The sequence below is a fragment of the Colletes gigas genome, unplaced genomic scaffold (genome assembly GCF_013123115.1).
Source record: "Colletes gigas isolate AHSC1104 unplaced genomic scaffold, ASM1312311v1 Colletes_gigas_Sc00015, whole genome shotgun sequence".
Classification (NCBI taxonomy): Eukaryota; Metazoa; Arthropoda; class Insecta; order Hymenoptera; family Colletidae; genus Colletes; species Colletes gigas.
In genome coordinates this window covers 2,509,257-2,797,614 of record NW_025106644.1, presented here as the reverse complement: position 1 = coordinate 2,797,614, position 288,358 = coordinate 2,509,257, and the positions used below count along the sequence as shown (strand labels likewise).

General features: G+C 37.3%; 6 protein-coding genes across 27 annotated transcripts in view; 5 read left to right on the top strand and 1 right to left on the bottom strand.

The window, feature by feature from the left end:
• Positions 1-29,567, top strand: part of LOC122399821 (sodium bicarbonate cotransporter 3) — a 56,881-nt gene extending 27,314 nt beyond the window's left edge. For 5 of the 9 annotated variants that reach the window (XM_043400809.1, XM_043400802.1, XM_043400808.1 and 2 more), the window contains 18 exons: positions 12,513-12,651; positions 13,301-13,520; positions 13,724-13,847; positions 14,235-14,411; positions 19,561-19,664; positions 19,976-20,161; positions 21,111-21,317; positions 21,412-21,824; positions 21,889-22,054; positions 22,580-22,738; positions 22,824-22,973; positions 23,199-23,474; positions 23,546-23,935; positions 23,997-24,104; positions 24,180-24,314; positions 27,024-27,199; positions 27,548-27,662; positions 28,484-29,567. In XM_043400809.1, the coding sequence (XP_043256744.1) occupies positions 12,599-12,651; positions 13,301-13,520; positions 13,724-13,847; positions 14,235-14,411; positions 19,561-19,664; positions 19,976-20,161; positions 21,111-21,317; positions 21,412-21,824; positions 21,889-22,054; positions 22,580-22,738; positions 22,824-22,973; positions 23,199-23,474; positions 23,546-23,935; positions 23,997-24,104; positions 24,180-24,314; positions 27,024-27,199; positions 27,548-27,662; positions 28,484-28,561 (3,237 nt within the window). In that variant the 5' untranslated portion in view covers positions 12,513-12,598 and the 3' untranslated portion in view covers positions 28,562-29,567. Of the gene's footprint in view, positions 1-12,512; positions 12,652-13,300; positions 13,521-13,723; positions 13,848-14,234; positions 14,412-14,838; positions 14,902-17,235; positions 17,341-19,560; positions 19,665-19,975; positions 20,162-21,110; positions 21,318-21,411; positions 21,825-21,888; positions 22,055-22,579; positions 22,739-22,823; positions 22,974-23,198; positions 23,475-23,545; positions 23,936-23,996; positions 24,105-24,179; positions 24,315-27,023; positions 27,200-27,547; positions 27,785-28,483 lie in introns of all 9 variants that reach the window. The other 4 variants (XR_006259294.1, XM_043400805.1, XM_043400807.1 and 1 more) reach the window with 4 other exon arrangements.
• Positions 29,568-29,701: 134 nt separating this feature from the next.
• Positions 29,702-37,477, bottom strand: LOC122399822 (hepatoma-derived growth factor-related protein 2). Of its 8 annotated transcripts, none has more exons than XM_043400815.1 (12): positions 37,117-37,477; positions 36,618-36,688; positions 36,383-36,543; positions 36,150-36,313; positions 35,435-35,639; positions 35,263-35,358; positions 34,844-35,192; positions 34,611-34,785; positions 34,497-34,550; positions 34,352-34,417; positions 34,102-34,234; positions 29,702-30,476 (listed from the first exon to the last, which is right to left on the bottom strand). In XM_043400815.1, the coding sequence occupies exons 1-12, from the start codon at positions 37,195-37,197 to the stop codon at positions 30,397-30,399; spliced, it is 1,635 nt and encodes a 544-aa protein (XP_043256750.1). In that variant the 5' UTR covers positions 37,198-37,477; the 3' UTR covers positions 29,702-30,396. The 8 variants fall into 8 exon arrangements, with proteins under 8 accessions (XP_043256750.1, XP_043256752.1, XP_043256745.1 ...); XM_043400810.1 differs by lacking the exon at positions 29,702-30,476 and adding an exon at positions 32,704-33,912; XM_043400811.1 differs by lacking the exon at positions 29,702-30,476 and adding an exon at positions 32,704-33,897.
• Positions 37,478-37,792: 315 nt separating this feature from the next.
• Positions 37,793-43,967, top strand: LOC122399820 (bone morphogenetic protein receptor type-2). 3 transcript variants are annotated; one of them, XM_043400800.1, is made up of 11 exons: positions 37,793-37,940; positions 38,545-38,787; positions 38,872-38,974; positions 39,041-39,238; positions 39,310-39,546; positions 39,623-39,778; positions 39,849-40,031; positions 40,101-40,270; positions 40,335-40,731; positions 40,801-41,022; positions 42,759-43,967. In XM_043400800.1, the coding sequence occupies exons 2-11, from the start codon at positions 38,611-38,613 to the stop codon at positions 43,787-43,789; spliced, it is 2,874 nt and encodes a 957-aa protein (XP_043256735.1). In that variant the 5' UTR covers positions 37,793-37,940; positions 38,545-38,610; the 3' UTR covers positions 43,790-43,967. The 3 variants fall into 3 exon arrangements, with proteins under 3 accessions (XP_043256735.1, XP_043256733.1, XP_043256734.1); XM_043400798.1 differs by having other exon boundaries at positions 38,497-38,787; XM_043400799.1 differs by having other exon boundaries at positions 37,793-37,944; positions 38,497-38,787.
• A 1,981-nt stretch (positions 43,968-45,948) lies between these two features.
• LOC122399819 (elongation factor G, mitochondrial) lies at positions 45,949-49,387 on the top strand. The gene is made up of 9 exons (XM_043400796.1): positions 45,949-46,118; positions 46,224-46,379; positions 46,452-46,950; positions 47,016-47,277; positions 47,350-47,521; positions 47,595-47,885; positions 47,945-48,148; positions 48,532-48,843; positions 48,915-49,387. Exons 1-9 carry the CDS (start codon positions 46,044-46,046, stop codon positions 49,191-49,193), a joined length of 2,250 nt encoding a protein of 749 aa, XP_043256731.1. The 5' UTR covers positions 45,949-46,043; the 3' UTR covers positions 49,194-49,387.
• A 302-nt stretch (positions 49,388-49,689) lies between these two features.
• LOC122399818 (leucine-rich repeat and calponin homology domain-containing protein) lies at positions 49,690-110,348 on the top strand. Of its 2 annotated transcripts, none has more exons than XM_043400795.1 (13): positions 49,690-50,018; positions 86,767-86,911; positions 87,659-87,891; positions 90,916-91,052; positions 91,153-91,368; positions 92,192-92,350; positions 93,817-93,938; positions 94,066-94,212; positions 95,025-95,419; positions 95,485-95,636; positions 96,365-96,502; positions 96,723-96,800; positions 109,701-110,348. In XM_043400795.1, exons 1-13 carry the CDS (start codon positions 49,832-49,834, stop codon positions 109,848-109,850), a joined length of 2,259 nt encoding a protein of 752 aa, XP_043256730.1. In that variant the 5' UTR covers positions 49,690-49,831; the 3' UTR covers positions 109,851-110,348. The 2 variants fall into 2 exon arrangements, with proteins under 2 accessions (XP_043256730.1, XP_043256729.1); XM_043400794.1 differs by lacking the exon at positions 109,701-110,348 and adding an exon at positions 97,763-98,002.
• Positions 110,349-116,067: 5,719 nt separating this feature from the next.
• LOC122399989 (homeobox protein aristaless-like) lies at positions 116,068-288,032 on the top strand. 4 transcript variants are annotated; one of them, XR_006259314.1, is made up of 6 exons: positions 116,068-117,075; positions 259,964-260,324; positions 279,340-279,385; positions 285,485-285,838; positions 285,909-286,108; positions 286,552-288,032. XR_006259314.1 is itself a non-coding variant. In XM_043401137.1 (5 exons), exons 1-4 carry the CDS (start codon positions 116,925-116,927, stop codon positions 286,076-286,078), a joined length of 1,152 nt encoding a protein of 383 aa, XP_043257072.1. In that variant the 5' UTR covers positions 116,068-116,924; the 3' UTR covers positions 286,079-286,108; positions 286,552-288,032. The 4 variants fall into 4 exon arrangements, 2 of the variants coding, with proteins under 2 accessions (XP_043257072.1, XP_043257071.1); XR_006259313.1 differs by having other exon boundaries at positions 286,461-288,032; XM_043401137.1 differs by having other exon boundaries at positions 285,485-286,108.
• The last annotated feature ends 326 nt before the right edge of the window (positions 288,033-288,358 follow it).

The window sequence follows — 288,358 nt, the reverse complement described above, 5'->3', positions numbered from 1 at the left end:
ATTTTTTATAAAAGAGAAAGAAAATATAAAAGTAAGTCTAGGACATATTGAACTTGGGAATTATGAGTTAAACTTTTAAAAGATCTCTGACTAAATGTGCATTCATAGTGATACACTCCATTTATCCTATAAAAATAAAACTAATTTAATAGTAGCTAGGTTCAATAGAGTGGATCTTCAGTTTATGGCTAGTAACCCAGTTGATGGGACTTGAAGCATCCTATGAAGGACAGAAAGTTGTGATCTTTGACTAAATACTTATAGTAATACACTCGTTTTATAAAACTAAAATTCTTGTGGTACTAATTTGATGGAGGTTGAATACAGTTTAAAGTGGTCCTTCAGTTTATGGCTAGTAACCCAGTTGATGAGACTTGAAGCTTCCTAAGAAGGGAGAGAAAGTTGTGATCATTGACTAAATGTGTCTTTATAGTAATACTGCACTTAACCTATAAAATATCCCTTAAATTTTTATAAAAGAGAAAGAAAATATAAAAGTAAGTCTAGGACATATTGAACTTGGGAATTATGAGTTAAACTTTTAAAAGATCTCTGACTAAATGTGCATTCATAGTGATACACTCCATTTATCCTATAAAAATAAAACTAATTTAATAGTAGCTAGGTTCAATACAGTGGATCTTCAGTTTATGGCTAGTAACCCAGTTGATGGGACTTGAAGCATCCTATAAAGCAAAGAAAGTTGTGATCTCTGACTAAATACTCATAGTAATACACTTGTTTTATAAAACTAAGATTCTTGTGGTACTAATTTGATGGAGGTTGAATACAGTTTAAAGTAACTCTTCAGTTTATGGCAAGTAACCCAGTTAATGAGACTTGAAGCTTCCTAAAAAGGGAGAGAAAGTTGTGATCTTTGACTAAATGTGTCTTTATAGTAATACTGCACTTAACCTATAAAATATCCCTTAATTTTTTATAAAAGAGAAAGAAAATATAAAAGTAAGTCTAGGACATATTGAACTTGGGAATTATGAGTTAAACTTTTAAAAGATCTCTGACTAAATGTGCATTCATAGTGATACACTCCATTTATCCTATAAAAATAAAACTAATTTAATAGTAGCTAGGTTCAATAGAGTGGATCTTCAGTTTATGGCTAGTAACCCAGTTGATGGGACTTGAAGCATCCTATGAAGGACAGAAAGTTGTGATCTTTGACTAAATACTTATAGTAATACACTCGTTTTATAAAACTAAAATTCTTGTGGTACTAATTTGATGGAGGTTGAATACAGTTTAAAGTGGTCCTTCAGTTTATGGCTAGTAACCCAGTTGATGAGACTTGAAACTTCCTAAGAAGGGAGAGAAAGTTGTGATCATTGACTAAATGTGTCTTTATAGTAATACTGCACTTAACCTATAAAATATCACTTAATTTTTTATAAAAGAGAAAGAAAATATAAAAGTAAGTCTAGGACATATTGAACTTGGGAATTATGAGTTAAACTTTTAAAAGATCTCTGACTAAATGTGCATTCATAGTGATACACTCCACTTATCCTATAAAAATAAAACTAATTTGATAGTAGCTAGGTTCAATACAGTGGATCTTCAGTTTATGGCTAGTAACCCAGTTGATGGGACTTGAAGCATCCTATGAAGGACAGAAGGTTGTGATCTTTGACTAAATACTTATAGTAATACACTCGTTTTATAAAACTAAAATTCTTGTGGTACTAATTTGATGGAGGTTGAATACAGTTTAAAGTGGTCCTTCAGTTTATGGCTAGTAACCCAGTTGATGAGACTTGAAGCTTCCTAAGAAGGGAGAGAAAGTTGTGATCATTGACTAAATGTGTCTTTATAGTAATACTGCACTTAACCTATAAAATATCACTTAATTTTTTATAAAAGAGAAAGAAAATATAAAAGTAAGTCTAGGACATATTGAACTTGGGAATTATGAGTTAAACTTTTAAAAGATCTCTGACTAAATGTGCATTCATAGTGATACACTCCACTTATCCTATAAAAATAAAACTAATTTGATAGTAGCTACGTTCAATACAGTGGATCTTCAGTTTATGGCTAGTAACCCAGTTGATGGGACTTGAAGCATCCTATAAAATAAAAAAAGTTGTAATCTTTGACTAAATACCTATAGTAATACACTTGTTTTATAAAACTAAAATTCTTGTGGTACTAATTTGATGGAGGTTGAATACAGTTTAAAGTGTCCCTTCAGTTTATGGTGAATAACCCAGTTGATGAGATACGAAACTCCCTATAAAAGAAAGTTGTATGCTTCGTCCACGATCTTTGCTCTTTTAGATAAATAGTAAATCACTGTCGTGGAGGATCCACGCCCATTCTGGACACCGATCGATCCAGTTTAACGCGTCGGGTGGCCGAAAACCGATGCAATCTCGTTTCGTTGACACCGGGAACACAAAGTGTCGGTGTCCGGGGGCTCCTTTATCAGATGTTTCCCTTTTAATAGCGCCGTTCGGAGTGACGTTCCTCTCGAATCGATTGCGTCCGCGAATAGAAACCAGAGGCAAACGTGTCTTCTGGGTCACGAGTTTTCGGGGATCGAGTGCATTGGCGCCTCGACATCGATATCCCAAAAAAAAAGTGCACAAAATATTAGCAAAGAGGGGAAAATCTCAATGTAAATTATAATTTGTCGATTTTTAAATATACCAAATACCTCTTCAGCAATTATTGAATTGATCTTACATTTAATTTATTTATATTAATTCTTTCTCTCAACTCGGGGATTTTATAAATTTTTAATTGGTTATTGAACGTTCAAGTTAAATTATACCGGCCTCGTTTGGTGACCCTTGACCTTTCATCTTGTTATGATGCAGTTCTAGCGGGTAATGCCTTTTTGTTTTTATTTAGTACAGTAAATAAATCTTTTAAATATGAACAATGGTTTTTAATATCTCCACGGAAATATGTATTTAATCATCGTGTGTTTCATTACTTTATTCCTCGAATAGAAACAAAATGGCGAGATTCGCGTAAATGAAATCTGTGTTTCATAAAAATGGCGTCGATAACCTCGTTTTACAAAAATGGCGCCGCGATTTAACGAGCCTTAAGCACCGTTAGGAGGTTTAATAATTCTCATGAGGCGCCTAAAACCTTCAACCTTGTCCGACAGAAGCCTTCCAGAGCCTCGAGGGAGAGAATATGAAATAAGGACGTATCGATTTTCATCTCGAACAGGCCTACGACGCCTCGAGGGCTGTTAAATCGCGATCTCCGAAAGATTTATTCCCATCTCGAGGGAACATTGTCGCAGATAAGAAACCATCCAAACTGCTCAGAACATGACACTTCCTCCGCGATACATTATATTTTGGTTCAACCATTTTACCTTAAACATTACCACTTGCACGGAAAATTAACCTCCAAACAAAGTTAACCTCCAAAAAATACTGAGATAAAAAGATCACTAAAAAATAATTGTGAAATTATTAATTGGAGCGGGGAAGGGCAACCTCCTTAAAATGTATTTAATTATACTGTAAAATCACTCTATTTAAAAGAAAAGTACTTTTTTAATACATTTAATGGAAGGTGTTTCCCCTTCAATTTCCCTTTCAAAATATTAAAACTAGAAGTGGGTATCTTTGATCGAAAAATCGATTTTCCCTGCCAGGGGAATCCCCTTCAATTTTTATAAATAAATCTATTCACTTATTTCATTCCAATTCTGCAAATGTTTATGGTAAAATGGTATTGGGGTTTCTCCAAAGTAATTTTTCAATTTTTACTACGACTTTTTATAAATAAATTTATTTACTTGTTTTCATCTATAATATATATTTTACTCTTGTAAAGTGATTGAAAATCTGGGATGGTAGCAATTTACAAATTGGCCCTCGACGAGAATGTGTTCCACGGTGGCTGTTCTAAAGAAACTGTGTCCCTTTTCTAATGGAAACGACAGTCCACGTTCCCATTAGCAGCATCGGAGTCGTCGAACCGAGTACCACAGGACGCGAGTACAAACGTTCCACAGTGTGTTGCACTTTGTGGCGCTATCGAGCGGTGTGTGGCACCGAGCCAACCACTTGTCAGGACTTATCCGGCTGTTCACCCTACTTCTGGCACACCGGGTACCGGAGGGTGACCGATATCGAATCCCACCAAGGGTTTTCAAGCTCTCCCATTCCGGGGGTGGGAGTCAACCACCTTTGTGTCCCTTAAATTTCATCTGTTCCAATTTAAACGTATGGAAAAATCACCTAAATACATCCTACCTCTGATAGATTTGCTAATTTATGGCACTTGGGTCTACAAATATCCACAGATATCATTTATTTACATGGTTGCATCTTTCAGTGATGTACTATGCAAAGATCAGAAGTTTCCAACTAGTGTGCTTGGCAACTTTTGATCTTTGAACAGTAGATATCTTTAAAATGAAGATTAAATATCCTACCTCTGATAGATTTGCTAATTTATGGCACTTGGGTCTAGAAATATCCACAGATATCATTTATTTACATGGTTGCATCTTTCAGTGCTGTACTATGCAAAGATCAGAAGTTGCCAACGAGTGTACTTGGCAACTTTTGATCTTTGAACAGTAGAGTTCTTTAAAATAAACATTAAATATCCTACCCCTGATAGATTTGCTAATTTATAGCACTTGGGTCTACAAATATCCACAGATATCATTTATTTACATGGTTGCATCTTTCAGTGATGTACTGTGCAAAGATCAGAAGTTGCCAACTAGTGTATTAGGCAACTTTTGATCTTTGAACAGTAGATATCTTTAAAATGAACATTAAATGTCCTACCTCTGATAGATTTGCTAATTTATGGCACTTGGGTCTACAAATATCCACAGATATCATTTATTTACATGGTTGCATCTTTCAGTGATGTACTGTGCAAAGATCAGAAGTTGCCAACTAGTGTATTAGGCAACTTTTGATCTTTGAACAGTAGATATCTTTAAAATGAACATTAAATGTCCTACCTCTGATAGATTTGCTAATTTATGGCACTTGGGTCTAGAAATATCCACAGATATCATTTATTTACATGGTTGCATCTTTCAGTGATGTACTGTGCAAAGATCAGAAGTTGTCAATTAGTGTATTTGGCAACTCTTGATCTTTGAACAATAGATTTCTTTAAAATAATATCAAAAACATGTTTTAAGAATACTAAATATTAAATAATAAATAAATTCTCCTGTCAAAAGTTGATTAGAAAAAAATTCATGAATACTAAATAAAAATTCTAGATTCATTGGTTAATAAACTAGCTTTCGTCCCAAGTGTTTGCTCTGAATAGTGGATTCTAATTTAGGAGTGAATATAAAAAAAGGAAACTGAAGCTAGTTAACGAATGAATTTGAAATTTGCATTCTTTACACTTGAATAAAGTTTGCTGGACTCTGTTTATCTCAAAACCGGGTTTTTCTGGCAGGAACTGGCACCAATAAATTACATATTTGATTCTGATACGTATTTTCGCTTATATAATAGTTACAGTTTGTATAGTCTGTTCTGTAGTGACTTAGTATTAGGCCAAATCTAATCTAATCTATCAAAAGTAGTCAAAGTTAATATAATCATTGGTCATAATTGCGTCATTAATCATTAATCACGAAACCATTACATGTTTGATTAGGAACCAATGCGACGTTAATAATGATTTTCAATCTATTCCTTTGTTTATGTATGTATTCATTAAATAATTGACTGGACTAATTAATTATGGAATGATTCATTTGCTTTCAGTGCAATTCTCATTTCAAACTTTCATCTGACAAAACTAAACCCAATATAATTAATATCAATATTATATCTGTGAAATCTTCAGCTTTGAGCGACGCCATTTTGGTCTAGTTTTAAAGAGAATTAACTTTAAAATTGTCTTCTATATTATTTTAATTTAGATAATTTAGATATATTTAGATAATAGATTAATTTAGATAATTTAATATTTTTTAGTCATTACAAATAATTTTTTTAGACATCATTCTAGTGAATTTTCTATGTTAGACATCTTTAAATGTTTTCAATTTGCATAAATTTCTACATAACTCCAGTATTTGTTTTCTTGTTTTTTTTTGGATCTTAATTCCCAAATTTTACTCTCTAATTTGCAATTTCACATATTGAAAAATTCCATAATCGTTCTCAAAGCACACCTTTGTTTTTCTGACAATATTTCATTCAAATGCGCAATATTATTATATTCGAACTTATTGATAAGATTTTATCTATAAATTTACATTTACATATATATGTTCAGTGTGTTGATTTCTCTTAATTTCTCTGATAAAACTTTTACTCATCGTCTGGCTACCATAAAAAATTTTCCTATCTTTGAGGTTAGGTTATAACCTGATCCAGTTCCTAAAATCGCCCTGTATAGCATTACGCACTAGATAAGTGAGATATAATACGCGATATACAGATAGTAGAAACGATAATCGTGATCCTATTTTAAGCGAGATTCCCAAGATAGAATTCTTCGACCATTTTCTTTAGTAACGAAAATTTATCTGAACGCTTCGACGTCGACGGAAGCTTCGATTCCGCCATTGCACGTGTTTATTCCGTCCATTTAATTTCCATTTCCAATAAATATTCTTTACAACGTCCATCATTATCGAAAAATAAAAATAAATTTAAAAATCTGTGTAAACATCAATTCTAATCTAATTCTATCTAATTAAAGTATTAGATAAGACAGTTCTCAAGTTAATTCCCTTAAAAACTAGACCAAAATGGCGTCGCCATTTTATAACCTCTATCATTACCCAAAAAAATAAATTTAAAAATCTATGTTAATTTAATAAAATTATTTTGGAAAGTGTGTCTTGATTTAAATATCAATTCTAATCAATCACTATACTGGAACCTATTTAATTAAAATATCTAAATTTAATTCTCTTAAAAATGAAACCAAAATGGCGTCGCACGAAGCGGAGAATTTCACAGATTTTTCGTCGCTATTTTTCTCTATGATGGACGGTCGTTGACAAAATTTTTTATTCTCCATTTTCTTTTCGCCATATTTTCCGCTGGAACGATTAAGTGACTCGCGTTCTCCTTCTCCCTGCAATCGATATTTTTCATTTTGTCCGCCGTTGGGCTATTTACTCGGGGCTTTCCGCTCTGTAAATAACCAGGGGGCGGATAACTTCTTATTAATTTGCAATCCCGTGGACGAGGTACACTTTTAATCGCAGGGAGGAACGGTCGTCGAGCTCTCCAAACTCCAGATTACTGATAAACTATCGACGATGTTTGTTGTCTCGACGTTTCAGGACAATTGCTGATGACTCGAAGGAGTCGACTATCTAGCATCTGCGATCCCGACGGCGAGATGATACGTAAGCCCCTTCCACGTACCAGAATTCTCTGTATTTACACTTCTCACCGGAAACAGAGACCATTCGTACGTTCACCCAACGAAACACTAAATATTACAGTCATAAAATCTATCAATTCTCGCCAGGAACACGTTCACTGCTTCCATACATGGGCATGCATAGCAAATGTGGCCTTTAAATTATTATAATACACCTACGTTCAATTAAGTACTTTGTACTGAACACAATTCAGTAAATTATTATGTAATTATAGACTAAACTAAACCCAGGCTGAATATATGGAGATACGTAGGAAATGTGACCTTTAAAATATTATAATACTATTACATTTAATTAAGTACTTTGTACTGAACACAATTTGGTAAATTATTATGTAATGATAGGCTAAATTAGATGGAGCTCTGATTTGAGGTACATAGAATTGATGTTGAAAGTTAATGGGGAAAGATTTCATTTATAAACGAGCTTTCAGAACAAAGAATACTCTTGTATCATTTGCTATTACCTAACATCTTACTATTAAAGCTTGTGTGAGTATAGATTTTCACCTAAAATAAAAGATTCATGAATTATCACTAGTTGTAAGTTGATTGAGAATGATTTAACTTATAAAAGAGCTTGGAGACATAATAGAGAATATTCTAATATCATTAGCTACTATCTAACACCTTACTAAAGCTTTGATGAGTATAGATTTCCATCTAAAATAAAAGCTTCTGGAATTGTCACTAGTTTAAAGTTAAAGTCACTAGTTACTGGAGAAAGATATTATTTAGAAAAGAACTTGGAGATGCAATAGAGAATATTCTTGTATCATTTGCTATTACCTAACATCTTACTATTAAAGCTTGTGTGAGTATAGATTTCCATCTAAAATAAAAGATTCATGAATTATCACTAGTTGTAAGTTGATTGAGAATGATTTAACTTATAAAAGAGCTTGGAGACATAATAGAGAATATTCTAATATCATTTGCTACTACCTAACACCTTACTAAAGCTTTGATGAGTGTAGATTTCCATCTAAAATAAAAGCTTCTCCAATTGTCACTAGTTTAAAGTTAAAATCACTAGTTAATGGAGAAAGATATTATTTAGAAAAGAACTTGGAGATGCAATAGAGAATATTCTTGTATCATTTGCTATTACCTAACATCTTACTATTAAAGCTTGTGTGAGTGTAGATTTCCATCTAAAATAAAAGATTCATGAATTATCACTAGTTGTAAGTTGATTGAGAATGATTTAACTTATAAAAGAGCTTGGAGACATAATAGAGAATATTCTAATATCATTAGCTACTACCTAACACCTTACTAAAGCTTTGATGAGTGTAGATTTCCATCTAAAATAAAAGCTTCTGGAATTGTCACTAGTTTAAAGTTAAAGTCACTAGTTAATGGAGAAAGATATTATTTAGAAAAGAACTTGGAGATGCAATAGAGAATATTCTTGTATCATTTGCTATTACCTAACATCTTACTATTAAAGCTTGTGTGAGTGTAGATTTCCATCTAAAATAAAAGATTCATGAATTATCACTAGTTGTAAGTTGATTGAGAATGATTTAACTTATAAAAGAGCTTGGAGACATAATAGAGAATATTCTAATATCATTTGCTACTACCTAACACCTTACTAAAGCTTTGATGAGTGTAGATTTCCATCTAAAATAAAAGCTTCTCCAATTGTCACTAGTTTAAAGTTAAAATCACTAGTTAATGGAGAAAGATATTATTTAGAAAAGAACTTGGAGATGCAATAGAGAATATTCTTGTATCATTTGCTATTACCTGACATCTCACTATTAAAGCTTGTGTGAGTATAGATTTTCACCTAAAATAAAAGCTTCTCAAATTGTCATTAGTTGGAAGTTAATGGAGAAAGATATTACTTAAAAAAGAGCTTGGAGATACAATAGAGAATATTAATTAAAGCTTGTATGAGTATACAGGGTGTTCTACCACCCCTGGGAAAAATTATAATAGGAGATTACTGGAAGCCAAAATGAAACGAAATTCAAGAATATTAAAAAATTTTAAATCATGATGAAAAAATTATTTTTGGTTGCGGGGGTTAATTACAATCATTTTTGGCCATTAGACATACCCTCGAAATCCTGCCCACTTTCGAGAAAAAAATTCGGGTAGGTGCTGAAATTTTTGGCGAAAAAAAAATTTGTGAAGTAGTTCTGGAAAAATTATTTTTAGCTGCGAGGGTCAATTACAATCATATTTGATGAATAGATATACCCCCGAAATCCTACCCAGTTTCGAGAAAAAAATTCCTGACCGAAAATCTAATGTGAAGCCAGAAATGCACCCCTGAAATTTCTTGCGACTCTTCAAAATGTCATAACTTCTGAACGGATTGGGGGATTTTAATGTTTCAAACGGCAAACAACGCGTATTTTGGTGAAGAATATGTAAAATCTCAAAAATATTCAAAAAGTTGATCCTTAACCCCGTAAACTGAGGGAGACCCCGTAAAAATCCTCCAATTTTCAAACGGCCATAACTCCTACAATAGTGAATGGATTTGATTGAAATTTTTTTCTGAAGTAGAGTTCATGGGTACCTACAAAAAAGTATTAGACAACTTTTCTGTACAACATCAAACAAATTTATTAAAAATCAATAACGAATTTTTAAGAAGAATCGACGGGGGAGTGTCCCTTAATTTTTTGACGAGAAAAAAAAAAAATTAGAAATCGTTCTAAAAAAATTATTTTCGGTTACAGGGGTCAATTATAATCATATTTAGTGAATACACATACCCTCGAAATCCTACGCATTTTTGAGAAAAAAATTCGAGAATGTATGAAATTTTTCGACAAAATTAAAAAAATTATTTTCAGTTGCGAGGGTCAATTACAACCAGTTTTGGTCATTAGACATACCCCCGAAATCCTGCGCATTTTCGAAAAAAAAATTCAATACGACCAGAACTTTAAACGTTAATAACTTTTTAACGAAGCCTCCATCAACAAACTGGTATTCTTGACTTTCGTCCTATTTTGGCCTCTAGAATCTTCCATTACAATTTTTCCCAAGGTTGGCCGAACACCCTGTATATTTCCATCTAAAATAACAGCTTTTCCAATTGTCACTAGTTTAAAATTAAAGTCACTAGATAATAGAGAAAGATATTATTTAGAAAAGAACTTGAAGATACAATAGAGAACATTCTAATATCATTTGCTACTACCTAACACCTTACTATTAAAGCTTTTATGAGTACAGATTTCCATCTAAAATAAAAGCTTCCTTTTCCAGAAGCTAAACAGTGAACGTGTTAAATCTCTGAAACGGTTCGTCGATCGAATCGATGCAGGCACATTACCGATGATGTCACGCCGATCGGTTAATTAGATTCGCGGCACGGCTGGATATTTAATTGATGATACACCGGTATGATCTCGTGACGCGCGTTCCGTCGACGATCAATATTTATCGAGCGGGATCGCTTTGCGTACGACTGGTCGCAAACGTCGCATTAACTCGTTTATCAACGTTATTACACGAGGAGAGTCGGCGTTTGTTAGCGCGACTGAAAGTTACGTAACAATCAAATTGCATAATCGTGCACTATGTTTTTCCCGCCGACAGAAACCCCTCTGCCCCCCTCGCGAAATTATTCAAATACTCCTGCAAGTGAAAATCAGAGGAAAATCGAATGTTACAAAATTATTAGTATTAGCAAATATCTAATGGAAAATAAAATATTGGAGGATCGATAGTGCTTACCTTATCTATGGATTGGTGCTATAAATTATACTCAAACGCAAATCAAGTAATCCTTTCAAATCGTGCGACTCTTATTTGCACTAGATTTTATTTAATTAATTCAGAAAAAGAGGAAATAAATCAACCCGTTATCAAGTGCCCCACATGAACGTTCAGATTATTTTACAAACATTACAATCTAATTGAACCACGTGTGATCTTTTCAATATAAAGCTTGGGCCCTAATAGAGCATGCTATAATTTTTGGGTAGTCATTTTTCAATGATATATCACAACAAAAAAATATTATATTGAATAGTTGTTCCTCCCAGTATTACAAGCATTAAAATTTAATTGAGCATCGTGTAATTTTTAGAACATAAAGTCTAGACCCTAACAGAGGATACTATAATTCTTGAGTACCCATTTTTCAATGATATACTACCATAAAAAATGACCCAGTCTGGAAAAGACTTAGATTTTAGTTGCTGGGATGGCTCATTGGCTCTCAGACATTAACTTTCTGGGTTTATATCGCAACAAAGCGTTTAGAACCGACCTTCGTTCGAAGCGTTTCTCTTATTTCCGACTTGCAGAGTACATCCCCGGCGGTTTGACGTGGAAACCCCCCTCCCGCATCAATGAGTGAGGGAGTTCAAACGCGAAACGCCAGCCTATACGAATGGTCTCGACAAGTATTTTCCGATACACGCGATTCCATGAATCATGCCGCATCACCGGACAGCTTCTTCCGATCAGCCAAGAACAGCAAACAAAAACCGTTTACCGCTTCGCGCGCGTTCTCGTTTTCAGCACACTTTTCGGGACGTCTGCATGCGTCGTCGAAAACCAGTATGGTAAAATTTTAGGTAGTTCCAGCGCCTAAAACATACAATATCGTTCTATAAGCTCCGGGAAATTAAAAATACATGCAACAACAAAGCTACAATTAGTACAGAAATATCGGTAGGTATTTGAAACAGGAGAACGATGACCTCTGGCCCTCCCCTATTTTTATACGGGTATTCCCCATCATGATTCCTGCGAATAATCTGGTTCGAACTCCTTGGGGGCCTATAAAACGATGTACAAGAATTTTAGGTCCCAGAGAACCGCCCAAAATTTAATCATTCTCTCCATCTTGGAACCTACCCTCTGCACTTCAAACTCACCCAAAATACTTTTACAGATGGGATGTTCAAACGTCCCCACGCAACAGGCTTCCAAGCAATTAGAAACATTTCTACGATCACGCTAATTACATTTATAGAACACACGTGCACGCAACCGACGCCTCGTCGACGGCGAACGTCCTGATAGTTGGTGTTCCACGACACGTAATTCACCTCTGTGTTCTCTTCTGCATCGATACTCTTCTAATTTTCTTAATGTGTTCCATGGCGTGGGTGTCCACCGTCTCACAAAACCGACGTCTGATATTACAGTCACACCGCCGGCCCAGAGGGTGCAGTTCATCCTGGGCGAGGAAGTCGGGGACGATGCTCACGAGTCCCATCCACTCTTCTCCGAGATGGAGGAGCTCGTCAGGGATGGCGACGAGATGGAGTGGAAGGAAACAGCCAGGTAATCTCGCCTGCTCGTTACCTTCTATTCGCGAGCGGAGATAACGCTGAGTGCTGCGGATTAATTTCACAGAGACCGTGTCAAAAATTACCTAATAAACTGGACATTGAATTATTCATCGTTTTCTCAGAGACGCATTCAGAAGATTCGTTGACACTTGGTTTAGAATTAAAAAGGTTCTCGTCCTAGGTGCATCTTTTATGAAACATGACATGTTAAATGCTATGTTGATCCTTGGGGGTAGACCTAACCTAAAAAAGAAATATTTTACAATTTATATGATACTAAAAAATATACCTTAATTACCACATTAGTAACGTCAGTATTAACGATATTATTGTTTAATTCTACGAGATGCCATTGGTAATCACTGATAACTTATTGCACAAGACTTTGTTAGACCACGTTGCTCATTGGGCCTTCCCCTTCGACCCCCAGTGCTGCCAACGCAAGCTACCGGAAGTCCCATCACATTTATAAACAGTTGAAATACTATAGGGTTAATTGTAACAGCAGTATTTGTCCCTAGATTTTAGACTAAAATTCCCTAGATGGTTTTTTCCGCTAAAACAGGTTATTTTTCGTTTTTACGAGGGAACATGCTCTCCTGGGCTGTGAGATGAACTTTCCCTTGCGCAATAATTTCCAGATGGATCAAATTCGAGGAGGACGTCGAGGAGGGTGGAAACAGATGGAGCAAACCTCACGTAGCGACCCTCTCCTTGCACTCCCTGTTCGAGCTGAGAAGCCTGCTGCTAAATGGCACCGTGATGCTGGACATGGAGGCGGCGAGCCTGGAACAAATCACCGATCTGGTCCTCGATAACATGATTAATAAGGGCTCGTTGCCAATAGAGTCGCGGGAAAAGGTACATAATGGATTGCCAACCGAAAGTTTCTCGACCGATAAATTTCCTGGCCCCCCTTGCCGACGTGAATCGTTCCGCCCTACTTCCATCAAATTACTATAGTCCAGGGAACGTTTTACTGTTTTGATAAAGTAGAATCTCCCCCAGTCGATTTTTGAATAAAAATTTGATTATTGTACGAACGAAAAAATTTTTTTTTTCAGGTCAGGGAAGCCCTGTTGGTGAGGCATCGACACCAGCACGAGAGACGCAAGGAAAACAACATGTCCAGACTGCCGATCATAAGATCGTTGGCCGAAATCGGACGAAACCACTCATCGTCGAAGAGTAAGTTCGCCAACGCCCACACACACACACCCCGAAATTTCGACGAAGTATATTTAAACACACGATGGAAGGGAATGAAAATATTTACGCGGGCAGTCGAATCGAGGCAAAAAATGGCGACCTCTCGAGCGGAACACACATCCCTAGGGGCGTACAAGTTCAATTAACGATTTATTTCCTTTTGTTTCCGTTTTATCGGCCCCTCCTGTTCCGACGAAGTATTTCATTTATCGTCCCGTTTCGATCCCCGGCTCCCCTTCACTCGTCTGTTTTCAATTTATTTATTTATCGATTTAATTGTTTATTTTCACGTCCAAATGGGGGAATCACCCGGACGCGAACCATGGGAATCACACTAAACGCGTACGAAACGCTCGACATTTTCAGGTTACAACTGTACATGTGGTTTGCATGAGTTGTTGACGTCAGATTTACAGGAGCGTCGCGACGCTGGGGACGCGTATGCGCCCTCGGTAGGTCGCAGCAGCAGCTGCCCGAATTCGAACACGGCTCTGCTCTCGAAAGAAGCGAAAGATCTGAAAGGACCGTACCTTCTGGTTCCAGGTATAATATAGGCCAGGACAGCTGAAAGACAGCCATAATTGCCTCGGGTTACGGTGCTTTCGCAACTTTCTAACCCTACCATAAGTCCAGGATTTCTCAAACTGTCCTCTCGAGGTTCATGGAAGCCCCAAGTAGCCGCCATATTGGTTTTCGAAAGTAGTAAATCGGAAACGAGTGAAGACAATGATTATGCCAGTAACTATTATTAGATGTACTAAGTAGCAACTTGGGTCAATTGATTAAAGTTTGAGAAACCCTGTAACCAAGCTTTGCTCGATTCTAACCCCAAAATTGCAGCTGGGTGAAGCGAAATTAACCTAAATTGGGTACACGCGTGCCAACGTGCACTGTGGATTCGGGTATTCCCGGTGCTTCCTGTTAAAATTCGAATTGACGAATTGACGAGTGTTTCTTGTGTTTCTGTCAGACGAATTCGCCGTTCCCCATGTGGTCGGATTCACGACGTGGTTCGCGATGTGTCAGCTAAAAGGTTAGACAAGGTGGTTGTTGTTATGAATTTTAATCGGTTCTGCACAAAAACTCGGTGTATGTCCTCTGGTTACTTAATTTCGTCAGTCTTTTTGTCTCTGTGTCTTTTTGTGTACATTGTTGCCGGGATAGCGGTCAACCTTTGCTACGAAATCTCAATCTTTTCGATTGCATCGTCTTTTCTCGATGTTTACAGTAGTTGAGCACTGCACACGATCGATCAATCGCAGAATCTGTTTCCCAGTTCAAACTTACTAGATACCAGATTCCAGATTAATTTCTTCCATTTTTGTACAATCTTTCCACCAATCAGAGATCATAGAAATCCAACATGGCGGACTAGTAATTACATTCTTTTGACCCTACTGGTTTTACTTGAGAATCTTTCGAACAAAAGCATACATTTATTAATTTCTTAACCTCCACGACTTATTTAGAATGCAGAAACGATTCTTCATATCATTCGTGGTACAATCCTAACCTTAATTTGCATCATTTTTTACTTGTGTCAAAATATAGCGATTCGCGACCTCTTCTTTAAAAATTTCAACGATTCTCGACCTACAGCAATCTTTTACCGACTATCGATTACCGATTCCGTCGGTACGCTGAGAATTAATGGAAGTTTAATTACACGTAATTCGGGTCATTCGCGCGTCCGACGAATACCGATCGTCACTACTGCGACCTCGATCCGCCAATGATTTTTTTCTGCGTTGTTATTACTTTTTTAACGTTCCCTAAACGCTCTCGATTTTTGGCGACGAAATAGGATTCTTTATCGACTATTGAACGGTCCTTGATGTATCTTTTTTACCATGACACGGTAACGATTTTTCGAACGCACGATCACAAGAACTCATTCCACGCCAAATTGATCGCTGTTTCTGCTCGATGACGCTTTTGATCAAATTAAAGAGTGACATAGTCCATGGAAAATTAGTAGGTCCTTTTGCTGGTTTCGTATTTATTTAAAAAATAGAGGGTGTTAAATTGTTCGAGTTTATAAAATTAGTGTACATAAATTTTTAAATTTATAATTTAATAGATAATACAAATTTTTAAATTTATAATTTAATAGATAATGCAAATTTTTAAATTTTTTAAATTCTCTTTTAGGTTAGAATCGAAATTCTGATTTTAAAAAATGATGAGTAAAGCTTCCTCTAAAGAATTGGATTATTTCCAGGGGGGAAGTTTTATCATTCAAGTCATAACGAGCCCTTAATTGCCGCTAATTTGAATGAAATATAAGGTATCGTGATATCGACGGGTTTCATGGCACTCCCAATGGTGCTATTTAAGTCTTTCAAAGCGTTTTCCTGGCCAAATTTAATTAATATCAGCAATGGATATTCGAGCATTTTATGAGATATTTTAAAATAAATATATTAAATTTAAAAAATGGGAGCAATTACGATCTGGAAAATTAAGATTCAAATAAAAATTAATGTACGTCGGTATTTACAGAATTGTGTAATACGACAAGATGAGAGGCACTCGAGAATGTGCAATGACAAGATCTAAATTCAATATTAATTTTACTAGAATCATTATGCACGAAAAAATCCACAGAAAGAACCTCTACTACTTTACTGTTCCGCGTCTGAAACATAACTGCCCCCTATCGATCGTCGATCGCCGCGGCAGAGCGCTCATCCCCACTCCAGCGCCATGCCCAAAGGCTCTGACGTCAGCCATTTGCATTTCGTTCAGTCTGGACACTCTTAATTATAATTCAGACCGCGTGTTAATTAATTCACATCCAATTTTCGGACAAATATGATGCTCATTATTAATGAGATTTAATTTAACCTTTATTAAGGAAGATAGAACAAAATTTTAATTCAGTTTTATTGTGTAAAATTTATTTTAGAATTTTGACGATTAACGAATATACATAATAGGAAAATTATTATTAAAATTTCGAAACCAGCAAAACGATGACATAAACTCCCACTAATATCGCCCCAGCTACCTCACATTAAAATTTCATCACGATCGATTGGGCGAGCAATGAATAATCGTCGATTCTTTCCAGTACCAATCCACGAGGCATGATCTTAATCTCTGATTGTCTAACACATGCACGTGTCTCGATGTGTACTTGGTAGCATATCATTCGTACTAACTGTCACGTTCTGTAATCAACTAACGTTTGTACTTTCAGCGTAATTTACTAATTATCCTTTTCTCCACGCAGTACTAACGACACTAACGACCCCTGCGTCTCGGTTTAAAGAACCGTGTAGCGTACGAGGGATCCCCCCTGTCCGTTTCGGCTCCTTCCTCTGTAAATAAAGGATCCTGGTGTATGTTTCATGCTCATTTTTAGTGGAGGAATCGAACCCCGCCCCGGCGTTCGGTGGCGCCACGAGCCACGGCAGCGGAGCAACGCTGAACCCTGGTAGCCGCTTCCTTGCCATACCCGGTAATCCCGGTAAACTGCTTTTCTGTGCTTGCCTTATCTTACTTACACTGTCACGACGTCGTAGAATCCCCGTAGCAACGACACGCATTGGTTACAGTCCACCCACGCGGAGGGTGGACGCAACAACGTCCGCGGAGGAATCAAACATCCGGAACACACGCTTCCGGGTGTCTAAGAAATTGGAAAACACTGACAGTCTGAGAAATTACATTTCAACAATACTTGACTTGTTACCATTCCGTCTGTGACGCAACTAGGATATTATTGAGGCAGGAAAAGTAACCTATCGTTTGAGGTTAAAAATGGCGTCGTACTTGGTAGTCAAAACAATTTTTAAAGCTGTAAATTTGGAAAATACTCTGTGACAATCTGAGAAATTGCATTTCAACAATGCTTGACTTGTTACTATAATAGGAATAGATATAATTGAGGCAGGAAAAGTAACCCATCATTTGAGGTTAAAAATGGCGTCATATTTGATGAATAAAAAGTTAATTAATAACTCCTAGACTTGTTTAACTTTCCCCTAAACTTGATGCAATACATTTTACATTCGTGTTTGCAGCTTTACTATACCAAACTTGGCACTTCCATAAAGAATGGAGATTTGTTTTCATGAGTCTTTTAAAAATTCTAACCTCAATCTAGCTATTGAGATGAATTAATCTTGCTTAATTAGGGAAATGGCGTGTGTTCCGGACAGATGACGATAAAAAAAGCGTTTCTCCGCGAACGTTGGATCCGAAGGGTCGCGAGTTGCTCGAATCTTGATCCGACCGAACGCCTCTCGCGACGAGAAACCCGACTCGGTCGCTGAAAATAACACGTGTATCGACAAACGATTATCGAGAGACACGGAAAACAAAATCCGTGCTGCGAGCTCTCCAGCACCCCGTGGCCAATCTATCGGAAAGGCTCACCGCATTTGCTACCCTTGCGAAGGGTTGAGCGACGCGCTCTTGACATTTAATAGCGAGTCTAACTGCGTTTTAGCGCGGATTACAGCTTTTTCTCTTAGTTTGCCTCAACTGGTTAGCATACACGGTGCTTCAGAAACAGATAACCTCAATATTCTACATATTTTAAGGTTAGAAAAGGTCGCAACATAGCAACTAGCTTTTATCACAAAATTGAGACTGAAATCCACCTCTAAGGGGAGACTAAACTAGTAGAAGCATTGATTAGTGACTAATGTTGCGATGAGAATGCTTCTGAAACACAGTTTAGTAGTCTAACTGCATTTTAGTGCAGATTACAGGTCTTTCCCCTATTTTGCCTCAACTGGTTAGCATATATTCTATATATTTTAAGGTTACAAAGGTCCTAGCATAGCAACTAGCTTTTATCACAAAATTGAGACTGAAATCCACCTCTAAGGGGAGACTAAACTAGTAGAAGCATTGATTAGTGACTAATGTTGCGATGAGAATGCTTCTGAAACACAGTTTAGTAGTCTAACTGCATTTTAGTGCAGATTACAGGTCTTTCCCCTATTTTGCCTCAACTGGTTAGCATATATTCTATATATTTTAAGGTTACAAAGGTCCTAGCATAGCAACTAGCTTTTATCACAAAATTGAGACTGAAATCCACCTCTAAGGGGAGACTAAACTAGTAGAAGCATTGATTAGTGACTAATGTTGAGATGAGAATGCTTCTGAAACACAGTTTAATAGTCTAACTGCGTTTTAGCCCAGATTACAGGTTTTTCTCCTAGTTTGCCTCAACTGGTTAGCATATACCTTAAAGTTAAAGAAGGTCCTAACATAGCAACTAGCTTCTATCTCAAAATTGAGAACAAAATCCACCCCCAAGAGATGAAACTAATAAAAGAATTGATTAGTGACCATTGTTGAGATGAGAAAGCTTCTGAAACACAGTTTACATTAGGAAACCCATTGGTTCGTTCAACGAGGGAGGCAGAAAATTAACTTTTCCACTAAAAAGAAGCACCGGAGTTATGTTTAACCGTGGCCCGCGTCGCATTTAAGAGGATCGGGGTTAGTAAGTCTTCCCAGTAGTCCCGCGAAATCCCCTGTATCGGATTCCTGCAACTCGGGAGACTTTCGTCACGCGAATCTGGGTCACGACTATCCGACCAATGGTCCTGAACTGGCGGCGATGATCGAGGGCGAGCTTCGTTCCCTCGGTCATGGTGGCCCCGCGCGACTTCTCGTTGCGACCTAGCCTCGAAAAGACGCAGTAGGCGGTAAGCTAGACCTCTTTCAGGCCAGGAGCCAGCCACCAACGGGATGGATCGCAGCCCCAGCAGCGTGTCAATTAGCAGGAATCACAGCTCGTCCGCTTTGGAGAACGGAGACGTGAATCACAGGGTAACTAAACCCTGCAATTACATAAATCCCCCTAGCTGACCGTACGTTTCTCTATAAAACCCCATACTACATGAGATTTGCTCATGAGGACACATCTAGCTCTGAAGATTCAACTGTAGAATTTTGAGTAATATAAATTTCTAATTTGACTCCTTTAACTGCTAACTGTTTCCATGAATGATGAAATAAAATTCATGTAGCGAAGGGTTAAACTTTCAAACGGGTCTAAACGCGACGCTTCTTTGCCCCTTCTTCTTGCTCTGGATGTTTAGACGCGTTGTCGAATATGTTCTTTATGGTTCTCTCGTCAGGGTAACACACACTTCATGCGAAAGATACCAGCGGGTGCCGAGGCGAGCAACATTCTCGTGGGGGAGGTAGATTTTTTAGATAAAACCCTGTCGGCGTTCATTCGGCTCAGCCAGGCGGGGATCATGGGCGACCTGACGGAGGTTCCTGTGCCGACGAGGTTCATATTTGTCCTGCTGGGACCTACGGTAAGATCACTATATCTAGAGCAAGTTACCTATAAAAAAGAAACAAAAATGAACGAAAATTAGAAATTTTCGCAATTATTTATGGGCGTTAGGTCAACCCTGGGGAAAATTTTAATGGGAGATTCTGGAGGCCAAAATAAGACGAAAATCAAGAATACCAATTTGTCGATGGAGGCTTCGTTAAAAAGTTATTAACGTTTAAAGTCCCACTTGCGAGAACAGCTTTAAACGTTAATAACTTTTTAACGAAGCCTCCATCGACAAATTGGTATTCTTGATTTTCGTCTTATTTTGGTCTCTAGAATCCCCTATTAAAATTTTTCAAAAGTAAAACCTGGACCTTTTTCTCTAGTGACAGTCTACCTTTAAAACTCTTTGGTACACTGTGAATGTAGAATGACCGTGTTGACACTCCTGTTATGGGAGATCCTGCAAGCTCCAGGAGCAAATTAATCGCCTCAAGTCGAGGACTCTTTGAACAGGGGGGCGTCACAAAGGGACAAAGTGACTCGAGTAGATCCCCCGTTGATTTCGAACAGCGTGTAATCCGCAAGACGCGGCTGGATCTTCGTTCGCGCGTATCCATCGGTCCGATGCAGATTCGAGGCGGCTCGATCGAAAGCCCGTTTCCTCCTTCGGGGTAATTAAAGTTTTAACGAAGCAATTGTCCGCGCTGATTGCCCCCGACTATTCTCGATCTCGAGTGCCCGATATGCGAGGCAATTTCTATCCGGGTATGAATGGAGGCTTCGTTATCGTTTGAGGTCTGTCGCCGTTTTGCCCCTGGCAATCTTTCCGTTCCTCGTTTATCGTTCATCGGGCGAGTAATAATGTGAAATCGAAACGATCGACCCTCTGAAAAGGGGAAAAATGGACGTATCAAGTTCTATTTCATAACTCCCTGAGTATACTTGTGGTTACCCTTGTGTCTTTATCGTGGGATTCCCAGGGTGGGATCTCCGGTTTCCACGAGATCGGTCGCGCCATGGCCACCCTGATGTCCGACGAGGTGTTCCACGACGTGGCTTACAAGGCGAAGAACAGGAACCATCTGCTGGCGGGGATCGACGAGTTCCTGGACGCTGTCACAGTGCTGCCACCTGGGGAGTGGGATCCAGCGATCAGAATAGAGCCACCCGCCGCGATTCCGTCGCAGGTACAACAAAACAAACACTTCCCTAACATCCAAACCTGTTTTACACTGTTTGGAACATATTACTCTATTCTAAAGCCTTCTTGATCTCGTTTAGGAGGTGAGGAAGCGACCAAAAGAGGAGAAGCCAAAGGAGGACCTGGACGAGGAGGCGGACGAGCAGAAGCTGAGAGAGGAATCCGGGCTCTCCAGATCCGGGAGACTGTTTGGAGGTCTGGTCAACGACGTGAAGAGGAAAGTACCGTTTTATCTGTCGGATTTCAAAGATGCCCTGGCTATCCAGTGCGTGGCGTCGTTCATTTTCCTCTATTTCGCCTGTCTGTCGCCCATAATCACGTTTGGTGGCCTGCTGGGCGAAGCCACGGGGAAGAACATGGCCGCCATGGAGTCGCTGGTCTCCGGTTTCGTGTGTGGCGTCGGCTACGGTCTCTTCTCCGGGCAACCCTTGACCATTCTAGGTTCCACCGGGCCGGTATTAGTGTTCGAGACCATCGTCTACGAGTTCTGCAAGTGAGTAGACCGTTGCAAAAGGAGTTTGCAGAGTGTTTAATCGTGATCGAATGGTGTCTTATAGGAAATCCGAGTGGAACTACATGTCCTTCCGTTTTTGGATCGGCTCGTGGATAGCCTTGATTCTCTTGATCCTGGTGGCGATCGACGCCAGCGCCCTCGTGTGCTACATCACGCGATTCACGGAGGAGAACTTCGCCACCCTCATCGCCTTTATCTTCATTTACAAGGTACAAAAGAGGAGGGCTCGATAGGCACTTCCATTCGCCTTTGTACGCTTGAACCCTAAAAAAGCCAATAGATGGGGTTAATATCTAGGCCTCAAGAGACTTTTAAAAACATCTTCGAGTCTTTGCAGCCATGAGCTCTGCAAAAACTGAATCACAAGTCATCGCATGAAGGATTGAGAGATTTGGAGGTTAATATTCCAGGCCATCCCAACATGAACAGTGTTTTGAAACTTGGACAGGACATTGGCTGGTCTTTCAGAAGCCTATTTTCTCGCTAATTACGCAACCCTGTCCTTTTGGAGTGATTCTGGTTAATTGGATGCGGGGGGTGTACCGGAGTGCTTCCCGGATCGCTCCATCAGCGAAATCGCTTGGCATCTGGGTCACGAATCCCCCCGCGTTCCACGTACTGATCGAAGCTCCTTTCAGGCTTCGGGAACGATTGGCCCCGATCTTGACTCTCTTAAGCCTTGATTTAATTCCTTCTGACCAGGGAGTACATCGATGACTGTTCGATCGTTCCAGGCTATCGAGAACGTGCTGTCGATCGGGAAGAAGTACCCCATCAACACTCACGCGAACGACCAGTTCGATTACGAGTGCTGGTGCAAGCCACCGAACGGCAGTCTGCCCTCCAGCTACGACCACGTAAATTGGACGGCGCTGGATCAAAAAGCGTGCCAGGTCGGTGGACTCCAAGCGCCCTAAATGGTCGTTGGGCGAAATTACAAGCTCCCGCTCCTCTGACGACTCGTTAACTCTCTTTCAGATTTACAATGGCACGCTGGTGGGCGACGGCTGCAACCAGCCCCACTACATACCCGATGTGTTCCTCATGTCAATTATACTATTCATGGGCACCTTCTTATTATCCGTCGAGCTCAAAGACTTCAAGAATGCGCTCTTCTTCCCGTCGAAGGTACGCCCCTTTCAATCCCTGCACAGCAGAGACCTCTGAAAAGAGGATCTTGGATTAAATTAGAGATCAAAGACGTGCACACTGAGTTTAGGCATTCGATAGAGTTACTAGGACTTATTGCATTCCATTTGCACCTAGAGCTTTGGCTAATAGGTCCAATGTTTGGTGTCTAGTTGTTAAATAGTTAAAGTCAGTTGTTAATAAAAGATTCGTGTCTGATGGTAGGTCAGACAGGTGGTCAGCGATTTCGCGGTGATCATCGCGATCTTCTCAATGAGCGCATTGGATCACATCGTCAACATCCCCACCCCAAAATTGGAGGTTCCTGTGGAGTTCAAGCCGACGTTGCACGACCGAGGATGGATCATCTGGCCTTTCCAACATAATCCATGGTGGAGCGCCATCGTGGCGAGTCTGCCAGCTCTGCTGGGCACTATACTGATCTTCATGGACCAGCAGATCACCGCAGTGATAGTCAACAGAAAGGAGAACAAGCTGAAGGCAAGTGTCTCCTCGCCTTTCGAGGATTCTTGCTGTTCTTTATATTTATATTGTTTTATATTGTTTTCCAGAAAGGGTGTGGTTACCACCTGGACCTGTTCATCCTAGCGATCCTCATAGAAGTTTGCTCCGTGATGGGTCTGCCCTGGTTCGTCGCAGCTACAGTACTCTCTATCAATCATGTGAACTCGTTGAAGCTGGAATCTGAATGTGCTGCACCTGGCGAGAAGCCTCAGTTTCTGGGCGTTCGTGAGCAACGTGTCACCCACATACTGATCTTCCTGATGATCGGTTGCTCTGTCCTCTTGACACCGATGCTGAAGCATATTCCCATGCCAGTGCTGTTTGGAGTTTTCCTCTACATGGGCGTAGCCTCCCTGAAGGGGCTGCAGTTCTTCGACAGGATTCTAATCATGCTGATGCCAGTCAAATACCAGCCTGACTACATGTTCCTCCGACAGGTATTAATAGACAACGATGGCGTTGGTAACGATGGCTCAATTGAACTGATTGTTTCTCCAGGTTCCCTTGAAACGAGTGCACCTGTTCACGGCTATGCAACTGGCTTGTCTGTCGTGTCTGTGGCTGATAAAGTCCTTCAGCAGTACCTCCATCCTCTTCCCACTGATGGTGAGACTATTGTTAAGCTTCTATCCCCATCTTAGTGGTAAATATCGTTAACATTGAGTGATTTATTGCGGTCAGCTGGTGGTGATGATCGGGATACGCAAGTCCCTGGACCTGGTGTTCACTCAACGCGAGCTGAAGATCCTGGACGACGTGATGCCCGAACCGAGCAAGAAGCACGCCGACGATCTCCGCCAGCTGGAGAGTGGCGAGGTTAGCACCGTGAGACGAATACTAAATGCCATCGTTTGTCGTAAATAGCACGCGAGAAGTGACCGCGTGGCGAACATTTGCCCCGTGGTCACTGTAACCGGCTGCGATTACGACCGGAAACGCGAGGAACGCGACATCCTGATGACCGATCGCGTCAACGCAGCCTAGATCCTGCTACGTTGGTCCTGGTCGTCGTTCTTAACCCTTGCACTACGGAGACTGGGTCTTTTCTGACCCATCACAGTACCAGACCTCACAATTAACACCCATTTCGAAAAGAAAAGAACTTATAGGTTAAACGAACAACTGGTGAAGAGGGATACGTATTTAAAATTGAAACTTAACCTTACTTTCTAAGGGTAATATTTTTTTAAATAGTGTTAAATTAAAATAATATTATTTTAATCGAATAAATCTGATGTCTGGGTACTTGAAAGGAATAGTGAAAAAATTTAATCGCAATAATTTAGTAGAAATTTTCGTCCGGGCCAGAAATGACCCAGCCTCAACCGTCCAAGGGTTAATTTTTCTCGGACCAAAGCAATAACAGTCTGCCACTGGGTGTATTCTAACGCAGAGTTGCGCAATTTTTAAGTATTTTAAACATTTGGAATACACTTACACAGTTCGAAAATCTTTAATGTTTGATAACCGTTTATGAAATTTGTATTTATGGAATCTTGCATCTTTTTCAAACGTTTGTTGCGGCCTAATAAAACGAAATTTGAATACAATTTATAAAATTTTGTAACTATATCATTAGTATAGAAAGGTAGAAATTAAAATTGACATTGAAGTTTTTTTTTAATTATTTATCTTAGTGGAATACTATGAACGTACACTTAATACTGCTAAGTATTTTGGAACTTTCTCACTTCTGTAGCCGCCATTTTACATCTCTACTGCCTATTGTAACTTGTATTTGAATGGACTAAATTCGCAGAAAATAAAAACGATGTTTCGATTCAGCATATATCATCATAATTATCTTGCCTTCTTGCAGTACAATTTTATTTTCTACTTTTCTCATTTTTTTTTTAAATATTAAGTTCCTCGAATGAAACTGGTAAGTGTACTTACAAAGATTTCAAACAGTTTGAAAAGGAATTAATTTTCTATAATAGAGAAGATGGAGGTAGCAATAAATTAGAGCAAACTTTTGTTATAAATTTTAGAAAGTTACAAATTTATTAAAAATTCATTAAGTTTCTTCATTGATTCATAAGTGTATGACAAATGTATGAAATGGTGAATACCCTCTGTAAGGTATCAATTGAATTCAATGATTACAATTGCAATTATTGGTCGTTGATTTTGCACAACTCTGTTCTAAGGTCCCCAGAAGAAAGAACTCGCTGGCTCGACTCATAAAATGGCGGCTGTGAACGCCTTAGTGAATTGTGTAGTAAAAAATAAGCGTTTGTGAGATAAGATGCCAGTACGTTTCTTCTGGGAACTTAATAGTACCTAGATGGCGACACATACCACTTCCAGCGAGAACAAATGTTTTTTTTATGTAAAATTCCGGCCAAACGAAGATCCTCCCGTGCCAAATAAACTTCGTGTAAGATTGACCTGATCCTAAACGGTACTCGGTCCCGACCAGTATTAATTATTATGTAACAATTATGTCGTCGTTGGAATGCTTGAACGATAGCGTTTGTTTTGGATACGATTGTCTTGGATGTACTCATAGGCGAGCTTAAACATTGTTATAGTGGATTTAGTAATCGATAGTAGATCGAGAACGTTGATTTATCGGAGAAAGTTTATATTATACGGAGGAGTCCACTTAAAGATGTTCATCTATAGTCGCTACCTTTTACCTGGCCTAAACTGCGATAGGTGTTGAAACGTGACCAAATAAACATCGTGTGTCACCTAATCGCGACAACACACACGGAACTACGAAACGACGCCCGATGTTTCGCCTACAATTCGACACGTATATGTATCGGGTTCGATGTATCGTCGAACGCGGATCGCCTTGACGTATTGGAAATACATTATTGTTTTAAAAACACACACAAAATCTCTCTGTACTCCCGACTACTCCTTACTCACCATCGACCGACACGACACGAACACGATTCGGCCTTCGACGTGTCGTAACGATAGAACATTTTTGCGACCTTGAAAAAAAAAATATTCAAAGATCCATAGGTGATTGTCGAGGGGGGGGGAGGGGAAACAGGGAGAGAAAAGGGTACCAGTCGTCGTCGAAACCTGCGGACGTTATTGGTACGTGGCTCCCAAGTGCACGACCGTAGATCCCAAAGCATCGAGAGGAATGCTCGAATTATGTCAACCCCGCTGAAGATCACACTATTATTGCGCTGAATTTCGAATGTCGACTGTAACTGGGTCGGTCGAGCCATCAAGGTCATTTAGATCGAAGCTAACCTCCCATTTGTTAAAACGATTTCCAAGATGGCGGATCTGAACCCACGGTCTTCATAGGGGTTATGTTTGCCAGTTTTTCAAAAAGAATTGAAATTGCAGGCATTACGCTTCTCCATGAAGTAATGTCTGCAAATTCTGAGATTTTTGTAGCTCGACCGACGTATACCGCTTGCGTACCCATGGTTGTCCGACCTGTCTCGAGACAAGGTAGTGATGAGAGTTTTGCTGAGCTCGATGCATGGCTTGATTTCGTTTCCCTGTATTTGGCTGCTACACCTGAAACTTAAATCATGATTTGCCCATCAGGAGCAGAACGAGTTGGGGTACGGGCCGTCTGACAACATACAGATCTCGTTGGCCAACGGCAACATCATGAAAATCCCTATGGCGAGCATCAACATCAGCGAGGAGGTGAACAAAACTGGGATTTGGCAGCAGGTGAACGAGTGCAACGAGAAACCGAAGCAACCCAAGTTGATCAAGTGCGTAGTATCTACTATTCCATAAGTAATTAATAAGGCCCCACTAATTTACGACTCTCGTTCATCGAAACTGTTTTTGAGATATCTTCCCAAGTCCCTTAACAGCACATAGAGACCGTCGTAAATTAGGGGGATTCCCCCTAGAGGATACACTACTCTACTCTGAGTGTTTCGTCCCGGGGCCTGTTAGGGGACTCATCAAGCAAGGCTTCCTAACAGGCCCTAGGACGACAGGCTATTGGTCAGTCGATCGCTTGCGAGAGAGACAAGTAGCCCTCTCGTGGCGAGTACGAGAGGCGCCCTTACATGAGGGTTTATATAAAAAATATGGTGAATTTCTATGTACAGCGCCGGTAAACAAAAGAAGCACTCGAAAAAGGATAGCTCGTTGATGGCAGACGAGACTACGAGGCTGACTACGATGACCGAAGAGGACGAAGACGACAGTGGGATCTCTATCAAGGTGACACACGTAAATGACTCTAAATTCTAACCACCACCATCACCAATCCGATAAATCACATGGCAAGACACACAGCAAGAGCACCAATACACGGGCATGCAACATACCCCCTGTACGCTACTGTGAGTAAGACTATAAAAGGGGGCTGCACGGAACCCTCCAGTTGGGTCGTCATAGATAGAAATATCCCTAGGATGAACGACGACCCCGGTAGAGATAATAGTCCCTGTTCTCGTCGCGTTCCCTTGTCGCAGCACGTTTGACGCATGAACTGATTCGACTAATCTGATAGAAAGGGGGATGAAAGGAATCGAGATGAACCCCGGCTTGCTCGCATTGCCCGACACTTGGTTACCGTTGCCTCGCATCTGTCGGTTTTCCTTCACCTGCACAAGCTTCTCGCCGCCATTTTGGTTTCCTATTTGCGCTAACCTTTATTAAATAAAACATGTGACCTCTTCCTGTAAAATTGTAAGATTCCTATCATAGGAATAAAGAAAGCTCTGTAAGCAATGACGTATTGGGTCAGACATTTTAATTAACTTCAAAAAAAAAAATACTTATAATAAAATATAGTCTATCAACTTCTAGGGTTATTAACCGTAGTTAGATAATCAAGGTAACTTAAACAAGACCTAACACAAGTTGTTTTACCTACAATATATTTTAAAGTAAACGCTATGGCTGCCTCTATTTTGTGTACTCGACGCTACGCTACGCAATTGCAAAGTGTTCTTTCATAGTCGTCGCTCGTTTTTAAGTGCTTGGTGCGCCCCCCGATTCGCGAGATACAAATGGAACGTTTTGTTTGACCGTTTCAGGTAGACCTGATACGATCGAAGGAGAGCATCTGCCCGTTGTCGGTGAATGGCACTACTTCGGCCGAGACTTCCGTCTAACAGTCCACCAGGAGGTTAGCTACAGACCACCCCTGGACGATCGAAGAAACTTTCGGTTTTGTCGTAGCCTTAATTTCGTCGATTACATTCCAAGCTTCCAAGAGAGAAACGCTGGTCGAGTGCAATTATACAGAGTGCCACCTAGCGGATTAAATTCGCGATAAACGGGAAACGCACACCGTCGAAATAAACTAGACTTAAGATTCGACTCGCGAGCGCGACAACAACCGCTGGATCTCGAACCCACGCTAGCCCCAGCGTGCAATAACGTTATTTATAATTTTAACAAAATGAATAGCCAAATGTAGTTCGTACCCCGTAGCAAATATGCCAAAGAAACCCCTGCAAACGATACGTCGACGTTTCCTTCGAGGGATGTCTCGCAAAAAAACGAAGCTTGTCGCCAGAGATTGTTCGTTCCCTCTCGAAGCTCACGAGACAAGTCGAGAACACCGGCCAGCTGCGACAATATTTAAACTATTACAAATGTACAGCGATTTTTTTACGCCCTCAACGGTCGAGAGAACTTCCCCCGCGCTAAAGGATAACCGGGAAGGTGTTCGTAACGGGAGCATCGACGTGCGCCACGGAGACAATTTTTTTCACGTTTTTTATCGAAAATCCTAGCTGAATTATAATACGAACGATGACAATTTTTATCGTACTGATGGTCTTTCACCCAGCGCCCGCAACGAACGTTGCACGGGACAAACTGTTGCTTCCTTGTTTCCGCCGATCTCCGCTCGACGTGGACGAAACTGGCGCGCGAATCGCAAGGGGAGAAAATTTGATACAATATTTTTCAGACGATTACACAAGCGTTTACACGAACCTTCGAGAGAGACTTTACCGAGAATATCGTTGGGACGAGCCAACGTGTTTGAAAGAAAGTGTTGACGTAGTTGACGTAGAATTAAGAAACAGTTTCAGGAGTAACCGCGTAACGTTTTATGGAACACTCCTGTGTCGATGTACGTATGCGTATAGCGAAGTATGGAGCGGCTAGTTCGCTCGTATGTTAATGTTACGTGTGTTTGTATATATATTTAGAACAGAGAATAGCATTCGAAGTGCTGTGCAAGCTTGGAGAACGAAGCAAATTTTATTTCGGTTTAGAGTTTTGCCCAAATCTGATTAGAGTGATCGTCGTACGGAAATAAAGTTTGCTTGGCTCTGGACTGTTTGATAAAGACCCGTGGCTTGCATCAGCTTAGTTAAGGAGCGATAAGCTTTATCGTGCATTCCACCTACGACACCATGTACGAATCTCGTACGTTAACGGGCTACAATCGCCGCTATAGTATTAATTGGTTGTGATTAGCTAGAGAGAACGATCGTTTTCTAGAAGGGATGAGCTCATCGAGTCTTGAACCACCTTCGACGGAGAGAATTCTTCCAGAAAGTGCCCCAAGTCCAAAAGCTCCATCGATAATCTTCCTCCAAGTCCTATTTGTCCAAAAGGTGCCCCATCGAGCTCATCGAGTCTTGAACCACCTTCGATGGAGAGAATTCTTCTAATAGGTGCCCCGAGTCCAAAATAGACAGGTCCTCAGAGTCCAAAAGCTCCCTTGATAATCATTCCCCAAGTCCTATTTGTTCAAAAGGTGCCCCGAGTCCAGAAGCTCCCTCGTTAATCATTCTCCAAGTCCTATTTGTCCAAAAGGTGCTCCGAGTCCAAAATAGACCAGTCCTCAGAGTCCATAAGCTCCCTCGATAATCTTTCTCCGAATCCTATTTGTCCAAAAGCTTCCTCGTTAATCTTTCTCCGAGTCCTATTTGTCCAACAGGTCCCCCGAGTCCAACAGCTCCCTCGATAATCAGTTTCCAAGTCCTATTTATGAATATTCTTTTGCAAAATTCCTCGCCGTCTCAAAGATTCTCAGCCTCTTCTTTACGTTTCCTCTTCGACTTGTTTCTGCAATATGAAATACATTAAATGTTTGCTTCCAATTGTTGCTAACGCTGTTCCTACCAAGGTTTTGTACTTTTCGACAACTTAGGTAAACTGTTAAATTTCTGGGGACTGAGATTTCCAATATGCATACAAAAACAGCTAAAAAATGTGTACTACTTAAATGGAATATCGTCGAAGATTGCTCGAAGGTGGAACTGTTGAAACGTAGGCAATCGATTTAGGTACTGTTAAGTATTGGCATAGTATTGAATTGTTTCATACACGAATTAAATTCCTCGTTTGATTTTTATTACGAGTGTAACAACTTCCTCGATAACTGACCGTGTGATAATTTGTACTATAGAGTGCTCTGTTATCAGACAGTCGTTTTCGACTTATTAATTACGCATACACATACACGACAAATAATAATACTCGAGGTATTTAACCAGCAGTCGTATAATTCGCTGCCATGCATGCAATCGATGTATTATTCCTATTTATCGGGATTACTGATCAATACTGATCGAACAAAACGCAAGAGTAAATTAATAAACGGTCCGTGGATTTCACCCCACGCCCCGGCTCCATTTTTCATTATCCATGTAGGACAGTATGCTTCAACTGTTTTAATAAACGTATGTCTGAAAATGAAACGATATTTAATTCACTAGTTCGTAAGCTTTGTACAATTAGTACGATTAGTATCGTCGAAGGAACTAAATATAAACGTATAAAAACGTTAGGGACAAACCTTTGAACGTAAACAAGATGGCGGAACGCTCTAAAGCGTCGCGCGAATAAAGTGATCGGAAGAAGCTCGGTAGTAAATTTTTTATTCAAAATATTTATGCTTTTTGACAGTTTCAAATAAACATTTTGCTTTTTAATAATCAGGATATTATTTACTTAACATGAGACACGCGCCCGTCCGTTCAATTTTCGAACGGGCACGCAATCGTAATCGTAATTATTGAAAAAGATATTAAACGATTAAAATTATAAGAAAGAAACTCTGAACGGAAAATATATAATTTTTTTTTTTTTCGTGTTTTTTCGTTTGTTTTCAATGCACTTCAAAGGCATCAGCTGGAAGCATAAGCAAATAAAATGTTAAAACATAATCGAACGAAAATAAGTGGCCGCCACACACCGCCCCGACAAAAAACAAATACACCAATTCGTTTTTTATTAACAAATATCACTTTTACAGTGTTTCTTTTTCTCTTTCATCGACAAGTCTTTTATAAAAGTACATTTATATCATTAATATTACCGATCGTGCTTAGTTTAATAGTAGTAAAGAGAAACAATCAACAGGTCTAAATAATTGTTGTGCCTTGAACGGATCTCCGTAGAAAAGTGTAATTCGTAATTAGCCACTGAACAATTTTACAACGAATCACGAACCAGCTTGAAGAATCTTCAATTTCACTAACACGAACAACGATACTTACCCACTTTAAATTACTTACAAATATTGCTACGAAAACTCATTTGCGGTATTCTTCAGCTGGACTTCAATAAAATCTATTTTTTTTTTTTTTTTTCTTTCTACTTTGTACAATTCAGTAATGCAGTATTTTCCACTTGTATGCAACCAATTTCCTGTCCGCAGAGACAACAGACCCCGCCATTGTATTGTTCAACTAATAAAAAAAAAAAAAAAACACACACACGATCTTTATTGCACGCGTAATAGAATTTCTACCACTGGTAATTGAAGTAATCATAGAGAACATAATTGGTAAATCGGCGAGATTTACAGCCTCGTTCGAATCATCAATTTTATGTAATCGATACATAATTCGATAATAGTTCGAACGAAGTCGTGGGAATCTAGTAAACTCCATATTCTCGTGAAGACGGAATGATAAAATACAAAAATTTACATTTTTATTGTTGGATAAATTTCCGACATTCGCTCGCTTGTTCGTATTCGAGTGTCAAATGCTTGTGGAAATAAAAATGAAAACACTTATATCAATTCGAGCACGATATTTATTAGAAATTTTCGCAATTATTTATGGGCGTTAGGCCAACCCTGGGAAAAATTTTTATGGGAGATTCTGGAGACCAAAATAAGACGAAAATCAAGAATATAAATTTGTCGATCGAGGCTTCGTTAAAAAGTTATTAACGTTTAAAGTTCCACTTGTGAGAACAGTTGCGCGCACGGAACTTTAAACGTTAATAACTTTTCAACGAAGCCTCAATCGACAAATTTATATTCTTGATTTTCGTTTTATTTTGGCCTCCGGAATCCCCCATTAAAATTTTTCGTATGGTCGAACACCCTGTATAGTTCCCTGCAATTTGTACACTTATTGCACTATGTTAGATTCTTCGAATTTGTCATTTTTGTTTTGCAACACAATTTTTATGTTTAACAGTGGTCACTGAGGATTTAAAATTTTTGCGAAAATTCTGAACAAACATCGTGCTTGAATCGGCTGATATAAATGCTCAATTCGCGATTCGGTTGTATACAAGCAGGTTACACTGTGCCTCAGTGAACACGTTCTAAGCCTTAAGAGATTCTTAACCGATATCTAACAATATTTTTATACAAACAAACGATAAATCGCACAATTCCTTCAATGCCTTTGTTTCTTTTTGATTGACCACTCCAATCATGCCTTTAAAGTGCGATGAAAACGCTTACAATCACGGAAAACGGAAAAGTCGAAGTTACAGATTGAGAAAAACAGTGATGACGTCGATCGTGCCCATGTCGTACCTCTTGATCATTGCATATAGAGGGGTTATTGTAATTTTCGTTCTTTTTCTGGTATATACATTGGTATCTGTTTCTATTTTAAGTAGACACGCTTTGCAAGACGGGTGCTGAACGGAAATACCTATACGGTAGACGTAAATATATATTTTTTTTTCCTTTTTGTCTTTTTGGTATTGCCCCCAAGATGCGGAAAGAATCGTAAAAGAAATATGCTATGTAATAGAGGAAATAATTACAATCTACTCTATATACTAAGTGCATCAGGATCAACCGATTTTTCGTAATGTCCTTCAAAGATTAAAAGAAGCTTGCACGGTAGAAGTATTCGGTTCGTTCTTTTTAGCAGTTCTCAGATATTGCAAGGAGGATGTTTATGATAACGAGGAAAATTTACTAGAACATTAAATAAAATATAGTGTCAGAATTTATCCAAATGTGATATCCAAGTGTGGAAAAGCAAACTCTTTTTTTTTTTTTCCAGCGTTAAGACACTCGTGTCATATGGTACTACACATTAGTACAAAAAGAAAATAAGCATGATTTTTCACATCGTCGGATACAAAAGATCACTATGTTACTTGGCCTCCGACTCTGTTGGAGTTTCACTCCTGGTAGGCACTTCTAATTTCACGTGAACAGGTGCGTCTGTATCTGGCTGACTACCGCTCTCGTCCGCAGGTGAGTCCTCTGATATGGCTGCATCTGCAAGTTTTATTTCTGCACGCACAGAAACAGGACGTTTCCTTCGCGGGATTCGTTCGAATGTCTTTTAACACGCTGATTTCCAAACAACAGCAAAAGCCATATTTTTTCTCAATTGAAAATCGTTATCACCAATGGTCGGATATCTCTGACGCCGAACGTTGGCAACCAACGTGTTAATCGTTGCGAACTAACGAAATTTACCTGAACAAACAGGGTCGGACATTAGGGAAAATACTTTTTCTTCCGGCATGTCCTTCGTTAACTTTTTGAAATGGACCACTTGATCCGAGAATGATTGCCAAAACGATTGACCTTCGGGTATGGTAAACATAGCCTACACGTTGTTCATCGAAAAGAAAAATATAATACACCTGTCTCTCTCTTCTGAGGCGCGTAGCACACGGACTTTCTCAAAAATTATTATATATACGCAACGATCAAATATAATTACCTTAAATTTGTTGTATATATGCTCAGCCTTTTGTCTGATTTGTTCCGCCTTCTGTTTGAAATTAGTCTAAAAATAGAATTCAAAAGTGACAAAATGAAGAATGCGACGAGCTAAAAATACGCTTCTGAGATAACAGATACACTACCTCTTCCTCTTCGTTCAATTTCCAATCGGCTAAATTGCCAATGTATCGACGCAACTAAAAGAATTTAGCAAAATTTCAGTACAGATATTACAATCCATTGATAGCAACACTTACCCTTTTAACAGTCTCCACGATATGCGGGTGCTTCTTCAACATCAAAGGATCGATTGTAAGTGAGAGCATGTCGTCCATTGCCTGTAAACATACGTCCGGATTTGCTCGATCCAATCCAAGATTGGACTTGATGTTGGCATCCAGTTGTAAAAGTTGCGCTTCTATGCGCAGCCATCTGAAATCCATTGAAGAATTGAAGATACACTCTAACGCATTTATTTCATTCCTATTACCTCAATTTATTTGTTTTACGATGTAGCGCCCCATCTTTTGCTAACAGCCGCTTCTCCTCGTCCGGGACGTGCACGTTGAAGTCTAAACAATCTTTCACTTGTTCCGGCAAGATTTCGCCGCTCTCCAACTGTGCTTTCAATCTCATGGCGTTTCTAGCTGTAGACCATTCCCACTGCGCTCGAGCCTTTTCGCTTTCGAAGGACTTTGGCTTATCCATGTCTAACTTAATGCCTACGTATTCACCAGCGAACGTTAACGCCAACAGAAACCGCCCAGGCGTGTCTGAGGACGTAGTGCAAGACACTACCGTACCTTCCAATACCGACGTTTCACCTACGTTATTTTTTTCTGTGAAGTACCACCACATTAAATCCTGGTAAGATTATCTTAACTACATAAGTTATCTGTAGGTGCTTACTTTCCAAAGTAGCCCTTTTCTTATGCATTACACCGAGTGATGCTTGCTGGTCGCTGGAATCTTCAATTTTGACTTTACCACGGCCCCTTCCATGTTCTGACAAAAACAGAAAACAATTATTAGAAAAAAATCCTACCAAATTAATTCCTTACACAAATACTTCTGCAGGCACCATTTTTGTCTGTTGCGTCCGTCTCCTCTGAACTTGAAAAATCAGCAAACCGTTTCGGTTTTATTTTCCTTCCGCTACGACTCACGACTTCTTTAGGCGACTCCTCCCCTTGGGAATCCAAGGCGGCGTCTTGCTTCGTCGTGTCGCTCGTAGATGCAGACAGAGATTTTGCTTTACCGCGTCTCTTCTTTATCTCAGGTGTTTCCTAATCATTTAAAATTCTTTAACATTGTATACTAAAATGTAATACAGGTAGCCCACCTACAACACTGTACGTCTACAGCACTGGATAACATGATTTTTGCTGAACATATTTAAAAAAAAATTACAATTTATTAAATTAAGGTTGCTTGAAATTAAAATATTTTTTGTTTCGTGTTAAAAAAAAATATTTGTCTTTAATAAGTTTTCGGAACATAACTCCTCTTTTTACACTGGCTCTGGGTCTCATATAACACAGTTTCACACAACACGACATTTTCCAGGAACTTATCTACCGTGTTATAGGGAGGTTACCTGTACATTATTTCTATCATTAATGCAACTGTCAGGAATAATCGCACAAACTGTTCAGGCTCTACAACCGTCTGTCGGCAATTCCTATACTGCTATCGGAGCACTCGATTCAATAATTGTGTTCTTGGAACAATATTGCAGAGACGAGCGGAAACTCCCAACAAAATTTTATATCCGTATATAGATTCAAGTATATTACAGGATTACTAGCAGCGCCCAGCAGAGTTCTTCTTTTCATGGATTTCTTTTTCTCTTCCTCGTCGATGACCAAGGATCCTGTTTCCATGTCGCTGTCCATGGCGCTAACTGTTGGTAAATCCATCGCATTACTTGTTTTTGCTCCTTCCTCGCCGATACCGGATTCTTTGTTTACACAAAAGGATGCGGATGAGTACGTCATACTCTTATACGTATTGCGCATGTTGGATTTACCTTTGAGGTTAGCGATACTTGCTCCCGATTTATTTCTGTCATTTTTAAGCTCTTGTTCCAATTGTATTAAACCCTCGTGGAAAAACTTTCTTCTGAGGGGCTTGCCGAACTTTGCTTTATTCTCCACGTACGTGAATAGCTCGTCTACCTTGCACACGGCGCTAAAATATTTGATACTCTCGATACCAAATTTACCGATTAACTGTAAAACTATGACATTGAAATCGATACTCACGTTTCCCCTGTGCCATAAAAGAAAACGCTATACTTTGAATTTTTTGAATTGGGATCGATAACCCTTTCAACCTGAAAAGAAATCGATACGTGACGGAGAACAGTTTCCTATTACAAGGAAGTTACATAATGTTTTGTACGTATACGTACACATTGTAAGTATAAATAAGATTGCATCTAACCAATTAATCCGATCGTTCTTCAAAGTAACACGACTGTATCGATGATAAAATGGCATTGAAACGCATCGAAGCGCAACGATATGTGGCGATTTATTGAATTTCAAATACACGTATTTGCGTATGCAGTCTTTATGTAAACACACATTCAGAATAAATTAATACCGATATCGTGTTGCTTTGAAGCAGTGCTGCGGGCACGGGACAATGAATATTTAAATGAAATTGGTCCAAAAGTTATCGTCGATAACGCAAACGTTCGTCGTTAGATGTCTAGCACAAATTGCTAAAAGTGTCCGTGAAATCTGTGATCGAACTTACTTTGGCTGGCCACGGTGGATAACCTCGAACTTTCGCAAACACCTTATCACCAGCGAAAAATTTCTTATGAAGCTTCACCATGTCGACGGCAAGCTTTCACAAGTGTTGTGTCAAGCGACAAACGCTATTCCCTCGTCTATTATGCACCACAGATAGTACGAACGGTTAATTTTTAAGAAACATCGAACAAAACATCGCGAAAGCCGCCATTTGCACGATATAATATTGAAAACACGCAAAGTAAGACGCTGCGCGCCAATTCATGGGTCTCTAGTTACGAACACTCACGAACTTGGACTGCGTGCTAGAAACCACCGATTCCGAAACGCAAACCGAAACATCCGATTGGTCGAAATCGATATTATCGATACTATCGAGCGCGCGCGTTTAAATTATCTTTTCATCGAAAAATTACAGTTCCGTTTTGTTTTACCAAATGTGTATAAATACTATACGGGAAAAGAAAATTTATGACATCATATTTATTAAGATTATTTGTCAAGATAAAATAAAATTAATATAAGATTAATTAAATTAGTAAATAATCAGTAAATTAAATTGCATAAATTGTTGAGAGAATAGTTGGCAGCGCGGAGCAGCGCTTTCGTAAAGGCACGGAACGTTTTGTGCTGGTTTTCGGAACACGTGAACAAATTAGAATTCAATGGATACGGTTTGTCTGTCAAATGTACCAATGTTGATACGATATTTGTTTTAAAAATATTCCATGCTCGTTTACGGACGTGTGCGATGTTACAGCTAGTATCAAATCTTTCCTCCCAAGATTCTCGGTTAAAAAACTCGAGAAACCTGCCCACTAAGACGTAAGTATGTTTCGTTTAATTCGCTTGTAACTGAATCGTGCGATACTGTTTTTCTTTTTCATTTTTTCTATTCTTCATTTTTTGCAGCATGTATCACGCTTCTTTTTACACGCGCTTACGGTGTATAATGCAGCCTAAAATATTTAATATCGTTCCAGTATTTATGAGGAACTGTTCTTCGAGCAACTGACCCTATTTCCTGTCGTAATTGCCGCCGCTTTTATTTTTTAACGCAAATACCTGACCCGTGAACGTTTGTAATTAATTGGACTTGTCAATAATCGTGCTACTAATAAAGTACCGACTATTTGTAAAATATAAATTTTTAATGTATTCGTATTCTCTGTCTACTGTATCTAATTATTTCTTTGTATTTATTACCGTTTAAAAAATTAATCTTTGTATAAACAATTTTATAACCCATTTTTTTTGTACGTTAATACGAACCTTAGCTTTGTTTATTTTTTAAAAAAAGTTCGCTGTTTAAGAATTAATTATATGTAATTCTGTCTTTTATTTGCAATAATTATATCTGTACGATGCGTATAATAAACAGATGAACAAAGCCTACATATGGTAATAATATATGTCGATGTAATCAAAGATGCCAGTTCTTAAGGACCAACGCTTCCGTTGAAGTGTTTGTGTTCAAGAGGCCTGCTAAGGCACAATGAAAGCCATTGTATCAATTACATTGATCGTGCTACTTGGGATAAACTCGACGCCCATTAACGCCATTAGAATATGTGCCAGCAGAAAGAAAAGTATTGAGAATCTTTCCTTAAAACAAAACGCACCCAGTGTACCTGAAAATATACCCAACGACAGTAATGTAGCTCGTATCGTAGTAAGTTATAAAGCATGTTCCATTACGCGAGAAACTACGAATCCAGTTATTATTATGTAAGTTGAATAAATAAATTTTTCGCAGACAGATGACAATATTAAATTTGAAAAATGTACTAACTTTTGCCACGCATTGTGGCAAGAAGATAAGACTGCGAACGGAACGAAAATTATTATTTTATCCCAAGGTACACCTAATATTATTTTAATACAATAAATACTGTACAATTACTATAATGTCTCTGATGCTTTAGGTTGTTGGAAACAGTCCGGCGAACAAAAATGCGAAACTTCAGAATGTATCGCTCTTCAGCGTTCTACCAAGGCATTGAACAACACGAAATTCTGTTGTTGTCACGGGGATTATTGTAACGTTAATATTAATAGTACTAATCTTCTGTATTCAGAGAGCAAAGTACATAATTCTATCACTACAGAAAATCATCAACCCAGTAAGGCCAACGAGCATAAGTACTTTATAAAATTCTATAAGTCGATGATATTCTCATGAAAATTCTTTCAGCAACCGAATATTTGGAACAATCAGACTCCGGAAGATGGATGCTCATCATAACGAGTGTGCTGGTTTGCATGTTACTAGTGATATGTATCGTAGCACTGATGGTATATCGTATGTACAACACAAATATGTTAACGAGATTAGGAAAGCCACATTCCTACACGGATCAGTTTATGGATAGTGCAGCGCTAAGAACTGGTACTTACACAGTAGATCATTTAAAACTTACAACGATCGTAGGTACGTTCATTGCTAACTAAATAGTAGAGACAAAAATATGTGTACGAACGTTATAGGATTCATTGTGTAATTTCAGGGCAAGGACGTTATGGTTCGGTATGGCAAGGCAGCATGGGCGACCAAGATGTCGCTGTAAAAATATTTCCTTCCCATTATCGTAACTATTTCCAAAACGAACGCGATACTTATTGTCTTCCCTTCATGGAACATCCATCTTTACTAAGTTATTATGGTTATTATCTTTCGTTTGATAATATTCCCTCGTTCGCTAAAACATATCTCAAAGATGATCCTTTGTTCAGGCGTGGATGAGAGAGTAAACTTGGAAGGCAGCGTTGAATATCTTTTGGTACTTAGTTTCGCACCAGGTGGCACTCTGACTGATTTCTTAAGGACTCATATAGTTGATTGGACCACATTTTGTAAAATGGGCCTTTCTATGGTAAAAGGACTCGCTTACTTACATACTGATATACACAAAGGTGGTAAGTAAAACACGCGAAGAAGATTTCTCGCTTCGAACGACGTCTTTAATGCATTCGTCGATTTTACAGATAAATTCAAGCCTTGCATCGCGCACAGAGATATTAACTCACGAAACATATTAATTAAAGCTGATGGTACTTGTTGTATATGCGATTTGGGACTAGCGGTTCAAATCGCTGGTTCTAAATATTATTCGAACGGGGAGGAACAACACGCTGAGATAAAGTCTATCAACGATGTAAGGCAACCTAGTTATTCAATCCGTGAGATAATTTATAATATAATCGAAATTATTAAATTAGGTTGGCACTCTGAGATATATGGCGCCGGAAGTGTTGGAAGGCGCCGTTAATTTGCGGGACTGTGAAAGTTCTTTAAAACAGATAGATGTATATGCGATGGGTTTAGTATTATGGGAGCTAGTTTCAAGGTGTTCTGACATTTATATGCCAGGGTCGGAAGTACCTCAATATAGACAACCGTACGAGAAAGAAATTGGCCTTCATCCGACGTTCGAGCAGATGCAAGTTTTAGTTTCCCGTAATAAAGCTAGACCGTTGCTAGAGGGTAATTTAATAGACAGACCGGGAGTACGTTTAATTAGAGAAACTATGGAGGATTGCTGGGACGCAGATGCAGAGGCTCGATTAACCGCTTTATGTATAGAAGAACGTCTTTCAGAGCTACAATCTCATCGTGGTAAGTTTTAATGCACGACACAAATTATTATAAATCGTAAAGATGAATGTATAAATTTTTTTTTTTCAGTGACCATGCACTTCACCGATGGAAGTCCAATGGTAAATTCCCATTGCACTTTAGTGCCTTCGACTACAAACAGTCTTTACAGCGAAATTTCGCACCACGACAACGCTCACGTCGCTCATCTCTCGTTGCACATGGTACAAGATAATTCGAGTAACGAAGGTGGGATCGTTGAGAATTTGATAACGTTATCGCCTTCCGAAAGCATTGTCCACGAGCATAGTTGTAAGTAGCCTAAACGCCGCTATACAGAGTGTTCGGCCACCCGTGGGAAAAATTTTAATGGTAGATTCTAGAGGCCAAAATAAGACGAAAATCAAGAATACTAATTTGTTGACGGAGGCTTCGTTAAAAAATTATTAACGTTTAAAGTTCCGCACGTAATGAATTTTTTTCTAGAAAATGGGCAGAATTTCGGGGGTAGGTCTATTCAACAAAAATTATTATAATTGACCCCCACAACCGAAAATAATTTTTTTAAAACGATTTGAAATTTTTTAATTTTGTCGAAAAATTTCATCCCTTCTCGAATTTTTTTCTAGAAAATGGGCAGGATTTCGGGGGTACGTCTATTCACCAAAAGTGATTGTAATTGACCCCCGCAACAGAAAATAATTTTTTTAGAACGATTTGAATTTTTTTTTTTTTCGTCGAAAAATTTGGGGACTTACCCCCAGTCGATTTTTCTTAAAAATTCGTTTTTGATTTTTAGTAATTTTGTTTGGCGCCCTATAGAAAAGTTGTCTAGTACTTTTTTGTAGGTGCCCATGAGCTCTACTTCAGAAAAAAATTTTAATCAATTCCATTCACTATTGTAGGAGTTATGGCCGTTTGAAAATTGGAGGATTTTTATGGGGTCTCCCTCAATTTACGGGGTCAAGGAACAATTTTTCGAATATTTTTGGAATTTTCACATATTCTCCATCAAAATACGCACAGTTTGCCTGTTGAAACATCAAAATCGTCCAATCCGTTCGAGAGTTATGATTTTTTAAAGATATGCATGCAATTTTAGGGTAATATTTCTGGCCTCAAATTATATTTTCGAAAATGAATTTTTTTCTTGGAAATGCGTAGGATTTCGGGGGTATGTGTAATGACCAAACATGATTGTAATCGATCTCTGCAACCGAAAATAATTTTTCCCGAACGATTTGAAACTTTTCGAATTCGCCCAAAAATATCAGCACCTACTCGAATTTTTTTTTCAAAAGTGCGTAGGATTTCGAGGGTATGTGTATTCACCAAATATGATTGAAATTGACCCCCGCAACAGAAAATAATTTTTTTAGAACGATTTGAATTTTTTTTTTTTCGTCGAAAAATTTAGGGACTTACCCCCAGTCGATTTTTCTTAAAAATTCGTTTTTGATTTTTAGTAATTTTGTTTGGCGCCCTATAGAAAAGTTGTCTAGTACTTTTTTGTAGGTGCCCATGGGCTCTACTTCAGAAAAAAATTTTAATCAATTCCATTCACTATTGTAGGAGTTATGGCCGTTTGAAAATTGGAGGATTTTTATGGGGTCTCCCTCAATTTACGGGGTCAAGGAACAATTTTTCGAATATTTTTGAAATTTTCACATATTCTCAATCAAAATACGCGTAGTTTACCTTTTGAAAAATTAAAATCGTCCAATCCGTTCGAGAGTTATGACATTTTAAAGGAGTCACATGATTTTTGGTCAGGAATTTTTTTCTTGAAAATGCGTAGGATTTCGGGGGTATGTGTAATGACCCAAAATGCTTGTAATTGACCCCTGTAACTAAATATAATTTTTTTAGCATGATTTGAAATTTTTTAATATTTTTTTAATGAAGCCTCCACCAACAAATTGATATTCTTAATTTTCGTCTTATTTTGGCCACTAGAATGCCCCATTAAAATTTTCCCCATAGGTGGCCGAACACCCTTGTGTAAGTATCAAACGAAACTCGTATTTAATTTTCTAATTGTATTTTAGTTAAAAATTCAAACGAAGTAGCAATATATAATCATACTCAAGCACTTCAACCTTATCAAGGGCGAAATCCTTGCATGGAAAGGAATTTAATGTTACAGTCGGATTCGTTCGAAGAACTGGGGTGCAATGGTAATGTACTCGTCGACAAATCCATGAAGCACACGTGCAACGATCAATACAGAATTGTCTCCGAAGCGCAAGGCCTCGTGTCTCACGATTATCTGAGCCAACACACGACGCAATTAACGCAGTTGAGACCAGCAACCCCCATACCGTACGTTCAGAACGTTATTTCCGACGATGGTACGTCATATGGTAAACGCAAACAAACGAACGTGCACGAGGTATGCACGCAAGAGAGTCCCAGGAAAAAGTTATTCGGCTGGCCTAACTTCAAGAAGCTACTCGCCAACAAGAAGATGTACCCGTACAATAAATACCAAATAGACAGGGAGGATTCCAAATCGAATTTACTGTCGAAGCAGAACGTGCAAATCAAAACGGTCGAAACGAACGTGACGATATCTCCGGGTGGGAAGTACGTGAACGGTATAATTACCAAGACACCTGCCTCTGCCACCCCGTTGGACAAGAATGACAAAAATGCTGTACAGATTGGCAAACAGAAATTGGAGAATGATAACAACACGAACATTCGACCATCCACTTTGCCCCTTGTTACGTTAAGAAATAAAAAAGGCGAGAATAATCTGAGCAGACAGGAGAGCATCGACAAGTTCAACGAAGTCTTCAATGTCGGGTCTAACGTTAAAGTGTTGAAGGACCCCCATATGAGAATAAAAACACCAGGGGATTTACCGCCCTCTGTGAGGAAGGTTCGCGGCCGTGGACAGTCCACCGCGAGATTCTCTCTCTACGACGACCGAATGATGTGCAATATTTTGAGCGAGGAGGACGACAGAAGCGACAGAGCGATTTGGAATTCGGTACCGTTTGGTATGGATTTCGGCGACAGTGATGAGAAACATTCGCCGGCTAAACTTAGTACCAAAAACGTTACTTGCTTTTAATCGGATATAACATTAATTGTATTTGTAAAAGTCTATAGACGTAAGGATAACGATAGCTGTAGTATAACTTCAGCATAAATATATATGTATGTACAGAAAATATGTATAAGGATAAAACAGATTTTATACTCTCAATGGAAATTCACCGAGCAGGCATTGAAACAAATTTAAAAGAAAATGAAACTATACTCAGAAACGTCGTTTAAGATATGAAACCGGGGTATTCGATAATTTGCGCTGATTGTTTGGTCCTAGCGAGTATATTTTGTGCTTGATGGGTCTGTCGATTCGAGGTCTGGCGATATTTTAAAAACTGTGTTTATCTGACATAATTAGATAGCTACTTATGAATGTTATATCAATGTCGATCTTAGTGTTTTGTATGTTCGAACTAGCAGCACACATTAGAAACGTATTTTGATATATGTAATAAGTGTAAATCATGATTCCCATTTGTCTCGCACGTATTTAAATTTAATGTTCATAGTTTAACGGATTATGCACGCTTGATCGGAGACAATCAGTGTCGATATTCATCGAGTCATAAATTGCTGAAACTATTCGCGACGCATAGCTATTTTTATTTTACATGATCCTTGGAATTTGTTATCGTTGCTATGAAATTCGTTAAATACCTCTAAATATACATTTTCGAGCCTAACAAACGAGTTATTGAGATTGTTAAAATAATATTTCACCCCTAATTCCAATTATTTCGATACTTGATAAATTTAGAGAGAAAAACAATTTAAGCGTATTGCTATTAATATACAGGGTGTTCGGCCATCCCTGGGAAAAATTTTAATGGGAGATTATAGAGGCAAAAATAAGACGAAAAATCAAGAATAACAATTTCTTGACTTCATTAAAAAGTTATTAAAAAATTAAATTGAAAAATTTCAAATCATTCTGAAAAAATTATTTTTGGTTGAGGGGGTTAATTACGATAATTTTTTATTACTAGACATACCCTCGAAAACCTACCCACTTTCGAGAAAAAAATTCGAAAAGGTATGCAATTTTTCGACAAAATTAAGAAATTTCAAATCGTTATGGAAAAATTATTTTCGGTTGCGGGGGTCAATTACAATCATTTTTGGTCATTACACATACCTCCGAAATCCTACGCATTTTTGAGAAAAAAATTCCTGACCCCCGAAATTTCATGCGAATCTTCAAAGTGTTATAACTTCTGAACGGATTGGGGGATTTTAATGTTTCAAACGGCAAACAACGCGTATTTTGGTGGAGAATGTGTAGAAATTCCAAAAATTATCGAAAAGTTGATCCTTGACATCGCAAAATGAGGGAGAGCCCATAAAAATGGTTCAATTTTCAAACAGCCATAACTCCTACAATAGTGAATGGATTTCAATGAAATTTTGGGAGGAAGTAGAGTTCATGGGTACCTACAAAAAAGTATTGAAGAACATTTCCGAAGTACGTCAAACAAATTTATGAAAAATGAAAAACGAATTTTAAAGAAGAATCGACAGGGAGTTCCCTTAATATTTCGACGAGAAAAAAAAAATTTCCAATCGTTCTAAAAAAATTATTTTCGGTTACAAGGGCCAATGACAAGCATTTTTGGTGAATAAACCTACCCCCGAAATTCTACCTACTTTCTAGAAAAAAATTCAGTACGGGCAGAATTTTAATCGTTAATAACTTTTCACGAAGCTTTTAATCAACAAATTAGTATTCTTGATTTTCGCCTTATTTTGGCCTCTAGAATCTTCCTATATAAAGTTGAACATCGGATATTAAGATTAAAAAATATATAAAAATGTACTTTACATTTGAGCTCAAAGTATAATTCTTTAAGTTCTGTAATATTTGTACTTTCCGGTCCCGTAAGCTCAATGTAAATATTTGTAGCATAAAAGACAATTTTATGTGTGAGTCGAATAAGTTTGTTATGTTTTGTTCAGTGAAAATTATAAAATTCTTACGTTCACGATGTGCACTATTTTGTATTAAGACGAACCTTAAAGTAAGAATAATACGAAGAAAACAATAAAATATATAATTATGTGATACACAATAAAAAAAATTTTTTTTTGTCTAAGAACTACCTCGTTGTTTATTTTATAACGCATGTGTGATTATCGTTCGGTTATCTGTTCAACTTTCGTAACCCGGTTAGTGACTATGTTCATTCGAACACGATTCACATAACCATCAAAGGTTAATATTATGTATTTTTTTAAGTATTAAAGCTGTAAAAAGTTAATATATTGAAAAATCAACCAATATGTCTATCATAACAGTTTTAAAACATAATATCAATTTATGTACGTTGCCGTCGGTTCGTTTCCACATTTTTAAAGTAAGGATTCTAACCTCTTATCGAATTTAGGTTAAAAACAAATTATTAAATTGAATTACTTTATATGTTAAATGTTCCTCATCGTTCCTTTTATATTCATCATAGAATTCACGATTACTGTCGTCGTACGCGAAATATGCTGAACACAAACCGTTGGAAAAGATTCGAAATATTGGTATATCCGCCCACATCGATTCTGGGAAAACTACGTTGACGGAACGTATACTATATTATACTGGAAGAATATCTCAAATGCACGAGGTAATTACAGAATAATTTATTTTATTATTTCTGTTACGTTTGTTCTCTCTTACATTAAATAAAACACAACAGGTAAGAGGTAAAGACAACGTTGGAGCAACTATGGACAGTATGGAATTAGAAAGGCAAAGGGGAATCACAATTCAATCCGCAGCGACGTACACGATATGGAAAGATTACAACATTAATATCATCGATACTCCCGGTCATGTTGACTTTACGGTGGAAGTAGAAAGAGCTTTACGCGTTTTAGACGGCGCAGTGCTTGTGTTATGCGCAGTAGGTGGTGTCCAATCGCAAACAATGACCGTAAATCGACAGATGCAAAGGTACAATGTGCCTTGTTTGGCATTTATCAATAAATTAGACAGGATGGGTGCGAGTCATAGGAGAGTACTGTCGCAATTGCGAGGCAAACTACACCATAATGCTGCGTTATTACAATTGCCAATCGGTTTAGAGGGTAATCACGCGGGCATAGTAGATCTAATTACTCAGAAAGCTTTGTATTTTGAAGGAGACTACGGCAATGTTATCAGAGAAGATGAAATTCCATCGAATATGAGGACAGGTATGCGTCGAAGTAAAAATATACCTTTTATTGATGAATGAAAACGTTCAATTTATTGTATATAGAGGCTCACGAACGAAAACAAGAATTAATCGAGCATCTAAGTAACGTCGACGATAAAATCGGAGATATGTACTTAAACGAGGTGCCAATCCTTGAGAAGGACCTGAAAGACGCTATTAGACGATCGTGTATGAAAAGGATGTTTACGCCAGTATTAGTTGGAAGTGCTTTAAAAAATAAGGGGGTCCAGCCATTATTGGACGCTGTTTTGGATTATTTACCAAATCCAGGAGAAGTTCAAAACTATGCGCTTTGCGAGACCGAGTAATACTTTTCACATATCGTTGACTTCTCTTTTAAAATCAATTATAGGACAACCTCTTTCTTTGTTTACAGCAATGGAAGTACCAAAGTGTACTTAAATTCCGAGAGAAGCAACAACCATGCTTTCGTTGGACTAGCATTTAAATTGGAAGCTGGTAAATTTGGCCAATTGACACACTTTCGTTGTTATCAAGGGATGTTGCGTAAAAGCGATATTTTATACAACACTAGATCAAATAAAAAAGTGTGTTTGTTTGTTGAAAACCTGACGTACTCTAATCTAGCCGATATTCTTTTACAAATTTATTGTCCCATAGGTTCGAGTACAACGATTGGTACGACTTCACTCGAATCAAATGGAGGACGTGACCGAAGTGTACTCCGGAGACATTTTCGCTTTGTTCGGCATAGATTGCGCATCGGGTGACACGTTTGTCCATAATTCTGATCTGAAACTATCGATGGAATCCATTTTCGTGCCCGACCCTGTGGTATCCATGTCTATCCAGCCAAAGAATTCAAAGGACAGGGAAAACTTTACGAAGGGAATCTCGCGATTCAGCAAAGAGGATCCGACTTTTAATTACCAGTACGATACGGACAACAAGGTGATCTAAAACCACCGAGTACATTATTTCAGAAGACTGTAATGTGCGATACGTTTTAGGAAACGATCGTTTCCGGGATGGGAGAGTTGCATTTGGAGATTTACGCGCAAAGGCTCGAACGGGAATACAATTGTCCGATCGTGCTTGGAAAACCAAAAGTTTCTTTCCGCGAAACGTTGCGTGAACCTGTAGAGTTCAACTATTTGCACAAGAAACAGTCGGGAGGCGCTGGTCAGTTTGCCAGGGTAATTGGAATAATAGAGGTATGCATTTTTCAAATTTTCCACGAGAAGAGGGCGCAGCGTGTTTACATCCCCACTCCTGTTGCAGTCCACTGACTCAACAGGCATTGGTCGAGAACGGTGACGAAGATCAGTAACAGCCAATCAGAGTTGCTGGAGCTTCCTGATTGGCTGTCACGGATCTTCACCGTTTTCGACCAATACCTGTGAAGTATGTAAACACGCTGAACCGTCTCGTGTAAGGGGGTACGTTGTACTTGAGTTTGAAGTGAAAAAACTACACTAATGATACAAAAAAGTAATGAATAAAAATGGCCAAAGGCTCAAGACTTCGTACTCCCTGATTCCTCTCAGAAACCCTGCCTATATATCGAGATTTATATCGTTAAAATATGTTACTTTAGCCACTACCAATTGAGAAGAATACTCAGGTTGAGTTTAAAGACGAAACGATAGGAACAAACGTTCCGAAACAGTTCATTCCTGGCGTGAAGAGAGGGTTTCTATTTATGTGCGAAAAAGGATGCTACTCCGGCCATAAAGTAGCGGGTATTAAATTTAGATTGATGGACGGTGACAACCATTGTGTCGATTCGTCGGAATTCGCGTTCTTTCAAGCCGCCCAAGGCGCAATGAGGGAGGCGTTTGAAAATGGTTTGTGGCAGCTTTTGGAGCCAGTTATGTTGATACAAGTGACCGCTCCGTTAGAATTTCAGGTAATTATACATATTTATTACACGATACTGTCGTTAGTGATTAATTAATACGACTTTTTTTATCCATACAGGGAGTAATCGTAGGCCAAATAGCCAAACGAAACGGAATCGTAATTAATACAGAGAACGCCGAAGGATGGTTCATTTTGGACGTGGAGGTTCCTCTGAATAACATGTTTGGTTATGTCGGTGAATTGAGGTCCACCACCCAAGGAAAGGGAGAATTCACTATGGAATACGCGAGATACAGCGCGTGTCTACCTGAAGTCGAGGGACAAATGGTGAAGGAGTATCAAATATCGCAAAATATATACGTTGATCCACAAAAAGTGGAAGCTAAGAGACGATAGACAATTCGCGTTAATCTAGAACTAAATTTGACTTTATAGAATATGTGTTCGAAATGCCCGAGTGTATTTGTAAATACAAGTATGACTGTGACGTGCTCCACGAAACGTCGTGTAAATGTAATTCGTACGTAATAAAAATGATATCGAAAATATAGAATGTTCGTTATTATTTCGTTCCTACCTTCGAACGTAACGGTCGATGCCGAACGAAACGGTATTTTGGTATTTTCCTTCCCCTGGACTTTCAGATATTCGATTCTCAACTCTTCTCGATTACAATATTCCTCGATACTGCACTTCACACCGAATATTATCACTAATAGAATCACCACGCGAAGGTAAAATGATTAAACGTTTGTTTCAAAGTTCGTACGTCGAATTGGCGCTTCGACTTTGGTCGACTTCAAGATGGCGTCGCCGACGGTGGCGCCGCCAGTTGGATGCACCGATGCAAGCTCCAACGAAGTGCGGATCAGTAGCGCAGGAGCGAGTACCGGGAGTGGTCAGACAACGGGCGTAAAGTTAGTTCTCGTGACATCTTTGCCTCGTCGTTTAAAAGACGAGCGGGTCCGATACGTCAGGAAATAATAATCGGCGACGTGCTTCCGCGTGTACCGTGCCCCCGACAAAAATGTAATATGGCGATGGTCGCGTCGAATATGAGCGGCCACATACAGAAGCAGCTCACCAGAAGCCTCGAGCGAATCCTGGAGGAAGCACACTTGAGCGGCGAGCTCAAGCTCAGCGGCCGGAAGCTAAAGGACTTCCCGAAAGTCGGGAAAACTGGCTGCAGCAAATACAACCTCCAGGATACGGTCTTCGCCGGTGAGTCCCACGAGATCGCGATTTAAATTCTAACCGAACAAATAAATAGAATACAGAATACAGAATACAGAATACATTCGCCAGCTTCAAAGAAAATAACTCCGTTCGATCGAAACTCGTTTTTTTTTTCCTCTCCTAATCCTCTGTCGCGGTCGAAATGATCGAACACCTGCAGACGTTCTGCTCCCGCTGCTACGCCCGACGCGATTACCAGCCCCCCGGAATGCTTTCGGCTTTAACCTCGAATATTTGTGTTTATGTCAGGTCCACGCGGCGTTCGCGGCGCCGAATGTTACGCCGCGTACGCGATACCCGTTCATTGTTGCTCCGATTACAGCTGTACATGCGCTTCATTCACGCGTACTTTACGATCGCAACTCGATTTTTTCGCCAACCGAGGTTGCTAAGGGAAAACAATCGAGAATCTTGGTCGCGTGAACAGCGAACGAAACAGACGAGGCGAGAATAAAGAAAGACATCGTGGCAACGACCAGGCGGGGAAACATTTACGGCGTTACATAACACCGTAGGCGCATCTGTATTTACGGTGCAATGCTCCGTGGTCACGATTTATCTACCTGCCATTAGTTCTCCGATCGGTAAAAGTGAAACCGACGGAGCGTAAGTCCACGGAATGCGAGGAAAGAAACCGTACGCGTACACGCGTGCATGTAAATACACGCTGAACCTATTTCACGTCCGCGTGGAAATGCGTGTGGGGTCGAACGAAACGTACAACGGTACGCGTGGCGGCCAGTCGTATCGCACACGCTGCATCGACCCCGTTGACGATCGATTTTGCTCCCGATAGGAAAGAAATTGGGTACCACGCGCTATTAATACACGGGCACGGAATATCGTATTTTTTTTTCTTTTTCCCACCGGCACGGTCCCCCCTCGGTCACTCTTTTATAGGAGCAGTCGGCTAGAAGTGTGCAACATGCAAAGTAATTTGCATGGTCGGAGACACTCATCGCGGGGCGACGTTATCTCGACACACCCGGTGTTTCCTGTTACCGAGATAGCCGTGCATTCGACAGTCGTTCGTGATTACAAGAACACGAGAATTCACACACGCGCGCAGAAGCGCAAGAACGCTTCAAGTTTTGAGGTTGTCAATACCAGGGGTTGAAGAGGGAAATTTGATATTGGAAGATCGCATGTCAGACTGAATTCTGAATCTTTAATATGTTATTTTACGGGATGGGGATTTTTAGCTATCTAAATATGAACCAACCCTTTGCTTACGATCATCATATACAGGGTGTTCGGACAACCCTGGGAAAAATTTTAATAGGGGATTCTTGGGACCAAAATAAGACGAAAGTCGAGAATACTAATTTGTCGATTGAGGCTTCGTTAAAAAGTTATTAACAATTAAATTCAAAAATTTCAAATCGTTCTGGAAAAATTATTTTTGGCTGCGGGGGTCGATTACAATCATTTTTGGTCATTACACGTACCCCCGAAATCCTACGCATTTTCGAGGAAAAAATTCCTGACCCCCGAAATTTCTTGCGAATCTTCAAATTGTCATAACTTCTGAACGGATTGGGGGATTTTAATGTTTCAAGCGGCAAACACCGCGTATTTTGATGAAGAATGTGTGGAAATTCCAAAAATGATCGAAAAGTTGATCCTTGACATCGCAAAATGAGGGAGAGCCCATAAAAATGGTTCAATTTTCAAACAGCCATAACTCCTACAATAGTGAATATATTTCAATGAAACTTTTTTCTGAAGTAGACCTCATTGGCACCTACAAAAAAGTATTAAAGAACATTTCCGTAGGACGTCAAACAAATTTATTAAAAATGAAAAACGAATTTTAGAGAAGATTCGACAGGGGGATGTCCCTAAATTTTTCGACGAGAAAAAAAAAATTTCAAATCACTCTAAAAAAATTATTTTCGGTTACAAGGGTCAATTACAAGCATTTTTGGTGAATAGACATAACCTCGAATTCCTACGCATTTTTGAGAAAAAAATTCGAGAATGTATAAAATTTTTCGACAAAATTAAAAAATTTCAAATCATACTAAAAAAATTATATTTAGTTACAGGGGTCAATTACAATCATCTTTGGTCATTACAATTACCCCCGAATTCCTATCCACTTTTGAGAAAAAAATTCCTGACCGAAAGTTATTAACAAAGCCTCAATCGACAAATTGATATTCTTGATTTTTGTCTTATTTTGGTCTCTAGAATCCCCCATTCAAATTTTTCCCAGGGTTGTCATCAACCTCCTTAGAGGTTAGGTCACGTATGCGTCGCCTGCAAATCTTACACGAAAATTAACCTACAAACGTAACTTGAAAAGTCTTTTAGGTGTTATACGATGTACAAAATCCCAAAAACTCCTAAGGAATGATAGTAATCGAGAAGATTCGCATAACAAGGAAATATACGAGTCGTATTTGTGTTCTATGATTCTACGGGTCAAAAGTAACCCCAGGTGTTAGTAATCGTACGAAAGAGGCCACGAGGTTAGTACTTTTGCCAAATACGAGTATAAATTCATTAAAAAGTAAAATTGTACCTCAATAGTAATATTAATTTATCTTTATTATAGTTGAGAAATCGATGACACTTGAAAAGAGCTGCATGAACGTCACTTTGCTAAACTATCAAGTAAACAAATAAAATTGGTATATTTACACTCGCGAGGGAGTAGTAAAGGTTCCGTCGGAACAAGATTTCTTATCTTCTTCGATTCGATTCCCATGGCATAGAGCGATATCCGTATCGAGGAGGATTACACTTTTCGAGACGAACTTATCTCGTCGACTGCACTGCGTCGTTTATCGAGCACGAGCCGGTACGATTGCAAATATTTTCCGTTCCGCGCGCGACCGTGACTCAACGGTGACTGAAGTTGACGAAACTCGCGTCGAGAGAATCGAGCGAATCTTCGACCCGACGCGACGGTTGGGATCGATTACGATCTCGCGACCATCACCCCCCTTGCGGTGTTTATCTGAATTGTTTCGCCTCGGAGCCAGGTAGGCACGGATTTCGAACAAAAGAATGACGCATTTTTATTAAACTCTAGAAAAAAAATAAAAATAAAAATCTATGAACCTTGATAGATGTAAATTTTCCAATTGAGGTACTGAATATTTCTATTAGAATATAATAATTTGAAAAAATAGGTAAGTGTAGTATAATAGTTTTCTATTTTACAGTTCATTGTCATTGTCACTGTTTCAACTCCCTCCAACACTCATTTTTATTAAACTCTGGTCAAACATACGTGTTTTTAAAAATCTATGAACCTTGATAGGTGTAAATTTTCTTATTGAGGTACTGGATATTTCTATTAGTATATAATAATTTGAAAAATAGGTAAATGTATTATATTAACATGAGATTGTTATCGAGTATTAAATGATAGTTTTCCATTTTACAGTAGTTTTATGGATTTGCAAATAAATTGAGTGACAATAGAGGCAATGCAGTGCCTCATTATAGTATTTTAGGGTTAAACTACTAATGTGGCTAGACTAACATACAAAATGAAGGGGGAAAATAGGGGATTTAGGTGCAAAGTCTAAAGACACTTTTTTTGGCTTGAGAATGAAGGCATACACGGTGAAGGTTTACTGGAGACATGCCCTCAGGTTTGGTCGACCGTCTTTCTCTTGAAAAAGGCAGTCGACTCTGCAAGTAAACCTCTAGTAAACCTTTGTACCTACAGAACTAACTCAGATGCATGCTTGAATCTTGAGTTAACCCACATTCAACCTATAATATCTGGAATTAGGAGACGAAAATGACCAAAACCAATGGATATGGATAGCCCCCATCCCCTAAACTTGAATTACTGCAAAGTATGAGGGAGATCAGGGTGGAGTTTCGCGGATGTTTCCAGTTAGAACAGGGGAGGAAAGACACATTAGAGATTTCCCTGACTCTGAGGAGCACTGTTGAAGCCCATTTAGCTGAAAGAGTAGAAGAAACCTTGGAGGAGCTGCAAAGAAGAATGATGATAGAGCAAGATGATGACAATCTTGAGGGTGAACCAAAAGGGGGGGATCATGAGATTATGCTTTGACTTTTCTGGATGAAAAAGCAAAGTACATAGGCTATGGAAGACACTGTCATGTCAATAGGAGTTTATATTACTACATTTAACAAAATATTAATGACCACCAATTGAGGGTACCCTTTGAAAGGCATATTAATTTAGAACAGGGGAAGAAAGACGCATTAGAGAAGATTCACCTGACTCTGAGGAGACTGTTGAAGCCCATTTAGCTGAATGACTAGGAGAAACCTTGGAGGAGCTGCAAAGAAGAATGATGATAGAGCAAGATGATGACAATCTTGAGGGTGAACCAAAAGGGGGGGATCATGAGATTATGCTTTGACTTTTCTGGATGAAAAAGCAAAGTACATAGGCTATGGAAGACACTGTCATGTCAATAGGAGTTTATATTACTACATTTAACAAAATATTAATGACCACCAATTGAGGGTACCCTTTGAAAGGCATATTAATTTAGAACAGAGGAAGAAAGACACATTAGAGAAGATTCACCTGACTCTGAGGAGACTGTTGAAGCCCATTTAGCTGAATGAGTAGGAGAAACCTTGGAGGAGCTGCAAAGAAGAATGATGATAGAGCATGATGATGACAATCTTGAGGGTGAACCAAAAGAGGGGGATCACGGGAGTATGCTTTGACTTTTCTGGATGAAAAAGCAAAGTACATAGGCTATGGAAGACACTGTCATGTCAATAGGAGTTTATATTACTACATTTAGACACTGTCACGTGGAGGGGGATCATGAGACTACGTGTTGACTTTCCTGGAAGAACAAGCTACTCAACACTGTCATGTCAATAGGAATTTATATTACTATATCTAAAAAAATGTTAATGGCAGTGACCCCCAATTAATGTTAGCCTATGAAAACCATCGAAAGCTCGTACAAGAGATATCCGTGATCGTCCACGCGAATGCTTAATCACGCCGTGGGTCTGATTACTCCCCCGGCGCAAAGGAACAAATAATTATAGCGATGTTTCATCGTTGGTGCGCCTTTCTACCGGCGGCTCATCGGTTTTCGATGGCGATTCTTCCACGGAAGAAAGGGAACGAGGCAATTTCGACGTCCCTCGATACTCTGGGGAGTGGAGGGGGACGAAAGGGAAGTTTTATGCGCCCGTTACGATTTCGTCGAGGCATTATTGAGCCATCTTACCGGGGTTTGACGATGACAGAAGGGGACGTAACTTCGTTAAGGAACCCCAGGTCAGTTCGCCTGGTCGCATAGGGGGTTCCTGACAGCAGTGCCTATGCAATTCGAACGACCACCAGAAGATAAAATACCAAAGTCTATGTTTCTCAGAGATTTGTTACTAGGAAAAAGGAAACCAAAGACACCTGGATTTTAAAAATGAAAATATACTGGGATTCCAATATTGGAAATCGATTACTTTGGAAGTTATGGCTACTCTTCCGGATTCCTAGAGCCACGCTGCGACGTTGGGAACGTCGAGAACGAAAATTACGCGACCGCTGGGCCCTCGGTGCTCTGTGCCAACACGTCCTCAGCTTCGAATTCCCCGCGAGTTTCGCGAGCTCACCTGGCCGCCACTAGGCCTAGACGCTTTGGAAGAGCGTGATTTTATTTTTGAAACACGATCGCGTGAAGTTTGATCGAGGAAATCGAAGAGGATCCGAGCGATTTTGCTTTTGGAAGCCTCTAACTAGGTTTGTAGACGCTATCGGTCGACTGTTGAGCAGATCCCAGTTGCTGGATAGTTTATTAGCTGATAATTAATTAAACAGATTAATAGCGTCTGAGGCAGGATGTGCTAGATAAGCCTTACTGATGAGATCAACTATTTAGTGGATCTGGGGCGAGACGCAGTAATATTAATTGCACTATTACTCTGTCATTAATTATGAATTTATGAGAGCTTGAGAATCTTTTAACGTTACTTTTAACTATTTTATATAAGATTGAGGCCCAAATTGTGGGCCCAAAATAAGCCTCACTGATGAGCTTAACTGTTTAATAGATCTGTTATTAATTATGGACACATGGAAGATAGGAATGTTAAAAAAAAATCAAGTGATATAACATTGAGTCCCAAAATTGTGGGCCCAAAATAAACCCCACTAATTATATGAGAGTTTGAGAATTTTGTGACATTAGATTTAAGAACACTGATTGCACATAGTTGTATCATTCGATATAAAATTGTGTTCCAAAATTTTGGGTCCAAAATGAGCCTCACTGATGAGCTCAACAATTTATTTATGGGCTCGTAACATTTTCCAAATTAGATTCAGGAACACTGATTGCACATAGTTGTATCATTTAATAATACATTGAGTCCCAAAATTGTGGGCCCAAAACAAGCCTCACAGATGAGAACAACTATTTAATTATGACCTCATAACCTTTTCAAAATTAGATTCAAGACAAAGAATTCCCCACAGTTGTATCATTTAACATTACACTGAGTCCCAAAATTGTGGGCCCAAAACAAGCCTCACAGATGAGGTCAACTATTCAGATTTGTTATTAATTATAGACTCGTGAAAGTTTATAAATCTTTTATTGCGTAAAGTTGCATCATTTAACATAAAATTGAGTCCCAAAATAGTGGGCCCCAAAATAACTCAATTTCTGCACTCATCATCAAATTTCCCTTTTCTAAAACGAAACTCAGAATGGGAATAACACCTAGTTCTCGAACGAACCTAAAGTTTCCATTGATTATCGTAAATAAAATAGCTCTGGGGCCCCGTAGAGCGCCGTTCGCGGATGCGAATGGCGGTCCATTGTGCGAGACACACTGTGTACGGCTCTCGAATGGAAAACAGTACGTAACGAGGAAATTGACTGGATGTACGCGAGTACGGTCGGGCATACAGAAGCCCGCGAAGACGATTACGAACCGCGGACAAATTGTTTCGTCGAAGTCGACTCATCACCGGCCGTTAATGACTCCGTTGCACGTAATTGTGGATAACGGTGCGCCCGTCCAAGCACGAATCCAATCCGGTCGTGGAAAACGAACGTCGAATTAAGGACGAGAGGCAAATGGCGCGCCGCGATACGCTCTCGCGGCGGGAAAAAGCTTCTTATCGATTATGTCACGGTGTACTGCTCGCTTTCTTCGAGAAAGACGGGAGGAAAAAAAAGGGCGTGGAGTTCCTTTTTCTTTCCTGCGCGGCATTCCAGTCCAGCGGCCACGGGCCTCCGCTAAAACTGCGCCGTGTACTTTGCGTGTACTTTCGAAATTAGTGCTTCAAGCACGAGCAGAGATCCGAGATACTGGAACCGGGCCCGTTTCACGCGAGTTTCTCCGCAAACTTTAATCTCCCGATTAGGCAGAAGCGTAAGAAATCCCGTTTTACTGAAAGATCTCATTTCGAACACAGTACGTACACGGTTAACTCTAACGATAACGCAGGTTTCTATTTGCAATTTTCGCGGTCGGAATCGTTCTAATTTTGTTTAAATATTGACTAGGAATATCTACGAATGTACTACTATACTACAAAAACTAGTATTGAGAGATTCGTTAAATAATATTGAACGTAAAAGATATTCAAGATGGCGCTCATTCTGAGTTACTAAACCTATATTATTTCACATATTCTTTCTACTAGCAAAGTGCAATCTAGAACATAATTAATTGTTCCAACGTATACTTTATTTTATACCCAAAATTTTTCGTCTGAAACATTTCTTCATCCAACAAACGGTTTTCAAATAATTGAGGTGGATCAGATTCATCGAATCATATATGACGTAAAAGACACTCAAGATGGCGCTTTCATCGAATAATGTATGACGTAAAAGACACTCAAGATGGCGCCCATTCTGACGAATACCAATTACTAAACCCTCATTATCTCGCATATTCTTTCCAATAATAAACTATAATCTAATAAAAACCAATTGTTCCAGTGTATACTTTACTTTATACCCCACAATTTTCGTCTGAAGCATTTCTTCGCCCAACAAACAATATTCAAACAATCGAGGTGGACAAAGATGTCACAAGATGGATGCTCCTCGCTGTTGGCATCTTTATGTACCAACATATGCGAACCACGATCAGCCCTCGGTCGTTTCAATGCACTCCAGACGCGGCACTCGAGTTTCTTTCAGAGAAACGACGACGTTTCACGAACGGTGGACCGAAAGTTTCGAAGGCGCCCTCGAGACGCGCCGGGAAAACCCTTTCGTCGAACCGTTTCCGTCCCTGGCAATCGGTTTTTGGCGAGCATTCGCGGATTCGTAGCGACTTTTTCTCCGCCCCCCCCCCTCCCCCCTCCTCCTGTTGAGTGCTCGAGAGACTTCATCTTCGAGGAGTGCTCCTTTGGCAGAGAGACAAGAGAGCGCGAGATAAGCGCTGCTATGGCGAACCGTGTAACGGCGTTATGGAGTATCGACCTGTTGGCACCCCTGCATCTGCAGCTGCTGGTGTCTCTATCTTTAGCCTCCAGGCCGTCCCATCGCTCGGGACTCCTCCTAACCCATGGTGGCTGTTCTCTCCCCCTTGTCGTGTCTTTGCACTCGCGGACGCATAGCGAGCGCATCGTGCTCTCCCCTTCCCCCCAGACCCCCGTAAAAATACACTGCAACCCCTTTCCTCGTCGTGGGATCCGAAAAGTTTCGAGGCTCCCCGATGGCAGATAAGGCTTATTGGTCTTTCGACATGAAACCACAGCGGCTTTAAGATCACAAACTCGAGCGTATACAGGGTGTCCTAGCAGTTACAGAGGCCTTCACGTTGCAACGGAAATTATGTAATCGAAACGTCGATAAGATATGGGGAAGTGGGATAGATGACTGTTGCTAGAGACCTTATCTCCGTTTGTGTCAGTTGGACTGTTTCCGATATGTATGGTTCTATGAAGTACTTTGATATATATATATGGTAATTGAGATGAGGGTTGGTTTTCATTAATTTAATATTCCCCAGCCTTTATAATTCGTATAAACAGGCACATGTGGGTGTCATAAATTTTCACTGAGGAGTTAGGGAAATTAATTCTAAAAATTATAACCTAAACCTAATCCTAACCTAACACTAAATTAATCCTCAATATTAAATGTCGAAAAAAATAAATCTAGATAGGACTCATAAGAATTTTAACTGTGAACACAGAGTCTTTCGTGAACAGTTTGAGAGGTTAGGTAGAGCTGCCATTCCAACATTTACAAAATGGCGAATTTGTAAGGTTATGTAATTGAAGATCTCCACTTCTTGCGCCGCGATGATCAGCAAAAGGGTACAGTAATTTTTCTCGAGTTCAGAACGCGGTTTTTCGTTTCGACGAATTAATTGCGATACAAGTGGTGGCTCGAATGTCACGACTACGCCCCAGACGGGATCAGCCCGGGGCGTATTCGGGATGAAAACGCTTTCGATTCGTCCGACCGGTTCCCGTACGAGGGACACCTGTCGCGAGCTCGACCGCGATCGAGAAAAGATGAGGAACGGGCTGGAACACGAAACAAGGAGAGAGAGGAAAAGTATGCGAACCGGTGGCGGGACGAAGCACCCGATGCAGTTATCCGGATTCCATCTTTCTTTTCGCTTAATCACGGGCCAGCACCTGCCCCGTTAACGCGGGAAACAAAATGCACATTAAAAATCGCTGAAGGATTTTATTTCTCTTCAACGAACCAAAGAAAATATTTCAACACGCTATTATAGTATTGGTAATATTCTATTTAATTTGGAAAAATTTTTTTTGTGATCCTACGTTCATATATTTTTGCATTTACATGTCTGTTATTATAATTTTGTATTATTTTAGTATTTTGTATTCTGGTTTAGCTGTATACGTTTGCAAAAAAGGGCATTGTATATTAAAATATATTATTCAATAATAATAATAATAATAATATTTGGAGTTTCGTCATTTAAATCTAAACATCCTGTATATTTATCTTATATAAAATTAAAAAAAAATAGAATAGGTTTTGATATACAGTATTGATTCTTAAAATGAACACGTTCAATTTAAGAATCTAAAAATCTCTTGTCCCCTGTATAATAGAATCAGCAAAGTTTGAAGAAGGTATCTTATACAAAATTAAAAAAAAATGAAATAGGATTTGATATACAGTAATGATTCTTAAAATGAACACGTTCAATTTAAGAATCTTAAAATCCCCTGTCCCCTGTGTTTTAGAATCAGCAAAGTTTAAACAAGGTATCTTATACAAAATTAAAAAAAAAATGGAATAGGATATGATTCTTAAAATGAACACGTTCATTTTTCGTACAGTAGAAGTGAAATTCGACGCCAAAATTCAGGAGATATTCCTACACAATATTCCTACCATCGATAATCTCATTCTAAATGTTCAATTTACGAGTCACGTCTGGAGTTCATTTAAAGAATCACATTACCGCATCAGTTTAAAGGCGAAGTATTATCGCTGGGCAATTCCACTTTGCGTTTGATGGATGCTGAGAGCCTCGTGCCAAACATACGAGGACTAAATGGCACTCGATGTATCACTAAAGAAGAAGCGTGCCGTGAGTATCGCGAGCGAACGAGCGCCAGGGAGATCATATCGCACACACTTCGAGAGCACGCCGATGAATGTTTCCGATATCGTGTCTCGTAGACTCGCGTGCCCCCGAGCTACGCCCTGTTTGTCTTTCGCCTGGCCAACTAGGGCCCACGACTGCTCGAATAATTTAATACATCAACGTTTTATAGACTCGTTTCGAACCGGTACGTTTTCATCGAGAGCCGCGGAGAGAAAATCGCAACTACTCCGACAAAACAAAATGGTGGAACGCGGTACGAACTGGTTCTACCGTTCGTTGTTACGCCTGGGAACAAACAAACGCTGGTCGAGGAGATTTGTCGACGTCCATTAATCGGTTAATCGATTCCGTGGCGCACCAGACGAGTCGAGCGCGATTCGTTCGAAAGAGACATTAATTAACTCGGTTTAGAGGCCCCCCGAGGCGCTAATTAGCGCGGCGAGAGCGACGACGAGCGTTTCGCGTAGAGAAGAAAGCAGAATCGCGTTGGAAAATGGGAAAACTAACAAATTACAAATCATTCTCAAAAAATTATTTTCTGTTGCGGGGGTCAATTACAATCATTTCTGGTGAATACGCATACCTTCAAAATCCTATCCACTTTCGAGAAAAAAATTCGAGAACGGCGACAAATTTTTCGACGAAATTAAAAAATTTCAAATCGTTCTAAAAAAATTATTTTTAGTTGCAGAGGTTAATTAGAATCAATTTTGGTGAATAGACATATCCCCGAAATCCTACGCATTTTTGAGAAAAAAATTCGTGTAGGTATAGACATTTTTCGTCAAAATTAAAAAATTTCAAATCACTCTAAAAAAATTATTTTTGGTCGCAGGCATCAATTAGAATCATTTTTGGTGAATAGATGTACCCCCGAAATCCTGCGCATTTTCGAGAAAAAATTCATTTCCTAAAATATAATTTAAGGCCAGAAATGTTACCCTAAAACTTCATGCATATCTTTAAAAAATCATAACTCTCGAACGGATTGGACGATTTTAATGTTTCAAACGGCGAACTACGCGTATTTTGATGGAGAATATGTGAAAATTCCAAAAATATTCGAAATGTTGTTCCTTGGCCCCGTAAAGTGAGGGAGAGCCCATAAAAATCCTCCAATTTTCAAACGGCCATAACTCATACAATAGTGAATGGAATTGATTAAAATTTTTTTCTGAAGTAGAGCCCATGGGCACCTACAAAAAAGTACTAGACAACTTTCCTGTAGGACGTCAAACAAATTTATTAAAAATGAAAAACAAATTTTTAAGAACAATCGTCAGGGAAGTCCCTACATTTTGCGACGAAAAAAAAAAAAAATTTCAAATCGTTCTAAAAAAATTATTTTCAGGTGCAGGGGTCGATTACAATCATATTTGGTGAATAGATAAACCCCCGAAATCCTACCCACTTTCAAGAAAAAAATTCGAATAGGTGGACAAATTTTTCGACAAAATTAAAAAATCTCAAATCGTTCTAAAAAAATTATTTTTAGTTGTGGGGGTCAATTACAATCATTTTTGGTGAATTGATATACCCCCGAAATCCTACGCATTTTGGAGAAAAAAATTCCTTATCGAAAATCTAATGCAGAGCCACGAAATGGTTCCTCGAAATTGCATGCATATCTTTAAAACGACATAACTCCTCAACGGATTGGACGATTTTTAAGTTTCAAAATGCAAACAACGCGTATTTTAGTGAAGAATGTGTAGAAATTCTAAAAATCTTGAAAATGTTGTTCCTTAACACCGTAAAATTAGAAAAACCCCATAAAAGTGGTCCAAATTTCAAACGACCATAACTCCTACAATAGTGAATATATTTCAATGAAATATTTTTCTGAACTAGTGCTCATGGATACCTTCAAAAAAGTATTAAACAAAAGTTTCGTAGCACGTTAAACAAATTTATTAAAAATGAAAAACGAATTTCTAACGAAAATCGACAGGGGGAGGTCCCTAAAATTTTTCAACCAAAAAGAAAAATTTCAAATCATTCTAAAAAAATTATTCTTAGTTATGGAGGTCAATTTCAATCATTTTTGGTCAGTAGATATACCCCCGAAATCCTACTCACTTTTGAGAAAAAAATTCGAATAGGTGGACAAATTTTTCGACAAAATTAAAAAATCTCAAATCGTTCTGAAAAAATTATTTTTAGTCGCGGGAGCCACTTGCAATCATTTTTGGTGAATACACATGCCTCTGAAATCTTACCCAGTTTCGAGAAAAAAATTGTTTTACCGAAAGTTTCGAAATTATTATTTTTTCCAAAATGGCGTCTCTCATCAAATTTGTATACCTCTGCAATACCGAGTACAGCGCTCATGGCGCGTGCAAGGCACCGCGGTGTTTTCGTTACCGAGTTATAATTAGCAGTATCATACAGTGCCGTCCTCCCTAGGACCCCAGGTCGCACCCACCTCACTATTTTCCCTTTTCCACGAATTTTCCCTCGCTATTCGCCATGACACCTCCTCGATGGCCGTTGTAATTCGAGGATTTCACGGTCGCGACCTTTGCAAGCGCCGGTATTCCCCGCCGCGGCGTAGTTCGCGAACTGGGTCAGACTCGGGATCAGGAAAGTTTGCTGATACGCGCGAAAAATCGAGAACCTCGGTATAATTCGCGACGAGGGAACGCCAACGATCGCTCTGCAAACGCTCGCGGCTCGAGTGCGCGCGATATTAGAAAATGGTACAGCACTGAAAACGATTGGGGCTCCAACTGCGGGGAACACTTTACCCTCCCACGACACGAGTGGAAGCCGAATACCGTGTTTCGACCCTCTTGCTCGTGGTTTTTCAACATCTCGACTCGACTGTAAACTGGAACAGTCTGTTGGTTCCCTTTGCAAAACAGCTATCGTTTTATTCTATTCCTTTACAATGTCTATTGTGTTGTAATGGATCTAGAAATATCAGTAAAATAATGTTGAAATTGTTTTGTGTAGTAAGTGTGTTTTGGTGAATGGAAATGGGTCAGCAAGAGGCGTTTCAAACAAGTTTAAACTGTCTCAAACTGTATCAAACATATGTTCATTTTCATTTCAAGCAATTTTAGACTATTTCAAACTGTATCAAACCTATCTTCATTTTCATTTCAAACAATTTTAGACAATTCCAAACTGTATCAAACCTATTTTCTTTCATTTCAAAAAACTTCAAAAAATTACAAACAATTTCAAACAATCTAAAACCAATCTTTTTTCATTTCAAACACCTTCAAACAATTTCAAACAGTATCAAACCCACCTTTTTCATTTCAAACAATTTCAGACAATTTCAAACTGTATTAAACCTATTTCTTTTCATTTCAAACAACTTTGAACAATTGCAAACAGTTTCAAACTCTATCAAATCTATCTTTTTTTATTTCAAACAATCTCAAACCTATCTTTTTTCCTTTCAAACAACTTTGAACAATTTCAAACAGTTTCAAACCTATCTTTTATCATTTCAAACAATTTCAGACAATTTCAAACTGTATCAAACCTATTTTTTTCATTTCAAACAACTTCAAACAATCTCAAACCTATCTTTTTTCATTTCAAACAACTTTGAACAATTTCAAACTGTATCAAACCCATCTCTTTCATATCAAACAACTTCAAACAATCTCAAACCTATCTTTTTTCATTTCAAACAACATCAAACTCATTTGAGGTTATCTTATATTGCATAAAACGTTAAGAGACTATAATGCAATTAAACCTATTCCGTTTGCCACAATTTTGGGTACGTTTTTCAATTTAAAATCTGATAAAATCGATGCTGAGTTGTTTTTGCTCGGGATGTTCTCCGGTTTTCCTCGACGTCCGCGCACCGCCGCCTCGGAATAATTTCTTAGCTCGACGCGACAACCGCAAACGCGGTGGAACGTTTAAACTCCGTTCCGATGGAAAAGGGACGATAAGCGTGTCGATCGACCGGACGGGGGCTCAACTTGGCTCGACTGTCCCGGAGTCGCGTCTTGTCTGTCGATAAATTCTAGCCGCATTGCAGATACGGAACGTATCTTTCCACGAACCGTTCGCCATTTCGCGAACAAAGCCACACCGCAAGCGCCATCGAACACCATCGAACACTACCAGAATCGTTTCGTAAAAATTCGCAAAAATATACCCAGGATCGTGTTTCAGTTATTTCGGTAACACGCTTATCGTCTCGAAGAAAACCAGACGTTTATCGCGACAGAAGAAAAGGATTAACTTATCCGTCTGCGTAATCTCGTTTGCAGTCGACGGAGCGTGTCTCGCGTCTCACGTGTCGCGGTTCGGAATCAAGCGGTTTGAAATACTGTTATGGTGCGTGCTGTTGTCTCGAGCGTTATACATAGATGGCAAATGAATGTAATTAAGTTATTCTTGGGTCGTCGCACGATAACCCCCGTTGCGTTCGGGATGATCTACGTTGCCTTTCGAGTCGCAGTTGGCTCGATATGGCCGCCATTGATCGCCACGGATATCGACGCCATTGCTCCAAACGCTATTTATTACTCTCACGCCGTTTCAAACCGTTCCAAACATATTCTATAACAAAAATAAAAAAAATACCAGTTACTCTAATATAAAAATGATTTTTAGTTTTATCATTATATTTAATAAATTTTGTTTACTAACCTATGTTACTTCTATTTACATAGATTTGTTTCCTATTAATTTATTTTTACTAAATATTGTCTATTACATTGTGTTAATATCTATGAAGTACTTTTTTATTTTTTTATTATTATGCAAATGATAATTGTCCCATTTTGTGTCAAGACGTTACAGTTCCCCGACGAAGAGGAGGCTCCAAACGCGACAACAGTTAAACGGTGACGAGATCCCCCCACCTCCAGCCGCGCCATTTAATGAAAATGACACGCTTCGCCCGCGCCGAGTTCTTTTTTTTTCGTCGTTCCGCAAGGTCTATCTCGCTCACGTCCTACATTCCTTTGTTTCGCGCACGATCGCGAGCCCACGCGAAAAAACATTTTCGTACCCGACTTGGTGGGGGGTGGAAAAATATTTTTATCTTCGAAGCCGGAAGTACCTCGGGGCAACGTTCTTCCGCGACACTTACGCGTCTGCGACCTAGACAAGTGGAATTTTTTATTCACATCGCTTTGCTCGCGGAACGGTTTTTTCTCCTTCGTCGAACAGACAGTCTGAATCTCCCGCTTTGTTTGCGTATCACGGCTTTTGGCGCGTTTCTAGGGCCGCGACGACCGTACGCCACTCCGCTGCGAACCTTTCAACCGATCAAACGGCTCTTCCGCCTCGTCGCCATGTTTTTGTTCGCCGTTTAAGTCTGGATGCGAGAAAATTCCACAAACTTGATTTGAAAATTTTTATTCGACGCCCTCTATAAAGGGTGTTCGGCCATCATCGGAAAAATTTTAATGGGGTATTCTAGAGACCAAAATACGTCGAAAATCAAGAATACCAATTTGTTGATTGAGGCTTCGTTAAAAAGTTATTAACGTTTAAAGTTACACTTGCGAGACGGCGCCTGCGAACAGCTGCACGCGCGGAACTTTAAACGCTAATAACTTTCTAACGAAGCCTCGATCGACAAATTGATATTCTTGATTTTCGTCTTATTTTGGCCTCCAGAATCCCCCATTAAAATTTTTCCAAGGGTTGACTGAACACCCTGCATAAATATAAATGGTAAATTAATCACTGAGGCTCTAAATTTAAGTGAATCTCAAAAAATTCCTCTGGCAGGCCAGAAATATAATTTTGATAATATTTTATTTTATTTATTCCATTCCATTTGTATTGAAATTTAAAGAATGAAATTTTTAATTTTTTTTTTTGCTATTATTTAACCAAATTAATGAATTAAAAAATATTATAAATAAATACCTGATGAAATAGATCCAGAATTGACTGAAAAAAATAAAATATTGCGAAATTAGTTTCCCGGAGCAAAATTAATATATAATATTCAACGTGGGATATAATTGTATTACGCTAATCCATTCCTGCACGTATCTCGAATTCCTGGAGGCAGACAACTGCGAAGTTCCCCGCCCGTTTACCGAGCCCTTTAATCTCTTTGATTTCGCTAATGCATAGGGCTTTATACTTGGCAGCGAGATAGAGGAAGGTGGCCGTCGATTCGAGTAAAACGACCACCTACCCTAAGCGCGTAACCCGAAAAGCAACGCACAAAGACAGATCAAAGCCACTTTTTTCTCCACCGCCCCGACCGCGAAAGCTTTTCCACCGATGATGCGTGCGTTTAAAAAAAATTTAATAGACGGACGACCGGAGCAACGTGTTGCTTTATTTATTTTTAATGCTTCGCAGTCGATAGTTATTTTCATATTTAGTTTCATAGAAAATCAAACTTACGTTGACCCACAGCGACATCTGTGTTGTGACAATATGGCCGCCTCGTGGCGTTCAGAAACTTTTAATTCTGCTTATTTAAGGTTGAAATAACTCGAAAACTAAATTATAAAACTAGATTATATATATTAACTAAATAATTGGCAATCGAAAATAGAATTCTCCTTATGCCTAGTATTTATAATTTTATTATTAGTTATTATTAGTATTTTGACAATATGGCTGCTTTGTGGTGATCAGAAACTTAACCCTACTTATTTAGAATTTTGATAGTTGCAATGTTTATAATGACTCGAAAACTAAATTAAAAATATTAAGTAAATAATACACAATCGAAAATAGAATTTAACTTTCGATATTTTATTTTAAACATTGCAATGTACAAGTTACCATAATCAAAATTCTAAATAAGTAGGGTCAAGTTCCTGAACGCCACAAGACGGCCATATTGCCTAAATATTAATAACCAACAATAAAATTACAAATACACAGTAAGAATTCTATTTTCAATCGCCTATTATTTAGTTATTTTAAATATTGCAACATAGAAATGCCTATAAAAATTCTAAATAAGTAGGGTCAAGTTCCTGAACACCTCAAGGCGACCATATTGCCTAAATATTAATAACCAACAATAAAATTACAAATACACAGGAAGAATTCTATTTTCAATTGCCTCTTATTTAGTTATTTTAAATATTGCAACATAGAAATGCCTATAAAAATTCTAAATAAGTAGGGTTAAGGTTCTGAGCGCCATAAGGCGGCCATATTGTCCCAAGATAGATGTCGCTGTGGGTCAATGCAAGTTTGATTTTCTATCTATTCGAAACGAGGTGATTCTCCCCAAAGAGATTAATGTTTCACGGCGGAGGGTCGATGACAGGGCCGGCAACATGACCCAAATACTACCGAGGATGATCATGACAACATCAGCTGATGAATTTCGTGACTAGTCATTGATATTTCCTCTTAGGGTTCGCGCCAATTGATATTAATCTCGATGTTCATGGCGTCCTGGTTCTCGATAATATATTTGTTACGTTTAGTTTTGTTTATACCTTATTTCTCATTGCACGAGGATAATTACTAGGCCGTGGCGCGATTAAGGCTAACCGAATCTGTATCCCAGCGGCTTCAATTAGATACTGGGGCGAGACCCGAGCGAATAATTCGCGTGGAAACAAATCTACGACCGCGACGTTTCTTCTCGTCATCGTTAGCCAAGGCTAAATTAACTGACTCGTTAACGAGGGCTCTCAGGAACATCGGGACTCTTGCATTCGCGGTACACGAAATCTCGGGTCTAAAGATGGCGCCCGAAAATTCCCTAGATTCTTCAACTCTTCCATTTCCCTAACCCTCAAGGCTCGTTTGTACCATTTGAGGTTATGTTTACGAGTGGAAACGATATAAATTCTTTTGAGCAATGCAAAATATGTACTGTGAAGAGGCTAAGTGTTCGTTTTGAGGTTATGTTTACTGGAAAATTATACAAGCTCCAAAGGTCTCAAGATGGCGCCCGAAAATTCCCTAGATTCTTCAACTCTTCCATTTCCCTAACCCTCAAGGCTCGTTTGTACCATTTGAGGTTATGTTTACGAGTGGAAACGATATAAATTCTTTTGAGCAATGCAAAATATGTACTGTGAAGAGGCTAAGTGGTCGTTTTGAGGTTATGTTTACTGGAGAATTATACAAGCTCCAAAGGTCTAAAGATGGCGCCCGAAAATTCCCTAGATTCTTCAACTCTTCCATTTCCCTAACTCTCAAGGCTCGTTTGTACCATTTGAGGTTATGTTTACGAATGGAAACGATGTAAATTCTTTTGAGCAATGCAAAATATGTACTGTGAAGAGGCTAAGTGGTCGTTTTGAGGTTATGTTTACTGGAGAATTATACAAGCTCCATTTTTGGGGGCAATTAAAGCTGCTTTTTTAATTCTGGACGCTGACTTTTTTTATTTATATCCTTTAAACATAAATCTTAAAGAAGAGAAGGAACTGAGTGGTCATTTCGAGGTTAGTTTTACCAGAGAATTGTAAATTTTTGTTTTCTGGGGAATAATTTGACAATTTCCAATTCACAGAAGACGGGGAAAATATTTTTAAAAAATTTGACAGTTTCTTTTGAATAATTAAGGATACTGAAAATTGCTTACTTGCATAACCTATAAAATTTATAAATAAATTTCTAATAAATGAAAGTTTAATTTGGAAATAAAATAAAGTAGTATGGGTTGAATTTTTTGTGTTGTACGATAAAAATAATTTAGACTGAAGGCGAAAAAAGAATTGTCGACCTGACCCGACCCAATATTCTTGATTCCAGCAACCCTATCGAGGACGCGTTCCGCGGAGCGCGACTGATAGGTGGATGGGCGAAAAGTGTCATCGATTCGTCGACGATGACGTCGAACAAAAGGTTATATGTCGAGCAGGAGGAGTACGTGTCCTTCGGTCTAGTCTCTCGGGGAATAACGTCCGTATTCAGGGCTTTGTTTCGTGGTTACGCAGTGTGGTTACGAACAAAGGGACTCTGCGGCGCGATGGAGCCTGGGCCCTTTGCAGCCACCGCGAAACCCAGTGTGGATTTCTTTTTTTTTTTTCGAGTACCTTCGTCTTACCTGGTGCCATTCGTGTCTCCGACCATTTTCACCGGTACTCGACGAAAACGTCTCGATCATACCTCCTCTCAGCCCTCGAGGGCGCGAAACAACGATTTCATCCCCCTCCAGAAACATTCATTAAAAATTTTTTTCTATACGGAGCAGGCAAGAATAATTCCTCCATATTGCTGAGAAATTGCAATAAAAGTTTGCAAGCTAAATTTAATATTGATACAATAAAAGTTTGCAATCAAATTTTGTAACTAAATTTGGGGAATTTTATTAGTGATGAAAGAGTGTAGGAGCCATCTTGTTTTTGGGATCTATTATTAAACTCTACTGGAGTGTAGGAGCCATCTTGTTTTTGGAATTTGTTATTAAACTCTACTAGAGTGCAGGAGCCATCACAATTTGCTCCCAAGGGTTGATGCTTCCATCTCTTTTCTCCCCAATAAACATTTGCAAAATTTGATTTAAGGAGGATCTACTATTTTTATTTGTAATTTTACTATTTTTAAGGGATGTTCAATCTCAGAAAATTGTCTAAATATTATGTTAAATGACAGAAAATAAATAAAAATAATTTTGCTTCCCAAGGGGGTTGATGCTTCCATCTCTTTTCCTAATAAAAATTTGCAAAATTTGCTCCAAGGAAGATCCACCATTTTTATTAGCAAAGCCACTTTTAAGGGATATCCAACCCCGAGAAAATTCTCTAAAAATTACAATACCTGACTAAAAATAACTAACAATTTACTTCCAAATATTTGACACTTCAATCTTCCCCAAAATAATTTTTTTACGCCCGAATAAATAATGACACTACATTATGTATTTTTGTGACAGACTGTACATACGTGTATGTGTATGTAAAAAATAACGCGTGTTCTCGTAGCAGAGTCGGTTGGTCGCGCGGTGTAACGCGATCTTTCGACACGTTATCGAGCGCGGTTGCGAGACGGTCTGGTTCCACCCCGTGCACCTTTCGACGAGTGCGCTCCGTGCCGTATTTTTTTTCCACCTGGGATATTAGTTTTTAGGTCAAGGATTTAGGCGTAGCCGCGGTGGCAGCCGGGGATACTCGGTTCCCCGGCCGGTCGCTCCGCAAACGAGGAGTCCCCGAGTAAACGAGGCGCGCCAGAAAACCCTCGAGTGCTCCGCGCCGACATTTCGCGGCCTGGGCGAAAGGAAACGGGCCGACGACGCTCCTCCAGCGGATTCCGTGATAACAGAAACGCCCGGGTGACGAATAAAAGGAGCCCTCTTCCTGTCGGGCGCGCGAAACCAGCCGTTTTTACGCTTCCGTCGCCGGCGCGAACCTTGGCGAATGCAAATAATGGCGTGGAGTCGATAATTTCACGCCGCGGGCTACACTAGGGCGACTTTTTCGGCTCCAGACGCGCGGATTAACCCCTACCGTGGCTAGATTCCTTTGAAAAATATGCTGGATTAATGTATCAGTGGCTGGAGTTTAAATGAAAGTTAAATATTTCAAAATAAAATACGGGGAGAGTGGAATTTGGGCAGCCATGTTTGCAAAGGGTACGAATTAACTAAAATTTAAGCGGAATTTTCCAACATTTTGTAGTCTAACATAGCTCCATAGTAAAATCTGAGACACTCTATATATTACACACTAGTTCTACTGAAAAAATATCACTCAAACACAGTCCTGCAAGCCCCCAAAAACGCTTTGTATTAATTTCCCCCAGATTCAGGGCGTCACGTGACTCATCCAAGATGGCGTCCATTCGCAAGCATAGAAACGTCACCTCGTGGATCGTAATCGTCGCCGTTATTCTTGTTATCGTTATTCGACACCCAAACAAGATTGATTACCATGTGCTATCGTGATCGAGCGCTCTGGTATCAATATCTTGACATTCCACCGGACGTGTGCCGTAATAAGAGACCCCGAAAGGCTGTCGAAACATTCGAGTGACTCACGGGCCCCCGTACGCCTGAGCAATATTCGTTAAAAAGCGTCGTCGCGACACGATCTACGAATAACAAATAATAAATTGTAAAGGAAGCTTTTCATCCTAATTTTTCTGGAATTTTTACGGTGCTCGAGTACACGAACGGCCACGCTCGAACACGCACCGGCTCGCACAATGCGACGCACTGTTCGCCGTGCAGGCTGCGCAGGACTATGGAAACCGGCTGCGCGATACAACCTTCTTTATTTCACGTTCTCGCTCGGACGTTTCCCCACGAGTTTAATTCATGCACCGTCGCTCGGATCACCCGGCCACCAACCAGATGCCTGACGACCCGTTTCTAGCTGCCCCGTGGCTGTCGACGCGGTCCCCGGGGATCTACATCGACGCACGTCGATCATACTCGATCCTACGCGACGCCACATGCCCTTCAAAACATTTTAGATGATGCTCCAGAGATATAGAAGAACCTCTGATACTAGATGTGTGATACTTCAATAGTAGCTTCCATCTTTGATGATTCATGATATTAGTGAGAAGAAACTACCTAGATTATTCTATTTTAGAAGTTTCAGGTTCTAAATTATACAAGAAGCTTGTACTTCAATAGTAGTAGTACTAGTCAATCTTTGATGATCAATGGTGTTAATAGAAAGAAGTTATCTATGTGTATTTTGTTGTATCTTGTGGATCTAAAATTACACAAGGAACTTGCACTTCACCAGTAGTTAATCTGTGCTGATATGGTAACATAGAAAGAAGAGGATGATTATTGACAATTGGTCACACACCTCACCAATTCACCTTCAACAAGAAGTGTTGAAGTTATCAAGAGTCTTCTGTGTAAAAAATTAGTTATCATGTGGTTTCTTATCACACAAACATACTACCTCAAATTACAATTCTATTTAATGTCTACTTCCCTCATAGGTAGATCCATCAATTGCTTCCTGCTTCCCAAGAGTTACACCTGAAAAAGAAAATTAATTAGTGATTTCATATTACACAATTTATAAAATACCTCAGATGACAATTCTATTAAATTACTATAACCTCACTCTTCATACACCTACTTCCCTCATAGGTAGATCCAGGAATTGCTTCCTCCTTCCCAAGAGTTGAACCTAAAAAAAAAATTAATTATCAGCAATAATTTCTAACTCAAAAGTGATTTCATATTATACAAGCTGTTATTTTATTTACCACCTCAAATGATAGTTTTATGAACCCACTATACTTTTCAAGAACGTACCAATTATACTTGGATAATTAACGACCCTGCGAAAGAATTCAAAGGTTCCTGCGGTCGAAGGTCGCTAGATCTCATCGATCTCTCGATCCACGTATCATGGCTGTCGAGTTCGATCGAGTATGCGAGTCTCGTCCGCGGTCGCCGGAAGTCGCGGCGGTCTCCCGACAAAAGCGACGCCTGGGTCGTTCCTTCTCGCTCCACAGTGGCGCCCTCCCGCCGCTTTTCCTTCTTCCAGTCGTTCCCGTGCCCCGTGCGTGTCCGCCACGCTTTTCTCTTTTCGTCTTCGACGCCAATGACACGGCACCCGGCGACGGTTCAAGGACGAAAAAGCGTTTCCGAGCCGATGGACGACGAACTTTTCTCATTTTTTTTTTTTTCTTTGTTCCTCTTCCCCTCCGTGGCCGTTTCTCGCTTCGACGTTCCCCGTCGCGACGCCCGCGAACAGAACCGACGGTGAAAGTCAATTACCTCCGGCGCAAGGTGCAGCCCTGTGTGTTCTGATCGATGAAGCAAACTCCGCCGTACGACGTAACCCGTCGGTGGAAAAAAACAACGGATTCTTTGTCGCTTCGATCACCCCGGTACGCCTCGGCTGGCGTCTTCATCTTGTCACGCGTCGTACAGCGCCGTGACGAACGCGATTCGACCGCGAAAATTTGTCGTCCGTTCTAATACGTCGCGTGCTTTCCGCTTTACACTCGATCGAGGACTGATTCACGTTTTAAAGCAGCTCTTTGTACTGTAAAAACATGCTTGTGTGAATGGCGTTTGGTTGGACTGTAAGTCTCTGGTTATGTTGTTCGAGAATATTTTCGTTTTAATGTGCTGGTCATCGTGAATGATGGAATTGAAAATGGAAATTGGAGATATGTGGCTTCAGGATGTTCGAGAATGGTTGATTGTTTGAGGATGTTTGAGAATGTTTCTTTAACAATGTTTGAGGATGTTTGCGAATGTTTCTTTCATCATTTTTGAGGATGTTTCTTTGATAATGTTTGAGGATGTTGGAGAATGTTTGTTTGACAATATTTGAGGATGTTTCAGAATGATTTTTTGGCAATATTTGAGGATGTTTGAACATGTTTGTCTGAGAATATTTGAGGATGTTTGAGCATGTTTCATTAACAATGTTTGAACATGTTTGTTTGACAATAGATAAGCATATTTGAGAGTGTTTGTTTGACAATGTTTGAGGATGTTTGAGAATGTTTGTTTGACAATATTTGAGGATGTTTGAGCATGTTTCATTAACAATGTTTGATCATGTTTGTTTGACAATATATAAGGTTATTTGAGAGTGTTCATTTGACAATGTTTGAGAATGAATGTTTGACAATATTTGAGGATGTTTGAGTATGTTTCTTTGATAATATTTGAAGATGTTTGAGCATGTTTCTTTGCCAATATTTGAGGATGTTTGAGAACGTTTCTATGACAATGTTTGAGGATGTTTGAGAATATTTCTTTGACAGTGTTTGAGAATATTTGAGAATGTTTCTTTGACAATATTTGAGGATGTTTGAGAATGTTTATTTGAAAATATATGAGGATATTTGAGAGTGTTTGTTTGACAATGTTTGAGGATGTTTGAGAGCGTTTCTTTGACAATATTTGGGGATGTTTGAGAATATGTCTTTGACAATGTTTGAGAACATTTCTTTGACAATGTTTGAGAACGTTTACAGGCGTTGAAAGGATAGAATTGTTGCACGAATCGATGTTATTTCGCAAGCAAAGGATTTTGGTCCCCCAAAAAATTGTTCACACGAGTGTAAGTGATAAATAAAAAGGCAATAGAGCGCTCAACCGAGCCGCAAAATTGAATGGATCGAGCCACGCGTAGCCTACGTGGTTGACACGCCTGTCATGTACCGATTGTAGCGCGTATTGCGAAACACGTCGTATAAATTAAATAATTTCAGAGTTTAATCCTGCCCAGTTGGAACGCTATTGACATTCACATTCACTTAGACTATCGACTATATTAAAATTCTTAGAGAACCATGAAGCGTGATAATAAAATCTAACGTTTCCTTTTCCTAATATAGGGAACTTCCCAACCCTCAAAAAATTATTTAAAAATAAATTTGGAATAAATAGTCTGCAAGCAAAATTATAGTTGTTCAACACATCACTATAGTTTGCAATATCTAGGGATATTTCTGCCACTTTTTCAAGTTGTAATTGACAGTGTCAAGAATAGAAATATTCGAAAATCGAGTGGCGTTGATATAATTTGAAAATAATCTTGACGGTCACCGGTGACCACCGGGCCAGTGAGTGTTAATTCAACACGTCACTATAGTTTGCAAGATCTAGAGATATTTCTGACACGTTTTCAAGCTGTAATTGACAGTGTCAAGAATAGAAATATTCGAAAATTGAATTGCGTTGATATAATTTGAAAATAATCTTGACGGTCACCGGTGACCACCGTGTCAGTGAGTGTTAATAGCCCATTCTGAAAAGAATCGAATCCGTTCCAGACACTTGGATCGTGCACCTCGTTAACGAAGTTCTAACGCAGTTACCGATCATTAGTTCGTAAGGCGTTTGCTTCGCCCCCGAATGATTTTATTTTCCACGACGGCTCTCCAAGAGGGTGCGGTACTCCATGGGACACCTTGCGCTCTCTCAGTGAAGCCAACCCCCTGGACGATATTTGCTATGGGGGCGTTATCGATCGTGCAACCCTCTGTTTCCACGGTTTCACGGCGGCCCTTGTGCCTGGCTCTTATAACCCCGTGTATATGCTCCAGGAAGGATAACTTAACGTCGTTACAGTATTTTCTTCTGCGTTTCATCTTCGTTCGTACCGTCCAAGCCGTATTACAGCTCCCGTAATGATCGTTCTTAAAATATCTGCTGTACACTTACTCACAGGAACCATAACTATCGAGCGAAGATGGCCAGAAATCACCACATGGACGAAAACTACCAATTATAAAAGTCCCTATAATTGTTACTATTTTTATCCCTAGATATAATATATTCTTAGTTCAGTGGAAATATTAAACCTTGATCCTATGATTTGTGGCTTGTTTCGAGAAATATTTAAAAAAATGGACGATTAAATTTCAAAGGATAATTTTCTCTTTCAGTATTTCGTTAACACTTTGGATGCCATGGTGGTCACCGGTGACCGACACTTTGAGGTTATTTTTCCCTGAAATATTAACCTTTGTGAGATTTAAAATAGCATCACTGTCATTGAGAATATAATAAAGAATATTCCTAAACAAGGAAAACTGTCATGGCGACCAACGTGATGAGAATCTATTTCCAAATGTGCGTCCAATTTCCAGAAACTCTTACATCTTTAATTCAGTGAAAATATGAAACTTTGCTATGTTTTATCCTCAACTCTAACCTAAAAATTGAAATCTAGATTCAGCTTCGTTTTCACCATGACAGAGTAAACGCAAAAGAGAGATTTAAAATAGTATCACTGTCATTGAGAATATAATAAAGAATATTCCTAAACAAGGAAAACTGTCATGGCGGCCAACGTGATGAGAATCTAGTTCCAAATGTGTGTCCACTTTCCAGAAACTCTTATATCTTTAATTCATTGAAAATATGAAACCTTGCTATGTTTTATCCCCAACTCTAACCTAAAAATTGAAATCTAGATTCAGCTTCGTTTCCACCATGACAATTAAACCCAAGCTACAAATTAAAGAGTCAAGAATAATAAAAATTCTTTCACACGCTGGAACTGACCTCACTGACGAGGCAACTTCCAGCATATGAAGGCTCTTCCGTTTGTCGCGCGAAGGAGCTCTTATTTTCGATACCACTTCCCGAGCACAGGGGCGTAGTGACTTCACCGGTCGCCAGGGGGCCAAAAAAAAAGTTTGAATAAGGAAACAACGCAAAGACAAAGGCGACGATGAAAAATAAAATTATCTCGCGACGATGCACGCGTGAAATATTTTTTGTCGGAAGTTTCGAGGCTCCACGATATCGCGGAAACCGCCAATCCGTTCTTCTATGAGTCTTCTGTCCTCGAATTAGCGCAGTCAATTTTTGCACTCGGTCGCTGACCCTGCGCTTTTGTAGCAGACGTTTCGTGACGCGACACGCCCATTGGAACACGAGCAACCGTTCTCCAGGGCACGTAAATTTCCGTAAAAGATGGGGACTTTTGATCCGTGACGGAAGGGGCGCCTCGGTAAACGACGTTTCTGACGCCTTCCGGCTCGCGGAGACGTCGAAACCTGAATGCAAAGACTGCTTTGTGTTTCAATGGTAGAAATCATTTATTTTTCTATTTTTTCTGGTGGAAATTATTTTTTTTATGCGACTGGTTCAGTAGTGTTTGTGGTAATCACACGGGGGAGTGTTGTTGATTCGAATTTGATATATTTTGCCAGCGCAACAGCTTGAGAAACACTAGTAATCCTAATGGATAGACACACCTAAGCAGAAGTGACAGCGGACAAGCTATTACGATACTAATGGATTTGACATTGTTTATCAATTCAAGTAGAAGTAGCAGTGGCTGGTCAGACTGAGTGTATCGAGTGGATTGTGGCTGGGTGGTCGAATTATTACATATGTATATTAGATTATTATGGGTGGATGTTCTAATCAATTTGAAAATACCCTTTGGTTGTTGAAACAACGAATTATACATGAAATATTTAAAATAAATGTGCTTTGTTTTGAGAAATATTTAGAAAATGGATGATTGAACTTGGAAATTCTATTTTTTGTTTCTTTCAGTATCTAGTTAACACTTCGACTGTTATGGTGGTCACCGGTGACCGGCGTTTTGAGGTTATAATGGTTATAACATTCTGAAAAAATTATTTTTGGTTGAGAGAGTCAATTACAGTCATTTTTGGTGAATAGATATACCCTCGAAATCCTATTCATTTTCGAGAAAAAAATTCGAATAAGTGCAGAAATTTTTTGGTGAAATTAAAAAATTTCAAATCAGTTTAAAAAAATTATTTTTGGTTGCAGGGGTCAATTACAATCATTTTTGGTGAACAGATATATCCTCGAAATCCTACTCAGTTTCGAGATAAAAATTCAAATAGGTGGACATATTTTTCGACGAAATTAAAAAATTTCAAATTGTTATGGAAAAATTATTTTTGGTTGAGGGTGTCAATTACAATCATTTTTGGTCAATAGACATACCCTCGAAATCCTACTCATTTTCCAGAAAAAAATTGGAATAAGTACAGAAATTTTTTGGTGAAACTAAAAAATTTCAAATCATTTTGAAAAAATTATTTTTGGTTGAGAAGGTCAATTACAATAATTTTTGGTGAATACACATACCCTCGAATTCCTACTCAATTTCAAGAAAAAAATTCTTTTATGGTTGCCATGGTGGTCACCGATGACCAACGCTTCGAAATTATACCATTTCTTTAAAATAGTAACCTTTATGACATTGTAAATAACATCACTATCATTGAGAATATAATACACCATATAAACATTTCTATTTTCCCACAATTTGGCTAAAAATCCAGAATATTCCTAAACAAGGAAAACTGTCATGGCGGCCAACGAGTTAAAATTCTATTTCCAATCACATACAATGAAATCGTGTAAATCGTAAGACGTTGTTTCGTCTCTAACCTATGTTAACAAAATTAATAGTCAACTCTGCACAAATTTGCATGCATTTTATAAATAAATATGCACGGGGACTGTTTGAACGAGAAATATTGTACCCTTGCCAGGAAATTATCGAACTTATTGCGGGCGTCCAATCGCGACGCGACGTGCACCAACGGCGCCGGTCCGTGCAATTATTTCGATCATCGAAACGCCAGACACGGATAACTGGGAACCACGCCCATGCACCCGCGAAATGTCACTGTACAACGAAATTTCGTACAGCCTTGCGGGAATCCGCGTATGTCGCGTATGCTATCGATCCGCCATGGTTGGACCTCGACCTTGGTCCTTGGAACCGGTGCATCGACCCCTTCGCGAGACACCCTGTATAGCCCGCAGTCACGAACCCTTCGACCACGATTTTTATTGGCAAGCACCGCCGCCACCGGAAGTGCTAACTTCTTTTTACCTTTGCGTGGAAATCGTCGGCGATATCCTCGGAACCATTTCGAAATCTTGTTAATGTGTGCTTGGAATACATTGGTATTTACCAAGGGGGGGACTGAGGGCGATTATGGTAGAGAACGATTCGGTACCGAATCAGGGTGCATAAATATTAGCATCTCAGGGTTTTGAATAATAATATTTTTTTTGGATCTTTTGAAAATTAGAAAGATAGTTATCGTTTGGTATTTATGAAAGAAACTGTGATGAAATAACTAAAATAGACTTGGAGGAATTAATCGTAATTTTATTGGGATTTAACAGTACTGAGAATTGCAAAAATGTTGAAAATCAAAAATATGGAAGCACTTTAAGGTAATCTACTTTTCAAAAGATAGTAAATTTCAATTTTTTTAATTCCAACGTCTATGAAGACACATACCCGGTTTAGTGCAATCTCAGCACCTGACGATTCCCCGGTTTACTGCAATGCCAACACTCAATTCATCGTAACTCCTACAATTTTTAATATTTTTTCGCGAAAAAATTGTGCACACTCTCGAAACATAGTACTAAAAGTAGACACTCAAACTGAATAAAAAAAAAATACCCTCCCATCAAAAAAAAATTCCTACACAATACCCTCGACTTCTTAACTGCCAAGAAATGAAGAATATTTTGTTGGAGAATCGTTCGGTATACCAGAGAGAAAATGTTTTAATTTCCATCGAACGATGGCACAGAAACGTAACGGGGGTTGCTATTCTGGTCTCCATCGCGCGAACAACGAACGGGCCGACGCCCTTGCTCGGCGATTATGCGATCGACCGTGTACCGATGGTTCCACGCTTTCGCCTTTCCACCCCATGGGCTCGTGCCCATTACGAGCGTGGGCGTGCACGGGAGGGAACGCCTGAATTTAATGAAATCCTCCTCAAGATGAGGATGGAACGCGATTCAAGAAAAGTCGAGTATCCTGTCGACGATCGATTGGCAATTTCCGGGTGTTCCCAATCCTGTCGAAACCTAATTTCCTAAAAACTAGGGTGCCCGGATTCCCACTAAATTCGACGCAGGACCGGCTACTCTCTTTTTGAGACTCACTTGCAAATAAGCTCCTCGTCAAGTTTCATCTAGGAGTCCCCATGGCGTGTTCGATCGAGAAGGGCGTGGAACTCGAAAAGTTGGCACGAAGGGAGACGGACTGGTCGAACAGTTCGGCCCCACGGATAAGTCGGAAACACACAGACGGCGGTTATTGATCAGAAAGGAGGTCCGAGACCAGGGAGCAGCTGAGCCACCCTTATCTTTTTCCTAGGTTTCGAGTCCGTGCACGCACGTGGCCCGTCGCACCCCATTCATAAGAACCCCCGACGAACTCGAAGGCCACCCTAACCCCCGGAGCACAGCTGTTGCTACGGGAATACTATCGATGTCGCCAATTAATACGCCCTAGACGACGACGAAGCGTCGCTTTCGAGTGACGTTTCTGTCAAATAAACCACCATGGGCCCCGACACCTTGTCTAAGACTTCTTAGAAAGATGGATAGGTCTTAGAGACGTTTGTCTTTTTACAGAATGGGATTAGGGATGATAGAAGGCATATTGGTGAACTTTATTATGGAGGAAAGTAAGGGATGACTAGTTGCTGTTGTGGAAATACTGTTGATGTCGCTAAGTAATAGGTATTGTGCTTCTTGGAGGCATAGAAGAGTTGCTTTGAAGTGACATTTCTGTTAAGTAGACCTTCACAGGCTCCAAAGTCTTGGCTTGGAGTTCTAGAACAGATAAAGTATATGTTAGAGAGGTTTGTCTTCTCATAGAATGGTATTAGTGATAGTAGAGGACATATTAGTATGCTTTATTATCAAAAGAAAATAAGAAATGGCTAGATATTGCTATGGTAACACTGTCAATGTCACCAATTTATAGGTATGGTCTTCTTAAGGATGAAAAGCGTCACTTTCAAGTGATGTTTCTGTCAAATAAGTCTCCATGTGCCCCATAACCTTGTCACAAACTTCTAAGAAAGATAGATCACTTCTTAGAGAGATTTGTCTTGCTACAGAATGGTATTAGTGACAATAAAAGATATATTAACAATGTTTATTACGAAAGAAAGTAAGAAGTGACTAGCTATTGCTATGAGGATACTGTCAATGTCACTAATCAATAGATATGCTCTTCTTAAGGACGAGAAGTGTCGCTTTCAAGTGACATTTATGTTAAATAGACCTCCACAGGCCCCAAAGCCTTGTCTTAGACTTCTAAAAAAGACAAATTACATTCTGAGAGGTTTGTCTTCTCATAGAATGGTATTAGTGATAGTAGAGGACATATCAGTAAGCTTTATTATCAAAAGAAAATAAGAAATGGCCAGATATTGATATGGTAACACTGTCAATGTCACCAATTTATAGGTATGGTCTTCTTAAGGATGAAAAGCGTCACTTTCAAGTGATGTTTCTGTCAAATAAGTCTCCATGTGCCCCATAACCTTGTCACAAACTTCTAAGAAAGATAGATCACTTCTTAGAGAGATTTGTCTTGCTACAGAATGGTATTAGTGACAATAAAAGATATATTAACAATGTTTATTATGAAAGAAAGTAAGAAGTGACTAGCTATTGCTATGAGAACACTGTCAATATCACCAATTAATAGGTACACCCTTCTTGAGGACAAGAAGTGTCGTTTTTAATTGATGTTTCTGTCAAATAAGTCTCCATGTGCCCCAAAACCTTGTCACAAACTTCTAAGAAAGATAGATCACTTTTTAGAGGGATTTGTCTTGCTACAGAATGGTATTAATGGCAATAAAAGATATATTAACAATGTTTATTATGAAAGAAAGTAAGAAGTGACTAGCTATTGCTATGAGGATACTGTCAATGTCACTAATTAATAGATATGCTCTTCTTAAGGACGAGAAGTGTCGCTTTCAAGTGACATTTATGTTAAATAGACCTCCACAGGCCCCAAAGCCTTGTCTTAGACTTCTAAAAAAGACAAATTACATTCTGAGAGGTTTGTCTTCTCATAGAATGGTACTAGTGATAATAGGAGACATATTAGTAAGCTTTATTATCAAAAGAAAATAAGAAATGGCTAGATATTGCTATGGTAACACTGTCAATGTCACCAATTTATAGGTATGGTCTTCTTAAGGATGAAAAGCGTCACTTTCAAGTGATGTTTCTATCAAATAAGTCTCCATGTGCCCCATAACCTTGTCACAAACTTCTAAGAAAGATAGATCACTTCTTAGAGAGATTTGTCTTGCTACAGAATGGTATTAGTGACAATAAAAGATATATTAACAATGTTTATTATGAAAGAAAGTAAGAAGTGACTAGCTATTGCTATGAGAACACTGTCAATGTCACCAATTAATAGGTACACCCTTCTTGAGGACAAGAAGTGTCGTTTTTAATTGATGTTTCTGTCAAATAAGTCTCCATGTACCCCAAAACCTTGTCACGAGCTTCTAAGAGTCTCTAAAAATCTCTTAGAGAGATTTGTCTTGCTACAGAATGGTATTAATGATAATAGAAGACATTTTAGTAAGCTTTATTATCAAAAGAAAATAATAAATGACTAGCTATTGCTATGGAAATAGTGTCAATGTCACCAACTAATAGGTACACCCTTCTTAAGGACAAGAAGCGTCACTTTCAAGTGATGTTTCTGTCAAATAAGTCTCCATGTGCACCAAAACCTTGTCACAAACTTCTAAGAAAGATAGATCACTTTTTAGAGGGATTTGTCTTGCTACAGAATGGTATTAATGGCAATAAAAGATATATTAACAATGTTTATTATGAAAGAAAGTAAGAAGTGACTAGCTATTGCTATGAGGATACTGTCAATGTCACTAATTAATAAATATGCTCTTCTTAAGGACGAGAAGTGTCGCTTTCAAGTGACATTTATGTTAAATAGACCTCCACAGGCCCCAAAGCCTTGTCTTAGACTTCTAAAAAAGACAAATTACATTCTGAGAGGTTTGTCTTCTCATAGAATGGTACTAGTGATAATAGAAGACATATCAGTAAGCTTTATTATCAAAAGAAAATAAGAAATGGCTAGATATTGCTATGGTAACACTGTCAATGTCACCAATTTATAGGTATGGTCTTCTTAAGGATGAAAAGCGTCACTTTCAAGTGATGTTTCTATCAAATAAGTCTCCATGTGCCCCATAACCTTGTCACAAACTTCTAAGAAAGATAGATCACTTCTTAGAGAGATTTGTCTTGCTACAGAATGGTATTAATGACAATAAAAGATATATTAACAATGTTTATTATGAAAGGAAGTAAGAAGTGACTAGCTATTGCTATGAGAACACTGTCAATGTCACCAATTAATAGGTACACCCTTCTTGAGGACAAGAAGTGTCGTTTTTAAGTGATGTTTCTGTCAAATAAGTCTCCATGTGCCCCAAAACCTTGTCACAAACTTCTAAGAAAGATAGATCACTTTTTAGAGGGATTTGTCTTGCTACAGAATGGTATTAATGGCAATAAAAGATATATTAACAATGTTTATTATGAAAGAAAGTAAGAAGTGACTAGCTATTGCTATGAGGATACTGTCAATGTCACTAATTAATAGATATGCTCTTCTTAAGGACGAGAAGTGTCGCTTTCAAGTGACATTTATGTTAAATAGACCTCCACAGGCCCCAAAGCCTTGTCTTAGACTTCTAAAAAAGACAAATTGCATTCTGAGAGGTTTGTCTTCTCATAGAATGGTACTAGTGATAATAGAAGACATATCAGTAAGCTTTATTATCAAAAGAAAATAAGAAATGGCTAGATATTGCTATGGTAACACTGTCAATGTCACCAATTTATAGGTATGGTCTTCTTAAGGATGAAAAGCGTCACTTTCACGTGATGTTTCTATCAAATAAGTCTCCATGTGCCCCATAACCTTGTCACAAACTTCTAAGAAAGATAGATCACTTCTTAGAGAGATTTGTCTTGCTACAGAATGGTATTAATGACAATAAAAGATATATTAACAATGTTTATTATGAAAGGAAGTAAGAAGTGACTAGCTATTGCTATGAGAACACTGTCAATGTCACCAATTAATAGGTACACCCTTCTTGAGGACAAGAAGTGTCGTTTTTAAGTGATGTTTCTGTCAAATAAGTCTCCATGTGCCCCAAAACCTTGTCACAAACTTCTAAGAAAGATAGATCACTTTTTAGAGGGATTTGTCTTGCTACAGAATGGTATTAATGGCAATAAAAGATATATTAACAATGTTTATTATGAAAGAAAGTAAGAAGTGACTAGCTATTGCTATGAGGATACTGTCAATGTCACTAATTAATAGATATGCTCTTCTTAAGGACGAGAAGTGTCGCTTTCAAGTGACATTTATGTTAAATAGACCTCCACAGGCCCCAAAGCCTTGTCTTAGACTTCTAAAAAAGACAAATTGCATTCTGAGAGGTTTGTCTTCTCATAGAATGGTACTAGTGATAATAGAAGACATATCAGTAAGCTTTATTATCAAAAGAAAATAAGAAATGGCTAGATATTGCTATGGTAACACTGCCAATGTCACCAATTTATAGGTATGGTCTTCTTAAGGATGAAAAGCGTCACTTTCACGTGATGTTTCTATCAAATAAGTCTCCATGTGCCCCATAACCTTGTCACAAACTTCTAAGAAAGATAGATCACTTCTTAGAGAGATTTGTCTTGCTACAGAATGGTATTAATGACAATAAAAGATATATTAACAATGTTTATTATGAAAGGAAGTAAGAAGTGACTAGCTATTGCTATGAGAACACTGTCAATGTCACCAATTAATAGGTACACCCTTCTTGAGGACAAGAAGTGTCGTTTTTAAGTGATGTTTCTGTCAAATAAGTCTCCATGTGCCCCAAAACCTTGTCACAAACTTCTAAGAAAGATAGATCACTTTTTAGAGGGATTTGTCTTGCTACAGAATGGTATTAATGACAATAAAAGATATATTAACAATGTTTATTATGAAAGGAAGTAAGAAGTGACTAGCTATTGCTATGAGAACACTGTCAATGTCACCAATTAATAGGTACACCCTTCTTGAGGACAAGAAGTGTCGTTTTTAAGTGATGTTTCTGTCAAATAAGTCTCCATGTACTCCAAAACCTTGTCACGAGCTTCTAAGAGTCTCTAAAAATCTCTTAGAGAGATTTGTCTTCCTACAGAATGGTATTAATGATAATAGAAGACATTTTAGTAAGCTTTATTATCAAAAGAAAATAATAAATGACTAGCTATTGCTATGGAAATAGTGTCAATGTCACCAACTAATAGGTACACCCTTCTTAAGGACAAGAAGTGTCGCTTTCAAGTGATGTTTCTGTCAAATAGGTCTCCATATGCCCCATAACCTTGTCACAAACTTCTAAGAAAGATAGATCACTTCTTAGAGAGATTTGTCTTGCTACAGAATGGTATTAGTGACAATAAAAGATATATTAACAATGTTTATTATGAAAGGAAGTAAGAAGTGACTAGCTATTGCTATGAGAACACTGTCAATGTCACCAATTAATAGGTACACCCTTCTTGAGGACAAGAAGTGCCGTTTTTAATTGATGTTTCTGTCAAATAAGTCTCCATGTGCCCCAAAACCTTGTCACAAACTTCTAAGAAAGATAGATCACTTCTTAGAGAGATTTGTCTTGCTACAGAATGGTATTACTGATAATAGAAGACATATTATATCATATTACTAATATTAGTAAACGTTATCATAAAAGAAAATAAGAAATGATTCAAGATAGATCACTTCTTAGAGAGATCAGTCTTCCTATAAAATGCTATTAGTGATAATAAGAGACATTTTATCAAATTTTATTATAAAAGAAAATAAGAAATGGCTGAAATAATATTTTGGGTTTCTATTTACTTCTTCTTCATACTTCTAGCTTCCTATGCACTAATAATAATTAGTATAACTAGTATTTACTAGTAATAACTCAGTATTTAACTAGACTGAGTAAGTTAGAGTAAAGGAAATAAGATATGACTGATCTCATGTTGCACAAATAGCTATTTTTTATATACATACTATCTCAGAAGACAATTCTATTAAACTACTTTATTCTTACTCTTCAGAATATATCCAATACTAAAAATTAACCTCTTAAATTCGAGATACTATCTCAGAAGACAATTCTATTAAACTATTATATTCTTACTCTTCAGAATATATCTAATACTAAAAATTAACCTCTTAAATTCTAGATTCTATCTCAGAAGACAATTTTCTTAATTTACTATATTCTTACTCTTCAGAATATAATATCTAATACTAAAAATTAACCTCTTAAATTCTAGATACTATCTCAGAAGACAATTCTATTAATTTACTATATTCTTACTTTTCAGAATATATCTAATACTAAAAATTAACCTCTTAAATTCTAGATACTATCTCAGAAGACAATTGTATTAAACTACTATATTCTTACTCTTCAAAAATACACTACTACTTCTCTCATAGGTAGATCCATGAGTAGCTCTCTTCTTCCCAAGAGATGCACCTGAAGAAATTAGTTGTCAGTCCAAAATCTCTAAATTTGAAATGGAAATAAGAAACTACAACTTGAAACAAAATCTTGAGTTTCTATAATACTTCTCAAATATAGATTTCTCAACCAGACAAAGTATTCATATTACAGATACTCACCTACTGGAAGATACATTTTATTTGAAATAAACAAACTTCATTCCAAGTAAAAAATAAAAAATCTAATGAACTTAATAGTATTATATTACTTATTGGATTATTAATAGAATGATATTTAGGATATTTAGAATGATTAAATTAATTTATATAGATTAATTAAATATAATCAATTTTTAATAAAGTTTCTTCCATAGTTTGAGAAGCTTCCAGAGGATCAGTAGAGTATGCATGAAGGATGATAATTTAGGGCTATTGTGATACTAAAATGGAAGCTACTAGAAGTGTTATGATATCAGACTGTGAATGTTTCATTTCTGTTTCAGATCTCTCGAAGAACCGCTTCGCGGAGTTACCGGAAGAGGTCACAGAATTTCCGTTCCTGGAGAAGCTTCATCTCTATCACAATGCCATACGAATCATACCGGAAACTGTGGCGATGCTGCAGTCCCTCAACTACCTCGATCTTAGGTTTGTGGCGTTGCTGGATCGCCAAGATGGCGACCATGCGGGCGTTGGAATTAACGACTTCTAACTAGTATTTTGGAACGTGGATAATTAGTTGGCCATTAGAGCAATTAGGGGCAATGGAAAACGCACGTTTCCACCGTGTGGGCTCCTTTTTAGGAATTTGATGATTAAAAGAAATATTGCAATCTAATATTGGTGATGTTGAAAAATCACTTTTAATGTAATATTGCAAGCTTTTTTTTGCAATGGGTATTTTTATATTTTGAGTTAGTAGAGGCTATTATTTTATTTGAAATTTTATATGGAAAAAATGTTATGTTTAATTTTCAATTTATTTTTTTGTACACCTAATATCAATTTGCAACACTTTATTTGCTCTATAATGTTTAGAGATTAGATAAAAATTGTAATTACTATCCAAGATGATCCTGCAAAATAATTTAAACTTCCAAAAAGCTAAGATTGTAATTAAAAATAAATAATAATATTTTCCTCCATTCTGGCAGCAAAAAAATAGTCTTCTGCTTACCTGAAATGATTGTATGACCGGGATTCCCAGCAAAGTTATTTCAAAATAAATATTGCACAGTATGTAGTTGAAAATAAATGAATAAAATGAACGTTATGTTACTGGAAATTGTTCTAACGATCAATTAATAGCACGAACGCGTACCAATTATTTATACAGTTGGTAGAATGATATATACCGTTTGCATAATCAATTCATCCCAATTATTTTGTTCACAGTCGCAACCAATTGACGTCTCTACCTCGAGAGATATGCAGGCTACCGTTGCAAACGTTGCTGGTGGCGCACAATAGATTAGCATCTCTGCCGGACGAATTGGGGAGGATGTCAGCCCTGGCTGAGCTAGACGCAGGTTGCAACGAAATTACAAGTCTGCCACCTCGGATGGGCGACCTTGCACGACTTAGGTCCCTCGATTTGAGGAGCAACGTGCTCGTGCACCTGCCTATAGGTAAGTCCCCCAACCCTTTCGATTTTAAAATTAATTTTGCAAATTGAAAATTTGGTGATTTTTAAACTTTTTTGTAGTAAGAGATTTTTAAAATTGTTGTATTGATAGAAAAATCATCTCTTTGGATTTTATATTAATTCCATAAATTAAAAAATTGTCAATTTTAAAACTTCTACTACTAGATTTTTTTTTAATTGTTTAATTCGAAGGAAACCTACCCCTTTCTTTTTCAAATTTATTCTAGAAATTGAAAACTTGTTAATTTTAAAGCTTTTTCAACTACCAGATTTTTTAAATTGTTTTATTCATAGAAAACTCACCCCTTTTGACTTAAAATTAAGTTTCCAAATCAAAAAATTATCAATTCTAAAATTTCTTTTTTTACCAGATCTTTAAAATTATTTATTTCATAAAAAACTCACCCCTTTCGACTTCAAATTAAGTCTACAAATTAAAAACCTGCCAATTTTGAAACTTTCTCTACTACCAAATTTTTAAAATTTTCTAATTCCCAAAAAACAATATCATTTTACCATTGTTTACCATTGTTTATAAATATTTTCAACCCCTACATGTGACTAATATTTTCCATTTATCCCACTTTATAATTTCCCCTATTTTTAGTATTTCTAATATTTTCCATTTACACCCATTTTATAATTTCCCCTATCTTTAGATTTGTATTCAATTCCGTATAAATAAATAAAATTGCAATTCTAATATCAACAGCAGATGGGTCTTTAAATACAATGCACGATAAAAAGAACTGAAGTCAGAGAAATTAACACTCGTAATGGTTCCCTATTGTTGTGATAGTTGATTAAATTGATCGATTACACATGGCTTTATCGCTCTATGTAAATCGTACGGTGAGTAATGGCGGTGACTTGGAAGAAGTGTATAGAAGATTGTAGATACATTAATGCGGTTAATCAGACCACAGGAGTCACCGGCGAGATTAGGGCTCGCTTTATAAAACGTATCACCGTGAACGATCTAAGCGAAACATAAATTATGATTAATTCCAAAAGGGGTGCACACTTAATTGAGCTATATTATTCCCAAGAAGAACGTAAGGTCAGCTGCCAGTCCAAACCTCCTTGAGAATTAAACCTAATCAACATTAAATTATATATTTTTTTTTTTATTGTAAATTAAATTACTTTTTGAATTTAATTTTGGGGTCAAAATATTAATAAACATGCTAGACCCAGTTGGAGGAATTTATATGTTTGCTCACGAGTGCAGACCTCGACCTAAATATTATATTGTGATTATGGCCAGTACGAGGCATGGAATGACTCATTTTACATACCACTGTCCTATAAAATATTTAACCTTATGCAGTCGCGACTTATAAAAGGATAGTTTACGCGCAAGAAACATTGTTTTCCCTTGTGCGTTTCACTTGACATTAATATGCATTCGGCCATTGTAATAATATGAGCCTGGAATGACCTGAAACTCTAGCATTTTACGAGGTTATGTTTCTCAGTTGTGAAAGTATTTTTGAGTCTTTGTTGAGTTTAGTTCAGAAAATAAGCACAGTAATATACGATAAATTAAAAAAGTATTCAAAATAAAATTAAATATATTTTTTGAAAATACCTGGGGAAAAATTAAATGGGGGATTCTAGAGGCCAAAATAAGACGGAAATGAAGAATACCAATTTGTCGATTGAGGCTTCGTTAAAAAGTTATTAACAGTTGCGCCTCTAGATGCGCAACTTGCGTAACTATTAGAGACGCAACTGTTAATAACTTTTTAACGAAGCCTCAATCGACAAATTGGTATCCTTGACTTTTGTCTTATTTTGGTCTCTAGAATCACCCATTAAAATTTCCCCCAGGTTTGACGATATTTGTGATTTTTATTTTAATTGCATTTATTTTTTGAAGATTATTAAACATTTATTGTTGATTATATGAAAAATAGAAACTGAATGTGTTGTAGAATTGAATGTTTGAAGTATCAGTGATCGAAAATAGAAAATCCCTAGTGGCAGCCATGACACTTGAATGGTGTTAAATTGGGGAGTCCCCATTGCATAAAAATATATATTTAATTTTATTCTAGAGGATCTATCGACTCTCTTTTGAGAAGCACTGCTTTATGTTATTGCATAAATTACTCAACGTCCCCGTGACAGGGCTTTAAAATAATGTCCTTCTCGAAGGACGCAGCCATCTGCAAGGCTGAACTCGGGTGAACGTTTCTTTAATGCGCGTATTAAAGTTCCTTCTTTTTCACGGCCCGTCCGTTACTTTTTACCCGTGCGTTCGACTATTTCGGTGGATTTCCATCCACCATTTTCACTACCGTGTAAAATTCAATAATCTGCTAATAGAAAAAAATTGTGCAAAACACTTTTTAAATTCGTCTCGACACGATTATAAAAAGAAACCAGATGGTGGAATTTTGCGAACTCAAAATAACTTTGATTTCAGTGTAAAAATAATTTTTTTAAATTATTTACATCCAGTGTAATAACAATTTTTAAAATTATTATTGTTCACTAATTACAGAATACAAAGCTTTGACGGAATCTAAACATCTAAATCTTGATTAATATCTAATTTGATGAAAAATGGCGAGGCACTTTATATAAGAAGAGGGGGGATATTAAATTTTGAAATTCTTTCCTCAAAATTAGTTAAATTTTCCAATTATTTTTGTTGAGTTAATTAAATTTTGAAATTCTTTTACCAAAATTAGTTAAATTTTGAAATCCTTTTCCTAAAATTAATTAAATTTCAAATTTTTTCCCCCAAAGTTAGTTAAATTTTGGAATTCTTTTCCCAAAGTTAGTTAAATTTCGAAATCCTTTTCCTCAAATTAATTAATTTTCAAAATTCTTTTTTCAAAGTTAGTTAAATATCAAAATCCTTTTCCCAAAATTAATTAAATTGTAAAATTCTTTCCCCAAAGGTACTTAAATTTGACAATTCTTTTCCCAATAATTTTCTAATTTTCTAATTTTCTTTTTCCAATAACTAATTTCATAACCAAACATTTCTGCGCAGAACTGACGTACCTGAGACTCGTGAAGCTGGATATCAGCGGGAACCGAATATCCGTGCTTCCGAACGAGATGAGGAAAATGAAGAGCCTGGTGGACTTTCGGCTCTCCGACAATCCTTTGACCTCGCCGCCTGCCTCGGTGAGCAACCACCCACCCTTCTGTTACAGCGTACACGCGCGTTACTCCCCAATGTGGACCGCGGTGCCAACAACTGTCTCGGATTTCCGATTGTTCTCAGCTATGCATTCGCGGGCGAACGCACATCTTCAAATATTTGGAGAGACAGGCGGCGAAGCACGAGAGGGCCAGAGGGGGGCGCGTGAGGCGGACGCCATTGGATGTCAGAGGTCACGCCACCTTGGACACCAGGGCCCACAGACGCCACAACGTCGACAGCGGGTACAGCACCAGCGATGGCGTCGACAAACGCTGGTCCCAAGAAATCCACAGCGCGGTTAGTTTCCTCGTCCTTCTTCTAGCTCTCTTCTTTTCTCTGCGATTCTTCGCCAACCTCCTCGACAGACTTTTCGCCAACGAACAGACACAGTAATACCTGCATTCCCCGTCAAACGAGCGCCACAAACACAGGGACTGGGACACTGTCTCAACACAGGTGCATTTCTTGGAACTTTACAATTTATTCGAGAATTGTGTGATTTTGAAGATTTTATGTAACCAACGACAGGAGATATTTAATTTATACAAAAAGAGATATTAATATAATAAATGACTAACACACACGTTGGAAGTTTTATTTAACTATATGGAACTAGAGAGTTGGTAACTCTGTTTCTATAGTGTTACACTCTACACAGTCACAGGACACTCCTTCTCATTTTAAATCATTTAGCAGTCTCATATCAAAAATTTGCTCGACCAATTCCGAGAGGCGTCAGAAACGACGATGAACATGTTTCAAGGTCTGTAGGGGAACGCAGGAATTACTGTATCCGCCATCAATTTGATGCACAAACCAGCACAGGAAGTGGTCTAACATTCTAACTAAAAAAAAAAATACATTTCACTTAACCGGGTTACTAACAGATTTGGGCAAATTTTATTCCCTGCAAGCAAAATTCATTTATAAATTAAATCCACGAATATTTACAGTTGCAATTTTGAAATATTTATTATTTGGGAGTAAAATCTGCCCTCCAAAAGCTGGGGTTCGAGTGAGGTCGCGTGAAAGTCGACGCGAGGGACTGGCGAATTTATCGCCATCTAGCAGGGGGGCGAAACTCGTTAACGCCTGGCGGTGGCAACCTTTATGCGCGCAGGTCGACGGCGAGATTCGAGGGCTGTGGCGTCAGGAGTGCTCGCCACTGTCGATAACTCTGCCCCACGAGGCGGGCGTGAACGGGTCCTGCAGCGGAACGTCGACCCCCAGCACCATCTCGCCAGGCGAGCACACGTCTCTCGAGGACGAGCTGGGCAAGGTACGATATCCCCGCGATGCAACGACGTCCAGAGGCGCTAGGATTTTGTAACGCCGGAGTCCCCGGTTTCGGAGCGCGTACGATGATACAACGGTTATATTTAGCGATCGAACACAAACTCGCCGCCCCTTGAAAACGATATCTGTGTGTCGCGGCGCGCTTGGCCGTCGTTCAAGCCTCGTTGAATGACCTTAACCCATTGAAAGAACTACGCCGTCGCGATTAACCCACTGGACCGTCCCGCCAATCTCACCTCACTTCTCCTCCTCCGCGCCGTAGTTGCTCTTCAAGGTTCCGTGTCTTCTTCCGGTGCAATATTGTAAACTAAAATGGATAAGAAAATAATTAGAAAACGCTCTCGAGCACGATAATATACTTGGAGACAAGATTAACTGTCCATTGTTTACTTTTTTCCGTAAAGTATGCTTGCAAACTTGGCCTTGACCCGATTTATGGCTTGAAATTTTTGGAATAGGGCTAATCTTGTCTGTGGGAGACTTATAAGAGAGCTGGGTTTCGTATTTTTATCATTATGATAAGTTCAAACCATTTCAAACCATGTCAAACCATGTCAAACCACTTCGAACTATATTGAACCATTTCAAACCTGAGGTTTGAATGCATCACTGCCCCCCAGAATCTTATATCCGGTGCCTAGTTTTGTAAAACATAACAATAAACTTCTTCAAACAACTTCAAACACTGAAAGTTGCGATGCAAATCGAAAATCCTTGACTTTTGAGGCTAAAACTGAGTTTCAAGTTGAGTATTATAGCTTGAAATTTTTGAAATAGTACTAATCTTATCTCTGGGAGAATTTCAAGAGTTGTAGTTTCATATTTCTATAATTTTTGAAGTTCAAACCACCTCAAACCATATCAAACCACTTTAAACCATGTCAAACCACTTCAAACCTGAGGTTTGAATGCATCACTGACCCCCAGAATCTTATACCTGGTGCCCAGTTTAAAAAATAAGATAACAAACTTCTTCAAACAACTTCAAACACTGAAAATTGCGATGCAAATCGAAAACCCTTGACTTTTGAGGCTAAAACTGAGTTTCAAGTTGAGTTTTATGGCTTGAAATTTTTGAAATAGTACTAATCTTGTCTTTGGGAGATTTTCAAGAGTTCTAAGTTTCGTATTTCTATAATTTTTAACGTCCAAACTACTTCGAACCATATCAAACCAAATCAAACCACTTCTAACCATATCAAACCACTTCTAACCATATCAAACCACTTCAAACCATTTCAAACCTGAATTTAAATGCATCACTGATCCCCAGAATCTTATACCCGGTGTCCAGTTTTGAAAAAACAAAACAACAAACGTCTACAAACAACTTCAAACACGGAAAGTTGCGGTGCAAATCGAAAACTTGACTTTTGAGGCTAAAACTGAGTTTTCAAGTTGCCGTGGAAGAACGAGGGGCGATTCTATTTTACGCTATGATGTTCACAGGCCATAATACTGCACGATCAGTTGGAGAAGAGGAGGCTGGAGAGGAGCACCTCGGAGAATGGCGCCGATGTCAGACGACCGATGACCTCTGGCCTCTACCACGCGTCAATTACGCCGCCCGGGTAAGCGAGCCGTTAATAAACCGATGAGAAACCGCTACGCGTCATCGCAACGCGGTCTCGATCGATTCGTGGATGTCAAAGTTCGCCGTTTGAACGCGAGGCGCACGATTTTTTTTTCTTTTCGCAGCCCTCTCGAAACCAGTCACTTGAACCAAACGCAGCCGGCGTCGGCGATCACGCAGTCGGTGCAACCCTTGCAAAACCCTGTTGCAAACTCCACCCCTTTGGCCAACGGAGAGGAGAAGAGGCCCCTCAATCACATCCAAACGTACAGGTGAGCGTTTCAACGCCTTTTTGGTGAGATTCGACACCTCAAGTGTACCTATGGGCCCTATATTTGTATTTGAGAATTTAATTTTAATTCTATTAGTGACCCAACAAAAGACACTCCACTGGGCCCTATATATTTGTATTTGTGAATTTAATTTTAATTCCACTAGTGACCCAAAAAAGACACTCCAAATGGGCCCTATATTTGTATTTGAGAATTTAATTTTAATTCTACTAGTGACCCAAAAAAGACTCTCCAATGGGCCCTATATATTTGTATTTGAGAATTTAATATTAATTCTCGTTAGTGACTTCAAAAAGACAACTCAATGGGCCCTATATTTGTACTTGAGAATTTAATTTTAATTCTAATAGTGACTTACAAATTTTTTTGAATCTCATATTGGAAAATACTTTTGCATCGATGTTGTTCTACACTGCTCCTATATTTGATATAGTATTAATAGTTGAAAACGATGGCTCAGGTAAGTAGAGCAGAGGAATGCAACGTATATTTATCTTTAAGAACTAGAGGCCAAACTGTACAGAAGATATAGTAGCTGAACGTAAATCATACTTAAAAGCTGTCAACTGAGTTCCTAAATATTCTGTATATTTTCAATGTCAAATTTCTCAAAAGGGAACTCAACAATTTAAATATTTACATTATATTGAAAATTTTGGAAAGTAAAATAAAAAGTTAACTATTCCTCATAAATTATATTTCTAGGGATCCTGACACCCAAAAAAAAAACAGAAACAATTTTGTTGCGTTAATTTTCCAAATTTGTAATATTTCTGTGATTGCGTTTTCAGAGAGTACAAAGAAGCATTGAGACAGCAAAGGGTCAACGAAGGGCCCAGCGTGTACAGGCCCAGGGAGCAGGTGACGCCACCTGGCAACGACTCCCAGGACCCAGATTCCACCAGCAACAAGGAGGCGGTGGCCCTGACAGGGAAGCAGATCTTCAACGAGGAGAACGCGACGAAGAGACCGGTGCAGAAAGTGACACCGTCGCGCATCAACTACCAGAACACGCCGATCATCAACGGGAGCAACAACGAGTACAACAATAAGAACGGCAAGTATCTCGAGCAGCCGTACAAGAAACCTAATTCGCCAATCAAAACGTCGTCGAGCATCTTGTCGTCGAGCTCCAGCCCCGGACACACTCCCAGACTAGTCAAAACCGCCGTAGGCTACGTGGAAGGTAACTAAAAACCCGTAAAACAAAAATTAAAGAGCGTCGATTGAATCGTAATTGGGTCCTGTCAGGTAACAAAAGCCCCAGTAGGAACGGAGGCAGTCCAAAGTCGCCGCGATCCGTCACCTGGAACAGCAACGTGCCAGAAAAGTACTCCTTCACCATGAGAAGGGAATTCGAACGTGCCAAGGAAGAGGCTGACCTGATCGAGCAACTCCGAAGCGTGGGTATTGCTTTCTAACGACTGTTAAATCATCTGCATACAGTAGTCCCTCGCTTCATGCACAGTAATTCTCCCCTCGATACTGTTTATGAGCTCCTATTGATCTCTAGGACTGTGTTAGGGTTATTTGTGTCTTGGGGGGTTAAATGTTTAGATGTAGGAGTGACTAAACTTCATTGAGAAACTGGAAGGTAGTAAAAAGTGTTTTTGTGTACAGTAGTCTCTCGCTACATGCACAATAATTCTCTGCTCGATACTGTTCATGGGCTTCTATTGATGTCTAAGACTTTGTTTGGGTTATTTGTGTCTTGGGGGATTAAATGTTTAGATATAGGAGTGACTAAACTTCATTGCGGAACTGAAAGATAGTAAAAAGTGTTTTTGTGTACAGTAGTCCCTCGCTTCATGCACAATAACTTTCCCCTGAATACTGTTCGTGGACTTTTGTTAATATCTAGAGCTGCATTTGTGTTATTTATGTCTTGGGGGATTAATTCAACTTCATTGAGAACCTGAGAAACTGGAAGACACTAAAAAATATTTTCCCACCTCTTTCTAACCTCTTTTGATACCACCCATGAATGAAATCTTTTGACCAATGTATTTTGACTAGATTATAACAATTAGTACTATGACAAAGTTTGGATTATATAGTTTCCAAGTGTGTAGAAATGAAAACTAAGTTTGTTAGTCGATAGAAGAGGAACGAATTTAGTTTCCTTTTCCAGCACATAGAAACGAGATTGAAGATGGCGCTGCCGGAGGACCTGGCGCCTGCGCTTACAGACGGAGTTGTTCTGTGTCATTTAGCGAATCACGTGAGACCCAGATCGGTCGCCAGCATCCACGTCCCATCACCAGCCGTTGTAAGCATTTTAATATAAAAAATTTTAAACATGGACGCACGCTTTTCGAACAAACCATGAACAATTCCATTTTATAACCTATTACACACCTATTTTTTAATAGTTTATCCTACATAAAGTTGATTTTTATTTTTAATTTTTGAAAAGCGTTGGTCCCACACATTGTTAGATGCTTTCTAGCTTCTATGGGGATGAATTTAAAATCAATTTCTGCTTGCAGCCCAAGCTGACAATGGCGAGATGCAGACGTAACGTCGACAACTTCCTGGAGGCGTGTCGGAAGATCGGCGTCGACGAGGTAAGCGATCGTCCCACTATTTTATCACCCGATCTTTCTCTCGAGAGTCTCTGTGCTTTGTCTCTCGCTCGTAACACCGCAACAATTGACGCGACACTCTCGAAACCGAGCGTACCGACACGTTTACTCACAGCATTAAAATTTTTCCGTTCGCCAAAACGTCTCGTGCACCGTCGAGAGCGCACGAGCCTCCAAAAATAATCGAACGATACTACTCGAGTACGGAGAAACGCTATGAAAACGAAAACGATCGTCCAAGTAAATCGAACCGCTCCGTCAGGTTTGTCCATGACATTTCCAGCAACTACTAGTCAGTCCCCGGATTTCGATACAGTCGCGAGGTTGTACGTCCCTTTCCAAGCATCAAAAGAATCCGCTATTCGTGACAGAGAGGAGCAAGAGAAGCTTTAGTTGCATGCGCCTAGAATCCGTAATTCGCTTTTGTGTCCACCTTTCTGTGCCAAGTTTGGAAAACGGTTACTATCAACGTAACTAGCTAGGGGTTAGAGATGGAAGAAATTTGTTAAATAGAAAAATACTCCATTTTGCGAGGGGAATGAAAAGTTATTCTTATAGTTTTTTTATATCGACGTTCCTTTTCGAGATACGAGGCCCTCAAATCTCCTCAAACGGTTTGCTACAGTTTGGGGAGATTGGTAGTTGGGAAACTCGCCGCCAGGTGGCGCAAGCTATCAGTTGGTATCTAAATTTTGCACAGAAAGAGAGTGTCTTCTCGTCGTTTTAAGCATCCTCCCGCTTCCCAAAAAGAAAACGAACCAACTTCGACTTTCTCAAAATTTAATCTGAATCCCAATCCCAGAGTCCCTCTCAACTTTCGGAATAGGGATGGTTGATCTCAAGGAGGAGTGAACAAAAATTGTCAGGGTTTTGTGTGAAAGACACGATCGACCAGCGACGATGGTAGATACTGGGACTGAGTAGTATCGTTGTTGGTGTTGCAGGAGGTGTTAATGGACGCGGACGCAATCATGGACGTGGGTTACATGGACGCGTACGGGCTGGAGGCTCTGGCGCGTCTCGTCTCCGCTCTTCTCCTTCTCCGCGACGAAGGGGAGAACGATACCGAAGAGTCGGCCCCAGGTTCATCCCGTACGATTCAGGATCGCGTTCTGTCCGCGATGCTTCTCGCCACATTCCTCTCCACCCTCGTCCTCCTCTATCTGTTCCCGTTGCCCGACTAAAAAAAGAGCGACGAAGACGAGAGAACGCCAGGCCGCGAAACGACGGAACGAACGACGCTCGCAAGAGATAACGCACGATCGAAGATTGGATAACCACGTACCGAGAGACGCCACTCGACAGAGCACCGGGGTTCTCGAGCCTCCGATGAACGACCCCTGATAGGCAAAGCCCTCCTCTACCGTTAGAATTTCGAACAAAAGACGGAAAAAGGCCAACAGAAATGGCTACTTCTCGCTATAAGTTCTGTTCTGCACTTCAAACTGGAAACTAGTTCATTCCCTGCTAAATCTTCAGTTTTTTCAATGCTGTGGGGTACCAATATAACCCTATGTAAGATATGAAGGTTAGGTTTGCTAATTCTCTGTTACTTGGATTTTATTTTATTTTGTCTAATTTATTGAGAGAAATTCTCAGCTAAATATTTAGTTTTTCCAATGTTATGGGATCGGCTACTATTAGAATTTTGAAGAAAAGACAGAAATGGCTACTTCTCGCTATAAGTTCTGTCCTGCACTTCAAACTGTAAAGAACTAGTTCATTCCCTGCTAAATCTTTAGTTTTTTCAATGCTATAGGGTACCAAAATAACCCTATGAGAGATATGAAGGTTAGGTTTACTAATTCTCTGTTACTTGGATTTTATTTTATTTTGTCTAATTTATTGAGAGAAATTCTCAGCTAAATATTTAGTTTTCCAATGTTATGGGATCGTCTGCTATTAGAATTTTGAAGAAAAGACAAAGAAAGGCCAACAAATATGGCTACTTTTCAATATCAGTTCTGTCCTAATACTTCAAACGCTTTCAAACTGTTAACGACTTCTCAATTCTCTTCCAAATTTTAGTTTTTGTAATGTTATGTAAGATATGAAGGTTAGGTTTACTAATTCTCTGTTACTAGGATTTTATTTTATTCTGTCTACTTTATTGAGAGTAATTCTCAGCTAAATATTTAGTTTTTCCAATGTTATGGGATCGTTTGCTATTAGAATTTTGTACAAAAGCCAATGAATGGCCAACAAACATGGCTACTTCTCGCTATCAGTTCTGCCCTGGTACTTCAAACACTTTCAAACTGTTAATGACTACTTAATTCTCAGCCAAATCTTAGTTTTTGTAATGTTATGTAAGATATGAAGGTTAGGTTTGTTAATTCTCTGTTACTCTGATTTTATTTTATGTTTTTTAATTTATTAAGAGAAATTCTCAGCCAAATCAATGTTATAGAGCACCGAGATAACTCTGTACAAAATATACAGTTAGATTTAGTTGTAAATTCTCTATTACTGGGGTTTCATTTTATTTTTCCTAACTTACGAACAAAAATGTTCTCTTGATCATTCAATTATGTGCGAGTTTACCTCCAAATAGGTGTTCTGTGAATATACATATAATAGCTAAACATCTAGCACCTAAAATACTCCATAACAACATGGTCACCTAATTTTCAATCTGTTTACTATAGAAAAGAAAAATGAGGAATACTACTCAATCACCAAAATCATTAATGTTCAACACCTTCCATATATTTGTTAATAACTTTAAATTCTACTGACAGAATTTATGGACGAGAATGAATGTTCCATCATTCTTATGATTACTCAATTGCCTGTAAATTAACCTCTAAATAGATGTTTTGTTAACACATAACAGCTAAACATCTAGCACCTAAAATAACCCATAACAACGCAGCCACCTAACTTTCAAAACAAAACTAAGACTTTCCATATATTTGGTAGTAACTTTGAAATTTACTGACAGAATTTATGGACGAGAATTAAATGTAGAATCGAATGTTCCATCGTGGACGCTTATTTTAAGAATGAAATCGTTAAGATAAATACTAAAAATTGTCTTTTGATCGTTCGTCGGGGGGTTCGATGAAATTAGACGCGCGACACACTCTTCTCGTCTCGACAGCCACTTAGAACCTTTAGAGCGGCACTATAGGTTATGTTTTCGTTTGTTCTTACGATTTTCGTTTGCTTCGTCGGGCAGAGAACCGAGTGTCGCGTTTTTCGAACGTCGATGCTGAAGATTCAAGAGTAAACGTCGAAGAATTCTGAATTATTATTGAGAAACTCGGTGATCTTCGGCCTCGAGGTTGACCGTCGACAGTGTTCCGTTGTTCTAGCTTGACGCCATTTTGAAAACGTCAATGACTCTGTCTTTGTTCTTCCGTTTAACGAATCGCTACCCCGAATCGAGACACTTAAATACTTCAGTGTATCATTAGCTTTTTAAAAATTTGACTTGCAAAGACTGTTGCCCAATCGATAATTTAATTTTGATCTAACTTGACTAGGGCTTCGTGAAATATTATATATTTTTTTTATCGACTGATATTGAGCGTCAGATTAATTCACGAAGACCCTACGTAACTCACATCAAGTATTTGTTCTTATTTTTGTGGCGTTGAAATTGATGTATTTAACTTGGATTTGGGTTTTTTTACATTTCAAGTTTGAAGATTTATTTTTATTAACGAATATTGATATTTCGATCTACGATTTTGAGGTTAATTTTAACTCCATATTGAGGATCAGACGACGAAGAAATAAATGTATAATATTTTGTCGATGCCTGTGGAAATTAAGTTTTATAAAAATTGGAGATTGTCGAATGGGTGATGTTCTTTGTTAATCGACACGGCTCTAAGCTTTGTTATGGTTGTTTCTTCGCCTCCGTCGTTTGTATTCCCGGCGCTCGAGGCCGGCAAACAAGTATTCGATAGTCGTTAAGTATATCAAAGGGCAGCTTGATCGTGCATTTAGTCCGCCTAGTCGTAGAAATCGCTACGTAGTAATTAGGTTAATTAAGTTTTCCGTGAATCTAGAGACAAGACTGATACCGATACTATCAATGCCAGATAACGAAACATCGATTTGTATCGTACTATTTTGACACACGAAAGTATCGATGCGTATCAATTAAATACAACCATTTAATACCAATTTTCAATACTGATACTGATCACTATGTTTATCGAAAAATTTACATTTTTAATCGATTTAAAATTACTCGAAATTGTATCACATTTGATTTTGTTTTATTCAGATAAAAATTTCGAATAACAAATGAAAGATAAAAATTTAAATTGTGGAATTAAATAAAATTTGACTCGACTAAACCATCAGGAATCAATTGTTATAAGTTGATATGATTAAATTTTGAACTTTTCTGGTATTGTGTCTGTCTTGTCTGTGGAAACGGTCATCGACGAAAGAGAACGCGAAATCAAAGAGCGCAATCAAAGCTGCTGGAAAACGCTGCTCGCATATCAAACTCGATCGTCTTTTGAAATGTACCTTGAGCGACGAATCGTTCGTTCGTCGAGGAAATAGTATTTTGCTACGTGGAAGTCGAGGAGCTGACAATCCGACATCGACGTCGGCCCGGGTGTCTTTTCTCTTTGGGCCAATCCTGAACCTGCCATTTTCTTTTCATCGACAGTCTTTATTCACATGTATTTATTCACAAATATTTGTAATTCACGAAACAAATTGGTTGAGGCTTCGTTTTCGAGGAAATTGAATTCAAATATCAGTGGACTACTTAATACGTTGACTTCTATGCTAGGGACATTTCTCTGTCTAGGGATATTTTCGATATTTTTTCTAATTATAATATAATCAATAGATATATTCAATGATTTAATGAATATATAATTCAAAATTAACACGTCGACTGCTAGGGATATTTCTCAGTCTAGGGATATTTCCGATATTTTTTCTAATTATAATATAATCAATAGATATATTCAATGATTTAATGAATATATAATTCAAAATTAACACGTCGACTGCTAGGGACATTTCTCTGTCTGGGGATATTTTCGATATTTTTTCTAATTATAATATAATCAATAGATATATTCAATGATTTAATGAATATATAATTCAAAATTAACACGTCGACTGCTAGGGATATTTCTTTATCTGGGGATATTTTCGATATTTTTAAAATTATAATATAACGAATAGAAATATTCGATGGTTTAATGGAGTACTAGGCGTGTAGTTAATTAAAAGTCAATATAATTCAAAATTAACACGTCGACTGCTAGGGATATTTCTTTATCTGGGGATATTTTTAAAAATTATAATATAATGAATAGAAATATTCTGAGGTTCAATGGGGTACTTGTTTGTAACATTCCTAATGGCAGTGACATTATTAAAAATAAAAAGGTTCATTTATTGTAGGATTAAAGCGCCGGTCACCGGTGACCACCATAGTAATTAACATTTTAAAACGTGTTTATTTTGAAAACAGCAAGAATCTGAAATTATCGTGGTATTTGAATAAATAAAAAATAGTAAAAAATTTAAATAATAGAATTTTACATTTTGAAAAATTTTATGAGTAAAAATCGTGAGCAATTTAAATAACAATTTTGTATGTTGGTGAAAATGAACAAAAACTTGTCGATGGAAACAGTAATGGCAGTTTCAGGATAACCTACAATTTCTATAATATTTTCGTTGACGAATATCTCGATCCGGATGCACACCGATTCGAAGAAGAAACGAATCGAATTTTCTCACCTGGTATTATCGTGTTCAACGGAGAAAAAGCTTGTGGGAGGGGCAAGGGACAACGTTAAACACATCTGACTGGAACTGCATTAAATGTGTGGCAAGATGGCGGACCTACGATGGCCCACAAAGCATCGCAAATTCCTCCTAGGGATTTTTCTTCCTTGCCACAGAATCGAAGCAAATTTCACCAGCGAACGACGAACGATAATTTGAAAAATGTTTTACGTTTTATTTGTGAAATTAATCCGACGAAAGTGAAAGATCGCGTTCGTAGCTTCGTGGTGAAATTTGCAATGGCGCAACCGGCCGCCAGAAACGCGATGGCGGCGGAATTGAAGCAAAGTAAGAGAAGCAAAACGTTCGTTGTATAAACCTCGGATGGTAGTATTTTTTTAAACGTTCGACCAATGAAATCGCCTACGGCTCTTTCAGGATTGATGGGTCTGTGATAGGTAGCCTTCGTGTACTACAGGATTCGCAAACAAGGTGCTAGAAATCTCTTTCGGTTTCAAAGATTTCCTATTTTGGTACGTAGGTCTTAACGCACATTCGAACTTCTTCGAACGAATCTCGATTCTCTGTCTTCTTTTTTCTCTCATGTTCACGGCAACAGTCGCGCGAGAACAGTGTCGCGTCCCTCCCCCCCACAAACCTAACCAAATTTCTCGAATTTTTTCACTTCGGTATAGTTTCGTTCCGCACGAAATTATCAAAATAAAGAGTTGGCTGAAACAAAATATTATTCCTTTATGGACAGTTCTGGTCAAATCGACGGTTTGATTCATGTTTGAACATGTTTGAATATGTTTGATTCATGTTTGAACATGTTTGATTCATGTTTGAACATGTTTGATTCATGTTTGATCATGTTTGATTCATGTTTGAACATGTTTGATCATCTTTGAACATGTTTGGTCATGTTTGAACGTATTTGATTGAAGTTTGATCATGTTTGATTCATGTTTAATCATGTTTAATTCATGTTTGATCATGTTTGATCACGGTTTTTCAAGAAAAATGTTACTAAAAAATACTAATGAATGTTTATTATGCAGTATCCTTGTTGGGAATTGTTATAACTCAAGTTATTTTGAACTATACTGTAAAATTTAAAAAATACAGAGTCAATGAGAATTGTTATCTAAAATTCCTTATTAATTATAACAAACGCTGTTTTAATTGTTTAAAAATTGTCTCATTTGACGATTATAATTATTCTGATATCCATCAAAAACTATTATAATGTGAATTTTTAAGAAACTTAAAAAAATCCATTTTTTTCCAAATTTTTTTGTTAATTTCAATATCGCAAGAACTGTAAAAATTTCAGTTATGTTACTGTATGGATACTTAACAATAAACATTAGTATTTTTTAAATTTCAGTAATCAAAGAATTTGGCCAAAATTGCAAAAGAATAATATTTTTATTACAGTCTTCTCTTTATTTTCGATTTTGTTTTCTGCACCAAATTTGGTACGAGATTCTGTTGAGAGGGGTGGGGGGAGGAGGATCGCAAAAATCGACAGCATTTTTCATCGACCAGCCGGGTCGTAGCCTAAGATAATCTACATATTTTCGTATAAACTAATCGGGGAGAAACGAAACGTAGCGGGCGTACAACAAAGAACGTGTATCGTTTTAGAATATATACGCGCGTATAACTTATTCTACATATAATATGTACTCGTACGGTAAGAGATTTATTGTCTACGGTATAAGAATTTCAGGAGAAACGGGTCTTCGAATCGCGAGAAACCTTCGAACATTTCGTCGAATTTCACCAGACAACTGGGGGATAGAAAAAAAAAAAACTATTACAGTCGACGAAACACGATCGCCCTGAGCTTTTCTCAAGGTTGTCCAGTGCCAAACGCGTCGAATTGCACGCGTCGCGACTCCGTATCTCCGAGAAGCTCCGGCGTCGTTGCTGACACATCGAACGAAACGTCTTAAAAAAATATTCATGGCACCAGAGACGGGCAAAATTATGTTAAATATTCCCTGGATAACAATTTTCTCCATAAAAAAAATTATAAAATTGCAAAGCAAAATATTTCATCAGGAAAACAGTTAACGCAAATCGATCGAAAAATTTGCTTTGAATAAATTAAAAGAAAATAATAATTAACGTCACTGAATGAATTGTTAGTCTTATTGGTTATTTTTTTTTTTTTAAATTTGCTCGACTCTGGGTGGAACCATGGGGTACAAGTACTGCCTCTATTCTTGCAATCGAATTGGAATCAGGTTTTGCACGTAGAGAGGGTGTAATTTAAAAACAATTTAATCTTGAAAAATTGATCAAAAAAATATTCTTAATTATTGACACAATTACAGAATGAAATAATTACCAAGAAAAAAAAAAAATATTTATTTATTTGATGTGATAAACATTAGAAATGAATCGTTATAAGTTAGTTTTTTTAATCAGATTAAATATTGTCTACTTTTAGTTGAAGTGAGAATCTTAACACTTTACCGACCGGTAGCGGTTGATTAATCGGCTATCGGTCGGTAAGCGTTGGCCGATAAAACAGTTGATTAATAGGCTATCGGTCGGTAAGCGTTGGCCGGTAAAACAGTCGTTTAATCGGCTATCGGTCGGTAAACGTCGACCGATAAAACAGTTGATTAATAGGCTATCGGTCGGTAAGCGTTGGCCGGTAAAACAGTCGATTAATAGGCTATCGGTCGGTAAAGTGTTAAGGAATGGAGATATTAGTTTTGTTGCAAGTATCCGTAACGCAGAACGTTGCAAGAAGCGAGGCAGTGACGGGATCGATCGATAACGCACAAAGGAATTTTCACGGGAAACGAACGGCTTCTATTTCACGGTCTACACGTAGAAACGTAGAACTTTTTTGCGAAACGTTGATTCTTTTCTTTTGTACACGTATATAAGGAGGTTTGTGTACCCGGATTTTATCGTAAACGTACTTATTTATGGGATAAAACGAGTCGTAACCGAACGAACGCCAACGTGTATGGTCGTTTAGGGGAACGCAACAGCTGTATCTTCCATAAATTTCGTTCTCCGGCCGAGATATGTTCCATTTTGCTGTATTCGCCGGCAGAACGTTCATCCGATTTCTAGTCCTCGATATTTTACTTCTAATCGTAAGCTTTTCGCCCTCGTTTCTAGTCAACTCGGTTTGTATTTTTGTTTTCCATTTTTATTAATCATTTTTTTTTTTCTTTAGCCTCGACACGTTACTTAATGTCTTTTTTAATGTTTTTGTTCCTTACGTATTACCCAGTTTAATCTTCCGTATAATCGATGACTGTTTTGGGAACACTGACGCGTCTAGTATGTTCGATCGTCGCTAGGGTCGCATCAGTATTATTGACGCGTCAGCTGATCGAATTAATCGCAATCCGTGAGACTGTTACAATTTAATTTTGTTTTCTATATCAAATGGTTCTAAAATTCTATTACAAACACATACAAACATATTTTGAAAGTTTTATGTGATGTTTTCTTCATTGAGAAAAACACAATTGGTCGCCAATTCTAGAAGCCAAAAATAAGACGAAAATCAAGAATACCAATTTGTTGATGGAGGCTTCGTTAAAAAGTTATTAACAATTAAATTCAAAAATTTCAAATCGTTCTAAAAAAATTATTTTCGGTTGCGGGGGTCAATTACAATCATTTTTGGTCATTACAATTACCCCCGAAATCCTACGCATTTTCGAGAAAAAAATTCCTGACCGAAAATCTAATGTGAAGCCATGCATGCAAACCCCCAAAATTTCATGCGAAACTTTAAAATGTCATAACTTTTGAACGGATTGGGGGATTTTAATGTTTCAAACGGCAAACAACGCGTATTTTGATGAAGAATGTGTAGAGATCTCAAAACATTCAAAAAGTTGTTTCTTAACCCTGTAAACTGAGGAAAACCCCATAAAAATGGTCCAATTTTCAAATGGCCATAACTCCTACAATAGTGAATGGATTTCAATGAAATTTTGGGAGGAAGTAGAGTTCATGCGTACCTACAAAAAAGTATTAAAGAATATTTCTGTAGGACGTCAAACAAATTGATTAAAAATGAAAAACAACTTTTTAAGAAGAATCGACAGGGTGTTCCCCCTTAATTTTTCGACGAAAAAAAAAAAATTTCAAATCGTTTTGGAAAAATTATTTTCGGTTGCAGGGATCAATTACAATCATATTTGGTGAATACACATACCCTCAAAATCCTACTCATTTTCGAGAAAAAAATTCGAGAAGGTGTGAAATTTTTCGACGGAAAAAAATAATTTCAAATCGTTCTGGAAAAATTATTTTCGGTTACGGGGGTCAATTACAATTATTTTTGGTGATTAGACATACCCTCGAAATCCTGCGCAATTTCGAGAAAAAAATTCAGTACGGGTGAAACTTTAAACGTTAATAACTTTTTAACAAAGCCTCCATCAACAAATAGGTATTCTTGATTTTCGTCTTATTTTGGCCTCTAGAATCCTTCATTAAATTTTTTCCAGGGGTGGCCGAACACCCTGCATAATCAAATGCAATTCTCAGAACTGAATAGATATATTTATTATATTAAATCTGTGTTTGTAACAGAACTTTTGGACCACCCTGTAATAATCGCGCTCTGCCCATAAACATATACAGATTCCCCCAAAAATAATTGAAAACGCAAAAAAAAAAAATCAAATATAAAATAATAATTATAGTCGTGTGTCTTTTTGACTCGTGTGTGGGTGGTGGGAAATACGAGAAAGTAGTGTGTGTTTTGTGAAACTTCCCCTCCAGTCGTGTTCCCCCTCCCCCCCGCGAGAGATCACGACATTCAAATTGATCTTGAAACACAAAAATTTGAGTCAATTTTATTCCAAGAATGGAAATAAAAATTTTCGATTCTATTCGTAAACTAAATTTTCCTTTCGTCCAAAAATTGAAATCAATCATTTGAAAATTGACTTCCAATAAAAAAATTAATTTACGAACAAAATATTTTCATCTCGAAAATGAAATTTCCCCAGTCGGTCTGTATAAATTTATGGCTGTGTCCGTTTGTGTACTTTTATTTATTTACGATTAGCTTTTCTCGCTTCCGCAAGAGGCTGGGCGTCGTTTATTCTACGCGAAAAGTAGAAAAAAGGACGCGTGATAAGAAGAAACCGAAACACGAAATCATTCCGTTGCATTAGCTTGTATAATTGTATAATTTTTGTAAAGAACAGAGAGAAGGAGAAAAAAAAGAGCGTATATATACATATATATATAGATTATATTATATATATTATTATATTATTATTATATTATATCATACTGTATTGTATGAACACAGATATATGATACGTTGAAGCTACTTTTCTCTTTGGTCGTTTTATTTTTATTTGTTTGTTTTCACTTAAATTATAAGCTGACTACGAGCTTTAGATTGATCGCTCTTGGAGAAAATATCGGTGCTTCGTTTTATTCGATTTTTTATTTCTACACGTTGTTTTCTAAGCTTAAGCATTTCTCTACGATTATAGAAAAAGGCAAAGCCTCGTATTTATTATAATTCACGTTCCTCCGGTCGAGTTTCGTTCGTCGCCGACGAGCGGAGCCACGATCGTTTTGTATCTAACCTCTCCATTTTTGTACGATCGATTTTAAACCGCCACTTCGTCGAACGAGTTCATCGAAACGCGACAAGGATGCTCTCTCATTGAATCATTGATAATGTTATTAACATTCCCACCCTTATTTATATCGTCCATTACGAGAAATCGTAGCTTCGAATTAAATCCTCGTCGCGTTCACGGTGAATACGTACGAGCTTGCTTTTTGTATCGCCCACGCACAGTGAGAAACACGACTCGCACTGCCATCTGTGAAGTCGAATCGAATCGATATCTATCAATCGATGTGAAAACAATCGAAATCTCTTGTTCGAAACGTTAGATTTTTTGGTAAATTAACCTTTCAAAATGTCACTAGGAAATCTGTGTCTTTTGATAGGTCTCCATTTTCTAGCTCAAGCATAATCACGTTATTTAATTAGAAAATTTCACATAAGAGACTCCGTACTGCCAACATGACTGATCAAATAGAAAAAGGTTCGTGCAATTGTGCCATTTTTACTCCGCTAGGGACTTTTTTAAACTGCAGGACTAGGGAATGTCACTAGATGCCGATTTCTGGCGTCATAAAATTTTCTGTCGACACTGATGCCCAGAAATCTCTTTTCTACTTCGAAGGGGAATCTATTTAAGATAGAATAGTGGATTTTAAATATACAAACCTTGACCCAAGGTGTTCAAACTCGATCTGATTCGATTTCACATCCGATTTTACGTAGAACGAACCCTCGTATCGCTCGTGCAAATCGATCTACAGTAGCTTCATGATTTCAACCGATGCTCTCGTCGTTCGATCGACGAGACCTCTGCGTTCCTCTATGTTCAGTTGTTCCCCATCGAACCCGGAGAACAATCGTTCGAAACGCCATTCGAGAAACGTACTCTGTAACACCAACGATTGTACGACCAACGCATAACGATTGTAACGCTATTTCCACTGATAATAAAATATTCTTTTGGTAAAATTCTAGATAATACAACTCTCGAAACGAAAACATTTCACACTAGATCTGAGGCTACATTCACGTTGGACGGTTCAAAAGATTGTACTCACGATTAGGTATCCAGTTGTCCCTATTTTCTGAAGCACACTTTCGATGCAACAATCTTATGAATTCAACGTCTTTACGCCGAACTATAGCAACATTCACGAATATATCACGTATAACCTTAAAATATTTTCAAAATACCTCCACGAATCCAACATGGCGTCTCTACAACGAACACAATAGCAATAATCACGAATATATTACGTATAACCTCGAAATATTGTCAAAGTGCCTCCACAAATCCAACATGGCGTCTCAACAACGAACACAATAGCAATAATCATGAATATATCACGTATAACCTTAAAATATTTTCAAAGTACCTCCACGAATCCAACATGGCGTCTCTACAACGAAAACAATAGCAATAATCATGAATATATCACGTATAACCTCAAAATATTTTCAAAGTACCTCCACAAATCCAACATGGCGTCTCCACAACGAACACAATAGCAACAATCACGAGGCAATCGATGCACCGAACTGAGATATTTATTATTTGACTTTCTCCTTTTCAGAATCTCGTGTGCTGCGCCAGCGACGTCCTAGAGGGCGGTAGAGGAGTGGTTCGCGTGGCTGTGACCGTATCAGAGCTGCTGAGGTTCCATCAGACGCGGTCGCCATTGCAGACGTCCTCGTCGACGGTGCAGAACCACGTGCCTGCTTAGCGCCAGACAATATAATTCCTCCCGGAGAAACTCGTCGACCACAGAGGGAAACGAAAAACGGACGCGGCCACGTTTCCTCCGATCGCGCGTGGAGACGATCGTGACTTCCGGTTCGAAACCGGGGGACCGCCTGACGGCCATTGCCGGTCTCTCCGTGACTTTTATACTCCCCTGAAACCGTCAGGTGAATCTCGCGTCGAGGATCACTCGACGTTGGACTGCGACCAACCATGACACACGAGTAGATTGTACGAAAAAGAAACTTTTGTATCGGATGGACGAGCGTATCTTTGTACCGGAAGAGTAGACGAGATTAGGGTAACAAAAGTAGCACGCGATCGCGGAATCGTGGCTACGTCGAATCAAAGTGGTTAATTAATACGGGAGACACCATTTTGGGGATTTTTAGACTTTCGAAAATTATTGACATTTATTTTCTGATTGTTTTTGTCTCACCCCATTCATTACGATGATTATGAGATTTTTTATTTCATAGACCACCCCTTTAGCAATTTTACGAAACTTATGGACACCATTTTATAAAAGAACGTAAATTTTAGATTTTTCAAACATATGTAAAATTATAGTAACCCTTTGCACTCCAAGAGTTTAACACAAATGATGTGAATTAAAAATATTTTTTAATTTGTTGTTTCCCAACACTTTGACGGCCATTGTCACGCATACGTGAGTTCACTGTTTCCAGTAACAATGCGATCATACTTTGTTTAAATATCTCGAAACTAATTTTCTAGTAAGAAATCTAGGGGGAAAAGGCCCTTGACTGTTTCCTAACACTTTGACGGCCATTGTCACGTGTACGTGAGTTCACTGTTTCCAGTAACAATGCTATCGTACGAATTTGTTGAAGTTTAAATATTGCAGAGATTGAAATAAGAAGCGTTTAAATATCTCGAAACGGATTTTATCCATATATTTTACATTTTATAATTCCTAAATTCAATTTGTGTTATCGCAAAGAGTTAAAATGTTTTGGAAAGTTTGAAACCCAACTGGCCCAAAGTCAGTCCCAAAACGGTGTCTCCTATATTTTTCGACGGTCTGTATATCCGTGCTTTCTACTAGCTGGTTACTACGAGACATTTCTATATCGTAACGTGGAACAATATTCAATCAAAAAAAAAAAAAAAAAAAAAGTAACAATTAAAGACATCGAAATTCTCTCGACGTTCGAGCATCCCTCTGCGATTAATCCGAGCGTACCCGTCGCGTATCTCAGCTGGTCGTTTCCAAATGGGCCCCGATCGGAGAAACGGGACCCCGATCCGTTATTTCGTTCGAGCGGTATTCGGTTCGTTCGTTCCACGATGTTTTAGCAATTTCGTTCCTCCTCGGGAGAAACAAGCCCACGAGTATACCGATTAATTAGCCCCTAATCCCGCGTTTGATTAGCCTCGAACCGCGTTACCGACAGAAGGTAAGGTAGGTTTCTTCGCGAAGCGATCGGTAAGTTAGTTAGGAATTTTTTCAATGTCACGGACGATGGGCCCCCAGGCAGTGTTTTCCAAATTTCTATGGAGGGCATTATTCCTAAAAATCAATTGTTAATTGTAAATTTATTATAATTTGAAGAAAAATTCATTATAATTTGTAAATTTTTATAAGCAAATGACGATCGTTGGGGCCTTTATGGACTTCTGGATTACTGCAATATTTATGTATTAGATTTTTAGTTTGTTATTTTAATTTCTAAAGTGATATTTTAAGGAAATTAAATTTTGAATTTTAAATTATGAATTTTGACGAGGTTATAAAATGAGAACGACGATTAATTTTGAATTGAGTAGCTTCCAGGTTGATCCATGGTACCACTATAAGGGGATAGAACTCGAAATTAATTTTAAATTAAAAAAAAAAATTGGGACTTATTTAACTCCAAGCCATATTTGGCTGTAAGGAATTAAATCTTGGGTTACTTTTGCTGAAAGAGTCTATAGAATCGACTCCCTCAAAGATGTAACCCTTAATAAAATAAATAAAAAACCAACATCTGGGTCCAAAAAGATCCACCGACCGCCATGTGAATATTACATAATATTAACCCTTCATAGACACGCTGGGTCTTCTAAGGAACAGTCGATTTTCGATATTAATTTCCTGATAATCTCCAAAAATCAATAAACCCAAGTTTACGTCTCGAAAAACTGGAAAAAAAAATTTCAAAAATTTTAAATAGCGCTGGATCGACTCAAAAAAATAGGCTGGTCCTAAAAGATCCAGTGCTAAATCACAGCGTGTCCGTGGGGGATCGATAGAAATTTCAAATTACCAGAATTTCATCTCTCAGCCGCCATATTGGAAAGCACTGGGCCCAGATCGATTCCCCCGATCGATCGATGTATCGAGAATCGTTCGTGCGTTCACGTAAGATTAAGGCCTAGGTGTTCACGGTATAAATACCGCCGAGTGTTTTTGCAATTTTATTTTTTGTTGTCCATTTTCTTTTTTTATCAATTAAAAAGAAAAAAAACACGACGCACGTTCGATACCGAGCTGTTCTTTTTTTCCGTCGATTCCGAGTACCGACCAAGAATCTAGTAATAATTGATTTAGTAATAATTCCCGAAACGATAACCCCGTTAGGTGCTAAGCGTATTATCGTTAGTTGTAATTCCTTTTTTCTTCTTTATTTTTCTTTTTTTTTTTACGATTGATCGCGTAAGAGGAACACGAAGGATCTCATACGTCAGCGATCGATGAGCAATCGATTTGTGTTTCGGTGTACCTTGCTGTTTTAGGACACCGTGATATTCGTAGATGATTACACCATGTATTCGTATTTATTGTGCCAAAGATATACGTTAATTCTTCTCTCTGTCTTTCTCGAAATCGTCTCGAAGGATCAGCACTGCCGGAGTTTTCAACGAAGCATAGGATTATCGATAAATCGATAGCTCGCTGAATAGTTCTCGATGTGTAAACAATATCGTTAAGGCAAACGCAAGTAATAAAATTGGATATTTAATATAGATAACAGATACAATAATGTAATATTTAATATGTTTCTTGTAATTCAAAAATACAGTAACATTCCGACAATAGTACCATAAGTTCTCTTCTTCGAAACTATACTGTCGTATGAAACAGTTATTGTTATGAGGATTTTTTAATCAGCACAAAGATTATCGATGTCTCAATGATATTATCGATACATCGAACTATCGATAACTCTGTCGATACATTGAACTGTCGATATCTATCGATAACTCTGTCGATATCTATCGATAACTCTGTCGATACATCGAACTGTCGATACCTATCGATAACTCTGTCGATACATCGCACTATCGATACATCGAGTTATCGATACATCGAATTATCGATATTTATCGATAACTCTGTCGATAGATCGAACTATCGATACCTATCGATAACTCTGTCGATACATCGAATTATCGCTATTTATTGATAACTCTGTCGATACATCGAACTATCGATACTTATCGATAACCCTGTCGATAGCAGCACCTCTATTCGGTATCGATCCATCGAAACTGTCCTTCGAGCGTACATAAATAACTGTGTTGACTCTTCATAACGAAATAATTTGATAATTAGAGTAAATCTGAGCACGTGGAAGATTCTGAAAGGAATGATTCCCTGTAAAGAAAATTGAGGTTAGTTAGAACAGCCACTTGGAAGGTTGCAAACATTTTCTAGGTGCAAACCACGTTGCAAAGAGTCAGCTATTTTTCTTCTAAGCCCTTTCGACTCTGTCTGTTGCCCTTTCACCCAGTTTCACCTTCGTTTCGTTCGGCCAGCACCGTTCGTAGGTACACGTGAATTTATTAAGCGACGCGTCGCTGCGGAATTGCATTATTATTCGCTCAAAAATGTCGCTGTTCGCGTCTTTCGTTGGAAATCGTGCGAGAAAGATGGCGGCTGCGAGACGAGCGACCACCCTTTTGGAACAACTCGATCGACTCGGTGTTTTCGAGCAAAATTTTCATTAAAAAACAAATGATTGTATGCAAATAAATATTTCTGTTTTGGTGATTATAAAAGTGGATTATGTAACAAATTTTGAATGAAAATTCTTCACTTTTGTGATTCCCCAAGAATTATAGAATTAAATATTTCAGAGGGATGTTTAATTTGATAAATATTTGAGAGAATAGAAATTGACGAGAATCAAATTTTGCTCGTTTTTTGAAGCCCACCGAATAAAAAGCAGGGGTTGAAAAATTCCTGCTCGACTATACTCGCGATTATGAGAGTCGAGAGATTCGTTTCAAATTTGTTTGCTCGCTCGATTGATAATTATAAATACACCGCACGTAATATATTTAAAAAAGTAACGGATACAGTGTATAAAATAAATCGAGAAAATCTCCGTATGTCTAATTGTTATTGTTTATGAATAATTCATACTCCATTCCACTTCTTTTATCCAAAAAAAAAAAAAAAACGAATTTATCCAAAATTTTCTTGAAGGGGTAGTTTTCTTTTTAAAATTATATCATCGAAATTATCTATTTTTTTGTATTAAAAAAAATATATTTCTTATTGTATAAGTATACTAAGTGGGTGGTAAAAATTTCAAATGGGTCCATTGTATTGTTTAATTAGAATAAATTGGAAAATATTCTGGGGGAAGATACCCCCTTTCATGATTTAATTTTTGAATTTTTTTTATTTTTGAAAATGGCAGATTCGAGTATAAGGTAAGTGCAATATTAATATTGATAGTTTCAATTTATTTTATTGATAGAATTATTAGTATGATAAAAGCATTATGGTTGTTATTTAAGAAATAAAAATATTTGGAAAAATTCGTAATTTGTTTTTAATTTAATTTGATCTATTTGATAGTGGGATGAAATTTATGGAATTCTTTCTCAAAATGGCGTTTTAAAATATTTTTAAAGCCAGTGTTTTGTTAGGTAAGAGTTTAGACAAATTTTATAAACAATTTTTGAATTATGTGATGAACCCTGTTTATATTATTGTTTTTTAAAAATAAAGGGATCCTTAATTTTAAGAACAAGCTATAAAATACAATAAATGAACACATAATAAATCATAAGAGATTTGAATGTTTCATGAGAAAATTTAAAAGTACTATAATTTTGAAAACGAATTCTTGAAGAGCAAAATTGAAATTACAAATATTTATAAATTTCTCTGGGTGAAATAGGCAATTTTAATATTTTCTAAAATGGCGTCGCAAAGTTCCATTCAACTAGCCAAGTTACTTCTATTGAACCAAATTTTTGGAGTGCAACAGGTTTAAACAAAAATACTATAACACTGAAAACTCAATTTCCAAAATCCAAAGAGTTAAAACAAAAATACCATCATATTGAAATCAAATTTTTAGAACACAAAACTGTTAAACCACAAAATACCATAACATTGAAATCAAATTCTTAAAATACAAAATTATTAAAACAAAAATACCATAAATTTCAAATCAAATTTTTAGGACACAAAATTGTTAAACCAAAACTACCATAATACTGAAAACCCAATCTCCAAAATTCAAAAAATTTTCATTGAAATGAAATTCTTGAAATACAAAATTGTTAAAACAAAAATATCATAATACTGAGAACTCAATCTCCAAAATCCAAAGAGTTAAAATAAAAATACCATAACACTAAAATAAAATTCTTAGAACACAAAATTGTTAAACCAAGAATACCATAATACTAAAATAAAATTGTTAAACCAAGAATACCATAACACTGAAATAAAATTCTCAGAATTTTGTCCTACAAAATTGTCAAAACAAGAATACCATAACCCTGAAACCAAATTCTTACAACCCAAAATTGTCAAAACAAAAATACTCCAACACCGAACACTCACACTCCAAACATTCCAAACAAAAATTCCTGCAACACAGAAAACCCCCTCTCCAAAGTCCTCTTTCACGTCGCTATCTCCACCCACACCAAGGGTTGAACTCTCTCCGAGTCAACTGGTGGGAACCCCAGTGGGTGTACCAAAATGGGAGGAGCCTGGTACCCCTGGAAACTCCATTTTGTTCTTGAAAGGCGGTCTCGGAATTCCACCTTCCCCTCTACCAGGTGAGTACCACCTTGGGACACGATCGACCTTCTCCAGGTGGAGGGAACGCGAACGCGAACATTGCCGAACAGGAGTTCGCGATACGCGTGTGCTGCTGGTCGGTTCTCTCAGTCGCGTGGCACTCTGAAACCGTCTCGTCCATTTCCACCGCGTCGACCTTCCGCAAACGGAGTCGCCAAAAAACTGATCGCTGAGAGATCATCCTCGCGTCGAGTGTCGTCGAAGCGTCGCGCCACTCCAGGCGTCGATTCTCAAAATAATACCACGATCAACATGACCAAAACGCGTTCATCGCGAATGATCAATGATCGATCGATTTATTCGACACCTCGTGTGTGTACCTCGCCCGATATCGAGCTGTAAACACAACAGGAGAGGTCGTCGAGTGTGTGTCCGCGACACGAGCACTTCATTGATATTTCCAGGTAACGCGAGAGATACAAGGCGGTCTGGTTCAGTCTGCAACGATACTGGTCGTTGATAACGATCGAGGAACTCTGCAAACATCGCTAGGATCCACCAAAGACGCTCGTACGCGACGTCAAACGGGGTCAGACGTTAACGTTTCGGAGGCACAGGGGTTCGAAAGGTTGGTTCGAGGAAGTTTGAACAAGTTTGAACGAGTTTGAAGGGGATTTTCGACCGCCTGGACGACGAGGGAATCGAGAGGAACTGGGAATATCGCCTGTACGTGAAGATCACACGACGTCAAACCGGCTCAAACGGGCTCAAACATCGTCAAACATGGGCAAACATTAGCGTTTAAAAGCAGATTGAGCTGGATGAGGATAGAGTTTGAGGGATTATGATCGTTCGGGGGATCCAAAGGCTGGTTTGAAGAGATTTGAGAGGGATTTTGATGAGAAACACGAGGAACTGAGGGGCTCTAGCTGTGCGATGCGGACGAAGGGGACGCCCCGATTTTGGAGCGAGGACGCTTAGCACCTCGCGTTCGGTTTGTTCCTGGTTCGTTGCCCTCCGTTTTTCTCTGTTTGAGTGTAACTTTTGTGCGACACAACGATGGATTTGAGCACCACGCCGAGGAGAGCGACGGAGGGCGTGGGCGACCTTCAGAAAACGCGCGTCGCGAAGAGCGTGTTCAGCATCCGGAGCCTCGTGGACGTCGAGGAAGCGGATCTTCCGGCCACTGACGACATCGAGAGGACGCAAAGTGAGTCGATCTTCCGATTTTTTATTCAGAAATTGCTACTATGATTTTAGAAAGGAATTGTTATTTGAATTGACTAGTGAAATGGATTTTAGGAATTTGGAATTAAATTTTATGGGAGTAATTGTTAGGTCTGTTTCCAATTTTAGAAATTAATTGTTCTATGAAGAAATAATTATTTAAGTTGATGGGTGAAATGAATTTAGGAATGAATGTGGAATTCAATTTTATGGAAGTAATTGTTAGATCTGTTACCAATTTTGGAAATTAATTGTTCTATATAGAAATAGTTATTTAACTTGATGGATGAAATGAATTTAGGAATGAATGTGGAATTCAATTTTATTGTTTATTATTGTTAGATCTGTTTTCACTTTTAGGAAGTGAAATGAATTTAATATATGCAAAATTTAAAAAAAGGGTTGTGGAAGTAATTAGGTTTGTTTCCAATTTTAGGAAGGAATTATTCTATGAAGAAATCATTATTTAACTTGATGGGTGAAATGAATTTACTTAATGAATAAATATGGAATTAAAACACAGAGTTTTGTACAGTTTTGTAAAGTAATTGCTGGGTTTGTTTCTGAAATTTTGGGTAGAATTCAATGGATTTTAGTTGGTAATAATACTGCTTCAATTTAGGAAGAAATAATTCTGTTACTTGATGAGTGAAATGAATTTACTGAATGAATGTGGAATTAAATTTAATGGAACTAATTGTTAGGTCTGTTTTCAACTTTAGAAAGAAATTATTCTGTGAAGAAATAATTATTTAACTTACTGAATGAATGTGGAATTAATAAAAGGATTTTTAAAAATTAATTGTTAGGTTTGTTTCCAATTTTAGGAAGAATTCTGTGGATTTTAGTTAATAATAATACTAAATCAATTTTAAGAAGAAATAATTCTATGACTTGATGAATGAATATGGAATTAAATTTAATAGAAATAATTGTTAGGTCTATTTCCAGTTTTAGAAAGAAATTATTCTATGAAGAAATAATTCTGTAACTTGATGAGTGAAATGAATTTAATGAATGAATGTAGAACTAAATTTTATGAAAGTAACTGTTAGTTTGATATTCAATTTTAGGAAGTAATAATATTATAATAAAAGAGTGAAAGGAATTTAAGAAATGTGGAATTTAAAACAAGGGTTATGGAAGTAATTTTTAAGTTTGTTTTCTATTATAGAAAGAAATTATTCAATGAAGAAATGATTATTTGAATTGCCTAGTGAAATGACTCTGAGGAATTTGGAACTTAAGAAAAGGGTTATGGAAAAGTAACTGTTGGGTTTGTTTCTGAAATTTTAAGTAGGATTATGTGGATTTTAGTTAATGATAGTAATACTGGTCCAATTTTAAGAAGAAGTAATTATTTAACTTGATGAATGAAATGAATTCAATGAATGTGGAATTTAAAGCAAGGTTTATGGAAGTAATTTTTAAGTTTGTTTCCAATTATAGAAAGAAATTATTCAATGAAGAAATAATTAGTTGAATTGACTAGTAAAATGAATTTGAGGATTTGGTATTTAAGAAAAGGGTTATGGAGAAGTAACTGATGGGTTTGTTTCTGAAATTTTAAGTAGGATTATGTGGATTTTAGTTAATGATAGTAATACTGGTCCAATTTTAAGAAGAAGTAATTATTTAACTTGATGAATGAAATGAATTCAATGAATGTGGAATTTAAAGCAAGGTTTATGGAAGTAATTTTTAAGTTTGTTTCCAATTATAGAAAGAAATTATTCAATGAAGAAATAATTAGTTGAATTGACTAGTAAAATGAATTTGAGGATTTGGTATTTAAGAAAAGGGTTATGGAGAAGTAACTGATGGGTTTGTTTCTGAAATTTTAAGTAGGATTATGTGGATTTTAGTTAATGATAGTAATACTGGTCCAATTTTAAGAAGAAGTAATTATTTAACTTGATGAATGAAATGAATTCAATGAATGTGGAATTTAAAGCAAGGTTTATGGAAGTAATTTTTAAGTTTGTTTCCAATTATAGAAAGAAATTATTCAATGAAGAAATAATTAGTTGAATTGACTAGTAAAATGAATTTGAGGATTTGGTATTTAAGAAAAGGGTTATGGAGAAGTAACTGATGGGTTTGTTTCTGAAATTTTAAGTAGGATTATGTGGATTTTAGTTAATGATAGTAATATTGGTCCAATTTTAAGAAGAAGTAATTATTTAACTTGATGAATGAAATGAATTCAATGAATGTAGAATTAAGATTTTAGGGAAGTAATTCTTAGGTCTGTTTCCACTTTTAGGAAGTGAAATGAATTTAAGTAACAAATGTAAACTTTAAAAACAGGGTATATAAAAGTAATTATTAGATTTGTTTTCAATTTTAGAAAGAAATTATTCTATGAAGAAAGAATTATTTAACTTGAGAAGTGAAATGAATTTAATGAATGAATATGGAATTAAATATTATGGAAGTAATTATTGAGGCTTGTTTCCAATTGTGAGAAGAAAGTATTCTATGAAGAAATCATTATTTAACTTGATGAGTTAAATGAATTTAATGAATGAATGTGGAATTAAAAGGAAAGGGTTATGGAAAGGTAATTCTTGAGTTTGTTTCTGAAATTTTATGTAGAATTCTATGGATTTTAGTTAATGCTAATAATACTTCTCCAATTTTAAACAGAAATAATTCCATGACTTGATGAGTGAATTGAATTTAATGAATGAATGTGGAATTAAATACAAGGATTATGGAAAGGTAATTCTTGTGTTTGCTTCTGAAATTTTATGCAGAATTCTATGGATTTTAGTTAATGCTAATAATACTGCTACAATTTTAAACAGAAATAATTCTATGACTTGATGAGTGAAATGATTTTACTGAATGAATATGGAATTAAAAGAAAGGGCTTTGGAGAAGTAATTGTTAGATTTGTTTTCAATTTTAGGAAGAAATAATTCTATAACTGACCATTGAAATAAATTTAACCAATAAAGAATTAAACACAAGGGTTATAGAAAAGTAATTGTTGAATTTCTTTCTGAAATTTTATCTACAATTCTATGAATTTTGTTAATAATAATACTACTACAATTGTAGAAAGAAATAATTCTGTAACTTGTTGACTGAAATGAATATAATGAATGAATGAGGAATTAAATTTTGGTGGAAATAATTGCTATCTTTGTTTCCAATTTTACAAAGAAATAGTTATTTAACTTGACCAGTGAAATGAATTTAATGAATGAATGTGGAATTAAATGTTATTGAATAGTTATTGTTGGGCTTGTTTCTGAAATTTTATGGAGAATTCTTGTGGATTTTAGTCAATGATAATACGTGTTGTGTACAGAGGCAGGCTGTAATTTTAGAGAATGTGGTAAATGACAACACAGAGATGTGTGGTGGGGTTGAATATCTGCGATCTAATGAGAGTTTATAATTCGTCGTAAACACGACTCTCTGGATGTAGAATTTCCGGTAATAATCGGTATCGGGTTTCACCGAAAATTGGACGATACTGATTTTTGCAACAATTTGCAGATTCCAATCTGCAAATTTGTACAATCATAATTATTGAAATCAAAGAAAATTGCAAAATATAAAATATAAAACCCCACAATATTTGTGTTTAGACACTAATAGTGAGACTTGAATAGAAAAATAAATTTTCTAAAAATTTAGAAAACAAAGTATTTGAAATAAAATTTTAATAAAATTGAAAGAATCTTCTTTCAATATTTTCTCAAACTATCTTGTGCTTCTATGCAAAATTCTAAGCCTCTAATTTTTGCAACAATTTGTAGATTCCAATCTGAAAATTTTTAGAATCAAAATTATTGAAATCATAGAAAATAGGAAAATATAACAAAATATAATTTTCTCACAATATTTTGTGCCTAATATATATATAAAAAACACTATTAATAGACACTTATATAGAGACTTGAATAGAAAAATAAATTTTTTTAAAAATTAGAAAAACAAGAGTCTTTGAAATAAAATTTGAAAATTAAATTTTAATAAAATCGAAAGAATCTTCTCAAAATATCTTGTGTCTCCTATCATTCTGGACCCCTCATAATTAATCTGAAAAAGAAACTGACACAATAATCAATGAAATACAAAATAAAATGGAAGATTTGAGATAAACACGATCTTTTAATTAACCCTGACGATAAAACTAATTATTTCTATCACACTGTTTGTAAATACCATTACTCCGAAGCCACGATTAGAACACGCACTCGTGCAAAACGATTGTTGATATAACAGCTGCTTGTTTTCTAAATTCTGGAAATTGAATCCGAGCTGATCGGATTAGTTTTCATGCGAAATAGCGGTAAGCCGACGTATTAGCCTCGGGCACTGATTAGAACCAGTTAAACTCAAGATACCGGCGATGTTAATAAGACCAGTGATAAAACTAAAAAAAAAAAAGAAAAAAGAATTAAATCGTCAAGGAGTAAACGATCATGAATAGTCAATAGAATAACGCTGTTAGGGATAGGAATGTAGTCGTGATCAGGTCTGTCTATATTACAACCCAGTTTGCACGCAACAAACTGCATAAAATTTATGCTGAACTCCGAGAGTAACGATATACAGGGTGATTCCAAAAACTGGGACGAAACCAGTTCTTTAAAAAAAAAAAAAAAATTCACTCTTTTCTCATAAATTTATTCTTTATAGAATTCTGCAAAATAAAAATGGAGGTAATACTGTGCAAAATATTTATAATTTATTTTGGGAAATTGTAGGTTATATTAAATACTTTCTATCATTTGAATTATAACCTTGAATTTGTGTAACATTTACAGTAACTATTTTCAATTTTAATTTTTCAATATTTGCACCACAATATGCAAATTAAAATTGAAAACAATTACTCTGTTATAACTACTACTTAATTCAAAAATATAATAAAAAAATGAAAAGAGTGATTAATGAAATATTGAACTGTGATTTTAAAAAATTTTACAAACAAGTTTAGATGCAGAACTAAGAAAATAAAAAAACTAAAAGAGTGATTAATAAAATATTGAAAAATTGATGGAAAATTTATTTATAAAATATTGATTACATTGATAATTGATTATTTATTTATGAAATATTATAAAGAAGTTTAGATGCAAAACTAAGAAAATAAAAAAACTAAAAGAGTGATTAATAAAATATTGAAAAATTGATTGAAAATTTATTTATAAAATATTGATTATTTATTTATAAAATATTATAAAAAAGTTTAAATACACATCTGCTTAAAGAAACGATTTACATAAAAAAATTGCACATTTGACAAAAAAAATTTGTATCATTGAATTTTTAATTTTAGCTTTCCTGTATCTACGGTCCATTTTTTTGTGATCGCCCTGTATTTCGTTCGATGGAAATGAAATTACGCTTGAATACTCAAGGTGAGAACGTACGAGAGATTTATATAATATCTAGTAAGTCGATGAGGATCTCAAAATAAAATTAAACTCGATAGAAAGCTCGTGAAATGCAAGACGCTGTAATTACGTATCACAATGGACGACAGAAACATGATCATTCATGGCAAGAATCTTTCCAGCCAGTACCAGAAACTAGCAACATTTTTATCTACAAATTAATAAACGTGAAACAACTAAAATAAAAGATAAAATTCATCGTTTGCAAAACAGAAATAAAAATTTCGATTGTAGAATTAAATATTTCACATTTTTGAGTGACCAGTAAAGAAATTAATAAATAATGCAAGAAATGTTTAAATATACCACGTGTATCAAAGTTGTTTATTTTATAAATAATTTTAATACACTGTAGTTGGTCATATAAAGCAGCCAAGCTATTACTGACTTTTTCATTGACTTTTTTCCACTCAACTTTTTGCCCCTCGTTATCAGATAATCATGGAATCAATGTGTTATACATTATTTCAAACAGCACTTATCCTTATCGCAGGAACATTCTATGCGACTAATGGCAAACTTTGTTCTCAATTATAAATCAATTGTTTCGATAACATTGTTGTAAGAGAACAGCAAATTTATATAACCGGTGGTCACTTTTTATTTAAAAATGCATTTTGGAAAACGTACACTGAAAGAAAATAGTGATAATATATTATTTTGTTGGAGAAGTTCATTTTTGAAATGCAATAGCGTGGGTCATGGAAGACCCAAGGCTCAAATAAATGATTCTTTGTTAAATATTAACTGTATTGTGTAGTCTAAATTTTATAACAATTTTATAAAAATGAAAATATTACAAATACTTCTAAAACTACAAAAACTACAAATATTCATAGTAGCGTGGGTCATAAAAGACCAAAAACTTAAAAATGAATCAAATAACACTTATTTTGGGCATCCTAAATTTTATAACAATTTTATAAAAATGAGATAGGTATGAAAAACTAGAAATATCTATATAAAATTAACAAAATGCTCTAATTCGTCCACCTTAAAGTGCAAGTGAGGTTACACTAAGACTTTGAATGCACTTTTTGGCTTCTGTAGGCGTTGGACAATGATAGCGTGGGTCACAAAAGACCCACGACTTAGAAATTAATCAAATAATACTTATCCTGTGCATTCTAAATGTAACAACAGTCTTATAAAAATGAAATGAGTACGAAAAACTTAAACGCGAATCCCCCAGGGCATCCACCGCGGTTCGACATAACCTGAAAGTGCAAATAAGGTTCGACCAAGAATTTGAATGCACTTTTTGGCTCGCGTGGCCCCCGGAGGATCCTCCGTCGGGACGATCGTAGCGCGTGGTATCGTCGAAAAGAGATCTCTCCGGCCGATCGCGGCGACAAACTTTCTAGGAACCGAACCGCCCCGGCATTCCGCGACCGAGAAACGCTCGTTCGAGCGTACGGTTTTTGCCGTCGAGCGCCTTTTGTGCTACGGTGCTTCAGCGGGAACAGCCAGTCCTTGTAGAGCGATCGAGTCAATTAAGGCTCACTTATACTCGGTAAATTGCGATAAGACGACGATTAAGTTGAAATTAGCTCTCTTGCCCCCCTGGGCCCGGTAAAAAGTGTATCAATGTCGTTATTGCCGACACGTATCGAAGGTAAATTAATACTCGTTTCCCGACCGCTCCAATTAAACGAGTTACGACGAAACGAGCTTGGATTTCTTTGCTCCGATCGCGACGTTTCGACGCCGGATGGCAGGCTTATCGTTCCCGTTGCCTTTGGGATTCCGAAAAGTCGCGAAAATCGTTTCCTAGCTCGGTCGATATGCAAACTAGGGGGACCGAACGCGATAACTCCCGTTTACTCGACTTTCCTACCCTCACCCCCCCCTCCTCCCACCTGCTTAAAGGGAAAATAAATAGCGAATTACCATTTAGCCGTCGGCGATAAAGTGAAACGAGCCCGGCGAGCGATAACGGAATCTCATTCCGCGAGCGTAGCGTATCGCCTCGTTATCGGGTAATTAACAAGATAGCGCGTCGATTAACAAATTACGTACGCGCGCGGGGTCGTCGGGCGAGACGGTGTCGCCTCGCGCATATTAATTGACGCCGGCGTTCTGCGCGACCGATCGCTTTGACGTGACTCGGATAGAAGCGAGGGCGAGTGGGGACAATACCCGCGTAACTGATAGGAAAGGAAGAGATTCTTTTGTGGTCCTTTTAGGCGTAGGTACTCCTAAGTTGGTTTTAGAATTACTGAATTTTAGAATTTTTGAAAATTTTTGGAATTTGAGGGTGGGATATTTGGCTCATCAATTTTGGGTATGATTGTGTAGTGGTGTTATTGGAATATTAATATTGAGACAATTTGAGCAAATGGTGGCTAATATGTTTTTTGTATTTTTGGAAATTTTTGGAAATTGAGGGTGGGATATTTATTTGATCAATTTTGGGCACGATTGTGTATCGATATTATTGAAATATTAACATTGCAACAATTTTAGAAGATGAGCTCCATTTTAGAATTTTTGAAAATTAGAATCGATGCAATATTTGTAGCTGAAATTTTTGGAATTTGTCGATGGAAATTTATATGATGAATTTTGGGCATAATTGCATACTGATATTATTGAAATATTAACATTGCAATGATTTGAGAAGATGAACTCCATTTTGGAACTTGGAATCCATGCAGTATTTGGGGCTAAAATTTTTGGAATTTATCTGATCAATTTTGGAAACAATTGTGTACCAATATTAATGACTATTTAATTAACCCTTGCCTAATAGTCAATAATCTCTGGGCCCCTTTTTACCTAACATAACTTAACAAACTTAACTTGAGCCCATTACTTCGTCACAATCTGAATATATGGATTTAAAAATACTATTGTGTATAATTTTTAAATTTTTCATTTGTTCAGAGAGTCTCAACAAAATATTTCAAAGCCATTAGAATTGGCAAAGTGATTCCAAATAATTGTACAGTTCGTTTAACTGAAATGTTTCCCCTAATTCATATATGAACGTTACCTTCTCCTCTTCCTCCTTTAGAGAGAATTCAAAATCATCAAATATTGCTATAGTTTACTATTTAAAATCTACTGCCCCAACAGTGCTACGAATATAAGCTAACCTAACCTAACAAACTTAACCTAACCCCATTACTTCATCATAATCTGCATATATGGGGTTAAAAACACTATTATCTATAACTCGAAACTTAAAATAACTGTTCAGAGAGTCTCAACAAAACATTTCAAAGCCATCGAAATAGACAAAATGGCGCCAATTCAAAATAATTGTACAATTCTTTTAACTGAAACGTCTGTTTCCCCTCTAGAGAAAAATTCAAAATCATCAAAAATTGCTATAATTCACTACTTAAAATCTATTGCCCCAACAGTGCTATGAATATAAGCTAACCTAACCTAACAAACTTAACCTAACCCCATTACTTCATCATAATCTGCATATATGGGGTTAAAAACACTATTATCTATAACTCGAAACTTAAAATAACTGTTCAGAGAGTCTCAACAAAACATTTCAAAGCCATCGAAATAGACAAAATGGCGCCAATTCAAAATAATTGTACAATTCTTTTAACTGAAACGTCTGTTTCCCCTCTAGAGAAAAATTCAAAATCATCAAAAATTGCTATAATTCACTACTTAAAATCTACTGCCCCAACGAATATAAAAGGCATAATAATATAGAAGTGCAATAATATATTCTGCATATAATAAATTTATGTTTCTTGGAAGAGGGGGTGGGAGTATTACAGTTACAATAAACACATTCCCCCCGCAGTCCCACGCCCGTCTCTATTGAGAGAAAGTATCGCTCTAAAATTTAGTACCCCGATACAAGTGCTTAGAAACAATAATATTTTTATATTACTCCATATATCAAACCTCGTTAGGAAAATGAAACCGCATTACTAGAATACGTGCAACGGCAAACGACTTTAATATGCCTATAAACTTTTTTCCTACTATCGACTTCCGCGTTCGAAGATTCCGTTGTAGCAAACGCAAGGTGTGCTTGCCCCCATTTATATGCTTAATGTATTCGATACCAAGGATTTACAGCCGCAAATAAAACTCTGTAAAAACTATCGTGGTTGGATAAAATTAATATATGAAATTAAACGTGGACAATAAAATATATTCTAATCAATCTCCATTCGCGGACAAAATAATTGTGCAAAGCATATTCTCGTTTATTGCTTCGTTCCTATTAAATATAGTATCATAAATTAGACTTTGATAATATAGGGGTGAAATAAATTTTGGGGTTAAATTGGGAAAAGAGGGGTTGGAAATAATATTGCAAAATATATTCTCCTTGATTGCTTCGATTCTATTAAATATAGTATTATAAATTAGAGTTTGATAAAATAGGGGTGAAATAAATTTTGGGGTTAAATGGTGAGAAGGGGGTTGGAAATAATATTGCAAAATATATTTTCGTTGATTGCTTCGATCCTATTAAATATAGTATTATAAATTAGAGTTTGGTATAATGGGAGTAAAACAAATTTGGGGTTGAAAAAAGGGGGTTGAAAGAAGGGGGTTGAATATAATAATATTGCAAAACATATTCTCGTTGATTGCTTCGTTCCTATTAAATATATTATTACAAATCAAAATTTGTTGAAATAGACATCAAATAAGTTTGGAGTTAAATTGTGGTTGAAAAAAGGGGGTTGAAAAAAGGAGGATGGAAATAATATTGCAAAATACATTTTCGTTGACTTCTTCGTTCCTAATAAATATATTATTATAAATTAGAGTTTGATAGAATAGAAATCAAATAAATTTGGAGTTAAATTGGGGTTGAAAAAAGGGGGTTGGAAATAATATTGCACAAAATATATTCTCCTTAATTTCTTCGTTCCTATTAAGTATATTACTAAATTGGACTTTAAAAAATGGGTAGGATGTAATACTAGGAAGTGTTTTTAATTTTTACAGCCCAGAGGGGGGATGGTAATTGCTCGATTACAAAACTCTTTGACCATGTCGTTGGCAAGTAATGTTAGTAACAAATGTATCGCCTGGTCGTCCAACAATTACGTTCCTATTAAACTTAGACCTATCGCGAGTCGTTATCGTTTCCTTGGTCTTGTTTTTTCTATGTATTTTCCTTCGAACGCGATGCGTTCATTAGTTAAATATACACTATCGTCTTATAAATATTATACACACAAAATGTTAATTATGCTAAATTTTAAGCATTATAGATAGGAGCGCAACAAGCACCGTTGCCAGAAGATATTAGTTCAACGTCAAGTATTTTAAATATAGTTCAGGAAATGGGTTTAAACAACCAGAATGTGCACTTTTTTGTTTAGTTGGTCTCGAGTCTAATATTTATTCTTTTTTTATATATTTATTACCTTCAAAATATTTCAATTTTTTAAATTTACCAGAAAATTATTTTAATAGTATAATTTTAATAAGACTTAAGACGAAAAATTAGCAATTTTGTGATACGACTTCCAAAAATAAAAATAAAAATTATTTGTTATACAACATTTTATAAACGTTAATAATTCAAATTTCATTACATTTATATTGCCATAAATAAAAGGCAAATAAATTAATGGAACCCAGTGAAGTGCAAAGGGTTGAATAACAACCCCTAAATAAAAATTGACAATCAATCAATAATCCCCAAAACAAACAAATTTTGAAAAACATAAAAACTCACCAAAGATGACATCATTTGCAACTGCAAATTAAATTTATATTACCACAAATAAAACATAAACAAACCAACAGAATCCCTCGAAGTGCAAGTGATGAAGAAAACAACCCCTAAAATAAAAATAAACACCAATCACAAGAGTATCCACAAAATGAAATAAAAAAACATAAAAACTCATCAAAGACATCATCTGCAACTGCAAATTAAATTTATATTACCACAAATAAAACTTAAACAAATCAATAGAACCCATCGAAGTGCAAAATGGAGAAAACAACCCCTAAAATAAAAATAAACGCCAATCACAAGAATATCCACAAAATAAAATAACTAAAAAAAATATAAAAATTCACCAATGATATTCTAGTCGCCATTGTGGGATTCCCCCTCATCGACAAACCGGAAACGTTCTTCCGGAGGGTGGATACGCAGCCAATGAGGCTTCCCGATTCCCAGAGGGGGTAGTTCACAGTCGATTGGCTTCGATGAAGGGTCGGTGGCTCCCCACAGGGGATGATCCGTCCATCCCGAACGCATGAAAATGGCGTCGAGAGATGTCGTCGGGGATAAATATGATCCGGAGACGGCGGTAGAGGGTTCGAAAGGTCCCGACGCCGGCTTTGGCTCGTAACAACGACCGGGTTGATTGGGAAAAAGAAGAAACATCGCCCTCCTCTCAATAACGCGCGCCCGGGAAAGCCATAAATAACCGGTGGCCGGAGTTTTACGCGTGCGTACACGATAGACCGCGGAACCCGGTGATTGGTCGGCCCGGTAGAGCCGCTAATTGTGTTTTATTAGCGTTCCCCTACCCCCTCGCCGACGAGCATCCGCGATCCACGCTAACTAACCTCCCGCCCATGTACTAACTATAAACGACATTGTTATTAAGGGGTCCTTACACTGTATCTAAGACCCACACAGCGGTTCGCGTGCTGGCAACCCGACGGCCACGGTGCACCAGCTACCAGTTTACCGCCTCGTTAGGGGCTGTTACGAATTTTAGGTGTTCCGGGAATTTCTCGACGATTTGTCAATTTAAAATCTTGCCATTCATTTATCTTTTTCTTTCAATTACATCACCATGTTTCTCTATCAATAGTATAATATATAATAATATTCATAGTAGCGTGGGTCATGAACGACCCAAGGCTCAACCAAATGATTCTTCGTCAAATATCAACTGTCTTGTGCATTCTAAATTTTGTAATAATTTTATAAAAATTACTTACGTACGAAAAGCTAAAAAAGAACTTTAATGGGGGATTCTAGGGCCAAAAATAAGACGAAAATCAAGAATACCAATTTTTCAATTGAGACTTCGTTAAAAAGTTATTAACAGTTGTGTCTGTAAATGAGCAACTTGCGTAACTATTACAGGTGCAACTGCTAATAACTTTTTAACGAAGCCTCAATCGAAAAATTGTTATTCTTGATTTTCGTCTTATTTTGGTCTCTAGAATCCCCCTATAAAGTTTTTGTGGTGGTTCGTCGGCCACGTTGCTCCAGTCACCGTTGCCTCCTCGTTGGGGGCTGTTACGCGGGGCAGCTAGCTCACGAAACCTTTGGAACGACGTTTAGAGCTTCGATTAATCGGTCGATTACCTCCTATCCAAGCGACGTAGGCCGTTAACGCGAATTCTTCGAGGAACGGTGGCCCCGCGGTATCAACGCTTTATCGTAGACAAACGTTTCACCTCGTCGTTATGTGTACGCGGGCTTTAAGATTATTGGGTACTTATATAAATGTACTCCCTTTTCAAGGCTTCTTTTGGGATTTCTAATCTCGAGAAAAATGCGGATTAAGACTTGGAGTACGCTCGCTCCTGTTCGTATCTTTCGTGAAGATATAATTCCCCCCCCTCCCCTCTGTATTTTGTGGGACGAATTTATTTGTATATGTGAATTTTTATTGCTTTTGATCAATTTTGATATTTATGGGTTGGTTTGACAGGGTTTGAGTTCTTCTATTTGTTTATTTTTCGTAAAGATTCACCCCCCCCCCAGCTCTCCTCTATTGAACAAATTTATTATATGAATTTTGCTTGCTTTTATCGAGTTTTTATTCGTGAAAATATTCGTGAAAAAAAATCTGAAAAATAATTTCTACCCGTTCAAGTAAAATTCCCTAGAAAATAAAAATTGATATCCATCTATGCTCTATACATTTTTGCACTATTTTTATCAAATCAATTTAAGGCCCTAATTAAGAACCCTATCTATAAAATGTATTTATAATCTAAATATACAATTATTCAATACAAATTATAAATGATAAAAGAAATAAAAAAAAATACCCAGATTGAAGAAATCTGGAAATTAATATTCACCCTTTCAAGTAAAATTCCCTAGCAAATAGAAATTGATATCTACCTATGCTCTCTATACTCTTGCAGTGTTTCTATGAAGCGAATTTAAACTCCTAATTAACAACCCTATCTATAAAATATATTTGTACTCCAAATATACACTTTCACCACAAATTAAAAAAATTTTAAAAATCTGAAAAATAATTTCTATCCTCTAAAATAAAATTCCCTAGGAAATAAAAATTGGTATCTATCTATGCCCTATATATTCTTGCAGTGTTTGTATGAAGCCAATTTAAACTCCTAATTAACAACCCTATCTATAAAATATATTTGTACTCCAAATATACACTTTCACCAAAAATTCCCTAGCAAATAAGAATCTATCTATGCCCTATATGTTTTTGCAGTGTCCCTATGAAGCCATTTTTCCTTGTTAAGGTTTTTCAGGGCACAGTGGAGCCGAATTCCGAGTAGGCGGGTCCAATTTCTTCTTTCTTTTCGCCGCGGGACTGGCAGAGAGATTCGCGAGGGAGGGGCGAGTCTTATTACGGGGAACAGAGTCGCGGGGCATGCTGGCGCAATCAAATAAATTAGCCGGAATTACGCGACGCTTGCGTAGGCGCTCGTTCTCGCCACCAATTAGCGAAGCTTTATCCCGCGCGAGCCTCGAGTATATTTCAGCCGGTCCAGCGGCGTATCGGTTTCCGAGAAACGACGCTCTCCATCCGCGATGGACTCGAATCGAGGAAACAAACAACCAGAAAATTTTATCCACGATCATACTGACCATTAAGAGCAATATTTCTATTTTTTTTTTTTTGAATTTCTCATCATGGGAAAATGGGGGTGGAATGCGTTTTTCTTTTCGTTGGGTTCGTTTTTACTACCCTAAATGGCACGTGTTATAAGGGTGTGCAAAAGTTTTTGCATTGCAAATGATATTTTAACGAGTTTTCGTTTTTTTAAGGGTGATATTTTTATTTTGTTTTGGAGTTCAACCCCATGGAAAATGGGTTAAATGAAAAAATTCTTCGTTGAGTTCGTTCTTACTACCCTTAATGGCACGTGTTATAAGGGTGTGCAAAAGTTATTGCATTTCAAATGATATTTTAACGAGTTCACCTTTATGGAAAATGGCTAAAACGAGTATTTTCATTATAAGTAAGTCATCGTTGAGTCCTTACTACCCTCAATGACTCGTATTATAAGGGTATATAAACATTTTTGCATTGCAAATGATATTTTAACGAGCTTTTGATTTTTTAAGGGTGATATTTTTATTCTTTTTTGGAGTTAAACCCTATGGAAAATTGGTTAAATGGAAAAATTCTTGGTTGAGTTCGTTCTTAAGAATTACCTATTTCCTCTACATAAGGGGGTACAATAAAAATGGTGGAATTGGCTCTAAAATACATGGAATCTATAACCAATTCTAAACAGAGCACAAATTTAGTCTGCAATCAACCAATATTTTCTGAAATCGAGTTTCTAAACGCTTCTAAACGTAAAATAGAACAGTGGGCCTAACCTAGACCTAAATATTTCCTCCAACGTCTAATAAAAATGGCGGAATGCACGGAATTTACTATCAATTCCCAACAGTGCATGAATTTAGTCCTGCAATCAACCAATATTTTCTAAAATCAAGTTTTTAAACGCTTCTAAAGGTAAAATAGAACAATGGACCTAACCTAGACCTAAATATTTCCTCCAACGTCTAATAAAAATGGCGGAATGCACGGAATTTACTATCAATTCCCAACAGTGCAGGAATTTAGTCCTGCAATCAACCAATATTTTCTAAAATCAAGTTTTTAAACGCTTCTAAAGGTAAAATAGAACAGTGGACCTAACCTAGACCTAAATATTTCCTCGAACGTCTAATAAAAATGGCGGAATACGTGGAATTTACTATCAATTCCCAACAGTGCAGGAATTTAGTCCTGCAATCAACCAATATTTTCTGAAATCAAGTTTCTAAACGCTGTCCATCCATTCTCCGTAGCCCCGTGGACCATTAAAGCGCATTACTCGCCTAATACGCGATTGTAAAATAGAACAGTGGTTAGGAGCAGGCTTGTTTGTCTATCGTGGTACATCGATCTTCGCGCAGCTCGTTTCAATGGCTCGCGAAAGCGGTTCCCGGTCGTGTAATAGGAGTGCTGTAATCGGCTAACGAGCCACGATCCTCGTGGGAGTGAGGATGTGGCAACGTAAAGCGTCTAACAATATCAAACGGACGGCGACGCGACGCGCCGCGACGCCGAGCGAACCGAAACGGTTACCGCGTAATTCTTGCGTGACGCGTTATTAGCCGATTGGCTCATTAATCGCTCCGTCGACTCGAGACAGCCGTACCCTCCTCCTCCCCCCATTTACCCCCTCCACCCCCCCTCACCCCCTCCAAACGTTTCGATGTTGGAGTAATTGCTAATCGCTAATTGCGAGCTCAAACACTCCATCCAATTAACCCTAGCGAATGATTCGACGCTGATCAGTTCGACTCAACCCTTCGTTTTTCACCCTCCGTTTCACCCCCTCGAGACGTGGTCGAGCATGGCTGACCTTTCTAGAGTGGGGAGTTTTTTTTTAGATTCATGAAAATGCTATTTTTGATCGAAGAAAATGAAATTTTTGGGGGGTAAATTGATGGGGGTTGGTGGAATTGAGGGTTTTTATGTTTGGGAGTGGGTGGATGTAATTTAGATATTTTGGGGTGTATTTATTTTATTTTGTGAAGTGTGGAATAATGGTTCGAATGATTTATTTTATTTCAAATTTGTTTTTCCAAATTTTAATTACATTGTTATGTAAATGTGTCTTTGTGTTGATTTAAGGGTGGAACTAAATGAGATATTTGGGGAGTTTTCATTTTAATATAAAATCTATTTTATTATTTTAATTCTAGAATGATTGTTGGAATGATATATTTCATTCCAAATCTGATTTTCAGTTTTCAATTATAGTGTTACATAAATGGAAGTGTCTTCAAGGGAGAATATAATTGAGATATTTTGGGGTGTCTTTACTTTAATAGAAAGTATATTTTATTATATTAATTGTGGCATAATTGTACAAATGATTTATTTCACTTCAAATTTATTTTTGAATTTTGAATTATAATTGAATATATTGTTACATAAATGTGTCTCTGAGTTGATGTAAGGGATGAGCTGAGTGAGAGATATTTGAGGTGTCTTTATTTTAATAGAAAGTCTATTTCAATATGTTAATTGTGAAATGATTTATTTCATTTTATATTTGTTTTTCAATTTTGAACTATATTGTTACATAAATGGATGTGTCTTCAAGGGAGAATATAATTGAGATATTTGAGGTGTTTTTATTTTAATAGAAAGTCTATTTTAGAATGTTAATTGTGGAATTATGGTCCAAATAATTTATTTTATTTCAAGTTTGTTTTTCAATTTTGAATTAGATTGTTACAAAAATGTGTCTTTGAGTTGACGCAAGTATGGAACTAATTGAGATATTTGGGATGTCATTATTTCAATATAAAATCTATTTTATTATTTTAATTCTAGCATGATTATTGGAATGATATATTTCATTTCAAATCTGATTTTAAGTTTTCAATTATAGTGTTACATAAATGGATGTGTCTTCAAGGGAGAATATAATTGAGATATTTGGGGTGTTTTTATTTTAATAGGAAGCCTATTTTATTTTAAAAATTGTGGAATAATTGTTGAAATGATTTATTGCATTTCAAATTTGTTTTTTAGTTTTGAATTATAATTCAATACATATATTGTTACATAAATGTGTCTCTGAGTTGATGTTAGCGATGAGCTGATTGAGAGATATTTTGGGTGTATTTATATCTATATGATGTTTATTTTATTTTATAAATTGTGGAATTATGGTCCAAATGATTAATTTCATTTCAAATTTCTTTTTCAATTTTGAATTATAATTCAATATATTGGCACATAAATGTGTCTCTGAGTTGATGTAAGCGATGAACTGATTTAGAGATATTTGGGATGTATTTATTTTAACATGATGTTTATTTTATTTTATAAATTGTGGAATTATGGTCCAAATAATGTATTTTATTTCAAGTTTGTTATTCAATTTTGAATTACACTGTTACATAAATGTGTCTTTGAGTTGATGTAAGGCTGGAACTAATTGAGATATTTGAGGTGTCTTTATTTTAATATAAAATCTATTTTACTATTTTAATTGTGGAATAATTGTTCAAATGATATATTTTATTTCTTTGTTTTTCAATTTTGAATTACATTTTCACACAAATGGGACTCTATTTCTTCAATTCCAAATATAATACTGTCCCTAACTCTTCAATTACTATGATTTTGACTCTACTTATGTGACAATTATTATTATCTTCATCTTGTTAAAACCACTCCATCAACTAGAGAAAAAAAACAGTATTCACAATATTTACAATATTCTCAACAAAAATTTGATCCAATGACTCCACAATCTCAAATTATTTCTACCATTAATAATGAGAAGTAAAAATATATAAAACAATAAAATCTCACTCAGAGATTGTGAATGGTTTCTTCTCAAAATTGCTCACAAAACTGACTGTTAGTCTCTACTAACAAGTAAGTTACATTTCGTTTAACGTTTCTACCAGGCATTTAAGTGGCCCTTCTGTTTCCTCTATCTATACAAACAGAGCTAATTATGCTAACAGTGGCCCCCTTACCAGGTCACTTATCACAGCAAACAGGCAATGTTGATTTCTTTTTCCTCACATACCATTTCCCAACCCAGACTATTTACCTATTAAATTATTTTTCATGCATCTAATTTCATAAACACTTCAAAAGTGCTTGTTACACATTTTCTAATCCATTTAAATTGTATTCTGGTTCCCATATTATCAGCTTCTGAGCTTCCAAATGGGAAACTTGATTCGTTCAGAACACATTATGCACAATATTTGGTAAACACAGTCGTTTCTATTATTTTGTATCATTAGTTTCCTAGAGAGAGACAGAGAAGGAACGAGGTAATTTATTCAGATCCATTTTCCTCTCTCTCCATCACCTTAATGGCCACCAATCATATCATTTTCATCCCATGATTTCCTCGTACCGCTTCATTGGAGGTGAAAGTATGCTTGGAGGCATATGAATATCCAACAGATGGAAAAACTAGCTCAAATCTCATGCAGAATTAATGGTGGTAACGATGGAGCATATACAGGACACCATAATATCATCCAGATGAGTTTATTTATTCTTATTTATATTTATAAATTGCTCAAAACACTCTTAATCCTCTTAATTACTCAAAACACTCTTGATTATCACTCTTGATTAATTATTATTTTGAACACAGTCAACTGTCTGAAAATTTTTCAAAATTTCACAATTTAAAATATTGTCATTTATTTGCTTTTATCTATTTTGCATAATTTCATGGGATATATAGAACTCCATATTACTATATATAATAGTCTATAGGATTCTTTTTATATTTATAAATAATCTAAAAAGCTTATAATCTTCTTACAATAATCATTTGAACACAGTCAGAGAAATCTGAATTATCTGAGAATTTTGAAAAAATTTTTCAATTTAAAATCTTGTTTATTTATTTTCTGCTATTTTATATAATTTCCTTGGGATTTTAATTTACCAGCATGGCTCCATCCACTGAATTCTAATGTAGTTTTCATGATTAATAAAAAGTTTTATAACTGATGTATGCTTTCTGTTGTGTTTAGTTGCAGTTTGTCATTTCAATTTATATTCTATCATATTTAACATTGATATGATTTTATACTTACATATATTTTATGCTTATGTCTTTATTTTTGTGTACAAGAAGATTCATATCCCTAAGTAAAGAAATAAATAAATAAAAAGAAGAATCTATTATTTAGTTACTAAGTTTAGTTACTGTGTCCAAAAATATTTGGGTAAAAACAATTTATTGTGTGCTTTAGGGAGTTTCAAAAATAATTTTCATCCAAGTTTGTTAATGTCCAAAGGGTTAATGGGCCCATTTTTTAATAAATTGGTCTCATTATTTGCTTATTGTGAGCTTTGAGGAGTTTCAAATATAATTTTCATCCAAATTTGAAGGGAGAACAATTATATTTGCTCTAAAGTAAGGCGTGAGGGGTTAATGGGCCCATTTTTTAAAACAATTGATCTCATTATTTGCTTATTATGTGCTTTGGGGAGTTTCAAATATAATTTTCATCCAAATTTGAAAGGAGAACAATTATACTTGTTCTAAAGTAAACCATGAGGTGTTAATGGGCCCATTTTTTAAAAAATTGATCTTATTATTTGCTTAGTATGTGTCTTGAAGAGTTTCAAATATAATTTTCATCCAAATTTGAAAGGAGAACAATTATATTTGCTCTAAAGTAAATTATGAGGGGCTAATGGGCCCATTTTTTAAAAAATTGATCTCATTATTTGCTTACTGAGTACTTTGTGAAGTTTCAAAAATAACGTTCATGCACGCTTCGAAAAGAGTATATTCCCCAAAAAATGAATCCTACGGGGGTTAATGGGCCCCCAGTTTAAGAAGATTGATCTCATTACCAAACAAAGTCGAAGAATCCCGTGCAGCCCCCCAAGTCCATCCAGTTTTCCCCCCTTGGCGCCATTATGGTCGATTTACGCAACCATCACCTGTTAACCGAGCGGGCCTAATCGTTGCTCAAACACCAGCGTCATGTGTCGTGCGGGTGAACGACGGTTCCCTCCTCCTCCGACTCGTTATACCCCTGTTTCTCGTCTCTAATGAAATTTCTTCTCCCGAGACGAACGCGTAAACGCGAACGGGGGAACGTGAGGAGAGCCCAGGTACCCCTTTCGATCAATTAGGGCTAATAAATGGCGTCCACGGTGGGGTCGTCGATGGCGGAAGGGGGGAAACCCGAGGGAGAAGAAAGGGAAATGTTATTCCAAGAGGGCCCCCGTCAGGTCTGTGGGTTTATGCTATTAAAAATGTAAATATCTGCCGGCGGCTCGTTACCGGATGTAAATATGGCGGCAGCCAGAAACCAGATGGAGAGGGGTGGATTTCCAGCTCCTTTGTTTCGTTATTTATTGGAATGTGGGCCACGACTGCGGGGGAAACCCACGCTTCCACGTGTAGGGCCCCGGGAACCACACTCGCCCCATCGACTCTCGACTCCCAAACGTTTCAATTCACCTTTCGTTTCGTTGTTTGAAAAATTAGTTCACCGTTCGATGCCAATTTGTCTGGGTTTAATTATTTTTTTTTTTGGTTGTTGTTTACATAGGGTAGTATTGCAAAAAAGTAGTATTTTAAAAAATATAGTGGAAGGGAATTTTGTATTGTGTGGGTGGGAATTTTTGGAATTGGATTTGAAGTCATTTTTTGGAGAAGTGAATTTAGAGGGAAATATTAAATAATTTATACTCTGGTTTTAATTATTTTTTTAAGATTCATTTTTATTAGATTTAATTAATTGTAAAAATGTATAAAAACCTACAATTTAAATGTGGATTTTCCCAAAAATTCAGTTCGTATTACTCGATATAATAACAATAACAATAATAATAATAATAAGAATAAAACTCGAATCGAGCAACGTTACACATTAAATTTCTCACCCCTGAAGTGCAAAGGGTTAAAAAATTATGGAAGGGGTACTTTTTCCAAAACAATTTTTGCTTTTAACACTTTGACTGCCACGCCACCTACACATGGGTGACAGGATTTACCATTACGACACTAGAAAAATTAATTCTCTAGTTAAGATGTCGAGGGAAATAAATTTGAACAGAATTTGTGACTTTTAATAAGGTTACGAAAATAAGTACCGAAACAAATTTTAGGTTATGTAGCTTAAATAGGTGTGAAATCAAAATTTTAATCTTCGGAATATTATACAGTTTTCATCTGGCAGTGAACGTGTTGAAACAGATTATATACCCCCGAAAACAAAAGGTTTACGGTCGAAGAATGAACTATATCCGATAATGATTTCGAGAGCTCCCGCCAGGTGGAGCGATCGGGGGTGTAACGAGGCGATCCCGACTCGCAATTAAGGATTCCGTCAATCGCGCCGAAAGCCAGAAACGCCGACGTTTTCCCTTTTCCCTCTCCCGATTTCTCAGGTTTTGATATATGACTCAATAAAACGAGACCCAAGGCGGACCCCGAGTAAATATCATAAGTAGAATGTTCGCCTCGTTAACTCGTGCTTCGTTCGCGGAACGCATCGACATCCACGATAGAGAGAGAAGAGGAAAAAAAAAGCGGAAAGAAACGATAGAGACAAAAATAAAAAACGTCAGGATCGCGGGACAGAGACACACGCGTATAGAGTAAAATGCCAATTAGAAGTTAATTAATGTAGATGTTGTAAATCATTGGGAATAAATACTGGCTCCTCTCTTGTTTTATTTATCGAATAATAAACTGATATAGACACGTCGTAACTCTTTTTCCCTTCGTATCCATCCAGGGTTGAAAGTTGAAACATTTATTGGTGCAAAATAATTTATTATGCAAGTAAAAATTTTTATTTGCGTGGGGGAATAAAAATTTGAAATAATTAAAATTCTGATTATTGTTTTATTTATTACTGCACAGATGTATTCTGTTATTTTAGACGAGACATATACTGGGGGAATATTTTAATTTATATCAAAAATGGGAAAATTAAAAAATTTTTCATATGTAAAATATAAATTTTCTGTATTATTTATTCATCACAGAAATATTCTATTATTTTAGACGAGACATACTGGGGGAATATTTTAATTTATATCAAAAATGGGAAAATTAAAAAATTTTTCATATGTCAAATATAAATTTTCTGTATTATTTATTCATCACAGAAATATTCTATTATTTTAGACGAGACATATGTGGGAAGAATTAGGTTGACTAATGAATGAGCCCCTTTCTTATTTAACAATATAACGTATATATTTTAATAGAATTCTCACCCCGTGCGCAGCACGCTCTCTTCCATACAAGGGACTTCACGCGTCGTCCCTCTCGCGCACCAGCGCTGCCAACACCCATTCCCCTTCATACCACACTCACTCACCAGGCATACCACTCAATAAAAATAACCCCACAACATACTGGGGGAGTATTTTAATTTATATCAAAATTGAGAAAATGGAGAAATAAAATACCACTAACATTTTTTATATACAGGGTGTTTAGCTACCCCTGGGAAAAATTTTAATGGGGGGTTCTAGGGACCAAAATAAGTCGAAAATCAAGAATACAAATTTGTTGTTTGAGGCTTCGTTAAAAAGTTATTAGCAGTTGCACCTCTATGCATGCGTATTAACAGGCGCAACTGCTAATAACTTTTAGATTACAAAAGTAAGTACTGCAACAAATTTTAGGTTATGTAGTCTACAATGACCTAAAATCAAAATTTTACTTTCCCAGAATAAATTTGTGAATTTTAAGTAGATTACGGAAGTAAGTACTGCAACAAATTTTAGGTTATGTAGCCTACAATGACCTAAAATCAAAATTTTTACTTTCCCAGAATATTATACGGTTTTGATTTGGCAGTGAACGTGTTAAATAAACAAAATATTCCCAATCACTCGTCGCAGGGGAGCCACCCATGGTCGATGCAATCCCGTAACCCAAAAGGGTGGACAACTTTACGACACTTCCGTGCCCAAAGGCACGAAAGAGTTACGAGTGAGGAAAGGGGGGCAGCAAATTAATTTTTTTTTTTATTCTCCAACCGTAATAAAGTAGCGACTTTATCCCGGGTACGTGTGACGCGTAATCGACAGGCCGTAATATCATAAAAGTAACGCTGTGTTTCGGAAACGACACTTTTCGCGATATCTTTACAAGGGATCTCTTCGACAGTGTATTTTTTAGGACGCCAGTAATTACGGGTATAATTTTACCGGTCATTATGCCGCTCACCTGCCGATAATCTAAGCAATCTCGTCCTACGACGATGATCTGATAACGATAATGCATCGCAACAACGTTTCGTTGTGCTAGGTTAGCGTTAGTTCTCGGTCTGCGCCTATTTGCAACGAGTTACGTGCAACGGCCATTGTCGTTCTACGTGTCGACGTTCCTGTCGCGTGCAATTAACAGAGCCACAGCAATTTATTGCTTTGCTACAAAGTATGCTACACGATTATTCTTTTCTCTGATTTATTTGACGACTTTATTCTTCGAAAAAAGTCTAACGTGAAGAGTGTACGTAAAAGGGGATTGAAAAGGGGATGAATGGATTACAAAATTATTGATAAAAAATCTAGACAGAGGGAAAAATTGTAAGCAATATTAACTGGTTCAGAGTCTCTTCTGTGAAGCATGGAATGATGAATAAATAATTCAGAAAATTTATATTTTATACAGGGTGTTCGACCACCCTTGGAAAAAATTGTAATGGGGGATTCTAGGGACCAAAATAAGACGAAAATCATTAAAAACTTTCAAATCATGCTAAAAAAAATATTTTTAGTTGCCTGAGTCAGATATAATCATTTTTGGTGAGTAGACATACCTCCGAAATCCTACTCAATTTCAAGAAAAAAATTCGAATAAGCCCAGAAATTTTTTGGTGAAATTAAAAAATTTCAAATGGTTCTGAAAAAATTATTTTTAGTTGAGGGGGTCAATTACAATTATTTTTGGTGAATAGACATACCTCCGAATTTCTACGCACTTTTGAGAAAAAAATTCTTTACCAAAAATCGAACGCGAGGCTAGAAAATGGTTCCTCGAAATTTCATTCACATCTTCAAAACGCCATAACTCCTGAACGGATTGGAGGATTTTCATGTTTCAAAATGCAAACAACGCGTATTTTAACGAAAAATGTGTAGAAATTCTAAAAATATTGAAAAAGTTGGTCTTTAACCCCGTAAAATGAGAAAAACTCCATAAAAATGGTCCAATTTTCAAACGACCATAACTTCTACAATAGTGAATATATTTCAATGAAATTTTTTTTTAAACTAGTTCTCATAGATACCTACAAAAAAGTATTAAACAAAATTTTCGTAGCGCATCAAACAAATTTATTAAAAATGAAAAACGAATTTCCAACAAAAATCGACAGGATTGTAGGTGCTTAATTTTTCGACCAAAAAGACAAATTTCAAATCGTTCTGAAAAAATTATTTTTGGTTTGGGGGGTCAATTACAATCATTTTTGGTCAACACACATACCCCCGAAATCCTACTCAGTTTCGAGAAAAAAATTCGAGTAGGTGCCTAAATTTTTCGACAAAATGAAAAAATTTCAAATTATTCTGAAAAAATTATTTTTAGTTGCCTGGGTCAATTACAATTATTTTCGGTGAATAGACATACCCCTGAAATCTTACGCACTTTTGAGAAAAAAATTCTTTACCGTAAATATAATGTGTGGCCAGAAATGGTACCCTGAAATTTCATGTATTTATTTAAAAAATCATAATTCCTGAACAGAATGGAGGATGTCAATGTGTCAAAATGTAAAAAACGCGAATTTTGATGGAGAATATTTAAAAATTCTAAGCATATTGGAGTTCCTTAACCTTACAAAGTGAGAAAAACTGTACAGTACTTATTTAAAGTGAATTTTAGCCTCCAAAATGGCGAACTTATTGGAACCTAATAGTACTCTATCTGTGTGATTTATAATTGCACACAAATTCTTACAATATTTTCAAATATTTACCTACTTCCAAATGGACTAAAAGGCTAATAATTCCCCCCCAATGGAAACCATTTAAAACATCCTTGAGACGACTCCATTTTCTGTCTTTATGCAAAAATATTGTCGTTCTCGCCTCTCCACTTTTTATTCCCCTCACTCTCGTTATTACCCATTTTTATTTGCTTTTAATTGGGACGAGCAGTTGGGGGGTCCCGCAAGTTACGCCCACAGCTACCATCGCGCAGTGGTCAATTTTATCAATCTCCGTAGGTGGTCAATATCATGAATGGAATTTTTATCGTTTGTTGCATTAACTTTTTTGCGGGATTCAATTTTTTACCTCGTCAAAAAAACTTCCCTTAAGTAACAAACAACGCTTATCCTCGTTTACGATAAATATCCGCCTTCTAATAATCATTTTACCATGAAACTTTCAGAATCTTCTAAGCTCAATTCAAAATTTTTCCTCCATATTGTAATGAAGCACTATATTTCTTCATTATAATTGTATACTACTGTATACTGTATGGAAGGTGATTTACTATAATGAAACACTTGCTTCTTATGAATTTTTCCCCCACTTATTTTTACCCAATATTGTTTATTACAAGCTTGTGTCACTTCTCTATTTACAAAGTATTCTTTTTATTTAGTGTTTTAAAATTAACTCGTATTTAATTTTTATTAATACTCCACTTCTCCCCCACAACTTGTGTTCGAACACTATATTATAATGGTGGAACATTGTTTTTTACAAATTTTTTCCCCCATTTATATTTACCAAGTATTCTCTTTATTATTGAACTATAATATTTATTTACAATAGTAGTTTCTTTGGATATTATCCAAGCTGATAATTGTCTAACTCCAAATCTGATAGAGAAATATAATCATAAACAATTATACAACGGGATAATAATACCCAAAAGAGAGTACCGCGTTTTTTTTCTCGAGCGGTCACCCATCCCAGAGTGCATCTCGGCCCAATGCAGCTGCACTTCAGTGATCGAACTAGAGCCAGCGTTTCCAACGTGCCACGAACCCTGACAAGTTCTATTATAAATTTATTCATATATAAACCCTAAAATATACTCAAAAATAAACTTATAACAATGAAAAATGCTGCTGTGAAATAAACATTCAAATTTAAATGAAAAATCTCAAAATGTGGCCCTGATATCACCATCAATGATTTTCTCTATTTACCATCAATTTATTGACCCATTATCTCGAAACTCGAGTCCCTCCAATAATTATCGGGGTTTTCTATCGGATTTCTTGTCGATCGTCCCGGACACGGTCCGCGAGATCGCTCAGATCGTCGCTCGTCGCTTCTTTTTCCGTGTTTGCTCGTCGAGATCGGTTCAGAAATAGCGACCCAGCGTCCGGATCCGTTTCTTTCCAGCCGATTCAATCTCCTCCCATCCGGTCTACAGGCACGGTTTGCATTCTCGAGAACGCCCCGGCAGCCTCTACGAACTCCCACAAAAATTATTCGCTACGTCCTCCCCGCGAAAGAAGTCTCTTTTTTCTATTTTTTTTTCCTTTATTTCAACGGTCGCGCTTCGCGGGACACAGACGATTCTGCAGGGTTATTTTGCAGTGCGACGACTTCTTCGACACGTCGTCCCATTAGATCCGCTTTACCGCGTAGATAAATTGAACGAAAGAAATGCCCTAATTTATGGCCTTAAGAACGTAAATGGTCGTTACCGTGATCGCGATAAACTTCGCTACAACGTTGCTGACATATGTTGTCCCGAGCGCTCGGTTAATTCGTATCCGGTATCTGATTGCGCATGAAACGCCACGTTGAAACCATCCACGAGACGCCGATCATTTCCCGAACAGCGTCCTCGAAGCGTCTTTTCATTCTGGATAATAGAAACGAGACGATTTATGCAAGAGTGACCGGTTATTTGATGACTCAATTCGATTTGTGAGGTTTGGATGTTGTGGAGGAGGATGAATCTGGGGGATGGGGTCGATGAACTTGCGTTTTTAGAAAATTAGCAGCTCTAGAGAAGGCTTTGAGTTGTGGAAAATTTGATTAGATTGGATAGAGCAGAGAAATGTGGCTGTGATTGATTATAATGTGGGGGAAGAGTCTTGTATTGAGCTTGGAAGATTTGAGAAGTTTGATAGGAAAAATGAATTATTAGAGATGGTTCATGCTTTGAACTACCTTTTGGAAAGTTAGGTGCTCCAGAGGAGGCATTGAGTTGTGGGAAACTTGATTAGATTGGATAGAGCATAGAAATGTGGCTGTGATTGATTATAATGTGGGGGAAGAGTTCTGAATTGAGCTTGGAAGATTTGGGAAGTTTGATAGGAATAATGAATTATTACAGAAGGTTGATGCATTGAACTACCTTTTGGAACGTTGGGTGCTCTAGAGGAGGCTTTGAGTTGTGAGAAAATTGATTAAATTGGATAGAGCAAAGAAATGTGGCTGTGATTGATTATAATGTGGGGGAAGAGTTTTGAATTGAGCTTGGATGATTTGGAAAGTTTGATAGGAAAATGAATTATTAGAGAAAGTTGATACTTTGAACTACCTTTTGGAAAGTTAGGTGCTCTAGAGGAGGCTTTGAGTTGTGAGAAAATTGATTAAATTGGATAGAGCAAAGGAGTGTGGCTGTGATTGATTATAATGTGGGGGAAGAGTTCTGAATTGAGCTTGGAAGATTTGGGAAGTTTGATAGGAAAAATGAATTATTACAGAAGGTTGATGCATTGAACTACCTTTTGGAACGTTGGGTGCTCTAGAGGAGGCTTTGAGTTGTGAGAAAATTGATTAGATTGGATAGAGCAAAGAAATGTGGCTGTGATTGATTATAATGTGGGGGAAGAGTTTTGAATTGAGCTTGGAAGATTTGGGAAGTTTGATAGAAAAATGAATTATTAGAGAAGGTTGATGCTTTGAACCACCTTTTTGAAAGTTAGGTGCTTTAATGAAGGTTCTGAATTATGAGAAAATGAACGTTATATTAAATAGAGCAAAGAAATATAGTGATTGATTATAATATAATACAAATTTCCAAATATCAAACCAGGAAGAAAAAATTGAAATATTCAGTCTATAAAGCAATTTGAATATACATAATGAATAAATATCATTCAAAATTTGCAATTTTTTCCAATACTTCTTACAATATAATTTTTCGCCATAAAAAGAAATTGATACCACTTTGATTACTATTCTACAAATTAATAAATAAACGAAAGCAATTATTTGAAAATGCCACGAATGATTGCCCATCAAATTTTCCCATCGAAACGATCTTGCAAGCCATTTCGCGTGCTGGAGTTCAACCGGAATAGTCTCGAGGCCGTTGGAATCCCCTAACTTCCTTGTTCTCTTCATCGTGCTGTCGATCATGGTTGTAGTCGACGCTAACTGTTCTTTGTCGTCGTTCGTCACCGTGCTCGTCGTTAGTTCCGCGCCATGGACGAGAAGTCTCTCGGTCTAGGTCTTTCCTCCTAGTTCTACGAACTACGAAGAAAATGGGCCTGGAGGAGAGTCCCAAGAAAATTGAAAAATCTCCATTTTTCAAAAAGCAAACAAACTCTAAAATTTTCATCGAGGATTTATCAAATTAAGATTTCGTTCGTTTTGAGTGATTCGAGGAGCGAAATGACGATTCCGAGAATCCATTAGGAAACACGAGTTTAACACGATCGTCGATTTGGAAGCGCATTGGGCCCAGGGGCCCGGGCCCCGTGGAAGATGCCAGGAATGCCGATCGTTCGTCGGTGGCAGGACAAGCATTCCTGGCGACGGTGGCCAGCGAGCAAAGTGTTTTCCGTAAATTCGGTTAAGATAGGAACGGAGGCCCACCACGAAGGTCCAGAATTCGGGCCCCGATAACAGCTATCCGGAATATACGCGCAACTATTCGTCTAAGAGCGTTGAAATATTGTTTTCTCTGAAATCTAACGTCGCAATAATCGTGAAATATTTCTCGATGGCTTCGAAAAACTATTTTCTGCAAAATAATAATAACTTTAACCCTTTTTTATTACGTGTGTACTTTTGCCCTGGAAAAATTGTTTTGTATCTGTTTGTTCGGTTGTTTCGCGATCGTTTTTTTTTTTGTAGCGTTTCTCTTAACATATTAAACTGTTTATGTTGCTAGAAATTCACGTTTCTTGCGATTGGAACTAGTTTTTCTGCGGCGAGAGTAATAAAAACATATGGACATTTGTCAACCGTGGAGATAAATATATGGAAATTTGCAGACTCGATAAATTGGAGCAGTTCTACGCGCGGTGTTCATGAATAGTCATTTTGTTAATTGTAATTTAAAAATATGAATTTCGCTTTATTTTAATTTATTCAAACAGTTTACCATAATTAAAATTTTAAATTCTCTGCTTCAGTAAGAAGTAGAATTTGCTAACACCCGGGTACACTGTATATGTTTTTTCAAATTTATTATAATATTGACAAGGCTGACTTACTCCACTGAAAATGCCAAGTAATGCTGACTCGTTAGAAATTGATAAAACATGAACCTTGACAAATGTAAATTAATAATTATAAATTCTTTCTAAAAAATTCTGTATGTAAACATTGAAATAATTATTGAGCGCAAAGGATCAAATCCCTATGTTATATAAATTCCAATGCTAATTTTGAAAAAATCAATTTTAAAAAAAGAATTGTGATTGCAAAAATATTTGAAGTGATTAAAACCACTGTGTTTGAAGGAAGTTATTGTTAATAATTCAAATCCTTTTCTAGTTAATATAAATTCCAATAGCAATATTAGAAAAGTAATTTTTAAAAAATTTGACAAGGTACTAATTTGAAAAGGAATTTAACAAAGAAATGGGATTAAAACCATTATGTTTGAGGAAATTGTTGTTAATAATATAAATCTTTTTCTGTTTAATATAAATTTAAGTTTAGTGGAACAATTTAAAAAAAATTTAGCAAAACACTAATTTGAAAAGAAATTTAAAAGAAAAATGGGTTAAAATCATTGTGTTTGAGGAAGTTATTAATAATAATTCAAATACTTTCCTGTTTAATGTAAATTCCAATGATAATTTGAAAAGAAAAGGAATTTTGAAAAATCAAAACACTAATTTTAAGGAATTCACAAAAAAAGAGGTTTGAAACTACTGAATTGGAGGAAGCTATTACTAATAATTCAATTCAGTTCCTCTTTAATGTAAATTACAATGCTAATTTAAAAAAAAAGCAATTTTGAAAAAATTGAGCAAAATACTAATTTGAAAAGAAATTCAAATCAAAAAGAGATGTAAACCACTGTGTTTGAAGAAAGTTATATTAAATAATTCAAATCCTTTTCTATTTAATAGAAATTCCAATACTAATTTTAAAAAAATTTGAAAATTTGAAAATTAAAGAAAAAAGGGTTAAAATCGTTGTGTTTATCATTTAATATTGCTAATATTTTAATATTTTAAAAAAAAAAAAAGGAAGAATTAAACAAAAATTTATCCAAACACTAATTTGAAAAAGAATTCAACTAAAAAAAAGGGTTAAAACCACTGTGTTTGCGAAAGTTATTGTTAATAATTCCCAGTGTATTGCTTTTGTCGATTCCTAGGGACAATCGTCGACCTTCTAATTTGCGTTTTACCCGACCAACCATTATCATACAAGCGAAGACGTCGCCGGACGCGAGTTGCAGTTGGTCGTGGTCGGTTTGTCCGCGATCACCTGCGGACCCGCATGAACCATCGGATAGTCACGCGGCGTGGCGGAGCCATTAGGTGGCACGGCCCTGATCGGTTAAGAGCAGCCACCCTTTTCTCCATTCTTTTTCTCTCCTTTTCTCACCAAGGTATTCCGCTATCTGTCCGACGGGTGCACGCACCAGCAATGAAGAGGCACTTACGATTAGGCCTTTCGAAGGTCCACTTACGCGATGGTCCACTAAAAGTTGGCGCTCCTCGTAAATCGACCCTAACGCGAGCATTTCCACGGAGAATTTTTCTTGTCGGGCCGTCTAGACGACTGCCACCAGATAACAACGCTTCCTTCGCGATTCGATCATCCAAAAATCGCATAAACGTCACATAATCGCCAAAAAATAGCATTTTGAAAATAAAATTTTGATTTGGAATTTTGGACGATTTACATTTGGGTGATTTTGTTAAAAGGAGCTTTGGATGTTGGTAATGGGGCTTTTTGAGCAACCTGAAACTTCAGTTCCAATCTTGGTTACTCGATAGTTAATAGTAAATCTTATTCTGGTAAAAGTTTATTGAAAATTTTATGAATAAAATAAATTTTGCAAAGTGTAAACACAATTTTTGTTGATTTGAGAAATATTCTATTCAATCTGTCAAATTTATAGCGTCTATTTTGATATCATTCTCGTACCAACATTCATTTGGAACTGCAAATTATCCCTAGAATTCCCTATGGCCCTCAAAACAAACAAAAGATTAAATTTTTTTGTTACAAACACTTCAATCATCACTAAATGTTTGCTTCATTTGTAAGGCAGTACAATATCGAATTTATATCGTCCATTTTGGAATAATTCTCGTACCAACATTCATTCAGGACTTCAAAATATTCCCTATGGCCTTCAAAACAGTCAAAAGATTAAAATTTTCCGTTACAAACGCTTCAAACATCACTAAATGTTCGCTTCATTAGTAAGGCAGTCCAATATCGAATTTATATCGTCCATTTTGGAATAATTCTCGTACCAACATTCATTCAGGACTTCAAAATATTCCCTATGGCCCTCAAAACAGTCAAAAGATTAAAATTTTCCATTACAAACACTTTAATCATTACAAAATGTTCGCTTCATTAGTAAGGCTGTACAATATCGAATTTACATCGTCCATTTTGGAATAATTCTCGTACCAACATTCATTCAGAACTGCAAAATATCCCTAGAATTCCCTATGGTCTTCAAAACAAATAATAAAAGATTAAAATTTCCCATTTAAAACACTCCTACCATCACAAAACGTTCACTTCATTTACAAAACAGTACAACATCGAATCACTCGATATATGAACGATCAAAACTACCCTTATAAGATCAACTTCCCAATACTGACACTTCATAGGACCCAATTTGATTCATATTTAATTTCTACATTGAAATAACTAAAATTGGACTAATTTCCAGTTATTGGGTCCCATTTTCCCAAAATTCTTTTTACAAACAAAATTCCAAGATGGACGATGAACGCCACGCGAGGCAATTGACACTATCAATCATTTTTGTAACCATGTTGGTTGTTGCAAAACAAACGAGGGTCGTTTACCTGGGAATCGTTAGCGTGGCGATTACAGCACTTTGGTTTTGTACGTGTGTGTGGGGCTTTTGATTTATATTCATTTTAGCGGACAATCGCACTTGACGAGAATCATGGATCACCGGTTGTTTGGCCCGTATATTAAGATTCCTAATGACGATATCGTGGAAGCCAGTTAATACGTTCGTGTCTCTTGGTCGCTGCTTAATGGATTCCCCGAACTTAGCGCGCATGATTAATTTTGCATCGACTGGTCGACGGGGAAATCGAGAAACAACGTCCCCTCCTCGCCGATTGGACGACTTATCGTAACGTTTCGAGATCGTTCACCGCCTAGGCGACACCTTATTAATGCTCCAAAAACGAGGGAAAGCGTGATTTATGCTTTTTTCACCAAAAGAAAGAAGGCAATGGCTTCTAATTTAACAGAATTCGATCGAAAGGGTGCAAATCTTAATTTCTGGGCAAAAATATTCGTTAGAGCTCCCTAGTTTGCTAATTTAGAGTCTAAAATAGGTTATTATTACTGTTTATGAACGATTCGAGTACAAATATGGAAAACTAGATTGGTGGTCACCGGTGACCGTCGACCCTGAGGACCTTTACTTCTTGTGCAATTTTAAATAACGTTATTCTATTGAAAGACACACGTTTGAATGGTCAAATATTTCTATTTTTCATGCTATTTAATTTCATTAAACTTCTAGATACGAGAATCTAGCTTGGTGGTCACCGGTGACCGTCGACCCTGAGGACCTCTCAACTCTCACAATTTTAAATAACGCCATGTTATCGATAATTGTCCTCACTGAATCATTAAATATTTCTATTTTTCCTTTTAATTCGACTGTAAAATATGTATTTAATCTTAAAAATTCCAAATCCAACCCTCATTCGTGACTCACGGTTAAAAATTGTCATTTCTCTATCAAATAAAGTTGTTGAAGACGAACGAAATTTGTCCGTTTCGGTCCGTGGCTGCCCCCAGGATAATCCCTCGATGGTTATCGAGCAAAATAAGTAATATTATCATTACTGCGTACAAACGATTCGAGCGCAAGCCGCGTTGCGTGGCGATGGAGGAAGAAAGAGAACAGTTGCAGTTCGATGGAAGGAGCGGTTTTAGAAAGAGGAGGACGAGACGAGAGGCGGACGAGGCTGAAGGGTAGGCAGAGGTATCGCGTGCGGGATAATCAACGCGGGGCAACATTAATTATCGTTATCAGAGTCCTCGGTCTGAAGCGTCGAACAACGAGAGAACGCGAACCGCGCGCGAGCTGAGCTCGTGTGAGTTACGCAGTCCCGAGCAGGGCTCAAAGGGCCCCGCCACCCTTTGCACGGCTAATCCAGCAAACTCGTTGGAAACGAGACGCTCTCAATCCTTCACAAGGGGTATAGGAACGACATTTCAATGAAAATCAACCATATGCAATTTATAAAAACTTTTTAAATGTACTTTTATTTGTGTCAATTCCATTTGGTGAATATTGGAGAATTAATTTTTTGCAGAATTTGAAGAAATAGAGTTTAGGTTATTGAAATTAAATAGCATGAAAAATAGAAATATTTGACCATTAAAACGTGTACCTTTCCCTAGAATAACGTTATTTAAAATTGCACAAGAATATAGGTCCTCAGGGTCGACGGTCACCCGTGACCACCAAGCTAGATTCTCGAATCTAGAACTTTATTGAAATTAAATAGCATAAAAAATAGGAATATTTGACCATTCAAACGTATACCTTTCCCTAGAATAACGTTATTTAAAATTGCACGAGAATAAAGGTCCTCGGGGTCGACGGTCACCGGTGACCACCAAGCTAGATTCTCGTATCTAGAAGTTTATTGAAATTTAGGTACAATCTATAGTCCCATTGGACCCATTATGATACAGGGAATTTGTAAAATAAATTTCAGACAACTTCCCCATGAGAAGGTTTTCCAAAAATTTGCAATTATTCTTTTGGGATTTATTTATGAAAAAAATATTGAATATTGTGTAATGGAAGTTTGAGGTTATGTTCGTACATATCTCCAGCAGAGTACACATAATTTTTCTCATTAAGAAAAATCCCAAATTCCAACTTATTTAAATTGCAAACATCAAACAACATTTCCAACTGATATAATTACAATCATAACAAGAACTAACCCCAAATAAAAATGGCGACTCTTCCAAATTGTGATCCCAGCTACTCCAACCCATTCTAAAAATTTATAACCCTTAAAACTACAAAATTATAAATTACGAAAAATATTTCTCCTCCTCTAAAAGTTTAACATATTTACCAACGACTGTTCGAATAGATTAGGGTCTCATACGTTTGAAAATTAAGTGGACAGCCCGCACAAGCATCTGCATGCTGGTAGATTCCACAGAAGTACGAGTCTATTTACTCGAAGTTTGAGTTTTGCACACACGCAGACCACTGACGAGACGTCGAACGAACGCAAACTAATTATCAATAATTGCTCGAACGTCGCTCGGAAAAAGTCGAAGATTCATCGCGCTGATTAGGCTCCGTTATTACTCGAATACCCCTCCTGCACGGGACGCCCGATAAAACGCTTAATTATCGCCCAACCGCGGGAACGTTCCGCGCGTATTTCATCCGTTTAACGAAAGAAAAGCCGGAGGATTATATTTGCCGCGCAGTTTTATGCCCCGTACGCGCGTTGGCTTTTCGAAGCCAATCAGAAGCGTCGCCTTAACGAGGCGAGTTCTAGTCCCCGTCGACCGCGGAACCTGCTTCCCTCGACGCGTTCGCGTGCAACGCGTTGTCTAGATCGCGGAGATTTCTATGAGAACCGGGTCGCGTTGGGTAGCCGTTGAAAAATCGCTGGGGACAAAAAGTTGCGTCGAATACCCGGATAAATGACGCCAGAAGGTGATCACATAACCGGTTATATGAAATTTAGCATCGTCATCCTGTATTCCCTCCGTTGATGCGCTCGAGTTGCCCCGTCTTGTTGCAAATTTTGTTTTTCGGTTGTAAAAATTCTTTTTGGATTTATTTAAGTTGTTTGATAGATTTTAATGGCAATTTATAACAATTGAACTTGTGTATTTTTTAAACTATACATGATAGGAAAATGTAGAAGTTTGTTTTCAATTATTTTCCTTTACTTGCGTTGGATACCCGGATAAGTGATGCAAGAGTGTGATCACATAACCGGTTATATGAAATTTTGCATCGTTATGCTGTATTCCCACCGTTGATGCGCACGATTCGCCCCGCCTTGTTGCAAATTTTGTTTCTCTGTTGTAAAATTTTTTTTTAGATGGAAATAAATTATTTAATAGATTTTAATCACGATTTAAACAATTGAAGACACTTTAAACAGATATATATTTAAAAAATTGATTTTATACCTGAATATTATTATTTCATTTCTTTTAATATTTTTAAATTGTACATATATGGTAGAAAAATATAGAAATTTCTTTATTTTTAATTATTTTTTCTTTAATTCATTAAAATAAATTGAGTATAATAAATTCCAATATAATCATTTTAAACACCTGTCTCTTCAATTTTTCTTTTTTTTTTGTAAAATTCACAACTTTTATTTTAATTGATTCTTTCCTCGGAATTAAATGTTTTAATCGTGAATATAACCCAATTTTTCATTTCTCTGAACACTCAATTGAGAACTGTAGGAGCAGTACATTATTATAAAATTAAATAACCCGATTTATTGATCTTCCAATCACCAAAACGATCAATGGAGAGAATTTGGTCGAGCAATAACCGTAAGCATAGTTTAAATATTCGAAGATTCCCGCGTCGCAGTATGAAAAATGGCGATCCCAGGACGCCCAGCGGGCCAAGTTTTTGTCACCAATCGGCACGATCATCGAAGATCGACAGAATTCAGGAACAAGTAGCGCGATGACGAGGAGGAGGACACGTAACGAAGAAAAAGGAAGCGTTTTAAAGCGAGGAACGGTAAATCATTATGAAATTATCGAGTCCATTTGGGCGTTTAAGTGGTCCCCGGGGAAGAGAATAACTGGATCTGGTCCTTCCAGAGGGGGGCTTATCGTTAAAAAAGAAAATGAGTCGGACGGCTGACGATAGCGACGACGGCCAAGTTTGGGGCGCAAGAACGCTTGGAAGAAAAATCTCTGTACGAAAACTCCAAGGAGATACCGTTTAACGCGCCAAAATCGATCGCTTTTTAAATCTCTCGACGCCATTTACAATCTCTGTTGGTGAGATTGGACACCCCTTTTAGTCTTTTTTAGTTATTTAATGTGATAAGTATTAATTGTAGCCCGTTTGAATACTTTAGTTTCTTAATGAATCGACTGTGTTTCAAGAATTTTCGTTTTAAACACTAGCAAACACAATTTAAGTTTGTATAAGAAAAGTTACTATTTTCTGTTTAAGTGAAGTAGTTCCAGGGTGGTAAATTCATTTGTAAAGACAGTTTGAGACGATAAAAGAACGATGATTTGATCAGATTGACAGTTTCAAACTAACTCAAACATACTCAAACATACTCAAATGTACTCAAATGTACTCAAATGTACTCAAACATCGTCAAACTTTTCCATACAGGGGTGCAAAAGTGTTGTAATAGTTGTAGGGTGATAAATTCCTTTGCAAAGACCGTTTGAGGCAATAAAAGGACGATGATTTGACCAGTTTCTCAATCTCAAACAAACTCAAACGTACTCAAACACACTTAAACATCGTCAAATTTTCCCACTTAGACGATGCAAAAGTAATATAATAGTTCAGGGGTGAAAAGTTCATTTGCAAAGCCAGTTTGAGACAATAAAAGAACGTTGATCTGACTAGTTTCCCAATTTCAAACAAACTCAAACATACTCAAACATCAACAAGCTTTCACACTCAGAGGATGCAAAAGTGATATAAAAGTTCTAGGGTGATAAATTCATTTGCAAAGACAGTTTGAGGCAATAAAAGGACGATGAGTTGACCAGTTTCTCAATCTCAAACAAACTCAAACGTACTCAAACACACTCAAACATCGTCAAACTTTCCCACTTAGAGGATGCAAAAGTAATATAATAGTTCTGGTGTGAAAAGTTCATTTGCAAAGCCAGTTTGAGACAATAAAAGAACGTTGATCTGACCAGTTTCTCAATTTCAAGCAAACTCAAACATACTCAAACATCAACAAGCTTTCACACTCAGAGGATGCAAAAGTGATATAATAGTTCTGGGGTGAAAAGTTCATTTGCAATGCCAGTTTGTGACACTAAAAGACCGTTGATCTGACCAGTTTCTCAATCTCAAACCAACTCAAACATACTCAAATATACTCAAATATACTCAAACATCTTCAAACTTTCATGGATGCAAAAGTGATATAATAATTCTAGGATGAAAAATTCATTTCCAAAGACAGTTTGAGACAGCAAACCATCGTTGATCTGACCAGTTTCTCAATTTCAACCAACCTCAAACATACTCAAACATAGTCAAACATTCCCCCACTCAGCGTACGCAAAAGCGATCAGTTTGGCCTGCAATGGTCCCCAACAAAAAATGGAGACGTCGTATAATCGACGTCCACGGCAAACATGCTCAAACCACCGTCGACATGATTATGCACGAACACGCGTACCGTAACTGGCGGAGCGTAATAATCGGGGAATAGTATTTTCTATCAAATTCAGCGACGCAGGCTCGTTATCAATAAGACGCGTTACGAGTTTAGCCGTTAGCAGTGGCGTGTCGTATCGTAAAAGCGAGCTGCAGCTTCGGTTACACGTGTTTCCCCGAAGCTATAGATAAAGTAAAAGGCCATAAAATACTCGGCGTTTCGATTAACGAAAGGCGTAGATAAAATGTGGGAGCTCGGTGAATGGGCGGGGCGCGTCGAGGGGCGCGCGTGCGCGTGTGCGTCTCGGCGTAAACGCACACACGCGCATGCGCGTAAATCGATGAATGCCCGGGCAAATCAAAGTGTCGCATAATTACGCCGATATACACGCCGGCTAATAATTACAAAACGCGCGACCGAGGAGGAACGACGCGCAATTAGGAAGTATTACAAGTTTTACGAGTGCATATATAATTCAGATATTGCACGCCGCGAAATGAGCCGTTCGACCAGCCCTGGTATCCCCCCGCTTTTATTTATTTTATTTTATTTTATTTTTTTCTTTTCGATTTACCCCACCCCGTCGGTGGTTTTTTTTTTGTTTCTTTAATTTCTGAAACATGCGAAATCGTCCCATCGGGCCGGAGCGTTTTTATCGGTGGGGGCTCGGTATTTTTCCGAATCGTCGCGTAAATACTAATGTATTTACGATCCGCCGGTCGTAACCGCGCTTTTTTTTCCGCCCGGTTAAGTTTATTGCACACGCCCGGCCCGGGAATCGCCTCACCCTGGGCAATATAAGTCCGACGTTTTCGTATCTATTTTCCTCGAACGAACGAGTTAATTAAACTGCTCTCGAAATACGGGCCTGGCTGTAAAACCAGCCCCTGGGTGCCTAAAATCAATGAAAAATGGATCGATCGTGTACCGTACGGTGGCCTGGGATCGCTAGAGGAAGAGATCGCAGCGTTCTGGAGTCGCGAAAATCTTGGCTGGGTTTACGTTGACACTGGCAGGCACCGTTGACCGACAGGTTTGAGGACTTTTATTGGAGTGCAATTTTTAATAATGTTGGGCGATGGAGAGGTACTCCATTTAATCATCGAATATTTCTATTTTTTATACTATGTGATTTGAATACGGATCTGGATATGGAAAAGTAGCTTGGTGGTCACCGGTGACCGTCGACACTGAGGACCTTTTATATTCACGCAATTTTAAATAACGCCTGTGGAAATATTATTGAATCATTGAATCATCAAATATTTCTACTTTTCATGCTATTTAATTTCAATAAATTTCTAGACACGGAAAAAACTTGGTGGTCACCGGTGACCGACGAGTCAGAGGATTTTAATACTTGTGGAATTTAATTTAAAAAATTATATTCGGCTGCAGAGATCAATTAAAATAATTTTTGGTGAACAGACATACCCACGAAATCCTATCCACTTTCGAGAAAAAAATTCAGCAAGTGGACAAATTTTTCGACGAAAAAAAATAATTTCAAATCGTTCTAAAAAAATTATTTTAAGTTGTGGGGGTCAATTACAATCATTTTTGGTGAATAGATATACACCCGTAATCCTAACCACTTTCGAGAGAAAAATTCAGCAAGTGAACAAATTTTTCGACGAAATTAAAAAATTTCAAATCATGCTAAAAAAAATATTTTTAGTTGCCTGAGTCAATTACAATCATTTTTGGTTAATATACATATCCCCGAAATCCTACTCATTTTCGAGAAAAAAATTCCTTATCGAAAATCTAATGCAGAGCCACGAAATGGTTCCTCGAAATTGCATGCATATCTTCAAAACGTCATAACTCCTGAACGGATTGGACGATTTTAAAGTTTCAAAATGCAAACAACGCGTATTTTAGTGAAGAATGTGTAGAAATTCTAAAAATCTTGGTAAAGTTGTTTCTTCACCCCGTAAAATTAGAAAAACCCCATAAAAGTGGTCCAAATTTCAAACGACCATAACTCCTACAATAGTGAATATATTTCAATGAAATTTTTTTCTGAACTAGTACTCATAGATACCTACAAAAAAGTATTAAACAAAATTTTCGTAGCGCGTGAAACAAATTTATTAAAAATGAAAAACGAATTTCTAAGAAAAATCGACAGGGGGTTCCCTTCATTTTTCGACGAGAAAAAAAAAAATTTCAAATCGTTCTAAAAAAATTATTTTTGGTTACAGGGGTCAATTATAATCATATTTGGTGAATAGACATACCCCCGAAATCCTACTCAATTTCAAGAAAAAAATTCGAATAAGCCCAGACATTTTTCGACGAAATTAAAAAATTTCAAATCGTTCTAAAAAAATTATTTTTAGCTAGGGGGGTCAATTACTATCATATTTGGTGAATACACATACCCCCGAAATCCTACACACTTTCGAGAAAAAAATTCCTATATGATTTCAATTTCCAGATATGATAATTGAGGAGGTCACCGGTGACCGACACGTCCATTTCTATTTAAAAATTGCTCAAGTCTTCTATTCTTATACAATTTTAAATAACTCTTATGCTATAGAACCCCCCGTAAATGGACGTTCCATCGCCAAAAGTTCCTCCTCAAATAACTTCTGACAGTTACCCTAGCAACTCAGTCGATTATCCCCGGCACGATCTTCGATTTCTGTCGTCGACTCAATCCCGTCTGATAGCCCAGAAACGAATTTCAGCCCGGAAAAACGTCGATCGGTGCCTACTGGTGGAAACGGGACGCTTAAAACGTCGCGTGACCAGCGACCGTTAGACAGAGCTCGTTGTCACTGTCGCGATTTCGCCAAACAGCTTCGCGATCGAAACTGTACACCTTCATTACGAAACCACCGCATGAACCACAGCTGCTCGTTGTTTCGCCTAATTGTTTGTCGGCTAAATAAAAAAGAAATTATAAAAAATTGCACTTCAATTTCAATTTTATCCACGATCACCTGGAGGACAATAGTGAAATGTTAGAAAATAAATAGTCACGTCAATTATTCTGTGGCGCTGCTGTTGAGGGGTAGGATCTAGGGGAATTTGTAGGAAGACAAAAAAGGACTAGTGGACTCATCAGTAAGGCTTTTTAGACGACTGGAATATTGGGAAGTCGTTCGACCACCCTAGAAAAAATTTTAATGGGAGATTCTACAGGTCAAAATAAGACGAAAATCAAGAATACCAATTTGTCGATCGAGGCTTCGTTAAAAAGTTATTAACAGTTGCGCCCAGACTGAGGAGTCGATCGAGCGCTTGTGAGAGCGCGAGCCCTCTGGTGGCGAGCATGGGAGGCGACGCCACAATTCATTAATGCCTCGATTGGAAAAATAATATGAATAATAAATATATTTCTTTGGAATTTCATAACTCTTCAGAGAAGGGTGACAATTAAAATGTAAAAAGTACCAAGTTCCAAATAAAAATTTCAAATAATAATAAATTGCACTCTAATTTCAATTTTGTCCACGATCACCTAGAGGACAATATTGAAACGTCAAAAAATAAATAACCACGTCAATTATTCGTTAATGCAAATTTCTCTTGATAGGAAATATTCATGCGAGTAATAAATATTGTACTTGTTTGTGGTGTCATAACTCATCAGGGGTGACAATTAAAATTTGAAAAGTGTCTTGATTGCCCTATAAATTAAAGTAGCTGAATTATTTAGTCAGGATTGGTGTCAGTGACCGCCGCCAAGCGCAGTTTGCGCAAAACCGTTTCAAGATGGCGCTCGATAATCGTCCCGCGAGTCTCGATACGAACGACTCGATATCGATTCGGGCGAGCTGGCTTCCGTATCGCGTCGAATCGTGTCGCGTGCTTTATTTCATTTAGTTTAACGTCGATATAATGCGGCCGGGTACGATCCCATTGTATGTTTTTCTAATGCGCCCGGGGCACGAGAGAGTCTCGCGCAAAAATGTCGATCCTTTTACGCGATAAGGCCGCGGTAATGTCTGCCAGCCAGCGAATAAATTTAATCGCCCCGCTCGACGGTAATTAAGAATATCGTTACAAAGCTTGACGAGGTGCTCGCTGGTCGCGAAAAGAATTTAATATCTTCATTACGATTAATCGTCGATTCATCTAGAGATGTATCTTGTTCCGTGGGGCACACGCGAAAATTCCTATCGGTGGGGCCCTCGGGGGGTTGGCGTTGATAACTTTCCAGAGCGTTTCCGATTCCATCCACTGGGTGTTCCCCGTAATTTATAACCACGGAGTGGCCAGCCAGTGGAAAATATCCTGCGAAGAGAAAAAAAGATTTATTAAAGTGTTTTATCGGGGACTGATAACACCACCCTGTAGGTATTTTTTACTATTTATATGAGGCTTGGAACAGTGCATGGTTCTCGATTTTTTGATCATAGAGTTTGGGGTTATTTTAAACAAATATGAAATTGAAATTGAGAAATTTTATTACTGTGGTGGGATTGTTTTAATTTTTAGTGGATATATGGAACAATTTTATATGTTACTAGTTGTTTATGTACAGTGTGTTAGTTTTGGAACCTTCAATTTTTTCCCCTGCTTGAATTCTGGAGATGTATTTTAATTAATCAAAATACCACGAATGTACTGTTTTTAAGAGTGATGTAGTGATTTGTAAGCTTTCTAATAATTTTCATTCTATTTCGTCGACAATATTGTCTTAGAAATTAATATATAAGCTACTGGTAGGCCCGAAGGAATCAAATTAAAATCGAGGGTGTGGTGCACATAGGTTATATCAAATATAAGGCACTATATCTCTGAAACAAAAAATTATTATGATACAAAAAAAAATAAGGCAATTCTACACAAAAAAGTACATCGAAAATGTAGAATAAAATTTTTTTATTGGATGCTTCATTTCCGAGAAAAAAATTCCTGAATATTCTTGGAGCGCAGAAGTCGAGTGCGGTCTGACCTATCTATATCTATATCTTTGAAACAAAAAGTAACTACGGCACGAGAACAAATAGGGCAATTCTATACAAAAAAGTGGCCCGAAAATGTAGAACAAAATTTTTTAATACGACACTTCGTTTCCAAGGAAATAAATCTTGAAAATTTGTAGACCACGTGTAGTATTAAGTATGGTCTGTCCTATCTATATATATCTCCGAAATAAAGAGTAGCTATGGTTCAAGAAAAAATGTGGCAATTTTACACAAAAAAGTGGATCAAAAATATAGAACAAAATTTTTTAATACGACGCTTCGTTTCCAAGGAAATAAATCTTGAAAATTTTTAGACCACGTGTAGTGTTAAGTATGGTCTGTCCTATCTATATATATCTTCGAAACAAAACGTAACTATGGTATGAGAAAAAATATGGCAATTCTGCATCAAAAAGTGAACCAAAAATGTAGAACAAAATTTTTTAATACGACGCTTCGTTTTCAAGAAAAAAAATCCTGAATATCCTTGAAGTGCAGGAGTCGAGTACGGTCCGTCCTATCTATATCTCCGAAACGAAACGTAATTATAATACAAGAAAAAATATGGTAATTCTACATAAAAAAGTGACCCAAAAATGTAGAATAAAATTTTTTAATATGACGCTTCGTTTCCGAGAAAAAAAATCCTGAATATTTTTGGAGCCCGTGCGGTGTCGAGTACGCGGTCTGGCCATTACTGGGTCGTTTCTACTTGCACCAGCCTCTCTCAAACGGTCTTTCAAATCGAAGAAAACTATTTTACCATAATCCTGTGTATCCTATAACACTTTTTCCACATTTTACCGCGTTGTACGAGGCATATCTTCACTTTTAAGCAAAAGAAAGCTCGAGCATGGCGTACTGTGGTGCAGATAACGTTCGTGGACGACGGTATAATTCAATTCGTGGGCTAGTCCCGACGGCGTGGAATATAAGGCAGGCTCGAACAAGTGGAGGCAAATGAGATCCAGTTAAATTTGAGTTTAGTAAGTTAGCGCAAAGTTGGCGGAACTCCGTGGCCCGTCACGCGGGGCACCGTGCACCGAGGCAGACGGCGATAGCGTACACGCGGTGTAATTGCAATTAGCATATATCACATTGGCGTGGTTCGAGGGAGCACGAACGCACGCGAGCACCCATTGGCGTAACCGTCGACGATTTTACGGGATCGGGGCGCGTTCGCGCGAAAATTGATGTCCGTTTGCGTTGATGCGCGCAATTAATGTACCCGGTCGTGTCTCGAGGAGCGGGGGGTGATCGTTAAAGGGAAAAAATGGCCGTTAATTGCCACGTTTTAATGAGTCAATCTCTACCAGGGGCCCCCGGCCCCGAAAAAGAAATCCCTTTAATCGCGAAAACGGTCGAGTTTAAATGTCTTCATTCGGAGGATTGATCGCGAGGACTGAAACGATCGTAATTAGAATCCGCGTCGAGGGTGCACGATTCTTTCTTCCCTAATTATTAATTTACTCGGAAACGCGGGAACGGGTACAGCGGCGCGATGCAAATAAAACGAGGGGACGTTCGACGTTAAAGCAAGAAACGTTTCCAACCGCGGAGATAATTATCGTACGGACGAAATAATCGTGCAGTCGTCGCGTAAATTCATGCCCGAGCCCGCTGACGATAAATTCTCTCGATTCCGTGCACGCGTGACCGGCTCGAAGACGGACGGCGGAAGGTCGAGGAGAGTCTTCTAACTTTCGTCTTCCTGTCCGTGGGATTCAACGGACCGACGCGCCGCCATTACGTTTATTTACACGATTAGCGGTGGACGCGTGCGCCCTGGCTGTTTGCCCCCCCCCCACCCCCCCGTTCGACGATCGCCTATCTGTTCGCGTTTTCCTTATCGGACACAAATTTGCAGAGCTAACGATTCGACGCGATTGTGGACGATTTACACTGCTCGTTATTATTTCATACTTTGATGGAATTGAGGTTCACGTTTGAGAGGTGTCATTCATTTTTTGGGCTGGGATTTTTTTATTTTTTGGGTGGGGATGTTTATATGTTTATATGATTTTTTGTTATGTTAATGGAAAATTGTATCGTTGGATGGGGGAACGACAAAATGGGGTATTTTCATATGTTTATTAATGACTTATTGATATAAGATTACATTTGAGAACTTTGATCTATTTTTAGGGGTTGGGATTTTTTAATTTTGGGGGTTTGTATAGTATTTGTTTTGAGAATTCTTTGTCATGTAAATGGAAAATTATATCGTTAAATTTTTAGATCTAGAAAACTAGCTTGGTGGTCACCGGTGACCGTCGACTTGGAGGACCTTTATATTTATGCAATTTTAAATAATGCTCTACTATAGTAAGATACTCTATTGAATCATCAAATATTTCTATTCTTCATGCTATACAATGAGAATCTAGCTTGATGGCCACCGGTGACCGTCGACCCTGAGGACCTTTATACTTATGCAATATTAAATAATACTTTACTATGGTAAGATGCTCCATTGATTCATCAAATATTTCTATTTTTCATACTATATAATTGCAATAAATTTCTAGATGTGAGAATCTAGCTTGGTGGTCACCGGTGACCGTCGACCCTGAGGACCTTCATTTTCATGCAATTTTAAATAACAAAAATATGAAAAGGAACTTCACTGAATAATCAAACATTCTCTCTTGTCTTTCTATCAAATAGTGTTTTCTACGTCTCTAAAAAAAAATAATTAACATCTTACTATTCTCCTCAAAACGATGTAACATTTATCCGCCAGTTTTGTTCTATTACTAAATTATATAACCAAATTTAAAGGAGGTTTATTTCTAAATAATTATTGCAAGAGATTCTACAAACAATGTAGCAACAATCGTGGAAAGATCGTCGCCAATTGTAATCGAGAGTTTCCGTAAAAATGGCGTCGCCAGAAAATTATAATTGACCCGTAACGTTCGTATCTTTCTGATCGAAGAAAAACTGCGCCAGCAGAGAGAAACAAAGGGAGGGATAAAGAAACGGTCGAAAGACAGACTTCGCGTGACATTGCGCGAGAGATCTGCTTATCGTGGCAACACTGTATGCTAACCGCGCCGCCATCTTTGATGGCAATTACAATTAACAGCAAAACGGGGATGTCGTAAAATGCAATTAAATATTATTACCTCTTCTCTAATGGTCGACGCAGTCGCGAAGCCAAGCCATATGTTTTCTCCAATGTATTGGTACGCACTTATATATCTATACATATACTTATTAATAATCGGTTAAGGGACATCTTGGACCACGCACGTTGTCCCCGTTGCAAGTCAGTTTTTCCCAAGTCGTTCGTTTTTCGAACGCTTGGGGGCGCAAGAAATATTGGGCAACTTCGTCTGATCCAAAATGGCGGATGCAAGAACGATACTCCAATTCAAACTCGAATTATTATATTAATTCAGTGGGAATTCTTTTTGAAAAGTAATCAAATTGATCAAATCAAATGTTTCTCAAGCTTTTGAAGAAGCAATAATTCTGGGAATTTTTTTGTAAATAAAAATTCATTGTAAAGTAGCAATCACAAAATAAATAAACTCATCTTTTTCTCTGAGTCATCCACTAGAATTATTAATTTCGAAAACATATGTGTGTAAATCATTGATGAGAAAAAACATTTAATTTTTGAGTCGTAAAATCTAAAATTTTGATTTGTTATTTTTGAATAAATATTGACTAAGGGGGCAAATAATTTTCGTTAAAATTGTAAACAAAATGGTGAATGAAGTTGAAGAGGACCAAGAGAAACATCGACTAATGAAATAATTGAACAATTACCTAGCTACCGTGATTTTAAGTTCTGCAAGAAGAAAGAAACGAAAGTTGCCATTGTTTCGTCCGCGGAGGGTTCGGTAATAGCGAACGTGGCTGCAATTCGCGTAATTTTCTCTAATTTTGCCGACGATTAGGAAGTCGCCAAGGTACAATGGACGAGAACGACAAACAGGAAGAGAGGAAAGTGGAAGTTGCGGCCGATGACGACGATCCGGCGAGGAAGCGTGAAGCGTTGCGCGCTGTCGCCGCGCTACTAATTGTCCAGGGCCGCAGCGACGGGTTTAAAAGCTTAAAAAACATGGCATCGAACCGCCAAAACGATCTCCAATCTCGTTAACGACAACCTCGAATCTCTTCAAAAGTATTCCAAAAAAACAGAAGAGATTAACGCGTTTCTTTTCGAGATACAAAGCTGTTTACCGAAGAATGGCGCGTCGAATCGACGTCATTGGCTCGCGTTAACATCTTCACTTTTGTTCCTTGGCACCTCGTACAATGATGGTCCCATCGTTTCCGACGCGACGAGATGCCTATCAGCCTGTAACTCGTTCGAAAATTCACGTTATTATCCAGCAGCCCTTTTCTCCACCTTTTTTTGCTCCCCGTCGGCACCTTTTTCGGGAAGATCGATTAAACTTCTCGAGATTTATCGCCTCGTTGTCTCGTTCGCACGTTTTCGGGGATTATCGCTTTTGGTACAGTCAATACAATTTGTGGCATGAATGTTTGGGAGATTATTCTGATAATTAGTTATGGATAATCGTTCTCCAATAACAAAACGACAGTTGTTGTCGTTTGTACGTTTTTTGAGGATTTTCGCTTTTGGTACAGTCAATACAATTTTCAAATTGAAAGTTTGGGTGATTATTATGAAATTTAATTATGGATCATCGTAATCCAATAACGAAATAATGGTTGTTATGGTTTGTAAGTTTGTAAGGATTTTCGCTTTTGGTACAGTCAATACAATTTTCAAATTGAAAGTTTGAGAGATTATTATGAAATTTCATTTTGGATAATTGTAATCCAATAACGAAATAATAGTTGTTATGGTTTGTAAGTTTGTAAGGATTATCGCTTTTGGTACAGTCAATACAATTTGCAGCTTGAAAATTTGGGAAAACTTGAAATATTCTGAAATTTAGTTATGGATAATCGTAGTCCAATAACGAAATAACAGTTGTTATGGTTTGTAAGTTTCTAAGGATTTTCGCTTTTGGTACAGTCAATACACTTTGCAACCTGAAAGTTTGAATAATTATTTCGAAATTTAATTACGGATAATCGTAATCCAATAACAATACAACGTTTAATAGCCATTTGTCACACAGAAAAACAATTCGTCTTTATTGTTCGAAAGTTTTTAAGGATTATCGCTTTTGATACAGTCAATACACTCCGTAACTTGAAAGTTTAGGTGATTATTCCGAAATTTAATTACGGATAATCGTAATCCAATAACGGAACAACGGTTGATAGCCGGTTCTCGTGCGGAAAAACGATTCGTCGTTATCGTTCGCGTCGATCTAGCCCAAAAGGGTGGATGAAATTCACGAAACGGTGGGGAAGCAGCCACCACCTCGTTGATTCGGTCGACTTGCGTTAGGCCTTCGATTCCGTGACGCGCTCCAATTTCCGGTACCGTTCGTGAGGAACGAAACGAGCATAAATTTCTAGATTTTAAGATCTATTATAGCTTGGTGGTCACCGGTGACCGACGACTTGGAGGACTCATGCAATTTTAAATAATATGATATGCTATGGAAAGGTGCATCAAATACTTCTAGTTTTCATGCTATATTATTTTAATAAATTTCTAGATGGGGAAAACTAGCTTGGTGGTCACCGGCGACCGTCGACCCTGAGGACCCTTCATACTCACGCAATTTTAAATAACGCTTATGGAAATGTTATTGAATCATTGAATCATCAAATATTTCTATTTTTCATGCTATATGGTTTCAGTATATTTCTAGATATAGAAAATTAGCTTGGTGGTCACTGGTGACCGACGACTCTAAGGACCTTAAGACTTGTACAATTTTAAATAACGCTGTACTACGGAACAATACCGCATTGGATCATCAAATATTGCTATTCTTTATATTACATAATTTCAATAAATATCTAGATATGGGAAACTAGATTGGTGGTCACTGGTGACCGTCAACCCTAAGGACTCCTCTATACTTGTAAAATTTTAAATAACGTTGTACTATGGGACAATACCGCATTGGATCATCAAATATTGCTATTCTTTATATTACATAATTTCGATAAATATCCAGATATGGGAAACTAGCTTGGTGGTCACCGGTGACCGTCGACCCTGAGGACCTTCTATACTCACGCAATTTAAAATAACGCTGTACTACGGAACAATACCACTTTGGATCATCAAATATTGCTATTCTTTATATTACAATATTTCGATAAATATCCAGATATGGGAAACTAGTTTGGTGGTCACCGGTGACCGTCGACCCTGAGGACCTTCTATACTCACGCAATTTTAAATAACGCTGTACCACGGAACAATACTGCATTGGATCATCAAATATTGCTATTTTTATATTACAATATTTCGATAAATATCCAGATATGGGAAACTAGCTTGGTGGTCACCGGTGACCGTCGACCCTGAGGACCTTCTACGCTCACGCAATTTTAAATAACGCCTATGGAAATGTTATGGAATCACTGAATCATCAATTATTTCTATCTTTCGAAATCTCAGAGCCCCAACACGCTGGGCATCTGGATCTCCTCTCTCTCTCCCAACCCCTTTTCTTTTCCCCCTCCTCTTGGTGTTTCCGTTCCATAGACGGTCGACTTTTCCCCTCTGCGGGAGAGGTTGCGACCGATGCATGAGCAGAGGCGGAGGAAAAAAGAAAAGGCGAACCGCCGGGGTACCAGACGGGGACGCAAGGAGAAGGAAAGGGCAGAGATGCTGAACAGTGCTCATTGGACGGTTGCATTTTATGCGCTGGACCGGCCCCTCCTGTAATTGGTCGCCACTCAATTGCCGCTCATTAGGTAACTGCCCGTTTTTTGCGCCGACTGTGACTACGCCACCAGCAATAAACCTTCGAGAAAAAAGAATTTATCCCCTTTCCCCGGCTGACCTCTGTCGTACCTGCTCTATAATAAGACGCGACTATCGACCTTTGCTACGGTACTATCCGCGCTATCGACTCGAGAGTTCTGCAGCACCTTGATATGCAATCGAAAGATACCAAGAATGTGTCTATTATTTTTATTTTTATTTTTGAATCGATTATTGTCTGGTTCAAAAAATGGTGAGCTTGATGAGCTCTATTTTTTGGTGGTACCCAGTGGTTTTTTGAAAAATTTTTTTGTATAATATGGTGAAGTTAAAAAGTTAAAAAGTTTATGTAACATAACCTAAAATTTGTCGTGGTGTTTTCTTAAAATTCATGAATGTTATTGAAATTTGTTTTTTTTTATAGTTTGATTCGAGAATTAATTATTTTAGTTCTATAGTGGAAAATGTTGTTATACATATATTTCAGTTAAAATGTTAAACTAAAATGCAAAAATAATTAGTTTTTGAATTTCAAGAATAACTTCTTAACGAAGCCTCAACCTTGGGAAAAATTTTAATGGGGGATTCTAGAGGCCAGAATAAGACGAAAATCAAGAATACAAATTTCTCGCCTTTTGGCTCGTTAAAAAGTTATTAACAGTTGGGCCTCTACGCAAGTTGCTTATTTACAGGTGCAACTGTTAATAACTTTTTAACGAGCCAAAAGGCGAGAAATTTGTATTCTTGATTTTCGTCTCATTTTGACCTGTAGAATCCCCCATTAAAATTTTTCCCAGGGTTTGACCGAACACCCTGTATATGATTGCTAAGATCACGACAGAATATTCTTTTTTATTTTTCTAAGAGCAACCACCCACACTGAGATGAGTTTGGATGACCAGTAGATGACAGGTCGGCTATTCTTTGTCTACCATCAGCTGCTCCGGCCCTCTTTTTATATCTGTGAAATTAGTTGGCCGCGGTTTCCGGTCCCCCGATTCCTGTTAGTCTTGCGTCCCCCGCCATCGTTAACCGCGGGCACCAGACGACAATTTGCGACTTCCAAGGAGATCGTCGAAACTTTCGGAATCGTGCCGCCGTCGTAAAAATCTGACGATTTTTTTTGCCCCCTCCCACCACCCCGCCAGTGACCGTAAGCACACTTTGAGCGATCGACGATAAAAAGAACGGAAGTTGGCCCCGAAAGAACGGACCACGTATGCAAGCACACGCATGCAAAAGGCTGTAAGCTTTCTTATATTTAATACGCTGGTTTTATTGAAAATTTTACTGCTTCGTATTAAAAGGACGTTACTTAGGTGGGATATAACGCAACAGAAATATCAGCGAATTCCAGCCGACGGTTGTAATATTTTATTTCTGTTTCGGAGCCCTCTCGCGGCCGTACGCGACGCTTAAATTACCCGCGAAATATATTGCGAGGCGAAGGACGCATTAAACGCCGCCATCTTGTCGAACGGAACTTTCAAAATGCAATAAAAACAAAGGATATTCTTTCATTGTTAAAAATATTTGACTTTTGCATTACGGTGATCAAATTGCCACCAAAATTTTGGAAAATTAATCTGTGTAATTTTTGAGAAAACTATGTTTTGAAAAAGCTACAAAAATAGCTAAAAAGAAGTTGGATGATATTGTAAGGCAAAGGACAGGTTAAATACCGCCATTTTGTCAAATAAAACTTTCAAGAATATTCTTTGAATTGATAGAAATATTTTACTGTTATACAGTGATCAAATTCTCACCAAAATGTCTATTTTTTAAACCTAATCACTCTATAAAATTTTTGTCTATTATAGAAAACTGTATGTTTTGAAAAAAACTATAAAAATAGCTAAAAAGGAGTTGGATGATATTGCAAGGCAAAGGACAGGTTAAATACCGCCATTTTGTCAAATAAAACTTTCAAGAATATTCTTTGAATTGATAGAAATATTTTACTGTTATACAGTGATCAAATTCTCACCAAAATGTCTATTTTTTAAACCTAATCACTCTATAAAATTTTTGTCTATTATAGAATACAGTGTCTCTTAAAAGAAACTATCAAACTAGCTATAAAAAGGATTTTAAAATTACTGAAATGTAATTTGAATACTATAATATATCTTCCACTATAAATCCAACTAAAATGTTAAACTAATTTGTATATTTTTTTTCAATTAATTTTCAACCAAAATAAAATTCTCAGTGGTTTGAGAACCACTGGCGTGGTTTGTGCACCATAAAAAGAAGCACCTCTCGATGGTTACATTATCGAAAATATTACTGCCGTGTAATTGGTTTCGGTTTCTTGCGCTGCAGCCAATTTCGTAACTTTTCCAACGTGTAACGAGCCCCGGCTAACGATAACGCCGACAAAAACTCGCACGACGCCGCGAACCAACCATGACGAACCACGATCGATCGATCCTGGATCATCGAAACGCGAAATTAATTGACGGCGATCCAAGTGGATCGTATTTCACCGTCGAACACAACGTAATAGCTATTTCTGTGATCTTACAAGCTCCCTGACACCACGTTTGACACTGTTTGGCGCCATTTGACGTCGTTTGACTCCGTTCGACGCCGTCTGGCGGCGCTGCTCGCGCAAGAGCGAACTAAACGCGACCCTGATTGGCCATAAACGATCGTTACCGCGTGGAAAATGGCGTCTGTAACAGTCGTTAGCGCCTTAAAATTTATTCGAACCGCCATCTTCGTGTTTCGACGCCGCGAAACTCACCGATCGTATAAATCAACTCTTTTGTTTTAGATCCAGCCGCCTCCGGGACGATCGATTCGCCCTGTCGTCAGCTTCCCTCGTAACTCCATATAAGCAACGAAATTCTGATATAAAATAAGAGGATCGAACGCGTCGTTACGGGTTTGATCGTGTTTACACGCCATGTGGCAAGCACGGTGGCTATATATGGTACCCGGTTTACCCCGGCGAACAATTATTTCTCGATACGTACGCGCTTCGCGCGATACTTCGCGAGATAAAGGCGATTTTAACGATTTTGCGTCAAAATTTCAAGATGGCCACCACGAAGCCTCCAATTGGAGGTTATGTGTCCAGAGTGGCTCAGATTCTGAGCCTCAGAAACGCGTTTGAACAGTTAAGAACTTGGAGTTTCGTAAATGTTTGGAAGTTAGTGATTTGGGAAAATAAAAGTCACTAGGGAATGGGGATGTTTTGAGGTCAGTTTGAGACTCGTTCAAACGTTCCTTTCGGAATCCATCGAGAGTCTCAAAGGAATATAATAGTACTCTGAAGTATCTTAGTTTTCCAGTTATTGTATGAAACAAGAAACTGAACAAAAAAAATCCCTAGGAATTGTGTATGATCTAGGGTTTGTTAGATGGAGTTTACGTATCAAGAGTGTTTCAGAGATGAAAGAAGGCAATGTTTAGAAGCTAGAGATTTGAGAAAATAAAAAATCCCCAGAAAATGGTTACGCTTTAAAGTTAGTTTGACACTAGTAAAAGTATTGGAATGACTTAGTTTTCGAATTATTGGATGACCCAAGAAAATAGTTAGGGAGCTTCCACGGAATATGGCGTAAGAAACTCGACAGAATAAAAAGTCACTAGGGTCAGTTTGAGATGCGGTAGGTTCGTTGGAACGTTTCCCATCGAGTGGTAATAAAAGTGTTCCGTTTAAAACACTTAGTGGGGATTTTTCGCGTTACTGTAAATAATTTTTAATGCGATCGGATGGGGAGCGCGTCGGTACGTCAACGAGGTGGAACGACAAAAACTAACAGCGTGGCCTCGAGCGTCGTATAAAGAGCGAGAGCCAACGAGAAAGAGGGAGACGGGAGTCGGCAAGAGACGTCAGGTTCCTGTTAATAACCGTTATGGATGAGATGTATAGCAAGCTACATAATTACAGGTTTGGATACATTGCTTACTGGCCGGTGCACCCGAGCACGCCCTCTGTTCTCCTTCATTAAGGCTGCCGAGGACGGTAGCCGCCTGTTACTCCTCCAGCTTTATCCTCGTCTTTCTCTCACCCCAGGGACTCTCTACGTTCTGTATCTTCGTCTTGACTCGGCTCTTAGCGCCAGGAACGATTCTCCCGTCGAAAGGAATTCGTCTCATTCCAGCCGTTTAGAGGATGTTCGATCGACGACTACTTTCTTGAGGCTTCGATGCTTCCTCCTACGTACGATAAATGGTCGTCCATTGTATGAGTTTGAGGAAAGTAACTAGAATAACAGTCTGGGCTCCAAAATAATATCCCTAGGAACAACGTTTTCTAGGAAGTTCTTCCACTTTTTAGTTTGTAGTTGGTATCAAACGATCATTGGGGGGGTTTTTAACCTAATTTAGCCCCTTTAAAAAAATACTATGGTCTTTGTTAGATGACAAACTTTTTGAACAAATTTTGAAAGCTTTCAACAACCCCAAATATTCATAAATAATCAAAGGATTATTGGGGTTGTTCTTAACCTAATTTACTTCCATCCTCCCAAGGGATGATACTCTAATCTCTTCCCTAGATGCCAAAAATCAAATATAACTCAATTTGCCTCCCATAAATAAAATTCGTTACTGATAAAAATTAAAAAAAAACTTTAAAAACCTCACATCCCCAACTTCCACCCTCCTAAGGGATGATACTCTAATCTCTTCCCTAGATGCCAAAAATCAAATATAACTCAATTTGCCCACCATAAATAAAATTCATGTCCTCTAAAAATTTTAAAAAAATTTTGAAACATCCCCCAATTTCCAATCGATCTAAAAACATTTACCCCCATTTTCTAAAGCCTCCAAAGGGCCCAAAAATCATAGATTCGATTTGTCCACCAAAAGATCGAAGTCTAGGAGACCATCGAGACGCGATTCTCTGTCTGAAAGCAGAATTTTAGAGGGGATAAAAAAGTCGGATGACCAAAGAGAGAGGAGCGGCTGCCTATTAATAAGAAACGGCCGCGCATCTCTGCGGCGTTTTCCATGCGGATCGGATCGATTACCGATCTGGCCCCAGGTCGGATACCAGACTCCCCCCCCTCCCCTCTTTCCACCCTTTATTCCTACTTTTCTCCTTCCCCGGTGCTCCCCAGGACTATCATTTGTTAAGCTGGACAGCTTAGCCCCGTCATTACGAGCAATCACACTTGATTATTTTTGTCTACAGAGTCGTACACCAGCTTATATACGCGTCTTCGTAAATGATCGTCCCTTCAGTTAGGAACGGACGGGGGATCACTCGGGGACTCGGGGCCCCGCGATCGACCCTCCATTTCCGTTTGATTGCCGGGGAATCCGGCTGGTTTTCAGCGCATGCGCGTGCAAACTCAAATTGGGGAATTAGACGTCCGGCGGGCCGGATTCGACGAACTGAATCAACTCAGGGATCGTGATTCGTTCCAACATCTTCGTGACTCGCGATCGACAAATCGATGGTTTATTATTATTAACGAAGTAACGTTTACTGTTATTAATACGAACACTGGCCCGAACGAGGTATCACGAATCTCCAATCTTCAGGAAGATTCAACACTTTTGTAAATAGAATTGTGAGCAGAATCGATGTGGAAAAAGAATATTTTTTTTTTAAATTTTTGAAAATTTTGTTTGAAAATTCTTTCGTTAAGGATAATGCATTTTATCGATATAGAAATTGGAATGATGAAGTTTCATGAGGAGAATCGATGTCCAGTACAATTATCGATTTATATAAAAAGAGTATTTTTACTTAAAATTTCAAAAATTTTTTCAAAATTCTTTCATCAAGAATAATGCATTCTTTTGATATAAAAATGAGAATGATATAGTGTTATGAACAGAGAATCAATGCCCACTACAATTATAAATTCATATAAAAAGAATATCTTCACTTAAAATTTCCCAAAAAAATTTTCAAAATTAAAAAAAAGTTTTTTTAATTCTTTTATCGTGAATAATGTATTTAGTTTCTATCGAGTATGAAAAGGAGAGCAATGGTGTGTTTGAGATGTTTTGAATATAGGAAGGCGTTCGTAAAAATGGCGGCAAAATGGAAACCACGTCCGGGAAGCGTCCCTGAGCGTCGGCGAATTTCGAATTCACAAGACTTTTGCATAATAATCGCGTCGTAAAATATAATTAGCGGTATCTGTTGACGATACCTGTAATGGCATCGGTGTGATAACGTCGGGGCTTACTGCGACGCGAAATGGCCGAGCGCAAACGATTTAGCGCGCTCTTATCCTTACGCTGGATCATTCTTCCTCGATGAAACGTTAACGCGCATTCCGGCGTTCTAAAGCAGAAAAGAACTGCTGTTAACATCGAATAATAACCGGGTCCTGAGTATTTCTAATTTAATAAATTCGATGGAACGCGAAACAATAATACAGGGAAATTTAACCTAAAAAAAATTGACAACGTAATTTCCAGATAAACAATATACCAGTTGCAAATAATTAAGAGAATTTTACGATGTAATAATGTTATTTGAAATGAAAAACAGAGAGCTTTTGTATAATACTTGGTAATACGAACAATTTATTCTGGGACTCAAACGATGGTGAGTCCCACGGGGGAAGATCATTCACGATCGACGGGGCCCAAACAAGCTGAGCACGTGGTGCGTGAAAGAATTCACTCCGTGATCCATTACGCGAAAAAAGATCAGGACTGTCTCGCGTGTTATTGGTCGAGATTTTAGTATGGGCGCTTGCAACAGGCACTCTGGGTAATTTGTTAACCTACAAATTGGATGAGACGAGATCTCGAATAAATTGTTTGGGACTTTAGAAAAATTTAATAAATACAATTCTCAATCTTCAAAATATGTTTTTTTTTTAAATTTGAGTATGTTTGATGAAGTTTGTTTGCGTTTGTATTCAAATAAATTGTTTCAGACTTGAGAAAAATTTAACAAATAAAATTCTGTACCTTCAGGATATGTTTTTTAAAAATTTGAGTATGTTTGATGAAGTTTGTTTGCATTTGTATTCAAATAAATTGTCTCAGACTTGAGAAAAATTTAACAAATAAAATTCTCTGCCTTCAGAAAATGTTTTTTTTTAAAATTCGAGTATGTTTGATGGAGTTTGTCTGTGTTTGTAATCGATTGAGCTTATCAAATTGAATCAATAACTAAAATATTTGGAATTTTTTTCACATTAGCATGGATCTCTAGTGTTTGATTAGGATTGGAGTGTTGGAACTTGGTTTGACGAGGTTTGAACAATAATTTAATGTCCTCAAATATACATTGTAAGGCGCATTACAAGGTTTTCAAGTGTCAACATGACTCCTGTTTTCTATATTTGTTAAATTGCAACTACATGAGACCCACAACATGGTTTGACGTTGTTTGAACGATGTTTGATGTCCTCAAATACGAATTTTAAGGTGTGTTGCAAGATTTACACGCGTCATTTCGCCTCCTAGCTTTCTGTATTTACTAAATTGCAACTACATTAAACCCACAACTTGGTTTGACATGGTTTGAACGATGTATAATATGCACAAACATAAATTATAACGTGTATCACGAGGTTTTCATGCGTCATTTCACCTCCTAGCTTTCTATATTTACTAAGTTGCAACTACATTAGACCCATAACTTGGTTTGAAGATGTTTGAACAATGTTTAATGCCCTCAAATATGAATTATGATGCGTATTACGCGGTTTTCACGTGTCATCTCGTCTCCCAGTTCTCCATTCTCACTAATTACAACTACATCATCCCCATAACTTGGTTCCACATGATTCGAACGATAATATACTGCCTCCAAACATAAATTACTCTTCCTCCAGCTTTCCATACGACTCAAATAAACTTATCTCGACCCTCAATTCCATCTTCCATACTATTTTGACCCCAACTCGACTATTTCAACCCACCTCAAATACCATTTCCCGCTACCTCGATCGTGTCCACAGAGTCTCTCGTGGCTCATTCTCCACGCAAACAGCTTTTTCCCCGTCGAAATATTCGAAAGTGATGGGTATTCGAACGAAACGAACTTATTAAAAATACAAATAAGCGTGGCCGGTGACCGATCGACAATGAGACACGCACCGCGCGCAATCTGGCCTCCACAAGGTGGATAAAGCACTGTCCCATCGCGGTGGCGGTTAACCTGCCGTGAAATTGGTAGGAGTCGGACTGACGCCAAGCAAATCCGCCGCGTCATCATCGGCTCGTCTTTCGACGTCCACACGTACACACAACGGATAACACACGATCGAGCGGGCAAAGGATCCCGACGACGGCGCAGCACGGTGTTTGTTTAAGAACCGTACCGTTCTACCTCCTCCCCCCTTTTTCCCCTCTATAAAATTAGATCGCAATCAAGATTCTTTTCAACGGAATTATCCTTAAAACGATCTAGCATTTTTTAGTCGTTCGCGTCGCCCGCTGTTTGAATTATAATCTATCTTAGCGCTCGCCTTCGAAAAACACGGGGCAAAAAAAAAGGAATACTTTGTTTCGCCACCCCTCCTGAATCGCTTCGATTAACCGTTCGTTGATGCACGCGCGCGATAACGTATTTAATGAGTTTAACGAAAATTATTGCGAAATTGTTTGAAATTTAGTACTTGATGGAGAATTATTTTTTAAGAATTTTTGTGGAATTTTTTTTTAATTTTTGGAGGAATTTTTTATGTAAAAATGGGAATGGATTAAAAGGGACCGATCGATATGAGAGGTTTCTAGGGTGAATTTGTTTTTATTGGTGTTTGAGTTTGAAGTTTTGTTTATGTTTTTGAAATTTATCACGATTATTTTTTTGCAATTTTTTTGAATTTTTGGAGGATTTTTTTTGTAGTAAAAACAGAGTCGATTTTAATGGACTGATCAATATGAGAAGTTATTTTTGTGAATTTGTTTGTATTGGCGTTCGAACGAGTTTGAAGTTGTTTGAATCGGTTTGAGTAGCGAAAACTTTGTAAAGAACGCTTTGTTTATGTTTTCTAATCCAAACCTGACCTAAATTGATGAATATGAGAGGTTTTCGATGTGAATTCGTTTGTGAAATCGATGTTTGAACGAGTTTGAAGTGGTTTGAATCGGTTTGTGTGGTGAAATCTTTGTAAAGAACACTTTGTTTATGTTTTCTAACCCAGACCTAACCCAAATCGATCAATATGAGAGGTTTTCGATGTGAATTCGTTTGTAAAATCGATGTTTGAACGAGTTTGAAGTTGTTTGAATCGGTTTGTATCACGAAAACTTTGTAAAAAACGCTTTATATATGATTTCTAACCCAGACCTAACCCAGACCAATCATTAGGAGAAGTTTTCGATGTAAATTCGTTTGTGAAATCGATGTTTAAACGACTTTGAAGTGGTTTGAAGTGGTTTGAATTGGTTTGAGTAGCGATAACTTTCCATGAAATGGTTTGTTTGTCTCTTCAAAATTAACCACAATTATTTTTGAACAATTCACAGTGAATTTTTGAACGAGTATTCTAATTAAAAACAAAATGGATTCCATATCGGTCAATATGAGAGGTTTTCGATGTGTTTGAATGAATTTGTAAGTGGTTTGAATCGGTTTGTGTAGCAACAACTTTGTAAAGAACGTTTTGTTTATGTTTTCGAAATTAAATTAATGAAGTTACAACGTTAACAAGCCACTCCCAGTGGATGTATGGTTATTACATTCGAAGTCTAGACGGTTATCAGTATTCCTCGCATCGTGTTATAACGCTTGTACCTTTCCCTTAATTTCATATTTATTCGTTTTTTCTATTGCATACGTTTTAATTACGGGCGTTAACGATGCCTCAAGGTTAGAAGGCGGTAATGGAAAAACAGCAGATCCTAGATTTGCGACATGGTAGACTTACGCAAAGAGAAATTACATTACTAATTAACGTCTCTTGGGAAGATCACAGAATGTTGCGAGTAATTTCTTGAGAAAGGAAATTGAAATTTATGCACAGAATCTACCAGTTCAGGATCTTGTTCAACGTCGTTAGAAACTGTTTTAGAGGAAATTTCCCAAACTCAGATTCAATAATTATGATGAATTGCACCTGCCACGTGGATCGTTTAATTAACTTTTAATTTTAGAAGCTTCTCAAACGAATTTCTTCTCGAATTTTAGAATTATTGTAATCAAAATTCCAACGAAAAATTTTCTTCGAGACAAAATTTTTATTTTCGATTTTTGGAATTTTTATTAGAAAAATTCTATTTGAATAAATATTTATTTTCAATAGAGGGTGATTTTTAGAATTTTTGTTACAAAAATTCTGTTTGAACTGTTGCAATGAAAATAATTTTATTTTCGATAGAGTGTGATTTTTAGAATTTTTATTACAATAATTCCACTTGAACTGTTGCAACGAAACTTATTGAACAAGCTCCATAACTGTTACGATCCGTAGTTAAAACGGTTCTAAGCGAGTCTGCAGTTTAATAGCATGTAATTTTGCACCGTTACTCTAAATACCAAAAACGACCACGTTTTTGCCAGCTTATCATTCGATGGGCAACAACAGGGCCGTACCAAGGCATTTCCAGTCCCAGACCCAGTAATAAAGTCTCATTATTATATTTTTAACAAATTAAATTAAACTCAAGTGGATAATAATACCACATAAAAATCAATTTCCCTTACTTACCATAAACAATTAAATATTTTTAAACTCTCATACAAATTGGTGATATTCAATATCGTAAAAAAAATAATTTTCTTGAATATATTAAATTTCAATACTATTTATATAAACAATGATAAATAATTCAATATTTTCAAACAGTAATATAAATGTTTGCAATATTATCAAAAAATTTTGACTTCGAAATTTGGGAAAATAACAAATAAAATAATTTTCTTGAATATATTAAATTTTAACACTATTTATATGGACAATGACACATAATTAAATATTTTCAAACTGTAATACAAATCTTTGCAATATTGTAAAAAAATTTTGTCCTCCAAATTTGGGGAAAAACTAACAAATAAAATAATTTTCGTCAATATATCAAATTTTAACACTAATTAAATATTTTCCAACTATAATACAAATATTTTTAATATTGTAAAAAAAATTTTACAATATTAATAAATAATAAATAAAATAATTTTAGCGCTAATTATATGAACAATGAGGCTTGAAAAACCGATTCCGAGCACCAGCGAGAAACGAAGATTGAAATATCGGTTTCTCGTAACATCCCAACGGTATTTCGTAATTCTAAGTCACGATCCTAAGTTCTCATCGCCGGCCACGTAGCACCGGTAGTTACAATTGGCGAAAGTGAAAGAGAATCTCTTTGTTCGAGAGGATCGATCCGTCTGTGCGTGCCGGCCGGTCACGTGTTACCAGTTACGTTGATTCACGGAATTGAACGTTGAAATTAATTCGGTTTGCGAGCCGATAGGTCGGCCGTGGACGGAGGAAAGAAGAGCTCGGTACGATCGGAGCAATCAGAACCGGCCGCGAAGGCAGGAAATCGAGGGTTATTCCAGGTTGAGAAAGGGAACCGGAGTAATAATGCCCGCTGCCCATTGGTGAGGTTTGCTCTGAATAGTCGCTATCAAGAGTAATACTCTCCCGTGAGCACCTTAAGAACCATTAATAGCAGCCTCGAGACTCAGAATTCTTTCCTACGGACACGCAGGGAGTCAACCTTGCGATTAACGGGCCAACTTCCACTTGATGCTCCTCTTATTCTCCATATTCAAGGTTCAATACAGGGAAAAATTTATTAATAAACGCTATTTATTCGTAAATGAACGCACGTCAAATTATTTTACTCAAGTACTTCTTCAAACTATCACCTAACACTCGTTTCTTCAAGCAGAATAATCCTAGAACATCTTAAGGTCGTTCAAAATCTCTCAATCTCATCTTCAACAATGTTAATGAACAAAGGAAGACTCTATATCTTTGTATAGTAGACCCCCCTTCACTCTATAGATAAATCAATAAATATACACTACATAAAAAGGGGCATCAAAAATATCAGATGCCAGAAAATCCCTCAAAAACACTCATTATTCATCACAATTATTTAAAAAGAGTCTATGAACAATGTTCAGAGTAGTGTCTATCAAAGGAAACGAAAGTTTTTCGGTTCAATTATTGTGCATTCGCGAGAAATTGTCAAGTGGGCGGTCCCAAGTAGCTCCACCCACCGCCCCTTTCACCTCGTCGACCAATAGCGGCGCGTGACGCAACACTGGGCGGCCCTAACTGCTCCGCCCATCCCTACTTTTACTCTCCAGAGCCAACAGCGGCGCGCCACGCGACAGTAGGCGGCCCTAGTTGCTCCGCCCATCCCTACTTTCACTCTACCGGGCCAACAGCGGCGCGCGACGCAACAGTAGGCGTGTCAAATTACAGCGGGGACCCAATGAGACCCGCATTCCTTTCACTGCGCACCTTCTCGCGAATTCACAGCACGATTGCACCGATTCCAAACCGTTCCAAATGTGTCTGTAACTACTCTCAGAACGGTGGTGCGGCGTATCATTTCTCCGCATTACGCGAAGCGTTATCGGCACTTTGTAACACGCATTTTCGTGTCGGTATCGGCGAGAATCGTTCACGGGATCCCGTGGTATCGTGATTATCCGCGGGCCCCACCGCCACGCCCATCGATTTGCATTTCCATTCGACAGTCCGGGTACGTTATCGTATCCGCCGGGACGCGATGATCGTCGGAAATCGAGCGTAATCGCATCTTGCGCCTCTAGAAACGGTTTGACCACAAGCAGACAGTTCTATCGGGCCCACCCGAGCATTATATCCCCCGGGTACGCTTAAACAGCGGATTGCACGTTCGATGGCGCGCGTCCGTGTGCGTGTAAGATCCGCGAGGAGATCATGCACGGGTTGTTAGCCAAATGAAAGTTCAAAGTAGCGCGTGTGGAAGTGGATACAACCGGGGCCCCGTGTTGTGTTTTCTTGCCGCGGAACAACGCGCCATCGCCCCACGTAATCTCCGCTTGCGGTTTCGCTCGTCGATTCGCATCGGTATCGCGGACAACTGCCGCATGATCTTGTTGGTTTAGCGATATTATCGATAATTTGACAATCGGCCGCCAGTTCAGCGCCCACTTACGTCGCCATTTAACCGCGTGTCTTCCAACCCCGTGGCGATAGAACACCCCCAGGCCTCCAACTTGCGCAGAAGCTTGGTGCGCAGACAATGGTGGACGGTGAAATTTGGCGCCAGAATTTGAATTTAAGAAATTCACAGGATGGAAAATAATAGAGAAACTTTGGGAGTTTTGATTTAAGAGTATTCTTACATAAATTCTGATGCACAGAAAATGGCGTACAGGGAATTTTGGCGCCAAATTTGAATCTAAGTAATTCTATCTAAGAAATACTATAGAAATTTCGATTTAAAAATACTGTACGCCTATTTTTCACCTAAATAATATTATATTTGTTGAATAAATTGCAGAATATTTTCCCTTTTGGTAATTAAGCTTGCCTGCTTTGATATTTCATTAAGGTGATCGTCCAGAGGTTAATACATTGGTCGAAAGGTGGCAAAAATAGTCTGTTTCGCGCATTCTTCTTGCAACCGGCGAAAAACCAACGCTAATTTATTTAAAAAAAGAAGCTAAGGGGGGCCCCAGACGCAGCTGCGCCCGCTTCTTCTTGCTAAACAAACAGGTTCGAACGCGAGGCGCGTTCTTCGTGCAAACCGCAGAGCACTTCCTTCGTGGCTCCTTAACGAGATCCTTGGTGCCCGATCGCGGCGAGTTCGCGCCGATTCCGTCGGTCGATTTTTTCGCCCCGAAACGCGACCGCAAGTTCCTCGTTGGCCTCTCGATTCGGAATAAATCAACCGGCGACGCAGGCAACGGGAACAAAACGAAACGGCGTTCATGAGTACACAAAAGAAGATGAGAGGATGGCAAACAGAAAATTACTGGGGTGAGGGGCGGGGATCGCGAAAAAGAAACGCGTCGTCGCAAAAATCGCTTGGAGACGTTTCTTGCGGAAATTCGACATTGTTGCTTGGTCTCTTGGACTTCTTACGATTGATCCTACTGTTATTTATTTTCAGTGTGATAAAAGTTTTTTTATATTAATTTTTTATACTTCAATTTTATTTATAAATTCAATGTAAATTTATTTGAAATTTTTTTGGGATATCTTTGTAATTTTTATTTTATTTGTTTAGTGCGTTAATTTTTGTTTATTAACACTGTTATTTGGTCCTTTTGCATCCTACAATTTATTTTATAGCATTTTTATTTTCAGTATGATGAACGTTTTTATGTGTTAATTCTTTATAATTCAATTAATTTATTTATAAATTCAATATAAATTTATTCAAGAATATTTTTGTTATTATCTTTTTATTTGTTTACTTTGTTAATTTCTCAGTGTATTAACACTGGAACTAGCAACTATTATGGTGCATTTATTTGTACCACAAAGATTAAAACGATAAATACGTGAAACAATGTATAATACAATTCAAATAATTGTTTACTCATTCTCTTATAAAAAATAACAGTAAATTTTAAAAAATTCATGTAATGTTAATTTTTAGAAGCTTTGGGTCATTTTGACTGCTTTGATAGTTCTAGTGTTAAGAACGAAGCACAGTAGACTAGGGATATTTTGGTGTATTTGAATATGAAAAGTCCCTAGGAACCCTACTCAACAGCCAAGAATTCTAATAGCTTGAGTTATAATTTACACTATAATAAAAGCTTGTTGTTGTTAATTAACCCTTTTTAGTCCCAAGAATTTTCTCTAATATCCTCATAATTCTAATTTTATTTGTTTAAAATTAAGAACGAACCACAAAGTACAATAGAAATTTGGTATATTTGAATCTAAAAAGTCCCTAGCAACCCTACTCAACAGAATTCCAATAGGTTGAGTTATAATTTTCAGTATAATAAAAGTTTGTTATTGTTAATTAACCCTTTTCAGTCCCAAAAATTTTCTCTATCTTCATAATATTAATTTTATTTGTTTAAAATTAAAAACCATAAAGTACAACAGAAATTTGGTGTATTTGAACCTAAAAAGTCCCTAGGCACCCTGCTCAACAGCCAAGAATTCTAATAGGTTGAGTTATAATTTTCACTATAATAAAAGTTTGTTGTTAATTAACTCGTTGCAGTCCCAAGAATTTTCTCTAATATCTTTATGATTCTAATTTTATTTGTTTAAAATTAAAAACCATAAAGTACAATAGAAACTTGGTATATTTGAATCTAAAAAATCCCTAGCAAACCTACTCAACAAAATTCTAATAGGTTGAGTTATAATTTTCAGTATAATAAAAGTTTGTTATTGTTAATTAACCCTTTTTAGTCCCAAGAATTTTCTCTATTTTCATAATTTTATTTTCATTTGCTTAAAATTAAAAACCATAAAGTACAACAGAAATTTGGTGTATCTGAACCTAAAAAGTCCCTAGGAACCCTCCCCCACAACCAAGAATTCCCCAGAACTTACAATATACAGTTTTCGAAGATATCAAAACCCTATTCTTACATTTAAAAAAACACACTAAAAAATATTTAAGAACCCATTTATGATGCACCACTCTTAAATCATTCTGAAACAATGTCAGATCGCCATACAATAAAACTAAACGCGTAGCTCCGAGATTCATACGATTGCACGGCTATTACGACGCCGCTAATTATTATTTATAATATGCCAAAGGGTCGGTCAGCCGTTAAATAAATAAAATATTAGCCAGGCGTTCGGGTAGCGCCGAAGACACGAAATGAAAAACTTGTTGCAACGCGAGGGTAGATGGTATCTGACCGTAGACCGGAAGATAGAGGTTAAGACACTCTTCCTTTCGTTCCAGCGAGGGTATCGGGTAAGAAAGAAATCCAGGATGCGCACTTAAACGAGACGGAAGAGTGGCTTGTCTAATTTACGAGCCGTAAGGTAATCGTCGTACAAGTGAACATGGACGGACCCGATCCTCCCTGTCGTGGATAAGTAAATCCGAGGCACTCGGGCTGTCCTGAACGGTACGCAAGTCATTAGGCGTAGCCGCGAGATGAGAGAGCCGGGGGATCCCCAGGGTCTTTGTCCTTCCCCGATGGCCTCTTAACAGCGACGAAGGTGTAGATTAACCAATCAAACGGGTGTTGCTACCTCACAATAGTCGGCTTAATGACTGTTAGTCGGTCCCTCTATCGATCGTCCGATCTGATCAATGATCCCCATTCTTTCATTTTATGCGTCATCCTCCCGGCTACTTCTTTCGATCTTCTCTTTTTCTGTCGACTCGAGATACCTTCCCTTTTGGTAGCTTATATACGCTCCTTTGGATATCTATATCAGGCCTCGGTATCTTCTCGGAGAACGCGAGCCGCTACGCCATTTCTCTCGAATCGATCGTCTCGAACAATGCGAGTCTGTTCGATATTTTTCTCGATTAATGTCGATCTCTCGTTTCGATATCGAAGTGCTAGGTTGGCGATGTAGAATCGTATCGAAAAGTGTGTTCGAGATACTCGAATAAGTTTGATTTCTCGATTAATCGATATCTCGATTCGATATATCGATTTAATATCGAAGTGTTTTCGATATAGAATCGTATCGAAAAGTGTAGTCGAGATACTCGATTAAGTTCGATCTCTCGATTAATCGATATCTCGATTCGATATATCGATTTAATATCGAAGTGTTTTCGATATAGAATCGCATCGAAAAGTGTGTTCGAGATACTCGAATAAGTTTGATTTCTCGATTAATCCATATCTCGATTCGATATCTCGATTTAATATCGAAGTGTTGGGTTTTCGATCTAGAATCGTATCGAAAATAGTGTTCGAGATACTCGATTAAGATCGATTTCTCAATTAATCGATATCTCGATTTCATATCGAAGTGTTTTCGATATAGAATCGTATCGAAAAGTGTGTTCGAGATACTCGATTAAGTTCGATCTCTCGATTAATCGATATCTCGATTCGATATCTCGATTTAATATCGAAGTGTTCTCGATATAGAATCGTATCGAAAAGAGTGTTCGAGATACTCGATTAAATTCGATATCTCGATTTAATATCGAAGTGTTTTCGACATAGAATCGAAAAGAGTGTTCGAGATACTCGATTAAGATCGATTTCTCGGTTCGATACCTCAATTCGACATCGAAGTGGTAGGTTTTCTGTATAGAATAGTATCGAAAAGCGTGCTGGAGATGGGTTTCGAGAGAAATTCGAGGGGATCGAGTTTTATTAGTCGCGCAAAAAGTCTTATTTAATTAACCAGTGATAATAGTCCGGGGTTCCAGACGCGTGCATGCTCGGAGGTCCTCGAGGCTCGAATTAACTTCGGAGTTTCTTACACCTCCGAAGGGCAGACGAGTCCCAGGAGGCAGAGGACGACGGGTAGGCCGCGGCTAACCCGTAGGAACTCATCCCGCCGATGATTCGGCGTAATGGGGTAGCGCCGTAGGGGGCGTGGCCCCTGCTAATGACATCATCGTGACGCAATCGTTTCCTTTCAGTCATTGTGTATCCAGACACGGTAAGAACAACACCGTGAAAACAGGATCACAATGGTCCACGTCGGATACTCGTGGGACTCGAACCAATTCCGAAATACGACCAACCAAAGTTTGGAAAACCATCCCCCCCTTGGAGGAATTCGAATTTAATTTATTGAAAATTTAGGGTTTATAGTCTTCGTGGCAGGGGGGAAATTTGATTTTAGAATAAAGAATTTTTATATGACGTTGGACCCCCAAAATTTGGAAAAATATTTCTGAGGAATTCAAGTTTAATTTAATGGAGATTGAAGAAATGAACAAAATGGAGTTTATAGTCTTTGAGGCATTGGAGAAATTTGATTTTTGAATAACGAATTTTTATATGACGTTGAACCCCCAAAATTTGGAAAACTAACCCTTCCATTGAGAAATCGAATTTAGTGGAAATTTAATAATACAAGGAATTAACAAAATGGAGTCTATAGTCTTTGATGAGTAGAGCAAATTTGATTTTTGAATAATGAATTTTAATACTTTGAACGCCCAAAATTTGGAAAACATCCATTTTTCTGAAAAATTGAAGTGTAATTTAGTGGAAATTGTAGAAGAAATTAACAAAATGGAGTTTATAGCCTGAGGAATAGAGGAAATAATGAATCTAAATTTGCTCTATTTATTCGAAATTTTCGATTCGATTTCGATTTTTCAAAACACGTTAATTGTCAGTTCAGTTATTAAATATACTAGTTTGAGCAAGAATATAGAAATGTACGCGTCATTTCCACCTTTGAGACGAGTACATAGTTAATGGTTCTATCCAACGTGAATAATGAAGGGGAGTAATTTATTTTCATTGAAAAACGGCGTGCAAACCGCTCTGAACGTACTTTATTAATGTTTTTCAATGTTAATGGTTTCGTACTACAATACGGAAGTTATATATATGTAAATTACTTCATAATAATATTTTCCTCTTTCTTTTTTCATATTCCTGGGAATTCAGTTGTAAGACTTCCCAAAGAATTTTATGTAATATTTATATTTCTAATTTTATTTCCTTTCCTCTTTTATATAATAATATTATTTAACAATAAACTATCGTGTATATAATACGACTTCAAAATGGACTCCTCTGATAGAAATTAAAATTTACTTCTTTTCAAAATCTTCCTTTGAATCACTCTATATGTTTCTAAGTGAATTGGAGGGGTTGCAACCCTTAGTATCATCCCCCAATATCGATTCTCGCCATTTAGCTCCACCCATTTTCTCCCTCTTTTATTCCAAACAAAAATATAAAATGTCTTCATCGAATTTTTTTTTATTTTTATTTTTTGTAATTTCGTTTCAAACATTTTATTTTTCACACTGATTTTTTATTTATAGTTTTTGATGGTCCATTTTGTCTTCATTTTCTAATAATTATTACACCATCCATTTTCCCTCTTTTTTTATTCCAAAATATAAATGTCTTCCTGGAATTTTTTTTTTTAATTTTTTTCCATTTTACTTTCCAGATTGATAATTGATTCTTTTGTTTAAGGCTTCCTCTGACGATCTACTATGTCTTAATTCCCTAATAATTATATTTGTACACGTCTGTCGATTAAAATTCCGACACGCTGAACGGATCACGCCTGTTTCGAATCGTTTTTGCAAATTTATGCATAAATTTGCATTTCACTAAAGTCGCTCTCGCACTTTTTGATTATGTTCACACGCACCTCCAACCGTCAAGGCTGAATCCCGACTCTTTCGAGGCGTTGAATGCCTAGATTGATTTTGCATGTACTTGCTCACGGCGCCGAAACTAAATTATGGTTATGCAATGCACGTTCGCGGTAAAATATTGTACAAAATGAATAAGTGATGCTCCATTATCATACTTCACGCATTATTCTCACAGTGGGCCCCCGAGGCGCCAGGGAAATCGTGCTGTCTCTTGCGATATAATAAAAATTTCTAATTTCTAAAATTAGCAATCCCCTTCATTGGAATTTCAAAAATTCATTTCTAAAATTCTTAATTCGTAGTTTCTAAAATTTACAATTCCGTCAAAATGGTCCCCAATTATCTCTGTTGATGAATATATCACTAAACTCACGATATTCTGGAGGGCCCACTTGGGCCCAAGTCCCAAATCGCTTTATTCTCACATTTTCAGCTTTATTTCATTTTTGTACACGAAATGGGCCTCTCCAATTCTCTCTTTCGATGAAAATATTATTAAACTCACGATATTCTGGAGGGCCCACTTGGGCCCAAGTCCCAAATCGCTTTATTTTCACATTCTCAGCTTTATTTCATTTTTGTACACGAAATGGGCCTCTCCAATTATCTCTTTCGATGAAAATATTACTAAACACATGATATTCTGTAGGGCCCACTTGGGCCCAAGTCCCAAATCGCTTTATTTTGACATTCTCAGCTTTATTTCATTTTTGTACACGAAATGGACCTCTCCAATTCTCCCTTTCGATGAAAATATTACTAAACGCGTGATTTTCTGTAGGGCCCACGAGGACTCAAGTCTCAAACCACGCACAACCTAAAAATTTCTAATTTATAAAATCAACAATTCTCTTTATTCTGAAATTTTCAGCTTTATTTAATTTTTGTACACAAAATGGGCCCTCCAATTCTCTCTTTCAATGAACATGTGACATTCTGTAGGGCCTACTTGGGCCCAAGTTCAAAATCAACAACTTCCTTTATTCTTAAATTCTTTCTCAGCTTTATTTAACATTCCTACACAAGATGAGCTCTCCGCTTCTCCCTATTGATAAAAATATCACAAAACTCGCGATTTTCTGTAGGGCCTACTAGGACCCAAGTCTCAATCCACGCACAATATTCAAATTTCTATTTTCTAAAATCAACAATTCCCTTTATTCTTAAATTCTTCATCTTTATTTATCGTTTCCACGACAACATGGGCCCCTCCACTTCTCCCTATCGACAAAGTAATCACAAAACTCGCGATTTTCTGTAGGGCCCACTAGGACCCAAGTCCAAAATTAACAATTCCCTTTAGTCTTAAATTCTTTCTCAGCTTTATTTAACTTTCATACACAAAATGGGACCCTCCACATCTCCCTATCGATAAAAATACCACAAAACTCGCGATCCTCCGTAGGACCCACCAGGCCCCAAGTCTCAATCCGCGCTTTGGGGGCCCTTTGAGCCGAGCAACCGCGGTAATTTATTGCATGCAACCGAGAGATTAAGAGATAACGCGTTCAATAATCACCGGGGGTACGGCGGATCACGTGAATCGCCAGAAGGAACGAAAAGTAGCTCGGGGATAATTATTTGTAGCCGCGGTTAACCGTATGTAATTTCGAGAGTCGGTAGCAGCAATCGATCATCGAGATCAGATACACGGAGTACGGGTGGATAGCGGGCCCTATCCGATGGAGGAGGAGCCCCCGTGAAACTTAAGATAAGCTCGCCGCATGGGGCACTCGTAATTATCGGGACAAGAACGGTCAATGATCTTCCACGGGCAACTCGTTCCGCCGCGTCATCGATATCGCGCGACTACGATTCCGTACGCGTCCATCGACGCTACACATGCGACGCCATTTTTCTTCCGTCTCTCGCAATTAAACGATTTTCTAGTTGGGAGGTTGGTAGAAACGGATTTAGTGTCTTCTAGTGGGTGGAGACACTGTTTTGTGTATTAAAAGTTGGGGAATTTGGGAGTAACTGAGTCGTTTCAGTGGATCCAATATGGCGGATGGAGATGTGGTAGGTCTTAGCAGGATAATATGTGTTTGATGAGTTTAATTAATGGATTTGTGATGCTGAGAAGCCAAAAAAAGGTTAGTGGCGTTTTTCAGTGGGTATAAAGATAGTTTTCTGATGTGTGGGACTCGATAATTTGGAGAAATAGGGAATAATTGAGTCGTTTTGCTGGATCCAATATGGCGGATGGAGATGTGGTAGGTCTTAGCAGGATAATATATGTTTGATGAGTTTAATTGATGGAATTGTGATGTTGAGAAGCCAAAGAAAATGATTTGTAGCGGTATCTAATGGTTAGATTCGATGATTTGTGGACAAATAGGGAACTGTGGTAGATCTTAGCATGATAATAGGTTTAATGAGTTTGATTAATGAAATTACAATGCTTAGAAGCCAAATAAAAGTTAGTAATGTCTTCCAGTGGATGGAAAGACTGTTTTGGGATGTCTGGGACTCGATAATTTGGAGAAATAGGGAATAATTGAGTCGTTTCAATGGATCCAATATGGCGGATGGAGATGTGGTAGGTCTTAGTACGATAACATGTGTTTCATGAGTTTAATTAATGGAATTGTGATGCTCAGAAGCCAAAAAAAAGTTAGTATTGCCTTCCAGCGACTGAAAAGACTGTTTTGTGATGTGTGAAACTCGATAATTTGAAGAAATAGGGAATAATTGAGTCGTTTCAGTGGATCCAATATGGCGGATGGAGATGTAATAGGTCTTAGCAGGATAATACACGTTTAATGAGTTTAATTAATGGAATTCTGATGCTTAGAAGCCAAAAAAAAGTTAGTATTGTCTTCCAGTGGATGGAAAGACTGTTTTGTGATGTGTGAAACTCGATAATTTGAAGAAATAGGGAATAATTGAGTCGTTTCAGTGACTCCAATATGGCGGATGGAGACGTTGCTCTTAACTCGTAAGTTTGACGAGACATGGAGCTTAAAATTAGAGAAATGACGATTATTTTTTAGCAATCTATGTTGAATTTTTGAACGAATGTTATTATTCACAATTATTTTTTAACAATTTATGTTGAATTTCTGAACGAATGTTCCAAGTAAAAACTAAATGCATTTTAAGGGACCAATCAATATGAGAGGTTTTCGAGGTGTTCAATTTATTTGTATCGATATTTGAAAAGAGTATGAAGTGAATATGTTATTTCAATGTAACAAAAATAGACATTTGGCTACTCAAATCCTTACAAACTTTTCCAAATGAAAATTTGCAAGAACCAAAAAGTTTCAATCTCCAAGTCACCACAAATTCCATAATAAAATTGTATTATTAACCCTTTACTAGTCTTGCAATTTTGGCAAAACCGATCCATTTCTCACTCATCACTTGGATATATTATTCCAGTTACAAATACGTATTTTCAGCTCAAATACATGTACACGACTTTACTGCAACATAAATTATCCCACAATTGACTCGAATCCAGTCTCTCCGGAATACAAAATGGTCGCCTCTCGACCGTAACGAGTTAAATATCGTCTAAAAATCGCCACAAACTGTCTTTCCAGCTCACTGGAACTGTACTCGAAGACTCAAAAGTCGTTCCCTGGTATCCTCCACGAGCAAGTTTGCGATGAGTCGACGCAATCAAGCGTCCACCACTTCCAGGCGTGGTCAACGAACCATCAAAGCCAATATCCGTCGACGATCGTTCGCAGTTGTTTACGATGTGGTCGCCCGGATGAAATCTATTTGCGACAGTCCTCTAACCCCGGAGAATAGAAAGAAATTAAATCGAAAGCTGACAACATTTCAACGGAACGAATAAATCCATGATCCTCAAAAACCTGTTGCAATTACAAAACGAAACAAAATTGGCACAACTTGTGGGTACTAAAAACTCTATTACAATATTCTTGACAAATATTTTTCGAAATTGTTGTCTGACGATCGAATTTTTTAAAATTATTAATTTAAAAAATTGAATTTTTATTCTTGACGAATACTGGAGTATTCTATTCTAAATTGTTAGTAATTAAAGTGTCACTAATTTTTAGATTCGTCAAAAAGTCCCCTTGACAGTAGAACTACCAAAACAGTCAAAATGATAAGCAATTTTTAATAAAATTGTCCATAAGAGAACAAATAAACACTTATTCTCATTGCATTGCATATTTTCCCCCTATATCTATCAGTTACAGAAGGTTATCATTCCTATTTGAGAATAGATTATCATAAAACGACAATATGGACCCCAATATCCCTCAAGAATCGATGTTTCACCTTCACGTTTCTCTTTCCCTCGGCCCAATTCAACGTCATCGAGAGCATCATCGAAGCAGCATCGGTTGCCATTTTAAGATGCTCGCGATTCCCCCGCGGAGGGCGAGATTTCGTTCCTCCGGAGGCTCGAGAGGACGACGGACGGAGTAGGGAGGGCGTAGTCACGGGAGTTCGTCGATTGGCGCCGCGGCTGCGCGCGTCGATTGGCGCTGCGCGCGTCGATTGGCGGAGCGCGCGCCTCCGAGGCGGGAACGCGCGTCGAAGGCGGGCGTTTCGAAACGACTGGTCGATCGAACTACCGGTGGAAGGTGGTGGACGCTGCGAACCATTCGAAAGTGTCCCGGGGGCGGTGGGGGAAGTCACCTTGCCGTCTCTTCCATCCAGCAAACCGTCCGTGGAAACGGTCCCACACACCGGTTCGCGCAGCCGCAGCGTACGCCTCTCTCTCGCTTCTTTTCCACGCAACGCGTTCGAAAAGCCTGTTCCCCAGTGCGCGTTCGATCCTCCGCGATTTCCTCCACCACGATTTCTCTCGATCTGTTTTGGTACTTCGGCGTCGATTCGCGCGCGTCTATGACATCGACGATCACGGTATCGATCGCGTTCGTCGATTACGGTGACGACGCGCGCGAACTACGAGGTGCCGTGACCCGACGTCGAGCTGTGCGGGATCAGTGTCAACATTCCCCGGGAAACGTCCTCGGGGAGGTTAATCCAGAAGGTCGACCTCATCGAGAACAATCCTGTCGACGCATCAAGGTCAGTAACGTCCACTTAGGTAGGTTTATAGATCGAAATATTTAGTTATTTTTTTAGATAAAAGAGAAATCTTTGAAATAGGGGTTTTGATAGCAGTGACAGATGGTCCATTCAACTCTTAAGCTATTGACAATTATAGTGCACTTTAATAACGTCTACATAGGGAGGTTTTTAGATCGAAAAATCTAGTTACTTTTGGTGAAAGTGAAATTTTGAAATAGAGGTTTTGAAAGATGTGATAGATGGTCCCTTCAACACTAAAACTATCGACAATTACAGTGTGTTTTAGTAACGCCCACGTTGGCGAGCTTCTAAATCGAAATATCTAGTTTTTTTTTATGGTGAAAGAGGAATCTTTGAAACGGGAGTTTTGAAAGCAGTGACAGATGGTCCTTTCAACACTAAAACTATCGGCAATTACAGTGTGTTTTAGTAACGCCCACATTGGCGAGTTTCTAGATCAAAATTTCTAGTTATTTTTTTAGATAAAAGAGAAATCTTTGAAATAGAGGTTTTAAAAGCAGTGACAGATGATTCATTCAACACTAAAACTACTAATAATTTCAGTGTACTTTAATAACGCCTGCATAGGGAGGTTTTTAGATCGAAAAATCTAGTTACTTTTGCTGAAAACGAAATTTTGAAATAGATATTTTGAAAGCAGTGATAGATGGTCCCTTCAACACTAATACTATCGACAATTACAGTGTGTTTTAGTAACGCCCACATTGGCGAGCTTCTAAATCGAAATATCTAGTTTTTTTTATGGTGAAAGAGGAATCTTTGAAACGGGGGTTTTGAAAGCAGTGACAGATGATCCCTTCAACACTAAAACTATCGACAATTACAGTGTGTTTTAGTAACGCCCACATTGGCGAGTTTCTAGATCAAAATTTCTAGTTATTTTTTTAGATAAAAGAGAAATCTTTGAAATAGAGGTTTTAAAAGCAGTGACAGATGATTCATTCAACACTAAAACTACTAATAATTTCAGTGTACTTTAATAACGCCTGCATAGGGAGGTTTTTAGATCGAAAAATCTAGTTACTTTTGCTGAAAACGAAATTTTGAAATAGATATTTTGAAAGCAGTGATAGATGGTCCCTTCAACACTAATACTATCGGCAATTACAGTGTGTTTTAGTAACGCCCACATTGGCGAGCTTCTAAATCGAAATATCTAGTTTTTTTTATGGTGAAAGAGGAATCTTTGAAACGGGGGTTTTGAAAGCAGTGACAGATGATCCCTTCAACACTAAAACTATCGACAATTACAGTGTGTTTTAGTAACGCCCACATTGGCGAGTTTCTAGATCAAAATTTCTAGTTATTTTTTTAGATAAAAGAGAAATCTTTGAAATGAGGGTTTTGAAAGCAGTGACAGATGATCCCTTCAACACTAAAACCACTAACAATTACAGTATAGTTTAGTAACGCCTACATAGGGAGGTTTTTAGATCGAAAAATCTAGTTACTTTTGCTGAAAAGGAAATTTTGAAATAGATATTTTGAAAGCAGTGACAGATGGTCCCTTCAACGCTAAAACCACCGACAATTATACTGTAATTTAGTAACGTCCACAAAGGGAGATTTCTAGATCGAAAAATCTAGTTACTTTTGCTGAAAACGAAATTTTGAAATAGATATTTTGAAAGTGGTGATAGACTGTTAGGGTAAGCCCTCGATAACAGTTCTTTTAAGATTATTCGATGACTTACATTCATTTGCTGATGCTGATTAGGTTTGTTTAATTTTACTAGTTCTTTTTTGGAAGAATTACTGAGCTGTTGAGTTCTAAGAGTATTTTGTAATTCTCAGATGTTTCTATTCTCTCATAGAGCAACTGTATGATGAAATACAGCTCTATCCTCGAGTATGTTTCTATTGTATTGATGAAAAAGTCAATTTAGGGCCAACTAGGTTATTTTGAAAATGGATAGATATGTTAGAAGTACCTTGGATGAGCAGTTGAATGATTCTAGTTACTTTTGGTGGTGAGAGGGAAAGTTTGAAACAGGCGTTTTGAAAGCAGTAACAAATGATCCGTTTTAGATTGTTTGATGGGTTATTTTTGTTTTTATTTATTTCATTGTTTTTTCTCTGAAAGGATTATATTATGAGTTGTTCAGTTCAAAGGAAGTGTAATATCAGTGATCAGCTGTTTTTGTTCTGTCATAAAGAGCAACTGTACATAATACAGCTCTATTGTCAAGTGTGGCTCTGTTGTATTCATGAAAAAGGCCATTTAGAACTAACCATAATAGTTCATCTTGGAAAAGGAAATGTCAGTCACAAGTATAATAACTTTTATGAACAATTAAAAGCTTCTAAATACAATGACATAGCCATAGCATCATCTCAAAGTTACTACTCATTTTGTACTACTTTTACATTTTATCAGCCAATATAAATAATATACAATTTGATAGAAGTGACAGTTTTCATAATGATTGAATATTATTGAAATGGATAGTCTCTTGATAGACATTTGTACCATCAAACTCATCTTGGAAAAGGGAACATCAGTCACAAGCACCTTGAAAGAACAATTAAAAGATTCTAAATACAATTCCATAGTCATAGATTCATTTCAAAGCTATGTTATCACTCATTTTGCATTATTTTTCAATTTTATCAGCCAACACAAATAATCTAAACTTTGACAAATGTGACATTTCACATAATTTTATTATTGAACTAGATAGTTACAACAAACAGAATATAATAAAACAGATAACAAGGACATATAATCGTCATTTTGTATTATAAAGTAAAAAGGGAATTTTTATCTGCTTCACTTCAGTCTGAGAAGATTCTCCCATCGATTCAGGCCAGGACTTCCCCTCGACGCGCTCGCTATCTCTGAAAATTCCGCCGTAAGGCCATGGACATTAATTTCTTATCGCGTTTTCGTTACCGATTCGACTTTAAAAATGGCGCGGAACAGGTTTCGTAATGAAAAACAAATTATAAACCTGTTTTTTAAGCGTAATGTCATAAGACATCGTCCGGTCGCGACCACGGTCGACGATCCCGTGGGACACGCATTGCTAGTTACTTTTTACTTCATTTGCAATTTTACTGCACTGTAAAACACAAATTTTAGAAAAATATCGCTCACTGCGCGCTAGGATTCGTTTCTGATGATAAAAATACGACTAGGGTTAATTTTTAACGAGTTATTGTTGGATATTTTCCACTCGGATAAAAAAAGCGGGATATTTAAATCGTTTTTTTTATGGTTTGGAATTAGTAACTAGAATTAGTGTATGTCTGTTTCTCTGGTGTTTAAAATGATCTCTAGTGAACACTCTGGAAGGTCTATTAGTACTTATTTAGTGATATTTAGCGGATATACGAGTAGGGTTAATTTGTAACGAAGCGTGAAATTGATGGATATTTTCCATTGGGATAAACGAGCGGGATTTTTGAATTGCTATTGTTAAATTTTGATATTACATAGTAACTATTGATTTATTTCTGTAGTGTATAAAATGATTTAACGATAAAAATGAGGCTAGGTTTCATTTTTAACGAGATTTTCATTGATAGATATTTTCCACTAGTATGAAAGAGCGGGATTTTTGAATTGCTATTTTTAAATTTTGATATTACTAACCTATAGACCTATTTCTTTAGTCTCCAAAATGATGTAACCATAGAAATGAGGCTATGATTCATTTTTAACGAGTTTTTCATTGATGGATATTTTCCAGTAGCATAAAAGAGCTGTATTTTTGAGTTGTTATGTTTATATTTTGACATTACTAACCTATAGACCTATTTCTTTAGTCCCTAAAATCATTTAACCATGGAAATGAGGCTATGGTTCGTTTTTAACAAGATTTTCATTGATAAATATTTTCCACTAGGATAAAAGAGCGGGATTTTTGAATTGCTATTTTTAAATTTTGATATTACTAACCTATAGACCTATTTCTTTAGTCTCCAAAATGATGTAACCATGGAAATGAGGCTATGATACAGTTTTAACTAGTTTTTCATTGATAGATATTTTCCAGTAGGATAAAAGAGCGGGATTTTTGAATTGTTATGTTTAAATTTTGATATTACTAACCTATAGACCTATTTCTTTAGTCTCTAAAATTATTTTACCATAGAAATGAGGCTGTGGTTCATTTTTAACGAGTTTTTCATTGATAGATATTTTCCAGTAGGATAAAAGAGCGGGATTTTTGAATTGTTATGTTTAAATTTTGATATTACTAACCTATAGACCTATTTCTTTAGTCTCTAAAATGATTTTACCATAGAAATGAGGCTGTGGTTCATTTTTAACGAGTTTTTCATTGATAGATATTTTCCAGTAGGGTAAAAGAGCGGGATTTTTGAATTGTTATTTTTAAATTTTCATATTATCAACCTATAGACCTATTTCTGAAGTGTCTAAACAGATCTAACTATAAAAATAAGTCTAGGGTTAATCACTAACGAATCCTCCATTCTTCATAGATGGATATTACCCTCCAGGATAAAAGAGCGGGATTTTTAAATCGCCAATTGTTAAATCTGACATTCTTAACCTATAATCCTATTTCTCTACTGTCTAAAATGATCTCCAATGACCAATCATAGAAGATCCACTACTATATTTCTCAACTACCATAATTTGCAAGTGTTTTCTCGTTTCATAACCTACTCAAATCATTTGTCATTGCAAACTAACCTACAATTAAGAATTCTGCCCCTCTGAAGCACCCCTAATCGTTTTCTCTTCGTCTATAAAACAATATAAAGTCGCCTAATCGAGAAAAATGGTGGACAAATCGTTGTCGAGGTCCCTTATCAGTGATTTCCCCACTTTTCCCGCGTTTTTCCAGAACCGACTCGCGGAGCACATTGTCATAGAACGTAAACCGCATGAGAAGCGATAATGGAATTTTACGTTCGCCTTTATTACGCCGGCGTCTGCCGTTAAAATTCCTTTTCCTTTTATAGCCCGATAACTCACCGATCTAAGTATATCTCCTCTCCCGTAATCCACCAACTATTTCACCCTGCGGTGTGTGTCCCCTCGTACCCCCCCCTTCTCCCGGGTAATTGAACGTCCCGGTAACGAAATTGTAATTAATTGAACGCGACCCATCCACGACCAGTCCCTCTTAAGTGGATTTTACTCGGAGAGGAACTCGGTTTGTTCGCGCAAACCCCTATCCCCCCCCCTCAAGCGATCCAAAGCTTTTGCCTATTCCGAAGACGCATTGTGCACCGCCCGGGGGCCCGTGTCCGCGTAAACGCTGTTATTCTCGTAGCATTTGTCAGTTCATTATTGCGAACCGGATGAATTATATTTTCATCTCCTCGCGTTCAGGAGAGGCCTTCTACCGTCGGCTGCTGTAACTCTCGACTGACAACCTTTGATTTTTGCAGGAGTTGGTATGAGTGGAAACTCTTTGGGTGGAAACTCGTTCGTTTAGAGGGAATTTGAAAATGGGGAATTTTTTAATATGGAATTGAATTTTTATTTTTGTGGAATTTTTATCTTGAAACTTTGATTTGTAATTTGAACTTGTAAATGAGGGTTTTTTTTTATTTTGGAGGGGGCTGCTTGGAGGCCATTGATGGGGTTGTTTATTTTGTACTTGGTTTGAGGAATGCAGAAGTTTTCAATGTAGAATTGAGTTTCAATTTTTTTTAAATTTCTAGTTTTATTTTTCTATTGAAACTTTGATTTGTAATTTGTACTTTTAAAGTAGAGGTTTTTTTATTTTTGGGGGTTGCTTGAAGGCCATTGATGTGGAGGTAAATTTTATACTTGGTTTGAGGAATGCAGAATTTTTTAATGTAGAATTGAATTTCAATCTTTAAAATTCAATTTGTAATTTCTACTTGCAAAGTAAAGATTGCTTTTTTATTTTTGGAGGTTGCTTGCAGGCCATTGATGGGGAGATCAATTTTATACTTGGTTTGAGGAATGCAGAATTTTCAATGTAAAATTGAATTTCTATATTTGAACTTTGATTTGTAATTTCTACTTGCAAATTGAAGAGTTTTTTTTATTATGGGGGGTTGCTTGGAGACCATTGATGTGGAGGTCTATTTTATACTTGGTTTGAGGAAAGCAGAATTTTTTAATATAGAATTGAATTTCAATTTTTTTTAAATTTCTATCTTGAAACTTTGATTTTTAAATTGAATTTACAAAGTAGAGATTTTTTGTTGTTTTGTGCGGTTGCTTGGAGGCCATTGATGTGGAGGTCAATGTTATACTTGGTTTGAGGAATGCAGAATATTTCAATGTAGAATTGAATTTCAATTTTGTTTAAATTTCTATCTTGAAACTTTGATTTGTAATTTGTACTTATAAAGTAGAGATTTTTTTTATTTTTGAGGGTTGGTTGAAGGCCATTAATGGGGAGGTTAATGTTATACTTGTTTTGAAGAATGCAGAATTTTGCAATATAGTATTGAATTTCAATCTTAAAAATTCAATTTGTAATTTCTACTTGCAAAGTCAAAATTGTTTCTTCATTTTGGAGGGTTGCTTGGAGGCCCTTGATGTGGAGGTCGATTTTATACTTGGTTTGAAGAATTCAATTGTTATGAAGCATTAGTTTTTAATAAAATTTGTAAAGTTGACGGGGTAAATTCTACTTCTTTTTTATATTCTGTTGGATTGATGTATGGAAGAAGGTACTGTGGAGTGAAATTTTGTGATTAGTGTACAGAAGAAAGTCTGAAAAGAAATTTAAAATTAGTAGAAAAGATTCCATAGATGTATTCCTAAGAGTCACAGTTTTGAGGAAATTATTTTACTTGCAATGTTGCAGTATAAGTATACATGCTTCCTTTCCATTGCTTCTTCTCTGATATAAAGAAGCAGCTCCTACAGAACTCTTGATAGACATTTGTCTTCAAAATAGTTTGGAGAAAACCTAAAAATCATTCTCAAATTAGAAGAAAAGTTTCCATAAGTGTATTAATACATAAGGACCAGATTTTTACCAAATCCAATATAAATATACTTCCTTTGTCCCCCTTATTCCTCAATACATAGAAGAAGACACCTCAAAAGTATCAAATCACCAAGAAAGAAACCTAAAAAATAAGTCTCTAATTAGAAAAGAAGATTCCATCAAAAGGATCACATTTTTACAAATTGCAATATAAATATACTTTCTTTCTCCCCATTATTCCTCAATATATAGAAGAAGACCACTCAAATCTATCAAATCACCAAGAAAAGACCTAAATAAAAGTCTCTAATTTGAAGAAAAGTTTAAAAAGACCACACTTTTAAAAAAAAAAACCTAAATAATACTAAACTATGCCCTTATTCCTTAATACATAGAAAAAGGTCCTTGACAACTATTGAATTAGCAAGAAAAAAACCTGAAAAATAAGTCTCTAATTAGAAAAGCAGATCAAAAGGACCACATTTAAAAAAAATATCGTACATAATACTAAACTATATCTTTATTCCTCAATAAATAGAAAGAAGACACTTCAAATCTATCAAATCACCAAGAAATAAACCTGAAATATAAGTCTCTAATTAAAAAAGGAGATTCCATCAAAGGGACCACATTTTTACCAATTGGAATATAAATATACTTCCTTTGTCCCCCTTATTCCTCAATACATAGAAAGAGGTCCTTGAAAACTATTGAATTAGCAAGAAAAAGACCTAAATAAAAATCTCTCTAATTAGAAGAAAAGATCAAAAAGACCACATTATTTACAAAAAAACCTGAAAAATAAGTCTTTAATTAGAAAAGAAGATCAATAGGACCACATTTTTTTAAAAAACCCTACATAATACCAAACTATGTCCTCATTCTTCAATACATAGGAGAAGACACTTCAAATCTATCAAATTACCAAGAAAAAAACCTGAAAACAAGTCTCTAATTAGAAATAAAGATCAAAAGGACCACATTTCATAAAAAAAATCCTAAATAATACTAAACTATACCCTTATTCCTCAATACATATAAGAAAACTCCTCAAGTCAATCAAATCACCTAGAAAAAAACCTGAAAAACAATCTCTAATTAGAAAAAAAGATCAAAAGGACCACATTTCTCACTATAATCCTAAATGATACTAAACTATGCCTTTATTCCTCAATGTATAGCAAAAGGCCCCTCACAACTATTGAATTACCAAGAAAAAAACCTGAAAAATAAGTCTCTAATTAGAAAAAAAGATCAAAAGGACCACATATTTAATAAGAATCCTAAATAATACTAAACTATACCCTTATTCCTCAATACATAGAAGAAGACTCCTCAAATCTATCAAATCACCAAGAAATAAACCTGAAATATAAGTCTCTAATTAGAAAAGAAGATTCCATCAAAAGGACCACATTTTTACCAATTGGAATATAAATATACTTCCTTTGTCCCCCTTATTCCTCAATACATAGAAAGAGGTCCTTGAAAACTATTGAATTAGCAAGAAAAAGACCTAAATAAAAATCTCTCTAATTAGAAGAAAAGATCAAAAAGACCACATTATTTACAAAAAAACCTGAAAAATAAGTCTTTAATTAGAAAAGAAGATCAATAGGACCACATTTTTTTAAAAAACCCTACATAATACTAAACTATGTCCTCATTCTTCAATACATAGGAGAAGACACTTCAAATCTATCAAATTACCAAGAAAAAAACCTGAAAACAAGTCTCTAATTAGAAAAAAAGATCAAAAGGACCACATTTCATAAAAAAAATCCTAAATAATACTAAACTATACCCTTATTCCTCAATACATATAAGAAAACTCCTCAAGTCAATCAAATCACCTAGAAAAAAACCTGAAAAACAATCTCTAATTAGAAAAAAAGATCAAAAGGACCACATTTCTCACTATAATCCTAAATGATACTAAACTATGCCTTTATTCCTCAATGTATAGCAAAAGGCCCCTCACAACTATTGAATTACCAAGAAAAAAACCTGAAAAATAAGTCTCTAATTAGAAAAAAAGATCAAAAGGACCACATATTTAATAAGAATCCTAAATAATACTAAACTATACCCTTATTCCTCAATACATAGAAGAAGACTCCTCAATCTATCAAATCACCAAGAAATAAACCTGAAATATAAGTCTCTAATTAGAAAAGAAGATTCCATCAAAAGGACCACATTTTTACCAATTGGAATATAAATATACTTCCTTTGTCCCCCTTATTCCTCAATACATAGAAAGAGGTCCTTGAAAACTATTGAATTAGCAAGAAAAAGACCTAAATAAAAATCTCTCTAATTAGAAGAAAAGATCAAAAAGACCACATTATTTACAAAAAAACCTGAAAAATAAGTCTTTAATTAGAAAAGAAGATCAATAGGACCACATTTTTTTAAAAAACCCTACATAATACTAAACTATGTCCTCATTCTTCAATACATAGGAGAAGACACTTCAAATCTATCAAATTACCAAGAAAAAAACCTGAAAACAAGTCTCTAATTAGAAAAAAAGATCAAAAGGACCACATTTCATAAAAAAAATCCTAAATAATACTAAACTATACCCTTATTCCTCAATACATATAAGAAAACTCCTCAAGTCAATCAAATCACCTAGAAAAAAACCTGAAAAACAATCTCTAATTAGAAAAAAAGATCAAAAGGACCACATTTCTCACTATAATCCTAAATGATACTAAACTATGCCTTTATTCCTCAATGTATAGCAAAAGGCCCCTCACAACTATTGAATTACCAAGAAAAAAACCTGAAAAATAAGTCTCTAATTAGAAAAAAAGATCAAAAGGACCACATATTTAATAAGAATCCTAAATAATACTAAACTATACCCTTATTCCTCAATACATAGAAGAAGACTCCTCAAATCTATCAAATCACCAAGAAATAAACCTGAAATATAAGTCTCTAATTAGAAAAGAAGATTCCATCAAAAGGACCACATTTTTACCAATTGGAATATAAATATACTTCCTTTGTCCCCCTTATTCCTCAATACATAGAAAAAGGCCCTTCACAACTATTGAATTATCAAGAAAAAAACCTGAAAAATAAGTCTCTAATTAGAAAAGAAGACTCCATCAAAAGGACCACATTTTTACCAATTGCAATATAAATATACTTGCTTTGTCCCCCTTATTCCTCAATACATAGAAGAAAACCCCTCAAATCTATCAAATCACCAAGAATGAAACCTGAAAACAAGTCTCTAATTAGAAAAAAAGATCAAAAGGACCACATTTCATAAAAAAAATCCTAAATAATACTAAACTGTGTTCTTATTCCTCAATACATAGAAGAAAACTCCTCAAATCTATCAAATCACCAAGAAAAAAACCTGAAAAAATAGTCTCTAATTAGAAAAAAAACATCAAAAGGATCAAATTCCCCAAAAAATCCTAAATACTACTAAACTATGCCCCTATTCCTCAATACATAGCAAAAAGGCCTTCAAAACTACCAAATCACCAAGAAAAAACCCTAAAAAATAAGTCTCCAATTAGAAAAGAAGATTCCATCAAAAGGACCACATTTTTAAAAAAAATCCAAAATAATACTAATCTTTCTTACAAACAATTTAAAAAAAACAGGTCCCGAGACGTTCCAACACCATCCTTTTGACCAAAGCTTTACTCTTCCTTCCACCTGAGACATTCCATGGAGCATTAGTCGCTAAATTAACATTGCAAATAAGAGTCCCGTGGACGCGTCGAAATAGGGAGTCGCGGTGCAATAATTGAGCTGCGGTTTTTTCGCGGGATCGGCTCGCCCTTCGGTGAGATTATGAGTAATGCGTTCTTTGGCACGTTCTGCGTCAGTGGTTCTCTTTTCTCCTCGTCCCCCCTCGCTCCCCGTGCCCTTCCCCCCCTCGTCCTTTTGGGAAGCTGATAGAGACCAGCTTTCTCGGTCGTCCCATTAGCGTAATGGCTCTCGCTGCGTATAGTCTTCGCATTTAACCCGCCGAATTCTCGTTCATCTTTTCCCCCGAGGCATAATTTCTTTCCTCTCTCCTTAAACGTTTCTTAAAATTTAATTCTCCCTCTCTAACCCCGGCGCACTTTCGTATTTATCTTTACCCTCCGCTCTCCCATAAATATTTCACTTCGAAGCCCCCTCCTTCTCCCTCCAAAACCCCCATTGGATCCATGAGAATGGGAGAAAGAGAGAACAGTGGATGGATTAATTTCGTACTCGGTTTTTACTTCTATGAGTGACTGTACAGCTGTTGCCGGTACTAAAGTATAAGTTCCGATAGCGAGGGCAGGTTTTAATAAGAGAAGGATTGAGAGCTCCTCGTACCTGCACTACCACGAACCGGTGGGCTCTTTCCCTGTCGCGGGACGAGCAGATAGCAACAATAAATAACTTGTCCCTGCGCTGGCTAAAAGCATCCTACCGATCCTCCTGGTGGCCACCTCCGCCATCCGTTCCACGGACCGCTCTTATCGGTGCTCGTGTCCTTCTGCGTTTACCGCGCTATCGTTTCGCCATCGAGACTATTCTCCCTTGTGATTGGCGCTGGGAGTTTAGAAAACTACTAAATATACTTTCAAATTACCGAATTTTATGCCTCAAGAGGCTATTTTCTCATGTAATTCATCCCTTAAGAGTCTTCTTTTCATTGTAATCGAAGCTAGACTTTCCGAAAGTACCAAATATACTCTCAAATTATCAAATTTCATCCCTTAAGAGTCTATTTTCCCCTCTGAACCGCCTTGAGTCTTTCCAAAACTACCAAACATACTCTTACATTACCAAATTTCCTCCCTTAAATCTACACACTTTTGCTTTTACTATTTTATTTTTCCATCTAATCACACTAGACGACAGGTGAAAAATTGATTTTTGACCGCCATTTTATTTTTCCTTCGATAAATATAATATAAATTCTTGTTTATATTAACTAAAGGAAAATTATGTCGTCTACAATGAACTGAAGGAAAAATAGATTAATAAGAATTTATATTAAAAATACATATACACTATTGATATGTATAATATAATTTGAAATCAATTTTTATGATATATTTATAATCTGTAATATTATAAATATCAATTATTTATGTCTACAATATTACAAATATAAAAATTGATTTTATGTGACCATTTTACTTTTTCCTTCAATTAATATAATATAAATTTTCATTTATATTAATTGAAGAAAAAATAAAATTAATATAGTATACATTCTTATTTATATTAATTGAAAGAAAAATAAAATGGTCGCCAGAAATCAGTATATTTATAATTTGTAATATTATAAATATCAATTGTTTATGTACATAATATTACAAACATAAAAATTGATTTCTTGTGACCATTTTACCTTTTTCTTTAATTAACTATAAACAACAGTTAAAAAATTGTTTTTTGAAGGCAATTGCATTTACCCTCAGCCCTCCCCATTATTGAGACAATTATCCAATGTATACAGGGTGTATCGAAAAATTCAGGACTTCCAAACCATATATTTCTATTTTTATATATTTGATAACTATAAACGACAGTTAAAAAATTGTTTTTTTGGAGGCAATCGCATTTTCCCTCAGCCCTCCCCATTATTGAGACAATTATCCAATATATATAGGGTGTATCAAAAAATTCAGGACTTCCAAACCATATATTTGGTTATTTACATATTTAATAACTATAAACGACAGTTAAAAAATTGTTTTTTTGAAGGCAATTGCATTCTCCCTCAGCCCTCCCCGTTATTGAGACAATTAGCCAATGTATACAGGGTGTATCGAAAAATTCAGGACTTCCAAACCACATATTTGGTTTTCGATTGATCTTTTCGCGACGTATCATTACAGTTTCCTTGTAATAAAGAAAATGGTTTCCAATCGATCGAATGGGAAGTGGAGGAAGGCTGCACAACTTATCCGCGAGGTAGAAAAAAATATTAGGCGAGCGACCGTTAAATTTCGTTAATTACCACCTCGAGGGCTCGTGAAATCCTTAAACGTACTGCCGCGCGAGGGTAATTAAAGAGATTTGCAATGGCCGTTTTTGCAAACCGCAAATAACCGTGCACGCCGTGAGAGAGTTACGGTACGATCGAGCTTTCTCGGGAACACCGACGCTCGCGATCGAGCACCTACACGCACGGAGCCGCCGGTGTATAGATCCGTGGCTGAGAGATCGAGATTTCGTAATCGCGGATATCGTTGATTAAGGTGGAACGCTCTATTCGCGGGCCCTTGGAACGGTTCCTTGAAAACAACGTCGATTAATCAGGATATAAGGAGTTTTTATATTGATGATATGGACACAAACTTAATTGGAATTTAATTGGATTTAATTTGAATTAAAATTCTTTTCTTCTGTTGCAATCAAATATTTGGAGAAATGGCCATTGATAGTAGTTTCACATTTTGAAATTTAATGTTACAGATAATTATCAGAAAGCAACGATTTTTCAAATTCATAATCAAGGGACAATTTTAATAAAACAGTGCCCCTTTGTTTGAGATTAAAATTTAATTAATTTTAATTGGAATTCATATTGGTTTCTTTTGTTGAAATAAAATATTTGGAGAAATGGTCACTGATAGTAGATTCAAATTTCAAATTTAATTGTACAGGTAATTATCAAGGTATAACGATTTTTTAAATTGATAATCAGGGGACAATTTTAATAAAATGGTACCCCTTTGTTTGAGAATAAAATTTAATTAATTTTAATTGTAATTTAAAATTCTTTTCTTTTGTTGAAGTGAAATATTTGGAGAAATGGTCACAGATAGTAGTTTCAAATTTTGAAATTTCATGTTAGAGATAATTATCAGGATGCAATGATTTTTTAAATGGATAATCAAGGGACAATTTTAATAAAATGGTACCTTTGCTTAAAATTCAATTGAAATTAATTTTAATTGAAACTAAAATTGTTTTCTTCTATTGAAATGAAATATTTGGAGAAATGGTAGTAATTTAATAGTAATTAGTAAATTGATAGAAATGTCATATTTTGAAATTTAATATTAGAGATTAATTATTAGGATACAACGATTTTTACAATTGATAATTAGTGATAAATTTTAATAAAATGGTACCTTTGCTTAAACTTCACATTATGTTAATTTTAATTGGAATTAAAATTCTTTTTGGTGCACAATTTTAATAAAATCTTATTTTTTCTTAAAATTTAAATAAAACAACTATTAACTTCCATTGACACTAATTTCATATTCCAAACTTCACAAAAGTTCCAAATATAATTTTCTAACAATTTATACTAAATTTAATGATCTAATAATAAAATAAAACACGTTTACTTTCCACGTCCACAAAATCCACCCCTATTTCTAAAAGCTAAGGGTAGAATAAATCGAACAAAGTGTCCTAATCGTCTCTCCCATTTCTCCATTTTATTCCATCAAACTCGAAGATCGATTAGGTTATGCATGGCTCCAAATACGACACGCACGCTACCTACAACCTCGACCAAAGGTGTCATACGATCGAAAGTCGTTAGTACGAGCCCTAAATGGATGCTCAGCGTTCGATCGTGTGTCGCGTTACGTAATCGTTTCGCCAAAGACACTTTGTACCTTCCAATCACGTGTTCATTTTGCAAATCGACTACGAAAACTAGTGAAAGTTACCATTTTTACTTTTCTTTTATTTTTCGAGCAGGATAATTCGTGGTTGATCGAGCAATGGCGTACGGAGCTCGTATAGGTTTTTAAACCGCGTTTGGCGATAACCACCTCCGACGAAATCGGTGGCATTAATACACCGTGGCACGATAATAATTATTATGCCCGATTCGAGGCAATTACCGGTGACGATAATGCTGCACGCCGCGCTTGTAATCACATCCTGTGACGCGGATGTTGCGCGAATCCGTGGAATGAATTCAACGCGAACGATAGTTATTATCGCGGGGGAATTTACGGCCGGGGGAATATTAGATTTCCGATGGAAAATGGTGTTCTCCATCGGAAATCTAATACACAAATCCTGTGGTTCGTAAATATCAAACACGGAGACCGCGAAAGAGTCGAAGAAATAAAGCAACTGGAGCGTAACAGCGAAGGAGAACGTAAAGGAGAAATATTAACCGTGGGGGTTGTAAAAAGTTTACAGTCGTGGCGGCCGCTCTATTATTTAGAGGGATGATTTCCTTCTCGCTCGCCACTTTGCTGGGAAAGGGTCTTTGTTCGTTTAGAGCTTTCTCGAGTACACCTCGTCCCCGGCCCTGTCCCGTTCTCTCTCCGGGACGAAAACCGCTCGCGTTGAAGTTAACTACAGGCTATCGGTAACTACCACTTTACTAGACTGCGTCACTTCCGGTTTCCAAACCGACCACTACCGTTTACGACTTCACAGTCGAGCAATCGCAGCCGGCCCCTTCTTTGTCGAGCGACAGAGAGCAATGGAGAGAGTAGAATGTAGCGAGGTCTACGTCCAAATCGAGATTCCTTGTATCGATATTTGGTCGATCTTTGTGGATGGTCGATAATTTGAATTTTCATCGAAGGATGTTGCGTTTGATTATTTGCAAATTGTAGGACGAGTCGAGTATTTAGTGACATTTTTGGGGAATCGATCTTAATCGTATCGATAGATATCGATACTCGATATTTGACGATAGTCGATAATTTAAATCGATGGTCGACAATTGCATCGAAAGATATCCCTGTCGATTATTTACAAATTGCACGATTCGAGTAATTGGCGATATTTTAGCTGAATCGATTTTAATCGTATCGATAGATATCGATACTCGATCTTCGTGGATGGCCGATAATTTGAATTTTTATCGAAGGATGTCGCTTTCGATTATTCGCAAATTGTAGGATGAATCGAGTATTTAGTGACATTTTGGGGGGATCGATCTTAATCGTATCGATAGATATCGATACTCGATATTTGTGAATGTTCAATATTTCAAATTTTGATCGAGAGATGTTGCTTTCGATGATCGACAAATTGTACGATTATATCATTCATATCTTTAAGGAATATTTGAGCAAAATTGGGACGAGTTAGGGGTCTTCAAAATAAGGTTATAAAGGTAATTTTAACGCACATATACATATAGCTTGTATAGTTTATAAGTGTATAAGATACATAGGTACATATACATTACATTTATGGATCTTTATTTTTGTAAACAAGGGGAGACATACCTGTAAATAAAGAAATAAATAAAATCGAGAATTGTACGATTTGCAGACCATCGAAAGGAACAGCTTTCGATAATAATTTGAATCGTTTAATATTGAGATCGAATATCGAGTATCGATATCTATCGATATTTAGTGCCGATATTTATCGATATTAAGTATCGATATCTATCGATATTGAGCGTCGATATCTGTCGATATTGAATGTCGATATTTATCGATATTAAGTTTCGATATTTATTGATATTGAATATCGATGTCTATCGATATTGAGTGTCGATATTTATCGATATTTATTGATATTGAATATCGATGTCTATCGATATTAAGTGTCGATATTTATCAATATTGAGTTTCGATGTTTATCGATGTTAAGTATCGATACCTATTTATCTAGCTCAACACAATTTTACTCAAATATTTGTCAAAATTCAAAGTATTCTCTTTAGTAGAAAAGGATATAATAACTAATCGATGGGTACCATTTAATTTACTCCGGTGACATTTTTAGTCATTTTTTGCCATTTTGAAGACACCTAACTCATCACAATTTTACTCAAATATTTGTCAAGGTTCAAAGTATTCTCTTTAGTAGAAAAGGATATAATAATTAATCGATGGGTACCATTTAATTTACTCTCGTGCCATATTTAGCCATTTTTAGCTATTTTCAAGATTCCTAGCTCGTCACAATTATACTCAAATATTGGGTCAAGGTTCAAAGTATCCTCTTTAGTAGAAAAGGATATAATAATTAATCGATGAGTACCATTTAATTTACTCTCGTGACATTTTTACCCTTTTTATCTAGCCATTTTGAAGATCCCTAGCTCCTCCAAATTGTGCTCAAATAATCCTTCATTGTATAAATGATAATAATAATAATTATTAATCATAGAGTGCCATTTAATTCATTTTCTTGGCATTTTTTATTTTTATCTAGCCATTTTTAAGACCCCTAGCTCGTCCAAATTTTGCTCAAATAGTCATTGAAGATATACAAAATAATAATGATAATTAATCGTTGGGTACCATTTAATTTATTTTCGTGACATTTTCAGCAACTGCCATTTAATTCAGATTCCTATCAATTTTTTTTATTATTTAGCCTTTTTGAAGACCCCTAAACTCGTCCCAATTTCACTAAAACATCAATGTAGGCCCCAATTTTGCAAAAAAATGGCACCCTACAATTCCATTTAACCAACAACAGAGTTCCAGACGAAAGATTCCGTTCAATTTTCGAAATCGACGTTCGATTAACGTCGATCGAGCAATTAGTCGTTCCCAGTCTGTCCTTTGTCCCTCGGCGCTCGTTGCCTAAGGTAAATACAATTTCCGTTTCCACCAAAGGGGGTTACCAATTGCACGGAGAGGCCGGTCGCCGCTTTTTATACCCGCAGACAATATTCTCCGATTAGTTTCGCACGGAACCGCGCGTTTACGCGTGAAAGATAATTTTTTTTCTCTTTTTTTTTTCTCTCAAACTTTTTTCCCTCCCCCCCTCCCCTGTTTCGACGAAGAAGTTTCAATGACCGACATACAGAACCGTTTTCCTTTCGCCTGGGGAACAATTATACACCGTAATACGCTCGTGCCCCGTAAATTTAATAAGTTTATGCTCTAATTAACGCCGTCGTTTCGCGGAGGCGCGCCGAGCCCGGTGACGATTTTAAATGGCGGCGGAACAATAATAATTCCATGCCCGAAAAACGAGGCGAGGGTAAATAATTCACGCCGCTATAAAGCTGTTCTCCATGCTTCAACGGTCGCCGGTTTTTCACCGTAGGCGGCGCTGATACGCCGCCCGGCGACCGCAGACACGCTCATTGTTCGCGTGTTTGTACACCAGGGAGCGTTAACTGGAACTCATTATCGCGCGGATCTTCCGTAAATCTCGCCTGGTCGCGAACTAATGGAGCAAATACGATAATTTTAGTGTTGGGGCAGGAAATGGGGAGACGGATGAATCGTGATCGGTACTTGGAAAATTTTAGTGGGAATGAGAAAGGTGTAAATATTAGTGGTAAATGTGGGTAAACTTTAGGTATAATTTTTCTTAAAATAGTGGTAAATATTGGTAAATATTACTGATTTTTACCAGTATTTTAGGAAGGATTATAGTGATAAGATCAAAATGGCGGAAGGAAAATAATTTTTGGTCCCTGCTTAAGAAAAATTCTTAAAATTGGAATACAATGAAAAAATTGAATATATTACTGATAAATATAAGTAAATATTACTAATATTTACCAGTATTTGGATCTTAGAGATTATACTGATGAGTCCAAAATGGTGATAGGAAAATAATTTTTGGTCTCTACTTAAGAAAAATTCTGAAAACTGTAATGCAATAAGAAAAGTGAAAATATTACTGGTAAATGTAGGTAAATATTAGATATCATCTTGTATAAAATGCTGGTAAATATTACTAATTTTACCAGTACTTTATAAAGGATTATAGTGACGAGACCAAAATGGCGATAGGAAAATAATATTGTATCTCTGATTAAGAAAAATTCTGAAAATATTATTACTAAATATAGCTAAATATTACCAATATTCCCCCATATTTTATGAAAAATACTGACGAGTTCAAAATGGCGATGAGAAAATAATTTTTTTAATGCAAAAATCCTGAAATTTATATTGCAATCAAAAAACTGAAATCATTACTGGTAAATATAGCTAAATATAGCTAAATATTACCAATATTCCCCAATATTTTACGAAAGATACTGACGAGTTCAAAATGGCGATAAGAAAATAATTTTTTCTAATACAAAAATCCTGAATATTATAATGAAATAAAAAAACTGAAATCATTACTTGCGAATATAGCTAAATATTACCAATATTTCCCAGTATTTTTACGCTACAATAGGAGCCAAAGATCGTTTTGTTTGGTATTAGAAAAAGCCCCGCGATTGGACAAAAAAGAATCGAGCGCCTTTTGCGCCGACTTTGATAGGTTCATAAGCAGCAGACCGCGTAACTCGATTCGTTGTTCGATAGTTGATCATGCTTCACGCTGGATTAGTGTCGGAGTGAATGCTTTAATCGATTGTCCCTCTTTCTCTCTCGCGTTCGATTCGACACGTCATCGTGGGTAAAATAGACCCGACTATATTTCTTCATCCCCGTTTCAGCGATCCTGCGGTTCCGGATTCACTGTCAGCCCTGCAAACCTCACTCAATTTAGCCCCTTTTTATACTTAAATCACTCAAATAAAACAGTGGAACATTCAAAACTATTAAATTTCAATCAAATTAAAATAAATCATTTTTTATACGTTTTTATATCTCTAACAAAAATTTAAAATTACGTTTCATTAAAAAAAATTTTAGTGGGGGATTCTAGAGACCAAAATAAGACGAAAATCAAGAATACCAATTTGTCGATTGAGGCTTCGTTAAAAAGTTATTAACAGTTGCATCTGTAAATGAGCAACTTGCGTAACTTTTACAGACTCAACTGTTAATAACTTTTTAACGAAGCCTCAATCGACAAATTGTTATTCTTGATTTTCGTCTTATTTTGGTCTCTAGAATACCCCATTAAAATTTTTCTAAGGTTGGTCGAACACCCTATATACGTTATTTCGAGTGCCATTTTATTTCACAATTTTTCTTATGGTAAATATACGTAGAACAGATTTGTCAATATTCAGTTCTTTTATTATTGTTTTTGAAAAAAAATTTTTTCAATATCCACTTCTTTTTTTATTGTTTATTTTCGATATTATTTTCATACTTCATTTAGACAAAAATAACGACAGTAACGAAAGATTATATTTTGGAGACCAAAATGGCGACAAGAAAATAATTTTTGGTCCACCCTACAATCGTGTAAACTTTTTACAATTTTTATTTTGTTAAATTACGAATCATTTTGACCATTTCCAAAATTTTAGTATCAATAAAAGATTGCTCAGAGAGGAAGAATAAATTAGACGATACGAGCTATTTTATAATTAACCTAAACGTGTAATGAAAGGTATGGATAGTCACGAGGTTCCATCGCTGATTTATAATTATGTTTGAACAAAATAATTCTAGCAAGCGTCTAACGACGTGTTTGAGTTATACAGACTGTATCTCGTTTTATGAATTTATAACGTACGCGCGGAGAAACTTATGCAAAACGTATGCGGAATATATTTCATAAGTTAATATAATAATAGTAACAGTTCATTTTGCGCATATGCATACATTCTACATACGTTTAGCATATGTTTTTTTCCTATTTGCATGAGCTATAAATACATAAAACTCGCAATCCAGTTATAACGTTCCTAGTCAATAAAGCTCACTTCGATACCCATTGAAATAAATTTTCTTTCTCTCGAGAAACAAGTTAAAGATAATAGTTTTATTTCTGGGAATAGAAATGACACAGAAACGTAGTTTGAAATTTTTATTGTGGGCATAAAAACGTATGAAAAATGGTTCATTTTAATTTGGTTGGAATTTAATAGTTTTGAACGTTTTGAATGATTCAAATATACAGGGTGTTCGATCACATCTGGGAAAAATTTTAATGGGGGATTCTAGAGACCAAAATAAGTCGAAAATCGAGAATACCAATTTCTCGATTGAGGCTTCGTTAAAAAGTTATTAACAGTTGAGGTTGTAAAAGTTACGCAAGTTGCTCCTCTACAGACGCAATTGCTAATAACTTTTTAACGAAGCCTCAATCGACAAATTGCTATTCTTGATTTTCGTCTTATTTTGTTCTCTAGAATCCCCCATTAAAATTTTTCCCAGATCAAAAATAAAATGGCGCCGAAACAAAGTACTTTGAAACTTCCAAGCAACGACAGGTCGTTCAGAAGTTGAACTCTGAACATTCCCCGCTGTCTTGGACTCCCATTCGACGCTATGTTGCGTTTCGTTAACCGTCCGCCTTGTCCAGCTGCGGAAAAAGCGGCGAGGACATGCGGGCGCTATCTTCGCTCGCTCTTAGATATACATAAATGTATATGTACGCGTCAGTAAGCGTTACGCCAGCTTGATGGAATACTCAATTAGAAGGTACGCGTCTGTACCCCTATTCGAGATAATTAATAGCGCGAGTCGGTGAAAAATGCTCGCTTTCAGCTGGCGACCGATCGAGAGTTATTAAATAAATTATCGCGGGCGCTCGTGTGTCTCGATCGACGGTTGCGCTGTTCCTGTATTATACGCGTTTCTCAGACAAAAAAAAAAAAATACCACCTCTGGTCCCGTGGCGGGGGAAAAACGATAAAAAAACCCTAGGCAATATCCTTAGACAATAACCGTGATACGCGGTTCGTTACGACACGTTTGTCTTTTATCGATTGCTTTGCATAAGCTTAAGCGGAACGACTGTCGCGTAATAGGAGAGAGGCGTAGAAGAACGCGAGTTTAGTGCCGTCTTCGGTGACGATCGTTCAACCGTGGAATAAAAGAATAGAGAAACCTCAAACCCGGGGGACTCTCAGCGACAAATTGCTTTATGGCGTCGCGTCGCCGCGGACAGCGGACGCTTGTGCATTTCCATGTCGTAAAATCGTGTTATTTAGGGCTTCAATTAATTTTAGCCGGTCGAACGGGTTCGCGGCGCTCACCTCCGCTTTGTCCACTCTCGAATTTCGTGCGTGGATTTTCGACGTTTACGCTGTTGCACGTTTTACGTGGATTTATATATTTAAATGTATTATTTGATTCGTTTGTATGGTGATTTGAAAGATTGTGGTGCATATTTTGTGTCTTTTGAGGCGTATTTGGGGGGTTAGAATTACTAGGAGGCCGCCATTTTGGTTGGACGATGGCCAACATCGGTGGTTGCAGGGTTAAAATTACTAGGAGGCCACCATTTTGGTTTATGGATGGTCAACATCGGTGGTTGCAGGGTTAAAATTACTAGGAGGCCGCCATTTTGGTTTATGGATGGCCAACATCGGTGGTTGCAGGGTTAAAATTACTAGGAGGCCGCCATTTTGGTTGGACGATGGCCAACATCGGTGGTTGCAGGGTTAAAATTACTAGGAGGCCAGCATTTTGGTTTATGGATGGCCAACATCGGTGGTTGCAGGGTTAAAATTACTAGGAGGCCGCCATTTTGGTTTATGGATGACCAACGCTCGATGTGTTATGAGGTTGTTGCACAGTACGGTAGTTTTTAATGTTTTTACGCGAGGTATTTCCACATTTATTTATTCCGCGTAAGAGGGGACAAAAAAGGCGGGGAAAAAACTAAATACGAAATGTGTGCAGTGGTTGTGTCACCAGTGAATGGGCGAGGTCGACAACCTGAATGCAATTATTCGATAAATAGTATTATTTCGTAAGTGCAGGGGAATTTGGAATCTAAATATTAAGAATTTAACATGGATTTTTGAAATTAAAAAGCACTGGTATCAAATTTTTTATTTGGTTTCTTTCACTTTGGAATGTTTCAACTTTGAGATACAGAAGGTTGCTGGATCTTTGATGATCGAAATTTCTAACCTAGAAATTTCTCAAAAGTCACTAGATGCAGTGTGTATTTATTATCACCAGTGCTATTGTGTGTAACAAGTATTTGTCACCACTTTGACATGTACAGTGCAGGATTTTTCTAACATCGAAATTTCTCGAATGACACACACACATATTGTATCTAGTGACTTTTTTGTGTGTCTTTCGAGAAGTTTCAACTTTGAGCTCACAAAATTGCTCAATTTTGGATGATTAAAACTTCTAACTTCGAAATTTCTCAAAAGACACACGAAAAAAGTCACTAAATAGAGTATGTATCTATTATCACTAGTGCTATTGCAAATAACAAGTATCTAAATAAACAAAATGAGATGTGGAGTGATTTTGACACAAACTTCGTCATTTTGTCACCATTTTTAGCTATATAGAAGTTAAAAGATATTAAACGAATTTGATGGTCAAAATTTCTAACCCCAAAATGTCTCAAAACACACACAAAACAAAATCACTAGATATAGTATGCAAGAAAATGAGATGTGGAGTGACTTTTTCACAGACTTCGTCACTTTGTCACCACTTTGACCTATATAGAAGTCAAAAGATATTAAACGAATTTGATGGTCAAAATTTCTAACCTCAAAATGTCTCGAAAGACACACAAAACAGTCACCAGATACAGAAGTAGCAGGATATTAAACGAATTTGATGAACAAAATTTCTAACCTCGAAATTTCTCGAGAGGCACACATAAAAAAAGTCCCTAGACACAGTATGTGCTTAATATCACTAGTGTTATTACGACCAATATTATTTGAATGAAAGAAATGAGAGAATGGAGCTACTTTGACACAATCTTTGTCATTATTTTGACTTATACAAAAACTGTAGGATATTAAACGAATTTAGATAAGGCTATAAGGGGTAAATCCAGAGGGGGGAGGGGGGCAAAATCGCTAAACGAAATCACGAAACTCGGTGGTAAGAAGATGCGAAATGGTAGAGACAGTTGATATACATGGGATAGGCAGGGCAGAGGCATGGACCAGGGGTTGTCATTAACTGGGAGCTCACTCGAGAGATAACCACTACCTGCCACCATACCGGGCCTCATTTTCCTCGCTAGTCCCCCCACCCCGCCCCTCGCGCGGGGCCCGCAACTCGCCTCGGCTCATTACAAAAAGCACGTGAGCTCGCTGCTGGCTATTTATTTCCGAATGGTGCATATCACTTTTCGTAATGGGCCCCGCGAAATTAAAAGTATGCCCTCGGGCACCGAATCGTGCACGCATACCGTTGCGCATCGTACGAGCGCGAGACCGATACGCTCCTTCCCTTTTGTCTCCCTTCGCTCTTTCCCCCCTTTTTTTTCTCGATCCCCTCCTCATCACGGGCCCCTTTAACCATTTCGCGTGGCAACCGCTCCCCTCTACCACAACGATTCGATTTTAATCCAGTTTTCGAATGGCTTCGATAGGAATCGAAGACTCGAAATTTACCCTCGACGGGCCCAAAAATATTTTGAGAAATTTTATTTTTTATTAGAAGAGAATTTGTAGAATATAGAATGAGAAATATTATTTTAGAGTTAATTGATATGTTTCCAAAGAAGTAATTGATTTTCAGTGATACAAATGGCGACATTGGGCCCTGTTGGGGGTTGACCAAGAGCCTGATGAAGTAATTACTTCAAAATAATCCTGGATAATTCCAAAGACACCAAAACAGGGAAAGAAAAAATAGAGTAGAAGAATATTGGGACTTAAAATTAACCCTCGACGGTCCCAAAAATGTTTCTTTTATTTCTCCATACGAAGAGAATTTATGGGCCATAAAATGCAAAATATTTTTTAGTGAAAATTGATACATTTACAAAGCAACAATGAATTTCTAATAATAAAAATGGCGGTATTGAAACTTGTTGGGGGTTAACCAAGAGCCTCTGACAAATTTTCAATATAATAACACTTAATAGTCCCAAAACTAACCTTCAATAGTCCCAAAACTAAACTTTAATGGTCCCAAAAATATTTTAAGTATTTTTCATTTTTCATACAAAGGGAAATTATGTACTATAAACTAAACAATATTATCCATTAAAAACTGATATATTTACAAAGCAATAATGAATTTCTAATAATAAAAATGACGGTATTGGGCCCTATTGAGGGTTAACCAAGAACCTCTGACAAATTTTCGAAGTAATAACACTCAATGGTCTCAAACCTAATCTTCAATAGTCCCAAAAATTTTTTTTATTTTTCATACAAAGCGAAACTATATACTATAAACTAAACAATATTATCCACTAAAAACTGACATATTTACAAAGCAATAATGAATTTCTAATAATAAAAATGGCGTCATTGGGCCCCGTCCAAAGTAAACCCAATCATCTCCAAACGTAATTCCCGCCACCGAGCAAAACAAACGAACAGATTTTATTCCCGATTTTCGTTTTCTCGCGAGCGCCGCGCATCGAGCAATTATATACGAGCGCAGCGGCTGGAAGAAGGTCAGGGTTCATCGGTCAGCTTCCTTCACGGACAGCTGCGCTTCTCCCATTAACAAACGGCCGCGCACCGACGCGCTCGACTCCATTTTTACGCCCGGAGGAATGCAGCCGTGCGCGCCGCCGCGCGTAGGACGACGACGGACCGAGGAAATGGAATTTTCGTAGCTAATTGAGTTTAAACATGCGAGTAGAGCCTGCGTCCGTGGTCGTACAGGTGTTTCCACGAGTTAATGGGACCGGGGGAACGCCTCTCTAGGAAAACTACCGGCTACCCGTTGGACGGAATTAATAGTCTCGAAGCTCTCCGCGATCGTGTTTCACCTCCGTCACGTCGATAATCGAAACGGCAGGGGAAAAATCATCGGCTGCCCGGGACACCTGGGACAGCCTCGAGAAATTGTTTTCGAACGTCTGGTTACCATACGCGGGCAAAGAGGCGCGAAAAGAAAAAAAACCACATCGCGACAACTCCATCCGTCGCGCAACATTATCATTTGCAATTTTCTTCGCGAGGCGTATGGTAATTTTATTATCTCTGCAACAGTGTATTCAACGACGCCGTAAAAAAAACCGTGCCGCGAACGACGGCGGGGGAATTGGGTGCCGCGACGATTATCATTTCTAATGTCGGATATGTAAATGGATAAATCGTCGAATCGATGGAAAAACAAGGCGCGGAAAGCCTCGACGAGGCCGAGAGCCAATTCTCACGTGCCAGTTTAACCCCCCCTCGCCCCGCGTGGCGGGGCGCGAGCGAGCGCCACCATAAACATATTAATTTACGAAGCGCCGGCGAGACGAACCCAGGCCGCCAGATGCGCGCATAATTCGCAATTACGTACCGAACGGAGTGCGAAAAATACGCACGCCGCGAGAGATAATAACCCAGACGTAATTGCGATGTAATGAGACGCGATATCTGCTCGCGTTCGTTTGCACGGGACGGGGCAGCTTGTCCTTATCGCTTCCGCGTCGCGAGCGCCCCCTGGGCAAAAAGACCCAAAACGACGATGGGGCGCTGGATATATCCTCTTGGGGGGAAAAATATTTCACTCGATAGGGAAGCTTCGGGAATATTTTTGATCCTAGGGACATTTCTTGACGTTTTTTGGGGGGTTGGTAACATTTGTAAATTGGGAATTGGGAAACTGACGAGTTGTTTGCAGGGGAATTTAGAAAAAGATAGAGATTAAGTATTTTCTTAGGTATCGAGTATGTTCAGAGAGATAGTATCTCATTTATTTACAGATATTTCTAGGGACATTTCTTGACGTTTTTTTGGGGGTTGGTAAAATTTGTAAATTGGGAATTGGGAAACTGACGAGTTGTTTGCAGGGGAATTTAGAAAAAGATAGAGATTAAGTATTTTCTTAGGTATCGAGTATGTTCAGAGAGATAGTATCTCATTTATTTACAGATATTTCTAGGGACATTTCTTGACGATTTTTTGGGGGGTTGGTAAAATTTGTAAATTGGAAATTGGGAAACTGACGAGTTATTTGCAGAGGAATTTAGAAAAAGATAGAGATTAAGTGTTTTCTTACGTATTGATTATGTTCAGAGAGATGATCTCACATTTATTTACAGATAATCACACTTTGTAATAATCGCATTTGTAGGATGTATGCAACACATCAGTGACATTATTTTTCGAATGAATATAATAAATCGCTAATGTAGTTAAAAAAATGTCTGAATAGGTTATCTTATCGATTGATACAATCACTGCACGTGTAATTGCATTTATGCAACGAAATATGGAATAATATTGCGAGTATTCATGTGGCTATCGATAATTTTATACAGAAATGACATACGACATATAATTTACACTTGGAAGTACCTAAAATTTGCACACGTGTAGCTAATTGTCTAGATACAGGTATCACAAAGTTGCACTCGACATAACCTCGAATCGACAAACAGTGCAGCCAATCATTTCATAAAAAAAATATTAAAACATGGCGGACACGAACAAAAAAACAAACGATGCTTCTAATTCAGAAACGTATTAAATGAACAGGTTATGTCATTCAAGGATTCGATTGATAGAATCATTACATGTATAATTGCATTTATCAAACGAAATATGGAACAATATTACTAGTATATTCATATAAATGTTCATAATTTTATAAACAATTGCCACATATAATTTATATTTAAAGAATGAAGTTGCATTAGACATAACCTCGAATCGACAAACAGTGCAGTCAATCATTCCACCAGAAAAATACTAAAACATGGCAGATACAAACAAAGAAACAAATGATGCTTCTAATTCAGAGACGTAATAAATGAGTCTCTGAAGAAATCAAGAAAATAGCTGAACAGGTTATGTCATTTAAGGATTCAATTGATACAATCATTGCATGTATAATTGCATTTACATAAAGAAATATGTAAACAGATAAATTATCGAAATAACAAATAATAAATCACATGTAATTTATATTTAAAGAAAAATTTGATTGCAACTAATCATCTAGATTCAGAAATCATAAAAAAGTTGCACTGGACATAACCTCGAATCGACAAACAGTGCAGCCAATCATTCCACCAGAAAAATATTAAAACATGGCGGACACGAACGAGGAATCCCAACATTAAAACAAGCGATATTCCTAATCCGGAGACTAACATTGAACGGTATTCGAAAGGCATAGGGGGTTTTCTCGGAGAACAAGATGTCAGCGTTGCCCCGTCTAATTCCCTTTTCCGTCATGTTCCCGGAAGCGTGGACAAAGAGGCGATCCGCGTAGCCGGTAACGCGATTAAAGGTATCGCGAGTTTCGACGAGCATGTGGCCGTTCGAGTGGACGTCTTCATCAGGGAACTACCAATCAGGATGTGTGCCGCGTTGCAAAAAGCGGACGGGTCCATCTAGAGGAAGGAGTAAACCGGGGAGGACGGACAGAGGGAGGGGAAGCACCGAGGACGGAGGGAATCGTGGCTGGAAAGCTCTTAATGGCACCAAACAGCGATCCTGGCCGAACAATTACCGCAAAACGACGTCGTAGTCGACGTTGTCCGGTGGATGGGTACCCGGTGGAAATCGGAAAGCACGAAAGATCGGCAAGAAATCGCGGACGCGGCGTGTCATCGCCGATGGCGCGCGCCTCCCTCTTTAATTCATGAACCGAACGGTCGACAGTGGCGACCACGGTCCGCGGATGCGACCGATCGACAACCGATAATCTTCCAGGGGTTTCTTGCGCCTCCGACAGGGCAGCGGTTGGGGAATCCGCGTGGCTTCGATCCTATAAGGTTCCGACACGGACGAAGAAACGCACGACGATTCCGCGAAGGTTGCCATGTTTAGGTCGAACACCTGTGCGGACTTTTATGGGAGGCCTTCCCACTCGGGGGAACAGGACGATCAGGGGGAAAAGAAATCGGTGCCCGAGTGTCGCCAGAAATGATGCATTAAGTGCTTCCGTCGCTCGGGAGCCGCGCAAAAACGTACACGGCGCCGATTCGAATCGATATTTACGAGTCGAGCGGAATTATCGGATCATCCGTGATGTCGATTACTCGAAGTCGCTTCGATATCTCGTCTTTATCGATTCTTCGTTTCGGTTTTGTCGATTTTTCTTGACTATTCGGACAGTTTGATCGAGCGTCCGGATATTTGTGTTGGAATTGGTCGATTTGATTGAGATATCTTAGGTTAGGTTTGGGTTGTTTTAAATGATAAATGAGGTTAGTTTCTTGTATGTGAAGATGGTTTTAGAAATTTTTGTTGGTTTGAAGGAAATTAGTTTGTAAGAGATTGGAAGTTTGAAATGGTGGTCACCGGTGACCGTCAATGTGTTGACACTTTGACTGTCATGTATAGGTGACAGGATTGAGGTTAGTTTCTTGTATTTAGAAATGCTCTTCAATAGAAATATTTCGTTAATTTCTAGGAAATGATTTTCCAAAATACTGTAAGATTGAAATGGTGGTCACCGGTGACCGTCAACGTGTTTTCACTTTAATTGACATACATAAGTGACAAAATTTCCTACTATGGAACTAGAAAAATGAATTCTTAGGTCAAGATATTAATAAAAGAAAATTTCGATAAGATTTATGAATTCTAACAAAGTTACAAATACTGAAAGAAATTTTAGGTTATGTGCAATGATCTGAAATGGAAGCTCCAGTCGTGTAGAATATTGTACACTAGCAGTGAACGCGTTAAACATAATAAATAATATGCCTATAATAGCATATAAAGTAAACGAAGTTACATAACCTAAAAAGTGTCAATTATAGAATACTTCGACTAGAAAAATTAATTCTCGAGTTGAGACGTTAAGGGGACTAAATTTGGACTAGATTTGGTGAACCTCAACATGGCTACAATAATAAGTACCAAAACAAATTTTAGGTTATGTAGTTTGCAAAGATCTAAAATCAAAAATTTCAGACGAACCATAACCTCGATCTGTTAAAGAACGTGTTATATTAAATAATTCCCATCGTTATGGAAGAATATTTAATGATAGAATTGCTGGAAGAGCTGACGCGTATTTTCGAAGCGCGAAAAGTTTCGGGGGGCGAGTATCCTGTTAGGTCAGAGCGCCATGACTCAACGCAACGCGCACCGGTACACCTTCGGGGACTAGCGGTGTGCACCGATGCGTTCAACGGGCAGAATGGAAGAATAATGTCGGGGACAAAGCGCTATTCGCGAGCGTAAAACAGCGATAAGTCGTAAAACTGTGTTTCGCGAGCGACTATGTTGCGAAAGATAGCAAAAAGAGATACGAGCTATCTCGTCGGTCAGAATGCATAGTTCACGACCCTAATTCTCTGACTCAAATTAACGTTACGAAAATTTTTATTCCATCCTTAAAAGGACATTTTCATTTACACTTTTGATTTTTGCATATATGCAGATATTCTTATTAGAGGATTTAATATATAGCATTGAATTAAGTATATTAAATATAGCCTGAGAAAAAGTCAATATTATTATTATTATTATTATTATTTTATTAACACTTTGCACTGGAGCTTTTTCATACTTTAGAGTATAATAACTTTGACCAAACTTTGGCAGTGTATGTGGGAGGAATAGTTCAAGTTCAAAGGATTCTAGTACTTTTCTTTTATAGTCATACTAATATTCATACTAATTAAGAATCCTTCACGGTTTTTCATTTGAATTGAAAAGGCTGGGAATCATGGCCACTGTGAGACGACCTTATTTTAAAACTCCTGTGTTTGACTATATTTGAGGTTATGCAGTGCCCACAATTTTAACTTTTATTCACCCAAAAAATTGTCAAATATCCCTGAAATATGTATAAATAAACCCTGTAAGTTAGATTTCAAAAGCTCTCATAGTTCAGTCAGAAAAAATTCCCCAAGAAAGCTTAAAAAAACCTCACACTATAAGGCCCCCTAAAATTTGATTCTACAGCCCAAAATGGAACGTGAGTCCCAATTTTTAACAAACATTTGATCCAAACCTTCTTTTCCTGGAATAATAGAGATGAAACTGGGCAAGAAAAGAAACATTCTATGCACGACTTTGACTATATTTGAGATTTGATGTTTGACTATATTTGAGGTTATGCAGTTCCCACAATTTTAAGTCTTTTTCTTCCAAAAAATTCTCAAATATCCCTGAAATATGTATAAATAGACCCTGTAAATTAGACTTCAAAAGCTCCCATAGTTCATTCAGAAAAAATTCCCCAAGAAAGCCTAAAAAAATGTTACACTATAAGGCCCCCTTAAATTAGAGTTTAAAGCCCAAAATGAAGCCTGAGTCCCCATTTTGAGCCATCATTTGCTCCAAACCTTCCTTCGATAGAAAAGCAAAGAAGAAACTGAGGAAGAAAAGAAGCATTCTATGCATGACTATGCTTGACATTTATGCCTAAAATTTGAGGTTATGCAGTACCCACAATTTTAACTCTTTTTCACCCAAAAAATTCTCAAATATCCCTGAAATATGTATAAATATACCCTGTAAACTACACTACAAAAGCTCTCATACTTTACTCACAAAAAATTCCCCAAGAAAGCCTAAAAAAAACTTCACACTATAAGGCCCCCCTAAATTCGATTTTAGGGCCCAAAATGAAACGTGAGTCCCAATTTTTAATCAACATTTGCTGCAAACCTTCCTTCGTTGGAAAAGCAGAGAAGAAACCGAGCAAGAAAGGAAGCATTCGCGGCACGTTCGTGGGCCCGCTAGAAAACACTCCCCTCGAATTCGGGGGCCCGTATTCTCGTTATGCCCGCGGTGGTTGGGTCCCCCGTAGCAGCCGGGGAATTCGTTGACCACCCATCGGGTGGTGGTTTCTGCTGTCGCGATCGTCGAACGTTCCCTCGGGACTCACAGAGAGAATTGACTCGTCGCGCGCTGGATTCCTTCCTCAAAAAAGAAAAAACCGCAACCGAGGACGAAGACGACGGCGGCTTTATGTTAAACGGATTAGACAGCGGAATGCGTTGGCTCGATGAATTGCTCCCATACGACCGGTAAACGGTCGCGTTCTGAGAAACCAACGGCGGAATGTCGAGATACGGAGAACCCGTGTAACCGCGACCGGATTAAAGCTTCTCTCCTCTACCGGGCCTCTCTAATTGCTCGCGTGACTGTGCGTCGATCGAGGCTGATCGAAGCTCGCTATTAACGAGGAAAAATACCGGGCAAATTATAATGCCGAGGCGGATCTTAACGAGATGCAAAGCCACGCCGACAACCCAACAGATGCTGACAGTAGTATCGCGTTATGCTCGATTAATTAATCGCGTGCATCGCGCGCGGTGCAAATCCGGTCTTTCGTGGCGGAAATACCGATCCTGGTGGATTTCGAAACCGACCGGTTAATTAGATCGCGGGAGTTTTCGACGCCCCGCCCCACCCCTCGTCGAAGAATGTCCTCTTCTTCTTGGCGCGTGGCTCCAGCGTTGGTCGGGGCGTGCGCCGATCTCAGATAACATCTGAAAGGTCCAGGGGATCCTAATTCGAAGTGTGGAGAGGCCGTGGGTCCTTATTTGTATTTCGTGCCTTAGGGCGACATTCCGCGTCGCGAGATAACATCCGATGACGAGCACGACACGACACCCACGATCCTTTTTTCGTCTCGGGGACATCCCCGTCCGGAAACTACTCGTGTTTGGGTAACCTCGATGTCCCTCGATGCTCTTCTTTGCAATTTCTAACGTTTACACATTTCTGAGGAGATAATTTTAGATCTTATGGGTTATTTATTTCTCTGTTTGGTTATTTGTTTATAGCTAATTAGTGTTTTTGGTGGGAAACAAATGCATTACAATGGGATTTTTATTGAGTAATTGTGTTAAGGTTAAGGTTGAGGTTAAGTTGCGCGAGGGGAGAAAAGTATTCAAAAATGGCGGACACGAATGAAAAAAGTGAGGTTATACCGAGCTTATTTAAAGGAATAATGGGTTATTTATTTCTCTGTTTCATTATTTGTTCATAGTTAATTAGTGTTTTTGGTGGGAAACAAATGCATTACAATGGGATTTTTATTGAGTAATTGTGTTAAGGTTAAGGTTGAGGTTAAGTTGCGCGAGGGGAGAAAAGTATTCAAAAATGGCGGACACGAATGAAAAAAGTGAGGTTATATCGAGCTTATTTAAAGGAATAACCGTAACCATGACCATGTGAGGTTGAAACGAACGATGCTTCTAATCTGGAGACGGTATTTAAATGACCATTAACCATAATGAGCCTCGAAAGAGATTAAGAGAATGACTGAATAGGTTATGTTATCTAACAAGTTGACTGGCTAGTCTAGAACCCTAAAATTGTTTACTAGACGGGGACTTTGATTTCAGACAATTGTAAACTACATTACTTAAAACTTGTAGTACTTACTTTCGTAACCTCACTAAAATTTACAAAGTCTATTAAAATTTATTTTCTTTAATATTTCAACTTGAGAATTATTTTAATTCCACTGTTGAAAGTTTTGTGACCCATATATGGGTTACAATTAACAAATAGTATAAAACAGGACTACCAATCGTTCATTCAGAAAAATACTAAAACATACCTGACACGAACCAAGAATCTAACAATGTCATCTAGAAACCTAAACTCGAACACAAAATTACACGAAACATAACCTACAATTAACAAACATTATAAAACAGGACTACCAATCGTTCACACAGGAAAACACTAAAATCTAGCTGACACGAACGAAAAAACAAACAATGTTTCCAATCCAGAGATGCTTTTTGCTCTACCACAATGAGGCTTCTCTGAAATTAAGAAAACGTTTGCGAACGCTCACAATGAAAATAAAGAAACCTAAGGAAACTAAAAAAATGGCTGAACAGGTTATGGTATTTAAGCATTCGATCGATACAATCATTTCACATATAATTGCACTTACATAACGAATCTTATACAGAAATAACATAAAACATAATGTATATCTAAAAGTACCTAAAATTTGCACCTAGGGAATTCCACCACTCTGTCATCTAGGTACAGAAACACAAACACAAAGTTGCACGAAACATTCCTAAAATTGACCAAACAGCGTGAAACAGGAGTACCAATTGTTTCACTAGAAAAATTCTAAGAACGAAGAAACAAACAATGCTTCGAATCCAAAGACACTTTTTGCTCTACCACGAGACATAACCTAAAATTGACAAACAGCGTGAGACAGGACTACCAATCGTTTCACTAGAAAAATACTAAGAACGAAGACACAAACAATGCTTCGAATCCAGAGACACTTTTTGCTCTACCACGAGACATAACCTACAATTGACCAAACAACGTGAAACAAGACTACCAACCGTTTCACTAGAAAAATACTAAGAACGAAGAAACAAACTTCAAATCCAGAGACACTTTTTGCTCTACTACGAGACATAACCTAAAATTGACAAACAGTATAAAACAGGACTACCAATCGTTTCACTAGAAAAATACTAAGAACGAAGAAACAAACTTCAAATCCAGAGACACTTTTTGCTCTACCACAAAGGGACTTCCCTGAAATTAAGAAAACGTTTGCATAGGTTATTTTAGCTAAAGTTGCCCGCGTAGAGAATCTCCTTTCGATGCTCGCCGCTACTCGGTTCGGTCGCTAGCCTTTTGTGTCGCCCCACTCGATCCCGATAAAACGATTTCGCCAAACTACAGAGACGTTGAATTCCACGCGAACGCGGTGGGTCGCGGTTACCCGGAAAAAAAGATTCGGAACCGTCGGTTTTGACCGCCACTGTGTCGAAGGACGTGGCCCCTGCGCGTATCTGTAGCCGAGAGTGGTCCTGAGGACTCGGATTAATCGGGGACAAGGCAAGCACATTACCGTGGGCTCCAGATAGCGGCGGGATAGCGCCACGAAAACCACCGTGAAACTCCGAGAACCCGACACCCGGGTTCGCTGAAAGCCCCCGGTTCGGTGGAACGGGCCGCGTACCAACGAAAGAAAGAGCGACGAGGAGAGAGGAGAGACTAAATTGGTCGCCGGGGACCGCCACCCCGAATCTGTGACGGGTTAATCCTCCCGGGGTTCCACGAACCGGGAGAGAAGAAGTTGCCCGCGGGAGAAGATTAAAGAAAAGGAACTGACCGGGCCCGCGGTGATGGAATTGGAATCGGAAACTTCTGCTCCTGGGAATTTTTGCGACGTCCGGCCCCGTTTCGTACGTACCCCGGGGGACCACCGTAGGCTTTCTAAGTAAAAATATTAGCTACAGGACTCTGCGGGGAGGGGGGAAGGGGGGATCTTTTGTAGGAACTATTCGATGTTTGGTCTGGGGAAATTGATAGGGGGATAATTATTGGGGCGGTGAGGATTATTGTTTTTCATATTTATTATACATTAGAAATATCTATTAATCTATAATTTATTTCATTTTTTTGAGTAAAAATATTAGCTACTGGACTGAGGGGTCTTTTGTAGGAACTATTCAATGTTTGGTCTAGGGAAATTGTTGGGGTGGTGAGGATTGTTGTTGTTCGATATAATATATTTATTATATATTAGAGATATCAATTAATCTATAATTTATTTTATTTTTCTGAGTAAAAATATTAATTACTAGACTAGGGGGATTTTTTATAGAAGCTATTGGATGTTTGGGGGAAACTGGGGAAATTGATAAGGGGATAATTATTGTTTTTCGATATAGTATATTTATTATACATTAGATATCTATTAGTCTATAATTTATTTTATTTTTCTGAGTAAAAATATTAGTTACTAGACTAGGGGAATTTTTTGTAGGAACTATTCGATGTTTGGTTTGGGGAAATTGATAGGGGGATAATTGTTGGGGTGGTGAGGATTATTGTTTTTCGATATAATGTATTTATTATACATTAGAGATATCTATTAATCTATAATTTATTTAAAAGATTCTCACCAAATGCCTGACCCAAGAACACTGTTGAAATATAGCAAAAACCATCGTTTCTACCCGGAAATAAAATTCCCTACGAAATGGTGTAAGTCTGCGACATTTTTGGAGCGTCTTAAAAAGAAAAATTCTCATGAAATTCACCAGGCAAATTAGGCTCTCCCGGAGCCAGCGAGCATTGTTGTCTGCGAGTCGCGAGATGCTCTCGTAGATTCGGAAGGAACACGACTATGGCAATTGCGCGGCGATAAGGATCGACCCGGCGGTCGTCGTGGTTGTCATCGTTTGCGGCGACATGCGTCCATTTAATCGCGTTCCGAAAGCCTGCCGAGCGCATCGAGGCGACAACCTGCATGACCCTCGCGTTCAACGCGAGAGGTCCCGCGGCGGCGGGAATAATTAGTCGGGGTAGCAGTGAATCGTCGTTAAGTGTACAACGCCAGGATATCCTCCACGGTCGTACGTAAAACATGAGAGACACCCGGAGATATATCAAAGATTCACGCGACCAACCATCTTCGAAATTGTCTCATGCTCGTTTCCAGATAATTACATTGTACAACACTGTTCCATTCGTTGCAACTTTCAGCTTCGTTTCCAATTGCAATTCAGTCGCGATAAACTCGACAGAAATAATGATTCGTAAAATGATCACGTATAATACGATACAATTACATCATGGTGCAGGTTTTGTATTGGAGAAGTTTCGAAACTTCGTTTTGAATTGTAATATGCACCCAATCATGGTAAACTCGAAAGAAATACAGTAATGATTCGTAAAATGAACATGTACAATACAATTGTATTCGTTTAGAACTCTCATTGGAAAAGTTTCAGCTTCGTTTCGAATTGCAATACGCCTCCAATCGCGACAAATTCGAGAGGAATGAACACATGATTCGTAAATTGAACGTTTCTGTTCCTTACGCCTGGGGGAAGGTCTCTCTCTCTTCCAAGTGATCCTAGTAAAGCATCAAAGACATTTAAAAATCTTCCTAACGTTGAATTTCACCTCTACTGTACGAAAGATGAACGTATCAACCCAGGAGCAACGTTCATTTTACGAATCATTACTGCATAAGGCATGTGGCTACTCAAAATTTTGGATTTTTGTTGCTGATTTCGTTTCAAATGTTTATAAATGAGAGACTCGAGGTATACTGAAGTTAAAACGTAAAAACAGGAAAGCATGAATCGCGATCGATTATAACCTCAACGGCAGAAATCCAGGCAAAAAACATTTCGCTTTACATTGAATGGGATATGAAAGGTGTGCTCTATTACGATCCGGTCAAACCAGATGCAATGATCACGATGGATCGTTATCGACGTCAATTGGATTTGAGCGATCAATTGGAGCGAAAGAGATCGTTTGCCGATCAAGGAAGCCGTCAGGTTGTAATACTGCGCGACAACGCCACCAGAGGACAGATTTTTATTGCAATAACAGATTGCTAATAGAAACTCTGTATAACGATTAGGTCGTCAAGTCTACTCGACCGAGCACAGTTATTCATACGAGCTATTTATTTATGAAATATGCTGGAATTTGTAATTATTTTTTTTGTTTAAATAATCAACGATATCGTTTTTTGTTACTCTATCTATCGATACTGGGAAATTAAATTTGTTGGAAATTCGATATTCAAACAAAAGTACATTTCTAATGCTTCAGGCAATACATTTAGTCATTTTAATAAAACAAAACAAAAATTAATTTTTTTACTTCAGTGCAAAATTACAATTTGGGCCTTAAGTCCCATCAGTCTTACAAAAAATACGACAGAAATAATTCAAGTTTGATACACATGTATTATACGTAATAGCAAAGAAAAGATGTTTTTGAAAAAGAAAAAAAAATTTTAAATTGTAAATTTGGGACTCACGAGTCCCAAGAGTCCCAAGAGTCCCAAGAGTCCCAAAAGGGTGGAACGTCGAAGATCGACGGAAAGATGAGTAGCCTGGAGCGTGTTGGAAGCTGACGAAAGGCAGGACTGTGTAAAGGGAACGGCGCTAAGAATGTCAAGGTGGCAGGCAACTCGAAAATTGCACACAGTCGCGCGACCGTGTGGCAGGCGGTGCACTAATGCGCTTTAATTGTGACTCCTTCTCTTCCACCGGTTCGCCGCCGCGCACAAACACGCAGAACGCGCCATCTGGGGAAAGGCGTCGGTGTACGCGAGATGCACCAACACTCAGAGTCCTGAGTCTCGACGATTGTGACATCGGGTTAAGATAAGCGCAGTTACGGAAATTGAATAATAATTGCAGACCTCGAGCCGCCCTGCGCCCCTTGGAACTCGATTTCCATCGCGCGATGGTTCAAGGGAAAGAAGTCTAATAACCCTAGACGACTCTCGCCTATCCGTCCATCTTCTTAATTAGAATTCCGTTGGAAAACAATAGCAACAGATGCGTTTCGCAAGCCTCGTTACTCGTTTTACCACTCAAACTCACGCTAGCACCATTTTACTAATTTACAAATTTACAAACGTGGTGTAGAAAAACTTGTCACCTCGATTCTTTCTATAAATCAAAGTTAAACCTCGATGTACTAAAAAAATTTACGACAATTGTATTTTGTTTTTTTTTTTTGAATTTTTTAAACTACATACAGTCTGAGGACTCTATTTTTAATAATATTATTTACGAATATACCTGAATCGACAGCTAATTGCAATGCAAATAGTGTTTATAGTGGATCGTACGAAATTCAAATTCAAATTTCCGCGCCAGAGGCAGCCTAGTCGCGCGCCTGCGCAGTTTAAAAAAGATGGCGGAGGCAATGGGGCTGTTCGGAACTGAAATTTCGATAGTTTGTGCGAATATTAAGTGTACTAAAGGGTTTTTATTCTCGTTAATACATGAATAATAATAATATTCCCACATTGAAGCTTCGAAACGTGTATTTACACTCGTAGAACATCGAGAAACTAGTTTTTTGTATTGTGTAACAGCTCCTAATATTTCACGCGTATCATTAGGCGCCTCGTGTGCTATCATTTCACAAAAGCTTGATGAAGTCGAGGTTGCAGCCCTTCCCTAATGGTTACTTAGTTGTGGGAGGAGTCTGCTTTGCTCTAGAAAACTGTACAACGATGAGTAATGCGTTCAGATGTTTACGCTAGTAAAGATTCTGAAAATAAATAACGAGCGTACGCAAACCCCGGTGGTTATTGGTGCAATTATAGTTGTTTCAATTGGGTACGTGCAACGAGAACCTGGACTCGAAGTCACACGGAAGTACCAACGCGTTAAAGTCCCTAGGAGATCGAACGGCCAATATATCGCCACCTACGATATCGCTTAGAAAGTTCGTGTGATCGATCTATCGTGGTCGTATATTTTTGACGTTTTAATTGCATACACGAATCACTAATGGTCCTACAGGTTCCACAGTTTAAGCCATAATTAATCTTCCCCGCTTGACAAATGCCATCAATTTCGTTGTAACGAATGGGTCGATGTTTATCTCGCGTGGTAATTGCCGTTTCATTGTTTTCTCTCTTTGGAGGCGCACGATCTAGTCTAGACGATGATTTAAAAAAATTAGAAATAACGTTTTCGACTGTATTTATAGATTTTTAAATGGCGGAAAAATATTTAAATATAAATCGAAATATTATGGTTGCTGTTTTTTTTTTAATTTGTTTTATTGGAGCCCTTTTTGATGGATTTATTGCAAATATTAGTTTGTTAATTTGTAACGAATGAACGACTTCTACACAATATTTAATAATAACAATAAAATAAAATAAAATTGTTAATAAAAATTGTTTAAATTGTTGAAGGTACAGTTGCTTTATAGGAGTCTCTAAAATTGAATTTATTGCAAATATCATTTGTTAATTTTGCGAATCCAGGAATGTTTATTGGTAGAATTTGATGTTTTTAAGATTCTAGACTGAAATATCTCCCCAAATGAGAAATTGTTATTCTTCCATCACTATTATAAAGTCTTCGAAATTTTTATAATTTGTAAATATACCTAGGATAATATTCAATTTTACTTTTTTAAAATTAAAAAATAAAATTAATTAAATTAATTTTTTTAAATTAAAAAATGATAATAATAAAAATGATTCAATTTTCAAACGACCATAACTCCTACAATAGCGAATATATTTAAATGAAATTTATTTGTGAAGTAGAGCTCATTGGTACCTACAAAAAAGTATTAGACAACTTTTCTATAGGGCGCCAAACAAAATTACTAAAAATAAAAAACAAATTTTAAAGAAAAATCGACAGGGGAAGTACGAACTCATTTTTGATGTTTATGGAAAATCTACATCGTTTTGTATTCGTTTTTTAACAAATACAACGGGAATTTGTCATTAAAAATTCACTAAAATTACTTGGAAGTGATTTTCGATGTTTATGGAACATTTAAATGGGGATTGGTCGTCAAAATTCACCAAAACTAGAGTTTTATTATATCACTTTATATATATATATTAGTTCGAAATTATCGATCGAAACTATAAATCAAAATGCTACGAGTTTCTGGAAAAATCAGTTTGAATTTTCCCGCCATCGGTTATAGGTTATACCCAACAATCTAAAAGTCACATTTGTAGAGTAAACTGGGCATTTGCTGAATTTTGAATAACCAATCCCCGTTGCATTTAAAAAAAATCTATAAAATAGCAAAGTAAAGTTCCAGAAGCTTCGAAAATCAGGAAGCTTCCCTGCCCCGTCAAAGTCAATAAAATATCGTCGTCGAGGCGATCCTAGCGACGCCGGGGCGAGTTTGCAGAGCGCAGCCGCGCGCACCTAGTCACAATGCGCGCGCAACTTCTCGCGGTACCGATGATCGATGACTAGATAAAGTATCGCGGAGGCAGAGTAATCGGCCCTTAACCGTCGCGCATAAATCAAACGACTTCATCCGCCGGTGAAAAGAAACGACGAACCGCGATGTATAAGACATAACGACGCGTAAGTGGATTTGGAAAACCGGTAGAAAACCTGATCGCCGCTTTCTCGTTCCCCCTTTTGGTTTCTCCCGGCCGCGAGGCGGACGGTTTAATGAAGTGGCGCTGCGGTTGTTCGATAATTTATGAGCTCGTATTAATTACGGAAATATTGGGTACGAAAGTGGATTGATTTCACGTACGATCGCGAGGCATCATAATATTGGTAAACGAAAATCGAAGCTGCAAAAGAGGACTGGAAGAGCCTCTCGTGGCCTCGGTGGTTCCCAGCGCGGAGAGACTCGTTTATGAAACTTTTCAATTTTCTTTTTCGCGAACGCGTTCTATTCGAAAGGGGGGGATCGGGTGCATTAATGGGGCACGGCGGCGTTACAAGGTGAAATTTGCTCGGATCGGTTCCAAAAAGCTGGCTCGTTTCTGGATTACACCGTCGAGTATACGGTTCGACAATTATGCAAAACAGCCATCCTTTTATTCGCGCCCCGGTGCACCGTCCCGCAACGCTGTTATTATTCTCACCGACAGAACAAAAAACGCAACGACGAATAATGCACTTCCGCCACGGAGCTATAATATGATTCCTCTCGTGCCCCTGACGTGGCAACCGACCGACAGAGTCTCGACTGCTCGAGTTCTGAATAAAAATGGCGGATTTGGGAAGTCGAGGATGCGTTCGGTTCTATTACTGATGAGTGTATTTCGGAATAAAATAATAATAAATAAATAGTAATAAGATTATTACTGTGTTGCAACAGTCACTTTGCAGGCGTTTCGTGTTTCAGAATAAAATAATAATAAATAAATAAATAGTAATAAGATTATTACTGTGTTGCAACAGTCACTTTGAAGGAGTTTTACAACTGTTTTTGAGTATATGAACGTTTAATTTGACTTAACTGGGAAGGAAACTTGGTTTTAAAAGTGATTCTTGGATCTGGAAATTTTATGGATGGAATGATTATTTGCAAAAACAGATATGATTGAACGACCTTCGAGAGGTCTAAAACTGTATTAACCCACTGTATTAACTTTGTAAATTTATGAAGGATAATAGATTGTCTCTATAATTTTTATTTTATTTTTTCTTTGTATGTTGATTCATTTTGCACTAAAAGAATTTTGAATAATCTAATGATAATAGGTATTATAATATTTATGTATAATTCGAAAGGGAAGAGTGGTTGAAGAACGTAAAACCAAGATGGCCGCCCTAAAGAACCACGAAAAGAGATGGTTAAAGAGAAATTAAATATTGAGCAACTTTTGGATCCCAAAATTGTATAAATAAAATGATTATTTGCAAACACAAATATAATTAAACCATCCTTAAGAAGTCTAAAACTACCCATTAACTTTATAAAATTTATAAACAATTATATATTTTTTTGTAGAAATTTTATTTTCTTTTTTCCTTGTATATTGCGCCATTTTGCACTAAAAGATTTTACAATAGATGCCTAATAATAATATTTAAATATATTTCGTGACTAAAGAACGAGAAACCAAAATGGCCGCCCGGAAGAACCACGAAAAGAGATGGTTAAAGAAAAATTAAATATTGCACAACTAATTCATACTAAAATTGTACAAATAGAGTGATTAATCTCAATTACAGATACAATTGACTCCATTTTGCGTTAAAACATTTCAAAATAAATGTCTAATAATAATAACATAACCATACTTCGTGACCAAAAAACGTAAAACCAAGATGGCCGCCCTGAAGAACCCCTAAAAGAGATGGTTAAAGAGAAATTAAATATTGCACAACTAATTCATCTAAAAATTGTATAAATAGAGTGATTATTTTCAATCACAGATACAACTGTCCCCATTTTGCGCTAAAATATTCCAAAATAAATGTCTAATAACAATAACATAACCATACTTCGTGACCAAAAAACGTAAAACCAAGATGGCCGCCCTGAAACTCTCTCAAAAGACATCGTTAAAGAGAAATTAAATATTGCACATCTAATTCATCCCAAAATTGCACAAAATAAATGTCTAATAACAATAACATAACTGTAGCCATAATTCTCCCGGACGTTGAAAAACCGGACGACGACGCCGCTTCCGGCGCGGAAAATGTCGCCGGCGCGAGAACGTTCAGCGATTCTTTCTCGGTTGCGCAATCCGCCGCGTCTGCTAATGCGATTAAAAAGGCATTACGATTACGTTCAATTATTAACAATTACAAGGACGGTGGAGGAGAGGGGAGGAAGAGAGGAAAGGGAGAGAAAAAAACCGTAATTACCTGCCATTAATCAACGAGCTCCGGCGACCGCTTCTTCGCGACCTCATATAACCGTCTCCGTTTCGCGTGTCTCTTCTTCGTCCACGACATACCGCGGCAATTACTTTAATTCGAGAATACCACGAAATGTTCGCTTAGTGGAAAACAACGCGGAAAAATATACGAGGCGAACAAGGCAGAACGATAGCTCCGATAGATAAACGTCGCGGGTCTGATTTCGCGTGTTCGTCGATTCGGTGGGCGGAATAACGCTTTTGGAAATTGTCTTTTTTCATGAATATTATCTTCTTTTTTCAAGTGGGACGATTATTGTTAAGAATTTTTAGCGAAATTTGAGGATTTTTGGGAAGAGACTGTTTTATTTTTGAATTTTCCCGCCATTTATTATAGACTGCCCAATAAAATGGCTGGGAACAAGAAGTCTGAATTTATATACGATTTATGGTCTTCTGGTGAACCTAATTTCGAGTGCAATATGATTGTAGATTGAAAGATTTAATTTATTATTAGGATTTTGTATTGAAATTTAAAGATTTTTAGGAAATTACTTGTTTTATTTTTGAATTTTCCCGCCCTATCGATTATAAACACAACAAAGTGGCTGGAGCTAGAAGCCTGAATTTTTATACGATTTATGGTCTTCTGGCGAACCTAATTTCGAGTGGATATGTTTGTCGATTGAAAGACTCAATAACACTTTTGGAAATTGTTTTTCTTCGTCAAATTATCTTCTTTTTCCCCCCAAATAGAACGATTATTATTAAGAATTGGTATCGAAATTTAAAAATTTATAGGAAAAAACAGTTTTATGTTTGAATTTTCCCGCCTTATCGATTATAGGCCCAACAAAATGGCTGGGAACTAGAAGCCTAAATCTATATACGAGAAGCCTAACCTACATACGATTTATGGTCTTCTGACGAGTCTAATTTCACGTGAAATATGTTCCTAGAATAAAAGACTCAATAACCCTTTTTGAAATTGTTTTTCTTCGTCAAATTATCTTCTGTTCCCCCAAATAGAACGATTATTATTAAGAATTGTTATCAAAATTTAAAGATTTGTAAGAAAAAACAGTTTTCTGTTTGAATTTTCCCGCCTCATCGATTACAACCCCTGCCCAACAACATGGCCGAAACTGTAGGCATTTGAAACTCATATTTTCAAACATTTCAACATTTTGCAATAACATAAAATTTGATTAACCACTCCCCACTATTTCCTACACTAATATAACTTTCCATTTATCGCTTAAACAAATAATTAAACCAAAAAATCGAGAACTGATCATTCTCCCAAACGATCTCCCAGCAGGATCAATTGGTTTAACAATCGCGTTTACCGTGCACATTAGTAACAAGCATCCGTTCGAAATTTATCGTCCTAGTCGCGACTAATTATCGGTTTCCATTATACTTTTTCAACGCCTCGTACGCGGGCAATTTTCCACACACGAGAGGAGCGCAACGACGATGCAATTTAGTAATTAATGGTGACATTGTGGATAATTAACTGCCGTAGATAATTGTAATTGTACTTAAGTTCTGTGTGTCGGCCGCGGCGAATGATAGAAGAGGGGGAGGGGAAAAAAAAGGAAAACGCTTCGTCGCGTTCGTTTCTTCGTCGGAGACGTCGGAGACGGAGCCTTTCGCTTCGTCCAAACAAGGATGCACCGGTGTTCTTGGGCGCAGAGAGACTAATGCACGCGACAGCGACGCATGCAATCTCCTGGAGTTGAATTATTGGCACATGACGCGGAAGAGTGGAATAAAACGTTGAGCAAGCGCTGTTCTACACGATATTTTACATATTTGCAAATTTAAAAAATGGAAAAACCACGTTTTGAACTATATTTGAAAATTTTATTGGGTGCAAAAATTGTTATCGATGCACTTTTTCATCGATTTTTTGCATCTATTTTATGTATTTAGAAATTAAAAAAATAAAGAAATAATGTTTTGATTGTGTTTATAAATTTTTACATGGGAAAGAAATTTTGTTGATTTGTAACAAATGGACGATGCCTACACAATATTTCTTGCGTTTGGAAATTAAAGAAAAAAAATTATGTGTTAGACTATAATTAAAAATTTTTTGTAAATAAAATAAAATAAAATTTCAAATAAAAATTGTTTAAATTGTTGAAGATACTGTTGCTTTATAGGAGTCCCTTACATTGAATTTATTGCAAATATTGCTTTGTTAATTCGTAACGAATGGTCGATGTCTAAACAATATTTTATTTATTTGAAAATTTAAAAAATAAATTAACCATGTTTTGGATTATATTTAAAAATTCTTTGCTCATGCAAAAATGCTTTGTATGTTTTTAATTGGGTCCTTTATTCGATTTGCAAAGATTATCTCGTTTTGAATGCACCATTTTTTTAATAAATCATATTTTAAATTGATTCGATTTGTGTGGATTTATTCTCGATAGTTTATTGCCATATTCACAGCAAAGCTAATTGCAAAATGCATTATTGTGGTCTCTGTGTACGGAGGAATCGATTTTGTTAAGATTTGTTTCGTTATTTTGGCAAAAGAAGACTGGGATGCGAGAGATTCACAAGTGAAATTGTAAGGTCAGGGGTTGGAATTCTTTTATGGCTGGAATCTTCGTCCATTATTTTCTGTAGCATTATTTACTATTATATTAGTGCCCATTGATCAATACCTTACTATAAAAACAAGAATTTTTGCCCTAGAAAAATATAAATAAATTTTTAAGAATATTTAAGAGACTGTGTTTAGAAAGCAAAATTAAAAATTCAGAATCTACAATAATTCTATGGGGATTGAAAAGCAACTAGTGCAACAGAAAATTCTGTTTCATTTATGAGATCTTAGATAAAATATTAAAAATCCAGAAAATATAAAAGATTACCAAATTATAAAAAATTACTAAAAAAATGGGTGTTACACGTCGAATATTCATAAAATAATTTAAAAAGAAAATTAAAAACACAATTACTATGTCTAATAATTATTGTTAATTTCTGTAAATTGATAGTTTTTTCCATTGATGTAAAATTCATATTTGAATAGTGTTTTCTATCTCAAAACTTTCTACAAATTTGTGGTTATGTTATCAGATTAGATGATACCAAATATCTGTTTTATAAATTATTTATCAGGTTAAAAATTGTTCAAACTGAACACTAGGAAGATAGTTATCCACTTGGAAGCAGAAGCATCGTCGCCATAAGCTCTTAATGCAAGCCATATATCAATGTACTCCCAGGTTGCTATATGCACCTTGCCAGGTGCGATAACTTGACACAAACTGACACTTAAAATGTCTTAAATCAACGAAAAACAGATAGCACCATACTATCGTCAATGTTCACAGAGTCCAACACAAGTTCTGCTAAGTAAACAGCAGATATGTCAACCGATTTATCACTTGATGATCCGCCATTTTACAAAATTCATCTTCCAAACGAGGCCTCCATATTTTAAACAAACTTTATTCTATATTAAATTGTGCAATTGAAACTCCATTTAATCTATGTTTTTATTTCAAATTCAGTCTTGACAGTCGATCAAAATATTCTTAAAATAATAAATATAACCTCAAATGTTCAATTATAAGAATTAAAATAAATCGACTTCTAAAATATTCTGTATTAAATTCAGGTGTTAATTTTGACTCTCAAGTGGAGCATGAAGGCTATTAGAAAACCATATTTTCAAATAAAAAAATAAACAATAATTGAAACAAAATATAACCTCAAATATTCTACTATAAAAATTAATATAAATCGACTTCTACAATATTCTGTATCAAATTCAGATACTAATTTTGACTCTCAAGTGGAACATTGAACCAAAGGAACATAACCTCAAATGCTCAACTATAAAAATAAAAATAAATCGACTTCTACAATATTCTGTATTAAATTCAGATGTTAATTTTGATTCCCAAGTGGAACATTGAAGCTATTAGAAAACTATATTTCCATACAAAAAAATAAAGAACAATTGAAACAAAATATAACCTCAAATATTTAAGTATAAAAATTAAAATAAATCAATTTGAAAAATATTCTGTATTAAATCCAGATGCTAATTTTGACTCTCAACTGGAACATTGAAGCTACTAAAAAACCATATTTCGATCGTTAAAAATAGCAAATAAATTTTCCTATCCCCTCCACCATTGAATTTCAATTCATAGACGTCAGAAGATTATTTAAATCAAACAATAAACAACAATTTGCGACAGTTTTTACTGGAGTCTCGGAGTTCGCTGAACTACGGTCACAGAACGAACTAGCAAAGCTCTATCGGCAATTTATGACGGGACAAGTATGTGTTCCCTGTGTATTTAGATGTAGATTAGGATGCGTGCAATTACGTTAGTGCGCCGGTAAATTGCACATCGGTGGCCAGCGTGATTTATCGTGCGTACCACGCGCCATTCAGGATCTGCCTAATGATCGTTTGCAGATCGCTATCGACGATCGACGGAACGCGGCGATCGAACAAATCGACTAGACACGCGATCGATCGATCGACGACCACTTCACCACGATTTTTTACCGTTCAAAGATCACCACGTCGAGCATTAAAAATACTTTTGAAATTAAATTAGCTACTTTCATCCTCGTCGATTTTTAACTCGATTTTATTTTAGGAAACAATTCTTTTTTATTGGAAAAACATAGTCTAAGAACAAAAAAAATAGTGTTGTAATTCTTTAAAAATAATAATTGAAATTCTACTGTCGAATATAAATAAATAGAGGTATTAATAATTTTCTATTTAAAATAATTTTCTGTTATTGACATTTCTCTATAATTAACTATTCGTTTGTATATTCTATGGTAGAATTTCAATTATTATTTTTGAAGAGTTACAATACTTTGCAAAGTTTTGAATCAAAATTAAATTGGCCGATTTGATTCGTCGTCCACAGATTTCCCGCCAAATTCAATTTTATTTTACAAAACAATTTTTATCCCCTGAAAGAATATAAATGAAGTCTATGAACAGAAATAGTATTGTAATTCTTCAAAAATGATAATTAAAATTCTATTGTCGAATATAAATAAATAGTTAATTATAGAGATGTTAATAATTTTCTATTTAAAATAATTTTCTATTATTGACATTTCTCTATAATTAACTATTCGTTTGTGTATTCTATGGTAGAATTTCAATTATTATTTTTGAAGAGTTATGAAGAGGGTTTGCTCGTCCCACCGCAGCGCCATCTTAGTATGCGCCATGTAGTCGTGCTTAGGCGTATGCTTATTTGAGTTTGTATATTTTATGCTTATTACTTTATATATCTGTATTATGTATCTGTATTATGTGTGATAACTAAATATATATTGAGTTATGTGTGCAAGTGGAATTATTCAAAACCCCAACAAGTTACAATACTTTGCAAAGTTTTGAATCAAAATTAAATTGGCTGATTTGATTCGTCGTCCACAGATTTCCCGCCAAATTCAAATTTGTTTTACAAAACAATTTTTATTCACTGAAAGAACATGAACAAAGTCTATGAACAAAAATAGTATTGTAATTCTCAAAAATGATAATTAAAATTCTATTGTCGAATATAAATAAATAGTTAATTGTAGAGAAATGTTAATAATTTTCTATTATTGAAATCTCTCTGTAATTAACTATTTATTAGTATTTTATAGTAGAATATTTATTATTATTCTTGAAGAATTGCAATAGTACTTTTATTCATTGACTTTGTTATGTTTTTTCATTGAATAACAATTGTTTTGTAAAATAAGATCGATTTTCGCGGGAAATCTTTGGATGACGATCAAAGTAGCTAATTTAATTTTGTTTCGAGGCTTTTTTAATGCCAAAACAGGTGATTTTTGAATCGAAAAAATCATAATAAAATTGTAGAAACATGTTAATAATTTTCTATTTAAAATACTTTTGTATGAGGTGATTTTTGAATCGAAAAAATTGTAGTAAAATGGCAGTATAATTATAGAGAAATGTTAATAATTTTATGTTCAAAATAATTCTCTATGGGGTGATTTTTGAATGGAAATAATCGTATTAAAATGGTAGTAAAATTGTAGAAATTTTAATAATTTTTTGAGCTGATTTTTAAATCGAAAAAATCTTAATAAAATGATAATAAAATTGTAACGAAATGTGAATAATTTTATATTCAAAATAATTTCTTTTGAGTTGATTTTTGAATGGAAATAATCGTAGTGAAATGCTAGTAAAATTCTAGAGATTTTAATAATTTTCTATGAGGTGATTTTTAAATGGAAAAAATCATAATAAAATGGTAGCAAAATTGTAAAGAGATTTTAATAATTTTCTATTATTGGCATCTCCCTATAATTAACTGTCCCTTTGTATTCCACATCAATTATTATTTTTAAACAATTGCAATTCTATTTTATAATATTTTTCAATTAGTTGAACAGTTGCAATACTATTTTAGAATAATTTTCAATTATTTGAACATTTGAAATACTATTTTGTAATAATTTTCTATTATTTGAAAAATTGCAATACTATTTTAGAATAATTTTCAATTAATGAACATTTGAAATACTATTTTGTAATAATTTTCTATTATTTGAAAAATTGCAATACTATTTTAGAATAATTTTCTATTATTTGGACAGTTGCAATACTATTTTACAATAATTTTCTAATATTTCAACAATTGCAATACTATTTTATAATAATTTTCTAATATTTGAAAAATTGCAATACTATTTTAGAATAATTTTAAATTATTTGAACAGTTGCAATACTATTTTACAATAATATTCTAATATTTGAACAGTTGCAATACCATTTTACAATAATTTTCTATTATTTAAACAGTTGAAATACTATTTTATAATAATTTTCTATCATTTGAACAGTCACAATACTATTTTACAATAATTTTCTATTATTTGAACAATTGCAATACCATTTTACAGTAATTTTCTACTATTCGAACAGTCTCAATACCATTTCACAATAATTTTCTACTACCAACATCTCCCCAAGCCCCAAAAACCAACACCTCCAAAATTCCAATTTTAATTCGCCACATCCTGCAGGGTCCCTTCGATTTTCGAGTGATCGATGACCGGCCGATTTCCCCCGACGCGTACAAATCGTTCTCAACGGTACACCTCTCTACGGTTAATTAATTTTACGGACGCTGGAATCGTTAATCGAGGCTCACCGGCGGATAATGGAGCAATTTGCAAATTACATCCTCGCCGATGCGGGGATTTTCATTCGCGCTTAGGGGACAAAAAAAAAAAAAAGAATTCCTCGCGTGTTACGTTACGGAATACCGGCGCATTAATGAACGCGCGTCCTAATAATCGTTGGACTGGCGTCTCGCGCGAGCGCCGCCAACATTTACTTTTTCATCGCCAACGAACAAACAGGTTCCTCGCGAGCCGCGTGGAATCGTAGAAAAAAAAAACAACAAACACACAAACGTTCCACGGCCCGTATTCTACCGACAAAGTTTTATAATCGCCTCGAAATGAATAATGCGCGCGGGGAACGCGCGAACGTTATAGTTGGACCGAATCGCGTGTGCCCACAAAATTGAATGGTCTGTTTGAATCGTAAAAACGAGATCGGGGGGTTTTATCGCGCCGATGAAAACGTTAAAAATACACGCGGTTGGATCAACAACACTTCGACGGGGGAAGTTGATTATTAAAAAAACGTAATTATCTTTGCAGACGTTCATTTTATTACCTCCCCTTCGCCGAGAATAATTATTATGAAAACCGATTCCTTTATTGCGGAAGAAGGGATCGGTGAGCCTTCGAATATTCTCCACGACACCCCTTGTCGAATGGAGTATTAACGTTCTTACATAAAACCCGGATAAAATCGAGAAAAAGGAGCAATTTTTATTGCGTTCGGGGAATATTGAAACAACCGAATGGGTATAATATAACAGGGGATTTAAAATAAATAATATATAACTATAAAAGCATATTAAGTGTGGAGTAGGATTTTATTTTCGTCGTCGAGATGTATAACCTCTGAAGTACGTTCGGCGCGCATGCGCGTGACTGTTCGAGAGTCGCGATTCGACTCGACTAATCGATCTCTGAGAATCGATTAAAGGAGAATCGAACTAGTGTTCTCGATTCGTTGGTTTTTAGCTTTGATTTCCAAAACATGGTTTCTGTTTTTTTTTTTTTAGATTGTTTGATTTATTTCTAACATTACTTTGTTTATTTGTGACGAATGAGAAACGTCTACATAATATTTTATGCATTTGCAAATAAAAAAATAAAAAATAATGTTTTGTTTTGTCTATATTTAAAAATTTAATTATTGTGTAAATATTTTTAGAAAATTGTTTAATTGGAGTCCTTTTCGTTGGATTTATTGTAAATATTACTTCGTTACTTTGTAAGGAATGGACGATGTCTACATAATATTTTATGCATTTGCAAATTAAAAAATAAAAAATAATGTTTTGTTCTGTCTATATTTAAAAATTTAATTATTGTGTAAATATTTTTAAAATTGTTATATTGGAGCCCTTCTCTCATTGGAATTATTTCAAACATTACTTTGTTAATTTATAACGAACGAACGACGTTTACACAATATTTCATGCATTTGTAAATGTAAAAAAAATAAGAAATAATGTTTTGTACTGTATTTATAGATTTTTAAATGGGGATAGAAATTTTTAAATATAGTCCAAGACATGGTTTTTTTTTTTTATTATTTTATTGGAGCCCTTTTAATTGAAATTACTGCAAATATTGCTTTGTGAATTCATAACGAATAGTCGTTATCTGCAGAATATTTTAAGTATTTGGAAATTTAAAAAAGAAAGAAACCATGCTTTATACTATATATACAAATATAACAAAGAATTTAAAATAAATAATACATAACTATAAAAGAATATTAAGTGTGGAATAAGATTTTATTTTCGTTGTCGAGAAATATAACCTCTAAAGTCAACTTCTGACGCGCATGCGCGTGACTGTTCGAGAGCCTCGATTCGACTCGACTAATCGATCTCCTCGAATCGATGTATACGAGAGTCGATTAAAAGAGAATCGAACGAGTGTTCTCGATTGGTCGCTTTCAACTTCGATATGCCGGACGATATTGTAATGAACGTATGAAAAAGTCACTTCGCGTCTAATGATTACATCGATCAGAATATACACGTAGAAAAACTATCTATCAACACCAGCGCTCGTACGATTTATATTCGTATTAAAGTTACTTTTAATTCCTACCGAGTGTAATTTATTTATTCAGAACGCCTCAAAGACAAACGTGCGCTTGCAACATTAATTTTTTTTTTGCAACGCGTTTCACGGCAGAACGTTGCAACACGCATTGTCGCAACCGTGTGGCACAACGACGTTCGTTTTAAGTTTGATCTACGACGTTCGTAGGTTAAACTACTCCGAGATAATTCGAATAAATTTTATTTCGTGTCGAGAATATTTTTATTTTATTTTATTCGTAGGTTATTTCACCACTGCTTGTATTTTTAAACGAATTCTTTTTCTGACAATATTTTTCTAAATTATTAGTGAGATTTTAAATTTGATATAATATTATATTTTTTGCAGAGTTTTAGTAGTTTTAGGAGTCCTTGATTTGTTGCAATTGTGATATAGTTTGATAACGAAATTATTGTCAAAGAATTTTCTTTTGATAGTTTCTTGATATAATTTTTTTGGTTTGTATAGTACAACCTCGATTATTGACTGGGATTGGATATCTTTTTATGTTCAATTTAAGTCTTTTTGTGTTTTTAAATTAAATCTTTTCGAATCAATTGTTGTATATTCAATCTTCTTCCCTTTTGACACAATTCTTTTGGTCCATGCAATACAATCTCAATTATTGACTGTGATTAAATACTTTTTTACGTCCAAGTTAAGTCTTTTCGTGTTTTTAAATTAAATCTTTTCGAATCAATTGTTGTATATTCAATCTTCTTCCCTTTTGACACAATTCTTTTGGTCCATGCAATACAATCTCAATTATTGACTGGGATTAGATACTTTTCTACGTCCAATTTAAGTCTTCTTGTGGTTTATATTAAATCTTTTCGATACAATTGTTCTATATTTTAATACCAAAATTTTTATCAATCTTCTTCCCTCGAGACACAATTCTTTTGATCTATGCAATACAACCTCGATTACTGATTGGGATTAAATACTTTTTAAATTCAATTTAAGTCTTTCTGTGTTCTGGAAATAAATTTTTTCGACTGAAATGTTATATATTCAATCTTCTTCCCTATTGACACAATTCTTTTGGTCCATGCAATACAACCTCGATTACTGACTGGGATTAGATACTTTTCTACGTTCAATTTAAGTCTTTTTGTGTTGCTAAATTAAATCTTCTCGATTCAATTGTTATATATTCAATCTTCTTCTCTCTTGACACAATTTTTTTGGTCCATGCAATACAACCTCGATTATTGACTGTGATTAAATACTTCTCTACGTCCAATCAAAGTCTTCTTGTGATTTATATTAAATCTTTTCGACTCAATTGTTATATATTTTAATACCAAAATTACTATCAATGAATATTCTTCCCTCTTGACACGATTCTTTTGATCCATGCAATACAATCTCGATTATTGCTTGGATACTTATATTAGATACTTTTATACCTAATATTAGATATTTTTCTACGTCCAATTTAAGTCTTTTTGTGTTTTTAAATTAAATTTTTATTAATCTTTTCCCCTATTGACACAATTCTTTTGATCCATGCAATACAACCTCGATTACATCCTCTACTAAACTTCTCATCCACGTCCACTTTAAGTTTTCATTAAAACTTCGCCAAGTAAATGAATAAACAAAAAAAAAAAAGAGATTTTTACCAAGAAATTCGAACAGCAATGAGCGGATGCGTTCGAGTCATTCGTTAAGAATCGAGAGCTCGCTCGATTGCGCAATCGAATTTATCGCGTGCGTAGGTACCTGCCCGAGAAATCCGATCCATTAGTGTGCTAATTGAACGTTATTGCACGTTGACGGTAAGCTTGTAATTAAGGAATACCAGTTGGCGCCAATCGACTGTCATTTCGATATTCGGATTCGAATCGCGTTTATCGCCGGCGCGTTTCGTAGAAAATTCCGGCACGCATTAGGCCGCGTATCGAAATGAGAGATTCGTTCCTGCCGACTTAATTACTTCTTACGATCGAATCCGAGATAATTCTCGCCGCGGCTAAGCGTTACGTGTGTATCTAATACAGGAGTTAATACGTAGGAAACGGTTTTGCTATCGCCTCGACCCTCTTCTTCCCGCTGCGATTCGACTTGCCACGCCTCGTTCGGCTTTCGATCTTTCTTTCGCGGGTTTCTTCATTGTTGCAATTACGGAGGTCGACTCGTTTAGTCCACATTTCGTGTTTCGAATACCATAAAAGTAAAATTACACTTCTTTTTCTACGTAATATTGTTTGTTTAAAGGTTGTACATTAGTTTTTATTGGTTAGAAGTGATAAGAATTGAATGAACGATCTTTATTTGGCGAGTTTCGAGTTTCTTCATTTTTGCTATTATGGAGGTCGACTCGTTTGGTCGACATTTCGTGTTTTGAATACCATAAAAGTAAAATTATCCTTCTTTTTCTACATAATATTGTTTGTTTAGAGGTTGTACATTATTTTTTAGTGATTAGAAGCCGTAGAAGTCGATTAAATGATCTTTCTTTCGTGAGTTTCTTCATTGTTGCAATTACGGAGGTCGACTCATTTAGTCGACATTTTGTGTTTCGAATACCATAAACGTAAAATTACCCTTCTTTTTCTATATAATATTGCTTGTTTAGAGGTTGTGCATTATTTTTTAGTGACTAGAAGCGATAGAAATCGTTTGAATGATCTTTTATGGAGAGTTCCTTCAGTTTTGCAATTATGGAAGTCGACTCGTTTGGTCGACATTTTGTGTTTCAAATACCATAAAAGTAAAACTTTCCTTTTTTTTCTACGTACTATTGTTTGTTTAAAGGTTGTATGTTAGTTTTTATTGATTAGAAGTGATAGAAATTGAATGAACGATCTTTCTTACGCGAGTTTCCTCATTATTGCAATTACGAAGGTAGTCTTGTTTGATCGACATTTCGTGTTTCAAAAACCATAGAAGTAAAATTACCCTTCTTTTTCTACATAATATTGTTTGTTTAAAGGTTGTACATTAGTCTTTATTGGTTAGAAGTGATAGGAATTGAATGAATGATCTTTTTTTGGCGAGTTTCTTCATTTTTGCTATTATGGAGGTCGACTAGTTTGGTCAACATTTCGTGTTTCGAATACCATAGAAGTAAAATTATCCTTCTTTTCCTACATAATATTGTTTGTTTAGAGGTTGTACATTATTTTTTAGTGATTAGAAGCCGTAGAAATCGATTGAATGATCTTTTTTTGGCGAGTTTCCTTCATTGTTGCAATTATGGAGATCGCCTCATTTAGACATTCCAAATGAAATCGAAGTAAAACTACCCTCCTTTTTCTACATACAATCGGCATATTTACCACGAATATTCTTTGGTAAATGTTACGGATTATATTTCACACAAATAAAGAAGTCACAGTCACATGCATCCAGCAGTGACATCGATACTAAACAGTTGACGAGTATTTTTATTTTTTATTAATAAATTGTATTACTATATAACGCATGATTGTGTTTATTAAGAATCAAAAACGAATTTTAAAGAAAAATCGACAGGGTGTAGGTGGACAAATTCTTCGACCAAATAGAAACATAAAAAATCGTTCTAAAAAAATTATTTTTAGCTAGGGGAGTCAATTACACTCATTTTTGGTCAATAGACATATCCTCGAAATCCTAAACATTTTCGAGAAAAAAATTCGAGTAGGGGGCAAATTTTTCGACAAAATCAAAATCCTCAAATGATTCTAAAAAAATTATTTTTAGTTGCAGAGGTCAATTACAACCATTTTTGGTGAATAGACATACCCTCAAAATCCTACGCACTAACGAGAAAAAAATTCTTTTCCAAAACTATAATCTGAGGCTAGAAATGGTTCCCCGAAATTGCATGCAAATGTTTAAAAAATCATAACTTCTGAACGGATTGAAGGATTTTAATGTTTCAAAAGGCAAACGACGCGCATTTTAATGAAGAATATATAGAAATTCTGAAAATGTTGAAAAAGTTGTTCCTTAACCCCGTAAAATGAGAAAAACTCCATAAAAATGGTCCAATTTTCAAACAGTCATAACTCCTGCAATAGTGAATATATTTCAATGAAACTTTTTTCTGAAGTAGAGCTAATGGATACCTACAAAAAAGTATTAGACAACTTTTCTATAGGGCGCCAAACAAAATTACTAAAAATAAAAAACGAATTTCTAATAGAAATCTACAGGGAGAAGTCCCTAAATTTTTCGACGAAAAAGAAAAATTTCAAATCGTTCTGGAAAAATTATTTTCGGTTGCGGGGGTCAATCACCATCATTTTTGGTCATTAGTCACACCCTCGAAATCCTAATCACTTTCGAGAAAAAAATTCGAGTAGGGGGCAAATTTTTCGACAAAATTAAAAAACTTCAAATGATTCTAAAAAAATTATTTTTGGTTGCACGGGTCAACTACAATTATTTTTGTTGAATACACATACCCCAAAAATCCTACGCAGTTTTGAGAAAAAAATTCTTTACCTAAAATATATTGTCTGCCCGGAGATGTTTCCCTGAAATATCATGCATATGTTTAAAAAAATCATAATTTTTCTATAGATTGTAGTATTCTAATGCTTCAAAATGCAAACAACGTGTATTTTGATGAAAAATATTCGAAAATTTGTTCCTTAACCCCATAAAACTGGACCAATTCCTCGTTTTTATCACTTCATATGTACTTACAGTCAAATTATCCGCCATATTTGATTTTTCTACGTTACCCCAGCCCCGAGTATGCCTGATAATCGAAATTCTACCGTATTATCGTTCGTTCAAAGGTTCGTACATTATTTTTCATGCATCGCAAGTGACAGAAATCGACTGAACGGTTTAATCGGCCAGAAATTATAAAAAGTACCGGGATAAAAGTGTTTTATACGACGTGTACCAGGGGGATCCTTATTCCATGGGGTGCGTTGATGCGTGCGAATCATGGAATCGAGACGTCGTTGTACCGCGACGGGTTACACCGAACGAGGTGTTTTTACATCGAATCATACTTGCAAATTCCCGCTAATAGACGCATCAATGCATCCTGTGACAAGAACCGGCGACGGTCGGACGTGTTCGATTTCTCAGCACGATAATAACAAGCAATTACGAATTATCGGCGATCCCTTATTCAGCCCGGTGGCTGCTCACGCGATAGAGCCGACGATAACGCCAGATATTTACCTTCCGGATGCAGATTACGCCCGCGCATACGTTTAACTCTTCTACGAGGGTTGATTGGCCCCTCGAATTGGTCTCCAACGATCTACGAGTATTAAATCATCCCCCACGTTCGAGAATAAAAGTTATGATTCGATTGAAAATGATTGGAATTTATTAGATTTTGGGGGGATGAAATTTTAATTTCGAAAAAAAATATGGAGAATAAATTTAAAATGCAGTGAATATTTAGGGGTTGAGACAGCCCTCTATAAAGTCACATTTCATTAATTTTATTAATAAAAATAGGAATTTGTATGAAGATTTACAGTTTACTTATCGGTTTTGGGGGATGAAATTATAATTTGAAAAAAAAATTACAGTTTGCGATTAAAATTCAAGAATTGAGACAACCCTCTACAAAGCTCCCATTTTTCATGAATTCTATTCATAAAAATCCACAGTCTACTTATTGGTTTTGGGGGATGAAATGTTAATTTGAAAAAAAAACTACAGAATGCACTTAAAATTGCAAAAATATTTAGGGGTTGAGACAACCATCTACAAAACTCCCATTTCATTAATTCTATAACAAAAATATGAATTTGCATAAACATCTCTAGTCTACTTATTGTATATGGGGGATGCTTGCTATTAAAATATCGAAATTAATAATTCGTAGACCCTTAAAGTGGTATTAAATCTCGAACAGAGTCACAATGGTAACTTAATATATTCTAATGTTTAAACAAAATATTTTACCCAACGATACCCTTAAAAATGCAAAAATATTTAGAGTTGAGACAACCCTCTACAATGCTCCCATATTTCACTAATTCCATTTATCAGATTTTAGGTTATGCTTCCTATTAAAATATCGAAATCAATAATTCATAGACATTTAACACTATATTTACAGACTGAGCCAATTTGACTGATTAATAATGTTATACATATATATAACAATAAAATTTTAAATGAGTCAAATCCAATTGTTTAAAAATTTCTCATTTTAAATGAGTCAAATTGTCTCAGTCCATAAATCTAGTATTAAAGTGTTATTAAAGCTCGAACAGAGTTGCAATAGTAACTTAATATAGTATAATATAGTATAACATAATATAACCTAATTTTTAAACAGAAAATTTTACCCATCGATATAATGAACTCAAAAATAATGCAAGAATCTAACCATAAGAAATCACGAGTTAATTTTCCTGCTTCTAAAAACAACTGAAATGAACAAAAAAACAGGAAGTAAAAGAAGTCGAACGACGAGTCTGGCGGCCATCTTGGTTCGACTCTGCACAACTTTGCACAATCTTGCTGGTCCCAGCGTGAAAGTTAATCGTACATCGAATCACTTTTCTTTCAAATAATTTCCTTTCGCGACCACGCATAAAAAACTCTATTCTAACTGTTCTAAATTAATGTTATTATGTAGGAATGGAAGCTTAAACGCGAGCACGTGATCGACAGAACAGTCGATTGCTCGTTCAATGGTCGCTTCCAAGCGCTATCGTTTTATAATTCACCCCAGTTTAACCAATGAAAGGTAAAACTCGTTATCTAATACACCTGGAAGTGAAAGACCAGTAATAGACATGCTAATTTTTCTAAATGTTTCCACTCTTATCCGTGGAAAATGACTGCTGGATAACTGTACGTGTTCGTTTCCGTGTCGATTATATCGGAACGTTCATCGATTATTTTCAGGGTTCCTCTACAAAAATTATGATTAACTTAAGAAATGTTAATCGAAATTGATTAGAAACACGGAGAAAGGCGAGGAACGAGGAAAAGGAGGGAAAAAGATAATACAAAATTAAAGAGATAACCGTAATATGATCAGAACGCAAATAAAATATAAAAAAACGCGGGGGAAGTTGATAAATTTATATACAGTGAGGCATGGAAGAATTAATACTCTTTAAACTGTTGATAATGGTTGCAACATGGTCGAATGAGAGGAGAAGATTCATGTTTTTGGGGATAAATATATTTAATATAGTTTGGTGATAGGTTTTGTGTAATTAATAGGACTTTTCAAATACTATGCAACAGTATTTTATAGTGAAATAGGTGTTTTTTAACTGTATTACGTTGTTTATAATTGGAAGATTAAATTATTATTCTTAGATCCATGAAGAGTTTTGAGACAGAGTATAGTACCTCGCTGATTGCAAGAAAATTCACCTCGTTATATGACTTCTATGGTTTCCTTTTGTTGTATTAATATATTTAACGAAGATAGTTAGTAAAACAACCTCTAATATTGAATATTTCAAGAATGAAATCCAAATGCAATTGTTTTCAAAACTCCAACAGTGTTGAGTTTCAATACACAGTATAGAGCCTCGATTATTGCATGAAAATCCCCCTTGTTTCATGACTCCTACATCTTCTTTTTGTTGTATCAGTACATTTACTAATATTTACGAACTTCAATCTTGAATATCCCAAAATCAAAACCCAGATGCAATTATTTTAAGGACCCCAACAGTGTTAAATTTTGAAACAGACTATAGAACCTTGATTATTGTAAGGAATTCTCCCTCATTATAAGATTCCTATGTTCTTCCTTTGTTTTATTAGCACATTTAAGAAAGATATATCATAAAACACACTTGAGTCATGGGTATCGCAAGAACAAAATCCAGATACAATTGTTTTCATGACTCCAACAGTGTTGAGTTTCAATACACAGTATAGAACCTCGATTATTGCATGAAAATCCCCCTTGTTTCATGACTCCTATGTCTTCTTTTTATTTTATCAGTGCATTTACTAATACTTACCAACTTCAATCTTGAATATCTCAAAAACAAAACCCAGATGCAATTGTTTTCAGGACACCAACAGTGTCAAGTTTTGAAACAGACTATAGAACTTCGATTATTGTAAGGAAATCTCCCTCATTACAAGATTCCTATGTTCTTCCTTTGTTTTATTAGCACATTTAAGAAAGATATATCATAAAACACACTTGAGTCATGGGTATCGCAAGAACAAAATCCAGATACAATTGTTTTCAAGACTCCAACAGTGTTGAGTTTCAATACACAGTATAGAACCTCGATTATTGCATGAAAATCCCCCTTGTTTCATGACTCCTATGTCTTCTTTTTATTTTATCAGTGCATTTACTAATACTTACCAACTTCAATCTTGAATATCTCAAAAACAAAACCCAGATGCAATTGTTTTCAGGACCCCAACAGTGTCAAGTTTTGAAACAGACTATAGAACTTCGATTATTGTAAGGAAATCTCCCTCATTACAAGATTCCTATGTTCTTCCTTTGTTTTATTAGCACATTTAAGAAAGATATATCATAAAACACACTTGAGTCATGGGTATCGCAAGAACAAAATCCAGATACAATTGTTTTCATGACTCCAACAGTGTTGAGTTTCAAGGCAGAGTATATAACCTCGATTATTGCATGAAAATCCCCCTTGTTTCATGACTCCTATGTCTTCTTTTTGTTTTATCAGTGCATTTACTAATATTTACCAACTTCAATCTTGAATATCTCAGAAACGAAGCCCAGATGCAATTGTTTTCAAGACTCCAACAGTGTTGAGTTCCAATACAGAGTATGGAACCTTGATTATTGCATGAAAATCCCCCTTGTTTCATGACTCCTGCGCCTTCTTTTTGTTTTATCAGTACATTCACTAAGATTTACCAACTGCAATCTTAAATATCTCAAAAAGAAAACCCAGATGCAACTGTTTTCAAGACTCCAACAGTGTTGAATTTCAATACAGGGTATAGAACCTTGATTATTGCATGAAAATCCCCCTTGTTTCATGACTCCTACGTCTTCTTTTTGTTTTATCAGTACATTTACTAATATTTACCAACTTCAATCTTGAATATCTCAAAAACAAACCCCAGATGCAATTGTTTTCAAGACTCCAACAGTGTTGAGTTCCAATACAGAGTATAGAACCTTGATTATTGCATGAAAATCCCCCTTGTTTCATGACTCCTATGTCTTCTTTTTGTTTCATATGTGCACATAGTAATATGTATAAACTTCAAACTTGAATCTCTCAAAAACAAAACCCAGATGCAATTGTTTTCAAGACTCCAACAGTGTTGAGTTCCAATACAGAGTATAGAACCTTGATTATTGCATGAAAATCCCCCTTGTTTCATGACTCCTACGTCTCCTTTTTGTTTTATAGGTACATTTACTAATATTTACCAACTTCAATCTTGATCATCTCAAACAAAAATCCAGATGCAATTGTTTTCAAGACTCCAACAGTGTTGAGTTCCAATACAGAGTATGGAACCTTGATTATTGCATGAAAATCCCCCTTGTTTCATGACTCCTGCGTCTTCTTTTTGTTTTATCAGTACATTTAGTAATATTTACCAACTTCAATGTTGAATATCTCAAAAACAAAACCCAGATGCAATTGTTTTCTGGACCCCAACAGTGTCTAGTTTTGAAACAGACTATAGAACCTTGATTATTATAAGGAAATCTCCCTCATTATAAGATTCCTATGTTTTTCCTTTGTTTTATTAGCATATTTAAGAAAGATATATCATAAAACACACTTGAGTCATGGGTATCGCAAGAACAAAATCCAGATACAACTGTTTTCAAGACTCCAACAGTGTTGAGTTCCAATACAGAGTATAGAACCTTGATTATTGCATGAAAATCCCCCTTGTTTCATGACTCCTATGTCTTCTTTTTGCTTTATCAGTACATTTACTAAGATTTACCAACTGCAATCTTGAATATTTCAAAAAGAAAACCCAGATGCAACTGTTTTCAAGACTCCAACAGTGTTGAGTTTCAATGCAGGGTATAGAACCTTGATTATTGCATGAAAATCTCCCTTGTTGCATGACTCCTACGTCTCCTTTTTGTTTTATCAGTACATTTACTACTATTTACCAACTTCAATCTTGAATATCTCATACACATAAACGTTTCCAACAACTATCACTCAAAATTCAATTGAAAATCGAGTTTCAGGCTCAATTGCGCTGTGTTGTACCCGTTCCAGGGGCCTCAATTTCGCATTTTCAGGTTTACAATCGCCGCTAGGAGCGTGTTTCTCGATTCTAGGATCCCCGTCGGTTGGCAACCGCGTTAATTGACTCGTCGTTAATTCATCGCCGGGTATTGAGAATTTACGATGTTAATTTATTTCTTCTCCCCGTGGCCGCTACACCGGTTACAGTGTATCGCGAATACCCGATTAGATGCGTCACGCTCGATTAGACGCTTTGGATGGAGTGATTTCCGAGAGAGCGGCTCGAAAATCTGCTAGTCATTTCTGTCATATTTGCACGCTACTATGTGGCTGGGTCGCCTCTGCGTGTACGCGACTCACCAACACTCTCTCAAGTCCGCGCATTAACTCGGTGCATTACGCGTACCGTGTACATACGATCGCGATTTATGGGCATACAAATTAGCGCGGCGTAATAAACTAATTAGCCGACTCATTGAGGCCGCTTGTGTTCCTCGCGGACGTGTTATAATGGCCAGCTCTACGTACACGCAACTGGCACGTCGAGGCCTCGAGAATTTTCCACGACTTTCTTCGTCGATCCTCGCGAACCTTACAACAATCAGCGCGCTATAAGCGGAGAACGCCTATGGGGCGTCGCAAATAAGACTGGGAATATTTCTCAAATGTAGATTTTTATATATTTTCGATGTTTATGGAAAATTTACATCGTTTTGTATTCGTTTTTTTAACAAATACAACGGGAATTTGTCATAAAAAATTCACTAAAATTACTTCGAAGTGATTTTCGATGTTTATGGAAAATTTACATTCTCTAGATTTCGTTCTTTTTGAAAATTAAAGTGGGGATTGGTTGTCAAAAATTCACCAAAATTAGAGTTTTATTATATTATTTTATATATATATTAGTTCGAAATTATAGATCGAAACTATAAATCGAAATGCAACGAGTTTCTGCGGAAATCAGTTTGAATTTTTGAATTTTCCCGCCATCTGTTATAGGTTATACCCAACAAAATGGAGGACGCCTCGAGGCCTGAATCTAAAAGTCACATTTGTAGAGTAAACTGGGCAAATTTATGGGAATATATGTTTTAATTGCAAAGTTAAATATAATTGGGACTTTTCATCAAGACATCATGAACTACATCATATCAAAAGTTCAGCTAACTTAACCGGGGGGCATTTTCCGTAAGATCTGTGCAGGGTCCTTTATGGCGGAATAAATTCACAAAATTTTCACTTTTTAAATTTTTTACACTCTTATTAGGGATGATAATATTTTTTTGAGAATTTTTAGAACTTCAAAATGAAATAATGTCTCGAAAAAGCGAGCTCAATGTATAGATAAGTAGATCCTCTCTAATGTTTGATACCTTTTCTTTCGAAATTGTTAATTTATGTGTTTTAAATTTTCCAACCCCCCTTATCAGGGTTAGTTCTGGGTTAGGGCGTTGCAAATAGGACTGAGAATAATTATCATGGCGCGCTAAGTTCACAAAATGTTCACTTTTTAAATTTTCTACCCCCTCCCCTCTTGTTAGAAGTGTCGAAATTAAAAAATTTTGAATCACTTTGAAAAAATTATTTTTAGTTGCAGGGGTCAATCACAATCATTTTTGGTGAATAGACATATACTCGAAATCCTACGTACTTTCGAGAAAAAAATTCATTACTGATAATATTATTTCAGGCCAGAAATGTTACTCCAAAATTTAGTGCTTATCTTTAAAACGTCATAACTTTTGAACGGATTGAAGGATTTTAATGTTTAAAGAGGCAAATAACGCGTATTTTAATGGAGAATATGTAGAAATTCTGACAATAATGAAAAATTTGTTCCTTAACCCCGTAAAGTGAAAAAAACCCCATAAAAATGGTCCAAACTTGAAATGACCATAACTCCTACAATAGTGAATATATTTCGGTGAAACTTTTTTCTGAAGTAGAGCTCATAGGTACCCACAAAAAAGTGTTAGACAAAATTTCCGTAGCGCGTCAAACAAAACTACTAAAAATGAAAAGCGAATTTCCAAGAAAAATCGACAGGGTAGGGTAGGCAAATTTCTCGACAAAATTAAAAAATTTCAAATCGTCCTAACAAAATTATTTTTAGCTAGAGGAGTTAATTACACTAATTTTTGGTCAATAGACATACCCCCGAATTGCTAGTCACTTTCGAGAAAAAAATTCGAGTAGGGGGGCAAATTTTTCGACAAAATTAAAAAATTTCAAGTCGTTCTAAAAAAATTATTTTTGGTTGCAGAGGTCAATTACAATAATTTTTGGTCAATAGACATACCCCCGAAATCCTGCGCTTTTTCGAGAAAAAAATTCAGTACTGGCGAAACTTCAAACGTTAATAACTTTTTAACGAAGCCTCCATCAACAAATTGGTATTCTTCATTTTCGTCTTATGTTGGCCTCTAGAATCCCTCATTAAAATTTTTCCACAAAAATAGACAGATGATCCCTAGTCAATATCTCATAAAATATAACGTTATTAACAAATCAACTTTCACTATGTTTTAATTGATTCTTAGTAAAAATCATGCAATTTGCAAACAAAAGCTACACACATACTCACATTTCTCAAAGAATTTAGAATCTACAAAAAGAAACAAAGGTTGATCAACTTCGATGTACCTCATGGAACTTATTTTCCCAATTAAAATTAACCTTGAACCTTAAAACTAATCTCGAAAATTAATTTCTCAACCTCCCACATGTGACCTCACCCCAGAGAGAATTGTGATCGAATACCTAACCTCAATCTCATCTATTGCAACTCAAAAAGCCACGTTGTTTCGCATAAAGGCGCGCCAAACCACGTCAAACACCCTCAAACAAGCCTACTACAGTTCAGAACATCGTCAAAAACACACTTCGTAGACAAATTTCACGCCAGAAAAGCAAAATTCTTCCCCCTCCACTCCAAATGACCTCATACTAAAGTAAATAACGTACTTTAGCGTGCTGTTTGTTTCTAAATCGGTTGTATGCGCGCGTTTCGTGTTCGAATCGGTTCGTATGCGCGCGCACCAGCTGCGCGCGCAGACGGAGAGGCGCGGAGACACGCGTGGACGAAGGAGGACGGAGTGCTATCATTCCTTTCACCGACCTTGCCGCATTAATGATCCCTACAAGCCCACACTTCGGCACGTTCGATGCCGTGAGTGATCATGTAACAGCGTTCGATTCGCTTGTAACGACCAGAATCATTTTCACGCGCGATCGATATCCTCGACATACCAACCGATGGATCCCACCTCGTGCTTACAAGCTGCTACTGATAATTCGCGTCCGCAATTTGCAAAGCTGTTTTAGCCCCGGTTTCTTCCAACCGGTTTCCCGTCGACTCTAATGAATTTCGCAAAGAACCGGCACTCATCCGCCGCGCGATTCGTCATTATCGAAATTCGATCCGTGCTGGACCAAACCAGAAACCATCGATGATCCACAGGAGGTGCCAGTATTCGTAGTTCGTCGATATCGCGCCTCGAAATCCGTTTAAACCCGACCAGGACGAGGGATGGAAGGAATAGCAGACGTTAATCGGTCCGATTTATCGGGAATGAGTTTATAATGCAGGTAGCCCCAGCACGTAATGCGAACTATAAGCAAGATCTAAGCTTGGGACCAACTTCTTTGCTCTCGTTTTTCTCGGATTTCGTCATTAAATCGCGAATACGCTACGTACAGGTTCCTCTGTTATTCCTGGAGATGTTGGAGGATGAACGCTAAGGTAGCCTTTAACATTATAATAGCATTAATGGGCCCCGAGCCGCACTTAATGCTCGTTCGTTCGTTGGGCCAGTTCGTTATTAACTGAAAATTACCGAAACCGAAATCTAATTCGCGTAAACACTGTAATTTCACGGCCAGGAGGAAGCGACTGTTTCGTGAACGCCGAGAACGATTCCCTTCCAGCGTCCTGGGGCCCCTACAGCGGGCCCCTTTTCGCCCGATCTTTACGGTTTCGACGTTTTCGAAACCGTTTCTGGGTTAACACGGGAGCAATTCTTTTCGGTTTAAATCGTCTGTTTGAAATTATTTGGTGGCATATTTTTAGGTTTTCAATTGCGTCGATGTGAGAATAGTTTGATGGGTGTAGATTCTAGGTATGCACTTGGACGTTGGGCGTACGATTACACAAGTCATCGTTCCAGACATTCTTGGGGACCATTGTTCTCCCAGAGCTGGATTCCACGAGTCCAATTTGGGGCTATCGTACGTTTATATACTGGCTACAGTGTTCCCTCGATAACGTTCGCGTGGGCCTGAGTCAGCGAACGTTATCGATTTTAATTGATTCCTACGAAAAATGGTGCAAATTGTACAAAAATGCTGCACATATTCTTAGGTTTTTGAACGAATTTAGAATCTGGAAAAAAAGGCTCCCTCGATAACGTTCGCGTGGGTCTGAGTCAGCGAACGTTATCAAAGGAAGGATGTACCTGGTTTATAAAAGTAAGATAGAGACACGTTGAACGTTGGATAAGTTTACTGTACCTCCCTCGATAACGTTCGCTGAATCAGATACGTGTGTCTGTATGTGAAATATATGGTGGATTGTGGGTATGCTAGTCTCCAATTGTCTAAGAACAAATTTTTCTGTTGTTTCTTTGGGCAACTTGAGGAAGTTTGGTGTGGTTTGGAGTTGTTTGACACAGTTGCATAGTGAATTGTGGATATTCTAGTTTCCAACTATCTAAAAACAAGATTACCTACTGTTTCCTTGGGCAATTTGAGGAGGTTTGGTGTGTTTTGGAGTAGTTTGAACCATTTACATGATGAATTGTGGTTATTCTAGTTTCCAACTATCTAAAAACAAAGTTTCCTATTGTTTCCTTGGGCAATTTGAGGAGGTTTGGTGTGTTTTGGAGTAGTTTGAACCATTTACATGATGAATTGTGGTTATTCTAGTTTCCAACTATCTAAAAACAAAGTTTCCTATTGTTTCCTTGGGCAATTTGAGGAGGTTTGGTGTGTTTTGGAGTAGTTTGACCCAGTTACATGATGAATTGTGGTTATTCTAGTTTCCAACTACCTAAAAACAAAGTTTCCTATTGTTTCCTTGGTCAATTTGAGGAGGTTTGGTGTGTTTTGGAGTAGTTTGACCCAATTACATGATGAATTGTGGTTATTCTAGATTTCAACTATCTAAAAACAAAGTTTCCTATTGTTTCCTTGGGCAATTTGAGGAACTTTGGTGTGTTTTGGTGTAATTTGGCCCAGTTACATGATGAATTGTAGTTATTCTAGTTTCCAACTACCTAAAAACAAAGTTTTCTATTGTTTCCTTGGTCAATTTGAGGAGGTTTGGTGTGTTTTGGAGTAGTTTGACCCAATTACATGATGAATTGTGGTTATTCTAGATTTCAACTATCTAAAAACAAAGTTTCCTATTGTTTCCTTGGGCAATTTGAGGAACTTTGGTGTGTTTTGGTGTAGTTTGGCCCAGTTACATGATGAATTGTAGTTATTCTAGTTTCCAACTACCTAAAAACAAAGTTTCCTATTGTTTCCTTGGTCAATTTGAGGATGTTTGGTGTGTTTTGGAGTAGTTTGACCCAGTTACATGATGAATTGTGGTTATTCTAGTTTCCAACTATCTAAAAACAAAGTTTCCTGTTGTTTCCTTGGGCAATTTGAAGAAGTTTGGAGTGGTTTCATGTGGTTGCATGGTAAATTGCAGGTATTCTAGTTTCCAACTATCTAAAAACAAAGTTTCCTATTGTTTCCTTGGATAATTTGAGAAACTTTGGTGTAGCTTGGAGTTGTTTGACCCAGTTGCATGAGGAAATATGGGTATTCTAGTTCCCAACTGTCTAAGAACAAAGTTTTCTGTTGTTTCCTTTTACAATTTCAGGAAGTTTGGAGTGGTTTGATGTGGTTGCATAGTGAATTGTGAGTATGCTAGTTTCCAATTGTCTAAAAACAAAGTTTTCTGTTGTTTCCTTGGACAATTTGAGGGACTTTGAAGTGGTTTGACATAATTTGCTTCAACCTGGGAGATTTCTCTATTTAATAATAATATCACAACTATACTCAGTTATATAATAGCCACAAATTCTACAATTGAGCTCGATGATTTAACATTTCTGACTAACGCAATCAATTCAAACCAATTCCCAAAGCTCCAAACCAATCTAAATTGACTCAAGACACACTGTTTGAAGACTAGGATCGATCTCAACATTCCAAAAGATCATACAATAAACATTTAATAATTATTAATAAATTTCCTTTTACTTCACACATTTCAAACATTACCACTTCCATATCGAGTCGAGGTTAACGTTCCAGGAAACGCTTCCAACGCCTCAATACAGTGATATTTATCCCGGTTGCGGGCGGAAACTAAACCGCGAGGACTTAATCGACCAAAACGTTAATCTCAGCCACGATATTCAGTTTAATTATAACCTTTCATGCAGTAGCATTTCCATCAACGAATAATTTTCAACAACTTCTCGCCAATGAGAAGTGAGAAGTGAGAAGTGAGAAGTGAGAAGTGAGGATTGAACCTAGAGATATCAGGACTGAAAATGTTAGTTTAAGGAACTCAAATGGGGAATGATTAGGACACTGTAAAAGATATTGTAAAAAGATAATAATTTTGCAGGTCATTCTAACCCAAACCAACGTTAATCTCACCCACAATATTTAGTTTAACTATAATCATTCGTGCAACAGCACTTCCATTAACGAATAATTCTCAACGACTTCTCGACATTGAGAAGTGAGAAGTGAGAAGTGAGAAGTGAGGATTGAACCTAGAGATATCAGGACTGAAAGTTTTAGGTTAAGGAAGTCAAATGGGGAATGATTAGGACACTCTAGTAAAAAGACAATAATTTTGCAGGTCATTCTAACCTAGACCAACGTTAATCTCACCCACAATATTTAATTTAACTATAATCGTTCGTGCACCAGCACTTCCATTAACGAATAATTCTCAACCACTTCTCGACAATGAGAAGTGAGAAGTGAGAAGTGAGAAGTGAGGATTGAACCCAGAGATGTGAGGACAGAAAATTGTAGTTTAAGGAAGTCGAACGAGTAATTGGTACAGAGTGGGTAAAGAGATAATGATTTTGCAGATCATTCGACGCGAGGAGGAGGCGTCGAGCAAGCTGTCCCGCAGACGAGTCCTGCGAGCAGCACGAGCAGCTCGAGCCAGGCGAACCAGGTGAGCCAACCGTCTCACCAACAATCGGCGCTGCCACCTACGACGACGACACCTCAATCCGCGCAAATGGGAATCTCCACGGATGAGGCGAGGCCGGAGGAGGAGAGCAACCACCCCAGAGCAGCGCCGACCAGCCCTGAGAGCGAGGCGGAGGCCGACGACTTCGCTCCGAAAAGGAAGCAGCGCAGATATAGGACTACCTTTACCAGCTTCCAGCTAGAGGAACTCGAGAAAGCTTTCTCGAGAACTCATTATCCCGACGTGTTTACCAGGTACGTACAAAGAAACGCTGCTCCCGCTCGATACATTTGTCGCGCGACTCGAATAATACACGACGTGCACGAGATACGTGCATCGACTACCATCTTCCATAGTGCTTTTTGCGTTTAGTCGACAAATCGACCACTATTAAGGGGGAATTTTCAACGAAACTTTTTTAATATTCCAGTCCATTTATTTTTGCAAATAATTAACTTGAAATTTAATATAAATTTTATATAAACTAAATTCGTTTGGTGGACAAAATAAATGGAGTCGACTAATCAAAATTAGGGAAAATTAGTGAAAATTAGACTAAAAATTTGCCAAAAAAAAATAGCTTCAATAAATAGTACAATTGTGATTTTAAACAATTCTAAACTTCCCCAAATTAAAATTTTGTGTTACTACTTATATTCGAATTTAATAATTAATCTCAAAATTCGTAAATGAAATTGATGAAATGAAAATCCAATTTAAATTTAATTTAACGTTTCAATTTGAGAGTTAATTATTGAGTTGTTAGTTAAACTGTAAACTGTGAACAAAATGGCGCTTTTCTAAGCATATGGAATAACCTAAAAACGATCATTGCTTCTCGATATTGGTATGAATCATCGTTGGTAAGCAACGCTGTTAGGTCACTTTATTTTACGACAATTTCCCTATGCTCGAAGCGTATGGGATTCCCGTTGATCCTATTCTACGAATCATCCATCCTCGCTGAGAGTTTACGGCGCATCTTCGAGACGACTGATAGGAAGCTCGTGTACCTCCCGCAGGTCTAGACGATAGAGAAGGTGTCTAGTCGCGTTTGTCAGGTTACAGGCTACCCGTCTAACGGGATCGAGATACAGCTGAGGAACTTGCACAGCCAGCTATTAGCTCCTACCGAGCCGAAATATTTCGTGACTGGGCTCCCGTGAGCTTTGCTCTTTGGTTTATGGTACCGTTTCTGAACGAGATCGCCACCGAAGGAGACCTTTTTCTCGTTAAAATTTGTCTTTTAATGTATTGGTCCAAGGAATTTATGATGAACAATTTTTTTTGGATGTTGTCACAAAATAGGGATTGATTGCTTTGATTTGGACGTTTGATAATTGTTTGTGTAAGTGGTATAGTGCATGGATATGCTATTTGAGAGAGTATGAATTTTGAAATAATTTTTAAGTCATCGTGGATACTACATGGGATTGTAAAATATACAATTTTTCAAGTTTTTAGATTTCAAATTTTTTAATTTTCAAATTGTAATTCTTAAATTTTCAAATTTTTAAACTGTAAATCTTAAATTTTTATACTTTCAAATTGTAAATATTAAATTTTCAAATTTTATGAATTGTACATCCCTAATTTTTAAATTTTATAAATTGGAAAACTTACATTTCCAAACTTTCTAATTGTAAATTTCAAATTTTATAAATTGTACATCTCAAATTTTCAAATTTTATTAATTGGAAATCTTAAATTTCCAAACTTTCTAATTGTAAATCTTAATTTTTCAAATTTTATCAATTGCAAATCTCAAATTTTCAAACTTTCTAACTGTATATCTTAAATTTTCAAATTTTATAAATTTTAAATCTTAAATTCTCAAATTGTATAAATCTAAAATCTTATACTTTCAAACTTTCAAAAGTTAACGTATGGATGTTTGTTAAATTCAAAAACTGTCCAAAAAAATATTGATTCAGATGTGTAGAAATAGCTATGTTTATTGAAAATGAAACCCCTATGGCGAAAATAAAATATAAAAAAACGCGGGGAAAACTGTATAAAAAAAAAGAAAATTGTATGAACCGAAAATAAAATATAAAAAAACGCGGGGAAAACTGTATAATAAGCAATAAAATATACAATATGTTAGGCCAACCCTAGGAAAAATTTTAATGGAAGATTCTAGAGTCCAAAATAAGACGAAAATCAAGAATACCAATTTGTCGATAGAGGCTTCGTTAAAAAGTTATTAACGTCAAAAGTTGCGCCTGTAGATAGGCAACCTGCATACAGCTGCGTGCGCACAATATTGGTTCTCACTCAGCATCAGAAACTCTACTTACTGACGTATCGAAAGCCTCACCGTTTTCTGACTGAGAAACGCTATTCCACGTTCACAGATTGTCGTTCTACAGGCGGGGCTTTAAATGTTAATAAAATTTTAACAAAGCCTCAATCAACAAATTACTTATTTTGGCCTCCAGAATCTCCCATTAAAATTTCTCCCAAACCAACTTATAGTCGCAATATCTTGCTAATACTTGCTCCCACGTCAAAAACACCAGTAACACAATCTCTCGGAAACTAAATTTCGAATCTTTTTTGTCCCACGCAAAATTTCAACACAGTGACCCAATTCGAAAAGAATGGGGGTACAAATAAACCCACCAAACGACGATGATACCCAGGGTAATATGAACTCCAGCATCACATATACTCTTTGACTCGAAGAACCTAACTCCTTGCAAGCTAGCTTCCTCATTCCTTGCTACCTCACTCCTTGCTAGCTAACTACCTCACTCCTTGCAGGCTAGCTACCTCACTCTTTGCTAGCTAGCTACCTCACTCTTTGCTAACTACCTACCTCACTCCTTACTAGCTACCTACCTCACTCCTTGCTTGCTAGCTACCTCACTCCTTACAAGCTAGCTACCTCACTCCTTGCTAGCTACCTATCTCACTCCTTGCAACCTAGCTACCTCACTCTTTGCTAACTACCTACCTCACTCCTTACTAGCTACCTACCTCTCTCCTTGCTTGCTAGCTACCTCACTCCTTACAAGCTAGCTACCTCACTCCTTGCTAGCTACCTATCTCACTCCTTGTAAGCTAGCTACCTCACTCCTTGCTAGCTAGCTACCTCACTCCTTACAAGCTACCTACCTCACTCCTTGCTACCTAGCTACCTCACTCCATGCTTATAGGGTGTTCAAAACGTCATGTAGTCCAAATAGAAGCACACAAACCCAGTTTTGTAGGGAACTGTACATAGCAAATTTCGATCGTTTGGTATCAATAGCGTACCGGTGGCTGGTTCGTTTCTTCTCTGCATACGTATCCCCTCCACACTGGTTAATTACGCGAACCCATACCGTGGCCGCGCAGGACCGGACCTATTACGAGCGATTACACCGCTATTAGTTACTTCTACCTACCGGGTGTTCCGTGGCACGGAACCAGCCACGGTAGTGAAAAAGAACCGAGACGAAAGAAAAAGCTACGCCATAGATAGATTGCGATACACCCTGTTGCCGGCACGTTACCAGCGAGCAACTGGATCCAACGGACTGAAAGGGGAGGTGGGGGGGACTTAATAACGCTAAACCATCGTTTTGACGCCGTGGAATTTGCATGACGACGATTCGCGGCGAGCGTCCCGACGAAAAAAACGCCGATGATCGATGGCGGAGTACGTACTGTTTCGCCGACCGATAGATCTTGCAGGTTTTCCCGGATTCCAACGACGCGGCCGTAGATCATTCCTCGTTATTACGCGACGTTTGTCTGCAATTTTTACCGATATCGCGTTTCATCGGGTAATCGTTGCCTCTTTGAGCCAGGGAATCGCTCGTTTTGCAATCGTTGTGCAATTTTAGAGTCACAAAATGGAGGTTGAAGCAAGTGCACAATGGCGACCGGATCTTAACTGGATTCCAAATTACTAAAATATTCCAAAATTCTGTAATTTGGTTCAGTTAAGTCTATAAGACTAATTCTTCGTCAACAACTCCAAACAGAAATTTCTGCATCTATTTTCCAAGATGCCCATTCTTCATTCCTGATGCCCCAAGACGTTTTATATGTTCGATATGACGGTTCGATAAACACGTCCCTTCTATTCGCCCTTTTTGGTCACCGTGGACGAACGAAACGCTCGGAGTAAAAGTCTCGAAGGGCTATCTTCTGATGGTCGGGACGGACGGGGCCCGTTGGGGCCAGCGCGGGGCCTTATCGAAATAATTCCAAGTCCTGGCTCGCGTCTCGAGATAAACCCTAATGTCCGTGGAATCCCACGACGAGTCCCCTGTCCCATCCACTCTCGCTTTCCGTTAATTTCGCAATATCCGCGGCGCGATCGTCCCGACGAGATCGCGGCACGATAAAGAAATCGATCGATTTTTTTTCGATCAATTTCGCGGCGGTAATTTACCGTTTCCTTATTGTGGGTCATTTCCTCCTCTCGTCGAGTCCCCTCGAGACCTTTTTGCCGTTTTGATATAAATTAATCTCTCCTCCCTTGGCGTCGGTTTCTTGCTCTCCGAGCCGGCGTGTTGCGGTATTAATTTCACACTAATTGGATTTTATGGTCGCTTAGGTTTATTGACTAGGGGTGAGGAGGCAACGAACACGATGCATATTCATTAGCTGCCTTTACCATAGCAGCGCGATCGGTTCTATCGAAATTGTAACTTTCGCCTTCAGCCCGGAGGCGACCATTTTCCCCGGACGATTTTCGATCGAATTTCCCGAGCTCGATGAGATATCCAGATAGGATGTGTTGCAAGCCTTCGAACGCTGGCCACTTACTTTTACGAGCTCTTAAGATCTAATTTAGATTAGAAATCGTGTGGCTCGAGCTACCGTGGCTCGACTAATCATTCGACCGTGCTCCTACCAGCTACGAGCACAGATTGTACTTTTTACTTTTCTATTCTCGCTCGCCCCCTTTTGTTTCCTTCGTGTTTTTTTTTTCGTGGTGAGATTCTAGGTCGGGAAGAGGAGCTCGAAAAAGAAAAAGAAAAAGAAAAGCATCGACGGTCGGGTGGGTTTTACTTTATAAAATTTATCGTTCTGTTCGAATAGCGCCAAGATCCACCTGTTCCAGCGGCCGGAGGAGCACGGTTCTCGGTAAATCATTCCGAAGAATACCTTTATATCCGTGGGGTGGGTCGGTGGTGAGTTTAATAAGGATGATTGTTTCCAGTGATCCGTGGAACGGAACCAGTTCCATGGATCTCGAGGCTTCTCCTGTCCCTCCGTTGCCCCCTGTCCCCGCTGGGCCCTCTTTCCATCCTCCTGTCCTGGCCAGTAACATCTCCTGTCATTAATCGACCGGCGAGTCATGCTCCCGATTAGAAACGCCGACGGGGCACCTACGATCCGTTAGATTCGTTTCTTGGCAAATGAGATTATGGCCACCGCTAATTATCGGGTGTACAAACGAATAATCAAATTTTTCCAGCCAATGGTGTCTGCGCGGAACATGTGTATTCGTTTAAATTAAACCGCTACGGGTACAACAGCGCCGCCTTGCGGAGCAAATTCGAAGTTCGCGTTTCGACAGCGCCATCTTGGGGGAAAAAAAGCGCCTTAACCCTTTGTATTAGGTATTTAAATGGTGTATGCACGGAACATGTGTATTCGTTTAACACTTTGACTGCCATGTCACCCATATATGGGTGACAGGATTTACCATTATGATACTAGAAAAATTCATTCTCAAGTTAAGACGTTGAGGGGAATAAATTTGAGTAGAATTTGTGAATTTTAACTAGATTACGAAAGTAAGTACTGAAACAAATTTTAGGTTATGTAGCCTACAATGACCTAAAATCAAAATTTTACTTTTCCGGAATATTATAGGGTTTTGATTTGGCCACATTCTGTGTTTATTTTAAAAGAAATTTAATTGTTCGATCAAAGTATCCGCCATCTTTCAGCTGATGAATTCCATCTCGGTGAAATTTTAGGTTTTTGGGCTCGATGAAGTCGCCAAGTCGTTTTCAGGTCTCATCCACTGATTCGGAAGTGATAATCGAATTTTATAAATTGTACATCTCAAATTTTCAAATTTTATAAATTGGAAATCTTAAATTTTCAAATTTTATAAATTGTAAATCTTAATTTTTCAAATTTTATCAATTGCAAATCCCAAATTTACAAACTTCTTAACTGTAAATCTTAAATTTTCAAATTTTATAAATTTTAAATCTTAAATTTTCGAACTTTCAAATTGTAATTCTTAAATTTTCAAATTTTCAAACTGAAAATCTTCTAAAAAATTATTTTTGGTCGCTGAGGTCAATTATAATCATTTTTGGTGAATAGACATAACCTCGAAATCCTGCGCAGTTTCGAAAAAAAAATTCCTTACCGAAAATATTATTTCTGGCTAGAAATGTCTGCCAGAATTTTCATGCGAATCTTTAAAATGTCATAACTTCTGAACGGATTGGACGATTTTAATGTTTCAAAAGGCAAACAACGTGTGTTTTGGTGGACAATATGTAGAAATTCCAAAAATGATCAAAAAGTTGATCCTTGGCATCGGAAAATGAGGGAGAGCCCATAAAAATGGTCCAATTTTCAAACGGCCATAACTCGTACAATAGCAAATATTTTTGCATGAAATTTATTTGTGAAGTAGAGCTAATTGGTACCTACAAAAAAGTATTAGACAACTTTTCTATAGGGCGCCAAACAAAATTACTAAAAATAAAAAACAAATTTTAAAGAAAAATCGACAGGGTGTAGTCCCTAAATTTTTCGACGAAAAAAAAAAATTTCAAATCGTTCTAAAAAAATTATTTTTAGTTGCAGGGGTCCATTACAATTATTTTTGGTGAATACGCATATCCTCGAATTCCTACCCATTTTCGAGAAAAAAATTCGAGTGGGGAGCAAATTTATAATAATTTGGAAAATAAACAAATTTTATTTTTGTCATATTCGTTCATAGTTACATCATTATAAAAGTTTTTGGAATTGTTCAGAATATCTCCACGAATATTAACAAGTAACCACTCTAAATTACCCTAAATTTTTCAGGTCACATTTTACTAAAATTCTCTCAAATTTCACTCTGAAATTCAAACAATTAATTCCCATAAATTCAAAAATTCTTATCAAAACAAATTTTAATTTATCCACTTTACAATTCTCTAAAATCGAAATTTTAATCCCCGTAAAAAATGGCACTCAACCTATCACAGCCACTTTGCCACTTTGTCAAATTTTTTCAAACTCTTTTGCAACCAAAAAACAATATTTTAAGAGACCTGTTACGAGCATATGACGAACAGATCGCGAGCGTTAATAGCGCGAGAATTCTTTTACGAGGCTCTTACACGAGTCGTTTCGTTTCTTGCAACACCGTGCAAGGATCCGTGAGGGCAAGGTAGAAAGGACGGACGAAGGTGCGCGTAGATTCGTTCGCGTTTCGATCGACGACAGTGTGACCAATCAGTAATTGCCTCTCCTCGCGGTACGCGTATTAAGCGCGAATTACGCACGCGTTTCGCACGCATTACGCGGTCGGCTACCGACTTCGCTTTCGTCTCGCTCTATCGCAATCCTGGCGGCTGCATACACGACCGCTTTAACCCTTTGTATTGGTATTTAAATGGTGTCTGCACGGGACATGTGTATTCGTTTAAATTAAACCGCGACGCGTGCAACAGCGCCGCCTCGCGGAGCAAATTCGAAGATCATGTTTCGACAGCGCCATCTCAGGGGAAAAAAGCGCGTTAACCCTTAGTATTAGTATTTAAATGGTGCCTGCACGGAACATGTGTATTCGTTTAAATTAAACCGCGACAGGTACAACCGCGCCACCTCGTGGAGCAAATTCGAAGTTCGCGTTTCGAACCGACAGCGCCATCTAGGAGAAAAAAAGCGCGTTAACCCCTTTTATTGGTATTTAACACTAGATTTATTAATTGGACTGAGCCAATTTGACTCATCAAAAATTTGATTACTATATATATATATAAAAGTTAAATATTATTTTTAAAAACATATGTTGGTTTTTAGTTACGTAATGAAATATATGTAAATGTTGACCCCTTCATTTCGCATTATTGAATATGGTATACCTATTTTTACTGTTGTGAACCAATTTGACTCATAAAATGATTCAAAAGTTAATTGTTTTCAACACATAAAATTTATGATTTACATGAATAAAATTCTTATCAGAATTTTAAAAACACCTAATGCGTAAACATTCGTGTTCAATCTTGTCAATTTATTAGTTAGCTTATTTTTAGTGAAATAATATAATTTTATAAAATCAATTTTTTGTCAAATAATTTGGTCCACCAAGGTAATTTCAATATCTATTTGTAAAAAGTATTTCAATTGAAATTTATATTGATATTAGGGTCATCGTCGTTGGAAAAATATTTCTTTTTCTAAATGTATTTTAAAAACGGACTGTATACGTAAAAACTGTTTTCAATGAAATTTTTAACAATAAATCTTTCATTTACATTATTTAGGAACTATTTTTCTTTTCAAACAACTTAAATTTTCTTGTATGAGTCTTTTGTTAAATGGTGTCTGCACGACACATGTCTATTCGCAACAACAGCGCCGCCTCGCGGAGCAAATTCGAAACTCGCGCCTCGACCCTAGGGCGCCATCTTGAAAAAAAATGCGCGCGATCAAGAAAACACGAGGAAGAAAAGTTATTTTAAATAATGAAACGCAGATTGGCATCTGGAATTTAATGAATACATTAACCGTGTCCCCCCTTTATTTCACTCGTTACCTGTTTATCTTTCATCTAAACATAAATTGTATAATTATTATTATCCTTTTGTGCTTCCCACTTTGCCCCTGCGCTGCTATTACAGGGGTTCTTTGTTTCGTTTACTGGTAACCGGTGACCACGGTCGCATGCGTGGGTCAGGGAAACCTACTTGCCTAGCACAAAGAGCAACCAGTTCTCTCGTTACGACCACCGAGTACTTTGAATGCAAATTCAAACGAGTACGCCATCTTGAATCTATTGTATTTTGTAGTAAATACGTGAACGAGTTTTATGGGATCAAAACTCGAGTAATAAAATCGTGGGAAATTTAATTGTTCCAGATAAATCATTCTAGTTTATCTTAACTGTTTATATCAGTAATTGGAGATGGAGGCTAATTTTGGTGCAAAAAATGGTCCATTTTTCGTAGGAAGCTGTACCTTGGCTCATTTTAAAGTGTCAAACTTCTATTTTTGGGTATTAGAGATTCAATCTTTCCATAGACGCCATTTTGTTTAAAAAAGATACGCTTTTATTGCAAAATTTAACACTTTGTAAAGTGTAATATTAGTGAGCTCTTGATTTATGTGCATGGTACAGTTTTTTCCACAGAAAATAATGTTCCAAGAGTTAAATTTTGAGAACACCAACGCCATCTAGTGGCGAAAAATAGATGTTTCAACTGGAAAGGGTTAAGCTGGTTGCTCCAGAGGGCTCGTGAGGCGTTTCCGTTATTACGATTACGACGAATTAATCCCCGTCCGGCGCCGGTTTCCGGTAGAAAGTAATCCTCGCGGCGAGTATCGTCGAAATCGTTCGTAATGCCGTGTCATTCCTTGGGTAATTGCCGTTTCGAGCGCAACATTCTAGCAGAGGCCCAAGACGTATGATTTATACCGAGATTAATGGCAAATTCCGAGGGTTGTTCGTTGACCAACCCGATCGTTAGAGCGGAGATGGATTGCACCGCATTATGCACGGATATTACCTCGTGGCTACCAGCTTTTCTATCGGTTTGCTCGTCATAGAAACTGGCACTCCCCGTGCGCCTTCCATCGAGAACCATGCAAAACCGTTGGCTGTCCGAAGGATACGCGTGTCCCGGCAATTTCAAAACGTTCGAATCGTCGCTTGATTGATATACGACCGCATGTGCGCCGCGAAACCACGCGAACTTTGAAACTAATGCAACGGATAACGATACCCATTCCGCCATTTTGTTCGTAATGACGTTCTTTCGAGGCGAACGAAACATTCGATAGTTAGGTTATGTGTTAAAATGTTCGATTGACCCGAATCGAACCGAGAAACTTCGACAGATCAGAGAAACTTCGATACATACGAGAAAATTCGATAGATACGAGAAAATTCGGTAGATTCGAGAATATTCGGTAGATACGAAGAATTGAGGTAGATACGAGAAAATACAGTAGATCTGAGAAGTTAAGATAGATTCGAGAAACTTCGACAGATCAGAGAAATTTCGATACATACGAGAAAATTCGATGGATACGAGAAATTTCGGTAGATACGAAGAATTGAGGTACATACAAGAAAATTTAGTAGATTTGAGAAATGAAAATAGATATGAGAAACTTCGACAGATCAGAGAAATTTCGATACGTACGAAAAAATTCGATAGATACGAGAAAATTCGGTAGATCCGAACTTTTCAGCTAAAATTTATACTATTAATTAAAATATTATTGTAGAATTTTATATTCTCTTTTAGCTGTATAATAATAATAATAATAATGATGATGAAATTGAAGTGACGGTCACCGGTGACCACCACGACCAGCGTGACGGGAATACTGGAAGAAAAAAAGCGGGAAAGGATCGCGTGACGCGTCCAATGGAGGAAATATTAAAAATGGTGGACAAAGCTTTTCCCTGAACCGGTGAAATTTCCTCAAATCAAACGTTCGTTCGAGCACCGCCGACGACGACGACGATTCCGAGCGTGTTAAACAATAATAATTAAGGTTGCGCCACGAGGGACAATCACGGACTCCGGCAGCGCTCGGCGACTGGCTGGCCCGACCTCCGAGGTTAATTAGATAATGTAATTGTCCGGCAATTACTCGAATTACCCGCGCGCCAAGCCTCTTGGCCGCACCGGCACACCACACGGCATCGCACACGCCACTTGCGTTCGTTCTTTCTCTCTACCAGATGGTTCTCTCTTGCTCCTTCTCTACGCTCTTGATCGCGCACACCACCTGTTATTTTCCTCCTCGTTCAATCGTACAGAGATTTGTGCGAACTCGCAAACCACGATCAAAGTGAACTCCCGGGGGCTTAAAAATTGTTCAATTTTGTTCAATTTTCAAAATTGTTCAATTTTGAAGCCTCAAAATTTTGGATCATTGGGCTAGGGGTCTTGCAATCTCAAAATTGGAAAATGTTGGGTAACAAAAACCAAGAAGTAAAATTCAAACTTACAAACATCGACAAACTTCAAAGAAAGTCGAATTTACAAAAATAAAAAATAGTCTATACAAAATTCAGTTAAAAAAACAGAGTCAAATTGAATTTAATAACGCCAACAAACTTGAAAAAAGCCAAAATTGAACTTAAAAATGTTAACAAATTTTAAAAAACCAAAGTTACAAAATTAGAAAATACTGTATTCAAAATTCAAGAAAAAATACAGTAAACCAAATTAAAATTTACGACGTCTACAAACTTAAAAAAAAACAGCAAACTTTTAAAATTAAAAAATACTTTTTAAAAAAATTCACAGAAAAAAAGGCAATAAGCCAAATTGAATCAAACAACGTCAACAAATTCAAACTTACAAAATTAGAAAATTCTGTATACAAAATTAAAAAAAAAAAAAGCAGCAATCCAAATTGAATCTAACAACATCAACAAACTTAAAAAACACCAAACTTTCAAACTTAAGAAAAATACTATATAAAAAATTTTCTCCCAAAAAACAGTAAACCATATCAAATTATAACAACCCCCCCCCCACCCCAAATATAAAAAAAACACCAATAAACCATTTTCCCCACATTCTGAACAAAAATGTCCCCAGATACCTCTCTATCTATCCCCAAGAATCAATCGAAGCACGCTTCATACATCGACGCCAGAAACGTCTCGTTGAAAGCAGCTAGATTTTCGCATAAATTATGTCTTCCCTCGATGTTTATTCATTATTCGTTCCAGATAACAGAAAAACTTAACGAGGCGAAACGAGAAACGTAACGAGATTGGACAAGCGACACGAGGAGAAAACTACCACGCGCGAGGGGTGGGGAGGGGAGGTGGGGGGAGAAAAAAAACAATCGAGAGAATATACCGACGTTTGCACGCGCTGGTAAATAGTTACGCGACTTCGATGGCTATCTCGAGCCAGAACCAACATAAAAAAGAAAAAAAAAAAAAAGAAACAGCGGTAGGCGAGAAGGATTGCAAAGAAGCTCGAGTTTAATCCACTTAGCGGTCCCCGCTTTGATGCGGAGCCCCGCTAGTCAGCTGTATCACGACGCGATTACGAAACCGCGGTCCCCGAAGCTGATTGCAAACCGCTCTACGAAACACACTCGCCGGCTTCGTAGGAAACGCGTGCGTTTTACTTCCTCCGTTCGCACGATCGCGAGCATTATTAACCGCTCGCAGCCTCGACGGGAGGAAACGAGCGTTTTCGCGATACAAATACACCCTGACGTCATCCCGTAGCAACGTGGTCGTGGAAGACAGATGATCCGCGTTGAAAAATTACGCGATTCGCGAAGAAACGAGTTGCACAAGGTTTCTCGTTCGAGCCTCGTACACTATAGCCCGTTATGTCGAACGCACGACTAATCTCTCTGTACGTGACTTCGCGTAGTACTACGTGCAACTAGCACACATTTCCCATGGCAAGGACACAGCCAAGATGGCGTAGGAGGGGTGGGGAAATGGACGTAGTAATAACGAAAATGTGACTTCTTAGATTCTACAATTTGTAGGTTATGCAAGTTATACGGTTCAGATACTTGTGCTTACTGTTTCTATCGTATATGTTATTAGTAGACTGCGGATGTTTATGCATTTATGGGAAATTTTAATCCTCTAAAAACTACAGAATGCATTTAGTATGCAAAAATATAAGAAATACTTAAAGTAAGATACGAATTATTTCTATTAATTCATTAATTCTATTAATAAAAATGTGAATTTGCATAGAGAACCGTAGTCTAGTTATTAGAGACATTGTTATTGTTGGCGTCGTGTCCTCTGGATGCGTGGATGGGTATTAATTAGATTAGACACGACTGTGGCGCCCTCTGACGCCTAACGGTGCTACCTGTCCTAACAATTATCTACCACGTTTAACACATTCACTGTCAGATGAAAATCATATAATATTCTTGCAAGATTCAAATTTTTATTTCTGGCCATTATAAACTACATAACCTCAAATTTGTTTCAGTAGTTATTTTTGTAACCCTGCTGAGATTCGCAAATCTATTTCCATATCTAGTTCTTGGCTTCCCTCAATGTCTCAACTTGAGAATTAATTTTTCTAATCGAAGTATTCTATACTACGTTTTAGGTTATGTAACTTATAGGGTGTAGACATTTAGACACATTTGTTATTTTAGGCATATTGTCCTTCATGTTTAACGCGTTCATTGCCAGATCAAAACTGTATGATACTCTACAAGATTAAAATTTTGATTTTAGACCATTCCACATAACCTAAAACTTTGATTTTAAACCATTGTAAACTACATAATCTAAAATTTTGGTTTTGGGCCATTGTATATAACCTAAAAGTCATGTCCGGACACCATATAACGCGATACAATCTTATCTACTCGCAATCGTGCGTTACGATAGGAGAATGGCGAACACCTTTCGAGGTCAACAAACGTGTCCGCTTGAGGGAGTCTTCTATTGTCGTTTTTTTTTAAATAAATATTCCCAGTTTTTACAGTAATTTACAGTAATATGGAGGACCTAAAGATCGAAGTATTTTATGTTACTTTTTAGGTTATGTAACTTACATGAATACTTTTGTTTACTGTTTCTACCTCTTATATTATTGTACACGTTACTATCTATTATCTTTAACACGTTCATCGTTACCATACAGTATTCTGCAAGACTAAAATTTTTATTTCAGACAACTGTAAACTACATAACCTAAAATTTGTTTCGCTGCTTATTTTCACGACTAATCTCTCTGTACGTGACTTCGCGTATTACTCCGAGCAACTAGCACACATTTCCCATGGCAAGGACACAACGAAGAAGGTGTGCGTGCGGGAGGGGGGGAGGGGAGATAGACGTAATAATAACGATACGCGAGAATCCAGGGTAACCGAGTCGAGTCGCAGTGAACGGCGGGTGTAATTAGGGACGCCCCGTCTAACCGCGAAATTTCGTGATCTTATTAAATCCAGAAGGACGCCGGAGAAAAAGGGAAAGGCTAAATTATTATTGCTCGGCAGGCCAAGGTGCTCGCGGGGCTACGCAGCGGTCTTCGAGCGTCGCGTCAAGACGGCCCAGACTACGCGCGTGAGAAATCGATCGTAGATTAGAACGCAACGAGGATATAAAAAGTATTTTTTACGAGGCCCCCGAGCTTTTTCCTGTTTCGCGCGCGTCATTATAACCGATAAATAATGTTTATTAAAGAAACATTATGTCACGCGGAATAAATAACACGTCCGGACACCGGTAATGCGCGATAGAATCTTATCGGTGAGCGATCGAGCGTCCCGATAGGAGAATGGCGCGCGAACACCTTTCGAGTCCAACGAACGTGTACGCTTATGGGAGTCCCCTATTATGAGGGTTTTTTTTAACGATTATTTTCAGTTTTTTTTCTTGCAATTTTTGCATTGAACGACGTTCTGGTTTACGAAGTTATGGAGAATCTAAAAATCGAAGCATTTTATTATTGGTATGTTTTAGGTTATGTATTAATTTCAGTACTTTTTTTACCATTTTCTTGCAATTTTAAAAATAGTCGAAGTTCTTGTTTACAGTGGTATGGAGAACCTAAAAATCGAAGTATTTTATAATTGTTACTTTTTAGGTTATGTAACTTACATGGTTTAGATATCTTTGCTTACTGTTTATATCTTATGTGCAATTATATGAATATTATATTATCTATCATGTGTATTCGTCTAAATTAAACCGCGTCGAACACGGCAGCGCCGCCTCGCGGAGGAAATTTGAAATTCGCGCTTCGAACCAACGACGCCATCTTGGAAAAATATGATAATATTTAGATAGATATCATGTTTAACACGTCCATTACAACCATATAATATTCTGTAACACTAAAATTTTGATTTTAGACTATTATTTTCAATACTTTTTTTTCTAACCTTCTTGAAATTCACAAATCTATTTTCAAATATAATCCAAATTCACTAGGTTAACAAAGAACCAACTTTAAATTATGAGATATGTTATTTTATATCGTTATCGAACGTGACGAGTCAAAAGTGACTCCGGCACAGTACTCGGTACCAATTTGTTAATAACTTTTTAACGAAGCCTCCATCAACAAATTGGTATTCTTGATTTTCGTCTTATTTTGGCCTATAGAATCCCCCATTAAAATTTTTCCCAGGGTTGACCGAACGCCCTGTATATTAACCTACCGAGTATTGTGCCAGAGTCATTTTTGACTCGTATAATAAATAACACGATAATCAAAATATTAAAAAAAGACTCCTACACTAGATTTGAAACAAAAATTGAATTCTCCGTTCACTACCTTGCAACAAACATCGAACAACTTTCACTACAAAATTAATTCCATCAAAAATTCAGAAAGCTCTTATATCGAGATGCTCGATCGTTTCAACAAGCGAATGAAACCCTAACAGACTCATGAACTTTGAACCACCCTGTAACGAGAATATAATTCAGTCGAATTTCGTGGGCAATCAACGCGTTAAAAAGAGTTCGACACCTCGCGACGTCGCTCTCGAAGCAAAGCAGAAGAAACGAGGTACGCTTGGGCAATAAATCCGCGCACGGCGTAAATCGGCGCAGTCAATTTTCGAGCTGCCTTTGAGCTCCCTGTAATTTCGAGACGGGGCACTCTGGTCGCTGGAACACGGCTCCCGTGTGCTCGAATCTGCCTAAGCACGAGATCGAAGCAGTGTGATCGAAGCAGCTTCTGTGCTCCGCGATATAATCATCGAGATTTCCGCGCGATTTCGTGGAACATCTGGGCAATTTGCGTGCGAGATGAGAAACCCCGCGGGCCCACGGTCGAGGGACACCGAGCGGATCTTTCGTCGGACACCGACATCATAATCATCGGTCAATCCTTTTCGAGGCGGCGCAAAAACGGCAGAAATCGAGAAACGAAGGGGGCTTCCGGTATTCCTTTTACTCGAACGTATCATTCGAGGCGAGCAACAGTTGCTTAATGCGCACTGATCACCCAACGAATTGTGCCTCGACTTCTTTGTTATTGCAGAGTCTATTTTGGAGAACCCAATGATTTTTTTTCTAAATTTTTTCAACAATCGATGTAATTTCTCTTTAAAAAATTAATGCAACTTGCAACAAGAGTCAAAGTTAAATTAAAATATAAATTAATTGAAAATTATAAACGGAACATTTGATTCAATTGACGTATTGGAAGTGGAGATTAAAATGTTCGAATGACTCGATTTGAATCGAGAAATTTCGGTAGATCCGAGAAAATTCGATAGATACGAGAATATTCGGTAGATCTGAGAAATATCGATAGATACGAGAAACTTTGTTAGATACGAGAAACTTCGACAGATCAGAGAAATTTCGATACATACGAGAAAATTCGGTAGATCCGAGAAAATTCGATAGATACGAGGAATTGGGGCAGATACGAGAAAATTCGGTAGATCTGAGAAATATCGATTGATACGAGAAACTTCGTTAGATACGAGAAACTGCGACAGGTCAGAGAAATTTCGATACATACGAGAAAATTCGATAGATACGAAGAATTGGGGTAGATACGAGAAAATTCAGTAGATCCGAGAAATATCGATAGATACAAGAAACTTCGTTAGATACGAGAAAATTCGATAGATACGAGAAAATTCGGTAGATCCGAGAAAATTCGATAGATACGAGAAATTTTCGAAAAAAAACAATATTAACATCTTATATGGTCCAAGACCATAGACTATGGATATTTATGCATTTATTGGAAATTTAAATTTTCAAAAACCAACAGAATACACTCAATATGCAAATATATAAATACAAATAAGATACGAATTATAATATTTAAGGGTTGAGACAGTCCTCTACAAAGCTCCCATTTCATTAATTCTGTCAATAAAAATATGAATTTACTAAAAAATCCACAGTCTATACCTAAAACCTAGACGTCAATTCTAATTAATTTATACTAGCTCCTTCTAATACCACTTTAATGGTATCCATGTTTAGCTATACATTTAATAAAAAAAAACCACTTTATCAATAGATTAAAGACGTAGAAACTTCTCAAAACAGAGTTTAAAAATAACAAGTATCAAGTATTTGTTTATCTTAACAAATTTTTAGTTGTAATTTCTATCAATAAAATTAATGAAACTTGTAACAAGAGTCTATGAATCCCATGAACCTTCATAAAATTGTCTAATGCGTTCTGATCACCCTAATCGTGCCTCTTCAACTTCTTTCTTATTGCAAACTCTTTTTGGAGAGCCCTTTGATTTTTTTTTTAATTTTTCCAACAATCGTCTACGTAATTTTTATTAATAAAATTAATGAAACTTGCAACAAGAGTCAAAGTTGAATTACCGTGTCTGGGAATCCCATGGACTGTTACAAAATTTACAATATAAATTAAAATTATAAACTAAATTGAAATATAAATTAATTATAAATTATAAATGGAACTTTCGATTCAATTGACGGATTGGAAGTAGAGATAAAAATGTTCGAATGACTCGATTCGAACCGAGAAAATTCGGTAGATCCGAGAAAATTCAATAGATACGAAGAATTGAGGTAGATACGAGAAATTTCGGTAGATCCGAGAAAATTCGATAGATACGAAGAATTGGGGTAGATACGAAAAACTTCGACAGATCAGAGAAATTTCGATACATACGAGAAAATTCGGTAGATCCGAGAAAATTCGATAGATACGAGAAATTTCAGTAGATTCGAACTTTTTGAAAGAAGTGGAGCCAAGACCAAGAATAGACTGTGGATATTTATGCATTTATTGGAAATTTAAATTTTCAAAAACCTACAGAATGCACTCAATGTACGTCAATTCTAACCTAATTTATACTACTTCAATAATTAAAGATAAAATAAGATTAAATATGTAGAAACTTCTCAAAACAGTGTTTAAAAATAACAAGTATCAAGTATTTATTTATCTCAAAAAATTTTGAGTTAAAATTTCCCCTAATAAAATTAATGAATCTTGTTAGAAGAGTCTAGGAATCCCATGAACCTTTATAAAATTGTCTAATACATTCTGATCACCCTAATCGTGCCTCTTCAACTTCCCTTTGTCCTTTGATTTTTTTAAAAATTTTGTCAATAACAATCGACTATATAATTTATTCTAATAAAATTACTGAGACTTCTAACAAGTGTGAAAGTTAAATTTACGTGTCTATGAATCCCATGAACTTTTCTAAAATTGTCTAATACATTCTGATCACCCTAATCGTGCCTCTTCAACTTCCCTTTGCCCTCTAATTTTTTTTTAAATTTTGTCAATAACAATCGACTATATAATTTATTCTAATAAAATTACTGAGACTTCTAACAAGTATCAAAGTTAAATTTACGTGTCTAGGAATCCCATAGAACCGTTATAAAATTAATATAAAACCATAAGACTGCTAGAAAGGCTCAGATCGATGTCGATAAAAAGCGAGCCTCGAAAGATGGAGAGCCACTGCTGGTTAATTTCGAAGCGGAAACGCCGAGGCGATATCGTTATGTAAGCCTCGGCGGCGATTTTAAGATCGTGACTAACTATCATTCAATTTGTTATAAATAATCGTATTCGCAATATCCTCCGGGGTACGTAGTTACACGCGTGAATAAATTTTATTACACATGTAAGAACGACGAGATTATCTATCCGTGCGAGTACGTACAGCCATGGAAAACGCTTACTACACTCGGTTGCACCCGTCACACCAGCTTACCAGTACCGGCAATTGAATTGAAAATCACGCATAATGTCAGAAGACATAATGCAATTAATTGATATACATACTACTAACGCTCGATCGACTAATCTACGACACGGCCGCAAACCTAATTAGCTTAATGAATGCACGATCATTCCTGTCGCGCAGATCTCGATAGGTTTTTTCCGCGATCCGCCAACCGTGGCTGTTTTTCCCGCATAAATTTTCAGCGAGAGATTTAATGCATTGAATAAAACATACGATTTGACGTGCAACGTTTCGACTCTGGAATACGATATAATTTGTTTATTTTTTTTTTTGTAAAATTTGAGGTCAACCTGGCGCTGAGGATTTTGAATTTTGTTTATTTTTTTTGTGTAAAATTTGAGGTCAACCTGGCGCTGAGGATTTTGAATTTTTATTTTACAGGGAGGAACTGGCCATGAAGATTGGACTCACGGAAGCTCGAATACAGGTGAGTCCTGTATCAGGATACTCTTAATTTTAGCTTTTTAGTTACTAGATTTTTTTAGTTACTAGATTTTTATGCATTTATGGTGAATTTTAATTTTTTGGAAGACTATAGGTTCATTTGGGGAATAATTGAGATAGAAATGTTCGAATAATCGGAATCGAACCGAGAAAATTCGGGAGATACGAGAAAATTCGATAGATACGAGAGAATTCGATAGATACGAGAAACTTCGATAGATATGAGAAAATTTGGTAGATACGAGAAAATTCGATAGATAAAAGAAATTTTAATAGATATGAGAAAATTCGTAGATCCGAGAAATTTCGATAGATACGAGAAAATTCGATAGATACGAGAAAATTCGATAGATACGAGAAATTTCAATAGATATGAGAAAATTCAGTAGATACGAGAAATTTCGATAAATACGAGAAAATTCGATAGATATGAGAAAATTCGGTAGATCCGATAAATTTCGGTAGAACCGAGAAATCTCGATAGATCCGAATTTTTCGAAAAATATCGAGCAATTCAGACATTGGCACATTAAATGTCCCAAAAATGCACGTCTCATAATTGAGTAATGAATAAACCGCGAATATTTATGCATTTATTGATCATTTAAACCTTCAGAAAATTACAAAATGAACTCAATACGCAAAAATATATGAAATATTGTATTTACCAGTTTAGACAACCCTTTACACATCTTCCATTTCACGAATTTTACTAACAAAAATATAAATTTGCATAAAAATCGGTAGTCTATCAATAACACGACAAATTTCGATAGATACGAGAAAATTCGATAGATACGAGAAATTTCAATAGATACGAGAAAATTCGGTAGATCCGAGAAATTTCGATAGATACGAGAAATTTCAATAGATATGAGAAAATTCGATAGATACGAGAAAATTCGATAGATACGAGAAATTTCGATAGAACCGAGAAATCTCGATAGATCCGAATTTTTCGAAAAATATCGAGCAATTCAGACATTGGCACATTAAATGTCCCAAAAATGCACGTCTCATAATTGAGTAATGAATAAACCGCGAATATTTATGCATTTATTGGTCATTTAAACCTTCAGAAAATTACAAAATGAACTCAATATGCAAAAATATATGAAATATTGTATTTACCAGTTTAGACAACCCTTTACACATCTTCCATTTCACGAATTTTACTAACAAAAATATAAATTTGCATAAAAATCGGCAGTCTATAAATAACATACAATTAAAGCGAGGCTCGAATAGCTGCAATAACCTACACTCGACTGAAAAAAAAACGGAAACGTTTGATACAGAGCACGAGAGGTAATAACAGGAGCAGAAGTGCGCGAGGTAATTGAGGTACGATTCCCCCAAAGCTCGGATAAAAGGAAACAAGTCGAAGGGGAGACTAGGAGGGTGAATTTTTTTACGGATCACGTGACGATTCTCTGTGCAAGCAAGTGTCCGCGAGAGTTAGTCTCACGAACGTTCGGGGCCAATTTGCTCAATTAGTTTAATTTATTCGCGGTATTTACTCGCTGGTACGCTTTGGTCCCTCGTTCTCCTCTTATTTCGCGACCTTCCCCTATTCCCCCTTCGTTCCTCCACGAGCATCGAGCGCGTGTCTTTCTCGCGCGCGCGCGCGCGTTTCGTTTACATTATACTTGCAAATCCGTCACCATCCGCCGCAAATCGACGATTTATCCGGGCTTTAAAGTTATTATGCGAGCACACGCCATGAGAACCACTGTTTAAGTGAATGACACGGTACCAGGGGGCCCCAACGGAGTCGCGTTAATCATTTTCTGGAATCCCTGAACACGATTCCTGGCGTTCCGGGACCTCTCGCGACGTCCACGCGAGCCTCGTACGAATGTGTTTCTTTTCGGTCACAAAGCTTGTAAATTGTCGTGTGATGTAGCCTAACAGCGGCGTTCATTTTGCAAAACGGTTCGGGGAACAACTATATATTCAATAGGGGGGGACTTTGACGCACGAAGATTTGGGGAACGATGTTGGGTGAGAAATGTTTCGGGATGAAGTGTGTAGAACGCGTTGGGGAAATCACTATTGTGATGTTTTATGGTGATTTCATTCGCTGTTGGTGAGATTTATGGGATTATCGATGTGATATGGTTGTTGGATGGGTGCATCCTCCTTATGGAAATGAGAGAAGTAGATGGTAGGAAGTGAAATTTGTAAATTTGTGATAGTTTTAGGTATTTTCTAGGTTCAATGAGTCTATTAGGCCTAGAAAATCACTAGGCAGATTTTGTTTAGGGGTTTATTTCGACTATGCAAATGACTCTGGTTAGTGAGAGGTATGGGCAATGGAAAATAGGTATCAGGCAGTGAAATTTGCAAATTTTTGATAGTTTTAGGTATTTTCTAGGTTCAATGAGTCTATTAGGCCTAGAAAATCACTAGGCAGATTTTGTTTAGGGGTTTATTTCGACTATGCAACTGGCTCAAGTTAGTGAGAGGTATGGGCAATGGAAAATAGGTATCAGGCAGTGAAATTTGCAAATTTGTGATAGTTTTAGGTATTTTCTAGGTTCAATGAGTCTATTAGGCCTAGAAAATCACTAGACAGATTTTGTTTAGGGATTTATTTCGACTATGCAACTGAATCAGGTTAGTGAGAGGCATGGGCAATGGAAAATAGGTATCAGGCACTGGAATTTGCAAATTTCTGATAATTTAACTTATTCTGTAACTTTACCAAGTCTACTAGACCTAGAAAACCCCTAGATAAATTGTGTGTTCCCATTTATCTCATCTTTGGAACTGACAACAGTCTTCTGCCTCCTTCATCCACAACATTCTCTCCCAAAACAAAACTCAAGTTACTTAACGAAGTTTCTACAAAGATTCTACACTATCCCAAAGAATATTCCTCACCAAAAATCCTCAAAGTATCCTTCCAGCGTACGATTCAATAACTATAACGCATCCTAGACCAAAATTAAAACTCAAAGCACCTCCAAACTAGGAAATTTGCTAATTTGTGATAGTTTCACTTATTCTGTAGCTTTACCAAGTCTACTAGACCTAGAAAACCCCTAGATAAATTGTGTGTTCCTATTTATTTCATCTTTGGACCTGACAACAGTCTTCTGCCTCCTTTATCCATGGTATCCCCATCTAAAACAAAAGAAAACTTAGGTTAATGAAATATATAGGTAAGGAAAAATAGGTATCAGGCCTTGGAATTTGCAAATTTGTGATACTTTTACTCGTTCTCTAATTTTATCAAGTCTATTGGACCTAGAAAATGAGGATCAGGCACTGAAATTTGCAAATTTGAGATGCTTTTACAGATTCTCTTCTTTTACCAAGTCTATTAGACCCAGAAAATAAGTATCGGGCCTTAAAATTTGCAAATTTGTGATACTTTGGCTCACTCTCTACTGTTACCAAGTGTATTAGACCTATAAAATAAGAATCAATCCTTAAATTTACTAATTTGTCATACTTTGACTCACTTTTTTCTTTTACCAAGTCTATTAGACCTAGAAAATGAGTATCAGGCACTGAAATTTGCAAATTTCTGATACTTTTACACATTCCCTTCATTTGCCAAGTCTATTAGACCTAGAAAATTAGTATCAGGCACTAAAATTTTCAAATTTGTAATACTTTTACACATTCTCTTCTTTTACCATGTCTATTAGACCTAGAAAATAAGTATCAAGCCTTAAAATTTGCAAAATTCTGATACTTTTACACACTCTCTCCTCTTACCAAGTCTACTAGCCCTAGAAAATAAGTATCATACCTTAAAATTTGCAACATTCTGATACTTTTACCCATTCCCTCCTCCTACCAAGTCTACGAGACCCAGAAAACAACCATCAGACACCGATCCTCCAAGGAAAACTTGATCTACCTACCCAATGGAACATCGTATCGTGAAATACTTCGTTATTAATTCCATCGTCTACCGTAAAACACAATTATTTAAGGAAGAGTGGGCTCGTTTGAGGAAGTGCCCGCCGGCATCTTGCCGCGGAAGAAGGAGGATCGATGAAAGGGGGAGAGATAGAGAGAAGGTAACCCGGCGTCCGCGTAATTAATGCGGCACGATTAAGCACGAAACGACTAGGTTCCGGCGGCGGCGGCAGATCGTGGCTGCGTTTTGTTTTAAAAGCCGCAACTCGGATGTTTAGCTCCCTGCTGGGGGCAATCCTGCTCACCGTGGGGGGTCCTGGCACCCGACCCCCCACACCCCATCACCTTTAAACTCCCCGTACGCCTAGCAACGACTTTGCATCTTCTGGCCCATCGTTCCCGACCCGTGGAACACACACGTTTCGGTCCCCTCCTCCTCCTTTCGAGACGGGGGACCAAAAAGAATCTCGTTATGCAATCCCTTCCTACGATTACCCCTCTTCCCCCGGGTTTTCAGATCGAAAAAGGGGGCCAGAAACTCCACGATCCTACGAGTCATCACAAAATGAGGCATGGAGGACTTGGGTTAGGTAGGGATTAGACGCTACTTTTGACTCTGGACTTTTGATATTACTGTTTCAGTATGTTCCAAGTGTTCCATCTTAAAATAATCCCCCAAAGTAACTGGATCCTGCTCAAAAAACTATAAACTCGAGACAAATTGCTTCTTGAAAAGTTCGATTGGAAGTCTGTTCGCGGTTAGCAGACGACCCATACGAGGTGTTGTTTGCCCAAACTTCGTCCATCTTTCCGGAAAACGACAGATGTTGCGGGGGTTGTCATTGCATCCTGTCACGAGACACGCGACAGAGATTCGAGTGGAACCGTGTGCCTCGAGACACGACACCGAGAATCGACCCAACAGAGGAGTCGACCGCGGAATTAAACTCCGGAGAAGTTAAAGAAACGAAGGGAAAAAGAACGGTCGTAGGGCGGGGGGTTGGGGGGGTTAGGACGAAATAAGGACAACAGGATGGGCGGTTGTGGAGTCGGAAAGGGGGGAAGAGAGCTTCCGTTGAACTGATTAGAGCTCGACTCTTCGGGGAACCTTCGCGATGGAATGCGCTCGGAACGATCGACGCATCACGGAAGATGTTTGTATCAAAACGTTCGATCGACGTTACTAGAAGTTCCCTGAATCAACCTGAACCGGATGCAGCCCGTTTTTAGTGCAGACAGAGAGATTCCTTCTGTTTTTTGGCAGGGGAAAACTGGGCCAAAGAGAATGCCCTAACGGTCTTGCGATGGCCACTATTTCGTTGGTGCTCCGCTCAGGTAGGAAGATGGGGCGACGGGAAACGAAAGAGAAAGGTAAGGGATCGGTGCCTGGCAGCGATCGTCGGTTTCCTTCCAGCGTCGGAAATATAATGATACACCGCGGGTTTCCTGAAAAAGGTAGAATGCGTCACTCTTAACCAGAATTCGCACTTCCATCGGCGCCCCAACGACTTCCAGCGAACGATACACTATTTGCTTTCCGACCCGGAATCGGATGAATAGGTTTCCCTGAAGCCGGACCTCGAAATCGATTCTGCAATCGTTCCTCGGGTTCCTCGACTTCGACTTCTTCGAACGAATCGACGCAACGACTCAGCCACCGTTCCGAAAATAGACATACGCAGGGGTAGGATCGGTTCTGCGCAGAGAGCGTTAGAATACCGTGTCTTAAATAGCTTCATACTTTAGTAAACTACTGTTATTTTAATTATTTTTCATTAATATTGTGATAGGTTAATCGTTTTCCTAACTTATCGACCGATAAAGGTAGGAAACTGTCAACACTTACCGACTGGTGACCCATTAATCGCTGACGGTCGGTAAAGTGTTAAAAAAAGTGTCTCTACATTGCCGACGGGTAGTGATTGATAGGTTACCGATCGGTAAAGTGTTGAAAAGGGTTTCTTGAGACTGTACCGGTAGCGATTAATGAGACAGCGGTCGGTAAAGTGTTGAAAAGGGTTTCTAGGACCTACACATCGAAATTTGGGGAATTTAAATTACTATTTGCTGCTCTGTTTCTAAACTTGCGTTGAGTGGAGCAAAATTGGACACTTTGGGTCACAGAGGTGGGGTTTAAGAGTCTCTAGAAACGTAAGGATCGACGAGCAGAGGGTCGAAAGGTTTAAAATTGATGCGTTGGTTGCAGGTCTGGTTTCAGAATCGTCGTGCAAAGTGGCGGAAACAGGAGAAGGTCGGGCCCCAGGCGCATCCGTACAATCCGTACTTGGGATCAGGTGCACCGCCGCCATCGGCGGTCGTAGCGCCGACCTTGCCGAACCCTTTCGCCCACCTGGGCACGTTTGCCCTGCGGAAACCCTTCGACACGTTTCGTTACCCACCTCTGGGTCACGGACCGGTCCTTCCTGGTAGTTACACCGCTCATCCCTATCATCGTGCACCGCCACCTTTGCTACCGCCCGGGATGCCTCTGCCTTACACGTCGGCCGCGTCCTTCCAGAGCCTATTGGCCAACATATCCGCGGCCCAGCGGCCGAAATTGGTGCGCGGCTCGCCCCCACCCCCGCCCCCGCCACCTCCAGCGCCAGCGATCAACCTGCCGCATCCTCCAGTTCCAGCGCCACCGCAGACCGCCAGCTCGCCCCAGGGATCGCCCACGGGCAGCGTCGGGCTCCCAGACATCGACAGAAGGACCAACAGCATCGCGTCACTGCGACTGAAGGCCAGGGAGTACGAGCTGCATCTCGAGATGCTGCGCAAAAACGGCGATCTCATCAGCTGAAGTGCCACCAGGGACGCCACAGGAACCCGGGTACGGATCCTAAAAAAAGGCTTTTCTATCGACCGGTGCCTGACTCCTTCCACGTCAAATTTGTCACGTTTTTTATGTTAACGCTAGCTCTACTAGTTGCAAACTTTATATTTCTGGGCGTAAAACGCGATAAATCCTGTGGGATAGCGACTTTTCATGGGGGTCAATAGCTGTATACGCATCGCAATTAGCACCTTTCTATGGTAGCTTACAATGTGACTTTGCTGGTGTAAATCTACTGTTAATTTCTGTGTACTTTACAAGCCTTTAGCGATTCTTTGAGAATCCTCGCTATTACCCTGACGAGTTTGAGACTTACCAATTTCTAACGAATTTTTACTAATTGCTGAAGGCTGCCATCTGTGGGGGACACTCGCGTGGAACGATCCAGGCTCCATCTCGCGGATAATCGTGGGCCTCACGTGACGATCTCTTTCCTGCAGTTTCCTCCGAACCCCCGAATCGAGTAACCCGACGGTAAGGAAGCTCAATCTGCTCGACACAGGCCACCAACGCGATCGTGGATCGCTGTGGATCGCGATCACGTACGTATCGTGCAAGATACGAGCCAAAGAACCGACCCAAGTGACGAGGACACTTTACGTTTTTACTGTACGCGAAGGAAGGTGACATCAATCCGTCGATCCTTCTTCCTGTGATCACTCGTGCCTTTGTTACGCGATCTTAATCTTTAGGAGACGTAGTTTCGAATCGCATAAGGGCGTGAAACGAATCCAACGACGATAATGGCTGCCCAAAGCTATTGGAAAGCGACTTATCGTCGCTCGATCGACGCCTGTTATGGCATTCGGATACTTTCGATTTATTCTAGGCCCTTTTTGCCTCGTGCAAATATCCCTTGCGATGATACACACTCGAGCAACGCGATACCAACGCACGATTTCGAGGGTCGCGCGTCTTCGTCGATCAACGCGAACTAACGTTTCGAAAAATGAACATTTAAATAAAATTCGTTTTTCGAATGATCGTCCGCGTTGTCGTTGCTTTTTCGCGCGGATCGCGACCCGCGGAACCGTCCAAACGAGACAGTTTTCACGACGTTCGTTCGGAGAAGAACGATATACCTGTCCACGTACAAACGAGTTTCAACGACCTCCCTCTCAAGATGTCACAGACGTAAGAACGCGAGACTGTATGGAAGTTTACAGTGTACCTGGCGAGACTAGGACCACGAATTTTTTTAAGAACGTCTTTAAAATCTCTATCTCGAGATCCGCGTTTCGCGTAAATTCGAATTTCCCGCGCGATCTCGATTTACGAAATCGCGAGCGATAGATTTCAAAGACGGTTCGGGATATTAAAGCCTGTAGCTCGCCACGTATTCAGCGATTCCAAAAGTAACTTTTTAAGCGAAACATCATCGAGAAAAGATGTCCGTCCAGAGTTCGAAGCCGCGACAAGGGGGGAGATTTTAACCGCGAAAAAAAATGTATTTTAAAGTTCGAGAAACGTCGGAAGGTGTTGTTTTTTATTCAAATTTTCCCCCCTTCGCGACTTGGAGCGTTTCGATAGCCTGTAATTTGTTTACTTTTTACAAGAAACCGTCGCACAATTCTTTTTTTTTTCTTTTTTTTTCTTAGATAAGATAAACAAAATGTACTATTTATATACGCGTTCTTTAATCTAAAAAATATTCAAACGATAAGTTTTACGACTGTATAAGCATTTCTAGCGTGTAAGTTGCCTCTGTAAATAATTTAACGACGCGTGCGAGAGAACTATTGCGAAGAGACCTCGCGATTATTTGCCCCTCCCCTCCCCTCCCCGCCGTGGAAACGATTTTTTTTTTTGGATAAAATCAATCAGAGGATCTCGAACGTGCGAACGTGTCCACATTGTACTTAATCCTTATTAACCCTTTTGCCCCTCGTTTTTCATCTGCGACGAATAAATGACAACAACAAGAGAGAAAATAAAATAAATGAAAGAGGGTAACGAGAACAAAAAAAAAAAAAGAAAATATGAAAAGAAAAAACAGTGTACACGGTGTGTTATTTATTCAGCGCCGTACCTTTTCTCTATCGATTAGCTCGGCGATTAATAAACGAGCAACACGGGTGTATTAATTTACAGGCTCGTCAGCTCCGTTCCGAACGAAAACGCGCCATTACCGTCGCCACATACATTATAAACTCGAAGGAGTCTCTGAAGGGGGATTCCAAGTCGTACGGGGAGTGACTTATGACAAGTAATTCGCGCCCGGGCACGCCCGTCGACGAGTTATTTAAA

Excerpts from the sequence above, each read along its gene's own strand:
- LOC122399989 (XM_043401137.1), top strand. The coding sequence starts at position 116,925 with ATGGATTTGAGCACCACGCCGAGGAGAGCGACGGAGGGCGTGGGCGAC. Across the intron at positions 260,325-279,339 it reads TATCCCGACGTGTTTACCAG|GGAGGAACTGGCCATGAAGA; the intron begins GTACGTACAAAG and ends TTTATTTTACAG. Across the intron at positions 279,386-285,484 it reads TCACGGAAGCTCGAATACAG|GTCTGGTTTCAGAATCGTCG; the intron begins GTGAGTCCTGTA and ends CGTTGGTTGCAG.
- LOC122399819 (XM_043400796.1), top strand. The coding sequence starts at position 46,044 with ATGTCTATCATAACAGTTTTAAAACATAATATCAATTTATGTACGTTG. Across the intron at positions 46,380-46,451 it reads GAATATCTCAAATGCACGAG|GTAAGAGGTAAAGACAACGT; the intron begins GTAATTACAGAA and ends AAAACACAACAG. Across the intron at positions 48,149-48,531 it reads GGGTAATTGGAATAATAGAG|CCACTACCAATTGAGAAGAA; the intron begins GTATGCATTTTT and ends ATGTTACTTTAG.
- LOC122399820 (XM_043400800.1), top strand. The coding sequence starts at position 38,611 with ATGAAAGCCATTGTATCAATTACATTGATCGTGCTACTTGGGATAAAC. Across the intron at positions 40,032-40,100 it reads TACTGATATACACAAAGGTG|ATAAATTCAAGCCTTGCATC; the intron begins GTAAGTAAAACA and ends TCGATTTTACAG. Across the intron at positions 40,271-40,334 it reads AGATAAAGTCTATCAACGAT|GTTGGCACTCTGAGATATAT; the intron begins GTAAGGCAACCT and ends TTATTAAATTAG.
- LOC122399822 (XM_043400810.1), bottom strand. The coding sequence starts at position 37,197 with ATGGTGAAGCTTCATAAGAAATTTTTCGCTGGTGATAAGGTGTTTGCG. Across the intron at positions 36,689-37,116 it reads ATCCACCGTGGCCAGCCAAA|GTTGAAAGGGTTATCGATCC; the intron begins GTAAGTTCGATC and ends ATTTCTTTTCAG. Across the intron at positions 35,359-35,434 it reads GGACGCAACAGACAAAAATG|AACATGGAAGGGGCCGTGGT; the intron begins GTGCCTGCAGAA and ends TGTTTTTGTCAG.
- LOC122399818 (XM_043400794.1), top strand. The coding sequence starts at position 49,832 with ATGGCGATGGTCGCGTCGAATATGAGCGGCCACATACAGAAGCAGCTC. Across the intron at positions 87,892-90,915 it reads GCTCGTGCACCTGCCTATAG|AACTGACGTACCTGAGACTC; the intron begins GTAAGTCCCCCA and ends ATTTCTGCGCAG. Across the intron at positions 91,053-91,152 it reads TGACCTCGCCGCCTGCCTCG|CTATGCATTCGCGGGCGAAC; the intron begins GTGAGCAACCAC and ends GATTGTTCTCAG.